Raw genomic sequence first — 288,358 nt, 5'->3', positions numbered from 1 at the left:
CTGTGGAGGCAGAGAACATAGGAAATCCAGATACAGAGAGCAATAGGTTGATGGTGCCCTTGGATACTGAAGAGTGGAAGGAGACTGCCCTTCCCCACACCCCCACATCAATGACACAGGGAAGGGGAGGATTAAAGATGTAGCAAATTTACTGAGACAGAAAATACATAACAATGCATTTCTGTGTATAATTTGCATGCTAATTGCTAAACAAGAGATTAGAGTTAATTAACTACATGCTGATTTTTAAATAATTTAACATTTAAAGGGTCCATATTAATTCAGCTTGAAACAAAAAACTGGTTATTGTGAAACTTCACAGCAACAGATTACTTGCCAAGTGCTAAATGTGGAATCAACTTCTTTTGAACTGCGAAGTATAATATTTAAAAGACTAATACTAAGAAGCGATTTTAAAAGTTCAAATACACTCAATTTATACAGTGCAGAAACAGGCCCTTTGGCTCAAATCATCCATGCTGACCAAGTTGCCTGTTTGAGCTTATCTCATTTGCCTATGCTTGGTTAATATCCCTCTAAACTTTTCCTATCCATGAGCACTTCCAAATGTCTTAAATGTTGTCATTGTACCCACTTCTACCACTTCCTCTGGCAGTTCATTCCACCTACCCAGTACCCTGTGTGAATAAGTTAGCACGCAGGTCCCCTTTAAATTTTTCCCCTCTCAATTTGTGTCCTCAACCCATGTCCTCCAGTTTTATTGGAATTGATATTGGTTTATTGTCGCTTGTACTGAGGTACAATGAAAAACTTGTCTTGTGTACCGTTCACAAATTAATTCATTACACAGTACATTGAGCTAGTACAAGGTAAAACAATACAGAATGCAGAGTAAAGTGTGCCAGCTACAGAGAAAAAGTTCACTGCAGGTAGACAATAAGTGCAAGGTCATAACAAGGTGGATTGTGAGGTCAAGTGTCCATCTTATCATACTAGGGAACTGTTCAATAGTCTTATAATAGCTGGATAGAAGCTGTCCTTGAGCCTGGTGGGATGTGCTTTCAAGCTTCTGTATCTTCTGCCTGATGGGAGAGGAGAGAAGAGAGAATGTCCAGGGTGGGGTCTTTGATTATGCTGGCTGCTTTACTGAGGCAGCAAGAAGTGTAGACAGAGCCCATGAAAGGGAGGCTGGTTTCCACGATGTGCTGAGCTGTGTCCATAACTCTCCGCAGTTTGTGGTCCCTGGCAGAGCAGTCGCCATACCAAGCTGTGATGCCTCCAGATAGGATGCTTTCTACAGTGCATTGATAAAAGTTGGTGAGTGTCAAAGGGGACATACCAAATTTCTTTAGCCTCCTGAGGAAGCCCATACCCTGGACAGACCTTGGCCATTCAACTTATCTATGCCTATCATGAATTTATATACCCCCCCAAGGTCACACTTCAGATGTGAATGTAGTGCCATGGATGTTGCCTACATGGATTTTTGTACGGCATTCAAAAGGCCCCTCATGGTAGGCTCATCCAGAAGATTAAGATGCATGGGATCCAGACTATTTGGATTCAGAATTGACTTGCCCATAGAAGACAGGGTATTGGTCAATGGGTCTTATTCTGGCTGGAGGTCTGTGACTAGTGTTCTACAGGGATCTGTACTGGGACCTCTGCAGTTTGTGATATATACAAATGACTTGGGTGAAAATGTGGATGGATGGGTTGATTTGTAAGTCTGCAGATGACAAAGATTTGTGGTGTTGTGAAGAGCATGGAATGTTGCTAAGGGATACTGCAGGATTTATCAGTTGCAAATATGGTTGTAGAAATGGGAAATGGAGTTTAATCTAAGCACAAGTGAGGTGTTGCACTTTGGCAGATCAATAATAAAAGGGAGAGTGCCCAGTTAATGACAGGACCCTTCACAGCATTGATGTACAAGAGGGATCTTGGGGTCCAAGTCCACAGCTCCCTGAAAGTGGCTGCACAAGTTGATAGGGTGGTAAAGGCAGTATATGGCATACTTGCCTTTTAGTCAAGATATTGAGTTTGAGTCAGGAAATTATGCTGCAGCTTTATAAACTTCTGGTTAGGTCACATCTGGAGTATTGCACTCAATTCTGGTCACCCTATTTGAGGAAGGATTTCAAAGCTATGGAGAGGGTTCAGAAGCTGTTTTCCAGGATGCTGCTTGAGTTAGAGGGCATGTAGTGCAAGGAGAGGTTGGACAAACTTGAGTTGTTTTCTCTTGAGTCACAGAGGCTGAGGGAAAACCTGAGAGAAGTTCATAAAATTATGAGAGACACAGATGGAGTAGACAACCTGTATCTTCCCCCCCACCCAATGGTCAAGAAGTCTAAAGACTAGAGGGCAATGCACTTAAGGTGAGGAGGCAAATTGAAAGGAGACTTGTGGGTCAAGATTCTTTTTTAAAATAAACAGTGGATGCCTGGAATGCACTGCCAGGGTGGTGGAGGCAGATACAATAGAGGCATTTAAGACACTTAGATAGGCACACAAATATGCAGAGAATGGAGGGATATGGGCTGCATGCAGGCAGAAAGGATTATATGCCTTCAGCTTAGTCAGCACAACATGATGGGCTGAAGGCCCCATTCCTGTGCTGTACTGTTCTATGTTGTCTCCTACATCCAGGGAGGAACAGCCCCAGCCAATCTGGTCTCTCCTTACAACTCAAGCCTTCCAGTCCCAGTAACATCCTTTGAATCTTTTCTGCAGCCTTTCTAGCTGAATGACATCCTTTCTACAGCTGGGTGACCAGAACTGCACACAATCAGTCATGTCCACAACTGACCAGGTCACATCCTGCCTGGCACCAGACTCCTGAAACAGATGTTCTATTCTGAAGTAATTACCAGGTGGGCAGAGGAAAAATGCCAAAAGTCTCCTTGATGAAATCCATCATCTCCTGACTCCTGGGAATGTCTGGCCCAGGACTGCTCAAACTGGAGTATTTGGGATAGGGCTGAGAAACTAAAGTCCATGCATCATGAGCACAGGTGCATTGCAAACTCAGAAGGCATGGACCAACTCAAATCACCCTCCTGCCCCATCTGTGGGTGAGTCTGTGGTTCCCACATTAGCCTCAAACACCTCAGAACCATAATGGAAGCAAGTCATCCTCAATCCCAAGGAATAGCCCAAGAAAGATAATGTACAGATAGTCTGCTGTTTCCCGAATTACAACAGGGACTAACCATACTGAATATTTCCACTGTTGTCCCTTGAGGTCCTGGGGAAAGAACTTTATTGTTAACTTTATCTCTGGCAATTTACTTGTGTTAAAGAATAGAAACAGCTCCCATCTGAGCAGTTATTCTGCAACAACTCTGCAAGGTTGTGTGGAGAGAGCGGAGTTACATGGACATCCTGTTCTGCCGTCAATGACAGATGCCTGTAATAGAAATAAATGTGATATAAAGAAACCTTTATATAGAGCCCAACAAATAGGGAATTAAGATGCAGTGTGCATGGTGTTGTTACTGTCTGTGTTTTCATTGCATCAGTGTGAAATGTATTTGTTCATTCATATGCAGAGCCTATAAATGTATTTGTTCATTCATATGCAGAGCCTATGCAAGGCTTACACATGTACACACACAGGATAGCCAGGGGTGAACAGGGACACCGAATGGAACTCCACAGGCTTAATGCGAGGGCCACTGTAGTTCACAATTTATATTAAAGATTTGTTTTGAAAAACAATTTCCAAGTTGGTAGATGGCACCATCTGAGCAGATGGATAACATGGATGTGGGAGGGAATTGACCTACACATTCCAGGCAGAGCTAAAGGATCAACTCACACGGAAGGTGAACACTGACAATTCGTTTGGGTTGGTGGGTTTCACCACTCCATTGCCACTGGGTGTCATGGTTCTGAGTGCTGGCCCTCGATTCGGCTCCACTGATGGTGCCTCGTTGTGCAGCACATGGAGTCCATGCACTACTAATCGCATAACACACACCTGAGCCCCATCAGGAGACTAGCATAAGAGCCCTGGTTTCACTAGCACTAGTTGCCTGAGTATTGGGCAACCTTTGGGTATACTGTGTCTCCTGGCTGCTTAGAGTTGTCAACTCTAGAGCAGTCCTGGTTTCACTGTTCCTCTTAGGATATCCATTTTTCATGTTGGGACCCCACCTCAGCCCCGAGGCAAGATTCCTTCTGGTTGCTGCCTGTGTTTGGGTCTGAGGAAGCACCCTGACTCCAGTCTCGTACCAGTGCTCCGCATTCGGGTTCTCCGTGAGCTTGCTCGTCGCTCGACATTGTGACAGAATACCCTGGCCATTTTCTTGCCACTTGTGCCCTTTGGCCAAGAGAAGAGGGCTCACCAGTAGAGAGGGGGGTCCTGGTGAGCCAGGCAACTTTCCCTATGGTCTCCCAGAACAGGATGCTGATCCCAGCTACCATAAGACACCTCCAACAGTCCCTGTCCCTTTCCGCCTTGGTGGACTCCGGCACCAAGGGAAATCTGTTGGATGAAGATGTAACCTCCTGGGCCATGATTCCACGGGAGCCACTGAGTACCCCTCTAGAAGTTTGGGCATTAGATGGCAGACTGTTGATCCGAGTCACGCACTGTATACCTCCGCTGTCGTTGCTGATCTCTGGAAACCATCAGGAACAGGTCCAATTTCACCTGATAAACTCCCCACAGATGCCGATGGTCCTTGGGTACCCCTGAATGAGCTGCCACAATCCCGACCTTGATTGGGCCACAGGCAGGATAGTCAGTTGGAGTCCATTCTGCCACTCCACTTGTCTCCAGTCGGCCTTTTCTCCGGTACAGCCTACCGTTAGTTCATCAGCTGCCGAAACCCCAGACTTGTCCAGGGTCCCAGTGGAGTATCATGACCTAGGGCAAGTATTTAGTAAACAACGGGCTCTTTCCCTGCCCCCACACTGGCCATATGATTGCGCAATCGACATTCTCCCTGGAGATCCGCTACCTACCAGTCAAATATATAACTTGTCCCGACCAGAGAGGGAAGCAATGGAGGAGAATATCAATGAATCTCTCTCAGTAGGCATTATTCGTCCCTCATCCTCCCCGGTAGGTGCAGGGTTCTTCTTTGTGGGGAAGAAGGACGGCTCACTGCATCTATGTATTGACTACCGGGGCCTAAATAACATAACCGTCAAGATCAAGTACCCACTGCCACTCATCAATTCCGGGTTTGAACTTCTACACGGGGCCACCATATTCTCTAAACTTGATTTACGAAGCGCTTACCATCTGGTCAGTTTATGGGAGGGAGATGAGAGGAAAACAGCGTTTAATACCCCTCTCGGCCACTTCAAATACCTAGTAATGCCATTCGGCCTCACCAATGCTCCTACCTTCTTCCAAGCTCTGATCAATGATGTCCTATGGGACTTCATAAATCGATTTTTGTGTTTATCTATCTGGATGACATCCTGATCTTCTCCAGTAGTCTCCAGGAACACATTCAGCATGTCCGTCAGGTTCTCTAGAGGCTTTGGGAGAACAAGCTCTTCGTCAAGGCCAAGAAATGTGAATTCCATGTCCCCTCCATCAGCTTCTTAGGTTACATTTTTTGCAAGTGGACAAGTAAGGGTGGATCCCGAGAAGATCCGGGCGGTGGCGGAATGGCCTCGACCCACGACACGCAAGCCACTCCAACGGTTTCCGGGGTTTGCAAATTTCTATCGCCATTTCATTAGGGATTATAGTCAGGTGGCGGCGCCCCTTACTCAACTCACTTTCACCCAAGACCACTTTTCTTTGGAACCCCGAAGCTGACTCAGCGTTCTCGGAGCTGAAGAAATGCTTCACGTCGTCCCCCATCCTGGTCCAACCAGACCCCTCCAGCCAATTCGTTATGGAGGTCAACGCCGCTGACTCCAGGGTGGGAGTGGTCCTCTCTCAACACTCTGGTTTGGATCAGAAACTGCACCCCTGTGCTTTTTTTTCCTCACCGGTTGTCCCCCACCAAATGTAATTACGACATGGGGAACCGGGAGTTACTGGCAGTCAAACTTGCGTTAGAGGAGTGGAGGCATTGGCTAGAGGAAGCAGAGCATCCGTTTATCGTTTGGACAGACTACAAGAACTTGGAATACATACAAACCGTAAAATGCCTGAATTCCCTTCAAGCCCAGTGGGCATTATTCTTTGGTAGGTCCCAGTTTACGTTAACATATCGTCCTGGGTCCAAGAACGGGAAGCCCAATGGTCTCTCCCGGCAATACACTACCGAGGAGGACCATCCTTCCCCGGTCCTGTGGTGGCGGCCCTCACCTGGGAGATAGAGGCTGTAGTGAAGGAAGCCCAACAGACCCAACCTAACCCAGGTGATGAACCACCGAACCGCCTTTTTGTACCGGAGTCCGTGCGGTCTCAGGTTCTGCAGTGGGGACAGTCTTCTCATTTTGCCTGCCATCCGGGGAGTGATAGGATGGTTTTCCCCCTGAAGAAACACTTCTGGTGGCCCTCCCTGGAAGCTGATACTCATTCCTTTGTTTCTGCCTGTTGTGTCCCATATCGCCTTGGATTTTGTCACGGGACTGCTCCCTTCTCATGGGAATATTGCTGTCCTCATCATAGTGGACCGCTTTTCCAAAGCAGTGCATTTTGTGGCCCTGCCCAAACTCCCTACAGCTCGGGAGACAGCCAACCTGGTCGTCCAACACGTCTTCCACCTCCACGGAATCCCTGCAGACATTGTCTCCGCTGGGGCCCCCAGTTCGTCTCTGCAGTATGGAGGTCCTTTTGTCAGGCCCTCGGAACATTAGTAAGCCTATCGTCCGGTTTCCATCCACAGACAAACGGCCAGATGGAACGGGCGAATCAAGATTTGGAAACAGCACTACGCTGCATAACGGCAAACAACATATCCACATGGAGCACCCACCTCACTTGGGTTGAGTACGCCCACAACTCTGGTCTGCACTGCCACCAGCAGATCCCCCTTCGAATGCCCCCTCAGTTACCAACCTCCTCTGTTCTCCATCCATGAAGAGGACATTGTCGTGCCCTCAGTTCAGGACCATCTCCGCTGTTGCCACAAGGTCTGGGAGGACACACACGCGGCCCTGCTCCATACTGCCAACCGCAACCGGAGATTCGCTGATCGTCGGTGGGTTCCCGCAGCAGTGTACCAGCCTGGGCAGAAGGTTTGGCTCTCAGCTAAGGACATCCCCATCAAGGATGAGTCCAAGAAACTAGCTCCTCGCTTCTTGGGACCTTTTGAAATTGAGCGGATCGTCAATCCCAAAACGGTCCGGCTCAAATTGCCTATGACTCTGAGGATACATCCCACCTTCCACGTGTCTCAGGTGAAGCCAGTGGCTAGCAGACCATTGTGACCTCCAGCCAAGCCCCCTCCGCGCCCCCCCAGATTGTTGACGACCACCCAGCGTGCACCATGCGGTGTTTACTGGATGTACGCCGCTGGGGTAGGAGCCTGCAGTACTTGGTGGATTGGGATGGATATGGTCTAGAGGAACATTCCTGGGTTCCTCGCTCCTTCATTTTGAACCCCTCCCTCATTCAGGAATTCCATCAGAACCATCCAGATAAGCCTGGTGGGTCACCTGGAGGCTCCTGTTGGGGGCCGGGGGGGGTACTGTCATGGTTCCGAGTGCTGGCCCTTGATTCAGCTCCATTGATGGTGCCTCGTTGTACAGCACAGGGAGTCCATGCACTACTAATCGCATAACACACACCTGAGCCCCATCAGGAGACTAGCATAAGAGCCCTGGTTTCACTAGCACTAGTTGCCAGAGTATTGGTCAACCTTTGGGTATACTTTGTCTCCTGGCTGCTTAGAGTTGTCAACTCTAGAGCAGTCCTGGTTTCACTGTTCCTCTAGTTTTCGTGTTGGGACCCCACCTCAGAGCCCCAAGGCAAGATTCCTTCCTGTTACCGCCTGCATTTTGTTCTGAGGAAGCATCCCAACTCCAGTCTCTTACCAGTGCGCCGCATTTGGGTTCTCCACGAGCTCACTCTTCGCTCGACGTTGTGACACTGGGTCAAGATCCTCAATTTCTTACCCACCAGCACTGTGGAAACACCTTTAGAGAAGGAGCAGAGACTGGAGATTAGAGGACCTTACCACCCTTGAGGGCATCTAGTGATGGGAATAGCCACATTGTCCCTCTCACACAACTACAGTACTTGTATATACACATACAAACACATGTGCACACAAATGATGATTAGGTATGGGGGTAGGTGCAAAAGTTTGGGCCTGAAATGTCACATGACTGCACTGACAGCTTAGTTCTGGGTCAGACAACCAACCTGTGTAAGAGTGGACTGGAGGTTGGCACCTGGGCACATCTGGCAGAATGATTAAACTCAGGCACCAGGAAGACCTTTGAAATGGATGGATACAATTCTCAGGGAAGTGGCTTCCTCATTACTTTGTAACAGTTTTGAGATTTACTGTACAACTGATGGGCAGAATGGCCTCCGCATTCCCAAGGAACAGACTGGTCCAATGAGAAGTAGCAATTTTTCTCAATGAAACTTAAGAACAGTGTGTGACTCCATTAATAATGAATAAAGATTTCAAATAATCAGGCATCATGAAACAGCAATGAAATTAAATTTCAATTTGTCTTTTTTAACATATTGCATTTTCCCAAAACCTACAGTATATCAAATGCCTGGATTATTATTTCCAAGATGGAATGCTCCACATAAGAGATCAGTTATACAGAAACCTCAGCAAAATGCAAAGTAGCTGCATGCAATTCTGTCAGAAATGAACCTAGTAAAATACTCCAAATATTCAGACAAAAAATGCATTAGAATGGAGTGGGAAAATGCTGGCTGGGGCTGCTGAACAAAATCAAGCAGGGAAAACTACTGGACAACCAAACACCAAATCCTGGAACTCCTTCCCCAACCTTCATCAGAAGAACTGCAGTGGATCAAAGTGGCAGCTCCCCACCACATTCAAGGACAATGAAAGTTGTGCCACAAATGCCAACTTTGCCTGCAGTGTGCACATTTGTGAATAACTAAGATGCTGGGTTCTGTAGTCAGTTAGCATTAAGAACTGGGATCCAATCAGACAGCATCTAGGGAGAAGGTACCTTCTCCTTGCCTGCTTGGTAACATGTCTTTAACCTTTGTTATTTTCCACTCTGGTGCTTGCTCAAAATGCAAAACATATCAGGCTGCAGTTTGTCTATTACAGCTCAGCATTCAACACCATCCCCTCTGTACTAATCACCAAGCTTGAAAACCTGAACCTTGGTACCTCTCTCTGCAACTGATCCTTAACTTCCTTATTGGGAGACCAGTCAATGTGGATCAGTAATAACATCTCGTTTACAATCACAGGCACACCTCAAGGATGTGCTTAACCCACTGCTCTACTCTCTCTCTCTCTACACTCATGAATGTGTGGAGAAGCACAGTTCAAATGCCACCTATAAATTTGCTAATGATGCCACTGTTGTTGATAGAATCTCAGACGGCAACAAGGTGTACAGAGCTAGGTAGATCAGCTGGTTGAGTGGTGTCACAAAAACCTCACTCAACGTCAGCAAGACCAAGGAATTGATTGTGGACTTCAGGAAAATGAAGTTGGGAGAACAGACCACTCCTCATCAAGGGGTCAGTGGTGGAAAGGGTGAGTGGCATCAAGTTCCTAGGTGTCAACATAGAGGATCTATCCTGGGCCTGACATACTGATACAATCATGAAGATAACATGCCAGTGGCTTTGTTGGGGGTTTGAGGAGATTTGGCATGTCAAAGACTCTTGCAATGTATGGTGGAGAGCATTCTAGTTGCATCACAGCCTGGTATGGAGGCTCCAGTGCACAAGATCAAAGCTGCAGAGGGTTATAGACTCAGCCAGGTCCATCATGGGTACAACCCTCCCACAACTGAGGACATCAAGAGATAGCGTCTCAAGGCAGTGGCATCTATCACTAATGATCCTCACTGTCCAGGATATGCCCTCTTCTCAATACTACCATTGGGGAGGAGGTACAGGAGCCTGAAGACACTCAATGATTCAAGAACAGCTTCTTCCTCTCCACAATCAGATTTCTGAATGGACCATGACACTACTTTGTTATTTTTTGCACTTTATGTTTGCAATTTATAGTAATTTTATGCCTTTTCACTGTACTGCTGCAGTAAACATCAAATTTCATGTCATACATGAAATCTCAGTGATAATAAATCTGATTCTGAGAGTGTTGATGATCATGGGTCATTGTTGCTTTCTTACCTCTGGGACAGAAGGCCCTTTGTTCTCATCCCACTCCTGAGAACATAATCCAAGCTGATATGGTGATGCAGCATGGAGATTGACGCTTTCTGTGCACAAGTTAGAAAAAGATATTGGTGAATGGTGTCCACTGGAGGGTTGGCTAATCAGCAGCCTGTGGAAGATTAAATGGATGGGGTGGACAGCTCATACTTGAGCTGTAGGAGAAGATTATATGGGTGATCAGATCCAGTACAGGATGGACCACAGGAATACTTTCCCCAAGCTGTTGTTGCCCAGAGGGTGCTTTGATTTCTTGCTATCCTATCAACACCAATTAGACCATCAGCAAAAAAAACTGCAGACGCCAGAAATTTGAAATAAAAACAAAATGCGAGAACACAAGGCAAGGCATCATCTGTGGAGTAAAACTTAACATGAAAGACCCAAAAGGTTGACTGTTTCTCTCCAGATGCTGTCTGAACTGCTGAGCATTTCCAGATGTTCTGGTTATGTTAGGCTACTTGCAACTTCTGCTTGGATCAGTGTTATGCAATCACTCTACATTTGCTGGATTCTCTGATAATTGTCAATTCTGGAAATAAACAGAAGGCTACTCAGCCCATTGTGCCTGAGGCTGCTCATTGAGACTACGTGATCAGTCCCACTTCCCTGATCTTTCACCACAGCCCTGCAATTTTTCCATTAAGAGTTCTCTGAACATTGTTATTGATTCTACTCCCATTGCTTTCTCATCCTACAAGATAAATAGATTATTTCAAATCCCTGTCTTTAGCAGAAGTAATCTTAAATATCCTCCCATGGTATTATCCAAATCCAAAAAAAGACTTACTCCAAAATGAAGTGACTATCTCTAACCTTAACTGTTGCAAGGAAAAGGGGAACTAATGGCAAAGGTTATGCCCAAATCCTATTAAATGTTCTATTGAGCAAGTTTTGACAGCCAATGTTTCTCCCTATGTCCTATAATACTGTCATACAAATCAAGCCCTCAGCATAAAGCCAACTTTTGACCATTGGTTATTCCCTGGGTTTGATTCTAGAGTGGCCTAGACTGAATGAAGGGCCATGAGAAGTTAGGATTAGTAAAACAGTACAGGAGAAATTAATGGTATTAGGGCCAATTACCCAGGCCCCAATATCCTGGGATTTTGAGGGAAGTGGCTCTGGAGATGGTGGACATAATGGCTGTCATTTTCCAAAATTCCATGATTCTAGTATGTTTAGAACAGAACACTGCTTGGTGGGAGAAGGGAAACTACAGACCAATTAGCCCAACATCAGCAGCCTTTGGGCATTGAACATGAGGATTTCCATGCCTGATCATCCATTGCAAAACAGGAATAAGGAGCATAACACAAGCAGGAGGCCATTCACCCATCCCCTTGCCTGCTCTGCCATTCAATAAGGTAATGGCCGATTTCTTACCTCAGTATCTTTTCCTGCACTAGCCCTGCAGCCTCTGATGAAATATCCAAAAATCTATCCCTTCTGCCTCAAATATAATCAGTGACTGAATTCCACAGATTCATCACCCTCTGGGTACAGGAATTTCATTTTCTTGTATGGACAACCCCCAAATTTGAATCTGTGTTCCCAGGTTCTAAATACCACTGTCAGGAGACACATCCTCCCCTCAAGCCCTGCAAGAATTTTACACATTTCAGTGAGATCACCTGAGGCTGATGGATAGGCCTCTAGTAAACTAGTTGGCTTGAGGGGGGCTGTTCCCTTAAGGAGAAGGGGTGCAGTCTGAGTGGGGCTGAATGTACCATGTGGTCTGACTTTTGATACATAGCTGTACCAGCCACAGCTAAGTTGAATGCTGGCAACCTTCATTGCAGGAAGTGTTGGTAGCCCACCTTTAGCTGCCATCAAGAACAATACAAATCTAATGCCCTTCATCGCTCCCTCTTCTTCAGCCCACTGCCCTCTCTCCCATTTGCCTGGAATACGTCCATATCCTTCTATACCTTGCCTAGTCAAGGGTCTGCCTAAATGCTTCTTAATGTAGTGATTGTATCCCATTGCACTACCTCCTCTGACAGCACATTCCAGCTATCAACCACTGAAACTTATTTCTCATGTCCCCTTTAAAACTCCTACCTTACACCTTAAAACTACACCCTCATCTTTGATACCCCTACCAAGACCTACCATCTACCCTATCAAAACCTCTCAATCTTGTGTAATTCTATCAGGTTATCCCTCAGCATCCTTCACTCCAGGGAAAAGAAGCCCAGCCTACCCAGTCCTGCTTCACAAGTAAACCTCCAATGCAGGCAACATCCTGGCAAATCTTCTCTGCACTCTGTCCAGCACAGTCATACGCTTCCTATAGTGTGGAAACCATAACTGCACACAATACCTCAAGTGCAGCCCAACTAATAGTCTATCGATTCCTTCTCTAGGCTCCTCATGCGTTGCTGTAGTCATAGGACCTTTCCTCTGTCTTGCCAAATTTGGAAAGTCTTCACCTCAGATTTATTTCTGTTCCTCAGTCTGTCAGATAGCTTCCAGCCTCTCACCACACTTTAGCCACAGCCGATAGTGAGGGCAGACTTTGTGCAACTTCACTCACAGGACCTTCAGAACTCTTGAAATGCCTCTAGTGTAATACAATCCTCAGAGGGCATTCTGCTCAGTCTGAGCTACACCCAGTCCAGTCACTAGCTGCACAAGCAGAAGCCCAGGGGGCATCACTTGCTGTCTGATTACAGCTCCCTGGTATGGAAGTTCACCTTCCAGCTGACTTGTGGATCTTGCACCAGTTCACCCCTCATCCTATTACTCCACTGGTTACCTCCCACTGTGCAAATAACCCACCTCCCAGCTGCTGGCTATCAAGGGCCAAGTATTCCCACTGCTTTGGGAATGAAGAATCATTGTTTAAGTGGAGGTTTCAAAGACAAGGGGGGATAGATTCAAGGAGAGATAGGAGTTAAAGGGGATCAGGAGCAGAGGGAAGTTTTTAAAAAAAAAATGTACAAATACAGTGGTTGATATCTGGAATGTGCTGCCAGAGGAGGTGGTGAAATCAGGTACAATAATCACTACATTTACCAGGCATTAGACAGATACTCAAATGGGTAAAGCACAGAAGATATGGTCCTAATGCAGGCAAACAGGATTAGTGTTTATGGGCAAAATGGTTAGTATGGATATGTTGGGCTGAAGGGCCCATTTCTGTTCTGCATGACTGAGATTAGGCAATTGCACTACCTATAAATATGAAAGTAGGTAAGTAGTGTCTGAATCTGTTTGCATCAAGACCCAAAATTTACATGACTGATCATGAGAAGCATTTTGGCTGCCCTCCCCTCTGGGACAGAACACCCTTAACCACTTTTCTGCTTTGGTTAATGCAGTCCTTGGATCTGGGCTTCCCCTTCAAGTGGCTTCTGCAGATGCTTCCATTGAAGATACTTCCAGCCCCATTCTCTCCAATAATGCCATGCAGTGTATGCTTTACCTCCTATTCCCTGAAGGGAAAACTGAAAGAACTAACAGTTCATGCTGATGAACACTGCAAACCCATTGCTTTTGAAAATTTCTCTGGGTCCTGAAATCATCTTACCATTTCACCTCTGGAAATATCTTTCTATCATTGTCATACAACTTCACCACAATCTTGCTTAAACATTATGGCACACCCGTACTTGCATTTGCCCAACATATCACTTTCCTCCTCCATGCAAGGTCCCAGGCAGCGTTGGTTTGTTCTCCTTTTAGCCAGCTTCCTCTATCAAACACCATCTCCAGTGGGATGGATGCACCACTGTCCATATCTAGATGTCCTCATGGGAGGACCACACATCCTCTCACCTCAGGTTCCACTTTTCACCTTCTCAGGTAATAAAACAGTGAATAGCCATCTCTCACAGACAGACTGGTCCTGTAGGCCTTTTGCTCATTTGGGTAGGGCCAATGCACTCTGAAGTGTGCACATCATTGTCCAATACTAGCATTCTTTCAAACAGCCCCTGAATCCCAGTGACTGCCCAGAGAGCCCAGGATCACTGGTGCATGGTCCTGACCCATAACCACAACTGGCAAATTAACTTCTTCCACTGGCGACCCAACAGCTTGTCAACACCATGACTCTAGTCTCTCCCATCTAGGCAGATAACACCATTTGGCACCACCTGCTCTGGAGATGTTTGAGGTACTTCCTGGATATTTCTTGTGACAGATATTGTCAGTCTTGTTGACCATCAGAAAAACTGTCCACCACTAATATGACCACATACAGCCCTCACACTTCCATCAAACCGGGGGGGAAATCGTCTCTGGCCCAGTGACAAGTGCACAAGGGCATGCATACCTCAATAGGTTGCAGCCTGGTGAAGCATAACACAAGACTGCACAACGGAGGGAAGGCATACTTTAGACATAGCCAGCCGATGTCAGGGGAGATCAATCCTACTGCATCATGAAGGGGCAGACAACTAAATATTCAGTGACAGCCTCCTTGAGCAGAATGTTCCAAGGCTTCCCTACTCTCTGGGGGAAGCAATTTACATTCAGCTCAGTCAAGGATGGCCCCAGATTAAGACTACAGCCAAGCCTCTAGACACCCCAGCTTCTACTTGGAGAAACTTGAGGGGTGATAGGCCCTGCTTTAATCTTTAATCTTTCTCCCCATTCAACAAGCTCCCTCTATCCAGGAACCAACTTGCTTCATACTCCTTCAAATCACAAGTAGGTCCTTCCGCCAAGAGGGAGACCCAGGCTGTACAGAGGTTTCTAGGTGTAGTCTCACCCATGACCCACATAATCATTTGAGATCTTGGTCTCAAATCTTCTTTCAATGAAATCCAACATGCCTTCACTAAATAGAGACAAGAGACTGCAGGTGCTGGAATCTGGAGAAAAACAAACTGCTGGAGGAACTCAACCAGTATCTGTAGAGGTAGGGTCTCAACCTGAAACATTAACTATTACTCTGCCTCCACAGATGCTGCCTGAGCCAGAGTTCCCCCAGCAGATTGCTTTTGGATACCATTGCCAAACCCTGGAACTCCCTCATAGACAGAGCACCTCGAATGGAGGGACTGCAATAGTTCAATGCAACTCACCCCCATCTTCTCAGACAGTTAGTGATGGGTATAAATGCTGGTCCTGTTAGTGATGTCTGCACCCCAAAAGAGAAAAAAAAATGCCAGTTTGCAGGGTTAACATTACTCTAGAGAGCTGTTGAGGCTGCATCACTGAGGCTATTTACAAAGGGAGAAATATGAGACCAGCCATGATCATATTGAATGGCAGGGCAGCTTGAGAGGCCTGGTAGCTTACTCTTGGTCCTACTTTGTGTTTGCACATTAGAGATGAGCTTGCAGCACATCACACTGGAGCAGTTTGAACAGGGACTGAGAGACCTCTGACCAGCTCAGCCCACCTGGTGGAAGAGCAGCTGGTCAATAATTCAGCAATAACAAGGAAAACCATACAAGATTATAACTCAGTAGGGTTCCACTCTATGTTCTGCTATTAAATCTCAATGAAAGTACACAGCTTTAACAATCCTTGGGAAACCATAAGTTCAAGGTCATATTTTCCCTAAAATGAGTTTCATCACCCTGAAACAGACTTGTACCTTATCTGATTCACATTACAACACAAGAACAGGTGTCCTTCCTGTTGCAAAACACTGATTACAATATGGTTCTGTTCCAATCAATATGTTGAACACAATTAGTAGCAAGAACAAACAGTTTACACTATTCAAGTAAATAGTCCCCAGTCACATCCTACTGTTCCTGGAAAAACAAGTGTTCCAGTCTTCAATAACCCTTGACATGATTCAGCCATGAATACAATTTGAGTCACAGGCTTCTCAATCAATACAGGAGGCAAACCGCTATTAAGATAAAGCCACACAATTTCACACATCCCTTCTACTTCCCTGGTCTCTGGCAACAGCAAACATAGGCAAATCCTCTCAGTTTTAAGCACTAGCATTCCCTTCCAAAAAAATAAAGTTCTCCACACCACTGGCAAAATCTCCTTTTATAGATAAAATCAAACACCATCCAGCCATGTGACAAATCCTTCCCATCACATGACAAATCATTATTAGCAAACAAGCTTTAATTAAGTTCTTTAAAGCATTAACGTCAGTGATATTTTTAACAATGCCAGTTGCACAAGTGTTGATGAACTAAGTGGAATATATAACATCACTATTCTAAGCTGATTACAAAGTTCCTGTTGTTGTCTGCATCACACTACACTCCCTCTTTTCTTTCAACTTCCATTTCTAACTTCCCCCAGTTCTGATAAAAGGTCATTGATCCAAACTGCTAACTCAGTTTCTCTCTCCACAGATGCCACCTAACCTGCTGAGTGTTTCTAGCATTTTCTGTTTCATAGAATTATAGAATTGTGCAGCACAGAAAAGGGCCCTTCAGCCCATCTTGTCTATGCTGACCATGATGCCTATCTACGCTAATCCCATTTGCCTGCAGAGACCCTCTACACCTTTCCTATCCAAGGACTTGTCCAAACGCTTTTTAGATGTTATGATTGTATCTGCCTCTGCCACTTCCTCTAGCCACCACCCTCTATGTGAAAAACCTACTCCTCTGATCTGCTTTATATTTCTCCACACTCACCTTAAACCTATGCCCTCTAGTTCTACCCTGCCCTGGGAAAAAGACTCTATCTATTCTATATATGCCCTTCATAATTTTATAAACCTCCATAAATTCATCCCTACATTCCAGTGAGAATAAACCCAGCCTATCCAATTTCTCCTTATAACTACAACCTTTCTTTCCAAGCAAAGTCTTGATGAATCTCTTCCGCACTCAGTTGCTACCACATCCTTCCTAAGGTGTGGCGACCAGAACTGTGCACAATACTCCAAGTGTAGTCTGACCAATGTTCTGTACTGCTGCAACATGATGCCCCATGCCTCAGCCTATGAAGGCCAGCATGCCAAATGCCTTCTTCGTTACCCTATTCACCTGTGTCGCCACTTTCAGGGAGCTGTGGACCTGCACCCCAAGGTCCCTCTGTACATCAGCGCTCCTATCTAAGTTATTTCTATATATTACAAAGAACAAAGGTCCCAGCACCGATCCCTGTGGTATACCACTTGTTACCGATTTCCAGTCAGAAAAACATGCATCCTCTATTATCCCATGCCTCCTATCATTGAGCCAATTTTGGATCCAGTTCGCCAACACATCTCAGATGCCTTGTGCCTTAACCTTCTGGACCAGCCTACCGTGTGGGATCTTATCAATAGGATTCAGGTTGGAGGTGGTTTGATCTGCTGCTGTCCTTCAGTGCTTCATCCAGTCCGAACCATACAAACCACCCCTCCTTAGATCCATTCGTCAGCACGCTGGTTGCGTTATTCTTCAGTTGACCTGATCCACAACAGAAGCCGATGGAGGCAGCTACTCACACAATATTTAAGAAGTATTTGTACAAGCACTTCAGTCACCAAGCAATAGAAGGCTACGGACCGAATGCTGGGAAATGGGATTAACGTGGATAGGCAAGCACTTCAGTCACCAAGCAATAGAAGGCTATGGACCGAATGCTGGGAAATGGGATTATCGTGGATAGGCAAGGACACAAGAGGGGGTTAGTGGAATCTGGAGCGTAAAACAAACTGCTGGAGGAACAGTGGGTCGAGCAGCGTCTGTAGAGGGGAAAGGAATTGTTGACATTTTGGGTCAAAACCCTGCATCATTATGGATTAGTACTTGATTGTCAGTATGGATATGGTGGGCCCAAGGGCCTGACTCTGACTGTGACTGCAAGTTCTCTGGTGGATCTTTAGCTACAGTTCCACCTAATGTCCTTCATTCTTATCGTTCAAGTCTGTGTTCCATCCCTCAGCCCTCGGAAGCAGAGCACATCTTTATTAACCACTACTGTAACTGCAGAACTATTTAATACAGACATAAATTATTGGCAGAAAGTCCCTTGCCCCTTCCCACCTCTGTAGTCTTCTCTAGCCCTATCAACCCCCTCAGAAATTGGCCTTCCCACAATTCTGGCTTCTTGATCCTTCACAAGTCATGGGAACCTCTGCCTTCTTTTGCCAGAACACGAAGTTCTGGAATTTCCCACTCCAGGGCATGCACTCCCAGTCCTCTCTGCCCCTCCCACTTTCCTTGGAAAATACTGCCCTTTGGTAAGCTAATGTTCTCCTAACCTCCTACCTGTGTGTGTCTTGGTAATACTCTTGTGAAACACTTTGGGGAAATTTGCCACATTAAATGCAACATTTCCTTGGAACCAGTTTGTGTTGTGCACACCCTTAGTGTGTTTAATGGGGTGTCGGACAATATCTAACCTATCCAATTCTTGCCCTGGAGCTGTCTGAAAAAACGCTGATGGAAAAGCTTTCATGCAACTTTCCCGATCATGATTAGTACAGACTGTGAATATCATAATTCTCTTAAAATGATCTTAATGAGCAAAAAAATCACCCAAACCTTTAAAAATTCATGCAACTGATGAATGGACTGGATCAAGCTCAGATCATCGCCATACATAATAAATGCACGTTTGTGAAGCTCTTGTGCTTTAAATGGGTATTTGTTTCCACAAGGAAAGTGCATTGATTGCAGAGAGCTTGGTCTGAGACAAATGCTCCATTTCTCTGTTGTTTATGGTCAGAGACCACTTAATCACATTCCAGTTCCCACAGACTGGCTTGATGGCCAAACAGTGACCAAAACAGAAAATCCATTAAATTGCCGGGAAATGAGTGATCTCCCCGAACCTTTGCACCTTGAGGGAGAACATATGGAACCAAATATTTCATTGCAAAACAAAGTCAAAGTCAAAGTTGAGTTTATTGTCAAATGGACATGTATGTACAGGTGCAATGAAAAACTTACTTGTAGGAGCATCACAGGCACATAGCATCAGATAAGCAGCATTCATAAGAAAAACATAAACATAAATTCAACACAATTCTTACAAGAAAGAACATAATTAGACTACAAAATAGTAAAATTCCATTTTAGTGCAAAGTGATTAAAGTCTTGCTAAACTCTAGTGATTAGGGTTGCACTGGTTGATTCAAAAACCGAATGGTTAAAGGGAAGTAGCTGGTCTTGAACCTGGTGGTGTGGGACTTCAGGCTTCTGTACCTCCTGCCCAGTGGTGGCTGTGAGAAGATGGCATGGCCCAGATGGTGGGAATCTTTGATGATAGGTGTTGCCTTCTTGAGGCAGCACCTCCTGCAGGCACTACCGATGGTGGGGAGGGATAAGCCCCTGATGTATTGGGCAGAGTCCACAACTCTCTGCAGCTTCTTACATTCCTGTGCATTTAAATTGCCATACCAGGTAGAGTACTGTGTCTAGTTCTGGTCGCCTCATTATAGGAAGGATGTGGAAGCGTTGGAGGGGGTGCAGAGGAGATTTACCGGGATGCTGCCTAGTTTGGGGAGTATGCATTGTGAGGAGAGACTAAGGGAGCTTGGGCTTTACTCTTTGGAGAGAATAGGAGGATGAGGGGAGACATGATGGAGGTGTACAAAATGTTAAGAGGAATAGATAAAGTGGACAGCCAGTGCCTCTTTCCCAGGGCACCAATGCTCAATACAAGAGGGCATGGATTTAAAGTAATGGGTGGGAAGTTCAAGGAAGATATCAGAGGAAGGTTTTTTACCCAGAGAGTGGTTGGGGCATGGAATGCGCTGCCTGGGGCGGTGGTGGAGGCAGGTACATTGGTCAAATTCAAGAGATTACTAGATTGGCATATGGAGGAATTTAAAATGGAGGCATATGTGGGAGGAAGGGGTTAGATAGTCTTAGGCGAGGTTTATGTTCTATGATGCAACCAGTTAGGATACTTTCAAAGTATATATGTAGAAGTCTGTTAGAGTGTTCGGTGACAAGCCAAACCTGCTTAACCTCCTAAGAAAGTAAAGACGCTGGTGCACCTTCTTTGTGATCGCATCTATGGGATCCGTTCTTCTGTGACAGTGCTGACAGACATCATTCATCCCAATGACTATTCCTGCTCACCGCTGCTCCCAGTGCCAATTCCACCAGCCATGACCACTCACACAGGCCTCTGACAATCCAAAGGCAAAGTAAAAGTTGAGTTTATTGTCATATACAAAAACACAAGTACAATGAAAAGCTTACTTGTCGCAGCATCACAGGCACATAGAATCAGATACACAACATTCACAAAGGAAACATAAATTAAACATAAATTATACAAAATTATACAAGAAAGAACACAATTAGAACAATAAAAAGTCCATTGTAGTCAAAGTGGCCGTAGTGTTCATATACTGAAGTAGTGATCAGGGTTGCGCAGGTTGGTTCAAGAATCAAATAGTTGAAAAGAAGTAGCTGATTTTCAACCTGGTAGTGTGGAATTTCATGCTTCTGTACCTCTTGCCTGATGGTAGCTGTGAGAAGATGGCATGGCCCAGATGATGGGGATCTTTGATGATAGATGTTGCATCGCTTATGGTCTGGGGCTGTGGAGATCCAAAGCCTGGCAATTTATTAGATTTTCAGTTTTGGTCACTGCCCAACCATAAAGCCAGCCCGTTGGAACTGGAATGTTATTACATGACCTCTGGTCATAAACAATGGAGAAGCAGAGCATTTGCCTCAGACCAAGCTCCCTCTGCAATCAATGCACTTTCCTTGTGGAAACAAATACTTGTTTCAAGCACAAGAGCTCCACAAACGTGCATTTATAGTGCAAGGCAATGATCCAAGCTTAATCCACTCCATTCATCAGTCGCATGAATTTTTAAAGGTTTGGGTGAATTTTCTGCTCATTAAGGTAAATTTTGGAAAAGATTACAGCATTTAAAATCTACCGTGATTGTGATCAAGGAAGTTAGATGCAAATTAAATTTCTCAAAGTGTTGTCAGGCATTTCCAGAGCAAGGACAGGTTAAATACAAGGTAAAGATGTCTCTGCATTGCCAGGACAGGCACTCCACGTTAAATAAAAATTCAAGCTCATTCTGCATTGCCCCATCAAAGAAACAGCTCAGAATAGCTACAGAGTAAAGCTCCCACTGAATAGGTCCAAACAAACAGAAAGACAAAACTCCACCTGTCAGTGTGGTCCCAGCAGGAACTGAGGACCTCACTCACTATCAGCAAGGATTGAGGACTTCCACTACACCATCAGTATGGTTCCAGCAGGGACTGAGGACTTCATTCCCTTTGGTAGCTACTAATGTGGACCAGTGCTCAATACTTGTTGGACGGGAAGAGCCCCATCACCAGTGTTGGAGAGGATGTTCATTAGAGGTGAGTATTGGTGAGAACATTCATCAGTAATTCACTTTTGAGGAAGTGTTCAGTGCCATTTAATCTTAGTACATTTCATCATTACTCATTAATTCTGTAATGAGCTCATTGCTAATTAATATTGAAAGAAAACGTCAGTGCTAGATTGCATTAAGGTGAGTATTGATTGGTTAATATATGTGTGAGTGCTAGCGCGTATTAGTTATGCTAGTTGGTAAAAAGGACTAATTATTAGTGAATATTTAATGGATCAATATTAGTTAATTCTATAATACGCTCACAGAATATGCTGAGCACTAGTTGATATTAAAGTGAGGCTGTAATATCGGTGATGCGTGTAAGGAGTGCTCATTACTGGCTAATGTCACAGTGAGTGCTCATTAATACTTCATTTTCAAATGAGCATCCGTCCCCAGTTAAATTTAAAGTGAGTGTTCAGCAGGAGTTAACATCGTTCAGAGGACAAATCGCATTACAGGCAGGCGATTTAGTCCTCTGATTTCCATGCCATCAGTCGATGTGCTGAGTTGGGGTCCGGGGACTGGGAATAGAGGGTTTTTGGATGGTTCAACCATAGTCTAATGCACGGAGCCAGGGTGTGAACAGCTTCCTCCTGTTGTCAACATTACCATGTGATTATGAGAAGCCATTAGTCTGCAGCTTGTGCTGGAGGGTTTACTCATCATTTCTAGTTAATGGTTCAATACATCATAAAGAGGAGAAATTATGCAATTGAGTTTGGGTAATTCACATTCAGAATCGAATCATTCCCTTTAAGCTACTGAAAGAGTTTTTATAGTGGCAAAACCCATCAAGTGGCAGATGTGATGGCTGAAACACTGAAGCTCTCGTCTCTCCTCTCTCCCCTCAGAGGCTGCTGGGTGTGCTGCAAAGAGCTACACAACCAGGATACCACTAGCCCTGTTAGACACCGAGAGTGCAGAACAGTATACAAAGGGACACACGACACTGGTTATTGCTAATGACCAACACTGTGATAGTGAGCACACCCAGACAGTTCTGTACACTCTGATCTGGCACCAGTGTCAGGCTTTCTGCTTGTGAAATGTCTTGAGCTCTGAACTGGTAAAATGTGTAAGCAAACTGTACAGTCTGTAACTCACCTGGTTAAGGAATATTTCAGCGTCGTTTTTGTTTAGTGCCAGCACTGATGGAGTTCACTGCAATGGTTCTAGTTCCACATCTGGGCTAGAAGGACTCTTGTGAGATGATTGTCATCATTTCCACTTCTCCCTTCTACCTCTTGTTGAGAGTGTCCAGTCTGGTGCAGCTGAATGGTAGGGATTGTGTGGGGAAGGGTGTTGTCAGAGGGAGAGAGGAGGAGAGAGAGAGAGAGAGTAGGGGAGAAGGAGAGAGAGGAGACAGAAACAGAAAAAGAGATAGAAGGACAGAGAGGGAGAGAAAGCAAGAGAGAGAGAAAGTAAGAGTAAAAGAGAGAGAGAGAGAGACAGAAGGAGAAAAAGAGAGAGAGAAAGAGAGAGATAGAGAGATACAGAATGGAAACAGGGCCTTCGGCCAACCAAGTCTGTGCCGAACATCAACCATCCATTTACACTAATCCTACACTGATCCCTATTCTCCCCACATTCCCATCAACCCCCACCCCCCAAGATTCTACCACTCACCTACACACTAGGGGCAATTTGTAGAAGCCAATTAACCCACCGACCCACCCATCTTTGGGATGTGGGAGGAAACTGGAGCACCTGGTTTACTTGAAGCAACATTCCCCATGCTGTATGTCAGGCCACAGGCTACTAACCAAACGATTTAACCAATGTACAAACGTGTCGACCAGGAGGAGCTTCATGTGGAGAAGAAACATTATGGTAGTCCGGTGGGTCTAAATGTCCTGATTGCACGCCATAATTCTCGCCTGTTTCTCTGCACTGGCAATGTTGACCTTGTTGCTAATGGGCTGCAGTGTACAGTTCGAGGGTCCTTTCACCCAAGCTGAGATCAGCAAGTTATCTTGGGTCCAGCACATTGCAACTCTGTATTGACATGTTGAGAGAGGCAGAGATTGTCTGGCTGTTCACATCACCTGACAACAGGCAAGAGTGTAATGGATGGCCAGTGGTGAGGGGAGGTGGCAGTAAATCAATCGCACTGTTCAGATGATGCTGCAAAGCAAACAGATGAAGTCCGAGAGGTTTATAAGTGTCACTGGTGCTGGGAAACCTGAATTACTGCTTTAATTAACCAGTTACCAATATGTGGTGGAGGTTTGCTGTGAATTCTGGCACTTATCAAAATGACAGATGTCAGTGGTGGCAAATTAACATTTTACGTTTTTTGTGAGCCTCTGCACTCAGTGAATGATTCCTGATCAAACGTTGTCAAGTGCTGAGCTTCCCCAGAGCGCAGTGAAAAGTACAGAGGGAGCTCAAGCCAACAGGGTCCCACATTGAGTACATGCTGCACCTTTCTTCATTAGTCCTGGGGGGTGCTGGGCCAGTCCCCATTGGTTACATAGGTTGCAGCCCCCGGCGCCTCCAGTGGGTCCTGCAGCCCTTCCCTTATTACTGATCATGCCACAAACCCCCACCCACCACTGATCTCATACCCAAACCCCAACCCATACACCACTCCCAACCCCTCGCTGTCCCCTCTCTCCTCCCCTTCCCCCCAACCACCTCACCACACCCCCCACCCACTGCCTTCTCCTGACACCGCGCCTGACGCTAGCTCTAACCCCTGCCATGTCTTTTCCATCCCGTCTGACCTCCGCCTCTCTGATGCAGAGTGGTCTGTCCTCAGCAGAGGCCTCACCTTCATACCCCTACACCCGCACCTCAGCAAGTTCCAGGCCATGATGTTGAGCTCTTCTTCCGTCGCTTCCACCTGAATGCCTACTTCTTTGGAAAGGAGTCCTTAACCCCCGCTGAAGACCCTTTCTCCTGTCTCCAACCTTCCTCTTCCTCTTGGACACCCCCTTCTAGCATTTTACCCTCTCTCGACCTATTCATTTCCAACTGCTGACAGATGAAGGGGCTCGACCCAAAACGTCGACTGTCCATTTCCCCCCACAGATGCTGCCTGACCCGCTGAGTTCCTGAAGCAGTTTGTTTTCTGCCCCATAGGTTCAGTCTGCCTGACTCTGGACCAGACATCCCGAGAGAGGGGAATACAGCAGAACCTGGGAGACTAAAGACTAGATGGAGATTGGTTCAGACAGACCAGATGATGAGGAGCATGAGTACTGACCGTTGGTGAGCCATTTTATAGAGACAGGTGAGAAAGGGACATCAGCACGATAATAGGTTGATCAGGTTGATCTTGAGCTTCCTGTTGAATGCCAGTTTAATTCCCAGTCCAACTTCCATTTCAACCTATCTGCCTGCAGCCTCCTCCACTGCCACAGTGAGGCCCAATGTGAACTAGAGGAACAACATTTTATCTTCCATCCGAGCGCTTTGCAATCTTCTGGAACGAACACTGAATTCCCCAACTTCAGGTAAACTGCTCTCTTATCGTTTCCCTGTGGGCAGCACGGTAGTGTAGCGGTTAGCGTGATGCTATTACAGCGTAGGCGACCCGGGTTCAATTCCTGCCACTGTCTGTAAGGAGTTTGTACGTTCTCCCCGTGTCTGCATGGGTTTCCTCCGGGTGCTCCGATTTCCTCCCACATTCCAAAGACATACAGGTTAGGAGCTGTGGCCATGCTATGTTGGCGTCGGAAGCGTGGCGACACTTACGGGCTGCCCCCCAGCACATTCTCAGTAACGTAAAAAAGATGCATTTCACTGTGTGTTTTGATGTACATGTGACTAATAAATAAATATCTTATCTTATTATTGTTTTCTTTGTTCTAGCCTTTGTAGGCCAGAGATGATTGTTTTCTCTGGAGGGTCAGAGGCTGAATATATAAAATGATAGAAGGTTCTAAAATTATGAGAAGCATAGACAGGGTAGGTGGTCAGAGACTTCTCCCCACAGTGTCAAATACTAGAGGGCACAGATTTAAGGTGAGAGGGGAAAGTTTAAAGGAGATTTACAAGCCTAATTTATTACACAGAGTTTGGTGGGTGCCTGGAACACACTGCCAGAGGAGGTGGTGGAAGCAGATATGACAGCAACGTTTAAGAGGCACTTAGACAGACACATGAACAGGCAGGGAATGGGGGAATATAGACCATGTGCAGGCAGATGGGATTAGTTTAAACTGGCATCTTGGTCAGCACAGACATAGTGGGCGGAAGGGCCTGTTCCTGTGTTGTAGTGTTCTTTGTTCTATTAAGGAGTGCACCAGCTCAAAAACTACCCACCCATCCTTTCAACTCCCTCCGGCCCATCTGTGGAAGGGTCTGCAGGTCCTACATCAGCCTCATCAGCTGCCTCAGAACTTCAAAGGTCACCTTTGATTCCCCAGGGACTGCCTGAGGAGAAGGAAAACAGTGGAAGCCAAGTCACCATCTTCAGGTTAAATTAGGGGGACTGTTGGCTGTGATCGAAAATCAACATCACTCAGGCAGCATCTGCGGAGGAAGGAGCGGGGTCAATCTCTCATGGCCATGTTATCGACCAGTTTCTCTCTCCACAGTTGCTGCCTGACCTGATGAGTATCTCCAGTGTTCTCTGCTGGCAGAAGACGATCACTGATCTCCGACTGGAGTCGGGACCCTCCACGTCTCTTCACAGCCAAGGGGCTTCAGATATTGTGGCAGCTGCACGAACGATGAAATAAATTGAAAGATTCAAACTGGGTTTTAAAATGGAATCAGTATATCTCCCAGCCTTCTGCTGGGTGTTAAGATACCAGGTTGCATTTGCAATGTTTGTAAATGCACCACCAAGGTAGGAAGGAAATGTGTGAATCCCAATAAGGTGCTGAGTTAAATTCTTGGTCTGAACTTCACAGCTGGGCTCAGGCTGGTACCTGGGGGCAGGGGAGGGAGGGTGGTTTAGAAGTTGACCACAAGCCCTAATTTAAGAAGGATTTTTATTTTCATTTGCTAATTGATATATCAGTAAATCGAAGACAGCACAGGAGAGATTATGCAATGTGGAATGGAGCTTCTGTAGTCTGGTTGATTTAGACAGTACAAATAGCATTTAGTTCGGAAGCAAAGATACTTGGAAATGGATGATTAGGAGGGTATAGCTGGGATTGGTCTTGGAGCTGTTGTTTTCAATGTATATTAATGTGCAATACTCAATAAAGCTGATAATGATATCAAATTAGGAGTGGTTATCCATAGCTGAAATGAACAGGTCCTTTGCGCGGAGATTAAAGCAGGTTGGGAGATGAGTGAAAATATGCAAGATGGAATCTAATCAGGAAAAACTGCAAGGTTTGACCCCTAATAGTAAAATAAGCAGACAATGTGAAATAATTGTGAACAGTGTAAGGCAAATAATACAAGAAAGGATCTGTGATTTTTCTTTTGTTAGTGGAAACCATCAGAACAATGTGGAAGGGCACCAAGAAATAATATTGTGTTTAAAAAGCTTAAGCAATAGAACATATTTCTCAAAATGTGATATTTTACTAAGGCCCTGATTGCCTCTGGTATCGCTAACACACTCTGTTAGCGGAGAGAATTGCTGCTAAATACTCACCATAAAATAGGTCTTTTGTCCACAAGCTACAAGGATTTTGAGTGTCCCATCCTCAATCAGATTGAAGTAACCTTAGAAGATGCTGTCCTAAATGTGCTTCTGAGAGGGAAAAAGCTGCTCTTACCAGGTTGTGCACTGACTACCTATATGGGGGCAGGTTTTCAGAGGCAGGTAGAGATCAGAGTTGCCTTCATAAATTTATCTTGGGTATATAAAACTGCCCAGCACAACAGCCTACTGCTGAAACCTCCTGAAGTGATCCAGTCAGATTAATTGGTATCCTTCTGAAGAAGGGTCACAGAGCCAAAACTTTGACTTGTTCTCTTTCCATGCTGCCTGACCTGCTGAGTTTTCCCAGCATTTTCTGCTTTTGTTTTGAATTTCCAGCAGCTGCAATTTTTTTGATTCTCATTATTAGTACCTCTCACTGGTCACAAGACCAGCCAAACATGAGAACTCAGCAATAGCCAACCACTGGGGTTAGTGCTTGTACTTGTAATGTTCATCACCTACTCAGCAGCCTCGGATGGCAGTAGTCCAGCTGGTAGAGCTGCTGCCTCACAGTGCCGACTACCCAGATACAATCCCTGCTTCAGGTGCAGTCTGTGTGGAGTTTGCATGTTCTCCCTGTGGATGTGTGGGTTTCCCCTGGTGCTCTGACTTCCTCCCACATCCCAAAGACGTGAGGGTGGGTAGGTTAATTGGCCACTGTAAATTACTCCTAGTGTGTAGATGAGTGGTACAGTCTGGGGGGAGTTGATGGGAATGAATAAAATAGGCTTAGTTTAAATGGATACCTGATAGTTGGTGTGGACTTGGTGGGCTGAAGGGCCTGTTCCATGCTGTATGGCTCTATGATCTATGAAACCGGCATTCCCTCTCAGCCCAGACGAGCCTTTGTGTTTCCCAGGCCCTGGCTCCAATGTTATGTATCACCTGGCACTCACTCCTCAACTCCACACCACTGGGCCTGGTCCCAGTTCCACACAGGGACAGGGCTCCCACTGAATCCATCCAAGCTATCATATTTGCCAGCATTTGCCCCATAACCTTCTAAACCTTTTCAATCCACGTACCTGTCCAAGTGTCTTTTAAAAGGTTTAATGTTAAAGCTAATGGCCCTCATGCCTGAGTTTATTTTGGTAAATCTCTTCTGCACTCTTTCTGAAGGCTTTATGTCTTCCCTGAAGAGGGTGGCCCAGAACATAACCCTCTGTTATGGAGAATTGGCTGCAGTAATCCTGCAGTTATGGTTGAGCCAGAGCTGTATAAAGTTTCATCATCACCTCTTTGCTCCTGCTGTCTACGCCCTCTATCTATAGCCCAGGATCCTGTATTCGTTCTTAGCCACTTTCTCACTGTGCCCTCTCACTTTCAGATTCTGTGTCAGGAGGTTATTTGGGACTAGAGTGGGCGATCCAACAGATGTCAGTGTTAGCAGGCTATAAGGGGTGATAGCCGGTAACATCCACACTGTAAGTTTAATGACTCTAACAGCATTTGTCACAAGTGTAACAAGCGATAATGAAGAGCCTCCAACTGGGAATAATACAGGCAGATATTATATGATAGCAGGGATTAGTCATTCAGGAAACGTATATGATGTAAAGTTAGAAAAGGCATTTATAAAACAGTGTTCACATTTTCAGAATGCATCAAAGTTCTGTGTGGTTAATGAGGTCCCTTCAAGGAGTCATCTTGGTTCTAAGAATTGTAACAGCCAATTTATGCACAGCATCTCCCACTATCAACAGCGTGATAATGAAGAGGAAATCTGTTCCCGTGATGTAGTTTGAAAGTTGGAAATTAGCCAGGAGATCCTGTTCTTTGAAGTTATGCCACAGGATCCATTACCAGCAGACAAAGTGAAGTCCTTGTTCACACCTCAGGATTACTCTTGAGTGTTACCCTAGAATACGGGCAAGTTTCTGGAGTGGATCCTGGCCCAGGGCTTGCTCATCCATCAGAGGGCCATTTCACCTTTAATGTCCTTCCTCAGACCATGGACAATTTACCCGAACAATGTCACTATGCAACTATTTATATTCATTCAACAGTTATTGCACACTCTACCCTACAATGCAGTCTACACATCTACGTGTCCATTTAATTACCTCCCAAGGCTATGAAGGTTCTCTGCTGTCATTGTTCCACCATCCAGTTAACCTCTTTCCACTGTTTCTACTCTAACCTCCCTTGCTCCACCATCCATTTAATTCCCTCCCCCCTCAGTCTCCTCTGCTCAAAGGAAAGAAAATCCTGCCTAATCTCTGGTACCTTTCCCAGTATAATTGGTAATTGACATTATTGTAACATGCACTGAGATACAGCAAAAAACTCTATCTGCATGCCATCCAGACAGATCATTCCATACATAGGTGCATCGAGGTAGTACAAAAGGAAAACAATAACAGAATGTAGAATATAGTGTTACAATTACAGAGAAAGTGCAGGTAGACAATAAGATGCAATGGACAGAACGAGGTAGATTGAGAGATCAAGGATTCATCTTTAGTGTATAAGAGGTCCATTCAAGAGTCTTATGACAGTGGGATAGAAGCTGTCCTTGAGCCTGGTGGTGTGTGTTTTCAGGTGTTTGTATCTTCTGCCTGATGGAAGGGGGGAGAAGAGAGAATGTCCGCTGTGGCAGGGGTCTTTGATCATGTTGGCTGCTTTCCTGAGGCAGCGGGAAGTGTAGACAAAAGTGTCTGTTCTGATGAAGGATTTCTGTCCTGAAACATTAACTCTGTTTCTCTCTCCTCCAATGCTGCCTGACCTGCTGAGTGTTTCCAGCATTTTCTGTTCTTATTTCAAATTTCTGATTGTCTTTTATTGCCGTTGCCTCACTATGTCACCACCAGAAATATTTATTTATTGTCTCCAAAGCTTGAAGGATTTTGATCACATCCATTAGATCTCCTCTTAGCCTTCTCTGCTCCAAGGAGAAAGGGCTTAGCTTCTCCAGACCTTCAGAGAACCACCAGTAAATCTCCTCTACATGTGCATGGCACAGAGTGTAATTGGTGTTGGTATAGGATGAGGCTGCTGGCATTGATTGATGATTAATGGGGCTTTGTCTCCCGTGGGTCTGGATAAAATGCAATCAGCCTCTCTCACCGTTCAATGTGAAATGGGGTCGGTAACTTGAAATGATTTGTTGGATCTTGGGGGCAATGAGGAATTTATTGCAGCAACTAAAACATTTCATCTCTTTGCAGGTTGCGAGAGAGTGATTGGTACGTTTTGATGTCCTTGTTCCCAGACCCTGCCAGGTCAGGCAGTAGCGGAATGATTAATTGAGGTAGCTGCCGATTCTCTCACACACAAGGACAAAAAATGAAATGCCATTAATATGAAACAATGTCCAAGGCCCTTGTCAAAAATATTTCCCGTGACCCAACAAGAGAGCAGGCTGAAAATCCCTTCACACCAAGATTTGATTCTAAGGAACATTGTTGAGGAGCAGGACATCTCCGTTCTTCTTTGAAAGGGAGCAGGATTTCTGTTTAATAGCAAGTCTTGATCCAACACATCCATCACTGATGTCAGCTGAGAGGCTACGCTCTCTGCCTCAGTACTGTCTGCATCACTGCACACGTATTTACTTGATCTGTTACAGTTGCTTTTCCCAACAAATTATATCCTCAATGAAATGATGGATGATCACCCTGGAGCACAGCACCGTTTCCCAAATCATTTAGCCCGGTTCGTACCGAGGTGAAATCAAAGTGTAGATGCTGGAAATCTAAAATCAAATCAGAAATGGCTGGAAACATTCAACAAGTCAGGCAGCAGCTGTGGGGAGGGAAAACAAGTGTAAATGTTTGATGCTGAGGATCCTTTGTCAGAAGAACCTGAGCAAGGGTCTTGGACCTGAAATTTTAACTCCGTTTCTCTGTTCACAGCCGCTGCTGGACCTGCTGAGGAACTCAGGGAAGTCAGGTGTAAAACTGGCTCAGGACAGGACACAGGGAGTCCTGGTGAGTGTCGTTTTTGGGATGAAGAGAGCTAATGATGGTCCCAGGGGCTGTTGCTGGGGACCACTTCAAATAATGGGCAGGCAAGGTAGTGTAGTGGTTAACGTAACACTATTTCAGCACCAGAGACCCGGGTTCAATTCCAGCCGCTGTCTGTAAGGAGTTTATACATTCTCCCTGTGTCTGCATGGGTTTCCTCTGGGTGCTCCAGTTTTCTCCCATATTCCAAAGACGTAAGGGTTAAGAAGTTGTGGGCATGCTACGATGGTGCTGAAAGTGTGGCGACACTTGCGGGGCTGCCTCAGAACACTCTACGCAAAAGATGTACTTCACTGTGTGTTTTGATGTACATGTGACTAGTAAAGATATCTTATCTTATTCATCACTAAGGCATTGGGGCAAAGGCACAATGCTTAGAGGTGTGGTAAATACTGAGAGGAGAAAGGGGCAGATAATTCAATTAAGCAATGTGGGAAGTAGTATGTTGTGCCAGGAAGAAGGGCTGGAGACAAATGGCACAGTTCTAAGGAAGAGTGGGGTGTGTCCGTACACAAATCTGTGAAGGTGGTAAGACATGTTCCTGGTCCATGAAGCAAGGAGGCATTGCTGATCTGGCTCTGGGGAATGGGGTGGGTCAAGTGCACCAAGTTTCAGTAGAGGAGCATTCAGAAGATAGTGATTATATCATAAGATTTAGGTTAGCTACAGCTATCAAGAAGGAGCAATCCAAAGTAAAAATGATTAATTGGAGGAAGGCAAATTTCAATGGGAATGAGAGTGGGTCACCACTGGTGCATTGTGGCCGATGTGGTCACTATGGTCTAGGAAGAGGGTGAAGGTCCTTGAGGAAATTAACGATGAGGGATCTCAGCCACAAGGTTAGTCTGGAGAGGCCAGGGTTGTGTTCCTGGGAGCAGAAAAAGCTGAGAGGAGATTTGCACAAAATCAAGGCAGCTTTAGAGATGGAAAGCAGTCAAGGGCTGGAGACACAAACTTGAACTGATTATAAACAATCTGGGGGTGACATGAAGGGATCCTCTCCGTGCAGTGTGGTTACAGCCTGGAATTCACTGACAGACCGTGTGGTGGATGCAGACTCAACTGTGACTTTCAAAAGACAATTGGATAGTTATTTGAATGTATAAAGTCTGCAGGATTATGGGGAGCAGGAGAATAGGACTGATGGAATTGTTCTACAAAGAGTTGGTGTAGACTTGATGGACAAAACAGTCTCTCTCTGTGCTGTAGAGTTTCCGTTTACAATCCTGGAGTAAAGAAGGAAGAAACAAACTTGCATTTGTATAGCACCTTGCAAATCTTCACATGTGTGCTCACTGCTAAATGTTTATGGGCAACCCAGTAACACAGCGGGTAGAACCACTGCCTCACAGCACCAGAGACCCAGCTTCGATCCTCACCTCTGGTGCTGTCTATGTGGAGTTTGGGTATTCTCCCTGTGACTGCATGGGCTTTTCCAGGTGCTCCAACTCCCACGTCCCAAAGACGTGCGGGTTGGGTTAATTGACTGCTGTAAATTGTCCCCAGTGTGTAGGTCAGCCGTAGAATCTGGGGGGAGTTGATGAGAATGTGGGAAGAATAAAAATGGGATCAGTGTAGGATTGGTGTTAACGAGAGGTTTATGGTTGGCACGGACTCGGTGGGCCGAAGGGCCTGTCTCCATGCTGCATTCTCTATAACTCTATGATTCTAAATTATGATAGACAGTGATACAACGGTCATCTGTCTTGACGATATGGTGGAGATAGAGATATTGAATGGGATAACAATCCAAGGATTTTACTCTAGTCCTTTAAATTTCAGCAAAAAGCTGTAGCTGTGAGAGAAAAAAAACAGAGAATTCTGAAAACATGGCAGGTTGGACAGCTTCTGTGGAGAGAGAAACAGTTAACGCTTCAGGTCACGGACCTTTCATCAGAACTGGGTAAAGTTAGAAATCAAAGTCATCTTAAGTTGGGGGAGAGGGGTATAGAGAGCAGTGGGAGTGTCTGTGAGAGGGTGGAGACTGAGAGAGGGTGGGTGTCTCTAGGGATGGTGGTGCTGGCTGGGAGAGGGTAGGGAGGTATTATTAATCACAGCTCATCTATCTGGATAAGGCACAGATAGAGAGAGAGGAATGGGAACAGAGAGGAGGACAGAGCTGGAACTGTGAGATACAGAGCTGGAAATCTGAAGCAATAGAGAATGGTACAAATATCCAGAGTCATTTTTGTTCATGTATTGGTATTGGTAATTGGTTTATTATTGTCACATTTACCGAGATACAGTGAAAAACTTTGTTTGTTTGCCATCTACACAGATCATGCCATATCTAAGTATGTCAAGGTAGTAAAACTAAACAGAATGCAGAATAAAGTGTTGCAGGTAGACAAATAAAGTGCAAGGGGTGTGACGGGGTAGATTGGGAGATCAAGAGTTCAGCTTTAGCGAATGAGTTGTCCATTCAAGAGTCTGATAACAGCAGGATACAAGCTGTCCCTGAGTCTGGCGGTTTGTGCTCTCAGGCTTTTGTATCTTCTGCCCAATGGGAGGGGGGAGAGAATGACTGGGGTGGGAGGGGTCCTTCATTATGTTGGCTGCTTTCCTGAGGCAGCAGGAAGTGTAGACAGAGTCAGTGGAGGGGAGGCTGATGTCCTGAGCTGTGCTCACAGCTCTCTGCAATTTCTTGTGATCTTGGGCAGAGTAGTTGCCATACCAAGCTGTGATGCTACACCCTGACTGTGGCTTTTAAAAACGTAAAACTTTTAAAGCTTTATTGATACAGCACGGTAACAAGCCCTTCTGGCCCAGCGAGTCTGCATCGCCCATGTAAACCCATGTTAACCTACCCGTACATCTTTGGAATGTGGGAGGAAACCGGAGCACCCGGAGGAAACCCACGCAGACACGGGGAGAACGTACACACTTCTTACAGACAGCGGCAGGAGGTGAACCCCGATTGCTGGTGCTGTAATAACGTCATACTAACCACTCGCTACCGTGTTGGAATCCTGAGGATTCAATCACAGACACCCAGGCCCACAGTAAGGAGTGCAGCACTACCATGGATGCAGCCTGTTGAATGAGGTGTTAAACACATGACTCAGCTGACCCCTTGGGTAAAGCTGAATGATCCTGTGGCACATGTTTGAAGAGCAGTGGGTAACTAATCACTTGTACATCATTTATCATTCAATTAACATAAATATGCTGGAAGAGGCTAGATCAAAAGCAGCAACACATAAGTAGAGGCAGAAGTATATGAGTATTATGTTAAACATGGAGAACTGAGGAGCTAAAATGGGATGACCACATTCTATTGTTGTGGCCTCACTGACAGAACTGACCAGTTATCAGCACAGAGGCAGTTGGAGCTGGACACACAAGGTCAATGAATACTAAGGCCATTGTTCTGAATCAGAGTCAGTGAACAGGGTATCTGGTAAAAATTACAGGATCGCCTGTTCATACCATGGTTAAACAGTCCCCTTATACTTAATTAGACACCGGTTGGGTATGCATGTGATATATGTAATCAACTGTTAATATTACTGGTCTGCACCCAGCAGGGTGTGAATAGGTAGAAGGTTTAATAATTGATCTTTTCCTAGAACACACAGTGACTTCTCCCCACCAGCATTAAACAATAAACCTTTGACGTTTCTTACGGACCCCAACTGATTCTTCAATCATTAGATTTCCACCAACAAGTAAAAATACAACAGGTTATCACATCACGGGTTGTAGGAGATTGCTGCATCCAAAATTTACATCTCATCATTGGCACTTTTATTTATTCATGAACAGGATGTGTGTTTTGCTGACAATGCCAGCATTTCCTGTCCATCCCTAATTGCCCCTGAACTGAGCAGACAGATAGGGATCAATCAGACAGTTGGGCCAGGAGTCACTTGTAGTCCCAAGCTGGGTAAGGACAGCAGATTTCCAACACTGAAGGACACCAGTGAGCCTGGTGGGTTCTTACAACAGTCTGTGGGGACAGTCCAAAGGCTGTGAAAGATTCTATAGAAATGTGAATATATTTTGCACTTTTGCCCTCCACAGAACTTGGACAAATAAGCTCATTAAGTACTCTAACCATGCATTTATAATCACACGTACGCACAGCTCTGTCAAGGACGCAACATCATCTGTAGAGCTCCCAGAACAAGGTCTCTGCCCAACCACTGCCACTCATGCACCTATCATTGCCTCAGCCCATTCCTCCTTGTAGGTGATGTTGTTCCTCTCTGGGTGGTCCCTCTGACACTGCAGTGAGCAGCCAACTGTGAGGGGAGGCAGAGGTCAGTGGCATCTGCCTGGAAAGGTCCAGACACCAGAGAAGATTGACAGTGACCCTTGACCTCCACACTGAGAGCTGTCCGTCAGCATGTCTGGAGATTGTCTTGCAAAGTATTGTAGTGTGACTGCCTTTGAAAGCCAGAAACTGCTGAGGGGTTGCTCTCCGAAGGGGGTCACAGTGTCTTAGAGAGTTACAGCATAGAAACAGGCCCTTCGGCCCAGCAAGTCCATGCCAACCATCAACCACCCATTTACACCAATCTTACATTAATACCTCATTTTGTTGTCCCCACATTTCCATTAACCTCCCCCCCCCCCCAGATTCTACCACTCACCTACACACTAGGGGAGATTTGAAGTGGCCGATTAACCTACTGACCCACATGTCTTTGGGATGTGGGAGTAAACCAGAGCACCCGGGGGAAGCCCATACAGTCATAGGGAGGACGTGCAAGCTTCACACAAACAGCACCCGAGGTCAGTATTGAACCCGGGTCTCTGGAGCTGTGAGGCAGCAGCTCTACCTGCTCTGCCACCGTGAGATGGGATCTTGCATCTTTGAAAACTCTCTGGGAATGGGATCTTCATACATGTGCATTTCTGTAGGCCCTTTCCCTGAGGCCGTGAGCTCCCTAGAGTTACCAAGCCTGGAGCTCCCTCTCAGAAAATGTCGCCAGAGGTTTGACTAGAAAGGAGTGCAGTGAATACTGTCATTAGGAGTACAATCAGTGAGATTCCAGCTTCAGTCCAGACAGCACCCTGAGGGTTTGTGAAGGTCTCCAGTGAGTACCTAACTCTCAACAAAGGGCTCTTTTTATCTGAATGGTTGAAGGGAGGGCTTTTCCTTCATCTCCTTTCCCCGTCAAGTGGTGCATGCTCCCTGCACCTGCAAGCTCCAGTTTATATGGCGAAACAGACTCTACATGGCTCCTGACATCATTAGGTGTGTGCCTGACTCTGGGTAAAGGTCAGACATCCGGTGTGGATCCCGGTTGGAAGTGCCCAATCCAATTCTACAACTGGTGCGATTTCACCCGGAAGTGATGACTATGCTATTTAATCAGGGTTAAGTCATTCTTGGGTCATCTAGTACTAGGGGAAAAAAATCAATCACAAACCCACAGAGAGACCCCGCAGCTCACTGTACAAACCAGCAAAGCAATTACCTGGAACATAATAAAAAGCTCTGAAGCTCTGAGCAAGGTAATTGGATCTCCCGTTAAACTGCAGTACTCGACAATTACAGAAATTGCCCTGTCCCCTTTATAGAGGAGATCTGGGAGATGGATCCAGGTCCATCGAAAGTCTGGCTCTTATCTCTCGCTTTTAATTCTGCAATAATTCAAAATGCTGTAAAGTGCTTGCATCTGTGCAATGTGCGGGATGGAAAAGGAACCTTTAGGGGAAGTCATTCTATCGCTATGTGGGAAGAAAATTAACTTTGGGATTTAATGGCCACGCATTCAATAGCTTTCTACATCAGGAGAACTAATATATTCACAGGAACTTCACTTTGATTTATTATATCTATGGATCATTATTTTCTCATGGATCCACAATCTTTACTCCTTTTATAGACTGCATTCCTTTCTTTTCAAATACATAATTTCTCGATGGAAGGTCCACTAAAATTGGGTTAACCATCTCTTCAGTGTCACTGGTTTGTACAGATGCAGGAGTCCTGTTGAATCTGTGTCCAGCACACTGTGATCTCCTGATAAAACAAAGGTGGAGCAGTTGGCTCAGACTCACAGTCTCTCTAGATTAGTCTACTACAGATAAGAGACTGAGGAAGATCCCGGTGCTGAAGACCTTTTGGGATCATGACGAGACATTGAGTGTTTCTTCCAAGTAGAAACATTCACCACAGCTCCACATTATATCCCCTGATGTTATTCTCTGAAGCTATCTAATTTGCATTTGATGGAACCAGTGGCAACCCCTTCCACCTTCTCTCCAGGGAACCTGTTCCACACACTGGCCACGCCATCACTGTGGGTGAGTTGGGAAGTTAACCCTTCAAGGGGAGGTAGTGCCTTCTAGCTCTGTTCCTCTAATCAGGATGTCATGGTCAACACTATCAGTGGCATTAGAATCCAGCCACAGCTCCTCTCAACTCCCTCTCCAGGTAGAAGCCATTTCACTTACATAGTCACACCTCATCATCCGGTTCCCCCGCCCACAAGTCCTTGGTTGCTCTGACCACTCCTTACTGCATCCTCTCAAGCCATTGAACCCTGTTGATGGTGAAGTGGGGACCAGAGTACCACACTCGGAGAAAGCTTTAACACCCTACAGAACAAAGTGGGATAGGCATTATCCACAGGTCCCTAAAAACGGCAGATGTACATACACACTCACACTATGATGCTGGAGGAACTCAGCAGGCCGGGCAGCATCCGTGGAGAAAAGCAGACAGTTAACGTTTTGGGTCAGGATCCTTCTTCAGGAGTCTTCAAATCTGCAGTCCTGAAGAAGGGTCCTAACCCAAAACATTGACCGCCTGCTTTTCTCCACAGATGCTCCCCGGCCTGCTGAATTCCTCCAGCATCATCGTGTTTTTCATCTTGATTCCAGCATCTGCAGTCCTTTGTTTCTCTATAAGCACACTAACACTGATTTGTAGAGACACACACAAGCATTGATTTGTAGACACACACACACACACACACACACACACATACACACACACACACACAAGCATTGAATTGTAGACACACACACAAGCATTCATTTGTAGACACACACACATGTGCACAGACCTCCCCCCTTACTGTGCACAGATCAGCCACATCACAGTATGGACCACAGTTCACAGGCACCAGTGGTTTTGGAGCTTTGAGCTGTCCTTTAGCTGTGAAAGGTGCACCCTCATCCCTCCACATGAGCACACAATGCATGTAGCAATTTATTGGGTATTGCAGCCAACCTTATCATCAGATTGACTGGGAACATCATCCATGAAGCCCATCTGTGAGTGTGTCAGAAGGTGCCTGATTTGTTCAAGGATAAAAGTTCATTAAAATGTGCACCAAAGACTCTCTCCAAATAAACAATCCACATCCTTTATCTTGGTGTAAAAGTTCACTAATACTTCTGCCAAGTTCGTTGAAGTCAGTAAAACAAAATTGCTCGAGATATTCTGCATATTAGCGAGAATGTCATTGGAGTGAGAACAGCTCACATCCATCTGGGATCTTCCCCCCTTCAAGCAGTCTCGGTGACACTTCATCATCCGAACATTTAATTACTTGGTGCAGGAAGAGATAAACGACTCTGCCGAATTATCTTTCAGCAGCTAAGAATGTTCATGGATCAACGAGCGTGCTGAAGCTGAGTAGGTGTCGGCTGTGTTGCCTGAGCTCCACACTCCCTGAACCTCCAATACTGTCCAAGGCCACCTCTTGCAGAGTCTGCTGAAGTAACATGACCAACCACAGGGACCCAGGGTTGTGCTGGGCAGCCTGAGGTGGGCTGGAGGGAATAAGAAGGCAAGAAAGCCATTCACCACCTTAGGAATTCCCAAGAGGCTCAGCCGATGAAGTATCGCTTGAAGTGTCGCTACAGCTGTAATATCATCAGGATATCAACTGGATTGGAGGACTTTAGTCCAGGGGAAAGATTGGATAGGATATTTGTTTTCCTTGAAATGAAGGAGGCTGAGGGGTGACCTGATAGAGGCGTACAAGATTATGAGAAGCATAGATAGGGTAGAGGATCAGGATTTTTTTCCTATGGTAGCAGTATCAGAGCCAAGAGGGATAGGTTTAAGGTGAGTGGAAGATGTTTTAAAAGGGACCTGAGGGGAAAGGTTTTTCACAGAGAGAGTGGTTGATATCTGGAACGTGTTGCCAGAGGCGGTGGAGGCATTTGTTTAAGAGGCATTTAGACAGACACTTGAATATGCAAGGCATAGAAGGATATGGTCCTAATGTGGGCAAATGGATTAGTGTAGTTGGGGACAAGAGTTAGCATGGACATGGTGGGCTGAAGGGCCTGTTTCTGTGTTGTGCTCTCAGACACATATCTCCCAATTCTCACACACCAAAGTCCAGCAAGTAACAGTCAGGTAATAGTCAGATAATCTGATGATGAGTGATGATAAATATTTATCAGGACACAAGGTAAAACCTTGCTTCATCTTCAAGATAATGCAGAAGGATCCTCTACATCCACCCGAGAAAGTAGATACGACTTGGGTTACTGTCTGGTCTAAAGGTCAGGACCTCTCTAAGGCCAGATCTCTCTCTTCTTAACTTTGACCCATCCCCCAATGGATCTGCTCTCCCCTCCCCCGCACCTGCCTGTCACTATCTCTTACCTGCATCTACCTATCACCTCCCTGTGCCCACCTTGCCTCCCCTCTTTTGTCCATCTATCACTGTTCTGTTTTTCCCTCCTATATATCGGGCTTCGCCTTTTCCTATCTTCAGTCCTGAAGAAGAGTCCTGACCCAAAACGTTGACCGCCTGCTTTTCTCCACAGATGCTGAGTTCCTCCAGCATCATTGTGTTTTTCTTCCATTAGAAGTAGGTCAAGTGGAGGTAGATACATATTTGAAACATCAATAGTCTCTATATACTGGCCATCTTTCCTCTACACTCTCATTTCTGATGCAGGATTCTGACCTGAAACGTTGACCATTCCTTCACCTCCACAGATACTGCTTGACTCACTGAGTTCCTCCAGCAGTGTGTCTTTTGCCCTCTCCACTTCTTTAACAGACGACCTCTCATTCTCAAAACAATATGTCCCATTTCCACCCAGGCCACTCTGTACCTGCACGCACTTTACAACTGGACCACTTGCTCTGCATCATTCCTTTTGTTCTTCCTGGCAAAATAAATCACTTTGCATTTCCCTTTAATAAATTTCACCCACCACTTGTTTCTCCAGATCGCTATCAGCTGAACTAGGATAGTTGGCCTTTACCAGAACTGGCAAGTTCTTTTAAAATTTTTTTAAAATTTCAAGGGGAGCAGGATGAAGGGACCAAACGTCACATATTCTAAGTCTGCTGATGATATCCAACCAAGTGAGATTGTGAGTAGGGAAGAGGGTGTAAACAGGTTGCAGTGGTTAGAGAGGAGCTGAATGAAAGGGCAAGAACATGTCAGATAGAATATAATGGGGGAAAATGTGAAGTTACCAAGTTTCATTTAAAAACAGAAAAGCAGAGTATTTGTCAAACTGCAAGAGATTGATCATGTGGTTGTTCAAAGGGACCAGGGGGTGTTTGTATCCAAGTCATTTAAAGCCAACACTCAGATGCAGCAAGTGATTAGGAGGGAAAATGGAATGTTGGTCTTTATTGCGAGGGGAATTGAGTGCAAGGAAGTCTTATTGCAATTGTACACGGCCTTGATGTGATGACACCTGAAGTATTGTTTCACCTGACTGGTTCCAGAATCCTGGGCTTGCCACAGAGAAGGGAGAAAAAGAATTTAAAAGAAAAATTGCAGATGCTAGAAATCTGAAACAAGAACAGAAACTGCTGGAAACACTCAACAGGTTGGGCAGCATCTGTTGAGAGAGAAACAAGTGTTAATGTGTCAGAGCAAAGAGCCTTTGTCAGAACATAGACAAGGACTGTATAGTTTTGAAGAACTATAGTTTGTATAGTTCTCTATAGTTTTGAAGAATGAAACAGAGTTCTTACAGGGCTTGGCAGGCTGGGTTAGGAAGGACGATTCCCAGGCTGGGGAGTCTGGGACCAGGGACACAGTCTCGGGATAAGGGGTCTTCACTCAGAGGTGGCGAACCTTTGAAATTCTCTACCCTGGAGGGTGTTGAGGCTCAGTCACTGAGTTCATTCAAAACTTATATGATAATAACTCGACTTTGACCTTGAGATCCATAGATTTCTGGATATTACGGGAATCGAGGGATATGGGACTGCAGAAGAGTGGAGCTGAGGTAGGTGACCAGCCAGGATCTTGATCAATAGAGATGCAGCTCAAAGGGCTGGATGGCTGACTGCTGCTCCTGTTTCTATTGCTGTTAGGAGAGTCCCAGGTGGAAATTCTCCTCTTACCTCTCCTCCCTCACTCCGTCCTTGCCTCTTCCCAAAATCTATATTTCCAGCACTAATTCCAGGCCGGAGAAACAATTGGACCATAATCCCACACCTGAAATTTTCTCTCTCCCTAACCCCTCCCCCACTGAATCCAGCTCAGCTAAAGCCAGTACCACCACTTTGCATTCTACCATCTCTTTCATTTTAAATAAAAAGTAATTTGCCTGTTTATTTTAAAATAAGTTACAGCAATACAGTTACAGAACAAGGGCAGCAATTTGCAGGAAATATGGTAATATATGCTCCAAAGATAGCAGGAGATGGAATTCTAGTCCCCTCAGTTCAGGATGCTGTGTGTTACTGTAACTGGGATGTTAATTATATGTAAAGTGTCATGCCCATCAGATGAGAAATGAAACTGTTGGGGGATTATCCCTTCTTGCCTCACAGAAGGACCAGCAGAATCTCCTAGGAAGGGTAGGGTGTGTGCGGGATGTAGAGTAAGGATCCCTCTGCACTGCCCTGGCAAGCGGTGTCGGGCGAGGGAGAAGGTGCTGGTTACAGAGTGAAGATCCCTTGATGTTTTCCAGTTAAGCCTCTGTTCTCTGGTCCTAAGAATAAAAGAAGCTTGCCTTTCAGGAGACAGACTGGTGGCTGTATAGGGATGGTGCTGAAGTCCCTGATAATTGGGAAAGGATAAGGTACCTCTTTCAGAATAGCTAATTAAGGTTGAGATGAGGAAATTCTTCCCTCCAATGGCTGTGAATCCTTGGAGCTCTCTTCCCTGGAGGCTTGTTGCCTAGTCAGAGACTTAATTTACAACTGAGATCAGGAGAGTTTTGGATGTTAGAATCAAGGGATTTTGGGATGGAGTCTACAGAGATTCAGCCATGAGCTTAGTGAATGGCATGTCAGGACTGTATGTTCTACTCCTGTTTAAGCTAAGATATCTTTATTAGTCACATGTGCATTGAAACACACAGTGAAATGCATCTTTTTGCGTAGAGTGTTCTGGGGGCAGCCCGCAAGTGTCGCCACACTTCCGGTGTCAACATAGCATGCCCACAACTTCCTAACCTGTATGTCTTTGGAATGTGGAAGGAAACCGGAGCACCTAGAGGAAACCCACGAAGACACAGGTAGAACGTACAAACTCCTTACAGACAGTAGCCGGAATTGAACCTGGGTCGCTGGTGCTGTAAAGCGTTATGCTAACCACTACACTACGCTTCATATACACTGCATCCTCTCTCTACTCTCCCCAATTAAATACTCGCAGGGCAGATGCAGAATGGGTTAGATTAAAGGTAAACCTCCCTCTACATTGTGCCATGAAGCACTCCCTGGGTTAGATAAGAGTCTATCTTGCTCTTCACTGTCCCACCAACCTCTCCTGGGTATGATACAGAACAGGTAAAATACAAAGTAAAATTCACTCTACACCACCTCAGCAAACAATCCACCCCATTTATGAAGGGGTTCAATGCAGATTCTTCCAAAAGTTTCAGCCAACCAACCACATCAAAGTCCAGAGGATTTAATGGCAGCAGAGACACAAAACTAACAAGGACCCAGAGTGCTGAGGCTGGACATTCTCAGACTTGAGGGGAATGTGCCTCAGCTGTCCATCCCTGAAGCACTGTTGCTTTGGGTATTTATTTACCACCTTGTCTTGTGTACAAGGGCATAATTTCAAAGTCTGCAGGTGACAGGGAAAGGGAAAGTGCAGGAAATGTTGTGGGGAGTAGTAAAAGGCTTCAGGGGGACACAGGCAGGTTGTGGTGTTGGCAGAGAGGTAGCAGCTGCAGTCAATGACAGCCAGAGGCAAGAGTGGAGATACCAACCGCAGCACAATCTCAGACTAAGAGATCCAGAGATATATGTTGCATGGTGCCCACTGCATGTTGCATATTGTGTGTTGTGTGCTGTATGTTGCATGCTGTGTGTTGTATTCTGTATTTTGTGTGTTACATGTACGTATTCTGCATGTTGTATATTGTATGTTGTATATTGTATGTACCCAGAGCTTTGAAGGTAGTGGGTGAGTAGAAGTGTCTGCTTAAACTGCCATGGTTCATGCGTGCTTCACACAGAAACAGGCTATTCAGCCCAACTAGTCCATGCTAGATCTCTGGCCCACTTGAGTCTCCTGCCTTTGTTCCCACCAAGTCCATCATTGCAGCGGTTTGTTTTGCCCTCCCTTCCCCTCCCTCCCCTCCAACGGGTCTCACCATTCATGGCAACTGCTACTGTCCTCTCAGCACCTTCCCTTCCCATTTTGCGGTGGTTTTTGACATTGCTGGCGACTAGTTTGGCTCTTCCCCGTGAGAAAACCAATTGTCTGTGACTGCACTTACTCTCCACTAACAAAGTCACTCACAGTTCTAGGGCCAACTAGATCAGCTCCCAGCATGTAGCAACAGTGACTGACTGTCCCAACATTAACGGGACTCAGGGACTGTGCAGGAGAGGAGGGTTTGCACACATGATCCAAAAATTGTCCCAAAGTGCAAGTCATGTGGAACCAAAGCTCTGTGAGGGCACGAGTGTGAAAACAAAACAAAACTGCTGTGTGACAGTAGGAGAGATCGAAGGTCAGGGGTTTCTGAGCATCCAACAGCCCTAACATTCACAGCAATGGTGCAAAATAAAGGTCCCTACGTCTGAACTTTGTCCTAAGAATCTCTGAGAAACTCCGGAGTGGTCTGTGTACAGGTGTTGTCTGTGTACAGGAGTGGTCTGTGTACAGGAGTGGTCTGTGTACAGGAGTGCCTGTGTACAGGAGTGTCTGCAGGCACATGGCAAAGGTTTAATTTGGTTCAATAACAGAAAGCAAGTGCCGAAGTCAAAGTCAAATTTGAGTTTATTGCCATATGCACAAGTACATGTATGCACAGGTGCAATGAAAAACTTAACTTGCAGCAGCATCACAGGCACGTAGCATCATATAAGCAGCATTCACAAGAAAAACATAAATTAAACATAAATTATACACAATTTTTAGAAGAAAGAACACAATTAGAACTAAAGAAACACACCAAAGTCCACTTCAGTTCAAAGTGATCATAGTAGTCATAGTGTTGTTAAACTGTAGTGATTAGGGAACCAAGTGGTTGAAGCTGTTCTTGAACCTGGTGGTGTGGGACTTCAGGCTTCTATACCTCCTGCCCGATGGTAGCTGTGAGAAGGTGGCAAAGCCCAGGTGGTGGGGATGTTTGATGACGGATGTTGCCTTCTTGAGGCAACGCCTCCTGTAGATACTACCGATGGTGGGGACGGATGTGCCTGTGATGTATTGGGCAGAGTTCACTACTCTCTGCAGCTTCTTATGTTCCTGGGCATTCAAGTTGCTGTACCAGACCATGATGTAACCAGTCAGGATACCTTCAACAGTACATCTGTAGAAGGAAAACATAAATTATACACAAATTTTACAAGAAAGAACACAATTCGAACAAAAAAAAGCACACCGATGTCCATTTTAGTTCAAAGTGATCAAAGTATTGAGTGTTTGGTAACAAGCCGATACCTCCTTCACCTCCTAAGTAAGTAAAGACGTGACTTGCTTTCCTTATGATCGCATGTATGTGCTGGGCCCAGGCAGGTCATCTGATGTGTCAACGCTCAGGAATTTAAAGCTGCTGACTCTATCCACCGCTGAACCCCCAAGTAGCTGGAGCATGTTCACCATCCTTCCCCTTCCTGAAGTCAACACTCAGCTCTTTAGTTTTGCTGACATTGAGCGAGAGGTTGTTGTTGAGGCACCACTCAACCAGGTGTCCTATCTTGCTCCGGTAAGCTGACTCATCGCCACCTGTGATTCGTCCAACAGCAGTAGTGTCGTTGGCGAATTTGAAGATTTTATTTCCTCAATCATTGTAATACCTGAATTTATATTTAACCACCTGAATATAGTTGAGAATTTGTGAACTTGTAACATCTAAAAGTGAATGAAACACCTGGCACAGGTATCAGTCTGGAGAGGGGAAGGGTGGTGAGGCTCTGTTTACTCGGACCAGGAGTGAAGGGGTGAAAGAAGGCTTCAATTAGATCAAAGGAGGAACTGTGGCTTCTATTGTTCTAGGTGCTGGCAATTTACATTAAAACTCACATTAAACCATCAGCCACAAGGTTACTGTCATTGTGGAGTGACTGGAACTTGTGCCTCACCGTGATGAGGAGACACGGTGTTCAGCTGAAGCTAGGCATGGTAGGACAGAGAGGTATCCCAGTGTCCCTCCTCCAGGAAAGATCCTGTTATCTCTCAACCTGAAGGTTGTTCTCCACAGAATACAGAATTCTGCCCCTTTATTTTCAAAGATCCTGAGTCAGGACCTCTGCCCAGCCAGTGGTAATCACATTTCTGCCTGAGGCAGGAGGAGGTATTGAATCTAGAGCTTATCGGCTCTTCCCTCGGTGATGGGTGAAACCTCACAGCACAGACTCTGCCTCCTCAGTCTATCCTGCACCTTTCTGGCATGGCTGTACTGTTTTATGAAGTGTTAGGTGGAACTATGCACAGAGCCACTTAGGGTCTAACTTTGACAAAAGTTTAGCACAGCTCAACTTTTCAATTCCATCCCTCTGGAAATAAACATGCTTAGTTTAGGAGAAAATATATAATTTCTGTCCTACTTTGAATGATTTATATATTTGTGCTCACCCATCCCTTTGCTCCCATTTGGAAACCTATTTTCCAAACAATATGTGACCTAATTTTTCATCATCAACATCCGATTCCTTACAGTTACCTGTGCTGATATTCATTTAGCAAACACTATCATTTTGTGAGTGTGTGGGTTGTTGAAGATGGCCCTCTCCACTGATTATCACCCCACACCACCCCACCTATTTTGGGTTAACCATGATTTAGTAATTGTGTTTTTGATTCCTTTATTTGCAAACAATAATACCCCAGCACTGATCCTTGTGGAACCCACTACCCACCTTCAGACACATCACCTCCCCCCTTAACTTGGAGCCTGCTAACTATTCAAACTGCAACTTGCTGCCTGGCTCTGTTCTGCATACTCTAACATTATTCATTGGTTGTTGCATATACCTTATTGAATAGGGCTGTTGAAAGCCTCGACATCACAAGAGGAAAAAGAGTACAAGGCAAGGAAATTGGATTAAAACTTTATTAGTAGGCGTCTCACCTGGACATTGTGTTGCAAGAGGTAGGATGGACAGCGGGGAAGAGGTTTTGGTAGAATGGGGAGACCTCAATATGACGACACGCTCCAGATGCTGGAAATCTGGAACAACACGCAAAGGTGCTAGAAGAACTCAGCAGATCAGGCAGCATTTGTGGAGGGAAACGGACAGTCAACGTTTCGGGTCAAGACACTTCATCTGGACTGGAAGGAAAGAGGGAGTAGCTGGTATAAAAAGGTGGAGGGAAGGGATGGAGCAAGAGCTGGCAGGTGATAGGTGGACCCAGCTGAATGGGGTGATAGGCAGATGAGGGAGGGGGGAGAATGGGAATGATGTTAGAAGGTGGGAGGTGATAGATAGAAGTGACAAAGGGCTGAAGATGATGGAATCTGATGGGAGAGGAAGGTGGAGCCTGGAATAAAGGGAGAGAGGTGAGGAGGAGAACTGGTGGGAGGATTGTGTGAGTGAAGGGCAGATGGAGAGTGTGGAGGAGGGGAAAGGGATAGGGTGATGGGGACCAGAGGATCAGAAGGAGAGAGAGAAGAAAGAAAAGGGGGAAAAATGGACAGAGGGGAGCTCTTACCGGAAAGTCCGGAATTTAATGTTCATGCCCTCAGCTTGGAGACTGCCCAGGCAGAATATGAGGTGCTCTTCCTCTAACTTGCATTTAGCTTCAACCTAGCTGTGGAGGAGGCCGTGGACAGACATGTCGGTGTGGGAGTGGGAAGTGGAATTAAAATGGCTGGCCACCGGGAGATCCTGACTGATACGGCGGATGGAGTGAGGGGGCTCGACGTTTGTTGTGATGTTTCCTTCACAGAATGTTACGAGACGATTCCACCGAAGTCTTCAAGATGATGTGTGGTTTTGATGGAGTTAATAAGGAAAAGCTATTTCCAGTAGCCAGAAGGCTGGTGATCAAACAATGCAAATTTGGGGCAATTGGCTGAAGAAGGGTGACAGTAGGAGTCATTCCACGCAGTGGTATAAATAGTGAAATACAGGTTATGGGGAAAGAACCGGTCGTTGGGGGCAAATGGACAGTTTTATCAGAGAGTGCCACATGTAGGGGCAGCAAAGTGGTGCAGCCGCTGATTCCCAGTTCGGAGACTCGGGTTCAATCCTGACCCTGGATGCTGTCAGTGTGGAGTTTGCACATTCTCTCTTTGACTGCATGGGTTTCCTCTGGGTGCTCTGATTTCCTCCCACATTCCAAAGGCGTGTGGGGTCAGTAGGTTAATTGGCCGCTATAAATTGCCGCTAGTGTGTGGGTGAGGGATTGTTAGGAAAGTGGGGAAAATAAAATGAATGGTTGGCACGGAGGGGCCTGTTCCCAGGTTGAACGACTCTGTGACTCTAAAGCACCAATGACCGTGGTGTCTTCTGTAGCTTCTGAGGTAACCCCCTCTCTACTCTATCCCAGCAATCACTCTCACAAAAGGGAAGCACAGGCCCTGACCCAAAGGCAGTTGGGATTCCACGGATGCAGAGAGGCAAGAACTGACCCTGAGAGGGTGATATTGGAGAGGTGGTCAAATGTGGGAGAGAGAGATGGAAAGCAAGAGCGGTGGTTACTCATGACCCAAAGAACTACTCATGACCTTTAAACTGTGGCCTCTGTCATGATGTGGAGCACATGGCTGCCAGCATGCACACAGGAAGATCCCGTAAAAAGCAATGCATTAATCAACTGCTCGTGATGGTCAGCGTTGGCTGAGACAACAACGGGAGCTCACGTGCGCCTCTACAAGATAATGCAGTGGGCTCATCCTATCCACAGTTCAACCTTTGACCCAAACAGCAAAACCACTTGTGAGTGTGGCACAGACTGTGGGGCCCAATCACTGCCCTGCACCTCCTCTGGCTTCCTGAGCTTTGTGGAGGGAGTTCCTGCAGGCCAAATATCAGTCCTTGAGACTTCAGTGGTCGGAGAGTCTGGTCACCAACTATTAACATCAGCCAGTCATGTACGGGAGTGGGAGGGAACATTGGAAGCAAGCATGTGACTGAGAGAGGACAGCGGACCTGAGATGTATAATTCAAGGGATGTGAAAGCTCAGTCCAAGCCAAGCATCATCCCCACGGATATTTGAAAGCTCTCTGATATTAAGAGCTTGAATTCTTGTCGCTTGTCATCTATTTTTCAGTGATCCTGAGCTGTTGTCTCTATCACAGAGTGACATGTGTCTAAGGCAAAAAAAAACTAACAGGCTGTGCAGAGACGGTGGGCCAGGTTGCTTCTTGCATGGGAGATTTTACCAGTCCACTGCACTACAACCCCATTACAGCTGCCGGATTGCTGAAAGAGATTCTGGAGATTCTTCATTTAATCTGTTTCATAAAACATTTACCACACTTTCTGATGGTCTGCGCTGGAAGGTCACTGAATGCACGGCTTCCCACACAGCTCATCACTGAGATATCCATCTTATTTTAAGCTGACAGCTCCAACTCTCTGTAAAAAGCTAAGTGGGTGCCCTGGTTCCCAATAAATAGCCGGTGATCTCCATGAGCTGGGAGGCAACACCCCAATTCACTCAAACTCCAAATCCCACCTCAAACGGCTGCTAAGCTTCATCAATTTTTAGCATTGAGTAAGTATAGAATGAAAATTATGCAAATATACCATTCCCATAGGTCTCCCCTCATACCAGAACTCACACTTCAGCAAGTAACGGCCACTTGGCCCAACCAGTTCATGCTAGTCGGAATCAGAATCAGATTTATTATCACTGATGTATGTTATGAAATTTGTTGTTTTGCATCAGTAGTACAGTGCAAAACATAAAAATTACTGTAAGTTACAAAAATAAATAAATAGTGCAAAAGAGGAACAAAGAGGTTCATGGGTGCATGGGCCGTTCAGAAATCTGATGGTGGAGGGGAAGGAGGTTCCTAAAACATTGAGTTTGGGTCTTCAGGCTCCTTTACCTCCTCCCCGAGGGTAGTAACGTGAAGAGGGCATGTTCCGGGTGGTGAGGGTGTGTGCTCCTCTTCAGCCTCCTTCTGCCTTTCCTCATCTCAATCTATCAGTGTGACCCTCTATTCCCTCCTCCTCCATGTACTTGTCCAGGCTCCCATTAAGCATCTCCATATGATTCCCAACCTCTCCCTGTGGGAGGGAGCTCTGCATCCTCCCCACATTTTGGGGAAAGAAGCTTCGTCTGTATTTTGCTGTGTTTCTAGGTGACCCTCTTCTATTGATGGCCTCGATTTTTATTCTTCTCTCCAAGGAGCTACCTTCTCTCTTAGCTCCTCTATCAAAACCTTCCCCCTTTTTAAGCACTTTCCTGAAGCTTTCTTCCCTCATGAACCTGGTTCCACTTTCTTGATATGTTTATTCCTGCATTTCTGGTGTCATCCTTGTAAGTCACTTTTGCACCCTCTCCAGCACTACCATATCAACTTTATAATACAACAACCAGAAATGAATGCAGAACTCGCAGGTTAAAAACAAAACAAAAAATTCTGGAGTCACTCATCAGCTTTGGAGAGAACAGTCAGTACTTCTGGTTGAAGACCTATCGTCTGAACTTCCACTCTCATTCCCTGTGTCCGACAAAGGCTCTTCAACCTGAACCATTGACTCTGTGTCACTCTCGACAGATGCTGCCCGACCTGCTGAGTGTTTCCAGCATTCTCTGACATGTCTCAGATTTCCAACATCTGCAGTTTTTTTGACTTTCCATTTGCAGTCTTCTGAGTGAGTCTAACCTGGGATCAAAGCAGATTCTGTATAACTTCCCTCTGGAAATAAATCTGAAATGTTTGGTCTGCTTTCCTTTATGGTCTTGCTCATCTGTGGCCCAATTTAGAGTACTTGGTGTATTTGTACTGCAAGGTCCCTTTGAGCCTCTGCCCTGCTCAGACTCACACTTCCAAGTAATAAGTGATCTCTCTTTTCTACCTGCAGCAAGAGAAATGAGGAGCTGAGCCGGTCAGGCAGCATCTGTGGAGGGAACTGCGCAGTCAACGTTTCAGGTCGAGACCCTTAATCTAGATTGAAAGAATAGAGGGGAGAGAGTCATTTCCACTGTTCACCTTCCTTCCTTATCAGATCCCATAATCTGCAGCTGCTTGTTATCTCCATTTATCACCTCTAAGCATCTGTTGTTATCACCACCCCTCCCTCCCACACCTGACTCTATGTGTCCATCAGCCCCTCCTCACCTGGATCCACCTGTCACTTGACAGCTCTTGCCCCACACCTCTCCCTCAATCTCTTTATACTGGCTATCTCCCCTCTACACTTTCAGTCTCGACCCAAAACATCGACTGTCCATTTCCCTCCACAAATGCTGCCTGACCTGCTGAGTTCCACAAGCACCTCATTTTTTGTTCCACATTCCAGCATTTGCAGTCTCTGTCTGTCTCTTTTCTACCTAATTCACCACTTCACACTTAACAATTATTTGCACATCCTGTACGTTCGTTATTGTTCTCTTGCAACTTCCCAGTTCAGCAGCAAACCCTAACCTGGCCAAAAATTGAGAAATTGTGTTCTCATTTCCAAGGTATACACGGTTCATGGTAATTGTCAGCAACAGTGGTGCCCATACTGATTGATGTAGACTGCCGACAACCACCTTCCACTCCTACCCTCTGCTTTCTGCCTTGGATTCAACCAGTAATCCATTCCACGACTTGTCACCCACTGCTATATTCCCTCAACATTCATTAGTCTGTCACTGGGTACCTTATCAAAGGTTTTATTGAAAATGGAGGTAAGTTACATCTACTGCATTACCATCATGACCTCTCTTTGCTCCTTGCTCAAAAAGTTCAATAAGGTCAGTCAGGCAAGACCCTCCCTTTTGAAATCCATGCTGAATATTTATTGGAAATCAAAAAATAAACTGCAGATGCTGCAAACTGGAAATAAAAATAGGAAATGCTGAAAAATCTCAACAGGTCAGGCAGCATCTGTGGGAAGAGAAACAGCCAACATTTCAGATTTGGGATCTTTCTCCAGAACTGTTAATTTTTACTTCTTGCATCTCAGCATCCTTCTCGCTTCTCCTTCGGCTGGGATCCTGTTATTTTTCCTGTAGGCGATGTTAAACTGACTGGTGTATAATTCAGATCCATCCTTGTTAAATTTGGAATTACATTAGTGATATTCCAGTCCTCTGGCACGACATCTTTTCTCTAAAGAATTATTAAATATGTGCAATAATGTCTTTAGTACCTCATTGAAATTACATGGATATAATCCACCTAGACCTGGGTATTTATCGTCTTTCACTATGATTAGCCTAATTAATATACCTCATTTTTCTCTTTTAAATGCATTAGTCATCACATCATCCAAAGTCATGTCTGTCTGTTCTATCTTCCCTGTAGGTACTAAAGGAAAATAATGACTTAATATTCCTGCTGTCTTCTTTCCGTGATTATTATTCATCTAATGGCCCTGTTCTCATCACAGCCTTTTTTAATTAATGATTCTGTAACATATCTTACCGCTTGGTTTTCCTTTGTATTTTAATTTCTTGGTTCCTCTTTGCTTTCTGATTGTTTTTTGACTTCTCCCAATCACTTCATTCCCTATTACTATGCAGTCCCATGCTGTTCCATACTCAATACCTCCCTCTCCTCATCCTCAATCATTCCCTCATCCACTTACTTCCCTGTGGAAGTTCACAAATGTTCCTTCCTTTCAATGGGAAATCCCTCCCTGTCTCAAATGCTTCTTATTGTCCTGCTACATTTTATGTTGATATTGGTGCCTACTGTATCTTCCCATTCTATTAACTCATCAGCGTCATATTTTCCCCAACTGATTAACCAAGCTTTCATCTGTTATTCACATCTGCATCTGTTTGCAGCTTTACAAGGTTGTATTTTGTTTCTCCTGTAGAACAGCCAGAAGTTCTGCTGCTCTTCCTTGCCTAGTCTGCTCTGTTCATTCCCCAGTACTCCAGACAGTAGTTTTGAGATTGGGTTGGAAAGCAGCCCTCTCCACCTTGTTCCCTCCCTCCTCCGTCCTGTTAATGTTCAGGTGGCTGATATCCACCATAATTATTACTCTGTTTTACTCATTTTCCTGTGTTGTTAGCTGTTCTTCCTCCACCCCTCTTGCACTCACATCTGATGTACGTCACACTTGTTGCTGCAACAATCCATTATTATGGCCCATCTCCATTCATGTCCACACTGTTTTTGTTTTCATTATAGCTGTGCCCTTTTTCCTTCTTTAGTTACTTTACCCTCCCAACCCATCCCTGTCTCCAGCTCCATTTTATTACAGACACCATGTGTATTGCTGCACAGAAAGTTGAATTCACCTTTAATAGGATTTCCCCAAGTCTGTGGTTAAACCATCTGTTACAAACTAGGTTACTACTGGTGAATGTCCCTTTAAGATAGAGCATTGTGGTGTGTGTGTGTGTGTGTGTGTGTGTGTGTGTGTGTGTGTGTGTGTGTGTGTGTGTGTGTGTGTGTGTGTGTGTGTGGCGTGCTTACGTCAACAGAAGATAAGGGACGTAATGACGTTTTGAAGCAGTTAGACTGAAGAAGAGAGATAGAGGAGAGAGAGAGAGACACCAGCCTGCTAGTCTCTGTATCGATGGATGAAAAACTGTAACTGTGTCTGTCACTACAATCCACGTATGGATTTTTGGAGTAATCCGGTGGAGTCCACTTTGACGTTAACCTTTAGAGGGAAACAGGTATTTGTGTGGACAGCCACATCTCGGATGCCTTTCGGGGTGGCAGATACTTTGGAACAAAGCAGTGGAGTTAACTCTGTTGTTGACCTGTAGAAGGAAACAGGTATTTGTGTGGACAGCCACATCTCGGATGCCTTTCGGGGTGGTGGATACTTCGGAACAAAGCAGTGGAGTTCACTTTGTTGTTGACCCTGTAGAAGGAAACAGGTATTTGTGTGGATGGCCACGATTCGAGAGCCTTTTGGGGTGAGGCAGGTGCGGTGGAGTGGTCACTGCTGAGTAAACACTGAGATCTCGTTTGGATTCCAAAGTGGACCATTTGGATTTCGTAATTACTCTCTATTTTCTCTCTACATCTACGTTTTGTCTTCAGTCAACGGTGGTTGTTGAAGAAGCCTTTGCTCATGTTTCATCTTATGGCTTGCTGACTGGAACTTTAAGAACCATTCCTGGACTTGGAGTTTGAGAATTTGCCACACACACACTACAAGTTTAGTTTTGGGGTTAATGTTTAGGGTTTAACATTTTTACTTCTAACATTCTAATATTTTTACTTTTATTTTCCTTATTATCATAAGTAGCTATTAATAAAGTAGTTTTTAACACTGAATCATGACTCAGTGTGTTTCTTTTGTTGCTGGTTCGTAACACATCTTATTAATTTCCTTTTCTAGAAGTCTACTTGCTCTCTTACCATGACCTTACCATGCTTTACTTCTCCTGTTTTGTTTTTATTTAGCCTGCTCACAATTCTTATTGATGCTTCTCAGTGTGGGAGCCATAGCACAGAAACAGGCTCTTTGGTCCTCTGTGCCCATGCTAACCAACAAGTACCCATGTACACTAATCCCACTTACAGGCACTTGGTCCATTGCCTTCCCTTCCTTGGAGATTCAAGTGCTCATCTTAAATATTGGGAGTCCCTGCCTCAGCCGATAGGCTCCAGGGTTTCTCTCAGCTTTGTTCACCCGCATCGGTTGAACATCCATCTTCCTGCCCCTGCATCAAAGCAGTTTGTTTGATCGACCACTCTCACCTCCTTGTCTGCTCTTTTTGAGTTTTATACCTGCTTCTTTTCAGCTCTAAGACTGCCCAACAGTTTGATGTTCTTGAAAGTCTTTGCCTTCCAGACCCACATCTAAAATCACAGAGCCGGAGACCTGGATTCTATCCTGAGCTCAGGTGCTGTCTGTGTGGAGTTTGCATGTTCTCCCTGTGACAGTGTGGTTTTCTCCCGGGTGCTCTGGTTCCCTCCCACATCTTAAAGACATGCAGGTTGGTGGGTTAATTGGTCACTGTAAGTTGCTTCTAGTGTGTGGGTGAAGGGTAGAATCTTGGGGAAGTTAATGGGAATGTGGAGAAAATAAAATGGGATTAATGTAGGATTAGTGTAAACAGATGGTCGATTGTCGGCACGGATTCGGGGCGGGGGGAGCGGGGCGCCAAGGGCCTGTTTCCAACTATTTCCCCGACATTTCCAACCATTTGCTGTCTGGGTTTTCAAGCCCCTTTCAGGCACCAGGTTACTTTGGACACACAAGCGGCTGCAGATGCTGGAATCTAGAGCAACGAACAATCTGCTGGAGGAACTCAGTGGGTTGAGCAGCATCTGTGGGAGGAAAGGAATTATTGACGTTTTGGGTCGAAACCCTGCATCAGGACCCCTTTCCTCCCACAGATGCTGCTTGACCCATTGAGTTCCTCCAGCAGATTGTTTGTTGCACCCGGATACTTTGGTACAATGTCAATGACAGCACTCTGTGAGTGCAACTGTTTCACCTCTGGTGCCCAGGCAAGAGGTAATGTGTTGGCAGTTAATACGCGGGCAGGGAGGAGCCAGGTCCCATTCACCAATCACCACTGGCGTGCTGGGCTACACTCCTCTCAAGGAGTTTAAAGTTATCACCATGTTTCCACCCTTCCTTGTCCTGTCCCCTCTTGTTTCCGTACACCCCAACTGACTGGAGGGTTGGTAACTGGACTTTCCGAGGTTGCTAGATGTTCGCTAGTAGGAAGATTAAAGATGTGGAAAAAAGGTTTCAAAGATGGAGGTGAGAGACAGACCTAAGCACAAGGAGGCCCATGGGGCTAAAACCTCCTGTACCTAATGATAGGACCAAGGGGTGGAAAGGCCCCCTATCACCCTGTATAGCTGACCTGAGGAGCTGAATGGCCTTCTGCTGTCTCTGATGGTTTGAACCTGGGTGTAGTTATTTGGGAAAATTCCACCAGACAGAGTGAGAGAACCACTGAGATTTAACTCCCACCAGTTTCAATCCAATCAGCGGGATGATGGGAGAAACTTCCAGTCCTGGCCATTCAAGATGGGGTGGTCTCCAGGCTTGGTTAGTGAACACCTCACCATCACCTCTCACTATGCATTCCTTCACAGGATGTGAGCACTAATGGAAATGCTGACATTTATTGCCTACCCTTAATTGCCCCTGTACTGATGTGGGGGGCGTGTGGCTGGCAGTTAAGAACTAACCACATTGGTGGGTCTGAAGTCACATACAGGCCCAAGTGGGTGAGGACGGTGGAGTTCCACCCCTACCATTAATGAAACACATAGAACAATCCAGTTCCTTTGTGGCTACTGACTTGGATGGAGGATTGTGTTCAATTCTGGTCGCCTCATTATAGGAAGGATGTGCAAGATTTAGAGAGGGTGCAGAGGAGATTTACCAGGATGCTGCCTAGACTGGAAAGCATGTCTTATGAGGATAGGTTGAGCGAGCTAGGGCTTTTCTCTCTGGAGTGAAGGAGAATGAGAGGTGACTTGATAGAGGTGTACAAGATGATAAGAGGCATAGATTGAGTGGACAGTCAGAGACCTTTTCCCAGGGCGACAATGGCTAACACGAAGGGGACATATTTTTCAGGTGATTGGAGGGAGGTATAAGGGGGATATCAGTGGTAAGTTTTTTACACAGAGAGTGGTGGGTGTGTGGAACGCACTGCTGGCAGAGGTTGTGGGGGCAGATACAGTAGGGGCATTTAAGAGACTGTTAGACACATGAATGATGGAGAAATGTGGGAGGGAAGGGTTAGATAGATTTCTGACTACTGGTCCAGTAAATGAACCACTGGCAAACGGGCAGCACAGTGGCACAGCAGGTAGAGCACCAGGGAACCAGGTTCAACCCTGACCTTCGGTACTCTCTGCGTGGAGTTTACACGTCCTCGCTGTGACCGCATTGGTTTCCCCCAGATGCTCCGGTTTCCTGCCATGTCCCAAAGACGTGCAGGTTGGTGTGTTAGTTGGCCACTATAAATTGACCCTGGTGTGTAGGTGAGTGGTAGAATCTGGGGGGAGTTGATGGAAATGTGAGGAGAATAAAATGGGATTAGTGTAGGATTGGTGAGAATGGGTGGTTGATGGTGGGCATAGACTTAGTGGGCCGGAGGGCCTGTCTCTGGCTGTATCTCTCTTGGATTCTATGACACTGCTCTACAGCACCCTAACAGTCGATGTGCACCCTGGACGCCTTCTCACCCTGAGATTAGTCACTCCATGTACACAGAGGCTCACTACAGCTCTGAAACTGGCCTCCAGGGCAGACAACGGCGCCACATCAGGGCTCCGCAGACTGGTTGCAACAAGTGAACGGAATTAAAGAAGTGGAGAAGCGGTGTGTCACGCCGAGCAGATTCGACAGCTAGATTCCACGCACGGCCACTTAATGAAAGTGTCAGAGCTGGGACAAGAACAAGGAATGTTAAGTGACCATTACAGAAGGTTGGCTTCCTTCAGAGACAGACCCAGTCCTGGCAGACTCTTCCAGTACAGTGATGAGGATCATTACTGTGGGAGGCGGAATACTGAGGCAGTGCCGCACTGTGGAAGGAGTAGTACTGAGGGAGTGCCGCACTGTGGGAGGGTCAGTACTGAGGGAGCGCCACACTGTTGGAGGGGCAGTACTGAGGGAGTGGCGCGCTGTGGGAGGGGCAATATTGATGAATTGTGGTAAATGTCTTTAAAAGGACAAGTGAACTGATACCTCTGAAGGGTGAATTTAACTCAAGGCGCTGCCTGCATTTTAGTTAGATGTAGGAGATTGTGTCAACATACTGTGGTTCAGGGAGGTTCTCTCTGAAGAACAGAGAATTTTATTCGTGGGTTGGTGAGAGTTTCCTGCAGCATAGGTGAGGAAATTGTTCAGGACGTCCCAAAGCTGTGAAAATGCAGATCATTTTTTTGGAAGAATGAGTCCAAATGCGAACCAGTCGCCTGGGTTATTTTACATTAAATACATGATTGAGCAGAGCACAGTTCCCAGCCAAATTCAATCTATTTCCTATCGCAAACATGAAAAATAATGAAGCTCAGAAATGTGTCTGATCACAGGGAACCTACTCCACGTCATGAGCCAGTGCTCATTTAATTCACTGCCAACGACTGCAGAAAGGGAGTCCACTGTGTAGCTGGCTGGTTTCCATTCCCCAGTGATGGTTTCTGTACTCCCTGAGACAAGGGCAGGAGTTACTGTGGTCACAGCTGACCAAAGCTGGGTCAGATTCAGATTAACTTATTGTCATATGCACCAGGGTGCAAAATGAAAATCCTTGCTCGCATGAAGCTCACAGAGAATACATGGTAATAAGAAATACAACAATAAATACAGCGGCGAGCACAGAAACCATGGAATGGTGCAAAGAATAGCAGTGCAAACTGAGGTAGTGCAAATAGAAATTCTAAAGTGACAATAATGGAAGAGGCAGAATTAAGTATTCAAGAATGTGGTAGCACCACTGGGAAGGGGGTGTAAAAGAGGTGATTGGTTCAGAAGTCTGATAGCGGTGGGGAAGAAGCTGTTCTGGTCGTCCAGGATTTCAAGCTCCTGAATCTTGCCCTAGAAGGTCGAAGAGAGAAGAGGGAATGGCTCGGGTGGTAAGCATCCTTGACGATACTGTTAGCCTTCCTGAAGCAACGCACTATGAAGGTGGGCTGGATGGAACGAAGTGACGAGCCTGTGACGGACTGGGCAGTGTTTACCACTCTCTGCAGGTTCAGAGCAGAGTAGTTGCCATACAGGACCCCTCTAAATAGATAGGGGTGCCATACCAGGCTGAGATGCAACCAGTCAGAAGACTTTCTATAGCGCATCTGTGGAGGTTTGATAGAACGCTCGTGGACAAGCCAAACTTTGTCAGATGCCTGAGAAAGTACATACGCTGATGAGCCTTCTTGTACTTTTTACAGGGTACCAGGGAGTGCAAATCTGATGAACTTACCGCACCATCACTCCCCTTGAACCGGCAGACAGGCAGGGCTGAGCGGACCACGTCCGCTGCTGTCTCTGGCACCTCCAGGGAGGTTGGGTGAAGCTCACACAGCTCCCCACACTGCTGGTGTCAGTCTGGGGAACAGCCAGTGCAAACTCACCACCCAGGTTCCAACGATGTACAAGTTGTGTCAGGAGGGAGATGAGTGTGAGACAAGGTTCCCCACCCTCCTGTCTACACACTGAGCCTCCTCTCCTTTCTCCCAGTTCCTCCCTGCACTACCATTTACCTCCCTATCTACTTCCAGGGGTCCTGACTGTTTAACCAAACCTCCCTTCTCACTGCACTCTGATCCCATGTCACTGCATCTCTGCCCTTTGACCCTATGTCATTGCCGTCTGGCCCAATGCTGCTGGCCTTTGACCTTCCTGTGTAATAAGCCTCCTATTCTACTATCCCACTGCCCGACCCCTCAGCCATTGACTCCGACTCCTCTGTGATGACCCTCTGGCCTCCAACATCAGCTCTTCCTCTGCAGGTCTGTGAGAGAACAGATGTAAGGCTGCCAGGGAAGGGGTGGTGGGAAGGATCTTCCCTCCCCCTTGGACAGTACAAAACTGAAATCACTACCCAACCACCCCCAACCTCCGTCATCAATCTAAAACATTAACCCTTTTTTCCTCGCTGTAGACACTGCCCAACCTGCTGAACGTTTCCAGCATTTCCTGATTTTGTTTCTGATTTCCAACATCTGCAATTTTTTGTTTTTCAAGCTAGTGTTAACTAATGGATTTTCAAATAATAGCACTCCAACTATCAACTGCACCAGTACTGCTGCAACTTCAGTGATGTAATACTGAATTAATTGCCTCCGTAAAACTGTAACACAAACGAATCAATATTGCTGTAACCCGACTCAATCTGATGCTGTTCCAATTGATGCTGTAAGTTAATACAGGTCAACATAACTATTTCTCCAGCCAATAATGCTCCAAATTAATATTCAGCATTCTGGCCTTTACTGTAAAGTGGTTGGAATTTAAGAAAGGGAGGTTTTGTTCCCATTGGAAAGACATTGGTGAGGCCTTAGTTACTGTGCACAGTTTTGTTCCCCTTACCTCAAAGAGGATCTAGTAGCATTGGAGGCAGTCCAAAGGAGATTCACCAGGTCAATTTGTGGGCTGAGAGGGTTGTCCTGTCAAGAGAGGCTGGACAGCTTGGGTGTGTATTCTCTGGAGTTTAGAAAGATGAGGGGAGACTTTATTCAAACATATAAGATCATAAGTGGGCTTGACAGGGTAGATGTTGAAATGTTTCCACTAGTGGGAGAGTCATGAACAAGGGGACATAGAAACAAGATTAAGAGGGTAGTCCGTTAAAACTGAGGTGGGTAGAACTTTCTTCTCTCGGCAGTGAATCTCTGGAATTCTCTGCCCCTGAGGGTGGTGGAGGTCAGATCGTTAGATATATTTAAGGTGGAGATAGATAAATACTTGCAAGATTGAGGAACTGAGGGTGATGGGGAACTGGAACAGAAGAGGAGCTGAGGCCAGCATAGATCAGCCATGATCATATTGAATGGTGGGGGCAGGCTTGAGGGGCCGAGTGGCCTTCTCCTGCTCCTACTTTCTTGTGCTCTTGTGTTCATAATGCTATGTCAATAGCTCCTTACTCATTCACAAGGTGTTGACGTCACAGGCAAGATGAGCAGTTAGTGTCTCTCACTAATAACTCTCGTGTCTCACCTGACCAGTTCCAAGGTGGTTATGGATCAGTCACATGGTTGGAAGCCTGGAGTCACAGACGGACCAGACTGAGTGAGGATGGTTGAAAGAGACCAACAATGATACAGATGGGGTTTTTAAACTATCTTAATGTTATTAATATTGTTGCTCCATATTCATATTGCTGCTCAGAATTAACATTTTACTAAATTATCACTTCTGTAATGTTCCTGATTTAACCAAGACCTCCATCCAACCGTGCGTCAGACGGATTCTGATTTCACACCTTGCTGCCCAGCACCAACTCACTGTGTCAGGAGGAAGCTATCTCCTGCAAACAAACATGTTAATCTTGTTGTACAGATTCAGAAAGCTCCATACTTCAGTTCCAGCTATGAAATATAATCAGCATCCACATTAATCAGCTCCTGGGGGAAATGACGGAGCACAGCACCAACCCAAATTACAGGAATGTACTTTGGAGATATTAATAACTTGTCAATTATTAATGACGACATCACTGATACACGAGGTGCAGAATGGTACTTAAATTGGCTGAGCAATACCAAGCTTGTTAAATCAGAGGCTGTAAATGTCCCAGACTCAGTCCCACCGGATACAAGACTCATTCACCGTCAACCCTCCAACATTCACTCCAGACATCTTATCTCACTAGTGTTCCAATCCCTCAGACTCCCCTCCCTCACTCATTTCCCTCACATTTGTTTTGTTTCCCCTTAGGCTTCCCTCAACAGCTGCTCTCTGGTCTGTCTCCTTCACTCAACCTTCCCTCAATCTCCCTCCCTCCCCGAGACTCCTTTCCAATCTCCCTCCCTCCCTCAATTTTTCCATCATCGATGTTGCTTTGGACTTTGATAATCAAAGCCTGCTCTCTCTCCTTCTGCACATTCCCCTCCCAAACCCCCTTACCAACCCTGTTTCCCTTCCACAACCCACTTCTAACCACATCTCCCTCCCATACCCCCCACTCTCACAGTCGTCATCTCCCTATATCCTCCCCTCATCATTCTTCTGTCCCATAACCCAACCTCAGCATAGTGGCACATCTCATAGAGCCACTGCCTCTCAGCTGCAGAGACCCAGGTTCAGTCCTCATTTGGATGCTGTCTGTGTGGAGTTTGCATGTTCTCCTTGACCATATGGGTTTCCCCCGGGTGCTCCAGTTTCTTCCCACATCCCAAAGATGTGCGGGTAGGTGGGTTAATTGGCCACTGTAAAGTGCCCATAGTGTGTTGGTGAGTGGTAGAATCTGGGGAAAGTCGATGCAAATGTGGGGTGAATAAAATGGGATTTGTATAGATGGGTGGTTGATAGCATGGACTCAGTGGGCCGAAGGGCCTGTTTCCATGCTGTTTCTCTCTATGACCCACTGCCACCTCCCTTCCCTAACCCTACAGCTCCCCCCCAGTAGCCTGCTCTTTGTGGGACTGGACTGTGAGATGTTGAAACTGTGATAAGCCACCATTCAAACTATTACTAGAACCAGCAAGAGGAAGTGTGGCTCATTTTTTTAATCTGAATGAAACCAGGAGCTGGGGTCAATGTAGCACCACTACTGTTAAACCTGCCTGCATGCATGTACCTCCTGCCTTTAAAAAGGTAAATTCTTCCAAAGTGCTACAGAGATATCAGACAAAATAACCCAAGCAACAAGACCACAGCTTGCTCCGGGGTAAGAGTGATTGTGGAGCCTTGATAGTTAAAGGCACAGCGCCCAGAGGTAGGGTGATTAAAATCAGTGATGTTCTGGGTAAGAGGTTTAGAACAACAGAACAGTGCAGCACAGGAACAGAACCTTCGGCCCACAATGTCTGTGCCGAACACGATGCTAAACTAATCCCTTCTGCCTGCCCACAATCCATATACCTGCATTCCCTGCATATTCATGTGACTACCTAAGAGCCTCTTGAACGCTACTCTCATATCTGCTTCCACTACCATCCCTGGCAGCAGCACATTCTAGGCACCTACTACTCTCTGTGTAAAAAAACTTGCCCTGCACATCCCCTTTAAACTTTCCCCCTCTCACCTTAAAGCAATTCCCTCGAGTATTTGACATTTCTACCCTGGGAAAAAGATTCTGGCTGTCCACCCATCTGTGCCTCTCATAATTTTATACACTTCCATCAGGTCTCCCCTCAGCCTCCAAAGCTCCAGAGAAAACAACCCAAGCTTGTCCAGCATGGGATCCAGGGAAACTTGACTGTGTGGATTTAGAATTGGCTCGCTCATAGAAGACTGAGGGTGATGGTAGATGGAGTGTATTCTGCCTGGAGGTCGGTGACCAGTGCTGTTCCGCAGGGATTTGTTCTGGGACCCCTGATCTTTGTGATTTTTAATAAATGATTTGGATGAGGATGTGAAAGGCTGGGTTAGTAAGTTTGCTGATGATAAAAAGGTTGGTGGTGTTGTGGATAGTGTAGAAGGTTGCTGTAGATTACAACAGGACATTGATAGGATGCAGATCTGCACTGAGAAGTGGCAGATGGAGTTCAACCCAGAAAAGTGTGAAGTGATACACTTCAGGAGATCAAATGTGAAGGCAGAATGCAAGGTTAATAGCAGGACTCTTAGCAGTGTGGAGGAACAGAGGGATCTTGGAGTCCATGTCCATAGATCCCTCAAGGTTGCCACGCAGGTCGATAGGGTTGTTAAGAAGGCGTATGGTGTGTTGGCCTTCATTAGTCGGGGTATTGAGTTCAAGAGCCGCGAGGTGATGTTGCAGCTCTCTAGAACTCTGGTTAGACCACACTTGGAGTATTGTGTTCAGTTCTGGTCGCCTCATTATAGGAAGGATGTGGAAGCTTTAGAGAGGGTGCAGAGGAGATTTACCAGGATGCTGCCAGGATTGGAGAGCATGTCTTATGAGGATAGGTTGAGTGAGCTAGGGCTTTTCTCTTTGGAGAGAAGGAGGATGAGAGGTGACTTGACAGAGGTTTACAAGATGATAAGAGGTATATATGGAGTGGACAGTCAGAGACTTTTTCCCAGGGTGAAAATGGCTAACAAGAGGGGGGCATAATTTTAAGGTGATTGGAGGAAGATATAAAGGGGATGTCAGAGGTAAGTTTTTTTTACACAGAGAGTGGTGGATGCGTGGAACGCACTGCCAGCAGGGGTGGTGAGGCAGATACATTAGGGACATTTAAGAGACTCTTAGATAGACACATGCATGATAGAGGGGCTATGTGGGGGCTATGTGGGAGGGAAGGGTTAGATAGATCTTGGAGCAGGATAAAATGTCGGCACAACATTGTGGGCTGAAGGGCCTGTACTGTGCTGTAATGTTCTATGTTCTCTTCTTATAGCTAAGGAGAGGCAGTATCCTGGTGAACCTCTTCTGAGCCCTCCCCAAAGCCCTCACATCGCTCCTGTAACAGGGCAATCAGAACTGCACACAATACTCCAAGTGAGGATTAGCCAAGGTTTTACACAACTGCAAGAATCAAAGATCAGCAGGGTGGGAGGAGGGGGTGTGGGGGCGTCGGGGGAGGTGGTTCAAACAACGAATTACCTCTAAAATGCAGACACTTCTTGTAAATATGGTTGCTAATGTTAGTGGCTGAGTAGTTATTCAGATTTGGACTGTTGATTGGAGGCACTCATTTAAATACCATCATGGCACTTGTGAAACTAAAATTATTTTGTTTTAAAAACAGATTGGAATCAAATCGTTGGCACCGGTAATGGTGAAGACTGTGATCAAAGCTCACTTGGCCATTCAGCCCCTTGTGCCTGTCCTGCCCCTCAGTAAGAGTATGACTGCTCTTTTATCTCAGCACCATACTCCTGCAAAAATCCCATATCCTTTGATTCACTTAACATTAAAAAATTACTGATCTCTGTCCTGAATAACTCAGTGACTGAGCCCCACAGCCCTTGGGAAGTGGATTCCAAAGGTTCACCGCGCACTGGACGAAGGAATTTCCCATCTCTTCCCTGGATGGACATCCCCTAATTCTGAGAGCCCTGGTTCTGGGCTTCTCACCAAGGGAAAACATTCTCTCCATATCTCCCCTCACAACCCCGATAAAAATGTTGTATGTTTTGGTGTAACACTCTTAATTGCCCTTGGGGTAAGTAGGAACAGGCACTGTGAATGAATTTTAAAAAGCACAAGTCTCCCGTCACTGAAGGCAAGACACTCCCGATGAGACCTCTTCATTGTGAGGCTGAGTACTGCTGAAACAGAGAGGTTTCACTCTCTCATGGTCCAGTTGGAATTCTACCTGCCGCAGCTCATTACAATTCCCCTGACTGGACAGCAGCAGAGATCCAACCAGCAGGTACGTACACCAGCAGACTTCCTGATGCTTTGTGCTTCTAGATAGTAGGAGCCAGACAGCCAGTTTCTGAGAAATTGTGAGTAACCAGCCAATAGCCTGGTCACCTACTGCCACCCAGTGGAGAGAGTAGTAGGTGCCTGGTACGTGCTGATAAGATAGCAACGTTCAAGAGGCATTTAGAGACGGGTAACAGGTGGGGAACGGAGGAAAATAGACCATGATCAGCGAGCTGGGATTAGTTTATATTGGTGTCACGCTCAGCAGACATGCTGGGCTGAAGGACCTGTTCCTGTGCTGTACTGTTCTATGTTCTATCCAGGCTCTCCTCATAAATGAAACACTCCATCACGGGCAACATCCTGGTGAATCTCCTCTGCACCCTCTCCAGCACAATCATGTCATTTTTATATTGAGGTGACCAGAACTGCACACAGTATGCCAGCTGTGGCCTGCCTCATCAAAGCTTTATAATGTTGTACCATAACCTCCCGGATCTTATACTCAATACCCCAGCTAATGAAGGCAAGCATCACCACCCTACCTTCCTGTGCTGCCACTTTCAGGGATCCTTGGATTTGTATATCTCTATATTCCTCAGTGGTCCCTGGGGTCCCCACTATTCAATGTGCATGTCCTCCCCTTATCTGACCTTCCAAAATGCATCACTTTCCACACCAGGAAGAAACTCCATCTGCTATTGTTCTGCCCAACTTACCTGCTGATCAAACTTGTTCTGTAGCCTGAGACTATCCTCCTCACTATCCACACCACCACCAGTTTAATGTGGATGTTAACATGATGTTAACTATACTGTTTTAAAGCTGTCTGCTGTCCCCTGTAGTGAAATAACTCTGTCACATTCTGACCAGCACATATTCCATGTGTATTCCCACACCTGTGAAAGAGCTGGATTGTTCTTGGAGCTAGGAGATTCAGTGGTGACTTAAAAGAGGTGTTCAAGATTATTGGGAAGTTTAACAGATTAAATGGCACAGGGGTCAAGATAAGATTTAATTTGATTACTGAACAACAAGAAGACAGGTGGAATATTCTTTAACCCTGTAAGCTATTATTCCTGCAGGAGGGGCTTGGGAGGGAAAGTCTTTACGTCACAGAGATAGAATAGCACAAAAATGTGCCCTTTTCCCCAGCACATCCATGCCAACCTAATGTGTGTCAGATTGAGTTAATGGAGGGGAAGTCATGGAGTTATACAGCAAGGGAGTGAACCCTTCAGCCCAACTCGTCCATGCCAACCAAGCTGCCTAACTGAGCTTGCATTTGGCCCATATCTCTCTAAACCTTTACTATCTATGTAATAGTCTAAATGTCTTTTAAATGTCATAATTTTACCCGCCTCTAACATTTCCTCTGGCAGCACGTTCCATATACCCACCACCTTCTGTGTGAAAAAGTTGCCCCTCAGGTCCCTTCTAAATCTTTCCCCTCTCACTTGAAACCTCTGCCCTCTAGTTTTGGACTTCCCTACCCTGGGGAAAAGACTTTGGCTTTTCACTTTATGCCCCTCATGATTTTATAAACCTCTGCAAGGTCACCCCTCAGCCTTCTACACTCCAAGGGAGAAAAATCCCAGCCTATCCAGCCTCTCCTTATAACCAAGCCCTCCTCGTAAATCTTTTTTGCACCCTCTCCAGTTTAATGACATCCATCCTACAGCAGGGCGACCAGAACTGTACGTACTGCTGCAATGTGCCTTACCAACATCTTGTACAGCTGTAACACTACGTCCCAACTCCTGTACTAAATATTCTGACTGATGAAGGCAAGTGTGCCAAATACCTTCACCACCCTGGCTACCTGTGTCCCCACTTTCAAGGAACTATATACCTGCACCCCGAGGTCTCTCTGTTCTATACCACTTGCCAGGGCCCTACCATTTACTGTGCAAGCCCTGCCCTGGTTTGTCTTACCAAAATGCAACACTTTGCATTTATTTGAATCAAAAGGTGAGTGTTCTATGGTGTGGCTCTCCTCCTGACCTCTCACACCCTCTGCATTGTACTCAAGATGTTCAGCACCAGTCAGGACATAGAACCTAGGCTCATATTTCTCTCTGCACTGAATACCACCCGCCCCCCTGCCCCCCCCCCCCCCAGACTGAAGAAAATCTTGCACAAAATACTTAGCAACAGAGCCTTCCACGAGCTTCCCCATCCCATAACCTCAGCTACCATCACTAGTGAGTCATGTACACCACCAGAACTCCCCCGCCCACTGACTCTAGGTTTTGATATTTCTTAGCTGGTACCTTCACCACAAGCCGCAGTGATGAGGAGGCAGTTCAGTGAGGGCTAACTTCACTGCTGATGTCCAGAATGCAGAAAGAATAAGAAGCAAAAACATCCCTTCACTGTTCACTAAAAACACATTTATTGGAGTTTTACCCTATGTACATGTCCTGCACCTTCCACAGTGCCGATTCTGGTCAATGGAATGATTGGCACTGTGTGCAATGAACTGTGCCTGCTGGAAGCCTACAAAAGCTACAGAGACGATGTTGGTCATTTATTCAGCATGGTCTCGAGCTGTGATTGTAAAGAAGCCAGCTGTAAAAGGAAGGGACAAGGTGTTACCAATCTGTCTCAATGGATATAGAGGGCAAATGGTGGCAAACAATTGACAAGTAAAACTCCCTGACAACAGTAGCAGTAATAGGTAAAGCATTCAACAAGATGCTTCAACAAGCATCCAACAACAGCCACAAACCCGCTCCCCACAACTACAACTGTCCCTAATGGAAATAACAAATATAAAAGCAATGTGTAACTAAAACCAAACCAAAATATAAAAAACAATGCAGGAATAAAACTCCAATGGTTTTGTTTGATTATCAGAGGAGTTCCAAAAATGAATAACTCTGTTTGAACAGGAAGGTGGAGAAAAGGAAGGGGGGAGCGAGAGGCAGGGGGAGGGGGGACAGGGAGGGGGGATGGAGGGATGGAGAGGGACTACAGGATGAGACTCACCTGAAGCTTTTCTTTCTCCTCCTGCTGTTTGATCTCATCAACCACGGCCTGCAGACGATTCTGGGAGAGAAACACAAGGGTGATGATTACGGGGGGTTCTGAACATGCAAGCAACCCAGAGAAGACACATTAACAGGTGGTCACACGGTGCCAAGGGGTTGGACAGTTGAAAGGCAGACTTACCTTTGTAAAGCCAGCAATGTACTGAATGGAGTGAGCGGTGTGGTTCCCAGCAATGTCCACCATCTTACACTGTGAAATAACTCAGACTGACATACCTGTCACCGCTCAGTCAACATACACCAACGTCCAACCAAACCACAGCACCGCAGAGATGGGCTGAGGACAACACCCCAGTGGCACACAGGCTGCAGTTGTGAACACTCAAGTTTCACTGCAGGCAAAGCAAGCAGAGGAAGGAGGGAGAGGGGGGCAGGAAAGAGAGATGGGAGGGAGGGAGGGAGGGTTAGGAAATGGAGGTAAAGAGGGAAGGGAGAGATGGAGGGAGGGAAAGAGGGAAGAAAGAGAGATGGAGGGAGGGAGGGAAAGGGGAAAGAAATAAAGATGGAAGGAGGGAAAGGGAAAGGAAAGAGAGGGAGGAAGGCTGGAATGGGCAGAAGCGAAGAAAGGTAGGAGGAGGCAGGGGTGGACGAGCAGGGGAGGGCGGCAGGCAGATGGAATGGATAGGCAGGTGAAGTTGGGAGTGGAGCTGTGGAGAGAGACTGAGTGAAGAGGACGAGGGAAGGTGCTCCAGGTGGGCAGGACAGCTGAAGAGACTGGGGTCAACTAGTGCAGAAGATGGAGAAGCAGTGGACACGGGGAGGGAACTGGAGTGTTGTTGGGAGGGGAAGGAGAGGGCCGAGTGGTCCAGCGAATGCTGGGCAAGGAGAGGGACTGAGCCGAGCTCTCCAACACTCACTTTCAAGGCCAGGTTCTCCACCTTCATGATCAGGTCCTCCTGTCGCTTCCGCTTCTCCTGGGTCAGCTGTAGCTTCTGCCGCAGGCTCTCAATTTCATAACGGAACTCAGCCACTGTTTTTGTTTTAAAAACAATACAAAAATTTAACCAACTATAAGCACTTTAAAAAAACATACATATGCATAACTACATCAACTATTCCAATAATCACAACAAAAAGAACTATACATATTCATAACTACATCAAAAACTATGCAGATATAAACTACAACACACCATGTACAATGTCAGATTAAAGTACCATTAACACTATCTACAACACACTCAACCCCCTGGGGAACTCAGCCACTGTTGGAAAAGCAGGCAGCTTGTGAAAGTTCAAAGATTTGGCATTGCAGCCCACCCTCACTACAAGCCCAGGACTGGTGAAAACCAAGGGAACAGCACAAAGTCGAAAGTGAAAACACAATTGCGGGACTATCCAAAGAAAAAAATGGGCCAATTATTCTCAGCCAGGAACCCTGCAGAAAGAGCTATTTCACAGCACGTGCTCACGTGGACTTTATCTGTTGTTTCACGGGGTCTGCACTCTCGGTCACCACCCTTCAGAGACCAGAGTCCGGCTATATGACAATGCAGCAACTGGACGAGAGAAGTGGCTGCTCTGTCATTCATTCTGGAAATAACACCCACTGAATAGCTCACACACTGGCAGTGGAAAAGCACAAGTGTGTAGCCATAGTCATAGAGAGATACAGCATGGAAATAGCCCCTTTGACCCACCAAACCCAATACCGACCATCGACCACCCATTTACACTAACCACATTTCATTCTCCCCACACTCCAATCAACTCCTCCCAGATTCTACTAGCCACCTACTCACCAGGGACAATTTACAGTGCCCAATTAACCCACTGACCAGCACGTCTTTGGGATGTGGGAGGAAACTGGAACACTTGGGGGAAAACACACAGGGTCGCAGGGAGAACGTGCAAACTCCACACAGACAGACAGCACCCAAGGCCAGGATTGAACTGTGAGGCAGTGGCTCAACTAGCTGTAGGAACAAGGGAGGGGAGATGAGGGGGGTTGGGCGGGGGGGCAGGTCCCTACAAGTTGCTGTAGTCTGGCCAGCAGCACAGACCACTACCTTTACCCATTTGGTTTGATTCCTCCTTTGGCTTCATTTGACCATCCCCTTCATCGAGCTTCTGCTGCAGTCGCCTGGCAAGGTCTTCCTCGGAGTCCATGATATTCAGGTCCTCGTCATCATGGCGGTCCCCTTCGTCTTCATCCTCCTCACTGCTGCTGCTTATGTCATTGAAGATCTCGCGCAACTCGTCTCTCTCAACTGGAAGAGAAAACATATGTGTGGAGGATTCAGCGGAGGAACTCGCTGCAATCAGCACCAAACTCCTCTATAGGTTACCCTTCACTGTCCACGCACAATACCCTACCTGCCGAGGTGTGCCCCTGCTTGTGCCCAGATGATCCTGGTGAAGAGCTGTCGAGGTTTGGCAGTGAGCCCTGGTTCTCAACTTCCTTTGTTTCATCTTCTGCTATCACCTCCCATCCTGCGAAAGGCTGAGTCAAGAAACATAAAACAGCAGCCAACACACAGCCAGCCCTGGGCTCAGCATCAGCAGTGACCTTACTGAAACGAATTTGACCCTGAGGGTCCCTGATGGAGTCGATTCTCAGAGAATGTTTCCCCTCTTGATCTTGTGAGGATGAAAGAAAAGACTGCAAGGCTCGGGAACCTTGGATGACGGAAGATGTTGCAAATCTAGTCAGAGAGAAAGGAAGCATATGCAAGGTTTAGGGAGCTAAAATTGGACATGGCTCTTAAGGAGTATATAGGAAGCAAGAAAGAAGTTAAACAAGAAATTAGGACAGCTAGAAGGGAGAATGAAATGTCCTTGGTGATCAGGATTAAAGAGAATCCAAGTGCATTTTGTACATATATTAGGAGCAAGAGGGTATCTAGGGAAAAGGTCCACTCAAAGACAAAGGAGGGAAGTTATGCATGCGGCCAGAGGAAGTGGGCGAGGTTCTCAACGAGTGCTTCGCGTCAGTATTCACCAAGGAGAAGGACATGGATGATGGTGATACTAGGGAGGGGTATGTTGATATTCTAGAGCATGTTAATATAAAGGAGGAGGTGGTGTTGGGTGTCTTGGGAAACACTCAGGTCTGCGTTAGGCCCATATCTCTCTAAACTTGATGGGGGTTAATGGGGAACTGGCACCTGAAGCCAAGCCTCAGATAGCCATGATTTTATTGAATGGCGCTGAACTTAAGGGATTTCTTTATGAGCTCCATTGCTCCTTTATCTTTTGTTCTTTAAGCTCCAATAAAAGTTCTCCCTCAGTAAACATCTCCAAAACAACCTGCTTTCCCTGACAGCTTGCTGTTTGTGATCCCACTGCCCCATTTTCCATACTACTGCACTGCCTACACTTCAGCAGTCCTGGAGTTGTGAAAGGTGGTCTTTCTTTCTTGGCAAGCACGGGCTTCTTCCCCAAGCTGCACCACATAACCAGAGCCCACTCCCCATTCGACTAGGAAGGATACGGACACTGACAGCCTCAGCATCTGTGCTCAGCAGTCGTTTCACTTCCTTCTCCACATCTGGAGATTCGATGTACTGAGAACAGAAACAGAGAGATCTCACGTTTAAGTTATGACTGCTGGGAACTTGACTTCAGTTTTGGCCCAGCATTCAATATGGAACTCATGCTGAGCGTGCCGCCCAAGGCAGAATTCCAAAGGTTGCATACACAGGAAAAAGCTTCCCCCAACCAGGCAGTAAAGCACAGGTAGACCCTCTAAATGTCACTCACTCACAGGCCACACCACAGAATACAGCTCCCTCTGCATTGCCCCATCAACCACTAGCAGATACGACACTGGCAAGATAACACACACACACACAAAATGCTTGAGGAACTCAGTAGTCAGGCAGCATTGATGCAGGGAAATAAACAGTCAACGTTTCGGGTCGAGATAACTGGCAAGATAAAGCAACTTGGATTTAGATTATTCCTCCAACATACTTAACATCTCAAGCCACTTTACAAGACGCCACACTTAAAATTTGCCAGCAAGCTATAGAAGGATATATCAGTACAGATGACCAAAGGCTTGGTCAAAGAGAGAGAGGACTTACAAAGCAATTTAAAGGACGACAGAGGTTTGGAGAGGTTTTGGGTAAGTATCTCAGAGTACAAGGGCTTTCCCACTGAAGGCAAGCCAGCAGTAAATTCAATGATGCTTTCAATGCCTGGATTGGGGGAATGCTGATGCCTTGCAGAGTTTGCAGGGAGGATTTAAACCACATCACTTTCAAAATAAGACTGGGAATTTTTAGACTTGGGGCAGTTAACATAAGAGTGACAGAGAAATGAAGTGCGAGTTATTAGCAGCAATATTTTGCTGTTAAGGAAATGGAAACAGGTTATCTTAGTGATGGAATAAACTGGAGGTTGGAAGCTCATCTTGGAGCCAAACAGAACACCAAGGTGGCAAATGATGAACGCGGGAAGATGAATGCTAGTAGAGCAAGGCTGAGGTGAGCAGGAATTTCTTTTTTCAAAGAGTTGTGAACCTTTGGCGTTCTCTACCCCAGACATGCTCAATCTTGAAGCATATTCAAGGGTGGTTGATTTTTGGATCACATGGGAATCTTGGGTTCTCCAAGTCAGACAGGAGTCAAGACCAAGATGAGATCAGCCCAGGAAGAGGAATTTCACAGGACCATAGAGCAGTTACAGCAGGCATTAGCAGCAAAGTATACACAGTGCCATCCAACCCTCCCAAGGCAAACTTTCTCCCACACCTTCCGGTTCCTGTTGCATCTGGGAATAGACAATAGACAATAGACAATAGGAGCAGAAGTAGACCATTCGGCCCTTCGAGTCTGCACCGCCATTTTGAGATCATGGCTGATCCTCAACAATCAATATCCTGTTCCTACCTTGTCCCCACATCCCTTGATTCCCCTATCTATAAGAAACCTATCTAGCTCCTTCTTGAAAGTGCCCAGAGAATTGGCCTCCACTGCCCTCTGAGGCAGTGCATTCCACAAATTCACAACCCTCCGGGAGAAGAAGTTTTTCCTCACCTCTGTCCTAAATGGCCTAGCCCTTATTCTTAAATCATGCCCCCCGGTCCTGGACTTCCCCAACATCTGGAACATATTTCCTGTCTCTATCTTGTCCAATCCCTTAATAATCCTGTATGTTTCAATCAGATCCCTTCTCAATCTTCTCAATTCCAGCATGTACAATCCCAGTCTCTCCAACCTCTCAGCATAACACAGTCCCGACATCCCCAGAATTAACCTCGTAAACCTATGCTACACGCCCTCTATAGCCAGGATATCCTTCCTTAACCCTGGAGACCAAAACTGTACACAATACTCCAGGAGTGGTCTCACCAGGGCCCTGTACAAATGCAAAAGAATCTCTTTGCTTTTGTACTCAATTCCCCTTGTAATACAGGCCAACATTCCATTAGCCTTCATCACTGCCTGCTGCACTTGCTCATTCACTTTCAGTGACTGATGAACAAGGACTCCTAGATCCCTTTGTATTTCCCCCTTACCTAACTCCACACCATTCAGGTAATAATCCGCCTTCCTGTTCCTGCTCCCAAAGTGGATAACCTCACACTTATCCACATTAAACTTCATCTGCCAAGTATCTGCCCACTTACCCAACCTATCCAAATCACCTTGAATTCTCCTAACTTCCTCTACACATGTCGCACTGCCACCCAACTTTGTATCATCAGCAAACTTGCTAATGTTATTCACAATGCCTTCATCTAAATCATCAACATAGATCGTAAACAGCTGCGGTCCCAGCACCGAGCCCTGTAGCACCCCACTAGTCACGGCCTGCCATTCTGAGAAACATCCATTCACCCCTACCCTTTGTTTCCTATCCGCCAACCAGTTTTCTATCCATGTTAATACCCGCCCCCCAATTCCATGAGCCCTAATTTTACCCACCAATCTCCTGTGCGGCACTTTATCAAATGCCTTCTGAAAGTCGAGGTGTACAACATCCACTGAATCTCCCTCGTCTATTTTCCTGGTTACATCCTCAAAAAACTCCAGTAGATTAGTCAAGCATGATTTGCCCTTGGTAAATCCATGTTGACTCGACCCAATCCTATCTTCCCCACCACAGATGTTAGGCTAACTGGACGATAGTTCCCCGTTTTCTCCCTCTCTCCTTTCTTAAAAAGTGGGATAACATTAGCTATTCTCCAATCCTCAGGAACTGACCCCGAATCTAAGGAACATCGGAAAATGATCACCAATGCATCCACAATTTCTAGAGCCACCTCCTTTTGTACCCTGGGATGCAGACCATCTGGACCTGGGGATTTGTCAGTCTTCAGCCCCATTAGTCTACCCATCACCATTTCTTTCCTAATGTCAATCCACTTCAGTTCCTCTGTCACCCTCTGCCTTTTGTCCATCCTTACCTCTGGGAGATTTCTTACGTCTTCCCCCGTGAAGACAGATCCAAAGTACTTATTAAATTCGACTGCCATCTCCCTGTTTCCTGTAATAATTTCACCCGATTTGGTCTTCAAGGGCCCAACATTGTTCCTAACTAACTTCTTTCCCTTCACATACCTAAAAAAGCTTTTGCTATCCTCCTTAATATTCCTGGCTAGCTTGCCTTCGTACCTCATTTTTTCTTCCTGAATTACCTTTTTAGTTAAATTCTGCTGCACCTTAAAAATTTCCCAATCCTCTATCTTCCCACTCAGCTTGGCTCTGCCATACTTCTTCCTTTTTAACACAATGCTATCTCTGACTTCCTTTGTCAGCCACGGTGGCCCCTTTCCTCTCTTTGAGTCTTTCCTTCTCTGGGGAATAAACTGATCCTGCACCTTGTGCATTATTCCCAAGAATACCTGCCATTGCTGTTCCACTGACAATTCGGCTAGGATGCCCGCCCAGTCAACTTTAGCCAGCTCCTCCCTCATGGCTCCATAGTCTCCTTTGTTCAACTGCAAAATTGACCCTTCTGATTTGCCCTTCTCCCTCTCCAATTGCAGATAAAAACTTATCATGTTATGGTCACTACCTCCCAATGGTTCCTTTACTTCGAGTTCTCTTATCAAATCCTGCTCATTACACAGCACTAAATCCAGAATAGCCCTCTCCCTGGTCGGCTCTCATACCAGCTGCTCCAAGAATGCATCCCGGAGGCACTCTATAAACTCCCTTTCCTGGGGTCCAGTACCAGCCTCATTCTCCCAGTCCACTTGCATATTGAAATCCCCCATAACTACTGTGACATTACCCTTGCCACATGCCAACATTAACTCACTATTCAGCTTGCACCCAATATCCATGCCACCATTCAGAGGCCTGTAGATAACACCCATTAGGGTCTTTTTGCCCTTACAGTTCCTCAGTTCTATGCACACTGACTCTATTTCTCCTGATTCAATGTCCCCCCTTGCAAGGGACTGAATCTCATTCCTCACCAACAGGGCCACCCCACCCCCTCTGCCCACCTTCCTGTCCTTACGATAGCATGAATACCCTTGAAAATTCATTTCCCAGGTCTGATCTCCCTGCAGCCATGTCTCCGTTATCCCAACAACATCATACTTACCCATTCGTATCTGAGCTTCAAGCTCGCCTACCTTATTCCTGACACTCCGTGCATTCAAATATAGGATTTTTAACCCATTTCTCCTCTCTCCATTCGTATTAATGTTCTGAAATTGTGTAGTTCCTATCTGTCCTCTACCCTCTATCTCGCTATCCTCTCTCTCATTCTGGACCCCCTCCCCCTGCAAATTTAGTTTAAACCCTCCCGAGCAGCATTAGCAAACCTTCCTGCAAGAATGTCAGTACCCCTCCAGTTCAGGTGTAAACCGTCCCGTTGGAACAGATCCCATCTTCCCTGGAACAAATCCCAATTATCCATAAATCTGAAGCCCTCCCTCTCGCACCATCCCCTCAACCACGTATTAATCTGCCTAATCTTCCTATTCCTCTCTCTATCTTGTCCAATCCCTTAATAATCCTGTATGTTTCAATCAGATCCCCTCAGAAGCGATCAAGCAACACTGAGCTTTCAGGGCAGGTTTTAGCACACATTAAACGTACAGCTCACAGCTCAACAGGTTTTAAAGACAGTTCCACCTCAGACTCTCACCTTCTTCTTTGCAGTTTTCCTGAATCTCCTCTTCCGGACATTCTTTAGGGGGCAAGTGACTGAAATCGAAGGATAAAAGCATGAGTTTGGAAAACAGTGTTGGATTTTGACCTCCTAATTCTAACTATTCAAATTTAAAATCCAACAAAATAATAGAGAAATGTTACCCTGAATTTCAAATTGCTGCAACCATTGCACATTTTACTTACACTTGTCAGTAAAAGAGTTGCTTCAGCTCAATGAGTAGGGACTGAGTCACAGCAATTAGATTTGGATTCAACAGGTCTGGAATGGTTCCTTGGGATTTTTTTTTCAGGATCATTGTAAACCTATTGGAAGTGAGTAGTGGGATTAGTTCTGGAATTTTACAGGAGTATGGAGTGTCTGGAAAATGGGAATAGTTTAGAATTGAAACCAGACTATGGATAATGGAGGAACACACACAAAATTCTGGAGGAACTCCACAGGTCAGGCAGCATCTATGGAGGGAAATAAACAGTCAACGTTTCAGTCGAGACCCTTCATCAGGACCGGAAAGGAAGAGGGCAGAAGCCGCGATAAAAAGGTAAAGGGAGGGGGAGGAGCACAAGCTGGCAGGTGAGAGGGGGAAGGTAGGTGGGTGGGGGAGGGGAGAGATGTAAGAAGCTGAGAGGTGATGGGTGGAAGAGGCAAAGGGCTGAAGAGGAAGGAATCTGGTAGGAGTGGACAGTAGACCCTGCAATAAAGGGAAGGAAGTAGGAAATAGTAGGGAGGTAGTGGGCAGATCATGAGGGAGGGGAAGGGGAAAGAGAAGGGGTGAGGGGGCCACAGGAATGAGGGAAAACAAAAGGCGAGGGAAGGGGTAGAAAAAGGGGTGGGATTGGAACAGAGGGGAGAGGTTACTGGAAGTTAGAGAAATTGTTGTTAATGCCGTCAGGTTGGAGACTACCAAGGCGAAATATGAGGCATTGTTCCTCCAACCTGCATCTGGCCTCAACATGGCAGTAGAGGAGGCCATGGATAGACATATCAGTATGGGAGTGGGAAGTGGAATTAAAGTGGCTGGCCGCCGGGATATTCTGGCTGTTGCAGTAGACGGAGCGAAGGTGCTTGATGAAGCGGTCACCCAATCTTCATCGGGTCTCACTGACATAGAGGAGGGTGCACTGGGAGCACCAGATGCAATAAATGACACCCTTGGATTCACAGGTGAAGCACTGCCTCACCTGGAAGGACTGTCTAGGGCCCTGAATGGTGGTGAGGGAGGAGGTGTAGGGGCAGGTGTACCACTTTGCACAGTTGCAGGGATAAGTGCTGGGAGGGTCATCGGTGGGGAGGGACGAGTCGCGGAGAGAGCAACCCCTGCGGAAAGTGGAGGGGGAAGAGAGGACGGGAAGATGTGTCTGGTGGTGGGATTCCGTTGGAGGTGGTGGAAGTTGCGGAGAATGATGTGTTGGATGCGGAGGCTCGTAGGGTGATAGGTAAGGACAAGGGAAACCCTCTTCCTGTTATATCAGTTGGGGGGGGGGGGGGTGGAAATAGGGTGAGGGCAGATGTCCGGGAAATGGAGGAGATGCGGGTGAGGGCTGCATTGTTGGCGGTGGAAGGGAAACCCCACTTACTGAAAAAAAAGGGATATCTCTGATGTCCTGGAGTGGAAAGCTTCATCATGGGAAGAGATGCAGCAGAGGCAGAGGAACTGAGACAAGGGAATAGCATCCTTACAAGTGACAGGGTGGGAAGAGGTGTAGTCAAGGTAACTGCGGGAGTCGGGGGGGCGGGGGGGTGTGGTTTGTAAAAGATATCGGTGGATAATCTGTCTCCGGAGATGGACCAAGTCAATTTGAGGGCAGGGTGGAAGTTGGAGGCAAAGTTGATGAAGCAGCCCCAATGCAGTCGTCAATGTAGCGGAGAAAGAGTTGGGGAGCGTTACCGGTGTAGGCTTGGAACATGGACTGTTCCATATAGCCGACGGAAAACAGGCATAGCTGGGGCCCATGCAAGTGCCCATGGCTAAACCTTTGGTTTGGAGAAAGTGGGAGGAGTCGAAAGAGAAGTTGTTGAGGGTGACGAGATTGGCCCAGTGGGGTCACTTTCCAATTGGTCCACCACTATAGATAGAGAATAGAGCAGCAAGATCAGATTGATGCTGAAATATGGTTACGTGGCTACATTGAGATTAATATGGGATTAATAATAGAATATGGGAGCAGATTTGAAAAAGAGTCAAAGAGAGATACAAGACAAAAACAGGCCCTTCAGCCCATTGAGTCCACACCGACCATCAACCAGCCATTTACACTAATCCTACATTAATCCTATTTTATTTTCTCCACATTCCCATTAATTCCCCCCAGATTCTACCACTCATCTACACACTGGATGCTATTTACAGCAGTCAATTTACCAACCAATCCACATATCTTTGGGATGTAGGAGGAAACCAGAGCACCCAGAGAAAACCCATGTAGTCACAGGAAGAATGTGCAAACTCCACACACATACAGCACCTGAGGTCAGAATTGAACCCGGATATCTAGTGCTGTGAGGCAGTGGCTCTACCCGCTGCACCACTGTACCCTGTCACTAGTTTGGGATTGATACACAGTTCGGGGTCTTTTGGTGGCGCTACATGGAGTAGGTCGTAGCTTGGCTCTGCTCCACTCACCTTTTAATTCCTCATGCACCACATTTTAATAAGACTTTTATAATACTTTTACAAGATTGATTTTGACTTTTAAATGTCGGAAATACCAGAGCTAAGGCTGGAGCTGATAGCAAGGGTAACGGAGACCCTCAACTCACTTTGGAAGCTATCTCTAAACTGGATAAAAAGCTTGACCAGAGATTTGCCACTTTGGAAACGCTATTAAAAGATATTGAAGACAGACAAACCACTCTCATACAGGAGAGTGCTGAACAACAGCAATTAATTGCTGAACTGAATCAAGCTGGCAAAGAGAGAGATCGCAGGCTGAAATTACTGGAAAAGATACACAGTTCAGGAAGACTGGTAGTGGGATTAGTTTTTGGATGCGTTAGTTAATTAGTTAATGCGTGTCTATGGGTTAAGGAGCAGTGCAATGATGTACTGACAGAAGGCTATGTGTGGGGAAGCAGAATCAATTTGTGATTTGCACAATAAGAACAGAAAATACTGGAAAAACTCAGCAGGGCCAGCAGCATCTTTGGAAAGAGAAACAGTGAAGGTTACAGGTCTGGGGCCCTTCATCATGACTGTGATTGGTGCAGGTCTGCAGTCTGCAATTACTTTTGGGCTGATTCTAGTCTATGGTGAGAGTGCAGCAGTGTGTTTAGTTTGGGAGGGATACAAGGCAATACAGGGCTGTGAAACTATTTTGGGATTGGTACAGAACTACAGGAGAGTGTGAGGAATTAGTCTGGGTTTACGCCAGCCAAGAACCAACAGAGAAATGATGGACTCAATAACTTCATTCTGCACCATTACGTAACAGAATTGCAGAATTATTATAGCACTGAAGGTCATTTACAGGCTTTTTATAAGAGCAATCCAATGAGACACAGTGCCATTTTTTAAAATCCAAACCCTGCAGTTTATTTCTCTTTAAACAATACCGATCCATTTCGACTCTGAAAGCCACAATGAAAACAGCCTCCACCACCCTTTCCTGTGGTTTCCAAATCATAGCTGCTTTCTACAGCTATCTTTGGTTCTTTTGCTCATCAACTTAACCAACTGCCTTTGGTTCCTGACCCTTGCACCATTAGAAATGTTTTCTCATTTTTAATCATATAAGGTCCTGCCCAAGTTTGAACACTTCTCCCTTCTCTCCTCAGGAGAACAAATCCCAACTTTTCACAGACTTGTGCCTCAACCCCTGCTGGTATTCCAGCAAGTGCATCTCTTCCTTCTCTTACACCTTCACATCTGTCCTGAAGTGTGGTGACCAGAACCGGACACAGCTCTCACCATTTCTGACCAAATCTCACTTCAGCTTATAGAAACATTTCCTCCAGGTTTCTGCACCCTGTCCTTGGTGCAGATCTCCCTGTGCTTTTGCAACGACTTTCACAACCTGTTCCAGAACTTCAAAGAAGACACACGAGACTGCAAAACCTTCAAAGATGTGCATTCACAGTTTTGTGCCCCCTCCTTAGAGCCTTTTCATGAGGTGTTAATTTTCACCTGACCCTTTCACCAACCCATCTTTGCCCCTTTAAAGTCTATCATTTTCCTCTGCAGTATTTACCACATATTGATTCATCTGCAAACTTTAAAATCACCCAGTACCTTCAAGCCCAAGTCATTAATATATCTAGAACGGCAGTGGTCAACCATCACCCAAAGAACGTCCCCTTCTCCATCTGCAGAAACAAACACTCTCCATCATTTTCTACTTCCTGCCCCTCAGCCAATTCCCTACCCATCCTGTCATCAGCCTTTTTATTCCACAGGCTTCAACTTTGCTGGTGAACCTTTTGAGAATCTATATTCACACAATATTATAGTGGCATCGCCAATTCCTTTCACTACTTGATCAGAAACTCAAGTTGGTTAAGCATGATTTGTCTTTAACAAATCTACGCTGTATCCCTTTGTCTTAGTGCATAGTTTGCCCAAATGACCATTGATAATTATGACAGCCCATCAAGTCTGTTCTGGTTGATAAAGAGTTGACCTACCTCACCCCATCTTCCAGCACTGAGCTTGGCACAACATTGTGGACTGAATGGCCTGTTCCTGTGCTGTACTGTTCTATGTTCTCTGGGTCCATAGTCCTGCAGGTTACAGCTCTTTGGTACTGTTTAAATGTGATGAGGGTTTTTGCCTCCGTCGCCCATTCAGGCAGTGAGTTCCAGACCTCACCATCATGAAAAACATCTTCCCTTATTGCTCCTCTAATCCTTCTACCAATTACTTTAAATCTCTGTCCTTGGTTTTTGACCCCTCAGCTGAGGGAAACAGGTTTTTCCTATTTACTCTGCCTAGGTTCCTCAGTTCTGTACCCCTCACCTTCCTCTGTTACAAAGAAAACAACCTTAATTTATCCAAACATTCCCTACAGAAACCATTTTTCAACCCTGGTAACATCCTCACAAACGTCCTCTGTGCTCTCTTCTCTACTAACTTGGGAGCTTTCTCAACACCAAGGTTCAGCTGGCTATCCTGGAGTTACTGGGATTATCCTTGGATCCATTTGTGAACAAGATTAGATTTGCAAATTTCCTCTCTTCTGGAACATCCCAGGATGCTTGGAAGATTGTGGCCAGACCTTCCACAATTTCTACCCTTCCTTAAGCAACCTGTGAGATCACCCATCCAGACCTAGCAACTTATCTGCTTTTTAGTACTTATTTTAGTTCTAGCCCACCCAACACCTCAGCTGTCTAACCCTTTACTATGACTTTAGCAGAATCCTCATCCTTGGTAAAGAGACATAAAATCACAGAGACACACAGTAAGAAACAGCCCACCGAGTCTGTGCGAACTGTCACTCGCCCATTTACACTAATCCCATTTTATTCTCAACAATTCCCCCCAGATTCTACCACTCACCTACACAATGGAAGAAATTTACTGTGGGCAATTAACTCACCAACCTGCACTTCTTTGGGTTAATCCCATTTGCCCCCATTAGGCCTGTATCCCTCTACTTCTTTCCTATCCAAGTACCTGTCCAAATGCATCTACCTTTGATGAATTTGACAAAGTACTCGCCCTGCTCCACAGCCACGTCCCCCATTTCCATACATTCTTTTGGCCCCTAATTTGTCCCACCACTATTCCTTATATTCCTACACAAGGTTCCTGGATTCTTGTTTATGTCCATTCATACTTTCTCATCTTATTTGCTTTATCACTTTATCTGATCCTTCAAAATACACCTTCACTCTCACTTGAATTATCACCCTGGCATCTACCACACAGCTCCTCATTCTGTTCTATCTCGCACTCTCTCTGTTGATTTTCAGTCACCCTGTCTTTCACGCCTCATGGGGATGTATTTAGCTGGCACCCAAATCCTCTTCTCCTTAAAGGCCATTTGTTATTTGAATAGTTAAACCTACTAACCTCTCTGATTCTCTGCTCCAGTAAAGATTCAATCCGGAAGCTCATCCCAGCATTATTCAGTACAGAATATTTGCATGTTCTCCCCATAACTGCATGGGCTTCCCCTGGGTGCTCCGATTTCCTTCCACATCCCAAAGGTGTGTGGGTCGGTAGGTAGGTTAATTGGCTGCTGTAAATTGCCCCTGGTGTGTAGGTGAGTGGGAGAATCTGGGGGGAATTGATGAGAATGTGGGGAGAATAAAAAATAGGATTACCGTCAAATCAGCGTAAGCGGGAGGTTGATGGTCAGCACAGATTCCATGGGCTGAAGCACCTATTTCTGTATGACTCCATGATGCGATTGCTCTGAGAGCTGGCACAGACTCAATGGGCTGAATGGCTTCCTTCTACATCCTAAGAACTATTATCTTCAGATAAAGCTCAATACAAGAAAAAATATTGCATTCTAATCCTGGGACCTTTCTGCAATTCAATTGCAGAAAATTGCAGATACTCAAGGAAAATTGCAACAGTGACTGCAATTATTAGTCCAGTTAATCGCTGCCATCTGCAGCTTTGTTTCACTGGCCTGTTTTATCCAATTCTTCACCCTTTGACAGGAGAAGCTGGAGAGTGTAATCTGTTCCCAACCTGTAACACATTACAGACTCTAACATCAGACCTGCCACAGAGACGATAAACCCTGCACCTCTTTCACTGGGGACACCTCGATTTCATTAAGCCAGATTTTCTTCACAACATCTCTCTCTCGTTCCTAACAGTCCATAATTCTATTTCCCTTCAATTGGTCCACCTTCTTGGCCAAATACAGACAATCAGACGATATGAGGCATATCCATATTGATACAATCCTTGTGGCAGTCAGTAAGTAACAGTCAGGAGCTTGACCACCTGGGTGAATCTGTTCCCTGGGCCAGGAATGCCAAGGCTCACCACCAGGTTGCCACCACTACACAGCCCGTGATACTTTGAAGACTTACTGCTGTGATTCCACAGGAATTTCTTCTCCTTGTCTTTGTCTTTCTTTTTGTTCTTGGGATCAACCGGCACAGGCTCCTCCTGTGGAGGGTACAACTCCCCATCCGTGGTACACACCAGCATCTGGAGTGGTGGAGGCAGAGCAGAAAATGCAGCTGAGGGTATCGTTCCAAAATCCAGCCTGCCATCCTCTCATCTCAAACCTCTCAATTCACATCCATCAGCCCACCTCCCAAGGATATTCTTCAGTATCAACACAATGGAATATACACAAGAACCATGCACACTACACACTGCCTGCCATCCATGCCCACCCCTCCAATGGGGAATGCTTTGCCCTTCAGTTACTGGGACTAGTTATTTATGACCATTTGAAATCCATATTCAGAATAAGAACACTAGGAGCAGGAGCAGGAGATGGCTACTCAGCCCCTCAAACCTGCCTCACCATCAAATATGATCATGGCTGATCTATGCCAGCCTCATCTCCTCCTCTGTGCCAGTTCCCCATAATCCCAAATTCCTCGATTTTTCAAATATTTATCTATTGCCACCCTAAATATATCTAATGATCTGGCTTCCACCACCTTTGGGGGCAGAGAATTCCAGAGATTCACTACCCTTGAAGAGAAAAAACTTCTATGCACCTCCGTTTTAAATGACTGGCCCATTATCACGTATCCACGTCCCCTCATTCAAGTTGTAAATGGATAAGATGGCCGGCTCACTGGCTTAGAGCCGGACACAGTCTTATCTTAAAGCCTTGGGGCCAACACAGTCTCAACCTTTTGTCAAATTCAGAATGCATTAAAGGAGGATCAGCACACCTGACAAATATCTGCGGTCTTATAGAAAGTCTTTTTATCGATGGTCTTCAGTGACTCGATGACACAGGGCATATCAACCAGCCTGGAAGCCAAGGGCTGCTTGTCCACTCGCACAATGCCATGGCGACCATCCGCTGCGAGAGAGGGAGGAGAAACCTTGTCAGCTGGTCACTTATGGCTCCTTCATCATGTACCTTCCTCACCCAAAGGCAGCTGCCAAATGAGGCCTCTGTCCTTACAAACACAATCTTTATAGGTCAGTAATAAGTGTGAGCAGAGCCAACTGAGACAACAAAAAGTGCATTGCAAAGTTGTGTTCAATATTAAAACTGGGCCTTAATGGAACAGGGAATGGTTTGCATATTGACACAGATGCTATAATATAATCCTAATGGGAATTTGAGTAAAGATTGGAAAGGAATTTAAAAGGATTCAGAAAAAGCACCAGGTCAGATCCTGGCACTGCCTTTCCCCAGGGTTCAGGAAAAGTGCTAGGTCAGATTCTGACACTGGCTTTCCCCAGAGGAAATTTGATGGTTGTCAGAAGTTGCCAGCCTTGGGTGCTGACTCCATAGACCTCAAGCAGGACCAGTTTCACTTGTAAAAGCGGAGTCAACTTTGGCTCTTGGATTAGATTTCAACTGCTTTAGGGGTTATGGAGTTCCTTTTATGGTACTGATGGGTCTTCATCATTTTTTTGCCTCTCTTCCTGGAGCTCAAATGAGTGCTCATACATGTGATGTGTCAGGCATCCCTACAGGGACAGGGTGGTGGCTTGTCTTTCTTGTACTATTTTCATAAGTGTGTGTAGGATTTACAGATCTGATAATCACACACATTGTGGGCTGGGGGAACCTTTAAAGCTTCAGCACATTGAGCCACAGATTTAAATTTGATGAAGCACCGAATACATAATTATGACGTACACCAAAAATTTTACCAGGGTGCGTGGGAGTTCCTGGAACCGGTCCCTCCAACCTTGGCACAAACTTGGTGGAAACTAGTTACTCACCTATATGGGGTTTGAGACCGGTGGGGAAGGTTGTGGCACTGACTCCTTCACACAGTGAGTGGGTAGGATAGCTAACCCTCACGTCAGAGGTTTTCATGTGATGATGACTTACATCTTTAAAAGTAGGGGTTATTGAAAGCTGAGACGTTCTGTTAAAATAACAGATGGAATAGTGTGTGGAGCAGCCAATTGGTGGCACAGAGATAGCCAGGGGAGCAACAATTGGCAGTGGGATGCCAGGGCTTCAGTCAGAGTTCCCACCCTGGATCACAAACCAGTAGCCTTGTGGGAGTGAGGTCACTGTCAGCTGAGAAGGTCAATTTACCATTGGCAGCCACCATCCAGGGCTTGCATATTAGGGACAGAAATTAGAAAAGAAAGGTGGATTATTATCTAACTAGAGAGAAGTTCAGAGGGATCTAGGTGTTCTAGTGCATGGTCATAAAAAGGTAGCAGGCGGGTCAAACAGATATTTATGGTGGCAAAAGGCATTCTGGTCTTTATTGTGAAGGGGTTGGAGTTTAAGAATGGGGAGATTTGGTTACAGTTGTACAGGTTGTTGGTGAGGCCACACCTGGAATACTGGGCACAGTTTTGGTCCCCTTACCTAAAAAAAGAACCTAGTAGCATTGGAGGCAGTCCAAAGGAGATTCGCCAGGCTAATTCCTGGGAATGAAAGGGTTGTCCTATCAAAAGAGGTTGGACAGGTTGGGTCTGTATTCCTTGCAGTTTAGAAGAATGGGGGTGACCTTATTCAAACATATGTTCCTAAGGAGGCGTGACAGGGTAGATGTTAAGAAGTTTTCATTAGTAGGAGACTCATGAACAAGGGAACATGGTTACAGGATAAGGGGCAGGTCGTTTAAAACCAATTTGCATAGTAATTTCTTCTTGCGGAGGTTAGTGAACCTCTGGAACTCTCTGCACCCGAGGGTAGTGGAGATCAGATCATTAGATATATTTAAGGTGGAGATGGATAAATATTTACAAGGTATTTGAATTGAGGGCTATGGGGAACTGGAACAGAAGAGGAGGCTGGAATAGATCAGCCATCATCATATTGAATGGTGGAGCAGACTTGAGGGACCGAGTGGCCTACTCTTGCTCCTATTTTCTTCTGTTTTTGTCTATTTCCAGCACAAAGCTGACATCAGAGGGCTATCTGTAATACTGGATGGTACCAAAGTGGGAAAAAAAATAAAACTTTGTCCAGATTGACAGACCTGGCCTTAAATAGTAGTCAGATGGGACACAGTACAACAGTGAATGATTCAAACTCTGGGAAATCACCCTGAAGCACAGACACTGGGTCAAAGTACTCACGGTGTAGTTCAATGGTCAGGCGATCCCGCAGGTTGACGTTCCCAGACTGCACAGCTCTCCGCACAGTGGCTGCAAATTCCTGTGGAGGAATAAGACCGACTCCAAATTCTACCAGGCACTTCTCAGCCCCTCACTCCTCAACCCTTCAGCCCCTCCCGAACTCACCCATCTCACTTGGACTGCAACAAAAACCACACGGGATTGAAGGAAACTATTTTTCTTGTACAGTTTGAAGGCTAGAGACCAAGTATGGGTAAGTCAAATAGGGAAAGGATGCCAACAGTAAATGATTTGATGAGGAATGCTAAGGCCGCTAAGAAATGCTGATGAACAGAGAGACCTTGGGATCAGTCCATACTTCTCTGAAGGTAGCAACATAGGTTGATAGAGTCATAGAGTTATACAGCGTGGAAACAGGCCCTTCATCCCAACTTGTCCATGCCGACCAAGATGCCCCATCCAAGCTAGTCCCATTTGCCAGCGTTTGGCCCATAACCTTCTAAACCATTCAATCCATGTACCTGTCCCGCTGTCTTTTAAAAGTTGTTATTCTATCTGCCTCAACCACTTCCTCTGGCAGCTCATTCCACATAGATACCACACTTTGTGTAAAAGAAAAGTTCCCCTTCAAGTTCCTATTAAATCTTTCCCTTCTCACCTTAAACCTATGACCTCTAGAGTTGAAAAGGTAGAGAAGAAGGCGTATGGCATGAGTGCCTTCATAGGTCGGGGCACAGAATATAAGAGTTGGGACATGATGCTGCAATTTTACAAAACACTGGTTAGGCCTCACTTGGAGCATTATGTGCAGTTCTGGTCAGCCACTACAGGAAGAATGTGATTGCTCTGGAGAGAGTGCAGAGGAGATTCACCAGGATGTTGCCTGGATTAGAGGACTTTAATTATGGGGACAGACTGGATAGACTGGGCCTTGAGCAAAGGAGGCTGAGGGGTGATCTGATGGAGGTATACAAGATTACAAGAGGCACATATAGGGTAGATAGTCCCCATGGAAGGGATATCAAAAACAAAAGGGCACAGGTTTAAAGTGAGAGGAAGCAGTTTTATCGGGGATCTGAGGGGAAGCTTTCCCACACACAGTGGTTGATATCTGGAACGCGCTGCCAGAGGAGGTGATGAAATCAGATACAATCACAACGTTTAAGAGGCATTTAGCGAGACAATTGAATCAGCAATGAATGAGAAAGATACAGTCCCAATGCAGGCAAAAGGGATTAGAGTAGAAGGGCAAAAGGTCAGCATGGACACAGTGGGCCGAAGGTCCTCTTTCTGTGCTGTATGATTCTATGACTCAGTAAAATAGATTTGTACTTGAGAGAGTGGTGCAATAAAATTTCAAGTGACATAGAGCACGAGAGCGCAGAAGCAGGCCCTTCAGCCCATCGAGTCCATGCCGGCATGGTTTTCTGCCTAGTCCCATCTACCTGCACCCGGACCATAGCCCTCCATACCTCTCTCAATCACGTACCTATCCAAACTCCTCTTAATTGTTACAATTGAACCAGCATCCACCACTTCCGCTGGCAGCTCATTCCACACTCGCACCACCCTCTGAGTGAAGTAGTTCCCCCTCAGATGGCTCTTAAATATTTCACCTTTCACCCTAAACCCATGATCTCTAGTTCTAGTCTCACCCAACCTAAGGGGAAAAAGCCTGCATGCATTCACCCTATCTATACTCCTCATAATTTTGTATACTTCTATAAGATCTCCCCTCATTCTCCTGCGCTCCAGGGAATAAAGGCCTAACCTATTCAACCTATCCCTGCAACTCAGGTCAAGTCCCAGCAACATCTGTGTGAATTTTCTCTGCACTCTTTCAAGCTTATTGATATCTTTCCTGTAGGTAGGTGACCAGAACTGCACACAATGCTCTAAATCTGGCCTCACCAACGTCTCATACAACTTCAACATAACATCCCAACCCCTGTACTCAATGCCCTGATTTATGAAGGCCAATGTGCCAAAAGCTCTCTTTACGACCCTATCTACCTGCAATGCCACTTTCAAGGAATTATGAATCTGTATTCATGGGTCCCTTTGTTCTACCGCCCACCTCAGTGCTCTACCATACACTGTGTAAGTCTTACCCTGGTTTGTCCTCCCAAAGTGCAACACCTCACACTTGTCTGCATTAAATTCCATCTGCCATTTTTCAGCCCATTTTCCCAGCTGGTCAAGATCATGCTGCAAGCTTTGAAAGCCTTCCCCACTGTCCACTACACCCCCCCAATCTTGGTGTCATCCGCAAATTTGCTGATCCAATTTACCACATCATATAAATCATTACTATAGATGATAAACAACAACGAACCTAGCACTGATCCCCGCGGCACACCAGTAGTCACAGGCCTCCAATCAGAGAGACAACCATCTACCACTACTCTCTGGCTTCTCCAGTCTGTACTGGGAACTGGGTTTTACAATATATTTGTAACTAACATAGAAAGGAAGAGAAGTGCATCTTCAGTTCTTGTTGATGGCCCCCCAGGATGCTGATGTTGGGGGATTCAATGATGGCAATGCCATTGAACATCAAGGATAGATGGCTCTCTCATTGGAGATGGTCATTGCTTGGGATTTGTGTGACATTAGCATTACTTGCCATTTACCACTTCATGCCTGAACATTGCCTAGGTCTTGCTGTATGCAAGCATGGGCTGCTTCATTTGCAGGAGTCATGAATGGAGTTGAACATTGTGCATTCATCAGCGACCATCCCCACTTCTGATGCTATGATGGAAGAAAGGTCATTGATGAAGCAACTGAAGATGATTGGGCCTCGAACACTACCATGGGGAACTCTGTAGTTCTGGGGCTGGGATGACTTCTAACTTCTACTATCTTCTTTTGTACGAAATATGATGCCAACCAATGTACTGTTTTCCCTTTAATGCCCAATGGCTTCAGTTTTACCAGGGCTCACTGATGCCACACTTGGTCAAATGCTGCCTCGGTGTCGAGGCTAATGATGAGGTTTGGAGTGAAAGGGTCTCAGCAAAATCCAAACTGGACATTAGTGAGCAGTTATAGGTGAGTAAGTGCTGTGGTTGCTGATACTTTCCATTATTGAGAGCAGATGGATTGGGCCACAGTTATATTGGATTTGTCCTGCTTTTTGTAAACAGGACATGCCTGGGCAACTTTCCACATAGCCGGGTAGATGCCAGTGTTGTAACTGTACTGGAGCAGCTTGGCTAAAAGCAGGGCTAGCTCAGGAGTGCAGGTCTTTAATACTTCATGTTGTCTGCTCCAGGAGCCTTTACCATATCCAGTGCTCTCAACCATTTCCTGATGTCGTACAGACTGAATCACACTGGCTGAAGACTGACCCGTGACAGTGGGGATCCCAAGAGGGAGCCGAGGTGGATCATCCACTCAGCACTCTGGCCGAGCATGACTGCAAATGTTTCAGCCTTTAGCATTTACACACTGGGTCCTGGCATCGTTGAGGATGGAGACATACTTGGTGCCTCCTTCTCCTCCCACTGGCTGTTTGACTGTCCACTACAATTCATGGCTTTATGTGGTAGGACTGCAGAACTTCGACCTGACTCGTTGGATGAGACCACTCTTCATTGGATGATGTGTTTGCTGTTAAGAATGCATGGAGTCCTGCATTGCAGCTTCACCGGGTTGGTCTGGTGCTTCTTCCAGCATGCCCTCTGTACTCCTCATTGAACTAGGGTCAATCTACTGACCAGAGTGGCAGAGGGTGGGATATGCCAACAATTAGTTAAAAAGGCTAACAGATGCTGGCCTTTACCTGGAGGCTGGAATACAAAGGGATGGAGCGTACGTTGGTGATAGAAACTTCAGATTAGACCATGTTCAGTGCTGGGCACTGCCCCTCAGGATGATTATGTTGTTGGAAAATAATTTACACCCATTCACCAAAATAGCTCTTGGTTAAAGGGATTAAATTTTGACAACAGGTTATGAAACCTTACTTGAAATCAGTTTTCGTCTGAAGCCACAAAATGTAAACCAGAAGCTCACTCTCTAAGGATAACTAAAACACTCACCGGTGGCAGCCTCAGGATGTACTGACTTTCCAACTCATATGGAGCATCCTCCTTGCTCTTCGAGCCCTGCTTCTGTCCCTTTGCTGAAATACAAAATTACAAGTAGAGAAAGCTCAGATTCATCTTGTTCTTACCATCACAGAACAAAAGAGAAGTCACGACCAAGGATGAGAACGAGAAAGTGGGGGAGAGAGAAAGAGAGTTTGTGTGTGTGTGTGTGTGTGTGTGTGTGTGTGTGTGTGTGTGTGTGTGTGTGTGTGTGTGTGTGTGTGTACCCACACATTTGTACATAATGTCATAATATGTCATCCAAACCCATCATCAAGCTTCAAGACCTGGGCCTCTGTACCTCCCTCTGCAAATGGATACTTGACTTCTTCATTGGCAGACCTCAATCAGTGAAGATTGGTAACAACATCTCTTCCTCGGTGACCATCAACACAGGTGCACCTCAAGCCCGCGCACTTAGCCCCCTGCCCTATTCCCCTATAGACACGTCTGTGTGACTAGCACACATCCAACACCATATACAAATTTGAAGACAACACCACTGTTGTTGGACGAATCACAGGTGGTGATGTGTCAGCATACTGGAGCGAGATAGGACACCTGGTTGAATGGTGCTGCAACAACAACCTCTCGCTCAATGTCAGTAAAACTAAAGAGCTGATTGTTGACTTCAGGAAGGGGAAGGATGGCGAATATGCGCCAGTCTACATTGGGGGATCAGGGGTGGAGAGAGTCATCGCTTTAAATTCCTGAACAGTAACATATCAGATGACCTGTCCTGGGCACAGCACATAGATGCAATCACAAGGAAGGCGTGCCAGTGTCTTTACTTTCTTAGGAAGTTAAGGAGGTTCAGCTTGTCAACAAAAACTCTAACAAACTTCTCCAAATGTACAGTTGAAGTATCCCAACTGGTTGCATCATGGTCAGTACCGCAATTCGAATGCGCAGGAACACAGGAAGCTGCAGAGTAGTGGACTCAGCCCAATACATCACAATCCTTCCCCTCCATCGGAGGAACCTACAGGAGGTGCTGCCTCAAGAAAGCAACATCCATCATCAAAGATTCCCCACCATCCAGGCCATGACATCTTCTCGCAGCTACCATCAGGCAGGAGGTACAAGCCTGAAGTCCCACACCACCAGGTTCAAGAACAGCTACTTCCCTTCAACCATTCAGTTCTTGAACAAACCTAATTACTGCAGTAGAGCAACACTGTCATACTTTGATCATTTTGCACAAAAATGGACTTCATTTTTTTGTTCTAATTATGGTTTCTTGTAAAAATTGTGTATAATTTATGTTTTTCTTGTGTATGCTGCAAGTAAGTTTCTCATTGCACCTGTGCATACATGTACTTCTGCATATGACAATAAACTCGACTTTCGACTTTGTTACTTTTTATGAGACTTTTTTTGAAGATATCTGAATTGATATAAACACTTGTTTATAAACACTTGCCATCCCAAGGAACTTCAATGAATCAGAGCACTCCTGAAATACAGTCACCGGTTGACTTTTGGGAATCTGGTTTCCATTGTGCAAAGCAAGATCCCATAAGGCCGGCACGGTAGCCTAGCGCTTAGCGTAATGCTATTACAGTGCCAGTGATCGGGGTTCAATTCTTGCCACTGTCTGTAAGGAGTTCGCACATTCTCCCTGTGACTGCGCAAGTTTCCTCTGGGTGCTCTAGTTTCCTCCCACATTCCAAAGACATATGGGTTAGGAGGTCAACATGGGTGTAATTGGGCAGTGCGGGCTCATTGGGCTGGTAGGGCCTGTTACCGTGCTGTATAAATAAATATTTAAGGTTTTTTTTTAAATAAACAGCAAAGAAGTGAATGGTCAGAATATCTTCTAGTTACATTCATTAAGGCAAATATTGACCGAAACATCAGGAGACCCTCACTGCTCCAACTACTTGTGATGGAACCCACTGAGAGGGGGTAAGCCACCAACAACATTGCTTTCAAAACTCATTCTATTCCTATAGTTTAAGAACAAAAGATCAGAAGGAATAGAAGTAGTAGTTCATCAGTCAAACTCCCCAGCCTGCTCCAATAACGTCATGGCTGATCCAGCCTTCACCACACACCACTCTCCTACTCTCTCCTAGTAGCCCTTTGTTTCCTTATTAGTTTAAAGGTATGTCAATTGCCACCTTGAATATATTCGATGTCTCCACCTTGACAATTCTCAGTGTAGAGAATTCCAAAGACTCACCTCTGAGAGAAGACATTTCTCCTCACGTCAACCTCATTACAGCAGAGAAGAATGAGACCACAACCAAGGTAATGCGAACAGTTTTGGTCTCCATATTTAAGGAAGGATGCCATTTTAGGATGTGCACTGGTTGAATACTGGGATGAAGTAAAGTTGAGCAGCTCAGGTCTATACAAGCTGCCTTCAATGCAAATACTTGACTCCTTAAATATGGAGACCAAAGCTGTATGTTCTCCAGATGCGGTCTCACCACCTCTCTGTAAAGTTCCTCCCAAAGTAGATAACTCTACATTTCCATCTGCTAACTTCTTGTCCACTCACTTAACTGCCAATAGCCCTCTCCATTTCTATCTTAAATGAGCAACTCCATATTTTTAAATCTCCTGTTACTCTCACCTCTCAGTCTGATTAATTCTCCTCATACAACAACCACACGCCACCACCCCCCAAATTCCAGGAAGCACTTGAATCACCTAGGCATGGAAGATCATGGACCAAGTGCTGGAGGATGGGTTTAAAGCAGATGGGTGCTTACTGGTTGGCATGGATGTGGTGGGCCAAATAGGCTGTTACCACGCTGTATGAATGAGAAGCAGATGTCTATCATGGTTATCCATTACTTCAAAAACAGAAGCAAGCTTGTAAGGAGGAAGCTTTCTTTCTGATGGACTTCCTCTTCCAGTCTGCAGTGGACCTGGGTTTGATCCTGGAACCTGGGTTCACAGTTCCAGTGAGCCGGGTTTAATCCTGACCTGCACTGCTGTCTGTGTGGAGTTGACACGTTCTCCCCGTGACTGTGCGAGTCCCCCCTCCCCCCGGTGCTCTGGTTTCCTCCCACATCTCAAAGACGTGCAGGTTAGTAGATTAATTGGCTGCTGTCAATCAGTGTAGGTTAACGGCAAATGAATCAAAGGGGAGATGGTGGGTCAGAGAGTGAGCACAGGGGAGCAAGAACGGGACTGAGAGTATTGCTCTGCCAAGAGCTGGCATGGACCCACAGGGCCGAGTGGCCTTCTGTGCCGTGATCAGGTCTCTCAGAAGCAAATGGGACGAGTGTGGATGGGCGATCGGGTCGGCACAGCCGTGGTGGGCCGAAGGGCCGGTTCCTGTGCTGTTCGCCCCCGTCAGAGACCGCAGTGGCGGAGGTGGGAATTCCCGGCCTCTCCCTCTGGTCCCCCCGGGGGAACATCGGCCCAGTGAAGCCCCGGGCCCGGCCCCGGCGCCCACCTGTCATCTTCTTCCAGCAGCCGGAGCCCCTCCTGTCCATAACCCGCCGGCCGGCGTCCGTCCCGGGCCCGGGCCCGCCGGAAGTGGGCCCGAGGGGCAGCTGCGGGATGCACAGAGTGGAGCGGAAGTGGGCCGGGGGAAGGGCTGGAGCGGCGGATTGGAAGATGGAGAAGTTGTCAGTGAGGTGCGGGGGAGAGGGGTATCGGGAGTAGGGAGGGGGAGTTCGAGGTTAGAGGGGGTAGGGAGGTGCGAGGGGGTCTGGGGTGGGGGTGGTCGAGGGTAGGGGGTGGGGGTGGTCGAGGGTAGGGGGTGGAGGGGGTCAGGGTAGGGGGCGGGGGATCCAGGGTGGGGGGTCGAGGGTAGGGAGCGGGGGATCCAGGGTGGGGGGTCGAGGGTAGGGGGCGGGGGATCCAGGGTGGGGGGGGTCGAGGGTAGGGAGCGGGGGATCCAGGGTGGGGGGTCGAGGGTAGGGGGCGGGGGATCCAGGGTGGGGGGGGTCGAGGGTAGGGGGTGGAGGGGGTCAGGGTAGGGGGATCCAGGGTGGGGGGTCAGGGTAGGGGATGGAGGGATCCAGGGTGGGGGGTTGAGGGTAGGGGGCGGAGGGCGGGGTTAGGGTACACGGGTATCAGGGTAGAGGGGGTGGAAGGGGCAGGGACGGACGTGGGGTCGGGAGTACGGGAAGGAGGGAGGGGGGAGGGAAGTAGGGCTGGCAATATCACATCACAGGTGTGTTGGGATTGTTGTCTGGTGTGGACAGTGAGCCGATGTGAGGAGGGTTAATGCTGGAGAGGGGTCGGTGGACCTGTTGTGGTAAAGAGCTCCCAAGTGGGAGAGGCTGTGTTCTGGTGACAACAGCGAGGTACTTGGGTCACTTTATCTTCCTGCCTTCAGGAACAGTTGATGTGTGTCCCAGGCGGATGGAGAGAATTCCTGCTGGTGGAGTTTCCCTGGTGCCAGGACCGATGCCTGCCTCTTCAGCCTCGGTAGGTGACGAGAGGTAACCTTGCACATACAGCCAGGAGATACTTGCCGTATTTGCCACTTAGATGGACCTGGAACTGTACTTTTTGAACTGATGTTAATTGTGAGGGAAGTTGATGCTGAGAAATACCTGCAGCCTGATTACTGATGGAGTTAGTTTCCTCCATGGCCTCCAAGTATTTTTATTAACTTTTGTTCAAGGGACATCAATTGGACCATCTGTGCTCTGGTTCAATGTAATTCATGCAAAGGATAACACAATATTATAATTTTTCAGCTACTCTGATTTTATCGGCAATCTAATTTTGGTGGAGAAATACTTACTGATTATAATGCAGCTGGTGGCCATTCAAACCCTGAGGTCCGTGACAGCTCCCATTAGTCCTACTCTTCAATCCTATCAGTCCTGCTCCTCCTCTTCTTGGTTCCCTGTACCCCTGCAACTTGTTCTCTTTCACGCATGCCTATCAACTCCCTCTTTGATTGTTTTTACTACTTACCTGTGCTAAGGGGCAATGTACAGCAGCCAACCAACAGATCTCAGGGATCTGGGCAGAAGTTGGAAGACCCACACAGTCTCAGGGAGAACATGCAAACTCCAAGAGGGCAGCACCCAAGGCAGGATCGAAACTGGCTCCCAGAAGCTGTGAGGCAGCAACACTAACTGATGTACTGACCTTGTGTAATTTCAACTGCAACTTGATTTTCACACTTAACTACTTGTGTGCAGACCCCACTGTATGAATTTCTCCTCAGTCCACCTGTCACTTACTGACCCCCTATCTAGCCGTCTCCTCTTTATACCAGCTAACTTCCCTCTCCACCCTCAGTCCTGATGCAGGGTCTTGACCTAAAACTTGATAATTCCTCCCCCATCAGATGCTACTCGATCTGCTGAGTTCCTCCAGCAGTTTTTTGCTCCAGATTCCAGCAACTGGTGTCTCTAGAGTTTTCATATCCTTCTGTAAATTGCCTGCAAGAGTACCCCATGGTCTCCTTATCACTGTTTGGTAGCTTGCAGTAAAACAACTACAGTAATACTTCACTTAATGGTCTTAATATTTGGTGGCACACCTGCATCATTCCTCTCCAATGTTGACAGCTATTTGATTAAAATTACTTCCACCTCCTTCACACTTTTGTAAATGTAATGTAGCCAGGAATATTAAGAACCTATCCCTCCAATAGTACCTCAATTATAATCCCATTTTCCGTCTGATCTTTCATATTTCTGAATTGCCCTTTATTCTAAATGCTTGTCTCTCCCAGATTTTGCTGGACCTGCACCTAGTGCCAAACTTCCTGTCAACTTCAACTATCTCTCACAGCACTGTTTAAATCCTGTGCAAGGACTTTGAGCCCAGTTCTGTAGAATATAACCTTTCAATCTCGTGCACAGTTCACCTGCCCAAGATCTCCAAGGTTCCCCTGCTTGCTCTCTGCTTCAGCAACTTAATTTCTGTCCCCCTCCCAGCTCGGAAATATGTACCTCATTCTCCGTTGATGTGCAAGCATTTTAAGTGCAGTGAACATTAGAGTTGTAAAGTCAACAGCACAGATGCAGGATCTTTGACTCACTGAGTCTGTACTGACCAACAAGCACCCACTTACACTAATCCTACATTATTCCAATTTTATTCTCCCCATATTCTCATCAACTCCACCCAGATTCTGCCACTCGTCCGCACACCTACAGCAGCCAATTAACCCACCAAACTGAGCATCTTTGGGATGCAGGAGGAGGGAATCCCATGCGATCACAGGGAGAACATGCAAACTCCACACAGGCAGCACCCGAGGTCAGGATTGAACCTGGGCTCTGGAGCTGTGAGGCAGCGGCTCTACCCGTGCTGCCACTGTTGCCCAGTTTCACCGTGTTCCTGGGTATCAAGTTTGTTGAGCGGGCTGTAGGTATCCCTATATCACAGAACAAATGTTCCCCACATTGGACAAAGTAAGTGCCAACCCTAGTTCCCCACGATATGGGTCATGGCCTCTTCTCGTTGCTACTGTCAGGCAGGAGGTACAGAAGCCTGAAGTCCCACACCACCAGGTTCCGGAACAGCTACTTTCATAAGGTTCTTGAACCGACCTGCACAACCCTGACCCTACCTCAGCAATGAAACAGTACAGACCACCTCGTGCACTACCATGGACATGCCTTTGGTTTTGTTTTGCACTAAGGTCTTACTTTTGCACAGCCTTTTATTTCACTGTTCGGTATAATTTCACGTACAATTTATATTCTGTGCATTGTCTGTAAATACGTGCCTGTGATGCTACTGCAAGCAAGTTTTTCATTGTACAATACCTCACAATACCTGTGTATGTGACAATAAACTCAACTTGACTTGGTGTGTCCTGCAGCTTCCAGCCGCTGACAGCAGCACTGGGCACTATGACTTCTACCTCGGGCTTGCTCTTGCCATTAGCTCCAGCATCTTTATTGGAAGCAGTTTCATCCTGAAGAAGAAGGGACTCCTGCGCCTGGCTGGAAAGGCAGTGATAAGAGCAGGTAAGTGGCTTTCCTGCAGCTGGATGGTGTGACCTGTACACAAGTGGAATGGTGCTGGGATGAGAGAGACATGTCCCAGCACTGGGGACTCCAGAGGGGAGAGGGGTAAGAGAGCCAGCCCCTCCTTGGGAGAAGGGGAAGTGAGGGCCTTTATGGGAGAAAGAGTTGGCAGGTTCAGGGGGAGGTGGTATCCACCAACCGCTGCCCAGTGCTGCTACAGTTCTCCACGCAGCCACAGGAAGGAGCAGCTACAACCAACACTGAAGTGTTGTGCTGTTGTGGCAACACTGCGTTTTAATGTGATCCATTTCTCATGGTCCTCTCTCTAAAACCCTCACATATTTGAATTACAGAGAACTTCCATGTATCGATGAAAGGAGATAATAGAATCAGAGTCACACAGCACGGAAACAGGCCCTTTGGCCCACTGAGTCCTTGCTGACCATCGACGACCCATTTACATAAATCCTGCATTTTTTATCTGGCCAGCTTTTTCATCAACTCCCTCTAGATTCTACCACACACTGAGCAGTGAAAACCACTATGATGCTGGAGGAACTCAGCAGGCCAGGCAGCATCTGTGGAGAAAAGTAGGCGGTCAATGTTTCGGGTCAGGACCCTTCTTCAGGGCTGAAGATAGGAAAAGGGGAAGCCCAATATATAGGAGGGAAAAGCAGAGCAGCGATAGGTGGACAGAAGAGGGGAGGCGGGGTGGGCACAAGTGTGACCCATGCAGTCACGGGGAGAACGTGCATACTCCACACAGCACCCGAGGTCACGATTGAATCCAGGTCTCTGGTGCTACGAGGCAGCGGCTCAATGAGCTGCGCCACATTGGGAGATTACTGAAGTTGTTTTTTGTTGACTCAGTTGCTGTTACTGTGAGCTCTGCTCTCAGGCCGACCACCTGCATCCCCCTTCCGTCGCCATTCCCCCACTGCCTGCAACCACTCAGGCCCAGAGTTACAGCTGGTGATGTGAGTTGGGTGGGGCTGGCAATGTGAGTGTTGTGTTTGATCGCCGTGTACTTTCCCCACAGGACAGGGCGGACATGCATACCTGAAGGAGTGGCTGTGGTGGGCCGGGCTCCTCACAAGTGAGTGACGGTGATGTACAGAGAACCTTGCTACCTTTGCTGTAGAGTCCAGGTGGGTCACTGACCCCGGCAAGGAGTGGCTACACGCCTCTCCACTGACAGGAGCACACACTGCGGCAGCTGCCATCCACTGGTTCACTCGATCGAGAGAGAGAAGGGTGGGCATTGTCCTGCTCCTTGACCACCCTACTGACCCCCACCCTCCGCCCACCACAGTGTCCTGAGAACATCTCCCCTCCGCCCCCCCCAGTCGTCCTTGCTCCCTATTGCTCCGTGCTCTCCAACAAAATTGCCAGCAATGGGTCCCATCCCACCACCCCTCTTCTTCCAGCCTATTCAACCCTCTGCATCCTGGAATTCCAACCTCCTCCCCCCCCCCCCCAAACCTTTTACCACACTCAAAATCCCCTTGGCAGCCTTTCCGTCGTCCCCACCCCGCAATCCCACCACACTCTCACCCCAGGGTCCCACCATTCCCCTCTGACCAGCCACTGTATCTGTGTGGGTTGTGTAACCACTGGTACCTGGTTCAGTCTCTAACTCTGCCTGTCCTCTTTCTCACAGTGGGTGTGGGAGAAGCTGCCAATTTTGCCGCCTATGCCTTTGCTCCAGCAACTCTGGTCACACCTCTTGGAGCCCTCAGTGTCCTTGTGAGGTGAGCAAACCCAACATACTTCAATTCAAGGTGTCCTTTTTCCTCCCCTCCTGGCAAGTTGGTGAACTGGATCCAGAATTGTCTTGGCAGTAGGAAACAGAGGGTGATGGTGGAGGTTGTTTTTGTGATTGGTGCCAGTGACCAATGTTGTACCACAGGGATCAGTGCTGGGATCCTTGTTGTTTGTAATATACACAATGGATATGGGTGTAGGAGGCATGATCAGTAAGTTCGCAGATGACACGAAGATTGGTGGAGTTGTTGACAGGTGCTGACTCTTCATGCATGTATGATCAGTGTATAATTGCAGCACCAGGCACTTTCACTGTGTGAGCATCATAGTCTGAAACCCTCCACCCTCCGATCCAGCACACAGACCAGACAGCAGCTAGCACCAGGAGTTCTCCCAACACATATAGGAGAGACAATGACGTCATTGGAATTGCCCCCACTCACAAGACCAAGTAACTCTGTACAATTAGGGACAAGAGTTGGGATCTAGGTGCTCAGAATCATGGACAGCACTCCCAACAACTGCAAAGTGATGCACTTTGGGAAAACAAATAGGGTAGGACCTATACAGCAAAGGCTAGGGCACTAATGGATGTTGATGAACAGAGAGACCTCAGAGTCCACACCCATAGTTCCCTGAAAGTGGCAACACAGCTGGATGGGGTGGTGAAGAAGGCACGCACTTTCATGGGTCAGGGAATAGAATATATAAGCTGAGATATTATGTTGCAACTAGACTGCACTTGGAATATCGTGTGCAGTTCTGATCGCCACACTATAGGAAGGGTGGAGGGAAAGTTATAGAGGGGCAAGTTTCTCACACAGTGGTTGATATCTAGAACTCGCTGCCAGAGAAAGTGGTGGAGGTAGATACAGTCACTACGTTTAAGAGGCGCTTAGCCACTAGCATCATCAAGGCAATGAGGATCCAGACCTAATGTGGGTAAATGGGATTAATGTAGTTAGGTACAACGAGCAAATGTACGTGGTGGGCAGAAGGGTTTGTTTCTGTGATGTACGACTCTAGGACAGGTGCAGCACAGGTTAGAAATTGAGTAAAGCTCTCTCTACACATCCCATCAAACTTTCCTGGTAGATTGGAGGTTCGCTCTGCAATTTTCCATGTAGTAATTATTGGAAATATTGAATAGTTTTGTAAAAGAATTGAGCAAAAACAGCCTGATCTCGGAGACGGGATACAGTGCACAATTCTCCAACAGGGTTAACGCAGAGTGGGACAATACACCTTTTGGGAAACTCTGTACAATTTCAGGCATTTGCACCTTGTTTTACATGAATAGAAATTCAGGAGACTTACTTTGATGGAGATATTTTACTTCAGCAAATAACAACCTGTTACAAAACTGGTAGATTATTTAGGATTTATTCTATCAAGACTGACCACACTTTGATTTACTGAGCCTTGAGCCTTTGCCCCTGACTGAAGGAGAGTTAATGGTAACCCACATCGACGTATAGGGCAGACTGGATAAGTTCGGCAGATTTCCTCCCCTAAAGGACGTTACTGAACTGGATGGGATTTACTGTTGTTGAGGCCATCTTTAATTACAGATTTATTTAATTACTTGGATTTAAATTCCCCAGCTGCCATAGTGGGATTTGAACTCTCATCTCTGGATCAATGGTTTAGAACTCTGACTGTTAGTTCAGTAATTCAAGCATGACAGAGGGATCAAACTGCTGACTTACTGGATGTTGGTTTACATTCTTATGATGCATCCGCTGCCTTGTGTATAAGGAAGTTGCCACTGGTCTTGTATCGGACATGAATGCTTTACAAAGGGGTTATGGTTTAAAAGTGCTCACTGGTGCTGGGTTATTCAACATTACAGTTAAAGATGTTCACTGGAGACGCAAGAGACTGCAGATGCTGAAATCTGGAGCATAAAACAAACTGCTGGTGGAACTCAGCAGGTTGAGCTACATCTGTAGAGGTTCACTCATTGGGAGAAGAGTAAGGGATCAGTAGGTTTATTCAGGGAGGGAGCAGAGAGAGCTTATTCAGGAAAGTCTCTCATCAGGCAGAAGGTAAAATAAGATGCTTGCAGTAACGTCAGTGTCAGGGTAGGAGCTGATTGGTGATTTTTGTCCCAGGCATGAATAAACCTTATGAAGCTGGAGGAACTCAGCAGACCAGGCAGCATCTGTGGAGAAAAGCAAGTGGTCAATGTTTCGGGTCAGGACCCTTCTTCAGACTGAGTTCCTCCAACTTCATAGTGTTTTTCATCTAGATTCCAGCATTTGCAGTCCTTTGTTTCTCATGAATAAACCTTATTTTGTTCTGCTGTATTTCGTCAAATAAAGAGGCACAGCAGGTCAGCTGATTGGAAGCGAGAATATAACAGCCTCAGTCCCTTTGCCATTGCCTGTCGGAGACAAGCTTGGAAATGATACAGGATGAGTGGAGCCTCTGAAAAATATACACACCACCACCGGGCCTTGAGATAAAATCACGTGTCATCTTTGGCTGCACAGGTTTCTAGGTGAAGAGCTGGGCAGGTGATTGATGGTTCTCACTGTGAGCAAAGAGATCTGAAAGAGCTGTACAGCAGTGAAGCTACTCAGTCACTTTAGTGTTGGTGTCAGCTTGAGCTGGGGCACTGCAGAGACTCCCCATTGTGTGACAGTGGTCCCTCAGCCCACTGCTGAAGCCTGACCCTATTCCCAATTGATCAAATAACTGAATCGGAAGGAACAGACTCTCCCCAGTATCCACACCCTACCACCTCTTCATCAACACAGACCACAACTGTTCCTTTTAGCCCCCCCCCCCAATCATCATCCTCTCCCATTGCAACACACTGCTGATATCTGAGTCTCTCTCGGTCCTCTACCTTATCACATCCCAATTTAAGAGAGAAATGATGGCACTGCTCGGGGTGTCGGACAGCATGTGTGAAGTATTTGAGTATTCAGCAGCTGAGTATTTTCAACTTTTTTAATTCAGATTTTTAGAAGCTGCTGGGTTTTTAACATTTTGATTTAAATAGATTATTTTTAGAAGTGGGTTCTAAGAAGTTACACTGTACCCCCTAGAATCAGGAATAGTTGCTTTAATTTTGCACTTTGTGTGGTAAATGATGAATAAAACCTGTTTGAGAGACTGGGAGCCAGGCATGGATACAGCAAAAACTAGCAAAACTATGAATGGGGCCAAGTTTTTCTTTCAAAATACTGTTTTTCAAAGCAAGGAAGACGGTAACAGATACAGAGTCCCAAGGAAGGAAGGGGGAGGAATTTTAAAAACTTCCTTTTAAAAACTATTTATACAGCACAGTAACAGGCCCATCTGGCTCAATGAGCCCGCACCGCCCAATTACGCCCATATCAACCTACCAACCTGTATGTCTTTGGAATGGGTAGGAAACCCACGCAGTCATGGGGAAAATGTACTACAAACTCCTTACAGACAGTAGTGGAAGTTGAACCTCGATCACTGGCGCTGTAATAGCGTTACGCTAACTGCTACACTACCATGCGGTAACCGCTATGCTACTTTACCGTGAATGATCAGGAAATTGTAAATTCCAGTTCTGTCTGTCTCCTATCCAGTCTTTGCACCTCTTAATATAATCTCACCACTCTCCCCAGTGCTATTTTATCCTCATACTTTTTAAATGAGCGGCTGAACCTTCACGGAAAGATGGGCTGCGTCTTGAGTATCCTGGGGTCGACGGTGATGGTCATCCATGCCCCACAGGAGGAGGAGGTCGGGACCTTGGCTGAAATGGTGGAAAAACTAAAGGATCCAGGTAGAACATTGGGTAAAACCTGAGAATACTTTGTTTCAATGGGTGTCAGTGGAGGACAGATGCTTTGCTGCTACATCTCCATCAGTCATGACAGAATCATCAATTCCAGCAGATGGGTCAAGGCCAATTCACGGGACTGGCCTGGCTCTGCTTTGTGAGGCAGCAGCTTCCCTGCAAGTTCCTCCTCGTGCTGCTGACTTTATAACTACAGGTTTATCCAATTCCCTACTGAAAAGCACTTTTAATTCTGCTGCCATTGTCCTTTCAGGAATGGCACTCCTGGTGATGGCAAACTTATTTACAAAAGAAAAGGAAATCCAAAGCTTGCTTCCTGTTCTTTTCCAATCAAACCTGGGTGTTCCGGTTACCAGCCATACGACAGTGGACGCTGATTCTCCCTGTACTATTTTATTTCCCAATCCCACTCCCATCTGTGTGCAGCCTCCTCCACTGCCACAGTGAGGCCCAGGTAGAGGGATAACATATCTTCTGGGCATTTTGTAGCCTTCTGAAATGAACACGAATTCTCCACCCTCAGGTAAACTGCTCCCTCAACATTTCCCATTGTCATGCTGATGTCCCTTTCTCACCCTGTTTCTATAGAATGCCTCGCTAACTCCTTCTCACCTTTACCAATCTGTCTAGCCATTAGTCTCACACTCCCCCTCTTCACCCCACCCCCCAAATCCACAACCTCCAGCTCTGCTTTGAAAATGGACCCCCCCCTCCACTCTTGAGTTCTGAGGAAGGGTCCCTGACCCCAAACATTGCCTGGTTTGTTTCGACAGATGCTGCACAACTGATCGCACATGTACACAGAAATGTACAAATGCTCACACGCCTTGTGTCCAGAGCTATCTAAATGCAGCCTTGTTTCTGCCCTGCAGGTTTCATTGCATTTGCTGTGTGTGTTGTGACCAGCTGCCTGATCCTGATCCTGCTGGTGACCCCACGCTATGGCCAGAAGAATGTCCTGGTATACATCCTCATCTGCTCAATCATCGGCTCCCTCTCTGTCTCGTGCGTCAAGGGTCTGGGCATTGCCATCAAGGAGCTGTTTGCGGGTCACCGTGTGCTGTCGTCCCCGATGACCTGGATCCTGCTGGCCTTCCTGATAATCTGCATCAGCACCCAGATCAACTACCTGAACAAAGCCCTCGACATCTTCAATACCTCCATCGTAACCCCCATCTACTATGTCTTTTTCACCACTGCTGTGATGACCTGCTCAGTCATCCTCTTCAAGGAATGGTATCACATGACCATTGACAACATTGTGGGTACCATCAGTGGGTTCCTCGTTATTGTCCTTGGCATCTTCCTGCTGCATTCCTTCAAGGACATCAGCTTCACCCAGACCACCCTTCCTCTGTTCCTCAGGAAGGCCAAGCCCGGAATGGACCAGAGCCAGCTCTACCAAGCCCTGCCTATCCAGGGGACGGAAATCCCCAGCTGCCAACTCCAAGCCACCAATGCATAGCTTCACCTGGGAGCTTGGTTGGAAGGATTTAGGGACTTATTGAGCTAAACAGAGTGTTCAAAACACTTCTGGTTTCTCCACGCACATTTAGTCAGCATTCCTCCCAAGGTGGCAACTTCAGCTCACATTCCCAATCCTCTTCATGGTCAGCTGGCACAAGTTGGCAGAGGTTCTCGAGGTGTGATCCTGTCTCAGCTTAGGACAGCTGAAGAAGGTCTCGCCTGTTCCAGTTCACCAGCCACAGTGAGTGTCCTGTTACCCAGCACAATTAGAGCAGTGGGGTAAATAGATGAGCCGTGTGTGTGTGTGTGTATGTGGCTATGAAGTAGTGAGCACTAGAGCAGGATTGCATTACTATCACAGATGCTGCTTTGTGTGGAACCAAGTGCAAGGCAAGCTATCATCTAATCTTTGAAATATTGCGGCACATCTTGACAGGGAGGGCAAATAGAATAATCCAGGTATTTCATATTAGTCACAGTGACAGATTGAAACAGTCCAGCAACCTTGGGATCTGACCAGTGCCAGACTACAGAAAACAACCCCCCCACGATCTCTGAGCAGGAGAACTGTCCTTTAGGTACAGGACACTCCATGGGTTAGTGAGGGTTCCGTTTCTGAGAACTGTCGGTAACGCAAAGTTTCCGTAATTTGGAAACACTTGGCTGATATTGCAAAAGTTGCACTGGTACGTTAATTAGGTACAGATCTTAATTAATTTTAGATCGTATTTAGAATTAGCTAATTTGTACAGGTCTGTACTACAGATCCAAGAGTTGCCAGACCAAAGTTTCCAGATCAGTTTCAACTTGTGGAAAGATTTCTCCCTCTGACACTAATGGAACCATGCTCTCCACCACAGTAGTCTGTGACTCAATATGTAGAACAGTTTATCATGAGCTTTACTCTGATTCCAGTGCTAGACCTGCTCTACAAGTGCTTGCTGGAGCAGTGTAGAAGGGACTTTATTCTGTATTTATTCTGTTGTATGGGCTCAGGGTTGTTTTGTTCATAAAGAGATACAGCATAGAAACAGGCCCTTCGGCCCACAGAGTCCACGCTGACCATCAAACTCCCTGCCATTTACACTAGTCCTACATTAGATCTTGAATCCAGGTCTCAGGCATTGAGAGGCAGCAGCTCTACTCACTGTGCAGAAACATTAGGCTCCCACAATGGGTTCTACTTTTATCACTTCCATGCAGTGAGGTGCTTTTATAGGGGTGGGGGTAAGGGGGGGAGGGGGGGTGATGCCAAGTTCCCCCAGATTGTTTGTTGCTTTAAGTGCTTTTGTATTCCAGCACGTGAACTTGCCTGGAGCTAGGCTGCTAATGACCTGGACCTGCGGGTGTGACAAATATATCCCAAGGCTTGAATAGTTTAAGCCGTTGGAAAGTGATCAGACCCAGTTGCTACTGAAAAACCACTTGTTTAGCACAACCTTTGTCCAAGCAGTAAATGAAAGTCAAAATAGTGCAGAAGCTGGAAATCAGAAATAAAAACAGCAAATGCTGGAAACACTCAGCAGGTCAGGCTGCATCTGTGGGAAAAGGAAGTTAATGTTCCACCTCAGGGACCCTTAATGAAACTGCTCTGACATTTGGGCAAGTATTGTTCTCCACCAACATCAAAAGGGAGTACTGTCAGCCCGGGTGTAGAACTTGTACCACACACAATTCTCATTGCAGTCTCGGACACCTGTGACTTCGTCCAGCTACTGTTCTGCACTAACCTGCACTAACTGCTTTAAGTGACTGAATAATGCCTTGCACTAAAATATATTTTTTCAATGGTGATCATAATCCTGTGGTGAGAGTTTTTAATCACTTATTTACGTGGGCAAAGGCAAAACAACATGATTGGGGGCTTCCCCTGGATTTAGTAAAGCAATTTAGTAAAGCCTGAGTCCACCTTTCATTTAACTCTCCAGCCCAAGAAATGAGTCAGCATCACAGACATCGTCCCATTGTTGTAGGGGAATTGCAGTTAAAGACCTTTGTCCCATCACATACGGAGTCTCATCCATCTCTGTGAGGGAATGGCAGCCAAACACAAGACTGAACAGACTGAATGAATGAATGTGAAACACCATATCATTCAGTGATACCGATGCAGACTTTCTTCCTGTTCATGGATTGCGAGTTTACTTTTTCAATATGCCTTAGGCTTTTGTTTATACACACGATGTTGATGTTACTGCCAATACCAGCATTTGTGCCCAGACTGAGGAGCCAGCTCAGTGGTGGATCTGGAATCATATACACACCCAGACTGGAAATTCCTACCCTGAAGGACAGCAGTGAATTAAACAAGTTTTTCCAACAGACCAGTACTTGCACAGTTACCATTCTGATACGAGCTTTTCATTCACAGGAACTAACAGCAGTAGGGCATTCAGCGAGATCGTGGCTCAGCAACACTTTCACAGAATCAGAACTGTAAACAACAGAAACAGGCCCTTTGGCCCATCTCATTCATGCCCACTGGGATGCCTATCCATGCTCACCAAGATGTTGCAAATGGTATTAAGCTCTTCTGCACTCTATCTATTGCTGTCATATCCTTCCTGTGGTGTGGCAACCTTAACTGTGCTCAATACTCATGCGGTTTAAGCGGTGTTTAAAGCTGCAACATGATATCCCAACTCTTACACTCAATGCCTCAGTCAGTGAAAACAAGCATACCAATTGCCTTCTTCACTACCCTATCCACCTGTGTCGCAGCTTTCAGGGACCAATGGACTTGTATCCCAAGGTCTCTCTGTACATCGACATGTCCCTGACATTCACCTCATGTCCTCCCTGCATTTGACCTCAAGTGCATTACCTCACACTCACTTGGATTAAGTTCCATCTGCCACTCTCCGCTCAACTTTCCTGCTGATTATGTCCCACTGCCACTTTAATCAATCTTCTTTGCCATCTACTACTCCACCATGTCTGCAAACTTAATCACATTCCCTACATTCTCATCCAAGTCATTTCTACATATTACAGAGATACCAGTACCAATCCCTGTAGTACACTACTTGTTGCAGAATTCCAGTCAGATAAACACCCATTCACCACTACCCTCTGCCGCGTATCACCCAGCCAATTCTGGACCCAGATTATCAGCACACCTCATGCCTTAACCTTCCAGACCAGCCTACCACGTGGGACCTTGTCAAAAGCCTACTAAAGTACACACAGACAACATCGACCACGCTCTTCATCAATCTCCTGTTACCTCCTCAAAAAAAAAATGAGACATGATCTCCCCTGCACAGAATCATGCTGACTCCTAATCAGTCTCTGCCTGTCCAAGTGAACACAAATCCTGTCTCTCAGAATCTTCAACTTTTCAACCACTGATGCAAGGCTCACTGCCCTGCAGCTTCCAGGCTTATCCCTACTGCCCTTTTTAAATAAGGAGACAACATTCGCTGTCCGCCAGTCTTCTGATACCTCGCCCGTGACTAACGAAGATGCAGAAATCTCCAGTGCCCTAGCAATCTCCCCTTTTGCTTCCCTCATCATCCTGGGATAGATCCTGTCAGGCCCTGGGGATTTATCAATCTTAATGTGCTCAACTATTTCTAGCACTTCCTTGATACAGAAGCAAGGGGGCAGCTAAGGAAGGAATTGGTCCCCTTAAGGGCCAGAGGGGTAATCTATGCATGGAGCCAGGGAATAAGAGCTCCAGAGTATCAGCATACCCCTCTCTTAACTCTTAAGCCCCCACATCTACCTCCCTGGTGAATGCTGATAAGTAGTATCCATTCAGGATCTTGCTCAGCTCCACACACAGATTAGCCCTCTGGTCCCTGGGGAGACTGATTCCTTCCTTACCTACCCTCTTGCTTCTAATATAAAGGATTTTAGGATTCTCATTAGTCCTACTTGCCAAGGTCATTTCATGACCCCTTTTCACCCTCCTAATTTCTTTCCTTTCTCTTATATCCATTATAACCTTCAGGTGACTTGTTCGATAACAATTTCCCATACTTGACATATACTAACTTCTTTTACCTGATCAATGTTTCAATATCCTTCATTAACCATGGTTCCCTTAACTTACAATACCTGCCTCTTGTCCTTACAGGGATGTGCTGACTCTGAATTCCTACTAGCTTGCTTTTAATCATCTCCCATTTATCAAATGTTGTTTTCCCCTCTAGCAGCTGCTCCCAACCCACCTCTCCCAGGTCCTGTCTTACACTGTTGAAATATACCTTCCCCCCAGTTTGAGGTCCAAACTCAAGGAGCAAGTTTATCTGTTTCCATGACTAGTTTACTGAACTGTTGCCACAGACACTTCAATCATTTGCCCATCCACCCCCACCCTAATAGGACTCTCAACACATTGCTTCAGAAGAACCTCCTAAATGCATTTTACAAATTCCACCCATCTAAACCCCTGGCACTAAAGCAATCTCAGGCAATATTGGGAAAGTTGAAATCCCCTACTACTACAGCTCTATTGCTTTTACACACTTCTGTGATCTGCCTACATACCTGTTCTAATTCCCACTGACTATTGGGAAGCCTATACTGCAACCCCAAAGTGACCACCCCTTTCTCATTCCTAAATTCTACACACCAGGCCTCACTGGCTACTCTCTCCGGGATATCCTCCTTGCCCACTGCTGTAATGTTCTCCCTGATCAGCAGTGTAACACCTCCTTCCCACACCTGAAACTTCTGTACCTCAGATCATTGAGCTTCCAGTCCTGCTGCTCCCTCAACCACATTTCCATGATTACAACAATATCATAATTCCTTTTGGTGATCCATGCTCTCAGCTCATCCATAAGGCTCTTTGCATTAAACGATTAAGCCTACTGGCCTTCTCGTGCTTCCCCACCTCCCCGTCTGCTCTGCCCACTGGAGTCAGCCTCCCCACCTGTTGCACAGTCATCTGGGTCTCACCCGCTGCCTCACCAGTTTAAATCCTCCCGAGCAGCATTTCTAAATGTACTCACAACACCTCATTAATAATAATGCACTGGTTGTCACCTTAAATTCCAAAGATTAAAGAATGGTTCCCACAGACTGGAAAGTAACAAAAGTAGTCCTGTTATTTGATATAGTCGGGTGAGACTTAAGGGCACCAGCATTTTCTTGTGTTTCCCTGTTTCCCCTTTCCCTCCTTTATCAAATAATGGGACTACTTTTGTTACTTTTCCAATCCATGGAAACCATTCCTGAACCATTGGAATTTTGGAAGATGACAACCTGTGCATCCACCATCTCCACAGCCACCACCTTGGAAATCTGAGGATGCAAGCCAACTTTAAGTCCCATTAACTTCTCCAACAGCAACGTAATTTCTTTGAGCTCCTTATTCGCTCTAGATTTATTTAGTGGATGCAAACTGGAACTATTAAATCTAGGCAATTGGTCACGTCATTCATCAACTAGTACAGCACAGAAACCGACCCTTTGGCTCATCACCTCCTTGCCGCATGCTGTACCTACCTACACTGATCCCATAGGTCTGTAGCCTTCTATGCTTTGGTGATTCAAGTACTTGTTTAGATGCTTAATCAGTCCTTAGCAATGCTGATTTGATGACAAGTGTTGCTAAACTGGATACACCTACTTACCACAAGGGATTTCAAAGAAAAATCTTAATTACCAGTGACAGACAACCAGGAATTTCACACACCTTTCTCTGCCTTTATTCAGCTGTAACCTCCATCTTCCAGACTCTGTCCAAGACCAGAAGACGGCTGCTCAGAGACTTTTTATGCACCTGGTTCCTGACTGCAGTGAGAATGCTTTTTGGTAACAGCAATATAGGCACTTAAAAAAATCAAGCAGGCCATTGGCATGTTAAGGAATCGTTCCCAGTGTTGGAAGGAGCTGCATTTCTGTACATGCCCCGTTCTCAAAAACCTGGCAACATGCAGACTGGGCCCTTGTCAGCAACTGCAGAGAGGCGGTGGAGTACAGAGCAAGTGCCATGGGTGTCTTTTCTGCCAGTCTCATCAGAGGAAGTGTGATGGCCTTGGAGTTCCAGTGAGGAGAAACCAAGCATGGTCAATGATAAAGCAGTCTGTACCCACGAGCCCAGACAACTTCAAGGGTTGGGTTAGTAAGTGACTGGTAAATGGGTGGCATATGTTCCAACTATTAAGCAGGTCTGCCAGGAATCTATCTGCTTCCTCAACATTCAATTCAGCATTACCAACAGTGACTCCGCACCATCTATGTCCTGGAAGTTAATTCATCCAGGAACTTATCCGGACCATCCACTCAAATACTGTGGCAACAGGAGGTCAGGGATTGGGTATTCTGCTGCAAGAGTCTCAACATGCAATGTCCCAAAGACATTGTCTTTGACCACCAGGCACAAGTGAGATGCAACATACCCAGCTTGCCAAGAGAAGTGCAGCCAACTGTACTGAAACTTGACATCACTCAGGACAAACCAGCCCCTCAGTAGCCAACCCCCAACACCTGCACCCCCCCCAACACCTGCACCCCCCCCCCACCCCCCCAAACAGGTCACTGAAACTACCTCACCACATTAAAGACTTCAACTGACTTCTTCAGCATCACCTGCTCAACCCGTGACCTTTCCTGGAGCAACGCACAGAATGCTGGAGGAACTCAGCAGATCAAGCAGCATCTGCAGAGGGAAATGGACAGTCAACGTTTCAGGTCGAGACCCCTCAATAACACCAGGATAAAGCAGCCCATTTACCACCCTGGAGATTCACATCCTTCCCCATTGCTGCACTGTGCTACAAACACACTGCAGTTACTCACCAAGGCTACTCTGACAGCACCTCCCAAACCTGTGACCTCAATTGCCAAGGCAAGTGGCAGCAGAAACAACTGGGATCCTGCAGATCCCATTCCAAGTCACACAGCACTCTGACTTGGAAATCGTATTGCTGGGTCTAAGTCCTGGAACTTCCTATACAACTACACCATAACAGCACCTTCACCAGATGGACTGCAGCAACTCAAGACACCAGCACACCAGCACCAACTTCCAAAAGGCAATTAGTGATGGGCAGTAAATGCTGTTCTTGCCAATACTACTTACACCCCAAGAGTCTCAGCCCAACTCTTCAACGATAAAAATGTCTACTTTCTGCTTGCTCGCAACATCTTGAAAACAACTATTGAATCAGTATTCGATTGTTATGATTGTGGACGATTTTATTTTAAAAAAATTCCACCATGCTTTGTTTCAGGATAGTATCTGGACTCAGCCTCAGAGACACATTACCATTATTTAAGATCCGCTTAAGAGTAGCTCTGGGTTACCAAGTCCAGTGGAGCTGCTCCAGTACCTCCCGCCACCACTGGAGAGCTCTGGTGCCCGTTCCATACTGTGCCCGTATGATACGGCCGATCTGCGGTATCACCAACTCTCCCACTTGACCGTCCAATCAGTCACTCAAGCTTTCTGAAGACATCTTGCTTTTCTGTGTCTGTTCCAGTCGATTGAGGATGAACTGGCTGGTGTCGATGAAACGTTCCACGCAGTTAACCAAGCAGGTTTCTGTTCTGCTATCGAGCCGCGGGCCTGGTTTATCCATACACTTGTCCTACCGGGGCAGGAGAGAAACATCAGTAACTGGGAGGCTTTAAGAAATTCTACATGTAGCCAATGAGACCAACGTATAAGCACAAGCTTCTAGAGGAAGGTATCAGTGAACTGGAGAACTGGAATGTTGCACATGGCTTTCAATGTGCTCACACGTGTAGCTTACATCAGAGATACAAGAGACTGCAGATGCTGGAATCTGGAGCAACAAATAAGATGCTGGACGAACTCAGTGGGTCAGGCAGCATCTATGAAGGGAAATGGACAGTCGACGTTTCAGGTCGAGATCCTTCATATGGACTGGTGAAGGGTCTCGACCCAAAACATCGACTGTCCATTTCCCTCCACAGATGCTGCCTGACCCGCTGAGTTCCTCCAGCATCTTGGTTGTTACTAACCAAAATTGTTTGCTTGAGGAAGCGCTGGCCAGTGGTCTAACAGTGGTGAGAAAACAATGGGGATAGCAGCAGAACAAAAAGTGTCCACGAAAACATGAGAAGGGAAGAGACTGTCAAAGAAATAACACAGGTAAAAGTTGAACTAGTCCATAATTGTTATCGCTACTCATTGTGATTTTATGGAAAGCAGAAGTTGATACATTTCAGCTTTCTGTTTAAAGTAACCAAAGTACCTGATTTTGCTGAATGCTAGGAACACAGAAGAACATCAGTGTCTGGAAGAAAAGAATTTGGAGGGCTATTGGGAGAAGGCAGTGCAGCCAGACTGGGAGTGCCCTCACATAAAGCAGGTATAAAATTAACGGCCTCCTTTGCTGTTTCTGTATATCAAACCAAAACAGAAGTAAAAACAGAAAATCCACACCCTAAATATGCTGCTCCCAAACACCTTGTTCTGGTCACTGGAATAAAATTGGGTACATCCTCTGCAAAGGACACAGGTCCCACTCCTGCATCCACCAAGGCAGAGAGCCACAGCCCTCCACACACTCCCACGGAACCTCTCTAACCAGAGGCACAAGGCATCCTTCTGTGGCCCCAGACCCTAAAACCCCTCCCACTGTCCTGTGAACTCTTGCACCCTCCACTGCTACACTCCCAGGGTCCAGTGAATACCAGTAACCATACTCCCAACCTTTACTGCTATCCACTCCGAGCACTCTCCACTCATTCCCAGGTGCATCACAGCTGTCTGCAGCCAGCTCTCCGACATGTCACTGTCAGACACAGACTGTAGGTGCATCTGGTGCATGACCCGACCCAACATTGACCTGTGGCACTGACAGTGCAGGTCAATTGACTCATTGTGGCACTGACAGTGCAGGTCAAGTTCTCATTGACCCTCACTGGCTGGGCCCAGACAGGCGGGTGCCTGGCTTGTTTTGGAAGTGGATACCAGGGGATGCTGACGACGTGCTGCGTGACAGGGAACTGCGCCAGCATCAAACCAAACCCAAGACTGAGAGTGACACCTGGGCCACTGGCCACAGGCCTGGGATTTGCTGAGAGTTGGAGTGGGTGGGGTCGAGATGGGGATCTTCCTCACTCCTATGTAGCACACAGCCCATCGCCTGCCTCACAGAGCAATCCCATTTGCCCCAACGCTCCTGTCACCCACTCTCCACATTCACATCAACTTCCCTCCACCACCCACCCCCCCCTCCAATTCTCCCACTCTACCACACACTAGGAACAATTAAACTACCAACGCTCACATCGTTGAAGTGTGGGAGGAAACTGGAGCTCCGGGATTGAACCAGGGTCTCTGAAACTGTGAAGCAGCAGAAGGACTGGCATCAGTCACCCCGTGGGAGTGGGACCCCCCTCACCCATGGTGTGACTAGTCACCCAACCCTGGTCACCACTAGTTAGAAATTAATTCCAGCGAGTAGAACATTAATTTCCCAGCCCCAGTCACCACTGGTTAGGTGTCGGTTCCAGTGAGTAAAGCACTAACCAGCCCAGTCACTAGTTAGACGCTCGTTCCGGTGAGTTAGCACTAGTTACCCAGCCCGGTCACTAGTTAGGCGCTGGTTCCGGTGAGTTAGCACTAGTTACCCAGCACAGTTCGGTCAGCCCGTGCACCAGCTGCTGGAACTTCTGCTTCTGACTCTCCACCTCAATGAACTGCTGCAGGTGCGGGTCGCCTGCCAGCCCCGGGGCCTCCATCGCTCCGGCTCGGCCTCGGGCCCCGCCGCCTCAGTCCGCCCGCTCCCGGGCAGAGTCTCCACCGCGCCGCCGCTCCGACCTTGAGCCGCCACCACACGGAACCGGAAACAGCCTGTTGACCTCAACATGGCGGCCTCCAGTTCGCACGCTGACCCAAACGTGTGGGTGTTTCCTGTTTACGGCCTGACCTCACCATGGCGGCTTCCTGTTGGGACGTTGACCTCACCATGACGGCTTCCTGTTGGGACGTTGACCTCACCATGACGGCTCCGGTTCGTCACGGCGACCTCAACATGACAGCTTCGTTTCGGCACGGTGACCTCACCATGGCGGCCCCTGGTGGGACGTTGACCTTAACATGGCGGACTCCCGTCGGCTCCAAATCCAACAGCCCAGGACAATCCGCATCAACACCTGAAACCGGAGCAGGGGTTGGCCACTCGGCCCCTCCACCCTGCCCTTCCATTCAGCATGGGCATGGCTGATCTATGCTGTCCCCATAACCCTCAATTCCTGGATCTGTTTGTTCCAGGTCCGTTTCCCCAACACCCCCTCACTCTCTCTCCACACCCAGCCCCTCACTCTCCCCTCACCCCTCATTCCCCCCACTCTCTCTCCACACTCAGCCCCTCACTCTCCCCTCACCCCTCATTCCCCCCACTCTCTCCCCACACTCACCCCCTCACTCTCCCCTCACCCCTCATTCCCCCCACTCTCTTCCCACTCACCCCCTCACTGCCCCCACATTCACCCCACTCACTCTCTCCGCACAGTCACTCCCCCCAACTCCCCCCACACTCACCCCTCACTCTCTCTCCACACACCCCCTTACTCACCCCCTCACTCCCCCCCCTCCCCCCCAACATTCACCCCCAACACACGCTCCCAGGCTGTGCCCACAAACCAATGTCCTTCAACCGAGTCCGATTCTTCCCTGGAATGGCCGGTTCCACATTTATCCCATTATTCCAACACTCTCAGTTCCTCCCCGGACTTGTGCTCCTGTCCACGGGATGTTGCCCATCTCCAGGAGGTAAGAATCTGAGCCTCCTGCCTGGTCCTCACATTGCTCATTCCAGCCTCACCATGAAACAATGTCAAAAGACACCGTGCTCACTGTTTTAAATAGAATGAGGGATTTATTTTGCTCTGTGTTTGTGTCTTTGTGCATGTGCATGTATATTGTGTCTTGTGTCTACCTGCTCACCCAGCCATTGCCTGTATGCTCAAGGCTCTGTTCATAGAAATAATCTGAGTCTTTGAACGCTGCTGTCTTTAATCACCGTGCAAGAAGTTTGCAAAGGGTTAAACATAGGTTACTCTGCAGTCTGGCCGACTCTGTGGTCAGTCTCCTCATGTCTGGCTGTCATCTTCCACCAGCTCCTGGATGTTACTGAGCAGGGAACTGAAGGCAGGACGATTCTCTGCTTTCTGCAACAGACAACAAAAGGAAACCACCGGTGAAAAATGGGGCAAAACCAGCCCAGGAAAGAACTTACGCATCAAATGAATTCACTTAAAGCATAATAGTCAATGATTCTAGTTAAGCACCAAACACAGGGCATCCAGGCCACCATACATGTAGAGTCATAGAGCACAGAAACATGCCTTTCAGCCTACCATGTCCTTGCCGACCATCAGTTATCCATCTACACTAATCCCATTTACCAGCACTTGGTCCAGGCCCTTCTATATCTTGTTAATTCAAGTGTTCATCCAAATATTAATTAAATGTTGTGAGAGTCTCTGCCTCCACCAGCCCCTCAGGCAGTGCTTTCCAGATTCCAACCACCCTCTGGGGGAAATATTCCTTCTCAGATCTCCTATAGCCCTCCTGCCTATGTGCCCACACCTCTGATGTGGGGAAAGGTTTCTCACCATATCTACCCTATCTGTGCCTTTCATAGTTTTGTGTAGAAACATAGAAAACCTACAGCACAATATAGGCCCTTCAGCCCACAAAGTTGTGCCAAACCTGTCCCTACCTTAGAAATTACTAGGCTTACCCGTAGCCCTCTATTTTTCTAAACTCCATGTACCTATCCAAAAGTCTCTTAAATGACTCTATCGCATCCGCCTCCACCACCGTTGCCGGTAGCCCATTCCACACACTCACCACTTTCTGTGAAAAACTTACCCCTGACATCTCCTCTGTACCTACTCCCCAGCACTGTAAACCTGTGTCGTCTTGTGGCAACCATTTCAGCCCTGGGAAAAAGCCTCTGACTATCCACATGTTCAATGCCTCTTATCATCTTATAAACTTCTGTCAGGTGCACCCTCAGCCACCTTTGGTCCAGGATAAACAAACCAAGCCTCTCCAGCCTCTCCTCATAACTGAAACGGTCCATCCCAGGCAATGTCCTGGTGAGTCTTTACTGCACCCTCTCCAGTGCAACCACATCCTTCCTGTAGTGTGGTGACCAGAACTGCCTCCAACTGAGATCCAACCAATGTTTTATAAAGTTGTACTAAGTGCTCTTATATTTAGTGTCCCATCGAATGAAGTCCAGCACCCTGTATGCTTTCTTTGTCGTCATATCTGCCAGTGCTGCCACCTTGAGGGATCTTTGGCTTTGTACACCAAGGTGCCTCTGTTCCTCAATACTCCCTGGGGCCCTGACATTCATTGTGTGTCCTCCACCCTTACTGGACCCCCCCCCCCCCCCCCCCAACCAAAAGTGCATCATCTCACTCTTATCAGGATTAAGTTCCATCTACCATTGCTCTGCTCGATTTACCAGTTGAACAATATCACTGGGAAGTGTGGAGGGTGATCACGACCACTCTCCGCACTATCAACACCACCAGTAATTGTTGTGTTATCTGCAAACTCACTAATCATACTTTTGACATATACATTAAACAAATAGCAGTGGTCCCAGCACTGATCCTTGTGATACACCAACTGGTCATAGGCTTCCAATCACAAAAGCAGCCTTCCACCAACACCCTCGGTTGCCTATCACCCATTGCCCTTGATCCCAGGAGCTCCAATGTTTTGGACCAGTCTTCCATGCAGGATCTTCCATGTAAACTACACCAACTGCACTGACCTCATCAACTCGTTACTCTTCAAGTAACTCAATTCAATTAATCAGACAGGATCTCCCACCAACAAATCCGTGCTGACTATCCCTGATTGATCCTTGCCTTTCCAAGTGTAGATTAATTCTGTCCCTTAGAATGTTTTCCATTAATTTCCCTACCAATGACATCAGACTAACTGGCCTGCAATTCTTTGTTCTAAGAGTTAGATTCACTTCCTTTCAAAAATTCCTTTCAAACTGAGTCAGCCAGGCCAGTGAAGGCCCCAGTTAGATCCCAGTCTGTGCTGGGTTATTGATTCCAAGTTCCTCACTGCCACCACGGATCCTATGAAACCTCCTGACTGTTGATCCATTCCAGGTCCCCAACTCTAAGGCACGCAAGTTACTTAGTCATAAGTCCAAGGAGCAAATAGAAACAGATACTTGTCACTAAGCTTGGCACATTATTTCACTACCTCTTCTACGTCTTTCCCTCCCCCTCATTCCATTATCCTCAAGTGGTATCTCCTTTCCATTCATACTCTAATCTCTTCTCATGAATGGGACCCGATCTCCAGCTCTCTCCACTCTATTCTCAGAGAACTGCTCACTGTCCATCTTCCCTTCTGCTTCACTGTGTTAGCTGAGAGCTAGTGCTTCCCTCTCGTCTGGTACTGTCCCCACTGCCACAAATCCACCACTGTCGCCCCCATCTCAGAAAAACATTGTCCATCTCTGCAAACAGCATCCATCTTGGAACACCCATTTCTCCCAGAAGTTCAGAGGGGAAGGGAAAGAGGGAACGGGGAGAGAGAGAGGGCAGAGGGAGCAAGAGATAGAGATAATGAGGGAGGGAGAGAAAGAAAGAATGGAAGGGAGTGAAGGTAAACAGAAAAAGAGAGCAGAGAAACAGCAACATGAAGCAGAATGGAAGGAGAGAAAGAGAAAGATAGAGGGGGTCAGATGAACAATAAGAAGGAACAAGGCACTCCGCTCCGCACTCTGCACTCCGCTCCGCACTCCGCTCCGCACTCCGCTCCGCACTCCACACTCCACACTCTACTCCTTCCACGCTCTGCTCCGCACTCCGCTCCGCACTCTGCACTCCACTCCGCACTCCGCTCCGCACTCCACACTCTACTCCTTCCACGCTCCGCTCTGCACTCCGCTCCGCACTCCGCTCCACACTCTGCACTCCACTCCGCTCCGCACTCCACACTCCACACTTTACTCCTTCCACGCTCCGCTCCGCACTCTGCACTCCACACTCTACTCCTTCCACGCTCCGCTCCGCACTCTGCACTCCACACTCTACTCCTTCCACGCTCCGCTCCGCACTCCGCTCCGCACTCTGCACTCCACACTCTACTCCTTCCACACTCCGCTGTCCTCACTCCGCTCCTTTTGCTCCACACTCTGGGAAATGAGCCACTCTGCTCCCATTTAACGCCTTGCTAAAGTAAATCTAATTCTGTGCAGTTTTCCGATTTAGTATATCAGAACCATAAAAAGAAACATTTTTTTGTTCCTCAATACCAGAGTTTCTGTTTGTCTCAGTTACTGTAATTACGGGATGGTTAAAACAACTGCAGAATTTGAGCAGATAGAGATTTTTTTCCCCCCAGAATAGATACAGTCAGGTGATCTGACAGAGTAATCGTGGGTTTGATTGGAAACGTCTCCATTTGGAGGGTGTCATATCGAGAGCCATAAACAAGATAATCACCAGGAAATGTAACAGGAATTCAGGAGAAATGCCATCACCCAGAGGGCAGCTGCACTGAGTAACAGTCATCACCACAGCTCATTAAACACCAGCATTTAAAGGCAACGCTAGATAAACACACAAGGAATAGAGTGTTAGATTTAAAACCAATGCTGGAAACACCCAGCAGGTCAGGCAGCATCCGTGGTGGGAGAAAGAGAGTTAAGGTTTAATGGCACATATGATAGTTAGGATCAGTGGGAGGTTTGCAAACAGCCGTGGTTGAAGCTCTTGTTCCCTTGCTACAGATTCTGCAACATGACTACTTAAACCAGGAGGCCCCACTCTGGATGTTCCAGCACTGGCACTGCCACCCACCTGACCTGTGCTCCTTGGGTTGGTGGCAGGGCTTCTACCACTCACCAGAACGCAGGCAAACAGGAGCCAGAGTAGGCCATTCAGCCCATCAAGCCTGCCCCACCATTCCCCCACCATGATCATGGCTGATCTGTGCTGGCCTCAAACCCTCTTCTGTGCCAGTTCCCCATAACCCTCAATTCCACGATATTTCAAATATTTATCTACCTCCACATTAAATACATCTAACGATCAGCCTCCACCACCCTCTGAGACAGGGAATTCCAGGGATTCACCACCCTACAAGAGAAGACATTTCTGCACATCTCAGTTTTAAATGACCAGCCCCTTATCCTATAACTACATCCCCACAAACTTACCAGCAGGATAGGATTACTTGTTCAGGAGCTGAACCATTGGTCTGAGGTGTCTGCTGATGTCTGCAGCTCAAACGTACACCTGCGGTGGGCACCTGTGCTGTGGCTTGTGAAGCATTTCGCTCAGATGAGTCCCTGTGCAAAGCCACTGGCCTTAGAGCTGAGGGGGATGTGTGTGGGGACACTGGAGGCGTGTGTCTGCGGTGCCTACGTGAGGTCTGCCCCACAGCTGGGCATGAGTTGGGCACCTGTGGTGAATGGCTGAGGCAAAAGACTGAGCCACCAAGAACTTCTAAAACGTCAACTGGTTTGGAAAAGGCGGCTCTCCGCCATGGGAAGAGAGAGGCTGCTGCTGGGGGGAGGAAGGGGGTCTGGACAGGGCGAATGAGGTGGGAGAGTGGGATTCCCAGAAGGAAGGGGGTGGTAGAGCAGAAAGGCAAGGGTCAGGGGGATGGAAATGAAAGGACGTCATATTTGTACAATACAAGCAGCCGACATAATCAAGGACCCCTCCCACTCCAGTCATACTCGCTTCTCCCCCCTCCGAAAGCACGTACCAATGGGCTTAAGGACAGCTTCTATCCCACTGTTATCAGACTCTTGAATGGACTTCTCATACACTAACGATGAACCCTTGATCTCCCAATATATCTCATCGTGGCCCTTGCACTTTATTTGTCTACCTGCACTGAACTTTCTCTGTAACTGTAACACTTTATTCCACATTCTGCTTTCCTTTTGTACCATGTCGATGTACTTATGTATGGAGTGGTTTGTCTGGATAGCATGCAAACAAAAGCTTTTCACTGTACCATGGTAGAGGGAAAACAAGCCCAGCCTATCCAATCTCTCCCCATTACTAAAGTCCTCCAATCCAGGCAACATCCTGGGGAACCTCCTCTGTTCTGGGATCTCCTCTGGTCTGTTGAATCTCCAAGGCTTTGACAACCTTCCTGAAGTCTGGTGCTGAGAGGTGCAGGGCAGTGAACTTGCTCTGGGTTAACATCAAAATACGTCAGGCCCTTACATCATCCCAGCAGCTGTACATGATGTTGTAGACGTGCTCGGTGGCCTGCTGTGGCCGGTACAGGCGTCGACCCTGGATGATGTGTTCCACCACATCGGCGTTGCTGAACCTCTCATAGGGTGTTTTTCCCAAGGAGAAGATCTCCCACATCAGGACCCCTGTGACACAGAGTACAGACCTCAATAAACAGACAGCAAGGGCAACCACCAGTAAAACCAGTGATGGTTTAAACAACCAAATCATCCTCATCTCACTCAAACAGTGATGCAGTGCCTGTTTCATCATTTCCCACAGTGTTTCCCCTCATAACCAATGCTGACAACGTTTCCAGCCCACAGTCAGGCTCCTTTGCCTGTCAGTTCTGCAACAACCCAGCATAATCAAAGACCCCTCCCACCCCAGTCATTCTCCCTTCTCCCCCCTCCCATCAGACAAACGATACAAAAGCTTGAAGACACATACCACCAGGGTCAAGGACAGCTTCTGTCCCTCTGTTATAAGACACTTAAATGGACCTCTTGTATGATATATTCCTGATCTCCCAATCTACATCGTCGTGGCCCTTGCACTTTATTTGTATACCTGCACTGTACTTTCTCTGTAACTAACACCATATTCTGCATTCTGTTTAGTTTTCCTTTTGCTCTACCTCAATGTATCTATGTATTTAATGCTCTGTCCGGATGGCACGCAAAAAAGCTTTTCACTGTATCTCAGTACATGTGACAGTAATAAACCAGTTACCAACTGCTAAAATGCTTCCTCTCCCTCCCTGCCCACCTTACAGTCCCACCCAGTCCAATCTTCCAAACAGTTCTTCCTCCCATAACCCTCAAAATCTTTCCTTTTCCTTTCCTCACAGGACTGGAGACCCAGGTTCAATCCTGACCTCGGGTGCTGTCTGTGTGAAGTTTGCATGATCTCTCTGTGCCTGTGTGGGTTTTCCCCTGGTGCTCTGGTTTCCTCCCACATTCCAAAGACATGTGGATCAGTGGGTTAATAGGCCATTGTAAGTCACCCCTAGCATGTAGTGGTAGAATCTGGGGTGAGTTGATGGGAATGTGGGGAGAATAAAATGGAATTAATGTAGGATTAGTGTAAGTGGGTTGTTGATTATCAGCACGGACTCGGTGGTCCAAAGGGCCTGTTTTCCTGCTGTATCCAAGTGGACTTTCATTTCTGTTCAGTATCTAGTTCAACCATTCATTCCTGGTGTCCCAATGTGTAAGAAACATTTTCTTAAAGCTGTGTGTGCTGGTTACCAACCCTTCACCCACTAGATACAGATTATCTTTACTAACCTTTGATTTGCCCATTAATTCTACATTTAACATTTGCTCTAAGAACGATAGCATCTATTCCTGTCTCGCCACGTAACCGGTACCAGGCTCCAGAATCTCAAGGATGCTGACAATCTTCACAGAATCACAGGATGACTGAACTTCAGAAGGAGGCCATTCAACCCACTGAGTCCCTCCCAGGTCCAGCTAAGGGCAATGCAGCCAGTCTTACTCCCCCACCTTCTCCCTACAGCCTCGCAAATCCTTTCCTTTCAGGTACTTAGCCAGTTCCCATTTGGGCACTGCTTCTGCCGCTCCCCAGGACTCCAGAATCCAACCACTCCCTGATCAGATCTCCAGCTGAGGCCCAATCCCCGCTTTAGAATCTTCCTCATTTTCTTGTATTCTATGGTTTATTTAACAGCCTCTCAACTTGCCCCGTCACCTGCAAAGACTTCTACCGCCCACCACACTAACTGCCCTCATTCTTCCCACCAAAACACAGCACTTTGCACTTCTAAAGTGCTGCAGTGCACTTTCACAACCTCCCCACCTCTCCCACATTCTGACGTCTGTTCCCATCCACCTAACAGCGTCCTGAGTTTTTGAATTTCATGTCAGTTGCAAACTTCGAAGTTATGCACTGCCACTGTGGAATAGTTTTTTTCAACATCTGTAGGGCCGTAGGGTGTGTTGAAAAACAGAGTGACCCTGGAATATGTTCACAGATCCCTGAATGTAGCAACACAGGTGGATAGGGTGGTGAAGAAGGCATTTGGCATGTTTACCTTCAGCGACTGTGGCACAGAATATAGGAGCTGGGAGGTTATATTATAACCTTATAAGACATTAATTCAGCTGCACTTGGAGTATTGTGTGCAGTTCTGATTGTTACACTATAGGAAGGATGCGATTGCACTGGAGAGGATGCAGAGGAGATTCACCAGCACGTTTCCTGGGATACAGCATTTCAGTTATAAGGAGAGACTGGACAGGCAGTTTTCATTTCTCCCCCGGGGCAGAGGAGGCCAATGGGGGACTTGATAGAGGTATGAGGGGGATAGACAGGGTAGATGGGAAGGTGGTGAGGGTGTTCCACATAGTGGGGGTGTCTAAAACAGGCAGCAATAGGTATAAGGTGAGAGGGAGGAGGCTTAGAGGGGATCAGAGGGGTCATCTTTTTCACCCAGAGGGTGGTTGGAGTCTGGAACAAACAGCCTGAGTGGGTGGTGGAGGCGGAAGCTGAAGGACATCTACGAAGCATCCAGACAAGGCCTTGAATCACCGACGTACAGAAGGTTGCAGACCTAATGTGAGTGAATGGAATGTGTAGATCGGTACAATGGTCAGCATGGACATAGTGGGCCGAAGGGCCTGTTTCTGTGCTGTATGACTCCATGACTCCATATCTGTTACTATCCCACCCAGTTTCACTTCCTTCTCCCGTTCATCCCACATCCCCTTCCTTATCCCAACATCTAAACCCAATCTCCTGCGCTCTCCCCACATCCTTTATTAGATCTCCTACAGCTGCAAGTAAATCCAGATTTATAATAAACATTTCTTTTCCTTGGACCTTAAACTGTGAAACGCCTGCCTTCTCTCAGTTCCTTCTCTCCTGCAGTCCACATATTCTTGATAAACACCTTTAGCATCACCACATCCCCATTCACTCTCTGAATTTGTGGAAAGCCCCCACTTAAGGCCATTCATTCTTGCCCCAGTTTTTCACTTTGTTGAAAACACAACGTTGGCCTGAAAAAATTAAAAACCTGCGGAACAGCCAACCAGAACAAGTCAAGGACAAGGAGACGAAACGAATGTCTTAGTTCTCACCAGGTGGTGGAAAGAGTGAGGCTGTCATTTTCTGAATTAACTCTTTCTGGATTGAAGTAATGGAAGGTGGACATAACAAAGGCCCTACTGATAATCTGCTAACCAGATATCTTTTCCAATAGGAAGTTATTTGTGGGATACTCTTTGAAGGCAGAAGAATTCAGGGGCTTATCAGAAGAGTAGCCTGTGTCGCTGAACTGGAGTGGCCCGAGCCCGGTGTTTGACTTAAACAGGCTATAATTGGTGTGAAATGGCCTGATTCAGCAAAAAGCAAAGGAATGACATTGGAGGCATGTCCTTGCTTGGGAGAAGAGTGGTGAGGTAGTGCCACCTGCAGCCTTGGGCCAGTGCCAATGAAGGATGGACACAGGATGTCCCGATGAATCAGAGCCAACAGAATCGACGTATAACTGTGCAGAACTGATAAGGGAAAAGAAAAATAATGAAGGTTTTTGGAGGTAGAGCAGCGAGAACTCAGGAGACTAACGAGCAAGAACTCAGGAGACTAACGAATGAGAACTCTGGGGAGACTACTGTCTCCCGGAAGACCCTCATGCCAGGGGCAGGGAGAAGAAGGATCAATCGTCTGGCCAACAGGAGATCCTCTATTTCGGTATTGTAAGTGAGAGAAGTAGTTTGATGTAATAAAATTGATACAGTAAGATTGCGAGTTTGGATTAATTAGGATTAGTGTGGTCAGTCACCTAACATAAGGTAGTTGACTGAGGTAAGGGTCAACACAGGTCCCTGGAAATTTCATTGCAAGCTGCTGTATATTTCAGGAGAAACAAAGGACTGCAGATGCTGGAATATCTAGAAGAAAAACACAATGATGCTGGAGGAACTCAGCAGGCCAGGCAGCATCCGTGGAGAAAAGCAGGCGGTCAACGTTTTGGGTCAGGACCCTTACTCAGGACTGAGGATAGGAAAAGGGGAACCTCAATATCTAGGAGGGAAAAGCAGAGCAGTGATAGGTGGACAGAAGAGGGGAGGTGGTGTAGGCACAAGGTAGCGATAGGGAGAGGCAGGTAAGAGATAGTGATGGGCAGGTGCAGGGGAGGAGGGGAGAGCAGATCCACCAGGGGATGGGTCAAAGGTAAGGAGAGAAAAAGGATAGAAGGAAGTGAGATAGGCTAGGAAAGGGAAGAAAATAAGAGGCATGGTTGGGAGGGAGGTGTGGTGGGGGGGGGGGGGGGGGGTTTGTTGAGGGGACTATTTAAGGTGGGAGAATTCAATGTTCATGCCGTTAGGCTGCAAGGTTCCAAGACGGAAAATGAGATGCTTTTCCTCCAGTTTGTGCTTGGATTTCTCCTGCCAGTGGAGGAGGCCGAGGACTGACATATCAGTGATAGTGTGGGAGGGGGAGTTGAAGTGACCAGCGACGGGGAGATGCAGATCACGGTTACGGACGGAGTGCAGGTGTTCTGCGAAATGGTCACCTAGTCTGCATTTGGCCTCACCGATGTAAAGGAGGCCACACTTAGAGCACCGAATGCAGTAGATGATATTAAGGGAGGTGCAGGTGAATCTCTGTCTCACCTGAAAGGACTGTTTGGGTCCCCGGGTGGAGGGGATGGGGGTGGCATAGGGGCAGGTGTTACACCTATGGCGGGGGCAGTGGAAAGTCCCTGGGGTAGGAGTGGGATGCGTGGGGAGGGAGGAGTGAACTAGAGAGTCGCAGAGAGAGCGGTCCCTGCGAAAGGCAGAAAGGGGTGGGGAGGGGAAGATATGCTTGGTGGTGGGGTCCCGTTGGAGATGGCGGAAGTGGCGGAGAATGATGTGTTGGATACGTAGGCTAGTGGGATGAAATGTGAGGACAGGAGAGACTCTATCCCTGATAGGCCTGGGAGGGGTGGCACTGAGTGTGGCGTTGAGGGTAGAGGTGCGGGAAGTGGCAGAGATGCGGGTGCGAGCTCTCTCGACCACAGTAGGGGGAAGCCACGGTTAGTAAAGAAGTTGGACATCTCGGATGCCCTGGAGTGGAAAGCCTCATCATGGGAGCAGATGAGGCAGAGACGGAGAAATTGAGAGAAAGGGATAGTGTCCTTGCAAGAGACAGGGTGGGAGGAGCTGTAATCGCAGTAGCTGTGGGCTTCAGTGGGTTTGTAGAAGATGTCAGTGGCTAATGAATCTCCTGAGATGGAGATGGAAAGATCGAGGAAGGAGAGAGAGATGTCAGAGTTGGTCCAAGTGAATTGGAGAGCAGGGTGAAAATTAGTGGCGAAATTTTTGAAACTGACAAGTTCTGCATGGCTGCAAGATGTGGCACCAAGGGAAGGGATTGGACCGGGGGACAGGATAGCGTCCAGGTACGAGGATACGAGCTCAGTGGGGCAAGAACATGCAGAGACAATATGTCTGCCGGGACAGTCCTTCTTGTGGATTTGGGGGAGAAGACAGAAGCGGGCAGCCCTAGGTTGTGGGACTATCATGTTGGTAGCTGTGGTGGAGGGGGTGGGGGAGGAGGTGGAGGGAAATCACCAAGGGAATGTGTCCAATGTAAACTAACTCCTTATATCAGAGCCTAGGGAGGAGAAGGAGATTCTACTGTGTGGGGTAGTGAAAGACATGGTTGATATTGGAACTGTTCCACTTTGAAGGCATAGGTTTAAGGTGAAAGGGGAAAGTTTTAATAGGAACTTAAGGGGCAACTTTTTTTTACACAGATGGTGATATGTACGTGGAATAAGCTGCCAGAGGAAGTGGTTGAGGCAGATACAGTAACAACTTTTAAAAAACAGTTGGACAGGTACATGGATAAGAAAGGTTTAGAAGGTTATGGGCCAAATGTGGGCAAATGGGACTAGCTTAGGTGGGAATCTTGGTTGCCATGGACCAGTTGGGCCAGAAGGGCTATTTCTGTGCTGTATAACACTATGACTTTCTGACACATCAATGGGAGGAATGGTGAGCATAACTTCAATGTTTGCAGGTGACATGAAGTCCAGAAACTCAGCCATGGAAAAGGACAGACATCAAAATACAGGCCGACTACACCCATCCTCTCCTCTCCTCTGATGAAGCCCCTACAGTCCACAGGTCATGCAAAGACTGGACTTGATGGAATACTCACCAAAGGCCCAGACATCAGACTTGCTGCTGAATCGAAAGAAGTTGAGGACCTCGGGCGGAGACCATCGTACGGGGAACTTGGAACCCTGCGAGCTGGTGTACTCATCGTCAAGGACGTACCTAAGGTAGAGCAGAGCATAGGTCTGGGGCTGAAGCTGGAAAACTTGCCCCTCACAGCGGGCACAGAGGAAAGAGTGATGTAGCTGTTGGCTGAAGAGTTGATAATGAAGCTGGAGACCCTAGTGTGGGCTCGGGGGACCAATCAGCTGGGCAAGAAAGGGGCAGAGGAATTTCAGTCCAGAGATGGTGCAGAGGGAAAACAAGACAAAGAAACCCAGGGGCTGGGAAATGTCCACCCCACAGCAACCTCCGAGACTTCCACCCCCAACCCCCACCTCCCCACCACCCTGGAACTTGATCCCTGTTCTTTACAAGCAGAGCAGGGAGCAGTAAGTGCCCCTTCCCCAAGGATAATCCCGATGAAATTAATGTGCTCACCTGCTCAGCCCAAAGTCAGACACCTTCACCGTGCCTGCTTCATCCACCAGGCAGTTCCTGGCTGCCTGCAACATAAAAACAGAGAAGGGGAGATGTGAGAGCCCGGACCCCGGCCTCTGGTCAAACCCAGTCCGAATGCTGATGACTGCCTGCGGGACGGGCACCTGTTGCCCTCCGTGAGGTGTCCTGGGAACAGCACCCTTACCTCTCCGCTCCAGCCCTACCCCGAAGCCTCTGATCTGCAACAATCCTGAGCCCCAACGAGGTGAGCACAGTGATAAAGCAGCTGGGATCAGACAGGGAGAGTGTCCCTCACTGGGACACCCCACACTCTGATCCTCAGTCACCCTGGGGTTGTTTTGGGCTTCCCCTGGATTCAGGCCACTTGCCCGGACAGGATGGAGCTCAGGGTGGGGCAGGAGGATGATGTACCTGCTCCTGATGTACCCTCCCTATCTCCTGTCCCTTCCCACCCAAGCTTCCCCCTTCCCACTCCCTCCTCGTCCCAAAGGCCCGACACTGAGGGCCTCTCTGTTACTCCCTCCATCCCTCCATAGCTCCTCACTTCCCTCGGTGGTGGCTTCCTCGGATTAACTGCCTCCTGGCCCGGTCCAATCCCAATCCCCCGGGACATTCCTTATTTCCCATCATCTGATCTCCCTTCACGCCCTGTCTCCCAGCCCCCTCTCACCTCACTCCCCAAAAGCGTTGGAACATTGGGGAGAGTCCAACCCCACTCACTGCGTGGGGCCACTGTTCCCCACAACCCCCTCCTTCTCTCACTGGGGATGGGCCCACTCCCTACAGCACACTCCCTTTCCCCACTCCCAATGACGTCTCTGCTCCCCCCTTCCGCTCCCACATCCGCACATTAACTGAGGGGTCCCTCTGCCCCACTTCCTCCTGCTCCCACCCTCACTGGGGGTCAATCCCCTCCCACTCTCACAGGGGGTCCCTCTCCCTTTCACCGCCCCCCCCCCTCCTGTTCTCACTGGGGTTGGGGGGGGGGGTCTCTATCCCAAGGGTATTCTCTCTGACTGACTAACAAGCTGCAGCCTCAGTAACCACAGTAATGGAATGCATGTAAAGAATGTTGGCGGGGTGGGGGACCCGGTCACCTCTCGTGCCCCCCCCCCCGCACTCTAAACATCCCTCCCTCCCTCCCTTGCTGTGAAGGAGATGACCCCATGTCCTGAGCCTCCATCCTCACCAGGTCCCTATGCAGGAATTTGTAGGACTCCAGGTAAGCCATGGCCTCACACACGTCCTTGCTCATTTCCAGCAGCTGGAGGCTGCTCAGCTTCCTTCCCCACTTCTTCAGGTAGTCCAACAAGCAGCCGTTGGACATAAACTCAGTGACGATGTAGATCGGTCGTTGTTTAGTGCAGACGCCGTATAACTGCACCAACTTGGGATGGTTCAACTTCCTATTGAGACAAAATAGTATGGATTGGTGGCTTACGAACCCAGCATGGCTCCTGCCTGACCATTTACAATTCCTGCCATCCCGTCACACACTTACCCCCTAGAGCACAGGTTAGACACAGAATGAAGATCCTTCTACACTGTCCCATCACACACTCCCAGGGTTGGACACAGAGTGGAGCTCTCTCTATACTGTCCCATCACACACTCCCAAGGTTGGGCACAGAGTGAAACTCTCTCTACACTGTCCCATCACACACTGCCAGGGTTAGACACAGAATGAAGCTCCCTCTACACTGTCCCATCACACACTCCCAGGGTTGGACACAAGGTGGGTATCTTAGCGAGCTACGAGAAACTGGAACAAAATCCAAAGGAACAGCTGAAACGAACCCTGGAAGGTGGGGGAGACTTTGGAATTCATCTTTGGCAGCGGACTATGGAGGGTTTTTTGTTAAAGAATTCTGCTTCGCAAGGTTTGTGTCTGTGGTTTTGAGTGTCATGGGAGTGGCAATGGTTGGCAGATTGCCAAGCTGAGCTTGTAAGCTTTGGTGGGAGCTGAGACTGAATTAACTTTGACTGTTAACATCGGTGAACTCCCTCCCACCCTGATTGCTTAGCCCAGGTTGACTGGGTGAAAACAATTCAACGACAGCTTGGACTTTCATATGGCCTGGGGAACATCAGACTGGCCTGGAGGAAGACACCTTTCTTCGAAGCTGCAGAGTGGATGCAGAAGATCCATCACACAGAAAAATTCCTGTGTATCTGGAGAACTCTCCTAGCTTCTCTCTCCTCTGAACTGTTCTTTCAGTCAAGCGATCAGTGATACATTCCGCTGGATGTATATTAATTATTGTACCAGCGGTGTGTTTAGTTTCTGAAAGTGTGTTGCTTATCATTGTCAGGCCACTCCTCTCTGATGACAGAGGACTCCCCCTCAGTTGGCCCCTGTACTGTAGGGCCATCCTCCAATTCAGGGACGTGTGCCTTCTCCTTTTCGTCCTGCTGTTGTGTGGAGGCACAGAGACCTCCATTACAGGGGCATCTTAGTGTAGTGGTTAGCGTAACGCTATTACGGCACCAGCGACCCAGGTTCAATTCCAGCTGCTGTCTGTAAGGAGTTTCTACATTCTCCCTGTGTGTCTGCGTGGGTTTCCTCTGGGTGCTTCGGTTTCCTCCCACATTCCAAAGGCGTACTGGTTAGGAGTAGTGAGCACGCTATGTTGGCGCCGGAAGCATGGCGACATTTGTGGTCTGCCCCCAGAACATTCTAGGCAAAAGACGTATTTCACTGTGTGTTTTGATGTACAAGATAATAAAGATATCTTATCTGATCGTCTTCTCGCCTGACTCCCTCGGGCCCTTGCTGAACCCTAGGGTCTGGGTGTTCCCTGGGGTCAACCCAGAGGCAATCGCAGGCTCTTGCTCCTCCAGGCGACTTGCCTGGAGGTAATTATTCTTCTTCATTACCTTCCTTTCTTTCGGACAATCCCCACCCCTGCCCAGCACTTGCTTTGGACGGTTCCCACCCCTGTCCAGGCTCTTCCTTGGCATCCACCGCCGCAGGCGAAGGATAGAAGTAAGGGACAAGGGTGTTGTCCTGGGCTGCTGAGGTGAAATTGGCAGCCCAGAGGTTAGGGCAGCGCTTATGAATGTGCCCGACCCCTTTTCAGGCATGGCACCGAGTCCAGAAGATATGGTAGACAAGCCCCTTGAACTGGACGCTGAACTGCCCCTCAGTGCCCTCCTCCTGTGCCAGCTGGAGTGTCACTGGAACAAAAACACATGACGAGGGTTGGGACCCCAAACACCGAGCAGAATCGTGGTGATGGCTGACCGCACTCCCCCAGGGGTGGCAGATGGGGGAGGAGGACCTCATCACTTCTGAAGGGCGGGACATTTGAAAGGATGACCCTCTGCGCAGTGGCCTCCAGCAGATGCACCGGCAGGAAGATCCCACCCACTGTGAGCTCTCTACTTAGGGCCAGGGACACCTCTCTCTCGGACCTCAGGAAGAACACAGCCACTTTGTGAATGTGTGCGCCCAAGGCCTGGCATGATGTAAGCGCACTTATTTCGAGAGGTGTCCACTCTCCTCTGCTCCATCGACTGCAGCGAGGTCTCCCTCCTCAGGGGAGATTTCAACTGTACCCTCGAGGAGGGGGATCACTCCATAACCAGCGTGGCCAAGCATCGGTGTTGAGGGAGCTGGCGGGGTCCGCATACAGGCACTTTAGCAACTGGCTACTGGAAGACAGCCAATTCCAAGATGCCTTCCAACTGTTCTGGAAGACTTGGAGAGGGGAGTAGGGGAGCTTCCGCTCCTTGAGGCTATGGTAGAATGTGGGCAAGGCTCACATCCATCTCTTCTGTCAGGAGTATGCATGGGGGTCATCCCAGAAGCAGGAGCAAGATCGAGTGGCTTGAGAAGGAGGTGATCGACTTGGAGTCTCGTCTGGAGGCTTGAGGTCATTTGGGACCAGTGGATGTCTCAGGGGCTCGAGTGTATCCGGGATAAGGGAGACCATGTTGTAATTTGAAATTGTTGATTGTAAACTGTGTGAACAACGGAATATTGAAGTAATGTACTAATGTGATGATTGTAATCACAGAATAAATCTCCTTTGAAAAGGGGAAAAAAGGGTCAGGCACAGAGTGGTGCTCCCTCTACGCTGTCCTATCACACACTCCCAGGGAATGGGTTAGACCCATCAGCACCAAGTGGAAATGATTAATCACAATCTCCAGGCTCCTGATCTCTAAGTTAGATCACTTGAAAGGCTTTGGACAGTGTGTCTGGTGACGTGAGTGACCCGATGCTGGGAACATTAACCAGTGTGTGTTCACATGTGGTTACTTGCGTAAAAGGTAATCACTGTGTGATGATGCATGATGACCTTACACTGAACTGTGGGTCTCAGAAATGTCATAGTTCCTCAAGAACAGCAATTAAAATATCAAGGTTCTGACACCTAACCCACAGGGAAACTAACTGATCTGCTCTGGAGAGGGGGATTTGGGGGATATTGAAACATGATACAAGAGTTGAGATTTAGAATTGAGGGTTAAAGAGAGCTAATGATAACTATCCATGAGAAGGGACTAATTCTGAAGAAATTACTGTTCACATTTGGGAATTGTACATTAAACCACAGCTGTTTTCAGTTGCAGTATCTGAATCTGCATTTGTATTTCTAATGCATTGTAACTTCCTAGAACCTTTGAGGTTGCACTTGCTTTCACAGCATCATTGTGACATTGTTGTTGGAATCAAACCTTTCACATCAAAATATGTTCTCAGCAAAGTAGAGGAGATCAGATATAGTCTCACTGAAAATAGTTTCTGAGCAGTTGGACTTCTGTGGCCAAGGTACATGTGGGGTTTCCAACAGAAGAGAAAACTGTAGGTACAGCTTCACCAATGCCTGTGAAGTTGTCCCAGAGAGAGAGGGAGGCTGCTTGAATTGTGAGGACATCATCCTGGTTGGGAAGCTCCTGTCCTGGAGTGACATTTGGAGAGGGCGCTGGGGGGGGGGGGGGGGGAGGAGGGCAGTGATACCCAACAGTGGAACAGGTTCCACTGGAACACCTGGATGTTACTGCAGCCAACTGCAGAAGGGCAGATGGATGAAGGCAACCTCACCGCTCGCTCTGGGCTCAATGTCACCGGGGATCCTTGTTCAGTCAGTGGGACCCGAAGGACCTACAACCAACCTGGATCAGTTGTCAGGGGAGGTTGTGTGTATGGTCAACCAAGATCCTCGTTATTGCCATGTGTACTGTGGTACTGGCCAAAGTTATTGCCAACCTTGTTAAGATAGTGGGTATAATTGTCATTATTTTTCATTAACGTCCTTGGCATCATGATTGTGAGCAGTGAGGGCCCTGAGGAGGACTAGGGATCAGTGGAGAATACTGGGGTCCACGCCAATGAGGGGAATGGATGTCCTTGTAATTCCTCATCCCCATGGAGGCTCCTCTGAAAGGGTTTCCAGTGTCGTCTCTTGCCCAGAGTGTGGGATCAATCCATGCCGTGGGAGAGTCGTTGACATGGACCAGAGTCGGCAGTGCATGTGATTGGCTGCGGAAAGAGGCGAGAACTCTCCCCCATCTCACTGAGGTGCTGGCACCTTCGACAGGAAGACCACCTAAGCCAGTAGCGGCAAAAGGGAATCTCTGCAGATTTCACATCTTCTGGCTCGAAACACACACAATTCCAAAAAGCCAAGCCATAGCGCTCCCGGAGTGGGAAGGCAGGCTTTTATCTTCACCTCACCTCCATTGGTAGTGGTGTGGCTGTTTGGTCAGTCCTGGCTTTTCAGTCATAGATCTGGGGCTCAAGGAGCAGAACTGGATTACTTGCTGCACCTCACCATCAGTGATCCCCATCGCTCAAACAGAATTGCTCATTAGACCAAAGCACTCCTTGGGAGCCAACCCCTCAGAACTGGAGCCAAGTCCTGGAGATCCCCTCAAGTGCTATCCCACACCAATACATCCAGGATGGTTGATTCCTCGATCTCGCCTGTTGTCTGGGCACATGATGATGGTGAGGGGTCTGTACTCAGTGGAAGGATCTTTATGTGGGAATCCTGCCCTTTTGTTTTGGGGATTAGGAGTAGACAGCATTGGCCAGACCATTGTCAAACCAGGATGTTTTAAACAGGTTCATGGGTTGTCCGTAACACTGTGGCCTGCATCTGTGTCCCATATTTGCACAGGTTCCTGTAACAGAGGGGCTGCTCCTCATGTTTTGTTTACACGTCAGACCCACGCTCTCATCTTTTGATTCAGGACCGCAGCCCAAACGCAGGACCTTTTCCTCACAACTAGGCCTGTCACTGATCCTGGTAGTGCCTGCCCTGCCCCCACCCCACCCCTTCTCAGGGTGTGTTCGTGCCCAGGTGTCAGTGAGAGGGAATGTGCCAGTACACAGCTTGCCAAAACCCTTCCATGACAGCTGCTGTGTTAAGGATCGCTGGATCTCGTAACATTTTAACTGGTGTGGAATTTTTGTTGGAATTTGGGCATTTTCAAGGCAGTTGAGTCTCTAATCTGACTGAATTTCCCAGGTTGTCTGAGAAATTATTACATCCTTGGAAAGCAGGCACATCACGTGACTCCTGTTTTGTGGACACTGTATGAACACACATACAGGTACAGAGAGAACAGCATATCCATGCTTAAGGGTACACTGAGCAAATGCTTTCCTGCTCTGTTGTGACCTGTGTTTCTGCAGCGAGGTACAGCAGGGAAACAGGCCCTTCAGCCCACCGACTCCACACTGACCATCAACCACCCACTAATCCTTTGTTAACCCCATTTTATTCTCCCCACATTCACATCAACTCCCCCCAGATTCTACCACTCAACCACACGCTTCAGGTAATTTACAGCAGCCAATTAACCCACCAACCTGCACATCGTTGGGATATGGGAAGAAACTGGAGCACTGTACTGGGATGAACAACTCCAGCTGATTTTTGGTGCAAGACCTTTCACTATCAAAGGGTCTGATAACAAATCCCCAAACTCTCCAAGGTGCCTGCGCACACTGGTTCACTGTGAAGTTCTATGGTGTGTGGGGAGGAGGCAACCTTGCTGTGTACAGCAGGATGCAAGAAATAGCAGTGACAGGTTAATTTAATTGAACACTGCAGAAAAGATCCCTGTTACTCCCATACTCCCTAAGGATATTTACTGAGAAACTGAACCAGTGCAACTGGGAAACATCATTACATCCTGACTTTGTGAAAGATGCCGTACAAATGCTTTCTTTTTGGTTAAACTGAGGGTTTAAAATCTCATTTAAGAGATAAGCTCTCTGAGAACTCACTGCTCTCTCAGTATCACACAGGAGGGTTACAGGGGTGGTGGATTTGGAAGGTGTTAACTTCAAACCTTGGATATGGAAGTGATTTCCTATGAACATGGTGCAAGGCCGGCAGGTGTACTGACCCCACAACCACCCCACCCATACTTCAGCGAGCTCCCACTGAGCCAAGCTAATCTGAATCAGTATCATGACAGGGGTCCATCTGCCAAGCTAGACCAACCCCGGGCAGAGCAATTGGACAGGAGGCAACAGTCGTGAGTAAACACTGAGGGGATTTCACAGAACTTCCCCAAACTGTGCTGTCTCTTCCCTCTTTGTTGGACTGTGTGTGGCTGCATCTGCAGCTGGAGATGCCTCAGGGTAGTATTACCCTTTTCAAGCTGTGATTTCTGCCTTCAATATACTATGAACAACACAAGAGAGGCTATGAGGGAGGGGCTACTCCCAGACAGAGAGACAGAAACAGAGAAACAGAGAGAGAAGGACAGAGAGACAGAGAGAGAGAGACAGACAGACAGACAGAGAAAGAGACAGAGAGGCAGACAGAGGGAAAGAGAGAGAGACAGAAAGAGAAACAGAGAGAGAGACAAGCTGGCATACAGACAGCTTGACGGACAGAGAGACAGACACACAAGAGAGATTGCAGATTCTGGAAATCCGGTGCAACACACAAAAAGCTGGAGGAACTCAGCAGGTCAGGCAGCATCAATGGAGGGAAATGAACAGTTGACATTTCAGGTCGAGGCCCTTCATCAGGACTGGAAAGAAAGAGGGGAAAAGGCCACTATAAAGGGTGGGGGGAGGGGTGGAGCAAGAGCTGGTTGGTCATAGGTGGATGCAGGTGAAGGGGGAAGAGAGGCAAGTGGGGGAGGGGGACAGTCCGAATGATGCAAGAAGCTGGGAGGCGATAGGTGGAAGGGACAAAGGGCTGAAGAAGAAGGAATCTGATAGGAAAGAACAGTGGACCATGGAAGGAGGTGAGGAGGGGAACCGGAGGAAGGAATGTGCGGGTGACGGGCAGATCGAGAGGCGGGGAGGGGAAAGAGAAGGGGTGATGGGGCCGGTGGGATAAAGGAAAACAAAAGAGTGACAGAGGGGAGTGGTTACCGGAAGTTAGCAAAATCGATGCTCATGCCGTCAGGTTGGAGGCTAACAAGGCGGAGTATGAGGTGCTGTTCCTCTGATCTGCATCTAGCCTCAACGTGGGGCCGTGGAGAGACATGTCGGTGTGGGGATGGGAAGTGGAATTAAAATGGATGGCCACTGGGAGATCCTGGCCGTTACGGCGGACAGAGTGAAGGTGTTCGACGAAGTGACTTCCCCAATCAGCTTCAGGTCTCACCGATGCAGAGGAGGCCGCACCGGGAGCACCCGATGCAATAAATGACACTGATGGATTCACGTGTAAAGGACTGCCTCACCTGGAAGGACTGTTGGGAGGGGAAGATGTGCCTGGTGGTGGGATCCCATTGGAGATGGCAGAAGTTGCAGAGAATGATCTGTTGGATGTGAAGGCTCATAGGGTGGTAGGTGAGGACAGGGGGAGCTCTATCCCTGTTACGTTGGGGGGTGGGGGGGGGTGGATGGGATAGAGCACTCTTGCGGGAAGTAGAAGAAATGTGAGTGAGGGCTGCATCGGTAGTAGTGGGGTTGGGGGGGGTGGTGGTGGATTCCCTGTTTTCTGAAAAAAGAGGACATCTCAGATGTCCTGGAATGGAAAGCCTCATCATAAGAAGAGATGCAGCGGAGACAGAGGAACTGAGACAAGGGAATATCATCCTTGCAAGTGACAGGATGGGAAGAGGTGTAGTTGAGATAACTGTGGGAGTCGGTGGGTTAGTAGAAGATTTCGGTGGATAATCCGTCTCCAGAGATGGAGACAGAGAGATCAAGAAAGAGGAGAGGGGTGTCGGAGATGGACCAAGTGAATTTGAGGGCAGGGTGGAACTTTGTAGCGATGTTAATGAAATTGACGAGCTCCACATGGGTGCAGGAAGCAGCCCCAAGGCAGTCGTCAGTGTAGCAGAGAAGGCATTGGGGAGCTTTACCGGTGTAGGTTTGGAACATGGATCGCTCCACGCAGCCGACGAAAAGGCAGGCAAAACTGGGCCGATACGAGTGTCTATGGCTGTACCTTTGGTCTGGAGAAAGTGGGAGAAGCTGAAAGAGAAGTTGTTGAGGATGAGTACCAGTTCTACCAGACGGAGGAGGGTGGAGGTGGAGGGCAACTGGTTAGGTCTGTTATCCAGAAAGAAGCAGAGATGGGCAGACAGGCAGTCAACAGAAAGCAAGATAACCAGCTGGTTAGACTGGTGCTGAGGTGCGAGGTCACTGAATGGTGGATCTGGTATGAGGTTCCAAATGACTTGCTCCTGCTGTCACTTCCAATGTTCTCATACACTTAGGGAATAAATAAATACATCCTTCACATTCTCCACAATAAACCCAGTGGAAATATGCTGCTGATATAATTAGCAATATTCCTTTTGGAAAGAGCAGAGTGTAGAATGCAGCTTGGTACTGCCAGTGAGCTCTGAAGGAGAAACTAGGCACCGTTTAGGTGATGCAGCCACCCAGACACTCCCAACATGCAGCAGCCTTTTTTGTGACATGAACACATCAGTGGTGTAATGTATCTACATTCTTTATATGCAGGTAAATCCTTCCTTGCTGGCAAGTGTTGTGTACATCTCCTAGCCTGTGCTCTATTCACTGGGTTGAGCTGGAATACAACTGGAGTTTAGTCCCTCCACTGAAGGGGCTAAGGGAAAAGGACAGTCCTAACTCCTGATTCTGGATTATCCTTGATTGATCCCTGGCTGAAATGCGTGCCGGAGCAAGGAAACAGGAGCAGTGCCAGACTCAGCTGTGACAAGCTCACAGAAAGTGCTATCAAACAGGCTCAGGGTAGATACAGACTGATCTTCCCATTCAACACTGTTAGAACAGAAGCAGCAGTGGTTGGATACAAAGAAGATTCCTCTCCCCTCTCCTTACACAAGGACAATATTGGTTACATGCAAAGTAACATTGCTCCATTACTTCAGTGCTGGAGTGAAGGTCCCTGCTCCAAGGTAGGATCCTCACATTCCCACATTTCTTGTTTTATTACTCACATCATGGTCTCCGCCTCGTCGATGAAGTCATCCTCAGACATGGAGCCCTCTTTGATCATTTTGATTGCCACCTCATATTGCCCTCGCCATTTTCCATGCTTCACAACACCAAACTGCCCGTCACCCAGCTCCCTCAAGAACGTCAGGTCCACAGGATTGATCTCCCAGGCACCTGGTAACAAAGAACAAACATCCTTAGAGCAAAGAACAAACTGCTAGAGGAACTCAGTGGGGAAAGCAGCATTTGTGGAGGGAAAGAGATATTTGACATTTTGGGTCAAGATCCTGCATTAGAGGGGATAGAGGGGAGATAGCCAGTATAGAGAGGTGAGGGGGAGGAGTGAGGTGGGAGCGAGGTGGCAAGTGATAGATGGATGCAGGTGTGAAGGGGTTAATAGGTAGATGGGATCAGGTGGGGGGGGTGGAGATGATAACAGAAGATGGGAGGTGGGAGATGGAGACAACAAAGGGCTGCTGATCTGATAAGAAAGGAAGGCAATGAGTGGAACCTGATAAGGGAGGGATGGTGGGCAGATGGGAACAGAAGGGGGAGGCCATCAGGGACCCAGTGGGAGGAATGTGTGGGTACACAAGAAACTGCTGATGCTGGCATCTGGAGCAAAAAATAAAGTGCTGGAGGAACTCAGCAGGTCAGGCAACATCTGTGGAGGCAGAGGGATTGTCGACATTTCGGGTTGAGGCCCTGCAGCCCAACCCTCGACTCTCGTAGCCTCATGGGGAAAATGAACAGGTAGTTTCCAGATCATTAATCACTTCCTGCATTATTTAATAAGATAACAGTTATCTCTGGGTTCCTGTCTTTAGAAATAACCATTCTTTATCAAGCAAATAAGAACCACTATTCCATATTGTATTCCATATCTGGGAGTTTGCATTCCTTACAAAAGGCACAGAGGAGGTTTTTCTCACAATGTACAGAGGGTTGATATTCTTTGCAATATATAAAGAGACTGCTATTCCCAACATTATACAAAGAAGCACATTCCCTACATTGTATACAGGGATTAAGATTCTCTCAAGCATTCACAGAAATTATTATTCCCTACAAAATATACTGGGATTGATATTGCCTACAATATTCACAGGGATGAGATTACCTACAATATCCACAGGGATAACATTCCCTACAATCTCCACAGAGATGAGACTCCCTATAATATGCACAGAGATGATATTCCCTTCAATATCCACAGGGATGAGATTCCCCATAATATCCACAGGGATGACATTCCCTACAATATGCACAGAGACGACTTTTCCTACAATATACACAGGCATTTGATTTCCCAGCAATATAAATGGAGATTGCATTTTCAAAGAATATACACAGGGCTCACTCTCTCTTTAAAATACAGATGAATCCTTATTTATTAGGATAGATGTATGATGTGACTACAATAACTTATATGACAGTTTAGGAGCAGAGTAAATGTCAAAAATAGAACTCTCTGCCCATGGCCCAAGCCTCTGTGAGCTGCTTTCACACCTCCCCCTGCTCGAGGCCTAACACCTCAAAACTTCTCACAAGAGACTTCACGCAGGAAGCAAACACACTGAACTGGCTACATGTGGGAGTACTGAGTGCGCCATGCTAATATCAACGTGATGTGTAGCAGTTAGCGTAACGCCATTACAGCGCCAGCGACCCGGGTTCAATTCCAGCTGCTGTCTGTAAGGAGTTTATACGTTCTCCCCGTGACTGCATGGGTTTCCTTCGGGTGCTCCGGTTTCCTCCCACATTCCAAAGACATGCGGGTTAGGAGATGTGGGCATGCTATGTTGGCGCTGGAAGAGTGGCAACATAACGTGCCCAGAACATTCTACGCAAAGATGCATTTCATTATTTGTTTCGATATACATGTGACTAATAAAGAAATCTTATCTTATCTTACATGATATCTTCCTTTTTTCATGATACCCTGCTGGTGGAGATCTTTAATGCACTGCCTGTGCTTCTGCTGTATCACATAGCTACTTAATGAAGAGTAACGTCCAATCAAAAGCAACAGGCAATTTGGACTTTGCAGCTCATTTGATCTGGGCCTCCTCTTCCTCCCACACCCCTTCCACAAACCCTCGCTGCTTGTAGCAAGATTTCTTCTCCACACCCTGGGCTTCACAAGGGGCTGGGAGTATTGGGGCTACCTCCCAACACAACTAACCAATAAACCACCCTGGCTTTCAGCTAACATGTAAATGACATGCATTCTGCAAGCATTGGTCTCGGTTTGCAAGTTAAAGTTGCACTAGATTCTAGCGGATGCAGCAGAATTGCATTTATTAAAGACAGTCTACAACACCACTGCAGAGGCAGTGTCATAATTCCCCTCAATCCTAATGCAGAATTTTATAATGCATTTCCAAAAAGAATAATGCTTAGGCCTAAATAAACCGGTCTCGATATTCTCATGCATAACATTTCCAAACACTGATCAATCAATAATTTTTTAACCAATTGATTGCATCAAAGCAGGGTTTTCAGAACTGTGGTGGAGAGTGGTTCAGCAAGAGTTGAAGAAACTTACTAAGGTTGTTCACAAGAAAGTGTATGTAAAACTAAAAGTGATATAATGTATTATTTTTCATTATTATAGTCATATATGGCTGGTTTTCTTTTGTGGTCTTTCATGTTATTAACATTGAGAACTGTGTCAGTTTTAAGATTAGTAAGATTAGTAAATGGTGTGAATTTAGGATTTGGTCCTTCAAATGGGGCTGGACATGGAGTGTATTTTGATCACGGGCCTGGGGAAAACCAAACTGAGGTAGCAGCAATAAATAATGTCTAACTTTGCTTATTTATCTTAAACAAGATAAGTCAGCCATTGGAATGGAGAAGACACATTGTTTTCATGTGGGTGTGGTTAGAGGAAGGAATGAGGGATTTATCACTGGCACTTAAATTAAAAGGTAAAATGCTAAAGCTAAAAGGCAGTTAGCAAAAAGAATTTGGAAGCTGCTCTAGTGTATAGAGGCAACCAACTCACTGTTCCCTTATTTTCAATTACAATATCTCTTTCAGTTTTTGAGAGTGGTTGATATCGTTATTTCCTTCACACACTTTTGTGTAGCACTTGTTATCTTTCTGTCACCTTTTGATGGTCTTTTGATGTTCTCCACTCACTAGGGAGTATGTTAGAATATGTCATATTGTTTTTTTTTAATTTTATATTGTCATTTATCCAATTTTGCTCATCTGGGGCTTTTAGTTTTGACATTCAGGGAGAAATTTGTTCAGTATTACATGAAGTTCTTTGTGTACGCCTCTTCTGACATTATAGTGGGTCAAATATCTGCCCAGTTCACCATGGAAACTGGTGTTACGTGGTGGGCAACTTCCCCAAATCCAAGTCTTAGTAACTGTCTTGCAATTCTCCCTTTTTGAAAATTACACTGAAGTCAATCATACAAAGTGTCATTCAGCACAGCAACATGCCCGTCGGCCCGTCATATCCATGCCGACCCTTTTGCCCATCTACACTAATCCCACTTGTGCACATTAAGTCTGTATCCTTCAATGCCTTGCCTATTTAAATGTCTGTCTTAATGCCTCTTAAATATAGTGATTGTATCTGGTTTCACCACCTCCATTAGCAGCATGTTCCAGATATCAACCATACTCTGTGTAAAAAAATGTATCCCTCAGATCCCTTTTCAAACTCCTTCCTCTCACCTTAAACCTATGCCCTCGTGTTTTGAAACCCCTAAAAATGATTCTATCTACCCTATCCATGTATTTCATAATCTAATGTACTTCAATCAGGTAGCCCCTCAACCTCCTTCACTCCAGGGAAAACAAACCCAACGTATCCAACCTCTCCCCATAACTAAAGTCCTCCAATCCAGGCAACATCCTTGTGAATCTCCTCTGCAGTCTCTTCAGAACAATCACATCCTTCTTGTAGTGTGACAACCAGGAATGCATGCAATATAGCCTATTATGATGGCCCTTTCAGATAAACGTTCATACTGTGCACCAAAAGGTTGTTACAGATCTCATCCACTTCCCAAAACTAAATCTAATATAGTCTGGCACCTGGTTGATGCTGGGAGATTTTGTTACAGAAATTACCTTGGAGCAGAGGAGGCTAGAGGAGACCTGATAGACGTCTACAGAATTATGAAAGGGACAGATAGAGTAGAAACCTTTCCCCATAACGGAGATATCTAAAATCAGAGGTCAAAGGTTTAAGGTGAGGAGTAAGAGGTTTAAAGGGGACCTAAAAAAAAATTATTTCCCCCAGAGGGAGGTTGGAACTGGAATGCACTGCCTGAGGGTGTGATGGAGGCAGAAATTCTCACAACATTGAAGCAATATCTGAATGTGCAAATGAATTGCCAAGGCACTGAAGGCCAAACCCTGGTAAATGGGATTAATATAGATGTGTCTTTGATGGCTGGCATGGATGTGGTGGGCTGAAGGGCCTATATCTGTGGTATGTGACTCCATGAACACGTTTCAGAAATTCCCAAATTTTCAATACGATGAATTTGCTAATCACAAGGACATCCCAGTTTAAACCGCTTCAGCTTTGCCATTTGCCTGTCAACTTCTTGCATGTAACATTCTGCTCTTCCAATAGCTCACAGCTGCCAGCATGGTCCAAACACAACTCCTGCTGGGATCTTTAGTGCTTTCTCTTCATTTTACTCAGCATTCATTGCGCATCCCTGATTGACTGAGAAGGTGGTGAAGAACTGTCTTCCTGAACAACAATATTTGTGGAATTGGAAGGAGAAAGATGAGAAGAGATTTGAAATGAAGGAGAAGTACCAAACAACTTGTATCTGTGTTGTGGGTTATATATAATTCTGGGCGACATTTAAAGCATGCTATTAAAAATAAATTGTGCTGGTGCAAAGTCCTACCGTAACCAAATCCGGCTGTCAAAGGGGCCTTGCTCGTCTGCCAGGATACCGGGTGACGCAGCCTTGTAACAAGACCTGCAATGGACGAACAAAATAATATGTTCATCAAATTCTGCTTGACGCAATGTTTTCATCGAAAGCAGACCAGCAGAGGTGCACAAATTCACTGCCCATCTGTGCATTCTGGCCAACCTCACTGAGTCAACAGAGACACAGGGGATTCTGCGGATGCTGGAATCTGGAGCAACACACACAAGATGCTGGAGGAACTCAGCAGGTTTTGGGAGCATCCATGGAGGGAAATAAACAGTCAACGTTTTGGGTCGAGACCCTTCATCAAGACTGGAAAGGAAGAGGGCAGAAGCCAGAATGAGAAAGGCAATGGACCATGGAGTAAAGGGAAGGGGGTGGGGAATAGACAGGCAGGTCGTAAGGGCAGGGGAAGGGATGGGCATGAGGGCAGGGGAAGGGGAAAGAGAGGGGGGGAGGGGGCCACAGGAATGAGGGGAGACAAAGGAGAAAAAGAAGGGGGAAGAAGAGGGGAAGGGTTACCAGATGTTATCAGGGTAACTGTGGGAGACAGTGGGTTCAATGTAACTGTGGGAGTCAGTGCCATCCCCTTCTCCCAGTTACTCTGCCTCTGCCACATCTGTTCCCATGATGAAGCTTTCCACTCCAGGACATCCAAACACGGGGTTTTCCTTCCACCACCGCCAATGCTGCCCTCACCCGTATCTCCTCTATTTCCTGCATGTCTGCCCTCACCCCATCCACCCCCCAACATTACAGGGACAGGGTTCCCCTTGTCCTCACCTACCACCCCACGAGCCTCTGCATCCAACACGTCATTCTCCGCAACCTCCGCCACCTGCAATGGGATCCCACCAGAAGGCACACCTTCTCCCTCCCCCCCTCTCCACTTTCTGCAGGGATCACTCTCTCCGCGTCTCCCTTGTCCACTCGTCCCTCCCTCTTTGCGGATACCCCTCCCGGCACTTATCCCTGAAACCGCACCAAGTGCTACCCCTGCCCCTACACCTCCTGCCTCACCACCATTCAGGGCCCTAGATAGTCCTTCCAGGTGAGGCAGCACTTCACCTATGAATCTGAGGGTGTCATTTATTGCGTCCGGTGCTCCCGGTGCGGCCTCCTCTACATCGGTGAGACCCAACGCGGACTGGGTGATCGTTTTGTTGAGCACTTTGGCTCCGTCCACCACAAAAGCAGGAATCTCCCGGTGGGCACCCACTTCAATTCCACATCCCACTCCCATACAAACATGTCTATCCATGGCCTCCCCGACTGCCACACTGAGGCCAGACGTAGGTTGGAGGAACAGCACCTCATATTTTGCCTTGGTAGTCTCCAACCCGACGGCCTCAACATCGATTTCTTTAATTTCTGGCAACCCCTCCCCTCTTCTTCTCTCCGCCACTGTTTTTTTCTTTTCTCCTTTGTCTTCACTCATTCCCGTGGCCCCCTCCCCCCTTCTCATTCCCCTTCCCCCACCCTCATGACCTACCCATCCCTTGCCCCGTCCTCATGACCTGCCCATCTACTCCCCACCTCCATCCTTTATTCCATGGTCCACTGCCCTCTCTTACTGGATTCCTCCTTCTTCAGCCCTTTGCCACTTCTACCTGTCACCTCTCAGCTTTTTACATCTCCCCCCCTCCCTCACCCACCTCCCTTCCTCCTCTCACCTGGAGTCACCTATCCCCTGCCAGCCTGTACTCCTCCCCGTCCCCCCGACCTTCTTATTCCAGATTCTCCGCCCTTCCTTTCCAGTCCTGATGAAGGGTCTCGACCCAAAATGTTGACTGTTTAGGTCTCTCCGTAGATGCTGCCTGACCTGCTGAGTTCCTCCAGCATTTCGTGTGCATCTCTGAGCCAACATGCAGCATTTACAGGCCAATCACCACCCCTGTCAGTGCATTCCAGGAACCTACTCCTCCCAGTGTAAGCAATTTGCCTTGTAAATCTCCAATAATCTCTCACCTTAAAGCACTGCCCTCTAGTATTTGACATTCCCACCATGGAAAAAAGACTCTGACTGTTTATCCTGTCTAAGCCTCTCATATTTTTATACACTTCCATCAGGTCAATTGGTGCCTGATCCCCAACCTTCTGCCTCAGGAGACGAGGTTGGTGGTGCTGACCGAGCTGACGCTTGGTGCTCTCTGGGGGACACACTGCCAGTACTGAGCTGCGCAGGGCAGGGAGGAGGTTTAGGCATTGACCGTACCTGCTGCATTATGCTGGTGGTAGTTGATCAGCTCAGGAATCGTGTTGAAAGTGTGTTTCTCCGCAAGGTAGTACTGGTTGTTGGCTGTCACACACACTGTGTAGTGTTTGACTTTACCGATCTGATCCCTGTGACACAGAAGAGTGTGAAGAGAAGGACAGTGTTCTGGTGTCAGCTCAGTTAAGACAAGATAAGATATCTTTATTAGTCACATGTACATCAAAACACACAGTGAAATGTATCTTTTGTGTAGAGTGTTCTGGGGGCAGCCCGCACACAGATTTTCACCTGATCTACAGCAAGTAGAGGAATGTGATGAATACTCCACCCTTGCCTGGATGAATACAGCTTATGAAGATCAATGTCATACAGTCATGGAGAGATACAGTATGGAAACAGGCCCTTCAGCCACTGAGTCCATGCTGACCATCTACACTCATCCTACATGAATCCCACTTATTCTCCCCACATTCTCCTCAACATTTTTAACTCACAATGTTATCCAGAATAATGATTGGCATCCCACTCACCATCCTAAATTCACTCCCTCCACCACCGGTGAACAGTGGCTGCAGTATGTAGTGTCGACACAAAACTCTGCTATCACTCACCCCAGCTGCTCCACGTCACTCTCGGTTCCTTTGTCAACCAACATCATTCTATATCCCCAGTATGTGACCCCTGCACTAAGCGGAACAGTTTGTCTTGATCTGCTCTGTCTTCATGGCCTTAAAGCCTCCAATCAGATCTCTTTGCAACCTCCTCTTTTCCAAGGAGAACAAACCCAGCATCTCCAGTCCATCCACAGAACTTCAGTCCTTCATCCCAGGGATTATTTCTTCTGCATCCTCTCCAAAGCCTTCACATCTTCCCTGGTGTACACTATTTTATAAAGGTCATTATGCCTTCCTGCTCTTGTACTCTGGGGCCCTGTTAGGTAGTGTCATCTCCCAGCCCTGTCACTTTAAGTGAACAGTGCACCTATAACCCCCAGCTCCTCCATCCCCCAGTTCATATTGCCTCTTCCCACTCTCCCTACCAAAATGTAATGCTTCATGTTCCTGAGCATTAAATTCCATCTGCCACCCATATTCCCATTCCACCGACCCATCCACCCATTCCACCGACCCATCCACCCATTCCACCGACCCATCCACCCATTCCACCGACCCATCCACCCATTCCACCGACCCATCCACCCATTCCACCGACCCATCCACCCATTCCACCGACCCATCCACCCATTCCACCGACCCATCCACCCATTCCACCGACCCATCCACCCATTCCACCGACCCATCCACCCATTCCACCGACCCATCCACCCATTCCACCGACCCATCCACCCATTCCACCGACCCATCCACCCATTCCACCGACCCATCCACCCATTCCACCGACCCATCCACCCATTCCACCGACCCATCCACCCATTCCACCGACCCATCCACCCATTCCACCGACCCATCCACCCATTCCACCGACCCATCCACCCATTCCACCGACCCATCCACCCATTCCACCGACCCATCCACCCATTCCACCGACCCATCCACCCATTCCACCGACCCATCCACCCATTCCACCAACCCATCCACCCATTCCACCGACCCATCCACCCATTCCACCGACCCATCCACCCATTCCACCAACCCATCCACCCATTCCACCGACCCATCCACCCATTCCACCGACCCATCCACCCATTCCACCGACCCATCCACCCATTCCACCAACCCATCCACCCATTCCACCGACCCATCCACCCATTCCACCAACCCATCCACCCATTCCACCAACCCATCCATCCCTCCTGTAACCATCCCCCTCACAGTTCCACACACATCCAGGTTTGCACATTTGGAAATTGTGCCTTGTACACCAAGTTATTAATGTAAAAAGTATGACCCCCGAGGAACACCACTGCACTGTACACCCCATCCAGTCCAAGAAGCAACCTCTCACCACAACTCCCCTTATATTTGATGACCTCCAATCCTGATGAAAAACCTATTTTCTGGAACATTATTAAGGCAGCCTATACTGTGTGTGTATATATATATATGTGTGTGTGTGTGTATGTGCACGCGCGTGTATGTGTGCGCGTGTGTGTGCACGCGTGTGTGTGTGCGTACGTGTGTACGTGTGCGCATGCGCGCATGTGTGTGTGTGTGTGTGTGTGTGTGTGTGTGTTTCCCTTCTTGATCCTCTCTTCATCAAGGGTAGGTAGACACAATTTCCCTTTAACAACCCAAAACTGGCATTTCCTAATCACTTCCTCGATCTCCGGTCTCTACACACAGTAGGAAAGCTCAGGAGAAATTCTACCTTTCAAGCCTCAGGTCTGGTGGGGTATCTGATCGTGCCCAGGAGGCATGACAGCATGAAGGAGAAAAAATACACAGAAACAGAGGCTGAAGAGGCATCCCATCACTCACTGTAGTCACTGTTTGTCCCATAACTAGATCTGGCTCCCATCTGCAGGTGCCTGCAAGAGTGAGTATATTTCCCCAGTTCCGAGCAGCCTTGGGAGATGATTGGAATGGGAAGGACACTTTCTAAAAGCACCTGATGTTTTTTTTCCCTGAACTTAAGGAGAGCTGGTGCAGAAGGGAAACTTCTATGCTATTTAAAACCAGTCACCATCGATTTGATTATGTAAATCAGAAGGTTATTAACGCTTGGGGAAACCTGACTGTGCTGCAGCTAGTTCTGAGAGTTCAACAAACCCAGTTTGTTTCACAGGAGAAGCAGTTCAGCTCCCGCCCAATACTTGGGGGCCAGAGCTCGGAGGGGGTGAGATTGAACCTCTGGGGTTTCTTGGTGGGGAGAAGGGAACGGGAGGAAATCCAGGACAGAAAAACCGACTCATGGCTTATCCCTCGCCCTCCTCTGATGCCCAACCACAAACAGGTGACACTCTCTTGACCTGTCCCACAGAAAGGACCATTGTCAGTGCAACCTTGTGGCATGCCTGTCACCCAGGATGAGAGGGGGATCATACGTAAAGCCAGCGAGCTGCACACTGTTGTTTTACTATGTAAATGTGCTGCTGCTGCTGGATGTTTCACAGCAAAGCTCTGCACCAGCTCACGGTTCCACTTCCCTCTTTTTCACGGTCTGCTGCCTCTCCACCGCAGGAAGATGCCAAGGGGCAAGGTGCAGTTGGCCCAGCTGAGCGGAACCCGAGACTCACATCTGTGCACAGGACGTCCCGAATTAGCAGCTCAAAACAACCTCTTCACTTTATGACTTTGGTGCTCATGAAGGTGAGGAATGGCATGAAACTTAACAGTGATTCAACGGCATCCCTACCCTTCATTCACTCTGGCTACCCAAGGTCGGTCCTGGTCCATCTCTTTCCACTTCAAGGCCACTCAACCTCACCATTGTAGAACAGGTCTCTTCTGTTCCCCTCCAACTCCTTGTCTTCACCACTGGGGACAGATTGCCCCGAGTCCAACTGACAGAAACCCAAAATCTCGCACATTTTCCTTCAACCTCCGCCACCTCTAATTACACACCATTTCACTAACCACTTGTGATCAGCACTCACGAGGTGTGTAGCACACTGATTATGTTACAGGGTTAGTAATTCACAATACAAGTTCAAATCCCATGACAGTAGCTGGCTTCGGTTATTTAAAAACTACAATCACCACCAGCGCCCAAGCAACAAGCTGACTGAAGTAAAACCCATCTGATTCATCAATGTCCTTTAGAGAAGGAAATCTGTCCTTGGCTTCCTCCACTGCCAGGGTGAGGCTAAACACAAACTGGAGGAACAGCACCTCATATTCCGCCTGGGTAGTCTACAACCCGACGGCATGAACATTGAATTCTCCAATTTCTGGTAAGCTGCTTCGCTTCTGTCCCTTTTCTCTCTCCTCCTGATCTACTGAGTTCTTCCGACATTCACCCTAGCCCCCACCACCATTTCTTTCCCTTCGTCCACCTCTCCATCTGCCCATCACCCACACACTCCTCCCACTGGTTCCACTCCCCCACTGTTCCCCTCTGCCCTCCCCACCTCCCCCACTTGATTCCATGCTGCACTTTCCTCTCCTATGAGATTCCATCATCTTCAGCCCTGTGTCGCCTCCACCTCTCACCTCCCAGCCTCTGTTATTATTTCCACTCTCCCCTCCTCCATCTGCCTATCATCCCTCCTCACCTGGACCCACCTATTACCTGCTAGCTCTTGCCCCCTTCCCCTCATCTTTTTATATTGGCTTTCTCTACTCTATCTTTTAATCGAGATGAAGGATCTCGAACTGAAACATCAACTATTTCCCTCCATAGATGCTGCCTGACTCACTGAATTCCTCCAGCATCTTGTTTTTGCTCCAGATTCCAGCATCTGCGGTCTCTTGCATCTCCCTCCTTCCCCTGTTAGTTTGAAGGTGACACCAGACCCATTGTAATAACCTTGAGGAATATAGAGAGTGGAGGAGAGTACTTAAGAGGGAAATTAAGAGGGCAATAAGAGGCCATGAAATATCTTTAGCTGGTAGAATTAAGGAGAATCCTAATTCATTCTATGTATATTAGGAGCAAGAGAGTAGCTAGGGAAAGAGTGGGTCTCCTTAGGTACAAAGGGATGATCTATGTGTGGAGCCAGGGGATATAGGTGAGGTCCTGAATGAATACTTCTTGTCTGTATTCCCTAAGGAGAAGGACGTGGAGGATAGTGAGTTCAGGGAGGGGTATGTTGATAGTACGGAGAATGTCAGTATTAAGAAGATGGATGTGTTAGATTCTTGGAACGCACAAGGTTGGTTAAATCCCCAGGATTGGATGAGATCTATCCCAGAATACCAAGGAAAACAAGGGAAGAGACAAGTGCAAGGTGATGCATTTTTGGAAGTCAAATAGGGGTCGGACGTCCCAGGAACACCCTGAAGGTGTGCTGGTCAGTGGGTTAATTTGCCGTGTAAATTGCTCCTAGTATATGGGTGAGGGGTAGAACCTGGGGGGAGTTGGTGGGAATGTGAGGAGAATAGAAATTGATATTAATGTACTATTAGTGTAAATGGGTGGTTAATGATTGGCATGAACTCAGTAGGCCGAAGGGCCTGTTTCCATGCTGTATCTCTCTATGACTCTATGAGTTCCAACAGTTCTGGAAGAGTTGGTCTCCATCTGCACCGTCCAGTGAATCAGGCCACTCAATCAGTGTTGGTTCCTGCCATCGCTGACACTCTGCAGCTGAAGCAGTCGTCACCAATAAGGTGCAGTGTAGCAGGCAGGATCTTTTGCTATAAAGTGGGTGACCTTGACCTCTACCAACTGCAGCTTCTCATCCGAGCTGCTCACCACCCTATCTTGGACAGAAGTCATCGCCTGCTCTGGTTACAGTCAGAGTCATAGAGTTATAAAGCATGAAAATGGGCCCTTCAACCCAACTCATCCATGCCAATCAAGTTGCTTAACTGAACTAGTCCCATTTGCCTTGGTTTGGCTCATATTCCTCTGAACTTTTCCTATCCATGTAACTGTCCAAATACCTTTATAACGTAATTGTAATTGCCTTTACCATTTCCTTTGGCAGCTCGTTCCATATACTCACCGCCCATTTGCTTGTATTTGTCCCATATCCCTCTAAACCTTTCCTATCCCCGTAACTGTCCAAATATCTTTCCAATGTTATTATTGTACCAGCCTCTACCACTTCCTCTGGCAGCTTGTTCCACATACTCACCACCCTCTGTGTGAAAAAGTTGCCCCCCAGGTCCCTTTTAAATCTTCCCTTCACTTTAAACCTCTGCCTGGCTGGCACTGGCTGTCTGACTGTGAGTTGGAACATTTTCAAAACCACGATGACAGCAGTTCCAGGAGTTGCTCCCTCCCCTCTGCCTTCTCAGCGACCATGAGGGTGGAGGAATCATTTCTGGCTTTGCATTAATAAGAATAAATTGTACTTTCTTGTGACAGAGGTATGAACATTTGGGGTTTGCTGCAAAATTTGGAGTATCGTGACTGGTTGCATCATAGTCCGGTATGGCAATTCAATATGCAGGAACATAAGAAGCTGCAGAAAATAGTGGATTCTGCCCAATACATCATGGACACATCCCGCCCCACCATCAGTAGTATCTACAGTACATGAGGCACTACCTCAAGAAGGCAACATCTATCATCAAAGATTCCCCACCTTCTGGGCCATGCCATCTTCTTGCAGCTACCATCGGGCAGAAGGTACAGAAGCCTGAAGTCCCACACCACCAGGTTCATGAACAGCTACTTCCCTTCAACCATCTGGTTCTTGAACCAACCTGCACAACCCTGATCACTACCTTAGTATAGCAACACTATGGCCACTTTGAACACTCTGTACAACAATGGACTTTGTGTTTTCTTTTGTTCTAATTGTGTTCTTTCTTGTATAATTTTGTATAATTTATGTTTTCGTTGTGGGTGTTGTGTTTTTGATGCTATGTGCTTGTGATGTTGCTGCAAGTAAGTTTTACATTGCACTTGTGCATACATGTACTTGTGCACATGACAATAAACTTGACTTTGACTTTATTAAACTCACAGCTCTGGTGTTAATTTTGCTGTTGAGCAATGATAGAGCACAGATACAATGATACTGACCACCCAACTCTGAAATGTTCCTTCCAGCATTGAGAAATATATACTGGGAGTAATTTGGATGAAGAACACTTATAAAAATCCTTGTACATTGCTGGGATCTTTTTCTCCCTAACATCACAGAAACCTCCACCATCCAGTCAAAACCTCTTTCAATGCCTCCCCAGTTTGAAAGCAGGGGTAATGGCTGATGTTTTATGGCTTTCATTCGAAGCGAATTCTCTCAGGTGCCTCCTGCTGCAACCCCATTGTTTCTAGTATGCAAAGTCCCCGCCAAAGGAAAATACTTCTCCAGTGTCAGGACACCGGCTCTTTCATTTGATGCAAATGATCTTTGCACTAGCTGCACCTTATTTCAAATTCACCGACACTGAATCCAACATTTCCAGGAAACTCAAAGTATGCAGAACATAAAAAGCTACTACTGCACGATCCTGGCTGATCATCCACCAGCATATGTTCCCTTCATGCTACTTCCCTTCAATCCTTTGGCATTAACCCAGGACAGTGGTGGTAAAATGAGACTGAGGGGGAGTGGAGATGGAGGGCTAGTATCCAGGTAGACTGGAGGCAGAGGTATAAAGACTGAGGCTTCCTTTTTTCATTCCAAGAACCCAAGTGTAGCTGGCAAGGGCAAAACAATCGGCCTTCAAGCAATGGCAGTGAGCTGCTGTCTGAACAGTGCTGGTGACAGTCTTCTCTCAGCGCTGGTGTGTGAGGAGATTCATCCCTTGGGCCCCCAAGGAATGAGCAAACCCAATGGTTACGTCCATTAGGAGCGTGCGTGCCTGGGTTGGAACAGCTGGCGTCTCCATGTGCTTGCTGCCCTTGTTCCTCTGGGCGATAGGGGCTATGTCGGAGTGGTCTTTGCTAGTTGCTGCGGTGCGTTTTGTGGGTGGTGCACACTGCAACCACTGCAGTCAATGGAATAAAAATCTTTCAGGTGACAGAGGGGCTGCCAAGAGAAAGCTTGTACTGGAAAGTCTTAGACAGTCATAGAGTCATACAGCACTGAAACAGGCCCTTCGGCCCAACTGGCCCATGATGACCAAGATTTCCATCTAAGCCTGTCCTATATGCCAATGTTTGGTCCACATCCCTCTAAACCTTTCTGATCCATGTACCTGTCCAAGTGCCTTTTAAATGTTGTAAATATACCTGTCTCAACCACTTCCTCTGACAGCTCATTCCATATACGGACCACCCTCTGGGTGAAAAAGTTGCCCCTCAGGTTCCTACTAAATCTTTCCCCTCTCACCTTAAATCTATGCCTTCTCGTTCTTGATTCCCCAACCCTGGGAAAAAGACTGTGTGCACTCACCCTATCTATGTTCTTTATGAAAGTGTGGGAGCTGCACTGATAGGGCACAAGTGCAGAGTATTGCATCATACCCCAGGCTCATAGCTGGTGTAGACAGACAGAGGAGACAAGTGACTCTGCCTGTCTGCACCATCTATGAGCCTGGGGTGAGATGCAATACCATTGTAACCATACGAATTACACCATCAATCTAGCTAAGCTTCCAGTTAGTAGTGACCCTCCTTGGGCCAGGACATTGTTGGTGGGGTTGGGAAGGGGGTGATTTTGGAGACAGTGATGCTGTTTAATGTCTGCTAGGAACAGACTCTCTGCTTGGAGATGCTTATGTGCAGAAATCTGTACGTGCAAGGATGTTGATTGCACAAGACGAGCAAGTGGAACTGCATACTTCCCAACATGGTCACCTCTGCACAAGGTGTAGGGAAGGGCACTGGCGAAGCAGCTGAAGATGGACGGGTGGTGGTGCACACTGCAACCACTGCGGTCAATGGCTAAGTTTGCAGACGACACCAAGATAGGTGGAGGAGTAGGGAGTATTGAAGAAACAGGAAGGTTGCAGAGAGACTTAGATAGTTTAGAGAATGGGCAAGGAGATGGCAGATGAGATTCAATGTTGAGAAATGTGCCGTTGTACACTTTGGAAAAAGAAATAAACGGGCAGATTATTATCTAGAAGGAGAGAAAATTCAAAGTACAGAAGTACAAAGGGACTTGGGGGTCCTCGTGCAGGATACCCTAAAGGTTAACCACCAGGTCGGATCGGCAGTAAGGAAAGTGAATGCTACGTTGGCATTCATTTCAAGAGGTATAGTGTATAAAAGTAGGGAAGTGTTGATGAGGTTCTACGGGGCACTGGTGAGGCCTCATTTGGAATACTGTGCAGTTTTGGGCCCCATATCTTAGGAAAGATGTACTGATATTGGAGACGGTTCAGAGGAGATTTACGAGGATGATTCCCGGAATGAAAGGGCTTACATATGATGAGCATTTGTCGGCTCTTAGACTGTACTCACTGGAGTACAGAAGAATGAGAAGGGACCTCATAGAAACATTTTGAATGTTGAAAGGACTGGACAGAGTAGATGTGGCTAAGCTGTTTCCCTTGGTGGGTGAGTCCAGGACCAGAGGGCACAATCTTAGAATTAGAGGGTACCAGTTTAAAACAGAGATGAGGAGAAATTTCTTTAGCCAGAGGGTAGTGAAATTATGGAATTCTTTGCCACGTACAGCAGTGGAGGCCCGATCATTGGAGGTGTTTAAGGAGGAGATAGATAGGTATCTAATTAGTCAAGGTATCAAGGGATATGGGGATAAGGCCCATATGGGGCTAGAAAGGAATAGTTTTTTTTCTTTTTCTTCTTGTTCTTCTTTTTCATTTTTTTCTTTAGCTCATGGAGCAGACTCGATGGGCCAAATGGCCTACTTCTGCTCCCTTGTCTTGTGATCTTGTGAATTCCTATGACAATGTACTGGAGCTGAGATGACTCCCTCCAGCAGCCACTACCTCCTCCATTGTGTGGGGTGGATCTGCAACCCTTGATTCCAATTGATATCGATGTTTCTGGGATCCTCAAAACCCACTGGAACAACTGCTCCCTCAAAGTCAGGGAATCACTAACACTCTGCCATCTGTGTTGGATTAATGCTGCCATCTAAGTGGGTGCTGATTTCTTGGATCAAGCTTGTCCTGATTCTAGCGAACAGGGCATGCCTGGGCAATCTTCCTCTGCCTCACAGGTGGGCACCAGTGCTGTCACTGGACTGGAACAGTTTAGCTAAAGGCATGGCCTTCAGGAGGTTGTCTGGTCCCAGGGCCTTTGCTGGATCCAGTGTCCTCAGCCCTTCCCAGAGTAGGTTGAATTGGTTAAACATTACATTGTGTGTTAGTGGAAGCCAAGTTAGATCATTCACTTGTAACTTCTAACCATCTCGGCAAAGGCTCAGTTGTAAACATTCAGGACAGTGATGGCTGGGTGATTTACTGTGGCACCTGCTCCTGAGAAGGGATTAAACAACCAAAAAGGATCTCTTCACTGTAAACTGAGTGCAGAAGGGACAACAGAGAACTGTAGGGGTTTCTAACGGACATGGGGCAAGTTTCTGTATCTGCAGGCAGTCCAGTTATTAACAGGAAGGGCACATTCTCCCTGCAGAGGGAGTTGGGAGGAGCTGTGGCTGGATTCTAATACCATTGATAGTATTGACCATGACACCCTGATTGGAAGAATAGAACCAGAAAACACAATTTCCCCTTGAAGGGGCAACTTCCCAACTCACCCACAGTGAGGGAGTGGCCAATGTGTGGAACAGACTCCGTGAGAAGATAGTGGAAGAGGACACCACTGGTTCCATCAAATACAAATCAGATTCAGAAAGTAACATTTGATGATACAAGTTGTGGGTAATATGAGACAGAGAGAATAATATGAGAATGTATCTGCTCAGGATGGGCACACAATGTCTCGTCATGACCCCCAAGGCTCTCCAGCACTGGGCTTTTCCTCACCCTTTGTCTACGTTGACTAAATGATAACAAAAGTCAACAACTCCACTGTAGTTCCACCAAGGGCCAGCCGAATGCTGCAAGGTGAAGTGAATGAACCTTGGTCTTTCTGTCTGTCCCAGTGTGAGTGGGCTGGGATTGCTGTTCTCTGTAGCGGTTAGCGTAACGCTATTACAGTGCCAGCGACCAGGGTTCAATGCCGGCCACTGTCTGTAAGGAATTTGTACGTTCTCCCCGTGTCCGTGTGGGTTTCCTCCAGGTGCTCCAGTTTCCTCCCTCATTTCAAAGACGTACAGGTTTGGAAGTTGTGGGCATGCTATGTTGGCGCTGGAAGTGTGGCGACACTTGCGGGCTGCCCGCAGAACACTCTACACAAAAGATGCATTTCACTCTGCATTTCAATGTACATGTGACTAATAAAGATCTTATCTTTTTGCCACATAGTCAAACGGTTGAAAAGCAGATTGACCTACCCTGGTGTTTTGCTGAACACGGACATTGTGTACTTCCCAGGCTGACTGGAGTTCCTGAGGAGAAAGGCGCCTTCCTTTCCCTACAAAGGAAAGCATACGTCACTGCACTGACTGGTACAAGGCAGGTTAGTTGGGTGCACTTCCTCATCGTTCTACTCCTGGGCCTGGCCAAGGTAGCCACTCACAGCACCAGGCAGCAGGCCTTCGGGGGTTTTGCTTGAGCCAGCTGCCTGCCCCTCTTAAGAGGATATATCCATGTCCCTGAAGAGGGAGAACACAGGGCTCAGGGGCTTTCTGGAGGCATTCCGGGACTGGTGGGCGCTGCAGGGGCTGGGAGTGAACCCTGAACAACAATGACAACATTTTAACTTGATATATTTTTAGTAAATACAGAACTGAGAGTGATATAGATTTTGTAAATATGTTAATAAGCCTCCTTTTATAAAAAAAATATAAAAGATATTGGCAGGTCAAAGGGCATCTCAGAGCATCTATTCATAAACCAAACAGCAACATGGTTCCTGATGTGTTTGGGGGATTTACAATGACAATCACAGTGCCAGAACAAGAGCAACTGGGCTATTGACAGCACAGGCTGAAAATAACCTGAATTTAGGGAAGTTACAGGGGACTCGGGGAAGTTTGGATTGAGCTCTAAGCCATTGTAAATGGAACAATGCCTGGCTGGGCCCTAGGCTTAGCGAGGTGTGCAGGGTTTACTGACACAAGCAGCAGACCCCGTCCACAGAACCAACACTAGGCAGCAGCACTCAGTGCCGCTTCCTGGCCCAGCCAGAGCGAATCCCTGGGCAAGGGGTCAGCAATGCAACCGCTGGAAAGAGGAAACCAAATTTGCAGAGCTGTGCATTCTTCAGCACAGCCCCATGGTGTCACGTGGGAGGATTTAACCTATGGGGGATACTTGAAGGGCTGTGCAGAGGGGATCTGAGATCTGGCATCCTGCCCCAGGAGAGTCTGACGGGACACTGGGCATCCTCTAATTCTCAAACACTGCCCACTGTCCCGCACCACACTGATTGTTCAACACTGCTGGCACATGGTATGGAGAGGGAGTGGGAACAATGTTTACCTCCTGCTTCAGAAGCTGCTCTGCTTTACTCCTTGTGATTTCTTTATTGTACCATCTGCAAAGAAGGGAGACAGAGTGAAGCTTCTGGTCATGTCACACACCACACCACCCTGCAAGTCTGCCCCATCTTACGCTGCGATATTCCTCTGGGAAGGAGTGGGTGAGGAGTTGGCTCAGCTTCTGCTCAGGGAGGGGCCCGTCGTGGGAAGTGTACAGGGTAGATCCCAGAGCCAGGATCACAGCACAGGATGTTCCCTCGCCGGAGAGTTCATCCCAGAGTCACGGAGCTGTGGGATTCAGCCCACTCTTGAGGCACCCACACAACCCAGACCGAGACAAAGGGCTGTACTGTGGGAGTGAGGTACAGTCAGAAGGGCTACTGTGGGACTGCAGAACAGTCAGAAGGGCTGTACTGTGGGACTGCAGAACAGTCAGAAGGGCTGTACTGTGGGACTGCAGAACAGTCGGAAGGGCTGTACTGTGGGACTGCAGAACAGTCGGAAGGGCTGTACTGTGGGACTGCAGAACAGTCGGAAGGGCTGTACTGTGGGACTGCAGAACAGTCGGAAGGGCTGTACTGTGGGACTGCAGAACAGTCGGAAGGGCTGTACTGTGGGACTGCGGAACAGTCGGAAGGGCTGTACTGAGGGACTGCGGAACAGTCGGAAGGGCTGTACTGTGGGAGTGTGGAACAGTCAGAAGGTCAGTACTGTGGGAGTGTGGAGCAGTCAGAAGGTCAGTACTGTGGGAGTGCAGAACAGTCAAAGGGCTGTACTGTGGGAGGGCAGAACAGTTGGTAGGGCAGTACTGTGGGAGGTTGTGCCAGGAGCTGTAGGATTGTGAAGTTCCTTCTGTAGTGGGCTCTCAGTGACTGGCTCCTTAAGGCTCAGTCCCCACCGAGATCACAGTGCAGGGGTAGGAGGGAGGTGGCTGAGGAAGGAGCCAAGCGCAGGTGACTGGAAGGTGAGGACAGCCCCAGTGTAGTTCAGGAGTACTGCCATTTGCTGGGCTTGTACTGACTCAGGGCTCCGGCTCATGACCCAGGGCAGTGCGGCATCTCATCTGCACCACTTACTCGTAGGCTTCCAGCTGGTTTCTGGACTCCACCACATAGTTACTGGGGATGAAACCTTCCCTCCTGCAGAACAGAGAGAGTGAGTGGTCAGCCTGCACCAACCCCACAACAAGCTTGCCAGCCACCTGTCAGAGTGGGTCACCACATGTCCCAACCATTGATCCCCCTGTGATCCATACCCCCAGTCCCTGTGATCCACTCCCTGATCCCCCTGTGATCCATTTCCCCTGATCACCTCGCAATCCACTCCCCCTGTTCCCCCTGAGATCCAGTCCCCAGATCACCCAGTGATCCACTTCCCCATCTCCCTGTGATCCACTCTCCGATCACCAGCCAGGAGACCAGGGCAGAGGTGAACTGGATCTCACTGAAACCAACCATTTCAGTCTTGCTTACACACATTACCATGTATATGCAGAAATAATTACACACACACACACAAACACACGTGTGTGCACACAAACACAGCCATGTGCATGCACAGACACAAGTATGCATACAGATTTGCACACATGCATAGTGTGCACACATGCGAATGAATATGTGCACACACGCGAATGAATATGTGCACACACAAGCACACATATACTCCCACACATACTCACACACACAAGCACACTCACACACCTTCTGTATTGCTGAGTTCAGATCAACAACGCTCAGTTATGCCCAGATAACACCTGTGATAAAGACAAGAGCCGACACAGAAAACATAAGCTGGGAGATGCACAAAGGCTGATCATTCTCACTACAATCCAATGGGAGAACGTTGCTCCCGATGTGTTCCTGGTCTCCACATGTCACCCACCACTGTCTCCACCAGGCAGGGGTGCTACGTTCCTGTGGGCCTGCCCCAGGTGGATTTAACTGGATCCTCCAGCTCCCAGTACCTGTTCCCTCCTCGCTGCCCCCAAACCCCAGCGCCCACCCCAGTAACCACACACCACACGTACCCGTGAGCGTCCCTCGCCCGCCACCAGTTGTGGTCGGTGTGATCTAACACGAAGTACTCCTCGTCCTTGCGCAGGGGCAGGTCTTCTGGGTTCATGATCTGGTAATCGTACAGGGCCACCACCACCTTCTTGGTTACCGAGCTGGGCTGGGGAGCTGGTGCACGTTTCATTGGCTGTGAGGGAAAGCAAGAACCATCACCATGTTATCACCAACAAGTGAGTGGCAACCACCTATTAATTATTGTTAACTAGCATTACTTCATTACCTATTGGTAATTAGCCCCATGCAAATTACCACTGACTGGTCAGCTAACAACAGCCAAGTTATTAGTTGGTTAAAATCCATTAACTAATTTGTTAATGACCCCTTTCTAGTAGCTGTGCAATTTACATGGAGGGAGGTGAGACTGAGATTAAGGATGCTGGTTAACCGGGTTATGCCCAGTACAGGGAGCAGGAGGGGGATGGGTTAACCAGGTTATGCCCAGTACAGGGAGCAGGAGGGGGATGGGTTAACCAGGTTATGCCCAGTACAGAGGGAGCAGGAGGGGGATGGGTGGGGAGAGGGGCAGGGAGAGGCAGCAGTAGCCAGGTCTGTGACACCAGGACTAGTTCTGAGACTCAGTGGGAAAGGGTGAAGGCAGAAAGGACTCCAGCAATAGGGGATAGTTAGGGGGGCGGACAGGAGATTCTGTGGCCGCAGAAGGGACTTCAGAATGGTGTGTTGCCTCCCTGGTGCCAGGGTCCAGAATGTCACAGAGCGGCTACAGAACATTTTCAAGGGGGAGGGTGAGCAGCCAGAAGTCATCGTGCACGTTGGCACAAATGATGTGGGTAGAGAAGGGGATGAGGTCCTGCAGAGTGAATATAAGGAACTAGGGAAGAAGTTAAAAAGCAGGACCTTGAGGGTAATAATCTCTGAATTACCTCCAGTGCCACATGCTAGTGAGGGAAGAATAGGAGGATAAGGCAAATGAATGTGGGGCTGAAAAATTGGTGTAGGGAGCAAGGATTCATATTTTTGGACCATTGGGATCTCTTCTGGGGCAGAGGTGACCTGCACAAGAGGGATGGGTTGCACCTGAACTGCAGGGGGATCCAATATCCTGGCAGGCAGATTTACTAGTGATACTAAGGTGGGTTTAAACTAGTTTGGTAGGGGGGTGGGATCCCAAGCATCAGGAAGGCAAATGAGAGGCTGGAAGGTGATGCAGAAGTCAGTGACAGCAAGTTGAACGGGTATGACAGGCCAGAGAGAATGGCCAGGAGCGAGGAAAGCCTATTGGATTAAATTTATTTCAATGCAAGAACTCTGTCAAGTAAGGCGGATGAACTTAGGGATTGGATAGCTACGTGGGACTGGGATATTATTGCCATTATAGAAACATGGCTAAGGGAGGGACAGGGTTGCAGCTTAATGTTCCGGGGTACAGGTGCTTTAAGCAGGATAGAGGAAGAGGAAAGAAAGGAGGGGGAGTTGCATTTTTGATTAAGGGGAATGTCATAGCAGTGGTCAGAGATGAACTTACTGGATCATCCAGTGAGACTTTATGGGTGGAGCTGAGAAATAAGAAGGGGATGATCACATTGTTGGGATTGTACTGTAGGCCCCCAGATAGTCAATGGGAATTAGAAGGACAAACATGCAGGAAAATTGTGTAGAATTGTAAGAATAATAGCGTTATCATAGTAGGGGATTTTAACTTTCCTAACATTGACTGGGACTACCATATTGTTAAGGGCTTAGATATGGTGGAATTTGTTAAGTATGTTCAGGAAATTTTGCTCGGGCAATACACAGAGGGGCCTACTTGGAAGAGGGCAAAGCTCGACCTACTCTTGGGTAATAGGGCAGGGCAAGTGACTGAGGTGACAATGGGGGAGCACTTCCGGACCAGTGACCATAGTTTTAATAGTTTTAAAATAGTTATGGAGAGGGACAGAACTGGTCCATAGGTTCAAGTTCTAAATTGGGGCAAGGTGAATTTTGATGGTATGAGACAGGAGCTTGCAAAGGTTGTTGGAGTAGGTTGTTTGCAAGCAAAGGGACCACAGGCAAGTGGGAGGCTTTTAAAAGTGAGACAGTGAGAGCTCAAGGTCTGCACGTTCCTGTCAGAGTGAGGGACAAGGCTGGTAAGAATTGGGAAGCCTGGATGACGAAGGATATTGATGAGACCCTGGCCAGGAAAAAGAAGGATGCATGGGTCAGGTACAGGTAGCTAGGATCAAGTAAATTTCTGGATGAGTATAGGGGATGCAGAAGAGTACTCAAGAAGGAAATCAAGAGGGCAAAAAGGGGGTATGAGGTAACTTTGGCAGAGAAGATTAAGGAAAATACAAAGAGTTTTTATAAGTATATTAAGGGAAAAGAGAGAGAGAACAGGGCCCCTCCAAGATCATAGGGGACACCCTTGTGTGAAGCCTCAGGAGATGGGCAAGGTCTTCATTGAATATTTCTCTGTTTTTACCATGGAGAAAGACATTAAGACTTTAGATCTAGGAAAAGTAAATCAGGAGGTCTTGGGGATAGTCTGCATTACAGTACAGGGGGTGCTGGTACAGGGGGTCTTAAAAGGTATGAAGATAGACAAATCTCCAGGGCCTGACCAGGTTTATCTAAGAACAATGTGGGAAGCTTGAGAAGAAGTTGCGGGAGCCCTGGCTAAGATATTTACATCATCGTTAGCCACAGAAGAGATGCCGGAAGGCTGGAGGGTAGCGAATGTTGTGCTTTTATTTAAGGAGGGCAGCAAAGAAAAACCTGGGAACTATAGGCCAGTAAGTCTAACACCTGTGGATGTCAGTAAGTTAGTCAGGCCCTGAGGGCCTTAAGGTGTCAAGGTCCTCAGGGGACCTTGAGAGTTTAGTATGATAGTAATGTTAGTAAGTTACTGGAGTGGATTCTGAGGGATAAGATATAAGCACATCTGGAAAGACAGATTGGGGTAGTCAGCATGGCTTTATGCGTGGGAGATCACGCCTTACAAACCTGATTGAGTTTTTTGATGAGGTGACCAAGAAAGTTGATGAGGGCAGGGTGGTAGACATGGTTTATATGGACTTCAGTAAGGCCCTTGATAAGGTTCCACATGGTAGGCTGCTCTGTAAGGTTAGGTCGCATGGAATCCAAGGAGAGCTGGCTAATTGAATACACAATTGGCTTGATGGTAGAAAGCAGACAGTGATGGTGTTAGGTTGTTTCTCGGACTGGAAGCCTGTGACTAGTGGTGTGCCTCAGGGGTCCGTACTGAGCCCATGGTTGTTTGTCATGTGTATCAACGATTTGGATAAGAATGTGCAAGGCATGGTTAGTACGTTATTAAGATGACACTAAGATATGTGGTATAGTGGACAATGGAGAAGGTTATAAAAAATTACAGGGGGATCTTGGTCAGCTGAATAAGTGGGCCGAGGAATGGCAAATGGAGTTTAATTCGGATAAGGGTGAGGTGTTGCATTTTGGAAAGTCAAATGCAGGTAGGATTTCACAGTGAACAGCAGAGCCCTGGGGAGTGTGGTGGAACAGAGGGACCTTGGAGTACAAGTACATGGTTCACTGAAAAGTGGAGTCACAGATAGACAAGTTGGTGAAGAGGGTTTTTGGCATTCTGGCCTTCATAAGTCAGGGCAATGAGTATAAAAGTTGGGAGGTCATGGTGCGGTGGTGGAGGACGCCGGTGTGGCTGCACTTGGAGTATTGTGTTCAGTTTTGGTCGCCCTGCTATCAGAAAGATGTTATTAAACTGGAAAGAGTGCAGAAAAAAAATACAAAAATGCTGCCAGGACTTGAGGGACTGAGTTATAGGGAGAGGTTGGACAGGCGAGGACTTTATTCCTTGAAGTGTAGGAGACTGAGAGGTGATCTTATAGAGGTGTATAAAATCATGAGGGGCATAGATAGGGTGAATGCATTCAATCATTTTGCCAGAGGTGGGGTATCAAGAACTCAAGGGCATAGGTTGAAGGTGAGAGGGGAATGATTTAAGAGGAACATGAGGAACAACTTTTTTACACAATGGATGGTATCTATGTGGAATCAGCTGCCAGAGGAAGTGATTGAGGCAGGTACAGTAACAACTTTTAAAAGACAGTTGGATGGGTACATGGATTGGAAAGGTTTAGATGGTTATGAGCCAAACACTGGCAAATGGGACTAGCTTTGATGGGCATCTTGTTCGGTATGGACCAGTAGGGCCGAAGGACCTGTTTCTGTGCCGTATGACTCTATGACTTTATGACTATCTATGAGAGGGGTACAAACCCACCCACCCCTGGGGGGAGGTTGCAGCTCTGCCTTGACTCCACAGTTCACTGTATACAAGATCCTTTCTACAAGACACCATCACACCATCCTGTCCAGACTGGGTGGAGCCAACACCTCGCCCTGGGGTGTGTGGAGCCACCAACTCTCACCAGGAGTGGGCAGAGCCCTCACCTCTCCCCTGCGGGGTGCAGAGCCATAACCTTACCCCAGAGTGGCCAGAGTCACTACCTCTCCCCTGGGGGGCAGAGCCATAACCTTACCCCAGTGTGGCTGGAGACACCACCTCGCTGGAGTGGGCGGGGCTACACTCTCCCAGCAACCAAACATCTGGAGCCCATGGAACATCTGGCAGGAGCTTGGTGGTTGGTCACACCTCACTGGCTTGGTAGCACTGAGATCTGCAATGGTGTAGGGGCAGGAACGCCCCCTGAGCCTAGTGAGAGAGAGTGGCAGCCACAGAGAGTGGGGAGGACAGAGGTGGGGGGAGATGGGGGTGATGGATGTGATGGAGAGGGAACAAGGCAAGGACATGGATGGCAGGCAAGTCAGATATTTGGAGGGATCCAGAGGACATGTACAGAAGGAGAACTTTAAGGAATTCTGGAGCTCGATCACTTACCTGTTTGTTTTCTTCCACTGGAGTTGGTGGGAGGGGCTTCCTGGATTTACGACGGGAGTTTCCACCTGTCCGAACTGCAAGCAAAATATCTTGGAATTACTGTAATGTCTCTTTCCTTCCCTGAAAGACTTTCCCTCCAATGTGAACTGTTAGCTGGGTACAGTCCTATTCGAGGAGGTAAACACAGACTTTGGTGCTACTGAGGGATCACTGCACTCCCAGTCACAGACTGTAGCTTCTCAGGGTTCCTTCAATGACCTGTTAAACTGAAATCCCCATCTCACCTCTCAGGTGAGTGTAACAGCTCCCAACACACTGTTACCATTAAAATCAGGGGAATTCTCTTGGATAATAACTATCCCTCCAGTAGCACGTGTGCACAGATTGGCTCTGTGTTTCCTGTGAATACACCTGGAATGTCCTAACATCACAAGGGGCAGATCTTTCCAGGTTTGTGACCAAGACATTGGATTTCGCCCTCTGCTCCTCTTCTACAGGATCCTGAGCAGCTTTAACTTCTCCTTGGTGACACAGTGGCGCAGCTGGTAGAGCCGCTGCCTCACAGCGCCAGAGACCCAGGTTCGATTCTGACTTCCGGTGCTGTCTGTGTGGAGTTTGCACATTCTCCCTATGACCGCATGGGTTTCCCCGGATGATCCGGTTTCCTCCCACATCCCACGTGCAGGCTGGTAGGCTGCTGTATTTGGCTGCTGTAAATTGCCCCTAATGTGCATATGAGATGTAGTATCTGAGGAGAGTTGATGAGAATAAAATGGGATTAGTATAGGATTAGTGTAAATGGGTGGATGAGAGTCAACGCAGACTTGATGGGCCGATTGGCCTGTTTCATGCTGCATCTCCCTGTAATAGTGCAGCATTCCCTCAGTACCGCACTGATATGCAGCTGGGACCAAGCACTGAAGCGCGGAGCGGGGATCAAACCCCCAATTCTTCTAAGGCAGGAGGAACATGAACAGGGATCCACGGCTGTTTCCAAAGTTTCCTGGGAGTCAGCTACCTCCCCTCACCTTACTATCAGAGCCACCATCCATTGACCAGGACCACTCTAAGCGGATGCAGTTTCAGCATCCTTGATCTCCTGCAAGTGAATGCATCAACCATGCACACCCTGAACTTTGTCCATTGCCCGGGGCTGCTCAGTTCTGGGAGAACCAGTCACGAGCTCCCTTCTTCATCCTTCTCCTCAGCACTGTGAGGACAGGATTCGCCTGTGATGCCCCTGCATTCAATTAGCCTGCCCATGATGAAGGGTCTTGCCCTGAAATGTTGACTATTTATTTCCCTCCATAGATGCTGCCTGACCTGCTGAGTTCCTCCAGCACTTTGTGTATAATGAATATGGATAGGGTTGTGACTAGTGAGTCTATTAATGTTGGTAATAATTTAGTAGTGCATGGAATGGGCTGCCGGAAACGGTGGTGGAGGTGGATATGATAGGGTCTTTCAAGAGACTGTTTGATAGGTACATGGAGCTGAATAAAATAGAGGGCTATGGGTAAGCCTAGTAATTTCTAGGGTAGGGACATGTTCGGCACAGCTTTGTGGGCCGGAAGGCCTGAATTGTGCTGTAGTTTTTCTATGTTTCTATGTTTCTAGTTAACCCAAATAGTTATGTATTTGGTGGAGGAACAAGCAGAGAAAATATCTCCATCTCTCAGTTGTTAAACAAAGCTACTATTTTATCAGTGAAGCAGAGCAAGTGTGGTAAGAATAAATCTGGGAGATGATTTACTAGGATGTTGCCTGGATTTAGGTGCCTGAGTTACAAGGGGAGGTTGTGTAGACCAGGACTTTATTCCTTAGAACGTAGGAGATTGAGGGGTGACCTGATAGAGGTATATAAGACCATGAGGGACATAGACAGGGTGAAAGCACATAGTCATTTTTCCCAGGGAGAGGGTGCCACAAACAAGAGGGCATTGGTTTAAGATCAGAGGTGGGAGATTTAAAAGGGACATCAGGGGCATCTTCTTCATGCAAAGTGTGGTGTATATTTGGAAGGAGCTGCCAGAAATAGTGATTGAGGCGGGCACATTAGCAACGTTTAAACGCCATCTAGATAAGTACATGGATAGGAGAGGTTTAGAGGGCTATGGGCCAAACATGGGCAGATGGGACTAACTCGCTTCGCAACACCGTCAGCATGGACGAATTGGGCCAAAGAGCCTGTTTTCATGGTGTATGATTTTACAACTCTATTGCTAAAGTATGTGGTAATCTCAGGGATAGCTAGTGGGGTGGGGGTGGGGGTGGGGGTGGGTGGGGTCGTGCGGGGAGCAGAATTTGCTCATGGTTCCAAAAGACACGAGATTCTCACAGGAATTCATTGCTTGGATGATGCAGCAGCCGGGCGCGTTTTTGGCCGACTGTTGACAGCAGGACCATTCCCCTTCTATCCAAAAACACGGGTGGTATTTCTGCATCAGCTCCTGATTGAAGCGAATCCCTGAAACCGAGAATTGAATAAAATCAGTACAAGAGGTGGTAGAACCAGAAAACAGTCTCACCTCACCCACCCCACATCAGATTAATGCCCTGATAATCAAACTCCCCAAATATCACACAGAACAATGCACTTCATAACCAAAACCATAATTACGTGATACCTTTTTGGAAGTCAAATAGGGGTAGGACATATACAGAAAATGGTATGGTACTAAGGAATGTTGATGAACAGGGAGACCATGGTTGCCCTGAAAGTGGCAGCACAGGTAATAGGGTGGTAAGGAAAGCACATGACATGCTTGCCTTCATGGCTCAGGGCACAGAACATAACTGCTTGGACATCATGTTACAATTTTACAAAATACTAGTTCGGCCACACTTGGAGCATTGTGGCAGTTCTAATCACCACACTGTAGGAAGGATGTGATTGCACTGGAGAGAACGGCATTCGCCAGGATGTTATCTGGATTGGAGGACTTTAGTTAGGGAGAGATATTGAATAGGCTGGGTTTGCTTTCCCTGAAGTGAAGGAGGCCGAAAGGTGACCTGAGAGAGGGATATAAGATAATGAGAGGTATAGATAAGGGAGATAGTCAGAATCTTTTTTCCCATGGTAGGGGTATCAAAAACAAGAAGGCATAGGTTCAAGGTGAGAGGACAAAGTTTTAAAGGAAATCTGAGGGGTTCATTTAAGAACCCCTCAGCTTAAGGAACCTTATACTGATAATAGCACATTATGAAATGCACAGGTTACCACACCCTGACAGCCAGTGCCCAACACCACTTGATAAATTAACACCACCCGATCACACTGACAAATATCACAGATCAATCCCGACACACGAATGTTCCCTAAACTTCTCCCACACTGGGGGTGATTTACCGTGGCCAATTAACCCACCAACCCACATGTCTTTGAGATGTGGGAAGAAACTGAAACTGGAGAAACTGGAAACTGAGAAGCCCAAGTGGTCACAGGGAGAACGTGCAAATCCACATAGACAGCACCAGGGGTCAGAATCGAAACAGGGTCTCCAGAGATGTGCAGTGACAGCACACACTGCCCACCTCTCCAGTTCAATCTCATCTTTCCTCTAATGTGGTGACCAGAACTGTACACAGTGCTCAGGCTGTGACCTCATTGGAGTTGTACACAGTTTCAGCACTCCCTCCCTGTTCCTAACTTCTGCACCTCAGTTACTATACATGCCTTTTTAACCTCTTTATTGAGCTGTCCTACTACCTGTAAAGATCAATGGATGTACTCCAAGGTGCCTCTGTTCCTCCATACATCTCAATCTCCTTCCATTTATTGTACATTCCCTTCCCTTGTAACACGTCCCCAAGTGTTTCATCTCATCCTACTCTGGATTAAATTCCATTTGCCATCTTCCTGCCCACCTGACCTGACCTACTCAATCCTCCTGCAGTTTAAAGCTTCTCTCCTCACTCTTAACCACTCGGACAATTATTCTATCATCTGTAAGCTTCTTTATCACATCCCCTACATTTAGTTCTAAGCCATTAATATATATTTCAAACAGCAAAGGACCAAGCACTGGTCCCTCTGGGACCCCACAGTAGCAGCCTCCGGTCACAAACACACCCTTCATCCATTCCCCTTTACTTCCCATCTCTTAGCCAGTTTGCCATCTCCCTCATGGATCCCGTGGGATTTTTTTTTTTGACCAGCCTGCCATGTGTGTCCTTGTTAAGAGCCTTGCTAAAATCCACATGGACTACATCATGTGTAGCACCCTCACTGAACTTCCCTGTTACCTCCTCAAGAAGTTCCTCAAACTATTCAGACACAACGTTCCCTGAACGAATCCATATCGACTGCCCTTGATTCATCATTGCCTTTCTGAATAAGAATTCAGTCTGTCCCTCAGAATGAATCTAATAATTATCCCACCACTCAAGTTAAATCAACTGGCCCATAATTATTTTATTCCTTCCTCCTTTTTTGAAACACAGTACAACACTGGCAGTCTTCCCCTCTCCTGGCACCACTCCTGTAGCCCAGGACGATTGGAAACATTGAAGGCAGAGCCTCCACAATTTCATCCTTTGCTTCCATTAACAGCCTGACCCTTTAATTCTTCCTCTTTCACGAGGTTTATCCCATCCAACACATCACACTTGTCGGCCTTAACAACGTCAATACTGCCCCTCTCTTTTGTGAAGATTATTTTAACATATACATTAAGAACCTTACCCACATCCTCCAATTCCACACACAGATGACATTTTTGGTCCCTAATAGACCTCAGCTCTTTCCTCAATCCTCCACTTGCTCTTTATAAATTTACAAAACATCTTTCCATTTTCTTTGATCATATTTGCCCAGATTTTTTCATGCTTTTTCTGATTTCCCTTTTAATTCCACTCCAGTGTTTTCTATACTATTCCAGGTTTATTGACAACATTCTACATTATCCCACTGATCACAACCCTCCAACAATCAAAAGATTACCCAGGCTAGTCATCACTTAGAATAATGCCTCCTATGGATTAACACCTCTAATGAACAATGAATTTAACCAGCCCTGGTAATCCCACCAACTAACACCTAGCAAACTCTAACTCAATACCTAGTGTTAACACCCAGTCCTATGTAGTTTCACAGAGACTGTTGTGCCATAGATTATCTGAGAGATTAAGAAGGCAAAACTATCACAAAGATTATTAACTCACTGCCTTTATAGAATGATTAACTCGTTGTTAGTTAGCACAGATTGTCACAGTGCTAGTTATCATTAAGATTAACATTCTGCCAGTTATCAGCAAGACTAACATACATCCAGTTCCCACAGGAATTAATTAGAAGTATAGATCCACAGAGCAAAGAAACAGGCCCTTCGGCCCACATTGTCCCAACTGACCTTTTTGCCCATCCACACTAATCCTATTTGCCCACATTAGGACCACATCCTTCTACACCTTGGCTATTCAAGTGCCTGTCTAAATGCCTCTTAAATGTAGTGATTGTATCTGATTCCACCACATTGGCAGCGAGTTCCAGATATCAACCACACTCTGTGTAAAAAAATTTACCCCTCAGATCCCCTGTAAAACTCCTCCCTCTCACTGTAAACATACGCCCTCTTGCTTTTGCTACCCCTGTCGTGGTAAAAAGGATTCTGACTATCTACCCCATCTATGCCTCTCATAATCTTGTATACTATCACGTCACCCCTTAGCCTGCTTCGCTGGAGGGAAAACAAGCCCAGCCTTTCCACTTTCCCCCAAACTCAAGTCCTCCAATCCAGGCAACATCCTGGTGAATCTCCTTCTGCACTCTGTCCAGCACTTTTCCTTCCAGTTGCATTGAACTCCCTGGATTTAGGGGGAAGTGTTATGTTCCGTGCCTGAGGGACAGAGGCTTGGCCAAGAGAGGGGGTAAGAGCAGGTGAGAGAGCGGTGAGAGGACGGTGAAAGGAAGCAAGACAGGGAGAGAGGGTGGTGAGAGGCAGTGAGGGGGCTGACAGGGTGGTGAGAAGGGGTGAGAGGGCAGTGAGGGGGTGAGAGGTCAGTGAGAAGGCAGTGAGAGGGCAGTAAGAGGGGGTGAGAGGGTGGTGAGAAGGGGTAAGAGGAGAGAGAGGATTTGAGAGAGGGTGAAGGGGGCAAGGAGAGGGTGTGAGCAGTGGTGAGAGGACATGAGGGTGGGGAGAAGTGCAGTGTGAACCTCCATCCAGGCAGGTGCAGTGTCTGAGGTGCAGGCAACAATGCATAGGCACCAGCTCAGGCAACGATGAACAGGCACCAAATGCAGCTGGAATCAGTCAACAGTCCATATAGTGGGGAATGCAGAGCTCTGGATAAAACAGACCGTTAAACTTCCGACCTTCCTGAGAGGAGGTTCAGAGGAGGGTGTGCAGGTGCAGACAGATGTTGTGTTCTGAGATCCCCCAGGGATGGGTTGGCCCAGAGCCCGGGGCTGTGGAGAAGCAGCAGTACAGTGAACAGGAAAGTGATACCTCTTGATGGGGGTTGGACATGAGAGTAGGAATATCAACATTGGGAATACCTTCAGAAAGGTGAGGAGAGTACTGAGGCCACTCTTGGGGAGCCATCATTTCACAGCATTGAGTGTGGAGTGCGTACTCCCCCAATGCTTTGATCATCTGCAGGCTGCTGTACTCCAGAGCTCCCCAGGCTTATCTCCCAGCCTCCACCCTCCCACCAACCACAAGAGCATCCCAAACTCTGCTGTTCTCCCATTGCTCTGCTTCCTGCAAGGACTCGCAGTCCAGTTCCCACACTGCCTTCCCTCCAGTCCCACCCTGCAGGACATCCTACCCATCCCACATCTCCCTGCCACAGCTGCTGCTCCCGAACTCCAGACCTCCCTCCCTCAACCCCTCTGCCTCCCTCTAACACCTCCCCGGGACCACACACTGGTTACTTGCCCTGTTATCTGTCAACACTGAGTGTGCCAAGGGAACATTTTGTTAGGTCAGATGGGCCAGTTATAGCTGCAGGAGACACAAAAGACTGGAGATGCTGGAGCCTGGAGCAACACGGAAAAGGCTGGAGGAACTCAGTGTGTCAGGCAGCATCTGTGGAGGGAAATGGACAGTTGGTGTTTTGAGTCGAGACCCTTCATCTGGACTAATAGATGGGGAGAGGTAGCCAGTATAAAGAGGTGGAGCAAAGGAGGGGAGAAAGAGCCGGCAGGCAATAGGAGGATCAATTCCATCTATCACCTCCCAGCTTTTGATGTTATTCCCACTCTCCCCTCCCCATATGCCTATCACCACCCCCCCCCTCACCTGGATCCACCTATCACCTGCCAGCTCTTGCTCCACCCCTTTCCTCCACCTCTTTATACTGACTAAATATCTTTTAGTCTCGATGAGGGGTCTCAACCCAAAACATCAACTGTCCATTTCCCTCCACAGATGCTTCCTGAGCCTCTGAGTTCCTGTAGCTTTTAGTGTGTTACTCCAGTTATAGCTGCTGTTGTCAGCAAGCAAAGAAACAAAGCTGGGTCTAAGTTGCACCACTCAGGGTCCGAGGGGGGCAGTCATCCTACTCCACTGGAGTGTGCCTGGAACTCCCAGGGATTCCTAACAACTCCAGCACAAGGCAAGAGGGAAAGACTGGAACTGCTACTCTCCCCAGTGGAAGTGGCTGGAACTCTGCACATAGCTTTTGCCTTCTGACAGTAATCAACCGTGATCGCTGGGTTCAGTAAACGGCATGACGTAACTGCTGCTCAACTCCTTTATCCACTGCCTGCGCACATCCTCGTTCTTTGCAAACACGTAGAGAGGGCCTTCGTCATACACGATCTGCGGAAGAGGAGGTCAGGCATGAGTAAAAGCCAGTGTCACCAGATCCCCCAGACATAGACACACACCTCAACTCTCGGGCCCACTACTGGCCACAAGCAGGTTCAGGGTCACTGGCCTGGACTCGCACTGTGCTGTTCCCCACTGTGAGACCCCACTCTTTGAGGCAGGCCTCAAAACGAGCAGGCCACTCTCTTGGTCAACCCTCTCCCACCTCCAGTAGCCCAGAACGGCTCAAAATTAGGAAGAGCGTGTGGCTACCACCAATTCTCCTCAAGTCCCTTCGGCCCCAGGTTCTGGACAACTCCACTGGCCCTTGCCTCTCTTCTCCCCTCTGCAAGGGTATAGATGGACTCTGAAGGAAGAGTCATGAAGAAGTGCCCTCCACTGCAAAGGAGAAACAAACAAGATGCTGGAGGAACTCAGCAGGTCAGGCAGCATCTATGGAGGGAAATGGACAGTCGATGTTTCGGGTCAAGCCCCTTCATCTGGACCAAAAGAAAGAGGGAAGATAGCCAGCGTAAAGAGAAGGGGTGAGGCAAGATCTGGCAGTCAATAGGTGGATCCAGGTAAGGAAGGATGATTGGCAGATGGTGGAGGGAAGTGGAAAGAGTGACAGAGGCCGGGTGAGAGGTGGAGGCAACACAGGGCTGTAGATCAGCCCTTTGTTACATCAAGTCCTGATGCAGGGTTTTGACCCAAAACGTCAACAATTCCTTTCCTCCCACGGATGTTGCTCAACCCACTGAGTTCCTCGAAAGGGCTGCAGATGGTGGAATCTCATAGGAGAAAGGTGAAGCATGGAACAAGGTAAGAGAGCTGGGGTGGGCATTTGGAACAGTTGAGGGACGGGACCTAGTGGGAAGAGTGTGTGGATGGAGGTAGTGAGGTGCAGGGGTGGGTGTAGGAGGACCTATAAGAGCAACTAGGTAGATCAGGAGGAGAGAGGAAAGGATTGAGGGGCAGTTCTCTTGGATCAGTTTAGAATGCTGTGGCTAACTATCTTGCATCAAATGTCCATTAAAGAAATGTTTTTTTCCTAAAGGGAATATCTCACCATTTTGCACTTGGAATTAGTGACCCATATAAGGGACAGGATCTCTCTCCCAGACCGGAATTGGTCACCCTTTATAAGCTAGGATAGGGTAAATAATACAGTGTTTTAATGTGTGATGAGATGAGCTGATGGAAGGCAGAGTGGTCTTCTCAGGGTCCTCAGTTTGAAGAGGAGGACCGTCTAACTTCAAGGTCTATTGTGCTGCCCTGGACTCTCAGTCCCAGGATGGGGCCCCTTTGGGTGGAACTCAGACCAACAGTAGGGTCAACAGCTTTGTGACTCCCTCCCCATCTAGACTAAGCACGGTAATCCTGCTGTGGTGTCCCCTCCCTGTATAGGGACATAGCTAGTGGCTCTTTGAGGTTAGACGGTCCTCCTCTTCAAACTGAGGACCCTGAGAAAACCAGTCTGCCTTCCATCAGCTCATCATATCGCACATTAAAACATTGTATTATCTACCCTATTATAGTTTATATAAAGTGACCAATCCCAGGCTGGGAGAAGGATCCTGTCCCTTACATTGAGCATCTGTTCCAAGTGCAAAATGGTGAGATGTTCCCTCAGGGTAGCTAGGGAAAAAACAACATTTCTTGAATGGACATTTGATGCAAGATAGTTAATCACCCCCTTACACTGGACTCTGGGAAGTCAGTGAGTGCCCTTGACCCATCACCAGTCTGAAGTAGAGTGTCACTCTAGGATAGTCCCCAGGATAGTGTGTCACTTTCCAGGTTTAGGAAAGAAAGTCATTCTCTTCCAGCAACACCAGATCTGAGGGAATATGTTGTTCCCTTATCAGGGAGGTTTTGTATTGGAGAGTCAGTGTCTGGTACAGGGCATCGTGTGGGAGCTGAGTCAATCTTTTTCCATGGGCACTGTTCAGGATAAAGGGTCTGTCCCTTACACTGAATGGCAGATTGAGTACAGGGATGGTCGTCTCTCAGACTTGGGGCCACATCCCAGCCCCAGATCAGGAAGAGAGCCGACTCATGTGCTGGATATCAGAGCCATGTATGGAGGAGTAAGTCATGCTGGGTACTAGGTGAGACACAGTGAGCCCAGTCTGACCTCTTATACAATTGCAACCCAATGGAAGCTGAAGTTTCTGCATCTCATCTTCCATCTGGACACATTGGGACCCAATACTGAAATCTATAACTTCAGATAACCAGTCAGATCTGGCCAGCTCAAATTTTAACCCAGTGTTTATCTGTCCATGGATGCTGCCCGTCCTGCTGAGTGTTCCAGCATTCTCACTATCCTGCTCTTGCAACTGGTATTCAACTATCTATCCAAGACTGGTTGGCGTGTACGAGGGACAGGGTAGGGTGGAAACTTTATCAAACAGTGCAATGTTTTATTGTGCTACATGATAGTTTATCTGATTTCCAGTGAATGCACTGTCCCTCATTGGCATTGGTTATTTTTCTCTCTCCACTGTCCATTACACGTCCCACAGACAAATCACCCACTATTAACAATGCCTCCCCACCCTCTCTCAGTCTCCACCCTCTCACAGATCCTCTGCTCTCTCCACCCCAGCCCTTCTTTAAAGCATACATCTTGTCAGATTTTGTCTGGTATTAATGAAATGTCATCAGTTTGAATTATTAGCTCTGTTGCTTTCATCACAGATGCTGCCTGACCCACTGAGTGTTTCCAGGTGCTGTTCTGACTTCAGATTTTCAGCATCTGTAGTTATTTTTTTTGCATAACTTTACTTGTAAAGTTTTTAACTTGAGTGCTTCATTTTGTGAGACACCACCTTCCCTTCAATTCTAACACAAAATCTCAGGTAAACGATCACTCCGATGGACATTGGCAGTGCTCATTTGTTACCCGTCTCAACACTCAGAGGTTGGGGATGAAAGTGCAACCAGATACTTCAATACACAGACAAGGACATTTTAGTCAAATACTCAGAATGTGCGCTCCTGTTTAGGCAGGACCTGGAGTGTGTTAAGAGAGATCAGTAAATATTACTTGAACTCAATCAATCCTGTGCACTGATGGCTACATCTTTACAGGTGCTTGACTCATCTGCCAATAAATTGTCAATGTAGAAATCTAACACACCAAGTTTGTCTGAGTTGTCATTGGCTGTTTCAGTTAGCTCATGTGGGCAAACAGAAACTGGAAACTGAGGAGCGGTCTAATTAATATGTTAACCAGATAAGATTGGCTGGTTACTGAAAAACAATTTGTTCTGCTGGAATTCAGAGCACAAGAATAGACTTGGCACAGGGTTAACATAGAACAGTACAGCACAGGAACGGGCCCTACGGCCCACAGTGTTGTACTAAACTAATTAAACTAGTAATTAAATCCCTAACTAAACTAATCCCTTCTGCTGACACAATTTTCACATCCCCCCATTCTTTGCATATTCATGTGCCTATTTAAACACCTCTACCGTATTGACCTCCAATAGTACCAATGGCAGCGCATACCAGGCACCCACCACTCTTTGTGTAAAAAACTTGCCCTGCACATCTCCTTTGAATTTACACCCCTCACCTTAAATGCATGTTCTCTGGTATTAGACATACTTACATAGTAGACAGATACCAGCTGTCTAAGCTCTCTACGCCTCTCATAATTTTATGAACTTCTATCAGGTCTCCCCTCAGCCTTTTCCCCTCCAGAGAAAACAACCCAAGTTTGTCTAACCTCTCCTCATAACACATGCCCTTTAATCCAGGCAGTATCCTGGTAAACCTCCTCTGCACTGTCTCCAAAGCCTCCACATCCTTTCTATAATGAGATGATCAGAATTGAATGTAATACTCCAGATGCAGCCTAATCTGAGTTTTAAAAGCTGCAGCATAACTTCCTGACTCTTGAACTTAATGCTTCGACTAATAAAGACAAGCATTCAATACACCTTCTTTACCACCCTATCAATCTGTGCAGCCACTTTCAGGGAACTATGGATTTGGACCTCTAGATCCCCCTGTACATCAACACTGTTAACAGTCCTGCCATTAACTGTGTCCTGTCCCTTTACATTTGATCTCCCAAAGTGTAACACCTTATGCTTGGCCGGATTAAATTCCATCTGCCATTTCTCCGCCTGTATCTGCAACTGATCTATATCCTGCTGTATCTTCTACACTATCCACAAGACCACTAATCTTCGTATCGTCTGCAAATTTACTAACCCACCCATCCACTTTTTCATCCAAGTCATTTGTATATATCACAAACAGCAGAGGTCCCAATATGGATCCCTGCGGAACACCACTAGTCACAGACCTCCAGCCAGACTACGTCCCATTGGTCACTACCCTCTGTTTTGTATGGGCTAGCCAATTCTGAATCCAAACAGCTAAGTCGCCGTAGATCCCATGCACCTTAATCTTCTGGATGAGCCCACCATGAGGAGCCTTGTCAAACACTAAGGGTCAATGTTACAGAGCACTTTTCCAGTTTGAATGAGGAGAGATATCTCCCCCAGAAGGTTGTGGATACCACGAGGCGATTGGGAGATCGGTAGAGATTTATTGAGAGCATCGAGTAACAAGGACAAAGGTGAGGGTGGATCAGCTGTGACTTATTGGGGGGGGGGGCAGTGGAGGTGTGAGGGGGGAGTGCCTTTCCTATATCCCGGTGTCCTAAACATGATCCCTCAGGAAGCCGACAGATGCTGACTGACCTGGAATGGGTACTGCCTGTCGAACGGGCAGTTCTCCTCAGCCGTCACCACTTCCACACACTTGATTCTGTCCAGCTCAATTGAACCTTTCTTGCCTCCCCGTTTCTGGAGGGAAAACAGATGAAGCTTTAATCACTGCACCTGACAGACCTCCCCCACCCCTCAGCATTTCTAACACCTCCACTGAAGGTGCTGACTCTCACCCCCTCACCCCACTCCATTTGACAGCCTGTTTCCATTTCCCTGGGCCCTGCTTTGTTCTCTCTGGCTACTGGGCTATTGCTCAGTTCTCTGTGGGTTGTGCAATGCACTCACAGGCTGCCCTAGCACCTATTTTTCTTCAGAAAGGCCAGACTTCACTGGCCAGGCTGTGGCAGTGTCGGAACCTGAGACTCACTTTATTTTTTTTAACAAATAAACTTTATTCATAATAAAGGAAATTATATACAATAATAAAAACTGTTCAAACCTTTACATTCGTGTACAGTTCAATTCTTAGTGTTACCTTTTTAACATATAAAAAAACAGCACCGATGCCACATGTGTGGCTCCCTGGGGTGATACCCCAATCCCATACTTACAACCTTTGAGCGGCTTCCTCGCCTGACCCCGCTCCCCCTTCTCCTGTGGCAGAAGGACCTTAAACTGTCGTCCTTCCCCACCGAGCCCTCGCGCTGGCTGCACCCAGCTTCAGTGCGTCCCTCAGCACGTACTCCTGCAGCCTGGAATCTGCCAGTCGGCAGCATTCCCCTACGGACATCTCGCAGTGCTGGGAGACCAACAATTTTCGGGCAGACCAAAGGGCGTCTTTCACCGAGTTGATGACCTTCCAGCAGCAGTTGATGTCCGTCTCTGTGTGTGTCCCCGGGAACAGCCCGTAGATCAGAGAATCCTCCGTTACGCTGCTGCTGGGGATGAAACGTGACAAGGACCCTTGCATCTTTCGCCACACCCTCCTCCCAAACCCACAGCCCGCAAAGAGGTGGGCGACCGTCTCATCCCCGGCGCAGTCCTCCCGGGGGCAGCGCGCGCTGGGGGTGATGCCCCAACCGTGCAGGACGCATCTTACTGGGAGGGCCCCTCTCACCGCCAGCCAAGCGAGGTCTTGGTGCTTCTCACTTTATCTTTGAGCAATGTGCCTCTGTGTTTGACTCTTCAGTCACAGGCAGTATCACAGCTCCTCCCTGCCTTTGTCATGGTTATACTTTTAACACCCACTGGAGGCATAAAAGTTGACACAGTGACAGCATGCTCCAGAAGCAGATTAACTAAAACCCAAGCTCACCTCCTTCATTCTCACACCAACACATCTGTCCACAGCCTCCTCTCCTGCCAAGTTGAGGCTAGATGCAGATTAGAGGAACAACACCTCATATTCCATTCTAGTATCCAACTGATGGCATCAACATCGATTTCTCTAACTTCTGGTAATTAGTCCCCTCTGTTCCCCCCCCCCCCCCAGCCTTTGTTTTCCCTTATCCCTCTGGCCCTATAACCCCTCTCTTTCCCCTGCCCCACCCTCACAACCTGCCCATCACCCACACCTTCCTCCCTCAGGTTCCCTACCTCCTTCCCTTTATTCCATGGTCTACTGTCCTCTCCTATCAGATTCCATCTTCTTCAGCCCTTTGCCTCTTGCACCTATCGCCTCCCAGCTTCTCACATCATTCTCACTTCTCCACCCTCCCCCACCTGCATATCATCCCCCCTCACCTGGATTCACCTATCACCCACCAGCTTGTGCTCCTCCTCTCCCCCCCCCCACCCTTTTATTCTGGCTTCTGCCCTCTTTCTTTCCAGTCTTGATGAAGGGTCTCGGCCTGAAACGTCGACTGTCCATTTCCCTCCATAGGTGCTGCTTGACCTGCTGAATTCCTCCAGCAGTTTTTTTGTGTGTTGCTCACCTCCTTCAGGCTGCCTGGAAACGGCACAAGAACAGGAGTAGGCCACTCGGCTCCTCAAGCCGGCTCCGCCATTCAATGTGATCATGGCTGATCTACGCTGGCCTCAACTCCTCTTCTGTGCCAGTTCCCCATAATCTTTAATTCCTCGATTTTTCAAGTAGTTGTCCACCTACACCTGAAATATATCTAATGATCTGCCCTCCACCACCCTTGGGGGCCGAGAATTCCAGAGATCACCACCCTCTGAGAGAAGGAATTTCTCTACACCTCAGTTTTAAATGACCAGCCCCTTATTTCATAACTATGTCCCCTTGTTTGTGACTCTCCCACGAGTCAAAAAATCTCAACATCTACCCTGTCAAGCCCCCTAGGATCTCCTCTGGCTGAAAAACGTCACCCCTTCACCATGGTTCCTGAGATCCCAGGCTCCTTGCTCAGTGGCGCCTGGCAAGGGGAGAGGTAACCCTGCGCGCCATGTCCCATTGGAGCTCCTCACCGAGCTGGGAGGAACTGAGGAACTGGATGTGCAACAAAAGAGGGATTGATGGTTAAACAATGCAAAGCAAGGCAAACTGCAGACACTGGAATCCTGAAACAAAAACAGAAACTGCTGGGAACACTTGGCAGATCAGGCGGCATCTATGGAGAGAGAAACAGTTCACATTTCAGGTTGGTAGCCTTCACCAGAACTGGGAAAGGGAGAAAGTGAGTCAGTCTAAGTGGCAGAGAAAGTGGGGAGGGCACTGGGTGGAACAGAGGGAGCATCTGTGACAGGGTGAAATGATGAACACCCATTGAATGGGCAGTGAACTCCTTTCTCTGTGTAACGTGTTGTTGATGTTCTGAAGTCCAGGTGACGTTGTACAGTCCGGCCCACTGGGAGCTGCTGAGCAGGTCAGAATATACAAATGAAAGAAACAAGGGGGAAGAGGAATGGCAGCATAAGTGGCCGGTCCTGACACAGACAGGAAGAAAGAGCAGGTTACCTGACGTTGGAGAATTTACTATCAGGTCCTGTAGGCTGCAACGTGCCCAGACAGAAGATGAGGTGCTGTTCCTCGAGCTCACATCGGGCCCTGTTGTAACAGTGCAGGAGGTCACAGACACAGAGGTCAGAAGATGCAGACTGGAGGTTGTCGAGAGATCATATGGAGGCTGATGTTTGAACTAACTGTACTGTGGTTAGCAACTGCACTGGTTGCTGCTGGGGTCGGTGCTGGTGAGAAACTCCTAAAAAGGCTACACTTACCATCCGCTCACTGTCATACTCATAGTACGAGATCTTGGTGTCAGTCAGGATGAACAATCTCTCCTTGTAGTTCAGTGGGGAGGTCTTCTTCTTCTGCTGGGACCTTTTAATGAACACTTCCTCCATGAGTCTGTCTGATGGAGGCAGGCCGGCACAGAGAGATCCTATCAGAGAGAAACCAGCAGAATGTGTTAACCCCAAACAAACAGGAACTGCCCTCCAGGTAGAAACAGAAACACATCACCCATTCTGTGAATGCACCCACCCACCAAACCTCTTTCCACAGCACAGAATGGGACTTTTTCCCTCTTCCACTGAAGATGCTGACTCTGCCTCTCTTCCCTCCCTTGAAGCTGCCGACTCCCCCCTCCCCTGAAGGTGCCGACTCTCCCTGATGGAGTCATACAGCATGGAAACAGGCCATTCAGCCCAACTGGCCCTTGCCGACAAGATGCCCCATCCAATCTAGTCCCGTCTGCCAGCTTTTGGCCCATAACCTTCTAAACTTTTCCTATCCAGGTACCTGTCCAACTGTCTTTTAAAAGTTGTTATTGCACCTGCTTCAGCCACTTCCTCTGGCAGCTCATTCCACATACATACCACCCTCTGTGTAAAAAAGTTGCCCCTCAAGTTCCTACTAAATCTTTTCCCTTAAACCTATGCCCTCTAGTTCTTGATTTCCCAACCCTGGGAAAATGACTGAGTGCAATCACCTTGTTGGTGCCCCTTATGAATTTATACGGCTCTAAAAGATCACCTCTCAGTCTCCTGCATGCCAAGGAGTAAAGTCCTAGCCTATCAACCTCTTCCTATAACCCACTCCTCTATTACTCTTGGCCATGGCTTCTTGGCTTCAGTTATCCTGTTTAAGTTGTTGTTGTTCAGTGTTTGTGAGCAGCTGTTGGTGGGGCTGGGGTTGTACCTCACAGCTGAGCTAACCATGCTCAGATCCTGTGCACCCGGGGCTCTGTGTCACAGTATGGCCCTCAGTCCCTGACCTCCCCTCCCTGGATGCTTAGCCCTCCCATACTTGATGGAAGAACTGATCTGGCTCTGGTCCTGGCTTTCTTTGACCCACAAGTAGTCTCACACAGTGCCATCGGGTCTCAGCTAGGGTGGGGTGAGTTCTGCTTTGCCCAAAGCTCTCACGTTGCAGCCTTCGCGCCTGATCCGGGCCATCCCTCTGCGACACTGCCACAGGAACCCTCCTCTGGATGAAGCCCTCTCTGTCTCTCCATAGTATCACAAAGTGCAGTCTCATTCGCCCTGGTGCTCCTGACCAGAAATCCCCCTTCTGCCTCCATCACCAATGCCTATTACGGCATCATCCCCACCAATGCAGTAGTGGATTGGCCCAATACATCACGGGCACATCCCTCCCCACCATCAGTAGTATGTACAGGAGATGCTGCCTCAAGAATGCAACATCCATAATCAGAGATCCCCACCATCCAGGCCATGCCATCTTCTCACAGCTACCATCGGGCAGGAGGTACAGAAGCCTGAAATCCCTCACCACCAGGTTCAAGAACAGCTACTTCCCTTCAACCATTCGGTTCTTGAACCAACCAGCACAACCCGAATCACTAGAAATTAGCAACACCATGACCACTTTGATCACTTTGCACTAAAATGGACTTAGTTTTTTTTGTCTAATTATGTTCTTTCTTGTAAAAAATGTGTATAATATATGCTTAATTTATGATTTTCTTGTGAATGCTGCTTATAAGATGCTATGTGCCTGTGATGCTGCTGCAAGCAAGTCAGTGCATACGTGCACTTGTGCATATGTCAATAAACTTGACTTTGACTTTACAATGCTCTGATTAGTCCCTGCTCCCAACACTGCATTAGTCACCACACTCTAAAAGCACATTACTCAGTGCGAAGCAATTTCAGGTGCCCTGATGTTGTACAGAGTGCTACCATGATGGTAATTGGTAATTGATAATTAGTTTATTATTGTCACATGTACCGAGATACAGTGAAAAGCTTTGTTTTGCATGCTATCTGAATAGATTGTTCCAAACATTAGTAATTAGAGGTAGTACAAAGGAAAAGCAATAACAGAATGCAGGGTATAGCATTAGAATGCAGAATATAGTGCTACAGTTCCAGAGAAAGTGCAGTGCAGGTAGAAGATACATTGCCTCTTCTTTTGCTACTAGGATCACAACCCCAGTCCCCAACCAAACACCTCCTGAGTTCAACAGGATGTCTCCTCACCTCACTGAGCCTGGCTTCCAATGAATTAACAAAGGCCTCTGAAACCAAATCCACTCTTCCTCAAGTACAAGAGCTGCTTCTTCTTTGAACGCATCCATGTAAAATTGCTCAGTGTTCAGCCGAGGACCTTCCTGATTTACAAACACACACACACAGCCCTTTACATTGAGTTACTTCCTCTGGGCCTCTGGGTAACGAGATCTCAGCTGTCTGCGGGAGCACCTGCAGAGTGACTCACCACACTGACGGGCGGACTCTGGGGGCTTTGCACTCACTCACAGGTGCAGCACGCTTGCATAGCTGTCCCATGAATTCCTGCCACCCCGCACCGATCAGGACAAGCTGACCGGCATAAAGGAGGAAGGAGGAGGAAGCTGGAGAGAGGAAAGGGGGTAGCAGAAAGAAAGAGAGGAAAAATAAGTCACACGGAGAAAGGAGGGAAGATGGAGTATGGAGGAGAAGGGGGAATGGAATGGAAAAGGTGAAAGCTGGCAAAAGAAAGACGGAGAGAAAGTGGAAAGTCAGAGAGAAAGATGGAGGGGAGGAGGGGAGAGAAATGGAGTGGTGGGCGAAGAGGACGGCAGGAGGATGGAGGAGAAGGAGAGATGCAGAGGAGGGGAAGAAAGATGGAGGGGAGGGAGAGTAAGAATTGGGGGAGAATGTGAGGGAGGAGGAAATAATGGTCTGCTGAAACAGGTAATAAAAAAATTACAAGCTGGCAAATATGTAAATGATCACAATTCAGGTCAATTTGGATGCTTGACCCAGCTCCACAGATCAGTCAGGCCCTTGCCCCCAGCTCTGTGACAGGGCCCCTGCCCCCAGCTCCGTGACAGGGCCACTGCCCACATCTCTGTGACGAGGGCTTACCCCCAGCTCCATGATAGGGAGATAACTCATATCTATCTGCCTAACTGCGAGCTCTGTGCTGCTGTGGTTAGGGCTTCTGTGTTTTGATTCTAATCACTCAGTGACTTGTTAACTTCTGGCTGTCTGATTAGTATCGTGCATCACCCTGGAACAATGAGGTGGCAGTTCTTAACAGACTCCTGGTTACACATTCTAAGCACTACTGTACAACAGAAAGTATTCAAATCAGCGCTGTTTGTTTCTGGAGGCTTTACATACCACAGTGTAATAATACTGTGCCTGAAACAGAACAACGAAACATTAAAATAAGCCATTTGAAACTCATTTGCACAGGTGGTTACAATATGAGGATGATTGGGAGGAAAACAGGCACTGAGAAATAGAGTGAGACAGAGAATGTGAGAGAGAGAGACAGACAGACAGACAGAGAGAGGGAGAGAGAGAGGTGGAGGGAGGGAAGAAATTCAGTCCCTTTTCAGAATTCCATGTTTTTGGTAACTCAGTTTCACTCCAGATGAAGTAGACCCTGAACCACCAGAATCATTTACACTTGGAGAGAGTGGTTGCTCAGCATCACACCCTGACCCCCTCTGATATCTCAGTGCCCCCTCTGACGTGCCTGAACCTCTGCCTCTGCAGCACCTCCCTCTCAGCACTGCAGGTTCCAGACTGCACCACCCCTGATGGAGCCCCTGAGCATTGCTCCAACAGTGCAGCACTCCCTCAGTACTGCCCCTCCAACAGTGCAGCACTCCCTCAGTACTGCCCCTCCAACAGTGCAGCACTCCCTCAGTACTGCCCCTCCAACAGTGCAGCACTCCCTCAGTACTGCCCCTCGAACAGTGCAGCACTCCCTCAGTACTGCCCCTCCAACAGTGCAGCACTCCCTCAGTACTGCCCCTCCAACAGTGCAGCAGTACTGCCCCTCCAACAGTGCAGCACTCCCTCAGTACTGCCCCTCCAACAGTGCAGCAGTACTGCCCCTCCAACAGTGCAGCACTCCCTCAGTACTGCCCCTCCAACAGTGCAGCAGTACTGCCCCTCCAACAGTGCAGCACTCCCTCAGTGACATTTCTCTCTCCACAGACACTCCAGCATTCTCTTGTATTTCAGATATCCTGCCACTGTAGGTTTCTCTATCTCACAGATCCAGTGTTGCTTTCTCTCCCCTTTATCCTCAATTCACTCCCCCTATTCACACTTCCTCCTGACAGAGCAGCCATGGTTAACACATTCTCCCACAATCTCTCAGCTGGCACCACCACCCACTCAGCCTCTCTCGGTTCCCACCCTTTCACAGACAGTCCCCTTCCTCTCTCCACCCTTCACCACTACTTATGACACACTTGACTTTTAACTTTGCCCAGTTCAGATGAAACTTCGACTGTTTGCCTCTTCACAGATGCTGCCTGACCTGCTGAATGTCTCCAGAACTTTCTGTTTTCATCTCAGATTTCCATCATCTGCATTTTTTCTTTGCTTCTCAATTGGCCCCGCTGTCCCATTCTTCGACATTGCAGCATTTTCTCAGAACCGCCTTCCAACTGTGCTGATCTCTACACTTCAATAGTGTCTCAGTACTGGCCTTGCCCAGGCTAGTGGGGTGCTCCCTCAGCACTGACATTCTGTCAATGAAGCACTCAGAAAAATTCAGAGGAGTTAGAAGAGTTTAAGTGAGAGAGGACAGGCCTCAAGACAAAAGAGAAATGTTGGAAGAACTCAGCCAGTCAAGCAGCATCTGTGGAGAGAAAAAGCAGTTAATGTTAGAAAACAATTTGTTTTAAGTTGTAGAGAAAGGAAGAACTACTTTCCTACAACCATCAGGTTCTTGAACCGACTGTTCTGCACAACCCTAATCCTACCTCAGCAACAGAACACTACGGTTGTACTACTATGGATTTGTCTCTGATTGTGGGTTTTTTGTGCTAATGTCTTGCTTTGCACATTTTTTCTTCAATGTCTTGTATAATTTATGTATAATTTATATTCTGTGTTGTCTGAATCTACGTGCCTGTGATGCTGCTACAAGCAAGTTTTTCATTGTACCTGTACCTCACCGTACTTGTGCACATGACAATAAACTCGACTTGACTTTAGGTTTTGCTCCATTTACCCGAAGAAGGATATAGTAGAGGGGGAGCCTCGAGTGAAAAATATATGATCCTGACGGGTCTCACAGGGTGGCTGTGGAGAGGATGTTTCCTCTTGTGGGAGAACCTGGACCCAGAAGGTAACTATTTAAAAATAAACATCTTTTTAAGATAGGAGATGAGGTGAATTTTTTTCTCTTGGGGCTGTGAGTCTTTGGAATTCTCTTTCTCAAATGGCAGTGGAAGCAAAATCTTTGGATATTTTTAAAGCAGAGGGAGATGATTCTCAGTAAACAAGGGGGGTGAAATGTTGCCAGGGATAGGGTGTGGGGGGGGGGGGCGGGGTGGTGAGGGGGAGTGCGGAGCTGGATTTACAAGCAGGTCAGCCATGATTCCAATAAATGGCGGAGTAGCAGCAATGGGCTTTCTCCTTCACCTAATGCGGAGGTTGGTATTGGTGCAGTGGTGCTCAACAAGGGGGCCTGATCAGTTTTCACTGCCATCTCTGACTGTGCATGTTCCCTTTGTAAATACAACACACCCCCTCCTGTGTAGCTCTCCCCCAAGAGAGTCTGATAGTTTACCAGCACAGGATCTGGGGAAGGGCAGTTGCCCGCCAACTGCCCAGCTGGGGTCTTGCTCCCTACTCCTCGTGATTGTACAGTGCTGGGCGCTGATCAAGTAAAGCAGTGAGCTCCCTCAGTACTGAACCTCTGAGACAGCACAGCTTCAGTAATCCCTTACAGACCCAGTTGCCTCACAGCGCCAGAGATGTGGGTTCAATCCTGACCTTGGTTCTTGTCTGTCTGGAGTTTGTTTTCCCTGTGATCTCATGTGTTTCCCCCGGGTGCTCCGGTTTCCTCCCACATCCCAAAGATGTGTGGGTCAGTAGGTTAATTGGCCACTACAAATTGCTCCTAGAGTGTAGGTGAGTGGTAGAACCTGGGATAGTTGACGGGAATGTGGGGAGAATGAAGTGGGATTAATGTGGGATTAGTGAATGGGTTGTTGATGGTCAGCATGGAATCAATGGGCCGAAGGGCCTATATTCCTGCTGTATCTCTCTTTGACTGACTCTGCTATTGTGCCCCAGGCAATGCAGCTCTTCCTCTGCACCATCCCTCCAACCTCACCATTGGTTCTTCAACTCATATCTGCACAACAGTTGACCCAATACCCTTTAAATGGGACTAGTGATGTGCGGCATGGACTTTGAGGGCCAAATGGCTTGTTACTGTACTGTATGACTCTTTCTGTTTCTGGAGTCATGCAAATTTGCAGAGGAATTTCCTATATTACAACAGCAGCTTTGTAGGTCAGAAACCAGTCTGGGACATCCCGAGATAAAGAAAACACAGAAAAATGCAAGTCTTTTCTTTAACCTTTTAGCAATCTAATTCCCAGAATCTGGGCTGTTCACGGTAAGGTTCATCTGAGCTGCTGGCACTGGCTCATGAACCCTTTACACCAGCTGACCAGAGGTTTGCCTCTCTCCTGTCAATCCACCTATACAAACAAGGTGCATTGAGTATGACCTGTCCTTCTCCCCCTCTCACACTGGGTGCAAAAGAGTCCTGATGGAAGAGAGGGCCTGGAGCTGAACCTCTTCTTCCTGTTTGCAAATAGTGGTCACAAGTCCTCACCAGTTGATACTACTACCACCACGGAGGGCCCCATTTCCAGTACCAGGTGAAAACCTGCAAGGTATCCATTTCTGCTAAGAGAAGATCACCACCAAATGTACAAACATGGACAACAGTTGGGGTGTCTCACCCATTTTACTTCCTTCCAGTGTCTTCAACCTACTTCCAGGTGCCCTTGATCCTAGGTTATTCAAGATATTTTGAAGAGCTTAGATTTCTCTACCTTCATGTTCCGGATGTAAGGGTGACACATGAAGTGTGGTGGGCAGGAAACACACCACGGCTTTGCTCTTCTTGTGGATTCTCTGTCATTACGTTCATGGGTCCTTAGTCCCCCTAGCAGTGTATCATTTGTAAAGGAAATAGAAGTGAAAAGAGTGGGAAGCAAGGGGAGAAATTCCACAACATCCCACCTTCGTTCATGAAGGAAACATTACAAGCCGAAGACTGCTTTTATCCCAATTGCTTGCTTTCAATATCAGAAGGCTCAGTTCTGTTCTGACTTGAACCAGCTGATTTCTGCTATTGCATCACAGTGTTAAGCCAGTTGATCCAAAGTTACCTTATTTTTGTCCAAACAGTGCAGCAGAGTGTGGAGAACACTGACTGGTTGATGAGGAAGTGAATGCATTGTCCTGTTCATGTTCTACAGGGTTCGTCCAGCAGGGTCATGGAGCCATGATGCAGCGGTCTATCTGCAGACCTTGACGTACAAGCTGCAATCGGGCCAACTCAGTGGTAGGTCACTGGTGAACTGTTCAAGTTTCTGGCTAGTGTTACTTTGACTAATGCATAAAGTATCGATGATAGTTTTACTGGGGGGGATCCCCAGAGAGATGACAGTCCCTGCCAAGTCTTCACCCCCTCAACTAATCCACAACAAATTCTGCCACTCTTACCCAACTCACCCTTGTACACTCCCCAAACAGAAGCACCCCTCTTGCTTTCACCTACCCCTTACGTCACTGATGCTACTGATATGGAGAGATACAGCACAGAACCCAGTCCATGCAGACCGTCAACCACCTATCTACACTAAACCCATTTTATTCTCCCACCAACTCCCCCCAGATTCTACCATCTACATACACAATAAGGGCAAATTACAGCAACAAATTAACCCACCAACCTGCACGTCTTTGGGATGTGGGAGGAAACCGGAGTACTCGGGGGAAACCCACATGGTCACAGGGAGAACAAACTTCACACAGACGACACCCGAGGTCAGGATCGAACCTAGATTTCTGATGCTATGAGGAAGCGGCTCTACCAACTGTGCTGACTGAAGAAATCTTTCCTCCCCGGTGTGGGATTGAACCCCAGTCTTCCGCGTGACAGGCGGGAATACTGGCATCTCCATCACCATTACTTTTCTTCAGTTTTAGTCTAATGGCAACAACAAGGTATAAAGGCCACCTTTTCCACTTACACAAACCTAAAGTTGCACCATTTAATATACTGTCTTCTCGTTTGTGATCCTTTGCATGCCAAGGAATTGGAGTGCACTGCCCTGGTCTCCTCAGCACTACAAAACTGAAAATTAACTTAACCCAGAGTAAATCATGTTTGTAAAACTCAGCAGGTCAGGCAGCATCTCTGAAAAGCAAGAAGGTTGTGGGTGATGACACCATTCCTCATTGTCCATTGCCTTGGGAGTGCCTCCCCTCAGGTGCTACCAGGACAACATTGACTTAATCCCCCAGCATCAAGTAGGGAGACTAGCATCCAATTCAAGCTAAGCTCAGACCCCCTCCCATCGCCACATCGCAACCCTATCCCCACACCCCTTCTTGGAGTGCACTGCAATTTCTCCTCAATGGAGTACGTCCTCAAAATACTCCATCCTGATGCAGGGTTTCAGTCCAAACTGTCGACAATTCCTTTCCTTCCAATGCCACTTGACCTGCTGAGTTCCTCCACCAGATTGTTTGTTACTCCTTAAAATAAGTAGCTTTTTACTCTAAGTTCCTTTGTATACTTTGCAGTTAATGTCCTACCAGAGGCAGCCACAGTGTTAAGGTCATACTCACTGAACTTCCACACAAACTCCAGTGAAGGACTGACAGTGTGTTCCCTGTCTGATGTTAAACAGCTCTCTTGGGTGGCTGGGAGGGTGGGGGTGGTGGGGGGCATATCTCACGGCTGCCTTCTGTAGACGAGCAGTCAAGTTCGTCCCAGTGTCCTGGCTAATATCTGTCTCACAATCAGACTCAAAACAGGATCCCTACTCACTTTAACACTGCTCCTAGTAGGAGCTTGCCATGTACTGATTGGCTGCCGGGTTTAATGATAACAGTGGCAGTACTTCAGAAGTACCTCATGGACTGCTCATCTCTTTGGCATGACTGGGAGACAGGGAAGACATGATATAAAGTCTTTCTTGTTTAAGTTTCTTGTTTAGAGTTTCAGTTTAATTATCAGCTATGATCATGTTGAATGCAAACAAGATTCCTGTAAATGTACAGGGTAGTAACCGATGCCCCCTTTCACACCTGCCATCTGTAAATTTGTAAGCAGCAGTTGGTTCTGATTGAAGCGCCAATTTACTCAAAGCAGGAGTTTCTGAAGAGGAAGTAATTTGAGTATCAAAACAGACAGCTTCCCGAACCTGCTGACTTCCTCAACACAGAGTTCTAGAGCTGTACAGCACAAAGGGTACATTCAAAGGGTGCAAAGGAGATTCACTGGGATACATAAAACATAGAGCACTACAGCACAGGAACAGGCCCTTTGGCCCACAATGTCGTGCTGAACTAATAAAACTAGTATCGAACTAAACTAATCCCTTCTGTCTGCACAATATCCATATCCCTCCATTCTCTGCACATCCACGTACCTATCTAAGGAGCCTCTTAAATGCTAATATCATATTTGCCTCCACCACCACCCCTGGCAGCGCAATCCAGGCACCCAGCGCTCTCTGTGTAAAGAAAAGCTTGTTTTCCCTGAGCGAAGGAGGCTGAGGGGTGACCTGATAGAGGTATATAAAATTATGAGAGGCATAGTCAGGATAGTCAGAGTCTTTTTCCCATTGTAAACGTTTCAAAAACAAGGATTAAGGTGAGAGGAAGGAGATTTATTAGGGATCTGAAGGGTAAGTTTATCACACGGAGAGTGGTTAATATCTGGAACTCACTGCCCGAGAAGGTGATGGGATCGCATACAGTCACAGAGGCATTCTCTGTGACTGTAACAGATGGTTAAATAGGCAAGGCACAGAACGACACAGTTCTAATGCGGGCAAATGGGATTAGTGTAAGCGGACAAAAAGGTCAGCATGGGCATGGTAGGTTGAAGGGCCTGTTTCTATGCTATATGACTCTCTGGCTCTAGAAACACTGGAGGCCTGTCGTTCCTCCACAAGCCCCATTTACCCACTTTAGGTCCTTGGCCTTCTAAGCTTTGGCAATTCATAGTCTGCTTTCTTTCCCAGTTTCAGCTTCGGGTGACCTAAAGCATCATCGCTGCCTCTTAGAGTCAGAGCACTTGAATCTAGCTCACTCCCCTACTCCATCTGCTGAAAGGGCAGACAACCCACCTCCCCAGGCTCCGTCAGCCTGTCTTTCTGCACAATCCCAACTCCCAGCAGACGAAATGGAGTTCAGCGAGGATGGTCATGCAGAGAATGCTGATTCCTGAGACCCTGAAGTCTGCAAGATTGGAAACTCTAGGGAAGAGGCACAAGAGCTGAGTTCCAAGAGCCTGCACAAGGAGTCCACAAATGAGGTGTAGGACAGCCGTAGTGAGAGTACTCAGCAGGACATATAGAGACATGGAGTGATAAAGCATGGGAACAGCCCTTCGACCCAACGACAGTGGGGAGAATAAAAAATGGGTTGAGTGTAAATGAGTGGCTGATGGTCGGCATGGACACAGTGGGCAGAAGGGCCTGTTTCCGTGCTGTATCTCTCTAGGAATCTATGTGTTTACACCAACCATCAATCACCCAGTTACACTAATCCTACTCTAAACCATTTTATTCTCCCCACAATCCCATCAACTCCCCTCAGATTCTACCACTCACTTGCACACGAGGGGCAATTTACAGCAATTAACCCACCGGCCCACACAGCTTTGGGATGTGGGAGGAAACTGAAGAACCCGGGGGAACCCATGCGGTCACAGGGAAAATGTGCAAATTCTACACCAACAGCACCTGAGGTCAGGATCAAAACTCGGTCTCCAGCACTGAGGCAGTCCCTCACTGGGCCGAGCCAAATACAAGATAAAAGCCCACTGCGTCCACACCAACCGGAGAATAAGAATCCTATTTTTTATTCCCCCTAAAGTTGTTGGGTTGAAGGGCCTGTTTCCATGCTTTATCGTTCCATGTCTCCATGTGTCCTGCTTCGGTTGTCCAGTGCTTTAATTACTGTGCATCCACTCTGCTGGAGCTGTCTCTGGTCACTTCACTGCTGGACAGGTCTGGCCTCGGTGGAATATAACACTGCAGGCTTCCCACAATAACGCAGGAGCATGGGGAGTCAAAAATGTGTGGACAGGTTGCTCTCAGTAGTCTTGCATTCCCTTGAGTGCAGAAGATTAAATGGTGATTGAATTGATGTATTCCTAAAATGATGAAAGGGTTTGAAAGGGAAGGTAGAAGGGAACTATTTCCTTGGGTTAGAAACTTCTGAACAAGGATTAAAAGGTTAAAATTGGAGCCAAGTATTTCAACACTGAGGCTTCACAAAAGCAGTGAAAATCTGGGACTCTCTCACCGAAGAAAGTTATTAATGCTGGAACTTGAGTACCAGGCCAAGGCGCCTTATCAGACGGGCTATTGTCAGTCTGGAATCTTAGTGGGCTGATCGAGTTCATACAAATCGACCATAATCTAACTGAGTGTCGGGTAAGGGCCAGACTGTTCTTCACATGTTCCTGTGTAACAGGCTGGAGAAGCAATCAACCTTCTCTCATTCTTATTTATTCTGACAAAGTTTCCTTACCTCTCTCTTGGTCCAAGCAGGGTAAGGTTGGCAGACAGTCAGCAAAGGCAATCAATGGGTTAATGGCTGTGAGCTATCTGCCTGTTAGGGCAAGTCCATCACCATCAGCTGGAATGTTCTGCCTCAGCCAATGCAAATCCATAGTGTGGGAGACAGTTGCCCCACTACTCTGCTAAAGGTGTGACTGAAATCTCTCTGGGGGAAAGAGTCTAAGTGTTCATTTCCAGCTTTAAAGCTGGAAGACTTTATTATGCCTGCATCTCTCCTTTGGTGCAGAACACAACTGCAATTCTCAGAAAGTTTGAGTAACTTCCCCCTTAACCCTCCCCAGTCCCTGATTAACAGCTTTTGCAGAAACTGGAGAATTGCTCCACATCGACTGAGCCTCAGATAGCTGTCAGGCTCTCCTGGGTCAGAACATCAGGGGCTCAGTCATCCTGGAAATGTCAACAGGCACCGGACACTGACAATCCCCGCGCCACAGAGGCAGTGCAGCACTCTCAGAGCTGCTATAGATCAAGCCTCTCTTTGGTCTCTCAGACAGCCGTGAATGATACCACAGCTCTGAGCAGGGTGTTCCCTTTTATTCACTGATTATCAAACTGTTTATCAGTTTATATGAAACTGTCTATCAGTTTATCACTCATCCAACACAATTAAAGGAAAATTATCCAGTGCTTTGTCACATTACACCTTGGACAATTTCTCTGTTTGTGCAATTCATCTGCCTCGTTGCATGGAGCTGTGTTCACTACACTTGATGAAGCCCAGCAGATCATTGTCAATGCATGGTATTATGTGCAATCAGCCCCAGACCAATGCTTTTCCCCGCAGCCCTGCCATGTTTACTATTTCCCATGCATGCTCTTTTCACAGCTATGCTTCCAATAAGCATGCAGGCAACAGTGTAGATCTCTAGTCAAGATCCACTGGCTGATTTGGCTGGCGGAGTGGTACAGCAGGTAGTGCTGCTGCCTCACAGCCGAATGACCCGGGTTTGATCCTGAGCTCGGATGCTGTCTGAGGGGAGTTTACACATTCTCCCTGTGGCCATGGGGGTTTCCTCCAGGAGCTCTGGTTTCGTCCCACATCCCAAAGACATGTGGATCGATGGGTTAATTGACTGCCGTAAATTGCCGGTGTGTAGGTGAGTGGCAGAATCTGGGGGGAGTTGATGAGGATGTGGGGAGAATGAAATAAGGTGAATATAAATGGTGGTTGATGGTTAGTGCGGACTCGGTGGGCCAAATGGCCTGTTTCCATGCTGAAGGACTCTAAAGCTGTCACCAGTGTGGGCTGAACCAAGGGTGAATGTAGGTCCCAGAGCCCCTGCATTTAATTGATTCCTCATGGAGTCTAATGAGGAAAAGATTACCTCTACACACTTCTCAGCTCCAGGACCACCCTCTCACTGAAAAACAGACAACATGGGTGCCAGGACAATGGTAAGTAGAACTTTAATTTATCTTAATGAAGTTCATTTAAAAGTTTAACTGTCTGTAACTCTTGTGTGTGTGTTTGTGTATACATGTGTGAGAGAGATTATTTGTGAGTGTTACTGTGTACATGTATGTGAGAGAGTGTGTCTGTGAATATGTGAGTGTGTATGTCTGTGTATGTGTGAGTGTGTGTCTGTGTGCATGCATGCATGTGTGTGTGTATACACGCATGCATGCACACTTGTATGTTTTGGTCTTTTAATTTAAAAATATAGAAAAAATGAATTTCTTTGAATATGATTTTGATGGTGCCTTTTGACAGTATGTGCTTGCAAATGTCAGTAAGTGCATTTGAGCACCTAGGCCAAGAGGCTCTGGTAAAATATGTGCTCTCCAGTTACTGTCACTTCTGCCTGGGGAGACTCTTTATCTTCATCTACTGCTTCCTCATTTGGAACATGTACATTTCAAAAGAAACTTTGTTGGTCGGGACATCGGAGGTTATGAGATCTGCAGCAGAAGCATTCTCTTTTGGTTTACGATAACACTCACCGCAGGAAATCCTGCAAATACTACATTCCCTGAAACATTACTGACACGTTGACATTTGTGCTTCTCAAAATGTGGGGTTGCAGCTGCAGTTCGCATAATGCTGCACATTCAACACTGCACTGTATAATCATTTACGCACTGTGCTCGCAGAATGAGGAGGAGGGAGAGGAGGAGGAGGAGGAGGAAAGGGGCCAGGATGGGGAGAAGAAGTGGTTTGTGGGGGGGCAGGGACGAGGTTGTGGAAGAGGAGGACTAGGCATAGAATCTAAAACTGGATGAGGAGAGCCAGGAGGAAGAGGGGGTCGAGGGGAGGAAGACTGTGGAGGGAGGAGGTATCGATGTCCATTCCTTCGTCCTAATCACTGCCTCTTTAACTCCCTCACATTTCCCTGCTTTGAGTTGGCTGCCACTGTTTCCTGGTCACAGATCAATACCAGGGCCCAGGACCAAACGGTGGATCCTCCCTGACCTCACCAATAAGAATATAATACTGCATACAATACTAGGGCAGAAAGCAAAAGCCAAGATGTGGTGAATTGTGCTCGCCTTGTCATATCCTTCCTGCACAGTCGGAGTCTCACTCCCAATGCACGTTGCCCTCAGAACGGCTGCATTGAGGATGAAGCGATTGCCCACCTCTTTGTGGACTATGCATTTGTGATGAAGGTCAGGGAAAGGATGCAAAGGGTCCCTATCGAAGTTCATCCTGAGCAGCTGCATAACAGAGGCCTCTCTGATCAACGGGCTGTTCCCAGGGATGCACACCGTGACAAACGTCAAGTTCTGCTGGAAGATCATCAACTTGGTGAAAGACACACTTTGATCTGCCTGAAACAGTACAACAAGATGTCCATGAGGGAATGCTGCTGACTGGCACATTCCAGGCTGCAGGAGTACATGCTGGGGATGCACTCAAACTCGGTGCAGCCAACACAAAGGCTTTGTGGGGAAGGACTGCAGTCTAAGGTCCTGCTGCCACAGGACACTGAGGGACTGGGTCCTGTGTAACAGTCCCACAAGCACTGGGATGGAATGCGACGTTGGTGCTTTGTACGTAAAATGTATTGGCTTGATGCTACAAGGAATGTAAAGAAAGACATGTACTGTTTGCCTTTGATTTCCTATATACATTTTTTACAAATAAAGTTCATTTTAAAATAATTTTTAAAAAGTCACAGTAAGCCTGGGGTTAGAGTGTTGGATGCAGTTTTAGACTCCAAACTGGAGAGAGGATGTTGAGTGTTTGGGGAGAATACCACTCAGGCTCAGGGTGACCAATGTGACCAGAAAATGCAGGAAGATGTGGGCCTGTTTTGTTTGAAGAGCAGAGACTCTGATATCATTTGAGATGTTTAAGGTTATTGGAGCCTGGGCGAAGAGACTCCTTCCCTCACTTGAGGGGACCTGGTTATGACGCTAAATGGGAAAGATTTAGTGAGTTCTATAGGAGTATTCCTGTCACACGGACAGGTTAATCAGGAAACCATTCTCCCGGAGTTAGCCATTCAAGCAGACCAATGCACCGTGAAGAAACTTTACCTGAAGCCTAAACACTAAATGCACGCAGGTCCTTTGTGCGGGGATCAAGCATGTTGCAGACACCGTCTGCATGGAGGCAGTTACAGCAGCATTAAATAAACTGCAACGCACAACTTGTATAAAATTCACTGGCATGTCTGCTACCCAATGACACGGGCCACTCACTCTCCGACTTCTGCAGTGGGAAGAGCCAATGTGTTTTGCCCTCTCTTACAGCTGGGGTGGGGGGGGTGACCTTGCGAAACAGTGTTGGCTCCCATGCAGATTGGTTCAATACACAGCACTGGTTTAATACGCAGCACTGGTTTTAAACATTACACTGGTTTAATAGGTTTCTTTAGGCTCAGTAAATTGCCCAGGTCCAAGTTGGTATGTGTAAGTGCTTGTTTTGGCCTTTGAGAACGGGGGAAAGAGACAATTTGGAGATCTGGCTGAGTTTAAGTGGGCTGCTGAGTTTCCTTGTGAAACAGCAGCGACTGCACATCAACAACACCATCAGCTGCCCTTTGTGCTGTTCGCTTACTGTGCAGCATCTTCTCAGATGGTGGCCATCGAAACATAGACCCCTATCAATGCATTGGGAGGAATCCAATGTTGCAGGAGGGGGTGGGTTTTCTTGAGGGGGACAGAGAGAGTGAGAAAGAAGTATAGTACATGGTACTGGTTGAACATACATTATTGGTTTAATATGCAGCACTGCTTCAATATACAGTATTGGCTTAATACGCAACATCAGTTTAATGTGCAGCACTGACTTAATACGCAGCACTGACAATATGCAGCACTGATTTAATAGGTAGCACTTGTTTAATACAAAGCACAGATTTAAAAGCAGCACTGGTTTAATGCGCAGTACTGGTTTAATATGGCATTGGTTTAAACATTGCACTGGTTTAGTACAATACACTAATATGAAGCACTTTTCAATGTGCAGCACTCCTTTTTTTATGTAGCATTTGTTTAATATGTAGCACTGGTTTAATACGTAGCACTGGTTTAATACAAAGCACTGGTTTAACATGAACCACTGGCCCCAAGCAATTGACCACAGATTCAGCAGTGATGATTGGAGGGACCAATTCATGGCCCTGGGATATGTTGAGATTCCTCTGAGGAGTGGAAGATGTCAACTGAATTATTTTATTCCTGGTTTAACTTTTGTATTGAGGGCTGGTTGGAAGCTATGGGTTGTTTTGGAGCTGTATGAGTTGATGCTGGCCGTACACTGGTGCTGCAGGCAAGCACGTACTTAAGCTGCAACCCCAGCTGAGAGGAAAGTGGATTCAGCCTGAGCTTTTTTACTTTCGTTATTTGTTTACAGTGGCAAAATAGCAAAATCCTGCCTGACGCCAGGCTCTGTGGAGCCACACTCTCCCGCGTTTAACTCACTGACTAGAAAGAGGTTTCCCAAAGTTACCAACGGTTGTGGGAAGAAAAGTCCTGAAAGATATTTGCCATTGGTTGCTGTTGGTTGCTGAGGAGTCAGAGGCTGAGGTTCAGCACCAGCAAAGACAAAGGATTGGTAAGCCCAACATTTACTGCAGTGTTGAGCTTGTCCCCACCAACCTTCTTCTCTCTGGGTAGGAGGAGTGACCATTTCTTACTCCTAGAAGCAATGGGACTGATTCAGAACAGGACTGGAAGCCCAAACAGGGTGCTGGGGAGTGTGATAATGGCAGAGAAACTGAATTCTACCATGATCTGTAACCTCACAGTCTAGATTACTTCTACCACCGTCTTCAGGCCAGGGGATCAACCCTGGTTCAATGACTGCAGAGGGTTGTGTGGGCAACACCACAGAACCTGGAACCTCGTTGTGAGATTTGCAACTTGCTGAAGCTGCAACATAAGAAAATACATGTGATAAATAGCAAAGGCAGACAGAGCCAAACGATCGCACAACCAATGGATCAGGTCACTCTGTAGTCCCCCCCAGATCCAGCTGTGAATGGTAGTCAACAATTAAACAGCTAATGGGAGGAGGAGGCTCCAAGAACATCCTCGTCTCAACTAATGGAAAAGCTCTGTCCAAAAACCATCCACAATTGATTACTATCACTAGATTACATTATCACTACACCATGTTCTTAAAATGCTGATAAGCTCCTTACACCTCAGCATTTTCTTGCATTCCCTGCTTCCAGTACCAACTATCATTAATGTAATTGCAACCAAGAATTTTGTATGTCAAATACTGCATTAAGAGAACAGCTATGAGGGAGTAAGTGTAGTATTTGCATAAAACAATATTTGGATATTATAGATGGCTGGTTAAAAATTCCAACAAAGCAAATATGTGTTGTTTCTTCCTGTTTCAGATCGAAGCCAGTACTTTTAAGAGCTCATTTCCTGCTACAACTTGGCTTGCTCTAATACTCCCTAATCATCATATAAACTGAGTGGATTAAACCATCTTGGCTCCTTCTTGAGGACTGCATCTCCACAGCAGCTCGTCTACAATAAATTCAATTCATCCCACATCACCTCAAGAACTGGCTAAGGGCACTGGATACAGTCAAAGGTCCAGGACCAGACAACATCCCAGCTATGGTTCTGAAGACCTGTGCTATAGGATTAGCTGAGCCTCTGTCCAAGCTGTTCTATATCCAGGCCCCCTACCACCAAGGGCAAGGCTTGCACCACCACCTGCAGGTTCCTTGCCACCTGTCTTGGAAATATATCGTTGCTCCATCATTGCTGGGTTTAAATCCTGGAACTCCCTCCCCAACAGCACTGTGGGAACACCTTCACCAGAAGAACTGTAGCTGTTCAAGAAGTCATCTCAACCTCATCTCCTTATAGGGTCAAAAAGTTGTGCGGCACAGAAGCAGACCCTTCAGCTCATCATGTCTAGTCTGACCATTGTGTTTATCTACACTTGTCCCATTTACCCACATTGGGTCCACAACCTTGTATGCCTTGGCAATTTAAGTAATGGTCTAGATGTTTCTTAGATGTTGTGAGAGTCTCTACCTCCACCACCTCTTCAGGTGGTGAGTTCCAGAATCCAACCACCCTCTGGGTGAAAAAATTCTCCCCCAGATCCTTTCTAAGCCTCCTCCTTCTCACCTTAAACCTATACCCTCTTGTTTTAGACATCCTCACCATGGGAAGCAGTTTCCAACTATCTACCCTATCTATCCCGCTCATGATTTCATAGACGTCTGTCAGGTCGCCCCTCAGCCTCCTTCGCTCCAGGGAAACCAAACCCAGTCTCTCCTCATAACTGTAATGCTCCAATCCAGGCAACACCCTGGTGAATCTGCTCTGTACCCTCTCCAAGGTAATAATATTCTTCATGTAGTGAGGCAACTAGAACTGCACAGGATACTCCATGTGGCCTACCCAATGTTTTATAAGGTTTAATATGTCATCCCAGTTTAAGTATTCAATGGCACAGCTGATGAAGGCAAATATCCCGTACACCTTCTTCACCCTGCTGCAACTTTAGACATCTTTCCTCACTATCAACAACACACCAACATCCACAACCTTACTAATCATACCTCTTACATTCACATCCAAGTCATTAATGTATAGCACAAACATCAAGGGTCCCAGCACTGATCCTGTGGTAAGCCAATGGTCACAGCCTTCCAATCACAAGAGCAACCTTCAGCACCACCATCTGCCAAGCCAACTTTGCATCCAATTTGCCACTTGCCCTGAATCCCATGGGCTCTCACCTTTTGGACCAGTCTATAACACAGGACCTTAAGGATAATTAAGGTTCAGTAATAAATGTTGGCCTGTTGGTGAAAAGCAGGAGAAATCCAATCAACATATGGAGAGCGTGGGTGACAGAATTATCGCAGGATTCCTATGTATGTGCATCTATCCAGCAACAGAGTGCTGGCACCTGTAACCAGGTTGGGTCAAGCAACCAAAAATCAACACACCTCAGGGGTGATTCTCCACGGGGGTGATCCTGAGCTTCCTGTTCCATCCCACTTTATTCCCAATCCCCACTCCCACTCTAACCTGTTTTTCTACAACATCCTCCACTGCCATGGTGAGGTCTAATGTAAACTAGAGGAACAACATCTTATCTCCCGTCTGAGCACTTTGCAACCTTCTGGAATGAACATTGAATTCTCCAACTTTAGGTAAACTGTTCTCACATCATTTCCCATTATTGTGCTGATGTCCCTTTCTCACCCCGTCTCCATAAAATGCCTCGCCAACAGTCTGTACTCATGCTCTTTATCACCTGATCTGTCTGAACCAATCCCCATCTAGTTTTTAAAAGAGGCGTTACTCAAAGCTTTTTGCCATTAGGTATGCGTCTGGTGCTGGAAAATCATCAGGCTTGCTAGAGAGGATCCTGACTGGAAATGGTCACATCCACACACAAAAACACAAGAAAATAGGAGCAGGAGAAGGCCACTCAGCCCTCAAGCCTGCTCAGCCATTCAATATGTTCAATGCTGGCCTCAACTCTTCTTCTCTGCCAGTTCCCCATAATTCTTCAATCTTTCGACTCTATCTCCACCTTAACTACATTTAATGATCCGGCCTCCACCACTTTCAGGGGCTGAGAATTCCAGAGATTCACCACCCTCTGAGAAGAAATTTCTACCCACCTCAGTTTTAAATGACCAGCCGCTATCTTGTAACTATGGTTCCCTTGTTTATGACTCTCCAACTTGTGAAAGCATCTCAGCATCTACCCTGTCAAGCCCTCTTAGGACCTTACATGTTTGAATAAGGTCACCCGCATTCTTCTAAACTCCAAGGAATTTAGACCCAAACTGTCTGGTCTCTCTTGATAGGAAAACCCTCTCATTACATGAATTACCCTGGTGATCCTTTGGACTACCCCACTGTGATAAGACTATTGAATGGTTCCCTTATACAATGAGATGGACTGTACCCTCTCGATCTACCTTGTTGTGACCTTGCACCTTATTGCACTGCACTTTCTCTGTAGCTGTGACACTTTACTCTGTACTGTTATTGTTTTTACCTGCACTACATCAACGCACTCTGTATTAACCCAATGTAACTCCACTGTGTAATGAATTGATCTGTATAATCGGTAAGCAAGACAAGTTTTTCACTGTATCTCAGTACAAGTGACATTAATAAACCAATACCAATACTTTGAGGGGATTCATGGTGATATAACCCTGCTGAGTTTATTCAGGGGGAGCTGTGTCTCCCAGACCACGAACAATGGACCTCCATTTAACATTCTATAACTTTTTGAAACCAAAAATCATTTCTCATTTTTCCATGACCCATGCTGCTTCTACAATGCACTTAAAGCCACATGCCAGTGTTCATAAAGGAGACAGCCTGCTCCTTGAAAGGAACTTTAAAAATATTAAGGAATAGCAACTCCTGGCTCCATGACAAATAAGTGTCTTCTGGTCAGCACAGTTTCTGAATCTGGTACGTAAGTGTGCCAGTGCAGGAGTGACACCCTTGATTTCCAGGTGACACATCTTTGCGAAAGGTTTGCCCATACGTGCTGCGCTCATCGCACCCTCAGGAAGACTGACAGCGGTGAACAAGGTTGCAGCAGCAAGCACCAGACCTTGCTCCTCACTGCTGGTCTGCCATTGGTCAGCCTCAGCCTTGTGTAGTCTTCACTGCTACATGTTCAAGTCACCAGCAACTGCTTGTCTCAGGCATCCGCCCTGAGCAAAGACTAGCATTTGATTGGTGTGAAGAGAGTGAGAGTTCCACTCTGGAGATCATGAGATTGCCACTGTGCTTCTTGGAAAGCTCAGTTGCATCACTGATTTCAACCCAATCTCCTGACTGAAGTTGAGTTCCATGAGGGTTGTCTCAGGGCTGGTTGAGCAGCAGTTTAGAATGGTAACCCCACATTGTAGGACCCAACCCTTTGGCGCTATCCAACTGGACATACCGTAATGCCCATTATTCTCAGTCATCATGATTCTTGTATTAAGAGACTATCATGGGTGTTGTTCATTAGGTCAATGTTTTAAGACATTTGACCAGTGGTCACACTCGCTCTCCCATCAGAATACACTGCGAGAGTGGCCCATCACATTGCAATGAGTGGGATGCAGGTGTCAGAGGTGCAAGTTGATGGACCCTGGGTGTTTAAGTTGTCGGCTGCAGCTCCAGAGCTACAGCTGAGGGGATACATTCCTGCATCCAGTAGCATTCAGGTGTTCCAGGCTCTCATTGAGTGGACGTGGATGGTGCAGAGGATAGAACATTATAAGGAAATGATTGATGACTGTGCTGGCTCTCCTCAGGAGCCTCCTAGCCACTGAAAGATCCCTGATCGCAAAGCCAGATGTGGCCCGTGCTGAGCGACATGACCCAGCTCCTGACCTTCTGTGACTCACCCAGTGCTAGTGGCCCTCCCAATCAGAGTCATCCTCCACCATCTCCTTCTGCTTCTGCTGACCTTCCTCTCATGGCTGCACTACTGAGATCGGAGATCATACAAGAAAGAGCCGCAAAGCCTCCATGCCCACTGGACATGGAGTGGTGCGCATCACCTGGCTTGGTGGAGACAGCAGAGTCTCAGCCTGAGCAGTACAATGGTATTCCCCACTTGCTAGTGCAGTGGATCTCGTAGTGATGTGTAGCTAGACAGGGCACAGATGGCCCACCATGTCCACACTGACCGTTGTGCCCAACTGCAATAACCCCATTAAGTCCATAGCCTTCCATGCCTTGGTGGTTCAAGTCCCAAGGTGTATCAATCAGAACAATGTTGACTGCTGAAGATGTCTGTCACTGCAGACTTCTCAAGAATGAAGAAGTGGCACGGTCTTCCAGGAAATTTGTGTTGCGATCAACAGCTGCTTGGATTTTGAATGAGCAGGAGACACTTCTATCCATGAAGAGTTCTGAGTTCCTTGTTTAGATGCAAGAATGCAGTTCTTCTCTTGACCTTCTGTGATTTTTTCAGTGTTGATGCCCCTCCCAATCAAACTCAACCTCACCCCTACTCCTGCTTTTTCTCCCTCTCCTGATCTTGGTAGCTGAGATATTGTGGAAGCCTGCAATTGCTTGATCTCCACATCTAAAGCAGTTGAGGTCATCTGAGTGGTCGGTGTCTCCCTGCAGAATACCACATATCTAACTGACGGCTGCCTTGGCAAATGGGAGCCTGCAGAGACATTGCTCTTCGGAGAGGTGAAGATCAAACCTTGTGTCTCTGAAAACTCCCTGGGGATAGTGTCTTCACACACGTGCACTTTTGTGCTTCCTCCCCTGGGTCCTCAACCCTGCCTTCCCCACAGGCAATGCCTACACTGAAGGTCCTGTTCAACAGTGCCGCCAGCAACTAAACCACACACACACACACACACACACACACACACACACACACACACACATCCTTTAAAATAGCTAACCAGGGGGTCTAAAGCAGGGGGTCCACATCTAAAGCAGTTGAGGTCATCTGAGTGGTTGGTGTCTCCCTGCAGAATACCACATATCTAACTGACGGCTGCCTTGGCAAATGGGAGCCTGCAGAGACATTGCTCTTCAGAGAGGTGAAGATCAAACCTTGTGTCTCTGAAAACTCCCTGGGGATAGTGTCTTCACACACGTGCACTTTTGTGCTTCCTCCCCTGGGTCCTCAACCCTGCCTTCCCCACAGGCAATGCCTACACTGAAGGTCCTGTTCAACAGTGCCGCCAGCAACTAAACCACACACACACACACACACACACACACACACACACACACACACACACACACACACACACACACACACACACACACACACACACACACACACACACACACACACATCCTTTAAAATAGCTAACCAGGGGGTTATTTGTCCAAAATGTACAGGCTGTTAATCAAACAGTGAGCATGTGAAATGTTTTGGTGCAGCTGCCACTGAAATTTGGTGCTGTGCTGTTAAGATTTCCATTGTTAGCTAAGTTACCCTCCAAATGGCCACACACAGGGTGGTGACTTTTTTACTCACAATGACTGATGATGGTCATTTCGGGACCTGTAAACAATTTATGTCAGCAATGTTGCAAAGAGGTGTTACACAGAGCTTTATGCCATTAGGTGTGTACCTGGTGCTGCAAAAACATCAGGCTTACTAGAAACGATCCTGACTAGAAATGGTCACATCCACACACAAAAACACAAGAGCAGGAGTAGGCCATTCAGCCCCTCAACCCTGCCCAGCCATTGAATGGGATCAAGGCTGATCTACACTGGCCTCCTCTGTGCCACTTCCCCATAACCTTCAATTCCTCGATCTTTCAAATATTTAGCTATCTCCACCTTAAATATATCTAATGATCCAGCCTCCAACACCCTCAGGGGCAGAGAATTCCAGAGATTCACTTCCCTCTAAGAGAAGAAATTTCTACACGCTGTAGTTCTAAATGACCTGCCCCTTATCTTGTAACTATGTCCCCACACACACTTTTATTCCATGTATACCAAACTTTTAATTAAAAGGCAGTGAGTGCCATGTGATCCAATTTCTTGGTATTTATCAGAGTTAGAGGGGAGTGCATAAGGGGCAAAGATAGGATCAAGGCACTGGGTAATTCCTCCAGCAAAGAGCAAAGCAAATTATCCCGAGGCAATTCAGAGCATATAACATTTGTCTCTGTGAATAAGGGCAGCATCTTGTGTCCCATGGCCACAGGGCTCAACATACTGTCGAATTTGCTGACCTTGATGAGGCTGCAGTTGTGGTGGGAATATAACAAATTTCCTGTTCCTGATTTCACTGCTACTCCAGAGGAGCAACACCCGTGCATAATATTGAGTGCAGACACAATTCTCTTTGGCTGCAGTGACCTGTAATCATCTGTTGACTGTCATTGGACTTAGACACAAAGGCAAACAGTTCCACGATGCTGTCTGTTAATGCCTTAGTGTCTAAAGGTTAACCCTTCTATGTACTCTGTGTGTATGAGATCCATAAACTTATATGGGGATCTTCAAGTCTTGTGCTTAAACCAAAGTCCACAGTTGCCCATTTTTCAGCAATGGTGCCTGCCTGAGTATATTTCCAATCCAACCCTTGGGATAATTTATAGAACCTATTGATAGCCTGTCCCAAACTAGACAGCACATCCATACCACAGGTTGGGTTTATGATTCAATCGCTTATTAATCGGGAAAAGTAGAGCAGACTTCTCTTAGGACCTCTCAGATTTCAGAATGTCCCAGGTCTATGGTGTTGAATTTCTAATCACTGTTATTGCATCAGAGAAAATGCCAGGTTGTGCACAGAAAGTTCCTACAAGCAACAATGTGATACTGACCTGGTAACCTGTTTGTTAAAGATGTTGGTTGAGAGAGAGAACTCTCACCTCCGTGGCAGAACATGAGTCGTTGGAACTCACACCTCTCCTGCGGAGGGCTGTGGGAACAGTCCCTGAGTATGTGCCCTTAGATTAGACTTTAAGGGATTCGAGGGGTATGGGGAGGAAGGTGTTGTTTTGATCAAGGATTAGCCATGGTTTAGTTAAACAACGCATGAGCCACATGTCTACTCCTTCCCTCATTTCTTTCATTTTTACATTCGTGCAAGGACCAGATGGTATTTTAGCTTAATATCTCCTACAAGAGAAATCACGTTTAACACTGGGGTCATTCTTTGCACTTACTGCAAGAAGGTTTACATTACTGTTGGGAAGATAGTGGTGTACTCCAGAGGAACTGTGTCCAGAAATAAGAGAATGTTAAAGGCAGGGTCCTGCAGCCCCTGTGTGGACAACCATGCCAAAGAATGGAAGTCTTGTTTGTACATTTGCTGGTAGTTCTGAAAACATCGAACACAAGTTAAACATTAGCTCACTCTTTCCAGGGTGCCCACAATTCAGGCAGAGACAACTTGATTGTGAACTGGAGACGACATTGCACAGGCAAGAATGACCACAAAAGGTTAAACAGAAATACATGCTTCACCGTGTACACTCGGGCTAGTCAGGGGAACCAACAGAAATACAGGGACACTCTCTCCACCATTCACTCAACATGGATGAGTGGTAGAAATAAATAGCAAATGCATTCTTAGTTCTGCAGTTCCCCAAATCCAAACCAAGAGGAAAATGAGTTACCTACCAAAACATAACTCATAAAACACTACTAACGAGGATACACATTTGACTGAAATGCAGCACGCAGGTTGTTAGACATCCCAACTCCACAAAGAATCGCCATCCCCTATCCTTTCTCTTACCTACAGACCGCCCATGTACGACTTCTATGATCAGCTGGACTCTCTCTCTTTCTCTCTCTCTCTCTCTGTAACTAATTCAGTTTCTTGGGCAAAATAAGCAATTAAGCTCCACCTCGAAAGTCAGTTCCTCATTCATTTGTTATATGTTAAATGAACATTCCCTTGCTGCCCCCTCCTGTTTGATACTCTGCACGTGGTGTGTCCCATTCACTGCTCATGCTTATTACAACAGGTCAAAGCCCTCATCTCTGAGCCAAGATCTGATTATCTGTGCTCTTACAACAGGCGAAATCCCAGTTCCCAGGTGTGGGAAGGGTGTCTTTGGTTTAGGAATTCAGCTAAACCCAGGAGAGTGGAAAGCAAATAAAACTGCAGGTGCTGGTATTTGAAGCAAATCCAGAAATTCTGGGAGAACTCAACCAGTTGAGCAGCATCTGTGGAGAGAGAAACCAGTCAATGTTTCAGGTCAGGGACCCTTCCTCAGAACTGGACAGAGTGAAGGTGGGGGGGGGGGGGGGTGGTCAGTTTGCAAAGCAGAGCTGGGGGAGGACAAAAGACCAGATGGAGATTGGCTGAGACAGAATAAGTGATAAAGAGAATGAGTACTGAGCATTTGTGAGGCATCTTATAGAGACGTGGTGAGAAAGGGACATTAGCACGATAATGGAAATGATGAGAGATCAGTTTACCTGAAGTTGGAGAATTCAGTATTCATTCCAGAAGATTGCAAAGTGCCCAGACAGAAGGTAAAATGTTGTTCCTCTAGAGGAGACTGCAGACAGCTCGAAATGGGAGCGGGATTGAGAATTAAAGTGGCATGGAACAGGAAGCTCATGATCAACACCACGGACTGAACGCAGGTGATCTGCAAAGCAATCACCCAATCTGCATTTGGTTTCTCCAGTGTAGAGGAGACTACATTGAGAATAATAAATGCAGAAGGAGACACAAGGGACTGCAGATGCTGGAATCTGGAGCAAAAAAACAAGTTGCTGGAGGAACACAGTGGGTCAGGCAGCATCTGTGGAGGGAAATGGACAGTGGATGTTTCGGGTTGAGACCCTTCATCTGGACTGGATCTCTTTTGCACTAATTGCAGAAGACTAGATTAGAAGAAGTGCAAGTGAATCACTGCTTCACCTGAGAAGCCCATGAGAACATACCTCATTTTGAACCTCATGTAAACTTTGTTAGCCAAGTGGGCCACAAGTGACAGTCATCTTAAACTTGTTATTACGAATAGTACAGTGGAAAAAGAGACAGCATAAGAGTAGGAAGGCCAGACTGACATACAGGGATGGATGATGGGGTACAAACAAATAAAGGAGGCATAGAACATAGAACAGTACAGCACAGGAACAGCCCTTTCGGCCCACGATGTTATGCAAACTAATTAAGCTAATTACACCTAATTCCTTTAGCTTTCACACGGTCCATATCTCTCCATTCTCTTCATATTCATGTACCTATATAAGAGCCTCTTAAATGCTTCTATTGTACCTGCATCCTGCACCCACTCCATAGCCTCCACATCCTTCCTATAATGGGGTGACCAGAATTGAATGCAATACTCCAGATGCAGCCTAACCAGAATTTTATAAAGCTGCAACATAACTTCCTGACTCTTGAACTCAATGCCTTAATTAATAAAGGCAAGCATGCTATACGCCTTCTTTACCACCCTATCGACTTGTGCAGCCACTTTCAGGGAGCTATGGATTTAGACCCCAAGATCCCTCTATAATCAACGGAAGCATAGACGGAAGCTTGAACAGATGGCCACAAGTATTATCTAAGTGGAGGCTAGGAGATGGGGAACCACCTTAAGGCCAAAGGTGATGGAGAAGAGACTAGCAGGAACATGCTTTGGAGAGACAGGACTTTAATTACAAATTAGTAAACATAATAAGAAGGATGTGGATGAGGAGGGGGGAAGGCCTCTCAGAATTCAGACTTAGAAGGAGGTGCCTGAGAAACTCAGAGAAAATCACTTAGGTTGTTAATGAGGGGCTTGATCCTGAGTTACACCTTATATCTGTCATCATGAGAGCTTTCAAGCAGGATTGAACAAAGAACTAAAAAAGATCTGGTGCTGGTTTGATAGTGTGACCAACACACAACAGACAGGACCCTGAGGTTGAAACAGTGCATGTTGCCATCTCAGCCTAAACAGCTGATGGTGTTAATGGGTAACATTGAGGTGGGATGCAAGTGCTAGTCTATCTGCTGTTCCTTCAATAAATAATAGGTGGCACAATGATGCAGCTAGTAGTGCCGCTGTCTTACAGTTCCAGTCACCCGGGGTCAATCCTGACCTCCGGTGCTGTCTATGTGGAGTTTGCATATGCTCCCTGTGACCACGTGGGCTTCCTGTGAGCGCTCCAGTTTCCTCCAACATCCCGAAAACATGCAGGTTGGTGGGTTAATAGACTGCTGTAAATGATGCTGAAGTGATAAAATCTGGGCGAAATTGATGAGAATATGGGATTACTGTAGGATTAGTGTAAATGGGTCAACAAACAATCTGCTGGAGGAACTCAGCGGGTCGAGCAGTATCTGTGGGGGGGAAAGAAATTGTCGACTGATGCAGGGTCTTGACGCAAAATACTGATAATTCCTTTCAATCCACAGATGCTGCTCAATCCGCTGAGCTCCTGCAGCAGATTGTTTGTTGCTCCAGGTTCCAGTATCTACAGTCTCTTGTGTCTCTATTGTAAATGTATGGTTGATGGTCAGTGTGGACAGTGGGATGACGGGCCTGTTTCTGTGTTGTACGTCTCTAGGTCTCCAGGATTATTGTCCATATCACTTGTCCATTTTCTGATATTATTCAAGTACTGAAGGTTTGGTAAAGAGGGAATGTGTTCTTTACAAAGGAAACTTTGTTGGAAGTGGGGATCTCGGAACACTATTCTCGAGCGCAAATCTTGCACTGGAACAGCTGCTAATCTGCCAGCTGTGGCAGTGGTTTTGCTGTTACATCTGGGGCAGAAGGTTTTGGGTTCAAGCCCTCATCCTAGAGTCAGTGCAAAGTGAATGAATTAGGGATGGTGATTGTTCTGATGGTGGGTCTTTGACGTGAAACATTCTTTCTCTCTCTCTTTCTCTCTCTCTGTCTCTCTCTCTGTCTCTCTCTGTCTGTCTCTCTCTCTCTCTCTCCACTGCCCCGCCCCCCACAACCCCCCCCAGATGCTGCCTGACCTGCTGAGTGTTTCCAGCATTTCCTATTTTTACATCAGATTGTCAGTTTTTGCAGCTTGTTAATTTTCAGTTCGCATTAGTATTAGGATTTTGGTTATAGTTTCCCCTTGCTGTACAAGTAAAGCCCAACAGAAACTCAATAAGTCAGTGATGATAAATATGATGCTGATGATTAAATATTGTGTTCAAAAATCTCAAAGCAGTGGATATCAGCCAGGGGTGTAATTCTGCTATTTACACTCATTGTTTTCACTTGTCTCTTTACCACCCATTATCTTTCATCATCCCTTCTATTATTTAATCCCTCTTGCCTTCCTATCACACCTCTCCCTTTGTTCTTTCCTCTCCATGATCCTGCCTGCCTACACCTCCACATCTAGTTTGGATGAAAGTCTATTGACCAAGATGATACTGTCACTTCACTGCCCCTCCACTGAAAGTGCCGACTCCACCCCCCCCCCCCCCCCCGAAGGTGCCAACACTCTCGCGCTTCCCCAAAGGTGCCGACTCTTCCACTAAGGGTTTGACTCTCCACATATGCTGCCTGATCTCCAGAGTGCTTCCAGCATTTGCTGATTTTATTAGCGATTCTTCTGTTGCTAAATGTCTGCCTTAAAGTTCCCATGTCAGTAGTCAAGGAAGAACAGGAGAATTTCTCATGAGATCTGCGGGAAACTCTAATGAGTTTCTCGTTTGCTCCTCAGTCAATGACACTAAAACAGATTGTCATCACATTGTTGGTCACGCGAGCTTGCTGTGCACAATTTGGTTGCCATTTTCTAACAAAGAATTTTCAACCTGTAAAGTTAACTCTTGTTTCTCTCTCTACAATGCTGCCCAACCTGTTGAATGTTTCCAGCATTTTCTATTTCTGTTCCAGATTTCCAACATCCGCAGTTTTTTTTATTTTCAAGCTAATTTGTTATTGTTTTACAAATAATAGCACTGCAACTAGCAGCTGCCCTAATACTACATCACAAAAGTACATAACTGACTCTGAAGCTCTTCGATTAGTCCCGACATGATAAATTTGTGCATAAAAGCCAGGAAAAGATTCTGGTCAGAATATTTGTTTCCTGTGAAAGTGCCTTATCTTTCCCAGGGCAAAATTCTACTTTATTAAGTGTTTTTGATCTAAAGGACTACAGATCACTATTTGTAAGTTTAAGTCAAATACAATATCATCGAGAAGTAATTGCATGCTGGAAGGGCCTAACCAAATTAGAAAAGTAATCTGGCTTCTTCCATTCATTAAGTTCAAAATTTGTGGCTTCTACATAATATGAGCTAGGATTAAAGTACAAAGCAATTTAATACTTCATGATATCAACTATTCCAGAGTTTCATCAGATCTGTACCAGTAAAATCACATATAAAATTTTATGTATGTAAAGGAGCCCAAATTAACTCATTGTACAAGCAAACTGTTATTCAGTTTGAAGATTTATATTTCCATAAGTATGCTTGCTTTTTTCTCAATTAATGTCATATTTTAGTCACTCTGGGAATGTATTATTCTTTGCGAAGGAAGTGGTTCCACGCGCATTAATAAAATTTAAAAATTGAGATAACTATTACAGATGATTGATAGCAAGTATTATAACCTCTAAAGGTGATCCAGAACAGCTGGACCAGGGGGATTGTGTAGTCAAAGATGTGGGAGACAGGTTGTGAGGTAGGGAGAGATCTGCAGGGTTTAGGGCTGTTATGGTCAAAAGTTCTTCCAGCAATGGAGTGGAGGGACTGTGCTCGATCCTAGGGTGATGTAAATAGATACGATTGGAATCAGATTCCTCCAGGCCGACCTGAGCAAAAGAATCCAGACTGGACTCCAGAGCCACTCTGATGTCCTGTGCAGTTGAAAATACAGCACAGAAACAAATCAGCCAGTACATAATCCGGCCAGCAGCTCCTTCAGACACTTCATTTGGTTCCACTTCCAAGCTCTTGCAACCTTTTTTTTCCCTTTTGGAAGGTTATACTGAATCTGCATCCATCACCCTTTTGTGCTGTGCATTAACTTTCACAACAACTCACTCTGTAATCCAGTCTCATCTCATCTCCAGTTCCTTTCCCAACTATTTCTGGCCCCTGGCTGCTGATCCTCCATCAGGAACAGAGCTCCTAATTACACTGTCGAAACCCTTCAGGGTCCTGGTGCAGTATGGAAGTACTGTGGTGCGGAATGAAAATGGAGGGGCCTCAAGACGCATCATCCGATTGGCATGGATCTGGCAACATCCACGAGAATCTGTGATCATTAGCAGTAACCTCATGGCCCAGATATCACTCACCCCACCATTATTGTCAATCCAGGAGAACAACCTGGCTCAATGCAGTCAGCAGAAAGGCATGCTGGGAGCAGCAGCAGGCATATCCAAGAATGAGTTGCCCACCTGGTGAACTGGCAACACAGGGCTGCACGTGTGCTAAATAACATAATAAAACAGCAAGCAATAGACAGAGACAAGCAAATCCAGCTCTGAAACCTTGTCACAACCAATTGTGAATGGTGGAGGACAGCAAAGCAGCTAACTGGAAGAAGAGGCTCCAAGAACAGCCCCTCCTCAGTGGTGATGCGGTCTATTATGTGACTGTAAAAGGCAAAGCTGAAGAACTTCAGCCCAGAAAGGTGGAGGATTCATCTCAGCTTCCTCCTGAGGTCCCCATCAATGCTGAGGTCCTCAGCTTCCTCCTGATCTCCCCATCATCACCATCACAGAAGCCAAAAGGGGATGAGGCTACTGCATGTGGCAAAGACTATGGGACCAGTTGACATCCCAGCTTTAGTATTGAAGACCTGTGCTCCAGAACCAGCTGAACCTCTAGACAACTGTCACAGCAAGGTTGCAACACTGGCACCCACCCGATTATGTGGACTGGCCCTTCTACAAAGGGCAGGACATTCCATTCTATCTGATAATTGCCCTGAAGGCCACTCTCAATCATCAGCAGAGTGATAGAAGGTATCATTGAGGGTGCTGTCAAGCAGCTGCTGCTTATCATCAACCTGCTCAGCAGTGCTGAGATCAGGTTTTACTAGATAAGATTATTAGGCACATGTACATCGAAACATGCAGTGATATGCATCTTTGCATAGAATGTTCTGGGGGCAGCCTGCAGGTGTCGTCATGCTTCTGGTGTCAACATAGCATACCCACAACTTCCTAACCCCTACGTCTTTGGAATGTGGGAGGAAACTGGAGCACCTGGAGGAAACCCACGCAGTCATGGGGAGAACATACAAACTCCTTGCAGACAATGGCCAGAATTGAACCCAGGTCGCTCGCACTGTAATAGCATTACACTAACCGCTACACTGCTGTGCCTGAACCTCACAGCTCCATGAAAATCAAAAAAGCTGCAGATGCCAGAAATTGGAAATAAAAATAGAAAATGCGAGAAACACTCAGCAGGTCAGGCAGCATTTTTGGGAAGAGAAAAGGTTAACATTTCAGGTCAAAGACCCTTCATCAGAAAGTTCTGCTGAAGCGTCTGTGGCCTGAAATTTTAACTGTTTCTCTCTCCACAGATGCTGCCTCACCTGCTGAGTGTTTCCGGTGTTTTCTGCTTCCACACAGCTCCAGGATTCACCACAGCCTTAGTCCAAACATGGATCAAAGGGGTGAATCCCAGAGGGGAGGTGAGAGTGAATGCCCTTGACATTGGGGCAGTGGTTCATGGCATGTGGGGTGAAGGAGCCCTGATAAAAAAACCTGAAATCAGTCAGAATGAAAGGAAAACCACTCCATGCTGGAGTTATACCTGGAACAAAGGAAGATGGTTGTGGTTGTTGGAAGTCAATCTTCACAGCCCCAGGACATCACTGCAGGAGTTCCAAAGGGCAGTGTCCCAGGCTCAGCAGTCTTTAGCTGCTTTGTCCATCATAATGTCAGCAGTGGTTGTTTTCATTGAATACAATGTTCAGTTACACTCTGACACAGAACAGCCTGTATGCAGCAAGAAGTGAACAACATTTAGTCCTGGAGTTCTTAGGACATAGCACATGGCGGCAGTAACAATTTACCATATATTCTGGTGTCCAGGTTCTGGAGCCAATTTATGGTCTCTGACATAGGCATGAGATCTTCAGTCTTTGGGATTCTCTTCCCCACAGGGTATGGAGGCTTAGGCACAGAGTTCATTCATCCATATTTTTCAGGATATTAAAGGGATTGAAGGACATTCATTGGAGGGGGTGCAGAAAAATTCACCAGGGTGTTGCCTGGATTCCAGGGTTTCACTGGATAGGCTTTGTTTGCTTTCCCAAGAGTGGAGGAGGCTGCAGGGGTGACCTGATAGAGATGTACAAAATTATGAGGAGGATAACAACACAAAATGCTGGAGGAACTCAGAGGGTCAGGCAGCATCTATGGAGGGAAATAGACAGTCAACATATCGAGTCAAGACCCTTCATCAGGACTGGGAAGGGTAGATAGGCAAGAATGTTTTTCAATGTTGGGGGTGAAGAGGACATAGCTTTAAGGTGAGAGGGAGTTTTAAAGAGGATCTGAGGGGTAGATTCTTTTCACATACAGAGTGGTTGGAGTCAGGAACACACTGAGGTAGTGGTGGAGGTACAAGCTCCCATGACATTTAAGAAGCATCTAGACAAATCCTCGAATCACTAAGGCATGGGAAGGCTAGAACCCTAATGTGGGCTTAGTGTGGATAGGTACAGAGGATGGCATGAACATGATGGGCCAAAGGGCCTGTTTCTTAGGTGTGCAACTCTAAAATGGTGCTGAGGAGGGAGATCAACTGGAGAGAGGCAGACTAGAGGGACCGAATGGCCCACACGCTACTCCTGTTTTTTATGGCCCGCTGGCCCCGCCCACTCACCCCGCCTTCGCTCGGTCCTCCCAGTCACTCAGACCTCCGGCATCCCAGCATTCCGCCGGCACTGAAAGCTGCGTGGTGACGTCAGCACGCTCCTTTTTTTCCCGTCTCTCTCCGGGTGCAGGGTAGCGGGGGAAGAGATGGTGAGTGGTGGTTTGTGACTTGGGGATCATCGGTTGCCATCCGCAGCAGGAAGGGCCGGGAGCGGCGCAGGGAGCGGCGCGGCCGTGTGTCCTGCGCCGGGCAGCCCGGCCTTTGGCCGAATGGGTCGATGGGGAGAGCGTCGAAGGCAGCGCCGGGTAAAGCCTGCGGCCTAGTGGTGGAGGGAGGGTGTACCGGCCGTGGAGGGGGCCCGAGGGAGGGTGTACCGGCCGTGGAGGGGGCCGGAGGGAGGGTGTACCGGCCGTGGAGGGGGCCGGAGGGAGGGTGTACCGGCCGTGGAGGGGGCCGGAGGGAGGGTGTACCGGCCGTGGAGGGGGCCGGAGGGAGGGTGTACCGGCCGTGGAGGGGGCCGGAGGGAGGGTGTACCGGGGTATGGCGGGTTTGCCCAGTGAGGAGGAATGGGTTGACAGGCACTGTGTTTTCAAGAGTGCAGAAGAATGAGAAGAAATGTCATAGAAATTCGCAAAATTCGTCAAAAATTAAAATAAAAAATCTGAAGTTTGACAAGGTTTTGCATGGTAGGCTTCTTCAGAAGGTCAGAGGGCAATGGATCCAGGGAGGCTTGGGTGTGTGGATTCAGAATTGGCTTGCCTGTAGAAAGCAGAGGGTTGTGGTGGAGGGAGTGCATTTGGATTGAAGGGCTGTGACTAGTGGTGTCCCACAGGGATCGGTTCTGGGACCTCTACTTTTTGTGATATTTATTAATGACTTAGGTGAGGGGGTGGAAAGGTGGGTTTGCAAGTTTGTAGATGACACAAAGATCGGTGGTGTTGTGGATAGTGTGGAGGGCTGTCGAAGCTTACAGAGGGATATTGATAGGATGCAGAGCTGGGCTGACAAGTGGCAGATGGAGTTCAATCCGGAGAAGTGTGAGGTGGTACACTTTGGAAGGATGAACTCCAAGGCGGAATACAAGGTAAATGGCAGGATTCTGGGCAGTGTAGAGGAGCAGAGGGATCTGGGGGTTCATATCCACAGATCACTGGAAGTTGCCGCACAGGTGGATAGGGTAGTTAAGAACGCTTATGGGATGTTAACTTTCATAAATCATGGGATTGAGTTTAAGAGCTGCGAAGTAATGGTGCAGCTTTATAAAACTCTGGTTAGACCACACTTATATAGGAAGGATGTGGAGGTGTTGGAAATGGTGCAGAGGAGATTTACTAGGATGCGGCCTGGATTAGAGAGTATGGATTATGAGGAGAGGCTAAAGAGCAAGGGCTTTACTCATTGGAGAGAAGGAGGATGAGGGGAGACATGATAGAGGTATACAAAATATTAAGAGGAATAGATAGAGTGGACAGCCAGTGCCTCTTTCCCAGGGCACCAATGGTATACAAGAGGGCATGGCTTTAAGGTAATGGGTGGGAAGTTCAAGGGAGGTTTTTCACCCAGAGAGTAGTTGGTGCATGGAATGCACTGCCTGGGGTGGTGGTGGAGGCTGATACGTTGGTCAAGCTCAAGAGATTGTTAGATAAGCATATGGAGGAATTTAAGATAGAGGGATATGTGGGAGGAAGGGGTTAGATAGTCTTAGGAGTGGTTTGAAGGTTGGCACAACATGGTGGGCTGAAGGGCCTGTATTGTTCTGTGGAAGTAGAGAATATTGGAAACACTCAACATCTGTGGAGGGAAGAACTGTCAATGCTTCAGGTTAAAGCTCCCTCCTCATCAGAACAGGACCCTTCTGATGAGGGTCTTCAACCTGAAATGTTAATTCTGTTTCTTTCTCCACGATGCTGCTTAACCTGAGTGTTTTAAGCATGTTCTATTTTTAGTGCCATGTAAAGAGTTCGGCAGAGTGGAGGCAGGAAGGGTGCTTCCCCTGGCTGACGAGTCTAAGGTCAGGGGTTGCAGTCTTGGAATAAGGGGTAGGTGGTTTGTCACTGACTTGAGAAGAGGCTGGTGAATCTTTGCAGTCCTCCACCCCCAGACAACTGTGGATGGTCAGTTATTGTTTGTGTGGTGATAGATTTCTGGATCAAGGGATGTAGGAGTAGAGCAGGGAAATGGTGTTGAGGTGGAACTTCGATCTTTTTCAGTGGCAGAACAGACTGGAGGAGCTGAGACAGTCCTGATGCAGGGTTTCGACCCAAAATGTTGACAATTCCTTTCCTCTCTCAGATGCTGCTCGACCTGCTGAGTTCCTCCAGCAGATTGTTGCTGGAGGGGCTGAGTGGCCTGTTGATATGCTGAACCCTGTGACACCTTCACAGTGGAAGGTTGTGTTCCTGTGAAAGTGTACTGTTCTTTGATGCAGTATACAACTCTACAGCACCATCAGTATAATGGGACTTGCTCTGGGAGAAGCTTGAGGTGCTTGGATTTGGAGCATGGTGCGTTACTTCCCCATGTCGCCCTCCTCAACTTGGCAGTGGTTTAGGAATGCTGTCTCAGAGTTTGCATCATTTTCCTTTCCTGTCTTCTGCAGGTGAACGTGCCGAAGACCCGCAGGACCTACTGCAAGAAATGTCGCAAGCACCAGCCACATAAAGTGACCCAGTACAAGAAAGGAAAGGACTCGTTATATGCACAGGGTAAGTTTGCAAAAAGTGGCCAGGATTATAGCAGAGTATAATCCATTTAGAGATGTTTGAATGTTAACTGTTGGCCACTGAGCCCTGCTTGCTGTGCAAGGTACCACTCCTTGTTCAGAAGATGGCACTGGAAAGTTCGCAAATTAAAACTTCTCTGCTTAAATATGCTTTTCCCCATGTTCTCACTCTCCAACTGCTCCTATTCACTTATTGACTGGGTAACCTTGTTTACAACTTATCCATGTAGTCATCCTAGTTTTACCCTATCAGAGACATCACCTACCTTCCCTGCAGTTTAACAAGCTTTTGTCTCCTCCTCAGTTCTGATGAAGGGTTGTCAAGCTGAAATATTAACTGTTTCTTTTTGCACTGATGTAGCCTGACCTGTTGAGTATTTCCAGCAATTTCTACATTATCTCATCTTAACTGTTGCAGTCTTGTATGGTCTTTCCATTAGACAGAATGGTACAGTACAGGAACAGGCCCTTCAGCCCACCAAGTCTGTGCTGACCATGAATGCCAATCTAATTAATCCCATCTGCCTACAAGATCCATATTCCTCTATTGCATGCCTCTTCGTGTGCCTATCTAAATGCCTTTAGATGTTGCTAAAGTACCTCCTACCACCATCCCTGGCAGCGCGTTCAAGGCACCTGCCACTCTGTTCTTTAAAAAAAAAATTGCCTCGCAATTGTGGATAGTGTAGAAAGTTGCCATAGATTACAATAGGACATTGATAGAATGCAGACCTGGACTGAGAAGTGGCGGATGGAGTTCAACCTGGATAAGTATGAAGTGATACACATCAGGAGATTGAATTTGAAGGCAGAATAAAAGGTTAATGACAGGACTTTTAGCAGTGTGGAGGAACAGAGGGATCTTGGTGTCCATGTCCATAGATCCCTCAAGGTTGCCACGCTGGTCGGTAGGGTTGTTAAAAAGCATATGATGTGTTGGCCTTCATTAATTGGGGTATTGAGTTCAAGAGTCGCGAGGTGATGTTGCAGCTCTGTAGAACTCTGGTTAGACCACACTTGGAGTACTGTGTTCAGTTCTGGTCGCCTCATTATAAGAAGGATTTGGAAGCTTTAGAGAGGGTGCAGAGGAGATTTACCAGGATGCTGCCTGGATTGGAGAGCATATCTTATGAGGATAGGTTGAGTGAGCTAGTGCTTTTCTCTTTGGAGAGGAGGAGGATGAGAAGTGACTTGATAGATGTGTACCAGATCAGAGGTGTCGACCAGAGACTTTTTCCCAGGGTGACAATGGCTAACATGAGGGGATGTAATTTTAAGGTTATTGGAGGAAGGTATAAGGGGGATGTCAGGGGTAAGTTTTTTTTTAAACAGTGGTGGATGTGTGGAACACACTGCCGGCAGAGGTTGTGGGGGCAGATACATTAGCAACATTTAAGAGACTCTTAGACACATGAATGATAGAGAAATGGGGGTCTATGTGGGAGGGAAGGGTTACATAGATCTTAGAGCAGGATAAAATGTTGGCACAACATTGTGGGCCAAAGGGCCTGTGCTGTGCTGTTATGTTCTATAATACTCCAGAGAAATCAGTCCATGTTTGTCCAATCACTCCTTATAGCTAATGCTCTCCAATTAAAGCAATATCCTGGTGAACTGCACATATTACTCCCGATTATGGCATAAACAAAGTTTTAGTTAGCTGTGACATGACTTGCTATATGTTATACTCAATGTGGCTTGATTTCCTTTTTTTATATATAGCTGGGTGGAAAAATTGGCTTCTTTAGCTGAGTATGGCTATTTTAATGGTATGTGGGGTCATTTTAGCCATAGGGCATTGTTTGAATGCTTTGATACCATATCTAACTGCACCTCCTCCTCCAGGGAAGAGGCGTTATGACAGAAAGCAAAGTGGTTATGGCGGACAGACAAAGCCTATTTTTCGAAAAAAGGTAAGCAGAGAGCAACTTTGTTCACTCCAGTGCTATACTTCTGTCAATTCTTTTAAACTGGCCCCCACAAGTGAATTTAAAAGCTCAAGTGTTAATTCTATGCAGAGCTTGGTAACACCATGATCAGAATGTATTTCTGACCCAAAGCCAACGAAACAAATAATTGGGTCATTTTTTCAAAACATGGCCAATGGAACAAGCTTCTTTGTACTTTTGCACAGTGGAAATGAGTGGCATAGCAAGTGGAACCACTGCCCCATTGCTCCAGAGACATGGGTTCAATCCTGAACTCCAGTGCTCTCTGTGCATTTTGCACCTTCTCCCTGTGACTGTTTCCCCCAGGTACTCTGCTTTCCTTCCACATCCCAAGGATGTATAGGTTGGTATGTTAATTTGCCACTGTAAATTGCCCCTGGTGGTGTATAGGTGAGTGGTAGAATCTGTGGAGAGTTGATGGGAGTGTGGGCCTGTTGCTCTGTTGTATCCCAATGAGTGGATACAATGTGTGGCTTTGCAAGGCAAATTGTAGCCTCTTCAATTTGTACTTGCTGGCTTAGCTTCAGCTGGTTTGTTGAAGAGTGGGTTCTGATCTCACTTTGAAGTTAAGAAAATAATCTCAACTGAGGTCCTGAAGTGAGGTGAAATGAAATCAGCATTCTTAAGACACCAAGGTACTGCTGCCTGTCGGGTCTTGCTGGCTGCTCACCTATTTACCACATCACTACAGTGACTGTTTCAAGGGTTTTTTTTGTTATCAGGTAGCTCATTGAAATCAAGAAAGGACTCTGGAGGTGCAAGTTTTTTCCTAATTGTCCAAGTGACTATATGGAGTCATGAGTAATACAGCATGGAAATGGGCCTTTCAGCCCAACTCATCCATGCCGAACAACGTGCCCACCTAAGCTAGTCCCATTTACCTGCTAGTCCCATTTTCCTATCCATATATTTATCTAAATGTATCCTGAAATGTCATCATTTTACCTGCCTCAACTACTTACTCTGGCAGCTTATTCCATATACCAACCACCCTTTGCATGAAGAAGTTGTCCCTTAGATCCCTTTTTAAATCTTACCCCTCTCATCTTAATTTATGTCCTCTAGTTTTTGGTTCCCTTTTCCTGGGGAAAAATACTGTATGCATTCGCCCTATCTATGTTTCTCATAATTTTATGCACCTATAAAGTCTCCTATGCTTTAAGGAATAAAGTCCTAGCTTGCCCAATCTCTCCCTTTCTCGCAGGCTCTTGAGTCCTGGCAACATTCTCATAAATCTTTTCTTCATTATTTCCAGCTTAATGACGTCCAACACAAAACTACACAATGCTCCAGGTGTTGCCTCACCAACATCTTGTACAACTGCAACATAATATCCCAACTCTTATACCCAGTACCCTGACTGATGAGGGCATGCCAAGTGATGCCTTCACCACCCTGTCTACCTGTGACACCACTTTCACCAAACTATATCTTTGCTCCTCAGTCCGTCTCTTGCGCTACACTCCCCGACGCACTACTATTCACTGTGTAAGCCCTGCCCTGGTTTGACATTCCCTAATGCAACACCTCACACTTACCTGATTGAATGCCATTTGCCAATCCTAGACCCACTTACCTAGCTGATCAAGGTCCCCCTGTAATTTTTGATAACTTTCTTCACTCTCTATGATACCACCTATTTTAGTATCATCCACAAATTTACTAACTGTGCATTGTACATTCTCATCCAAATTGTTTATATAAATAACGAACAACAAAGGTCCCAACACAGATTCCTATGGCACACCAGTAGTCACAGGCCTCCAGTCCAAGAAACAAACTTCTTACCATCGAGCCAACTATGAATCCAATAAGCTAACTCTCCCTGGATCTCTTGTGATTTAGCCTTCCATGTGGGACCTTGTCAAAGGCCTTGCTGAAGTCCATATAGACGATGTCCGCTGCCCTTTCCTCATCTGTCCTCTTGGTCACTTCTTCGGAAAAACTGAAGAGGTTTGCCAGACATGATTTCCCATGCACAAAGCCGTGCTGGCTTTCTCTAATCAGACCTTATCTATCCAAATGAACCTTCTGATACTAAGGTCTTGGATGCGTAATGTTTTTGAGATATTCAGCAGGTGCAGGTACAGAAGCCTTGATGTTACAAACACGTGAAGAGTTTCTTTGCATATGTAGCCGCGATGAATGCACTGAAAAATAATTCGGGCCCCATTTGAGTTGCATGTATTGTTTTTCCCATTTAAAAATTCCTGTGTGTGTTTATCTGCAGATGTAAAATACATTTCCCTGCTCTTGCAGCATGGGTTTACGTAAGCATTTCCCATAAACTATATTTTCCACTATAAATATTTTTTTTTAAATTTTTAACTTTCCTGTCGTCTGTAATTTCTGTCAGCTATTTCACAATTTGGAGCCTTGAAATAATTGCCATTGGGAGCTGTGGACATGGGATCGGGTACATGGGAATAGAGGCATGCTGTCTAATCCCTTGGGCAGTTTGGCCATTCTGTGAGGTTATCACTGATCTGTGACTTGATGCCCTTTTCCCCAAAAGTCTTAACACTTGTGGTTAGAAAAATCTGTCTTTGTTTAAAATTTAACTACTGACCTTGCAAGCTTCTAGTGTGTCCTAACTTCACCCTGCAAGGCCCAGTTACTCTCCAGCCATAGATTTCTTAACAAGTAGGAATAGTTTCTTCCTACCCTATCAGTTGTCCTTAATATTTTGGAAGGACGTGTGGAATGGATGCAGTGCTAGAGGAGGAGGGTGACTTAGAACAATAGCCATAGGAGAGATGAGGATGGGGAGTAATATTGTAGACAGTGTTCAGTACTGGGGAGAGAACAGATCCCAAAGCAAAATAATGCAGGTGGTAGAAATCTGACAGAGTTGGAGAATGATAGAAATGCTCAGTAGGTCAGACAGCATCTGTGCAGAGAGAAAAACAGTGAACGTTTCGGGTTGGTGACCTGGGTGAGCTAAACAAGTTTACAGGTGCCGAGGACAATGGGGAAGTGGAGAGAGTGAATGGGAGGGGGGTGGTTTGTGATAGGATGGAAACCAATATTTGGTTTATATATTGTCCAAGGCATTCTCACCAACCAGCAGGTACTAGACCCAACTGAATGTGTTCTTAAAAACAGAAGCCATCTCAAAGAACTTTGCAGGAAATGAAGGACTTTGAATTGTGGTGGCTGTTGAAGGATAGCTGGTAGCCTATTGGAGTGTGGCAAAATCCCACAAATAACTCTAGTTTTATTTATGCAATGTTTGGGTGGGTATAAGTATTGGATAGGACATAGAAGAATTCCCCAAAACCAATTTTCCGAATAAAGTCTTACGTCTCCACTAGAGGCACGTAGTGTCCTAGATTGTTCCATCTGAAAAATGTTGACTCTGCAGTGCACTCCTTGGACTGCACTGGCAACGTGGCCTCAGACAGAGGGTAGGTCTGCCTCACTCTGGATATCTATGCTGTTTTTGGAATAGGGCTTGAACCCACAATGGTTAGGAAGCATTGTCATTTATCTCAGAAGGTACAGATGATAAGACACAAATTAAGGCAGTAGTTGGTTGAGAATTGTCTGATCACAATTGCAGCCAGTTATATCCTCCATGTCTGGAAGTGCAGGGTCTCATTGAACTGGGCAGGTTCAGGTTTCTCCCTGGCTCTTTCTGGGTGATGGGTGTGTGGGTCACAGGCCACACATCTGATGGTTAGTTGCATCCTCTGGTGTTAGAGTTGACATTGACTTCCCAATTGCTTTTGCTGTAAATTGGGACTCTCAGGTGGATATACCTCACTCTTTGGGACCTGGGCACTTCACCCTGCTGCTTTGCGTATCTGCCTCCTACACAAATTGTCTTGTCGTTAGCGGTTGTCCAGATTGAACTGCATCTCTGGTATGTTCTTTGAGTCCTTCCACAGTTCTCCATTTCACCTGAAGTTTTGTCCATTTGAATGTGGCCACCAGTGCATGTTGGCAGAGAGTGTGTCACTCCTGTCTTCACCCAACACCCAACTGGTATTGTTAGCTGCTCGTACAGCACAAAAACAGTACCTTCATCCCACCATGTTCAGGCTGAACATCAAGCACCCATCTACGCCAATCTCATTGACCAGCACTTACTCAGTAGCTAATGTGCCTTGGTTCAAGTGTACATCTACATATGTGAGAATCTCTTCCTGCACCACCCTCTTAAGGCAGTGTGTTCCAGATTTCAACCACCCTCTGAGTAAAAATTCCTCCTAAACGTCTTGCAATGGAAGAAAGTTTCCCACTATCTACTGAACGAAGCCACTCCTTCTGTGTATTTTTATCAGGTCCCCCTCAGCCTCCTCTGCCCCAAGGCAAACAAACCCAGCCTAACTGTTCTCCTCATAACTGAAACATTCCATCCTAGGAAACATCCTGATGAATCTCCTCTATACCCTCTGGTGCTGTCACCTTTCGTAACTGGAACTGCACACAATATTCCAGCTGTGGTTTAACCAATATTTTAATATTCCAAATTTGAACAATAACCTCCCTGCTCTTGTATTTGTAGCAGTTAGCGTAACGCTTTACAGCGCCAGCGACCCAGGTTCAATTCCCGCCACTGTCTGTAAGGAGTTTGTACGTTCTCCCCGTGTCTGTGTGGGTTTCCTCCGGGTGCTCCAGTTTCCTCCCACATTCCAAAGATGTACAGGTTAGGAAGTTGTGGGCATGCTATGTTGGTGCCGGAAGCGTGGTGACACTTGCGGGCTGCCCCCCAGAACACTCTACGCAAAAAATGCATTTCACTGTATCTCGATGTACATGTGACTAATAAAGATCTTATCTTATTCTGTGCACTGGATAGTGCAGGGAAGTATCCCTAATGCCGTCTTCACCAGCTTATCTACCTGTGCTGCCACCTTTGGGGATCATTGGGATTGTAAATGAGAAGTCTCTGACGTACAAGTGTGATCCTAGTCTGTACTTTGCCCAGTGTGCTGTCAGAGAAGAATAATCTGCTGAAGTATTTACTTGCTGTTTATGTCTGATCTGGCAGTAGTGATCTCAGCTGGATACAGTCATTCTATAGCCTATTATCTGGCTCCTTGATGTGGGACTGTGGGATATGACTGAGCCCCTCCTCATCAGCCATTTGTGGGCATTGTGATTTCAGGCCAAGACCACAAAGAAGATTGTGCTGAGGCTGGAGTGTGTGGAGCCCAACTGTCGATCCAAGAGAATGCTGGCCATCAAGAGATGCAAGCACTTTGAACTTGGAGGAGATAAGAAGAGAAAGGTATGTCTGAGTTTGGGACAGTCAGACTGCATTGTTATCTGTGTGGGTCTGTGGCCCCAGTACTGGAGGAGGGTGATGAATTGTGTCCTCTGTTGGATTTGCAGTTACCACGTTAATAGAGTACAGTTTTTGAAGCAGGTGTGAACATAGAACAGTACAGCATGGGAACAGGCTCTTTGGCCCACAATGTCTATGATGACCATGGTGCCAAATTAAAATTAATCCTATCTGCCTGTGCATGATCCATATCCCTCCATTCCCCGCATGTTCATCTGCCTGTATAAGTACCTCTTAACCATTGCTATCACATCTGCTTCCATAACCATCTCTGACAGCATATTTCAGGTGCCTACCACTGTTTTAAAAAAAACAACAAAACAACTTGCCTCATAAATCTCCTTTAAACTCATTCTCCCCACCCCCCATGTTAAAGCTATGCATTCCCGTCCTGGGGAAAAGACTCTGACTTGCTACCCTATCTTTGCCTCTTGTAATTTTATAAACATCAGGTCTCCCCTCAGCCTCCAACACTCCAGAGAAAACAGCCCAAGTTGCTTACCCTCTCTTTGTAGCTGAACTCTCTGATCCAGGCAGCATTCTGGTAAACCTCTTCTGCACCCTCTCCAAAGCCTCCACATTCTTCCTGTAATGGCAACCAGAATTGCACACAGTACTCCAAATGTGGCCTAAGTTTTATACAACTGCAAAATGACTTTCTTACTCTTTACACTCAATGTCTTGACTGATGATAGCAAGTATGCCATACAACTCCTTTACCACCCTATCTTCTTGTGTTGCCATTTTCAGGGATCAGTGGACTTGGAGGCCCCAAGATCCCTATGCATCAATGCTCTTAAGGGTCCTGCCATTTACGGTATACTTCTCAGATTTGACCTCCCAAAGTGTAACAAGTCACACTTGCCCAGATTCCACTCCATCTGCCATTTCTCTTCCCATATCTGCAACTGATCTATATCCTTCGAAAACTTTCCACAACTCCACCAATTTTTGTGTCATCTGCAAACCTACTAATCAGCCCATCTACATTTTTGCTATATGTGCGCTCTGTTACGATTCTTTAAGGGCTTAGACATGATATTACAGGCTGTTGTATGCAGTCCCATAAGGACTTTGTTCTGTTGTCCATATGCAGGATGAGAATAGAGCAGTTTGCATGCTTCCTACTTGATGTACATTCTGAATTGATGCCATATTGCTGATCATATGTTTTAAGTTGAATGCTGGCAGTGATTGTGCATCAAGACGGTGTTGTTTAAATGTCCTGGGACATTGTAGAGGTAGCTTTGCTCTGTACCTAACATGTGCTTCATCTAGCCCAGAAATGAAAGGTGACACGGATAGTCAATATCCAGCTAGTAGTGGACAGTTCTCAGGAGGTTACCTGTGGTGCTGCAGATTTGTGGCAGTGCTTCTTCGGAAGCTAACCCTGTGGGTGAAGGTGTTGAGTACTTTGAATAGTGATGGACACTGGGGTAGTGCTGTTGCTGTGTGTTGATATTTTAAATATTTTTAACACCCTTTGCTCTCTGCTTGTTTTGCAGGGTCAAGTCATCCAGTTCTAAGCTGCATCCTTAGATTTTTGGAGTTCACCTACACAATAAAAATCATCACATTTTCTGGTTGCCTGCTTTCTTTTCCCACATTTGATTATTTAGCGCAGAATGTAATGGAAAACCTTCATTATACCATGGAGTAATTTGATGGCCACAACACTTAAGGATGTTAAGGTCTTGAAGGTTGGAAGTGACTCACCAGAACCAGCATACAGACCTTTGGTTATTTGAAGAAGTTGATTGTTAATGGAGAAACCAAACCTGATGGGAATTCAAGATCAAATGGTATAAGGGCTCACAGTTATGTTCACTTCATCTGGACTGGACTGCTCCAAAGGTGGTGACACTCAGAACGAATTAGATATAGTTGAAGAAGAAATTTGTAGGTGTTTGGAGGTACAATATGGATGTGGAAAGTCATTTAGTTTTGCAGCATGGAAACAGACCCTTTGTACATTCTGACCAAGTTGCCTACCTGAGCTATTCCCATTTGCCTATGTTTGGCCCATATCTCTCTAAACACTTCCTATCCATGTACTTGTCCGAATGTCTTCTAAGCATTGTATTTGTACCCTCCTCTGGCAGCTTGTTCCATATACCCACCACCCTGTGCGAAAAGTCTTGTTCCTTGGGTCCCCTTTAAATATTTCCTCCTTAAACATATGTCCTCTAGCTTTAGACTCCCCAATCCTAGGAAAAAGACTGATCATCCAGCTTATCTATGCCCATCATGATTTTGTATACCTTGACAAGGTGAGCTCTAAGCCTCTTTTGCTCCAGAGAAAACAAGTCCCAACCTATTCAATCTCTCCTTGTAACTCAAGCCCTCCAGTCCCTCTCTAGCCTAATCACATCCTTCCCATAGCTGGGTGACCAGAACTGCACACAATACTCCAGGTGCAGTCTCATGAACATCTTTTAGAGCTGTAACGTGATGTCCCAACTCTTGTACTCAGCACCTTGACACATGAAGGCAAAGGTGTCAAATGCTTTCACCACTGTGTCACCACTTTCCAGTAAGTACATACTTCTATCCCTTGTTTGCTCTGTTCTGTACCACTCCCCTGGGCCCTAACTATTCACTACGATGTCCTGCCCTCATTTAACTTCGCACTTGTAAATGGTGATTCTGCCCATTGTGCTGTGCTATTCCACAGTTTAAGGAAACCCACTGAAAGGGTGTTTGTCATTTTATTGTTGCTCTGCATAGTGGCATTGTGCAGCCAGTGCATATTAGGCCCCCTAGTAGAATCTTGGTATATCTGAGGTATACCAAGACTCTACCAGGGGACAGTTGAGAAGAGTTGGTCAGGGTCAGCAGGTTTTCTTCCTATTTGGGTTTTTGAGGAATCCTGTGCTTTAATGGTTGCAGCTTTTAATTCCAGAATTAAAATGATTGAATTGCTCCATTTGAAGTTGGATCTCTGGCTCTAGGTCTCTGGATTACTAGTCCAGTAATTAATCATGCTGCTACTTTTCTGAGAATGGTGGTGTTATTGTCTGAGCTGGACTCTTCTATGCCTTTCTAAATATTCTCTAATCTATTATCCAGCCAAGTGCTGGATGAACCAACCTAATAGCAAGGCAGAAGCAAGAAACAACCCCTGAGGACACAAGTTTAACAATTTGAGACAAATGTGGCAGTAGTTTTGTTTCAGCTGCTGGTTTTTTTTTGCTAACTTTGGTCTGCTTTGTACCATAGGTATTCCCTCTCTTCACTCCCCTCTCTGCAACTTAAAACACACTTCTCACTTTTCCAGTTCTGAAGTAAGATCCTTTATGTCACTTCTGTTTCTCACCCCAGTGATGCTACCTGACCTTCTGAGCACATCCAGCATTCTCTACATTGGATTACTGTAAAAATCCATGAGAGGTGGATAGGGATAGAGGCATCAGAGGTAATGCTTGTGCTCAGCTGACCCTTAGTGTATGGCCCCACAGGCACAGTAAATTAGGGCCAGGTCTGAGGAATAAAGTCTTTGATTCTAGGACCAAGAAGCTTTAACTTTCAGAATTTGAAATATTACCATGGTGCCTCAAACCGCTTTCTGCAACAGACTAGATTGAGGCCATGTAGAATGTATGGAATCAGCAACATTGACAAATACACAAATTACTGTTGTACACTCCCAATACAAGAGCTTTCTCCACAGTGTATTCTTGTTGCCTTTTAATAGAATTTCCATATCAAAATGCATTTTCTAAGTTACCCAAGTTAAAGTGCTGATCAATTTCTACAGCAAGATCCCACAAGCAAGGACATCCAGCAGTGTAGCACTACCAAACTGTCCAATCAGCCTTGACTACTTGGCAGTCTTCAGTATGGTAGTGAACCGAATCTGTTCTCACTTCAATCTGAAGAGATAAGGGTTGAGCCGCTTGTTAATGATAAAGCAGTGACAAAAGTTTCACACCCCTGGGTAAGAAATAATAAAAAAACATCTCATTTCCAATTCAGACTCCAGCAGAACTTGAGTGAGTCACTGTAGGTAGACTTATTTCTAAAGAGCACTTGGGCTGGTATGGTAAAACTAAGCTGATTGTTGGGAAATCCTGACTTGGCTCACTGGTGCCAATTCCCATACTTTAACATTCCTGGTGCCCACACTTGCTCTAACACAGCTGGATCCTGGTTCCAACAGTACCCTGAAACTCAGCTGCCTCTGCTTCTTGTTATCCTTTGAAATTTATTGGGTTCACTGGAAAATTATACTGCTATTCTGTTTAACACTTAAAAAGTGTGTTGCAGCTTTAATTGCAAATAAGATCAAATAGTGTGGGAAATCCAATCCAGCACCAAAGTCCCCAGTGTGTTGAATTAACAGTTTTATTGTATAGAGAATCTGAAGTCCACATATCAAAAGGCCAAATAATGCTGTGCACTCTCACAAATTACCCACCCACCTGTGAAGAGTCTGCAGTTGCCACATTGGACCACCTCAGATCACACAAAACCAGAGCGGCAGCAAGTCACGCTGGATTCCCAGGGGCTCTGAGGAGGAGATTTCTCTTTCCACTGAAAAGGTGAATGGAGCATCTGAGATAACATTCAAATGGCAAATAAAATTCAAGACAAGGATGTGAAGTTCAATAAAACATTTATTACATCTTTATAAATCAAGGGATATGGGCCTAGTGCAGAAGACTGGAGCCCAAATAAAAGATCATTGATTCATGAAGCAGGCACCATGGCTGAATGGCCTACTCCTGCTTGTATCTCACATTCTTACTTGAGAATGTTCATTTCTTCCCAGCCAGTCACTGCAAATCAACCATAAACCTATTGCACAAAAAAAATCAGTAAAATCAATCATCTAAAAATCATCCTCATCAATAAGTAGCTTCTCTTGGAGTGTGAGGCAGCAGAAACCCCAGGGAAGAATTCAAAGCACTTGAGAGGGGGTTGAAGGATGCCAAGAGAAGGGAAGAGCAGAGTATCTCAGTGCAAGGGGCACTGTCCACTGAAGCCTCAGAGGGACAGATGGTGATGGTTGGGAAGTGGCTATAGGGAAAGAGGGCGACTGAACTAATTGGATCGATCTTTCACAAGAACCTGCAGAGATGATGGACTCAACCCAGAAGAATCTGAAGTAGGAAGAGTGTACTGATCACACAGGAGAGGGTGCTGGGCCCTGAGTGATCCACAGCAGAAAGAATGGAGCAAAAGAATGTGACAGTTAAGCCTCAATCTGCCCAGAAACTGCCGAACACTGCCTTGTGTTTAATCATGGCTGTGCATAAATACACATGGTCAAAAGGCAAACTTGGACCCCAACCATCGCCAGAATCAGCTCAGAGATCAGTGACATTTAGTCTTTTTGGGGGGGAGATCCTGGGAAGATCCCATCCTTGCATTGATACATTGAGATTCCCAGCCATGCACCCTTCAGTGAGAAATACCAATGCACTGAGGATCAGCAACAGAAAGAACCCCACACACATACACCTACCTTCGCAACATCAAAGACCAGCAATTGAAGTCATGGGAAGCCTGAGGACAGGGAAAGCAGGGAGCTCAGGGAGAGGTTGGCATTGTTAGAACTGGAGACTGTAGTTTCATTTCCCAACAGTTTCCAATTAAAATCCTAAACTGCAGAAGAAGCAATCACTGGCTTTTCACCAGGAAAGTGGTCAGGAGCTGGTGCAGCCCAGACCTTTCCAAACAGAAACCACTGGAAACTTTATGTTACTGCAGGAAACATTTCCCCATATCAGAGGTGGATAAAACCAAAGGACATAGGTTTAGGTTAAGGGGGAAGAAATTCAGAGGTGAACCTTTTTCACCCAGAGAGTGGCGAATACCTGGAATGCACTGCCTGAGAAAGTGGTCGAAGCCGGGTCATTGTCAGCATTTAAGAAGCAGCTAGACGAACACTTGAATCACCTGGAAACAGAAGGCTGCAGACCAAAGTGCTGGGAAAAGTGACTAACACAGAAGGTCAGCATGGTTCACTGGTCAGCATGGATGAGTTGGGCCGAATGGCCTGTTTCAGTGCTGTACAATTCCACGACTCTGTTGAAATGTTCCTGCACATCATGCCCATTCCAAAATCCTGGCCTCAGCACCAACACTCGATTCTGGATCCCACACACAATACGTTCATTCACATCTCAAATTCCATATACCAATTAAAAAGGGGGAAAAGAAACTGCCCATGAGGAAAGTCACCAGGTCATGGCCCATGAAAGGCTAAAATTTGTTAATGCTGCTGTATCGTAGCCTGGAGGTAAAACAGATGGATGGTGGAACTTCACAACTTAAATTTATGCCTAGGACTGTCCTGCAGTGATTTCACATTGAGTGAGAGGTTTCGGCTGTGGGGGAAAACAGTGAAGAGGACAGTGCCAGTGGGGTTCACCCAGATGTCCAGCACAGAGGACAGGCTCTTGATTCCCCGGAACTGGAAAGCAGGCAGGATCTCTGTGACCAGGCACTTCTTCTGACAGGCCTTCCCCTCATCCAGTCCGAACATGATGACGGAAAACTTCTCCGGACCACCAATCTCCGCCCAGTTGATGATGGCATAAGCAAAGCCCCCGCCCGCCAGTGGCCGTGACCATAGATCAAAGTTACCTTGCTGAAGAGAGAAGGTTAAAACAGTCAGAGTGCTTTCAGGAGCTCCTGTCCACCAATGGGCTCATTGACAGCAGTGGAGGAAGGGACTGTCTGGCTGCCCAATCGGTTGTATCCAAACCCATTTATCAGCCCCTAAGTATTGCAATTCCCCAACACAAAACACATCGCAAATAAAACCATTAACCCCAGAAACAAAGCCTTCTCCACAGTTTAAAATCAAAGAGAACACATTAAGTCAAAGCATAGAATACAAGAGCTGGGACATTATATTGCAACTTTACTGGTTAGGCTGCCCTTGGAGTTCTGTGGACAGCTCTGAATGCCACACTATAGGAAGGATGTGATTATAATGGAGAGGGTGCAGAGGAGATTCACCAGGGTGTTGTCTGGATTGGAGGAACTTAGTTATGGGAAGAGATTGGATAGGCAGGGGTTGTTTATCCTTGAGTGAAGGACGCAGAAGGGTGACCTGGTAAAGTACATAAGATTATGAAAGGCATAGATAGGGGAGATACTCAGAATCTGTTTCCAATGGCAGGGGGCAGAGGTTTAAGGTGAGAGAGAAGATGTTTGAAGGGGATCTGGAGGGACAAGTTTTTTTTTAAAACTACACAGAGTGGTGGATATCTGGAACTCACTGCCAGAGATGGTAAATCAAATACAATCACCATGTTTAAGAGGTGTTTAGACAGGCACTTGAATAGGCAAGGCGCAGAGGATATAGACCTAATACAGACAAATGTACAATGGGGTACGGCATGGACGTGGTGGTTTGAAGGGCCTGTTCCTGTGTTGTATGATTCCATGACTCAAAGCGGCCACTCAATCATTTAGCCCCAATTCCATTTTGATATCTTCACTCACCAACTCTCTCACCTCCCCCTCGATCCTCCTCCCTCCACTTCCCTCATCTAGGGCAGCTATATTTGAATGATGATCCTAAACAAGGCAAGATGTTCAAAGCAGAGTCTAGTTCTTCAGCAAGAGCCCAGGTTTCCCAAAAAAAGAGGCTCGAGACTGGCAACCATGGCCCTTCCTAACCAGCCACTGGCAGACTGGAGAGATGGTCCCGACAGTCTGAGACCATGAGCAATCCCATCGTCTTTAAGACAAAGGAAAGGGAGATCCGATACTCACTCTGGTCACTCGATGACCTTGGATGCCCAGAGGGTCCTGGTTAATGGCGATGATGTATTGGTTCTGAAGCAGAGCCTTGGAGTCAGGATTGATGTTGCGGAGGTCATTCGACATCAGCAGAGGGGCAGCCATGATGGCCCACAATGCCATCTGGGTCACCTGCTGGTCCTTGCTCAGCCCGAAGTTACCAATGACAAGCTGGCAAAGCAAAGAGAGGAGTCACATTCTGCACAGGAGTGGGGTGATCGGTGGGGGCACCTCCACCAGCCCAAGGTCAATCACCCATTGACAACTGGGTCTTTACCTGGGATCACCATTGGCAATGTACTTACCATATCTGGATCGTTCCAGCCACCAGGCCCTGCCACAGGTTGGATCACACTCTGGTGGGCAGCTGTCCAACTGATGATGTTTTTCAGCGAGTTCCACGAATCACTGATGTCGCCGTGGTTTCTCCATTGGTTACAGTACTTCCTGATGTCCGTGTAATTGGGCTGAAAAGGAGAGAGAATCACTGGCAAATTCACACAGTCACATCCGCACCTCACCTCATTTCACGCACCTCACTCACTTTCTGCGTCCCCTCTCCTCTTTGACCGTGTACCTCTTGTATGATAAGATGAACTCTTGACCTCACAATCTATCTCGTCATGACCTTTCACTTTATTGTCTACCTGCACTGAACTTTCTAACTGTAACACTATATTCTGCTTTCATTTATTGCTTTTCCCTTGTCCTACTTCTATGTACTGATGTTTTGAAATGATGTGTATGGATGGCACCAAAACAATTTTTTTTAAAACTATATCTCCGTGCATGTGACAATAATAAACCAATCTAATTTACCTCACCACCTCACAAATGATCTCATGATCTACCTTGTGACCTTGCACCTTATTGCACTGCATTTTCTCTGTAGCTGTGACACTTTACCCTGTACTGTTATTGTTTTTACCTGTATTACCTCAATGCACTCTGTACTAACCCAATGTAACTGCACTGTGTAATGAACTGACCCATATGATCGGTATGCAAGACAAGTTTTTCCACAGTACCTCGGTACAAGTGACAATAATAAACCAATACACCAGAACTGGCTGTAAAGCCCATCCACTTCCTCCTCAGCCACTTGAAGAAGACGTCTTTAGATACTTCCCGGTCTTATCCCTATGCATGACCCTACACCCAACCCATGAGGCCCACCTCAAAGTGGCCCAGCATGCCACACAGTTACAGGGGGAGCCATCAAACTTTGAGGGCAATCAGGGCCTCAGATACAGGCAAGGTTCAGATCCGAAAAATGATGAAATACTTACAGAATTTCTAAATCCATCTTTAATTCTTTTACTTCTCCCATTGCTGCCCTGCACATTAACCATTACGCTACATGCTCCTTTCCTCCCTTCTACCCGCACAGCCGCACTCCTTCCTCTGGTGCTACTGGAAGGTCACGGCCTGAACTGTTAACTGTTCCCACTGACTGATGCCGTCTGATCTATTGCCAACAGATTTTATGTCATTGGTCACTCCAGAGAAGGTGCAGCAAGGCTGGCTGATAAACACACTCCTATCGAGTGTCAGATTGTGAGCTCAGTTATATATAGAGATACAGCATGGAAAAAGACCCTTCGGCCCACCAAGTCCGTGATGACCATCAACCACCCATTTACACTAAGCCTACACTGATCCCATTTTTGTTTTACTCTCCCCACATTCCCATCAAGCTCCCCCCTAGATTCTACCCCTCACCTACACACTAGGGGCAATTTACAGCAGCCCATTAACAACCTCCACATACCTCCCCCACCTCCCCCCCCCACCTGACCCGCAAGTCTTTGGGATGCGAGAAGAAACTGGAGCACCTGGGGGAAACCCACATAGTCACAAGGAGAACGTGCAAACTTCACACAGACAGCACCTGAGATCAGGATTGAACTTGGGTCTCTGGAGCTGTGAGGCAGCAGCTCATTCAACCCTGGTATGGATAGAGCTCAACAGTGCACGGGCAGCTGAGAACTGGGTTAGAGACTTTGAAAATCAGAGTGGGAATAGGCCATTTGTCCCTCCAAACCTGCTCTACCGATTCAAACTGGTCACCATCCTCAGTCCCGAGCCCACGTAACAGTGCACTCCCTTGACACCTTGCTTTTCCCCCCCCCCCCCCAAGAAGTTGATCTCCCTCATCTGTTCTACTGTTGCATCCCAAAAACCTCCAGTAAGTTTGTCAAACATGATTTCTCTTACACAAACTCATGCTGACTTTATCTAATCCATTGCTATTTTCAAAATGTTATTACCATAGTTTCCCCACTACTAACTTTCTGTAGACCAGTTTCCCTCACTTGCTTTGATCTTTAAATTTAAAAATAATATAGTGGGATTATATGTGTCACACAACACCACCTCCCCATGCCCCCCCTCTCCCAGTCTCCAGGGACTGCCCATGATCTAAAGAATGAGGATGACAACCAATCCTTCACTATTTTATGGCTACTTCTTGCAGGACTCTGGGATGTGGTATTACCATCAGAAACAACTAATTCTGGCTTCCCCACTGTCACAGAAGCCAGTCTTTACCCCACTCCACGTGGTATCGAGAAGTGGCCAAGAACATCAGATTACAGCAAAAGCTATGGGACCGGTGCATCCCAGCTGCAGTACTAAAAACCTATGCTCCAGAATTAGCTGCACCTCCAGCCAAGCTGTTCTAGTAGATACAACACTGGCACCTACCTGGCAATGTGCAAAGTTGCCTGGTAAGCCTCATTCACAAAAGGCAAGGCAGAGCCAATCTGGCTAACTACAATACAATTAGTCTACTCTCAAGCATCAGCAAAGCGAGGGAGGGTGACATCGACGGTGCTATCAAGCAGCATTTACTCACCAATAACCTGCTCGCCAATGCACAGTTTGGGTTTCACCAGGCGGCTCCAGACCTCATCACTGACTGGGTCCAAAGAGCTGAGCGCCAGAGGAGAGGTGAGAGTAACTGCCCTCAACACCAAGGCAGTACCTGACCCAGTATGGTAAAACTGAAGTCAATGGGTATCAAAGGGAAAACACTCCAGTGGCTGGAGTTATACCTGGAATAATGGAAGCTGGCTGTGATTGTTGGAGGTCAATCATCCCAGCCCCAGGACATCACTCAGGGCAGTGTCCTGGGCCCAACTGCTTCATCAATGACCAATCAGGAGCGGGGATGTTCATTGATGATTGCACAGTCTGTAATACCAAATGTAACTCTTCAGCAAATGAAGCAGCCTGTGTATACATGAAGCAAGACCAAGACAACATATAGACATGGGCTGATAGGTGACAAACAACATTCATGCCACAAAAGTCTGGGGCAAGGACCATCTCCAATAGGAGAATCTAATCACTTAACCTTGACTTTCAATGGGAGCTGAAGGCTATGGAGATCTGGTACTGAAGAGGAGATGAGACCTAGGGCAGGACAGCCATTGTCATATTGAATGGTGGGGTAGGCTTAAGGGGCCAAGTGGCCTACTCCGTCCCCTGCTCCTATTTCTCATGCACTTACATTACCATTGCTGAGTCTCCACCAATGTCCTGAGGGGTCACCATTCACAAGAAACTCAACCTGTCACATAGATACAGTCGCTACAAGAGCAGGTCAGAGGCTGGGTATCCTGCACTGAGTGACTCCTTCCTGACACCTCAAAGCCTTTCCACCATCTACAGATCACAAAGCAGGAGCTTGCCTGGATGACTTCAGCACCATCAACTCTCAAGAAGCTCCTCATCATTCTGGACAAAGCAGTCCACTTGATCAGAACCCCATTATCCTTAACATTCACTGCCTCTACCATCAGTGCACAGTGGCTGCAGTGTGCACCATCCATACAATGCACTACAACTACTCACCCAGGCTACAAGGCCTGCAGTTGTTCAAGCAGGTGACTCACCCCCACGTTCTCAAGGGCAATAAATGTTGGTCAGATCCCAAAAATATTAGTAAAAAGTCTAGTAGCTCAAAGGAACAACTTATTTTTATATCATTAGGGATATATCAATGAAGAATGGTTGGGTTTAAATTGTCAACTAGGACCAAGTGGGGTGGAATACTGGTCATAGATCAAGGATAGTGGCCAATGGGATCCCATCTGGGGAGGTGCGAGGTAGGGAACTTGGCTAAATGAGGCAAGGGAATGCACAGTAAACAGTGAGATATTGAGAAGAGCAGAGGATCTCAGAGCTCCTGCCCACAGAACAGGTCATTGAGCACAGTTCTAGTCACCACATTGCAAGAGGGATGTGACAGCACTGGAGAGAGTGAAGAGAGGGGAGTGGTCACAAGAATGGCTGAAAAGTTCCAGTTATGAGGAGGGACTGTCAGGGTGGGGGTTCTTTACCCTGGCATGAAGGCTATTGAGAGGGGATTTAATTGAAGCGTATAAAACTAGGAGGTGCCTTGATGTTGAACTGGGAAAAGCTGTTCCCTTTTGCAGAGACAGCAGTAGTTTGTGGGCATGGATTTAGTGTGATTAATGGAAGGTTTAGAGGGGAGATGGGGAAAACAGTTTCAAACAGTGCTGGGTTCCGGAGCTCACTGACAACAAGAGTCAAAGGCAGAAGGTGAAAGGGTGAGCAGAGAAACGGTTTGACCTACAAACCTTCTGCTTGGCCAGGCTGGATGGGCCGAATGGCTGCAGGGTGTCCAAGACGTTTCTCCGAGCTCTCTGCACATCACATTCACGCAATTTAAAGTTCAGCAGAGTTCAATCGCACTTGCAAAGACTTGCCTTGCATTAAATTAAGTCAGCCTTAAAGGTATCAACCCTTAAAGGTTTAAATTATTTGTGGGGTTCAGTGAGGCGGGGAAAGGAACTGTCCTTCTTGTGCCAGGCAATCAAAAGAATCACCTTCTTCACAAAATTCTGGAACCTTCCACCACCTCCCCAAAACTTCACCATGCAGGGCAGCCAGAACTCCCAGGACTGGGCAGATGGCTTCGAGTTGATCAGGTATGGTAATTTACCAACACTTGGTACAGCAGGTGGCACAGTGGGCAGAGCCACTGCCTCACAGCACCAGAGACAAGGGTTCAATCCTGTCTTCAGGTGATGTCTGTGACGAGTTTGCACTTTCTCCTTGTGTCCAGGCAACATCCTGGTCAATCTCCTCTGAACTCGCTCCATCGCAACCACATCCTTGCTATAATGTGGCGAGCAGAATACAATACTCCAGGAGTGGCCTAACAAATGTTTCATGAAGTTGAAACATAGCTTCCTAATTTTTCTATTCTGTATTCTGACTGATGAAGGGAACCATGCCATATGCTTTCTTCACCACCCTGTCCACCCATGTTGCCACTTTTAAAGAAATATAGACTTGTACACAAGGTGTCTTTGTTCATCAACACTCCCTAGGGCCCTGCCATTTACTGCATACATTCTACCCCTATTTGACTTCCCAAAATGCACTCATCAGGATTACATTCCATCTGCAATGGGTGTCGCGGGTGGACAGTGAAGACCAACTACTGGGGGGGGGGGGGGGGGGGGGGGGGGGGGGGGGGGGTCACGACACTGTGGGAGGGCACAGGAAGATCTGGTGCCATCTGCCATTGAGTCAGTCCCAGACATCAATGGTCAACATTGCAGGTGGCCAAGTCCAGCACTAATGGCCCATCAACCAGCCGAGTGCCAATGGCTCCAGTCAGAATGGCAAGTGAAACTCAATGGAGAGTCTGTCCAAGAATATCTTCCACCTCACAGGCTTAAGGGACAAACGGCTCCCTTCTGTTCCAAGAGGTCTAGCAGAGTGTGCAGTCAGGGCCTTGTGTTCCTGATCCCACTAAGCTGACTGCTCTAGTGCAATGACAGAGCGGGAAGCCTGGCTGTTGGACCCTACCTGCACAAAAGGCCAGAGGTAGAAAGGCCACTCGCAGGAGTACACGATATTTCGCCCCGTCTGATTCAAGGCCAATGACATGTTCTTGTAACCTGAAAACACAGAACGAGATGCAAGGTTAACCCCACCATTTGAGAGATGCCCCTCTACTTCCCAGTACAGTGAGATCTGTGGGGCCATGGTACAATGTCCCAACAGTTCAGCACTCCCTCAGTACAACAGAAGAGCCTACACTGGGGCTCAGGGTTACGAGACGTGGCTTGAACCAAAAACCCTATTGCTCGGTTTAAGTATGAGACAGCAGGTGCAGTTTTACAGCAGTCACACTAGTCATTGTCCCCAACGTGCTCAGTCTTCCAGCAGTAACCCCATTCCACATTGCCCCTCCACTCACCTTCAATCAGCATGTCCAAGTTGATGAAATTGCAGCCATCAAACTTCAGGAGATCCACACCCCACTCGGCAAAGGTCTGAGCATCTAGCTCGTAGAAGCCAAAGCTGCCCGGATACCCGGCGCAGGTATGGGTGCCCACATCCTGATAGATGCCCAGCTTCAGACCTTTAGAATGTACCTGCCTCAGGAGAAACAGAGCAAGATCAACATGAAGCAGGTGGGCAGCACAGTGACACAGCTAGTAGGGATGCTGCCTCACAGCTCCAGAGACCCGGGTTCTAGCCTGACCTTGGGTGCCATCTGTGTGGAGTTTGCACGCTCTCCCTGTGAGTTTCCTCCCACATCCCAAAAATGTGCAGGTTAATTGGCTGCTGTAAATTGCCCCTGGTGTGCAGGGGAGGGATAGAATCTGGGGGTGGGGGGAAGGTGGAGTTAATGGGAATGTGGGGAGAATAAAATGGGATTAATGTAGGATTAGTGTAAATAGGTGGTTGATGGTCAGTAGGTCAGTACAGACTCAGTGGGCCGAAGGGCCTGGTTCCCTGCTATCTCTCTCTCTGACTCAGAACCCCTCATGTGCAGGTTAAAAGGATCTAGAGGGAACATTAGGGGTTTACACACTGCCGGTACTCACGTAGTCTGCCAGATGTTTTATCCCACTCGGGAAGCGCAGGGGGTCAGGCTGCAGGCGATGGTTGTCGTCCCGCCTGGCAGCGAGCCAGCAGTCATCGATACAGACATACTCGTAGCCAACATCCTTCCATCCTTCCGCTGCCATAATATCAGCCATCTGCATGTAGAGCTGCTCACTGCTCCAGAGAGGGACATGACAGACTCATTAGGTAGTTCACAGAATCCCTTACATACTCTAGCTCGGCACTGCAGCAAATTACCAAGCGAGTGGGTCTCTCAGGAAGTGCCAGACTTCTCCCAGGGTTTGGCCAAAGCCAGCATTGCCTTGCCACAGACTTTGGGAAAAAGTCACCCTACCTTGTGAGAACTGTTGGGAGCATTCCCTAAGGCAAGGCCCTAACCATCATTAGAATGGAAAAGGAGCTTTATGTAGGCCAGCTAATACTCAGTTACAACATGTGGAAAAATCTGACAGACAGAACTGTGAAAGGACCAACTCTTATGAGGACTCACAGTAGTGAGTTCTGCTGCTTCACAGCTCCAGCAACCCAGGTTGTCCTGACCACCAGTGCTGTATGTGTGGAGTCTGCATGTTCTCCCAGTGACCATGGGGTTCCCCCAGGTGCTCTGGTTTCCTCCCAAATCCCAAAGATGGGCAGCTTGGAAGGTTAACTGGTCACTGTAAATTGCCCCTAGTGTGGAAGCGAGTGAGAGAATCTGTGGCGGGGGAGTTGGGGGGGGGGGGGGGGGGGTGGGGAAGAAGAGGGGTGTGTGCGGTGGAGGAGTTGATGAGAATGAGGAGAGAATGGAATGGGTTTAATGTAGGATTAGTGTAACTGGGTGGTTGATTTGAAGGCACAGATTCATAGAGAGATACAGATCAGAAACAGGCCATTCAGCCCATCAAGTCAGCGCTGACCACTCATTTACACTAATCCCATTGGGACCATCAGGGTCCTAATCAACGTTCAACCCTTAATCAGAGGAAACACAAGCCATCCAGCCCTGATTATTCAATGTGGCACAGCTGGGTAGAGCTGCCTCAATTCCAAAAACACAGATTCAATCCTAACCTCAGGTACCACCTGTGTGGAGTTTTTTTTCCATGTTCTCCCTGCGACTGCGTGGGTTTCCCTGTGTTCCAGTTTCCTCCCACATCCCAAAGACATGTGGGTTGCTGGGTTAATTGGCCACTGTAAAATTACCCCCAGTGTAGTTAAGTGGCAAAATAATTGGAATTCATGGGCACACGAGAGAGAGTAAGTTGCAGTTACATGGAAATAAGTGGAGGGAATGGGACTGATGGGATTGTTTTGCAGGGAACCAGCAAGTCCCAATAGGGTCTGTCCTGATAAGCATGGATATTTCTGAATTCTTCAAAAGACTTAAAAACATTAACAAAAAAACTTAACTATTTAAAACTTAAAACACAAATGTAGAAGACATTTAAACATTTTGGAAGCATTTTAAAAGTGCTTTCAAAAATAAAATTAACAAATTCTTACCTTTCAAATCAACCACAGCCTTCACACCTCACCCAACCACAGGGAGACTTTCTGGTGACTTTGATTAACTACAGGACAATCTACCCAAGTTCTTCACCCTCTGCTGGTCTTGCACTGCGTCCTGAGTGCGAATGCAGGGTGGAGCCATGGTGATGGCACTGGGGCAAAGTTGGACTCTGCAGGAGTCCCCAACACCCAGCTGTTTGCCCTTCAGGTGAGTGCAAGATGTGCCCACTGTCCAAGGGCCCAGGCAATCCACCCAGAGAATAGCTAACAATATCTCTCAATCAGGACTCAAACACTGATTATCCGCTCAAATATTACATTGGACGAGTGGGACTGGACTGTGGCTGATTCCCCAACTTGCTCCCCAACATTATGTGCTGTATGACTCAATTCAAAACTTCTCCTCCACTGTCCCCAAGTCCCTCACCTCTTCACCTGAAGGCCCACTACTTGGCACCAGGCCCTGGAAATGGGAAGGTCACCCATGGCTCCAGCCTCCTTCCACACTGACCCCACAGTTGGTCCCTCACCAAACCCCCTGCAGGGCCCTTCCACACGGCTTCCACCACCCTCCTCAGCAACACATTCCAGGCACCTGCCACTCTCTGTTTAATAAAAACTTGCTTATAAATCTCCTTTAAATTCTTCCCTCTCACCTTAAAGTTATGCCCTCTAGTATTTGACATTTCCACCTTGGGAAAAAGACTATCTACTCTCCTCAAAATTTTAGGTCACCCCTCAGCCTCCAATGCTCTAATTCCGCAGTGACCAGAACTGCACACAGTACTCCGAGTGTGGCCCGACCAAAGCTTTATACAGCTCCAACGTGACTTCCCAACTTTTATACACAGCATCTCAACTGATGAAGGCCAGCATGCCGTATGCATTCTTTACCATCCTATCCACTTGTATTACCACTTTCAGGGAGGTATGGGCTTGGACGCCAAGATCCCTCTGTACATCAATGCACCTAAACGTCCTGCCAATTACTGTATACTTTCCAGTAGCATTTGACCTGCCAAAGTGCAACACCTCACACTTGCCCAGATTAAACTCCATCTGCCATTTCTCTGTCCGGATCTGCAATTGACCTATATCCTACTGCATCGTTTGACAACCTCCCTGACAACTCCCTTCAAGCTTACTAGTTAGCCGACTTTATATTTTTGTCCCAATCATATACATATCACAGACAGAGGTCTCAGTGTTGATCCTGAGGTCACAGAACCACCACGACCCTCTGTCTTCTATGGCCAAACCAACTTTGAGCCCACAGCCGAGCGCCCCCTCCGTCCCTCACTCACCTAATGCAGTTGTGGGGATCGGCCCGGCAGTCAACGTTACACAGGAACCTCTCCCAGTGCAGCCAGCCCATGACTGGGGTCCGGGCCAGCCCGTTCTCCAGTCCCCAGCTCCCCCGGAGCAGCGCCAACCCGGCGACCAGCAGCAGCCCGAGCAGCCGGCCACCGATCCCTTTGCCCGGCTCCATCGCCGCTCCACTTCCGCGAAACACGGCCTGCTCGGCGCCGGCTGACTGACTATTAGAAGAACCAACCACGGCCGGCCTCCGGGACAAGCAGCGTGCCGGGGGCGGAGCCGGAAGACCAATCGGCAGGCTGGGGGCCGGGCCGGGCCGGGCCGGGCCGGACCGGGTGACCAATTGGAGCGGGCTGAGGGCTGGGCCAGGCGGGTGTCAGGAGTTCTCGGGAGTCCGGTAACTTCCTGGAGCTGGAGTTGGGGGTGAGCATCCCCGCCATCTCCTAACTCACTCCCGGACCCCTGATCCCCAACCCCTCCCTCTGACCTAAACACCACCAAGCCCCTCATACTCTAACACCCCCTCCGCCCTCTATCCTCACCCTCACCCTCCACCTATCTCTCCTGTCCCTCCCTGCTCTCTCCCTCATTCCCCCTCTTCCTCCCCCACCTCTCCCCTCTGCTCTCTACCCTCCCCTTCTCCCCTCTTTGCCTCTGCTCTCTCCCTCCCTTCTCTCCTCCTTTCATCCCTCCCCACTTCCCCCGCCCTCTACTTTCCCCCCTCAACCTTCCTCCTTCACTTCCCCTCCCAACCACACCCCCCCCCCCCACCGTTCCCTCCCTTCTCAGTTGGCCTCCCATAACCAGCTGCCTACATCCTCTCCAATAAAGGACGTAATTGTGCCGCTCTCACCCCAGTGCTGAGGCAGCGGGAATTTCCCACTACAGTCAGAAGTGGGAGAATTTATAATGGGGAACAAAGACGAGCAGAACTGTTAGACACTCTGGTTCTGTTTCCTTTAGATGCTAGTAACTTCCTCAAGGAGGAATTAAAGCCATGATGGTGTTGAATAGCAGAACAGGCCCAATAAGCCAAATGGCTCAGTCCTCTTCCCATTTTTCTGTGTTTCTGCATGGGAGAGTGGAAGGATAGTTGGGCAGGAACCTTGTGTGAAATGTACCTGTGCCCATTCCAGAGGGTGCTAAGTAGAGTTTGCAGGAAAGAGTTGGGATAATGGGTCATTTTCCAATCAGCAGTCAGTAACTGCCACAGGGATCAGTGCTGAGGCCACAACTGCTAACAATCTATTATAGAGTTGGACGAAGAAACCACGTGGCCAAATCTGAACCTGAAGGCTGTGGCAAAGAAGCTGTTCCTGAACCTGGTGGTGTGGGATTTCAGGCTTCTACCTCCTGGCAGACAGTAACAGTGAGAAGAGGGCATGACCCAGATGGTGGGGATCCTTGATGATAGTTGCGGCCTTCTTGAGGCAGTGCCTCATGTAGATGTTGTCAATGGTGGGACGTGCTGTGCCCGTGATGGACTGGGCTGTATCCACTACTCTCTGCAGTCTCTTGTGATCCTGTGTGTTGGAATTGCTGTACCAGGCTGTGATGCAACCAGTCTGGATACTTTCAACAGTGCACCTGTAGGAGTTTGTTAGAGTATTTGGTGACATGTCAAATCTCCTTAAGCTTCTAAGAAAGTAGAGACGATGGCACACCTTCTTCGTGATTGTACCTATGTGCTGGGCCCAGGGCAGGTCATTAGAGATGTTAACACCCATAAATTTGAAGCTGCTAACTTTAAATGTTCCTGATGTATCCACACCTGGAGTACTGAGTACAGTTTGTCTTCTTAAGGAAGGATGTGCTGGTATTGGAGGAAGTGCAGAGAAATTTCACTGGGTCAATTCTTGGGATGAAGGTGTTGAAGGAAGGTTGAGTAAGGTGGGCCAATAAGCTTTGAGTTTAGAAGAATGAGAGGTAATCTTATTGAAACACATAAGATTGTGAGGGGGATGGACTGGTCGGATTTTGAGAGAATCTTTCTTCCAGTGAGGGTTTTCAGAATTAGTGGCCATTGCTTCAGGATAAGGGGTCATTTGTTTAAGAAAGAAATGAGGAGGATTTTTTTCTCTCAGAGGCTAATTCCCTGCCTCATAGACAAGTGAAGGAAGAATCACTGAATATATTCAAGGTGCAGATTGACGGAGATTTGAACTAGAGGAGAGTTGGTGGGTAGGGGAGAGTGGACAAGTGGTGTTGAGACCAGGACTAGATCTGCCATGATCTTATTGAATGGTGGAACAGGCAACACTGGAGGTCAGGACTGAACCTAGATCTCTGGAGCTGTGAGGCAGCAACTTCAGGAGAGGGGAGAGCTGGCTCCTTCAGGGTGCTGGAGGGATCCAATGGGTTATCACCATTATTTGGGAATTTTTGAAGGAACAGCCACTGGATTTTGTTGAACTGGTGTCCCAGGATGTTCCTGGAGGGTGTCTTGGGCCCAATCTGAACTTCAGCTGTGATGCATCGCTTGGAATCCATGGTAAGTGAAAAGCCGTGTTGACTCCTGACCAGCGTCTCAACCCCGGACAGGCCTGGGACAGACCTCGGCTGCCCAGAGCTGCACAGGCTCACTAACGAATGCTGGCACTCATTTCAGGAGGTGGCCATCATCAGCTCCATCACTAGGCTCACTTAACGCAAGAAAATACCAGCAGTAGTAGGCCACTTGGCCCCTCAAGCCTGCCCCACCATTCAGTATCTATGCTGGCCTCAACTCCTGTGCCAGTTCCCCATAATCCTCAATTCCTCAGTCTTTCAAATAGTTACCTATTTCCATTTTAAATGCACTAAAATGGACTTTTTTTGTTATAATTGTGTTCTTGTGAAAATTATGTATAATTTATGTTTAACATGTTTTTCTTATGAATGCTGCTTATATGCATCACAGCTTGGTATGGCAATTGCAGAGAGATGTGGACACAGCTCAGCACATCACGGAATCCAGCCTCCCTTCCATGGACCCTGTCTCCAGTTCTCGCTGCCTCGGTAAAGCCAACATAATCAAAGACCCCACCCACCCCGGACATTCTCTCTTCTTCCCCACCCCCCCCCCCAACCATCGGGCAGAAGATACCAAAGCCTGAAAGCACGTATCACCAGGTTCAAGGACAGCTTCTATCCTGCTGTTATGAGACTATTGTACGGTCCCCTAGTACAAGATGGACTCTTGACCCCACAATCTACCTCACTTTGGCCTTGCACCTTATTGTCTGCCTGCACTGCACTTTGTCTGTAATTATAACACTGCATTCTGCATTCTGTTATTGTTTTCCTTTTTAATACCTTAATGCACTGATGTGATGAAATGATCTGTATGGATGGTATGCAAAGCAAAGTTTTTCACTGTATCTCGGTACATGTGACAATAATAAACCAATTTACCAATTTGTGGTGCTATATTGCCTGTGATGCTGCTGCAAATAAGTTTTTCATTGCACCTGTGCATACATGTACTTGTGCATATGACAATAAACTCGACTTTGAAATATATCTAATGATCCGGCCTCCACCACACTCGGGGACAGAGAATTCCAGGGATTCGCCACCCTCTGAGAGAAGAAATTTTTACACACCGTGTAAAATTTTTAACTTCAGGCCTCTTATCCTATAACTATCCCTCCTGTAACTATCTCTCCTTGTTCGTGACTCTCCCATTGACAGAAACATCTTAGCATCTACCTGGTCAAGCCCCCGTAGGATCTTCTGTGTTTGAATAAGGTCACTCCTCATTCTTCTAAACTCCAAGGAATGCAGACACAAACCATCCAGCCTCTCTTGATAGGACAACCCTCTCATCCCAGGAATTAGTTTGGTGGATCTTCTCTGGACTGCCTCCAATGTTACCTCATCCTCTTTTAAGGGGACCAAAACTCTGCAAAATATTCCATGTGTGGCCTCACCAACACCTTGTACAATTATAACAAAACCTCCCTATTCTTAAAGCCCAACCCTCTGCAATAAAGGCCAGAATGCCTTCTCGAGTAGTATTAAATGGCCTAATTCCACAGAGGTTATCACGTTGAACCTTCTGGTATCTCTTAACCAATGTTGGTTGGAGCTTGTCCCTTTGTTGTTGCTTCAACAGCAGGCAGCCTGTATTTGTATAGCACCTTGAACAGGGTGAAATCTGAGCCTGCAGTTAGGTAGACAAGAAGCAAAGAGTAGAGTTTTCGGAGAGTGTTTGAGGGGATGTGAGGCAGAGTTTAAGGAAGGAGTGTCAGAGATGAGACGCTCTGTGGTTGAATGTGTAAAGTCAACTGTGCAGCAATAAGATATCTTTATTAGTCACATGTACATCGAAACACAGTGAAATGCATCTTTTGCGTAGAGTGTTCGTGAGGCAGCCCACAAGTGTCGCCATGCTTCCAGCGCCAACATAGCATGCCCACAACTTCTTAACCTTTCTGCCTTTGGAATGTGGGAGGAAACCGGAGCACCCAGAGGAAACCCACGCAGACACGGGGAGAACGTACAGATTCCTTACAGAAAGTGGCCGGAATTGAATCTGGGTCGCTGGCGCTGTAATAGCGTTACGCTAACCGCTACAATACCGTGCCTGCCCCCTATACTACTGTGCTCAAGAGGCTGATATTGAAGGGTGCGATGCCTGGGAGGATGTAAGGGTGGACAGGACAACATAGAGGACCGGGACACAATGTGTGAGGGCACTGATGGCTGATTTGTAGTCAAGATTTCCGATAATCAGGCTATACTTCCTCGAGACTCATTTCTAATTTTGCTGAATGTTTCTAAGAGAACAGCCCACAACTTGAATGGAAGACCCACTGATAATACGATGTTTTGAATCCCTCACCCCACACCCCTGCGCACAAGCACTAATGCTCCTGCATGAAAAACTGCCATATCAAACAGGGACTGTGGCACGTTAAAGATCAACAAACTTTTAAACTGCTTAAACACACAATCCTCAGCTATCAGATAAAGGCATTTGTTCTAGGTCACATTCCCATTGTGTAATCTAATCCCCAGGTACACTAAAACCATAACGCATTCCTCCAGGACTGACAAAACTGGGCACAAGGGAGAGTAGGCGTGTTGGAGGGGAGACAGAACGGGCTCCTGGAGACTGGCATTGTAACCTATTGAGACTATTTATTCCCAATTGAATGAAGTTTGATAGTCTGAGAGATATTTCTTGGGCAAGGGTGAAGGTCCACAGAACAGAGGTGGGTGATGGGAGGGGGTAGGTTGTGCTGATCAGCCTGAATCTTACTGAATGTCAGGGCAGGCGTGAGGGACTGAAAGGGTTTTCTTGTGTTTCCTGGATTCCCTGCTCTGTGAAGAATGAACATGGCTGAGACAGAGATGGTGACAGAGCCCTGAACTAAATGCATGGTTAGTGGCGACGGGTGAGCACTGATCAAGTGGGCTGCACACAAGAGTCTGCAGATGCTGGAGTCTGGAGCAACAAACAAGATGCTGGAAGAACTCAGCGGTTCAGGCAGCGTCTGTGGAGAGAAATGGACAGTCGACGTTTCAGGTAGAGACCCTTCATCTGTCTTAGGCTGATGAAATGGACAGATGAAGGGTCAGCTATTGGTCCAGATGAAGGATCTCAACCTGAAATGTCAACTGTCCATTTCTCTCCACAGCTGCTGCCTGACCCACTGAGTCCCTTCAGCACCTTGGCTGTTGCTCCAGATTCCAGCATCTGCAGTCTCTTGTGTCTCCAGTGGAATGGAGCTTGTTCATGCCTTCTCCAGCACTTCCATACCACTTGACTGTGTGAGGGCTGAAAGAAGGGGGTAGATGTGAAATGGGCCCCTTCAAAACACCGGTGATGCAAAGGGCCAGATTAACCACATGGACATCATCAACAGGACAACATTGTGGAGGAGCGGGGGCATTTATCAAGTGGCGCAGTGGGATGAGCCGCTGCCTCACAACCCGGGTTCGATCCTGGCATCCGACTGCACGTTCTCCCTGTGACTGATTGTGTTCCTTCGGGCGCTCCGGTATCCTCCCACATCCCACAGATGTGCGGGGTCGGTGGGCTAATTGACTACTGTAAATTGGCCTTAGTGTGTAGGGAAAAGGGGTGGAATCTGGGGGGAGCTGATGGGAATGTGGAGAGAAGAATAAAAAAAGAATTGATATAACATTAGTGTAAATGAGTGGTTGATGGTCGGCACAGACGGTGGACCGAAGGACTTTGCTCTGTGCTGTATCTCTCTATAACTCTATAACGGGGTGGAGTATAATTCTATAAGGTGAAATAGAAACTGGGATTGTGTTCCCTTTCAGTCGCAGGAAAGAACCCAGCTTTCAGGTGTAAGGTTTCTGGGTGTTGTAGGAATAAAGAGAGAGACCTGGTGAGGGTCCTGCACCATGGCAGTCAATCAACCCCAAATGGATTGTGTCTGCAGGGATGAGACGTGCAAATCTCCTGAGAAGGTGAGGAGAAATAGGACCATTATCCTGAAGTGTGACTGCATCAAACTGTGCGGAGACCGTGGCTGCTGGAAGTGAGAAGGGCCCTCCCTGTTAGATCCTTCCTGCAGGGTCAGACTCTCGCCCCAAGGCACACTGCCTTCGGGACGGCTGCAAAGAGGATGAGACCATCGCCCACCTCTTTGTGGACTATGTGTTTGCAAAGAATGCCTGGGAAAGGCTGCACACTCCTGGTGAACACTGATATTCTGGATGACCCCCTGTAAAAACTGACATATTCTGGGTGATGCTCTGTAAATACTGACACATGCCCAGTGACCCCTGACAATACCCCTGGTGATCCACGGTAAATACTAACGCACCTTGGGACTGCCTGTATATATTAACACACTCCTGGTGACCCCATGTAAACAGACACATTCTGGGTGATACCCTGTAAAAACTGACATACTCCCCTGGACTGTGTAGATGCTGACACACTCTCCAGGACCCTCTGTAAATATTAACACCCTCCTGGTTACCCCCTGTAAGTACTGACTCCCAGTGATCCCCTGTAAATAATGACACACTTGCGGGGACCCTGTGTAAATACTGACACATTCCCAGGGACACGCTGTTAATACTGGCAAACTCTCCAGGCCCCCTGTAAATACTGACACACTGTCTAGGACCTCCTGTAAATACTGACATATTGCCAGAGACACCTCCCCCGCCCCCTGTAAATACTGACAAGCTCCCAGGAACCCCCTGTTAATACTGACTGCTCTCCCAGGGTCACCCTGTGAATATCGGCACAAGCCCAGTGACCCCTTGGAAAAACTGATAAATTCCAATTGATCCCCTATAGTGACTCCCAGGGACCCTGTGAAAATACTGACATATGACACAACATGCTCCAGTAAAGGTGAATGTAAGGACAGTGCATCCACAGGATATTGGAGGCTGCACGAAGACATAAATAGGATTTGTATGTCAGTGCCTCTTAAATGTAGTGATTGTATCTGATTCCAGCACCTCCTCTGACAGCGTGTTCCAGATATCAACCACTCTCAACGTAAAGCAACCTACCCCTCAGTTTCCCTTTAAATCTCCTTCCTCTCACCTTAAAGCTATGCCCACTAGTTTTTGATACGTCTGTTATGGAAAGGGGATTCTATCTGCCCTGACATACAGGAGATTCTGCAGATGTTGGAACCTGGAGCAACACAGACAAAGTGCTGGAGGAACTCAGCAGATCAGGCAGCATTCATGGAGGGAAATAAACAGTTGATGCTTTGGGGTAAGACCCTTCATCAGGACTGGAAAGGAAGAGAGCAGAAGCCAGAATAAAAAGGTCAGGGAGTGGGAGGAGCACAGGCTGGCAGGTGATAGGTGAGTCCCGGTGAGAGGGGAAAGGTAGGTGGGTGGGGGAGATGTAAGGAGCTGAGAGGTGATAGGTAGAAGAGCCAAAGGGCTGAAGAAGAAGGAATCCAGTAGGAGTGAGCAGTGGACCATGGAATAAAGAGGTGGGGAGTAGATGGGCAGGTCATGAGAGTGGGGGAAGGGGAAAGAGAAGGGGTGAGGGAGGCCACAGGAATGAGGGAACATCAAAAAAGACTGTTTATATCCCTCCATAGATGTTGCCCGACCTGCTGAGTTCCTCCAGTACTTTGTGTGTGTTGTTATATCTGCCCCGTCTGTGCCTCCCATCATTTCACCAGTTCAGAATTCGTCGGCGCAGGCTGGCGTTAGGACCCGGTAGCCCCCTCCCTACTGCGCGCTTCTTAACCCCGGGGGAGTGCGCATGCTCCTCAGAGTCGCGGTCATTAGGACCCCGCAGCCTTTTCGCCAGATAATGAAGAAATAAACAAGAAAAACTGCTGATTCTACAAATTCAAAACGGAAACATGAATTGCTGGAAATACCCAGCAGGTCAGGTTGGATCTGTGGGGAGAGAAACAGAGTCAACGTTTCAGATCGAAGACCCTCCTCACAACTGGGAACAGAGTTCGAGATCCCATGGCTGGCTGATTCCGTGGGTGACCCTCTCCCCACAATTCCCCGGGAAGGTGACCCTCTCCCCACAATTCCCCGGGAAGATGACCCTCTCCCCACAATTCCCCGGGAAGATGACCCTCTCCCCACAATTCCCCGGGAAGGTGACCCTCTCCCCACAATTCCCCGGGACGGTGACCCTCTCCCCACAATTCCCCGGGAAGGTGACCCTCTCCCCACAATACCCCGGGAAGGTGACCCTCTCCCCACAATACCCCGGGAAGGTGACCCTCTCCCCACAATTCCCCGGGACGGTGACCCTCTCCCCACAATTACCGGAGCGGTGACCCTCTCCCCACAATTCTCCGGGACGGTGACCCTCTCCCCACAATCCCCCGGGACGGTGACCCTCTCCCCACAATCCCCCGGGACGGTGACCCTCTCCCCACAATCCCCCGGGACGGTGACCCTCTCCCCATAATTCCCCGGGAAGGTGACCCTCTCCCCACAATTCCCCGGGAAGGTGACCCTCTCCCCACAATTCCCGGAGCGGTGACCCTCTCCCCACAATTCCCGGAGCGGTGACCCTCTCCCCACAATCCCCGGGACGGTAACCCTCTCCCCACAATCCCCAGGTCGGTGACCCTCTCCCCACAATCCCCGGGACGGTGACCCTCTCCCCACAATCCCCCGGGACGGCGACCCTCTCCCCACAATCCCCGGGACGGTGACCCTCTCCCCATAATTCCCCGGGAAGGTGACCCCCCCCTCCCCACAATTCCCCGGGAAGGTGACCCTCTCCCCACAATTCCCGGAGCGGTGACCCTCTCCCCACAATCCCCGGGACGGTGACCCTCTCCCCACAATCCCCCGGGACGGTGACCCTCTCCCCACAATCCCCAGGTCGGTGACCCTCTCCCCACAATTCCCCGGGGCGGTAACCCTCTCCCCACAATTCCCCGGGAAGGTGACCCTCTCCCCACAATCCCCGGAACGGTGACCCTCTCCCCACAATCCCCGGGGCGGTGACCTTCTCTCCACAATGCCCCGGGAGCTCGCTGGCGGGCAGCACCTGCCTTCTCAGACCGGGCGGGAAAACCTGAGCGACGAGGGAAAAACAAATAATAAAACAATTCCCAATCCGAGACAAGTAACCGGTTTGTGAAGCTCCTCCTTGCCGCTGCCGCCTGTCGCAGCGACGTCTGTGCGGACCAGCCCTGCCCTTTCCAATCTGGTGCAATGTGAACAGTTTTAAATGTCGATGGACACGTTTTACGGACAAGGGGGAAAGGGCGGGTCCCGCGAACTGGGCTGAAGGATCCCGGCGAAACTGTGTCAAGGCTGGGAAACGGGCAGCGGTCAGGGCTTTGAGGGCAGTCACCCTCATCGTAAAGCAAGAGTTTATGCGGAATCCCAAAGGGTCCGTAGACTTTCTTATTTAAAGGTGTTGGGTGGTAATGAGGGGAAGCCTCTCGGGGGGCTCCGTGAGTGGCAGTGGTGCGCTTTTGTCTGTCTTCTTCAAACCTTTACACCACTGAATGTAACTAACATGAATGTAAGTGTTTATTGCACCGTTTCTTCCTTTGTATATACTTTTTGAAATATAAAAAAAGGTTCCCATGAGGAATACACAAGGGATTATGCAGATTCTGGAATAACACACACAAAATACTGGAGGAACACAGGTCAGGCAGCATCCATGGACTGAAATGAACAGTCCACGTTTTGGGTTGACTCTTCATTTTAGGTAGGTTTCCGGTATGCAGGTCCTCGTGAAGGGTCTGGACCCGAACTGTCGACTGTTCATTTCCCCCCATAGATGCTGCGTTCCTCCAGCATTTTGTGTGTGTTGTCCCATGAGGAAGAGCATCAACAAGCAGAAGGAGGAGAGGGAGCATATCAGGAATTGAAGACCCATTTCACTGTCGAATGTAGATTGAGATCCTGTCCAAGGCCATCGACAACTGGGTCAAGTCTGTTCTGGGACAAGTGATCACCAGGACCAAACCTGTGCTGTACCAGACAGGAAAGTCTTTTTTTGACAGCCTTGTGCTGCTCAGGAATACCATCGCCTACGTGCAAGATAGAGGGGTGGACACCTGTCTGGTCAGCTTGGACCAGGAGAAGGCCTTTGACAGGATGTCACACGTACATGATGGACGTGCTCTCCAAAGTGGGTTTTGGGGAGGGAATCAGAAACTGAATCCATCTGCAGATATCCATTGTGCAGTCCAAATCAATGGGTTGGATACAGAACATCCCCATCAAATCTGGAGTCAGGCAGGGTTGTCCACTCTTCCCTGTCTTGTTTGTGTGTTGCATAAAACCCTTTGCCAAATCCACCAGGAAGGACAAGAGCATAATAGGGATGATGGTGCCGGGCAGTGGAGGCACACAAGTCAAAGCAGGGGTACATGGACAACGTTGCTGTCTTCTGCTCGGATCCACAGTCAGTTCGCAGACTGATTAGCACCCGCAACCGGTTTGAGTTGGCATCGGGGGCCATGCTCTTTGGTAACTGACCTAACTGATCCAACATCCCATTCACCATCAGGTCTGACAACCTGAAGGTGCTGGCGATCTAGTTCTGAGGGGCTGAGGTGTGAGACAAGAATTGGCTGAAGCAGATTGGGAAGGTCAAACAAAAATTGGGCCTGTGGAAACGGTGTTCTCTGTCAATAACTGGGAAGAAATTGGTCATTAGGTGCGATATGCTAATTGGTCATATGCTATTGGTCACTATGTACTTAGCCCAGCTGTGGCCTGTCCCCTGCTCCTCTGCCTCGGCAATCACCCAGGACATCTTCCAGTTTATCTGGGGGTTCAAGATGGAGCAAGTCCAAAAAGTCATGATATACAAGTCCCCAGAGAACGGGGACAAAAGTGTACCCAGTGTCGCCCCCATCCTGACGACCACCTTCATATGTGGCTGTATCAGTCAGTTTGTGGACCCAAAGTACGTGGGCACCAAATGTCACTATGTGCTGAGACTCTACCTGTCCCTGGTGTTGCGGAGGATAGGCCTGGCCCCTCTACCTCGCAACGCCCCAGTCAGCTGGACATTGCTGCACTACCCGTCCTTTGTGGAAGAGTTCTTCCAAGTAAACACCTTTGACCACAAGTCCATCAGGCAGTGGTCAGCGCAAAATGTCCTGCAGACACTGTGGGACAGGGATTCTATGGAGACTTTGGGGTGCTTCCCTGAGCAAACCGTCCAAATTATGTGGCAGAACACCTTATCGCCAGATCTGACCAACAAGCACCAAGACCCCACTTGGCTGGCGGTGAGAGGTACCCTACCCGTCAGAGCTTTTCTCTACAAATGATGTATCACCCCCAATGCACGCTGCCCGCAGGGACGGCTGTGGTGGGGAAGAGATGGTCACCCACCTCTTTGCAGACTGTAGAATTGCTAACAGGGTGTAGAGAACGATGCAAAGGTCTGTGTCCTGGTTCATCCCCAGCAGTTGTGTAATAGAGGGCTCTCTGACCTACGAGCTGTTCCCAGGGTCACACACCGAGACAGACATCAAGTGCTGCTGGAAGGTCATCAACTTGTTCTGCCCGAAACTTGATGGTCTTCCAGCACAGTGGGATGTCCGTGGGGGAATGCTGCAGACTGGCACAGTCCGGGCTGCAGGAGTATATGCGGAGGGGCGCACTGAACCTTGGTGCAACCAATGCTCAGGCTCTATGGGGAAGGATCACAGTCTGGGCTCCTTCCACTACCGCACATGGAGGGGCTGAATTGGGTGAGGAAGCCACTCAAACAATGAAAGGACCTATCACCCCAGGGGGCCACATAAGCGGTAATGGTACTATGTTTTTTCCCTCTTTTTAAAAGTTTACACTACTGAATGTAACCACCATGAATGTAAAGGTTTTGCACTGTTTCTTACTTTGCATATTTTTCATTATGAATAAAGTCTATTTTTGAGATTTAAAAGAAATGGTGGTTCCCATGTTAGTCTGCAGTATATGGTCAGTGGGTAATGATTGTTGGGCTTCTGTCCTGTTTAATCTGTTGTGAGGAGGCAACTTCTCAACCTCTGAATTCAAAGAGGTGGTTGGTGGCCGTCTCCTCTTGGCAGATGTAATATACTGTAACACTCTGCTCTGGCTGATCAATCTGTACACCTTGCCTGTGCTGAGTGAGTGACCGGCTACCCTCCAGCAGCTCCCACCACTGCTGCCGACTTCCCAACTGGGCATTCTGGCCAGTAACTTCAACTGCATCATCGATGCGGCTGGATGATCTGGCAGTGCTGACAGGAGACTGGACAACACCTCCAGACTCCTGATGGAAACGGTTAAAAATGCAATGTTGTGTGACACCCTCAGCACCCCTGCAGGGTGGAGCACAGCCACGACAAATTCGGTCGAGATAGGATGGTTCAGACTTCCTCTTTGTGTCGGAGGCAGTCGTGGTCAGATCCACCGACGTCACACTGGTCTTCTTCTCTAACCACTGCCTCCTTTGGACTGAATGTCACCTACAGGAAGACCAGAAGGCAGGCAGGGGGATGTGGAAGTTCAACATCAAGTGGCTGACCTCAGAGAACATCAAGGAACTAAAGAGGGATCATACAGGTGGGAGAACCGTGAAGCCCCTCTTTGACTCTCGGTTTTACTGGTGGGAAGCAACCAAGGAGAACATCAAGGGGTTCTTCATCCTCATAGGTGTTCAGAAAGCAAGAGTCGGAGGGAATTGTTCCAACGCCAGAGAGACTTGCAACAACTTCTCCTTCTGTAGTCAAGGGGGGGTGGATGTGAGGGAGGAACTCAGAGAGGAAGAGCTGGCAAGCCATGCTCTTTGCCTTTGAATCCTCCAAGATCATCTTCTGATCCAGAGTTCGCCCCGTGGAGCAGGATGAGATGTGCTTGAGCTGCTGGTTCCAAAATCCACAGCCATAAGGAAGAAGATGGTTCAGTAACAACCTCGCAGATGGACATAGAACACAACACAGCACTGGAACAGGGCCTTGTGCTGAACTAATTAAGCTAATAACACCTACTCCCTTCTGCCTGCACGTGGTCCATATCCCTTCATTCTCTACACATTCATGTGCCTACCTAAGAGCCTCTTAAACGCCTCGATCATATCTGCCTCCATTCCTGACAGTGCATTCCAGGCACCTACAGCTCTCTGTGTTAATAAAACAAAACATCTTGCCCCACAAACCTCCTTTGAATTTCTCCCTCTCTCACCTCAAATGCATGCCCTCTAGTATTAGACACTTTGACCCTGGGAATAAGATACTGGCTGTCTACTCTATCTCTCCCTCTTGTAATTAACAAACTTCTATCAGGTCTTCATTTTATAAAGGTCTATTCGCCTCAGCCTCTATCACTCCAGAGAAAACAACCCTAATTTGCCCAACCTCTCCTTATACCACCTGTTCTCTAATCCAGGCAGCATTCTAGTAAATTTCTTCTGCACCCTCTCCAAAGCCTCCACATTCTTCCTATAATAGGGTGACCAGAAATGAATGCAATACTCCAGATGTGGCCTAACCTGAGTTTTATGAAGCTGCAACATAACTTCCCGACTCTTGAACTCAGTGTCTCGACTAATAAGGACATGCCATATGCCTTCTTTAACACCCTCTCTTTACAATATTTTTATTGAATCCATGAAAAAAAATACAGAGTACATGCATCAAGAAAGAGAATAAAGATACTACTGAATACGTTGTATTAAATCGTACTTAGGTTACAATACTCTAAATTAATAATCACATATAGTAGTTAGTTAATAAAGGAAGAAAAAATTGAAATATTTTATTATAAAAAAATCTACTCCCACTACAAAAACCCGAAGCTGTTAGATGGAAAAAACAACAAGGAAAAACTTTTAAAAATGTAACCATGTCAGTCAATATCTGCATTTTAGTCCCCAAATCAGAGATTTTGAAAATAATTCAAAAAAGGTCCCCACAGGGTTTGAAAGTCTAGGTTAGGTTCAAAAACTGAATCTTCTCTAGATTCAAGTATGACATAACATCCCGTAACCATCAAGCATGAGTAGGCGGAGTAACTTCCTCCCATTTAAGCAATACAGCTCTCCTGGCTATAAGAGAAATAAAAGCCAGAATATGTAAATCAGAAGCCTTCAAAGTTATCTCTTTTTCTCCAACAATCCCAAATAGTGCTGTCAAAGGATTAAGCGTAACATTTATTTTGAAAAGTACAGAAAAAGTATGAAAGACCTCTGTCCAATATTTTTTAAGACTCTGACACGTCCAAAACATGTGAATTAAGGAAGCCACTCTGTTATTGCATTTGTCACAGTAAGGAGATATGTCAGAATAAAAACGGGATAATTTATCTTTAGACAAGTGAACTCCATGGACCACTTTAAATTGAAGGAGAGAATGAGAAGCACATAATGACGAAGTATTAACCAACTTGAAAATTTCATTCCAAGTTTCCACAGAAATTGATATCTGCAAATCTTGTTCCCAAGCATTTTTAATTTTATCTAGTGGCACCTTACTCATTCCTCGTAATCTGTCATAAATATTAGATATTGAGCCATCCTGAAAAAGTTCCAAATTAAAAATTACATCTAATAAATTCTTATCAGGACTCAATGGAAAAGATTGTAATTGAAATCGAAGAAAATCTCTAATTTGTAAATATCTAAAAAAATGAGTTTTTGGTAAATTATACTTGGTAGACAATTGTTCAAACAAAGTAAGGTTTCCTCCAACAAACAGATATTGAAAACAAGTAATACCTAATTTGTTCCACTCTTTAAAAACTACATCAGTCATAGAAGGTTTAGAAAAGTAATTAAAGAAAATGGGACTGGACAAAGAAAAACTTAATAAACCAAAACATTTTCTAAATTGTAACCAAATCCTCAAAGAGTGTTTAACTACTAAATTATCTGTTAGTTTATTTAATGATATTGGAAGTGAAGAACCAAGCAAAGAGATAATAGAAAATTTTTTAACAGAATTAATTTCCGAAGAGACCCATACTGGACGAGCTTCTTGATTAATGTAATGTAACCAAAACGTAAGATTTCATATATTGACTGCCCAGTAATAAAATCTAAAATTAGGTAAGACTAAACTTCCGTTCTTTTTAACCTCCTGAAGGATGTTTATTATTCCATATATAGGAAGAAGTAATTGACTCAAGAGAGGCAAAGAAAGATTTAGGAATAAAAACGGGTAAAGCCTGAAATAGATATATAAATTTAGGTAAAATATTCATTTTAATAACATTAATTCAGCCAATCAATGATATAGAAAGGGGAGACCAACTTGATAAAACCCTTTTCACATAGTGCAGTAAGGTGAAAAAATTTTCTTTAAATAAATGCTTATAATTTTTAGTAATTTACACCCCCAGATAGGTAAAATGATTTCTTACAATTTTAAAAGGAATGTTAATATCAACTGGTACCAAGTTATTCAGAGGAAAAAGTTCACTCTTGTATAAGTTCAATTTGTAGCCTGAAAAATGACTAAAATGAGAAAGTAAAGAAAGCATAGGAGGTAAGGAGGCTTCAACATTAGATATAAAGAGTAATAAATCATCAGCATATAGAGAAACTTTATGGATAATACCTCTTCTGGAGATACCAAGGATATCTCTAGATTCTCGGAGAGAAATAGCTAAAGGTTCTAAGGCCAAATCAAAGAGCAAAGGGCTCAAAGGACATCCCTGTATGGTTCCACATTGAAGTTTAAAAGATTTAGAATTTTGAAAATGAGTGAGAACTCGTGCAGAAGGGGATAAATAAAGTAATTTAATCCATTGGATAAAATCGGGCCCGAAATTAAATCTCTCTAAGGTTTTAAATAAGTAATTCCATTCAATCCAATCAAAGGCCTTCTCAGCATCTAAAGATATCACACATTCCGATATTTCCTTAGAGGGAGAATAGATAATATTCAATAAACGACGAATGAGAGAATATCGATTTTTAATAAAACCAGTCTGATCTTCGGATATAATTGAAGGCAAAATATTTTCCAATCTACGAGCTAGAACTTCAGATAAAATTTTAACATCCTCATTAAGTAGCGAAATTGGTCTGTATGAAGCACATTCTGTTGGGTTCTTATTTTTCTTAAGAATGAGTGAAATAGAGGCTTCATAAAAAGATTGTGGTAATCTACTTGATTTAAAAGAATCCGAAAAGACAGCACATAAATGAGGTACAAGCAAAGAGGAAAAGGCCTTATAGAATTCTCCAGGAAATCTGTCAGTACCCGGAGTCTTTCCAGAATGTAAAGATCGCACAACCTCGGCGATTTCCTCATATGTAATAGATTGATCCAACTGTTTTCGATTTTCAGTGGAAAGTATAGGAATGTTTAATTGGTCAAAGAAATTATCCATTACTGTATTATCTTTAGGAAAATTAGAACTGTAAAGATTAGAATAGAATTCTCTAAAAGTATCATTTATCTCTAAAAGATCAGTTGTCCTCTCGCCATTGGCTTTCGAAATTTGTTTAATTTGCTGTCTAGTTCTGGAGATTTTTAATTGGTTAGCCAGTAATTTACCTGTTTTATCTCCATGAATATAAAATTGACTTTTATCTTTTAAAAGTTGACTTTCAATTGGATATGTTAAAAGAAGATCATATTTAGTTTTAATTTCAACTTGCCTTTTATATAAAGCTGGATCTGGATCCAAAGCATATTTTTGATCTAATAGTTTCAGTTGATCAACTAGATTGGCTGTTTCTCTGTTAGCTTTTTTCCTGATGCTTGCAGTATAAGAAATAATTTGACCTCTAATAAAGGCTTTGAAAGTATCCCAAATGATAAGACTAGAAATCTCTTCTGACAAATTCTCTTTAAAAAAAAGAGTAATTTGTTTCTCCATAAATTTGAAAATTTTTTTATCAGATAACAAGGTTAGGTTAAAACACCAAAATCTATTTACCTGAGGGAACCCAGGGAAATTTAAAGATAAAAACACAGGAGCATGATCTGAAAGAGCAATCTCTTTATAATCACAGGATCAAACTGATGAAATCATCTGATTATCAATAAAAAAGTAATCAATCCTGGAATATGTATGGTGAACGTGAGAGAAAAAGGAATATTCCTTGTCCTCTGGATGCAAAAAACGCCAGGCGTCAATGACCCCAGTTTTCATTAAAAACGATTGAAGAAATAAAGCTGATTTATTAGGAGCAGCTAATTTAGTGGATGACCTATCTAATTTGGAATCTAACCATAGTTTAAAGTCTCCTCCCAACACCAAAGAGTAAAAGTTCAAATCTGGTAGGAATGACAAAAATTGTTCAAAAAATCCTGGGTCATCCGTATTTGGAGCATAAATATTAGCCAATACCATTGGCAAAAATGGTTTCGATCCTCGGAAGAAGCCCAGATTTTTCTGGAAACTCCTACTGAATGACACCATATTCCTCGTTATGAACACTTTCTGTTTTCTATTCTTTTTCTTTCGTTTTTTTTCTAGTAATCATTTACTAATATTTGGGATGATTATGTTTCTTTTGATTCTTTTTTGTTTTGTTCTTTTTTTTGAATCTTTTTTTCAATATAGCTTGAAATAAAAAAAGCAACATTTTAAGTTGCGTTGAACTAAGAACACTTGTTTTTTCACAGTTGTTAACTGCGGTTTCTTTGCTTAACTCATTGTTATGGCTGGGTTGAATTTTACTAACCTTGTGCTATTGAGCAGAGATAATTCGGGGTTATGCTGTCTCTAGCTAGCTGCCAGCTGTTTCTTAGTTGGCTTTTTTTCTTTGGGTGTTGGGAGGTGGGTGGGGTGTTTTTCTAGGAAGCTGTTCTGGGCTGTCAGCCAAATCTGCTGCTTAGTTACCTTATCTGTAACTCTACTGTAGTACTTTTTGCTGGTGCATTCCAATGGTTTGCTCATTATTCTTTTTTTTACCTACATTTAAATAATATTATAATGGATTGAGTTATTAATTTACTTAGTTTTAATGTGAAAGGCTTAAATCATCCTTTGAAGCAAAATAAGATTTTTGCCTATATTAAAAAACAAAGCCTCTATTATCTTTCTACAAGAAACGCATATTCACAACTGTGATATTTTACATTTTTTTAATCGACAGAATAGGCTCCAATTTCATTCTTCTTTTCAAGCCAAATCTAGAGGGGTTTCTATTTTTATAGATAAGACAGTTTCATTTGACCAACATAAGGTCATAACTGATATTAATGGTCGCTTTGCCTTCTTTAACACCCTATCGACTTGTGTGGCCACTTTCAGGGAGCGATGGACTTGGGCCTCATGATCCCTCTTTACATCAATGCTGTTAAGGGTCCTGCCATTAATTGTGTACTCTCTCTTTACATTTGACCTCTCAGCTGTACCACCTCACACCTGCCTGGATTAGACCCCATCTGCCATTTCTCCATCCATATCTGCGACTGATCTATATCCCGCTGTATCCTTTGCCAGTCTTCTCCACTATCCACAACACCACCAATCTTTGTGTCATCTGCAAACTTACTAACCCGCCTATCCACATTTTCATCCAAGTCATTTGTATATAAGATAAGATTTCTTTAGTCACATGTACATCAAAACACACAGTGAAATACATCTTTTGCGTGGAGTGTTCTGGGGGCAGCCCGCAAATGTCACCACGCTTCCAGTGCCGACATAGCATTCCCACAACTTCCTAACCTGTATGTCTTTGGAATGTGGGAGGAAACTGGAGCACCCGGAGGAAACCCACACAGACATGGGGAGAACGTACAAACTCCTTACAGGCAGTGGCTGGAATTGAAACTGGGTCACTGGCGCTGTAATACTGTTACACTAACCGCTACACTACCATGCCTGCCCGGTATATATCATAAACAGCAGAGGACTCAGTACAGATCCCTGTAGAACACCACTAGTCACAGACCTCCAGCCAGAATAAGACCCCTTGCATCTATGAGCAAGCCAATTCTGAATCCAAATGCCCAAGTCACCAAGATCCCATGTATCTTAATTTTCTGGATGAACCTACTATGGGAGACCTTGTCGAATGCCTTACTAAAATCCATGTAGACAGCATCCACTGCTCTACCTTCATCAATCACTTTGAGGATTTGCAGATCCTTCTATGCCGGTTTGTACTACAGAAAGGACACAGACAGCGCAGCCTGCCAGGATTTCCTGTCCTCTATCACGAAGGTCTTAGACGACAGCAAGCATCAGGGTTTGGACCAACCATTGACTCTGGAGGAGATGACTGGCTCCAACCATTCCTTTGACTCGAATAAAACTCACGTAAGCGGCGGCTTATTGGCTGAGTTGTACTCGGCTCTGTGGGACTGGATGGATCCGGACTCCTGGAAGCATACAATGCTGTGCTTCTGGCTGGCAGCATGTCCATGAGGAAGGGCATCTTCACCCTCATCAAGCAGAAGGGGGAGAGGGAGCACATTGGGAATTGGAGACCCATCTCACTGTTGCATGTAGAGTATAAGATGCTGTCCAAGGCCATCGCCAACTGAGTTAAGTCTGATCCACCCTGACCAAACTTGTGCTGTACCAGGAAGGAAAATCTTTGACAGCCTTGTGCTGCTCAGGAATACGATTGCCTACATACAGGGCAGAGGGGTTGACACCTGCCTGGTCAGCTTGGACCAGCAGTGGGCCTTCGACCGGATATCACACAGGTACATGTTGGACGTGCTCTCCAAAATGGGCTTTGGGGAGGGAATCAGGAATTGTACCTGAGTGCTCAACACAGATATCTGTAGTGCAGTCCAAATCAGTGGGTGGGAACTTGATAGCTTCCCCGTAAACTCTGGAGTAAGGCAGGGTTGTCCACTGTCCCCTATCTTGTTTGTGTGTTCTGTAGAAAGCTTTGCTGAATGCATCAGGTACGAGGAGAGTATAAGAGGGGTGATGTTGCCAGGCAGTGGAGGCAAACACGTCAAAACCTCCCTGTACACAGACAATGTCGCCATCTTCTGCTGGGATCCACCATCGGTTTGCTGACTGATCAGCATCTACGACCAGTTTGAGTTGGCATCGGGGGCCAGATCCATGGTAGGAGGAGCGAGGCCATGCTCTTTGGCAGCTGGTCTGACTGATCCAACAGCTCCTTCACCTTCAAGTCTGACTGCATGAAGGTGCTGGGGATCTGGCACGGAGGGACCGAGGCACGTAACAAGAATTGGCTGGAGCGCATAGGAAAAATTAAACAAAAATTTGGACCGTGGGATAGGTGCACCTTCTCAATAACTGGGAGGAACTTGGTCATCAAGTGTGAGGTGATCTCAGGGCTGTTGTACTTGACGCAGGTGTTGCTCGTACCTCTCACCTCTGCCTTGGAAATCACCCGTGCCGTCTACTGGTTCATCTGGGGATCCAAGATGGAACGAGTCTGATGGGTGACGGTGAACAAGTTGGTGGACAACAGGGGCGGGAGTGTACCCAGCATTGGCTTCATCCTGATGACTACTTTCATGTGGGTAGCTGCATCAAGCTGTGCGTGGATCCGAACATGGGCACCATGTGTCTCTACGTGCTGAGGTTCTACCTGTGTTGTGGAGGATGGGTCTGGCTCCGTTGCCACGCAATGTCCCAGTCAGATAGATGTTGTTGTACTACCTGTCCTTCATGGAAAAGTTCTTCCAAGCAAACACCTTTGACCACAAGTCCATCAGGCAGTTGTGAACACAGAACACCCTGCAGACACTGCAGGACAGGGAGTTGATGGATACTCTAAGGATAGTTTCCTGAACAAACTGTCCAAATCATCTGGCAGAATGCCTCGTCACCAGAACTCGCAAGCATCAAGGCCTCATTTGGCTGGCAGTGAGCAGGGCCCTACTGGTCAGATCCTTCCTGAAGAGTCAGAGTATCACTTGCAATGTGCGCAGCCTTAGTGATGATTGCATTGAGGAGGAGACGGTCACCCACTTCTTTGCAGACTGGATTTACTAAGATGGTGTGGAGAAGGATACAAAGGTCCTTGTCTCAGTTCATCCTGTGCAGCTGTGTAACAGGGGACTCTCTGATCTATGGGCTGTTCCCAGGGACACACACAGAGACAGACATCAAGTGCTGCTGGAAGATCATTAACTCGGTGAAAGACGCCTTTTGGTCTCCCCGAAACCTGTTGGTCTTCCAGTACAACAAGATATCAATAAGGGAAGGCTGCAGGAGTACATGCTGAGGGATGCACTGAAGCTTGGTGCAGCCAATGCAAAGGCTCTGTGGGGAAGGGCCACAGCCTTGGGTGCTTCTGCAACTGGACACGGAGGGGCTGAGTTGGGTGGAGAAGCCCCTTCACACAATGAAAGGGTGAATCACCCTAGAGAGCCACATAAGTGGCAACAGTGCTATGGACAAAAATGTGTTAACATGACTGAATGTCTTGACACAATGACACGAAGAACATAGAGAATTTTAGCACCGTGCTTATTCTTTTTGTATATATATATATATATATATATATATATATATATATATATATTACTATGAATAAAGTTTATTTTTGAAATATATTAAAAAAATCACCCCAGGGAGCCACATACTGTATATGGCAATGTGCTATGTAAAAAATGTGTTAACACTACTGAATGTATTGATGAAGTAACACTAACAATGTAAGGAGTTTTGCACTGTTTATTATCAGTTTAATATCTGATACATCCCCTCTCTGGGGACCATATATTTAATTGATTTTTGGAGCAGGGTGATGGAACAGGGGCTTGTTCAATGCACTCTGTACATTGACCCAGTATTGCAATGCCTCGCCTCTTTCTGGGGGGATTGTTAACAATTTAAAGAAAAGAAAAAAAACTCAGTTTCATTGATTTTTTTCATTGCTGCACTGTTCTTTATTCAGGGTAGCTCTTTGTACAGTAAGTGCTGTTGCTCTTTAACTTTCACAGCCACATTGCTCACTGGCCTCTTTCTGTGATCTCAAAAACTTTATTGGAAGATGCTTCAATGTAAGGTAATGTTGTCACCACTGGACACAGAGGGGCTGAGTCTCTCGGACACATTGGCGCTTTGTGACTAGAAGGTTTGGAGCCACAAACAAACTGCTGGAGGAGCTGAGACAGAAAAGGCTGCGGATGCTGGAATCTGGAGCAACAAACAATCTGCTGGAGGAACTCAGCGGGCCGAGCAGCATCTGTTGGGGGAGTGGCAGTGGTGGAGGGGTGGTCGAGGTTTCGGCTTGAGACCCTGCGTCAGCGCTGAGAAGGGAGATAGCCAGTATAGAGAGGGAGAGGCTGACAGGCAATAGGTGGGAGATGATGGGCAGATGGAGCCAGGTGGGAGAGGGGAGGGGGAGGGTGGAGGTGGAGACAGAGGCTGGAAGGCGTTGTGAAACCGGATAAAGGAGAGATGATGGGCAGATGGGGAGGGGTTACAAATGGTAGGCCAGGGGAGAAAAAAACATTCACAATTCTCCCCAGGGGAGGGCCAAAGACTATGTGCAGGCAGATGTGCAGTTTAAATTGGCATCATGGTTGGCACAGACATAGTGGGCTGAAGGGCCTGTTCCTGTGCTGTTCTATGTTCTATTAGCAACATGTTACCCAGAAAGGAGTTAACTGCTCATTCAATGGGTGTCCATCATTTCACCCTGTCACAGACGCTCACTTTGTTCCACCCAGTGCCCTCCCCCACCTTCTCTAGCACTTAGACTGACTCACTTTCTCTCTTGGTGAAGGAAACTACACAAACACAAGCTTTGTGATGAAGGATCTTCTACCTGAAACATTAACTGTTCAGTGCTCCACAGACGCTGCCTGACCTACAGATTTCCTCCAGCATTTTCAGTTTTCCTTGAGAGAGAGCTTGGATTTTTAAGATGAGAGTAATGTTAGCTAATGTATTGAGTCAAATGGGAATTTTGTCTGTGAGAAGCTCATATCATAAACAGGTAATTCTGAATTCCATTCACAATTCTCCCCAGGGTGAGGTAGCGGTTTCTATCTGTGCAAACTATTACTGTGGATCAAGCAGAAAGAGCAAAATCATGTCTGCTGCTATATTGGATTAGAATTAGCTGGTAACACTTAAAGAGAGATCAATTTTCCTCAAGTGGTGTTCAGTGAAGGCAGTTGTAAAGGCCCCGTCGCGCCGACCTTCACAAGGCTGTTGTCATCAACCGAATACCAATGTTTGCTGTTCAGTTAAACGAGCTTTGTTTTAGATGTCATCCTTGGTTCAGACCGAAATTGGGAATTGGGGGTGGGGGGGTTGGGTGGGGGGTGGTGATTAAATCCCACCTAAGGGAGCTGCCAGGAGATCATCATCTCGGTGAAAGGCGCTCTTTGGTCTGCCCGAAACTTGTTGGTCTTCCAGTACAAGATGTCCATGAGTGAATGCTGCTGACTGGCAGAGGAATACATGTTGACGGATGCACTGAAGCTCGGTGCATCCAAAGCAAAGGCTCTGTGGGGAAGGACTGCAGTGTAAGGTCCTGCTGCCACTGGGTGCTGAGGGGCTGGGTCCTGTGCAACAGCCCCACAAACACTGGAAGGCTGTATTGTTCAAAGAGGATTGTACAGTTCTGGTTGCCACACAACAGAAAGAATGTAGTAGCAATAGAGAGAGTGCAGAAGAGATGGATGTTGCCTGGAATGGAGGGCTGTAGTTATAAGAAGAGAGTGGATAGGCTGGATTTGTCTTCACAGGAATGTTAAAAGCTGACTTTATAGTAGTTTATAAAACGGAGGGGCATAGATAGGATAAATAGAGACTTTCCCCCAGGGTAGGGGAGTCTAAAGCAAGAGAGCACAGGTTTAGAGTGAGGGGAGAAATTTAAAGGAGATCTAAGGGGCAAGTTTTCCACACAAGAGGGTGGTGGGTATATGGAACGAGCTGCCAGAGGAGGTGGTGAAGGCAGATACAATTAAAAGGTTTAAGAGGCAGGTACTTGGATAGGAAAGGAGTAGAAGGATATGGGCCAAATACAGGCAGATGGGATGAGCATAGATAGTCATCATGGTCGACAAGGACGAAGAGGGCCAAAGGGCCTGTTTCTGAGCTGTGCAATTTTATGATTCTATGAGTGGTGTTGGGGCTTTGTGCATGGAGTGCATTGGTTTGATGGCATAATTAATGTACAGAAAGACATGTACTGATTGTGTTATAATTCCTGTATATAATTTTAGGAATAAAGTTTAATTTTTAAGTAAAAGCAGGGGCAGGTTGGTAGAGGGTTGGTTTTATGGCTGCTGAGTGTAAGGCCCATCCTCATGTGAACGATGACTGTGACCCTGGCATCAGGACATGAGGTGACCCTGGCATTAGGACATGCTGTGACCCTGGCATCAGGACATGCATATACACAAGTGTTTTCTGCTTCCTGCAGGTTGATGACTGAGCCGGGTTCACCTTGGTTCTGGAGCAGAGGCGATGGAGATGGAACAGGTTCATTAGTCCTGTAGAAGGGCTCCAGTGGGAAGCCGGTTGGAGCAATATATTGCATTAAAGAGACAGAGGTCGAGAAGCAGGTTGAAGTGATGACAGAGGGAGTGAGGAAGAGATATCTTTCAATAGAAAGAACTTCAGGGACAGTAGAGATGGAAGGTTTGAAGGCTGGAAGGTATGTGGAACAACATGTCCTGGCTGTAGAAGTTCATAAATATTTTAACTCGTTAGGAGATGTTGAGAGAGCAGATGAGACGCTGAGTTTATTATCAGGGATGTAGATTTCAAAAGATGGGAGGTTATGTGAACTTCTCCGGAAGGATATAGACTACGTGCGGGCAGATGGGAATAGTTTAGATCGGTTTCATGGTCGGCACAGACATCGTGGCTGAGGGACCTGTTCCTGTGCCGTCCAGTTTTGTGTTCTAACTGGTCAGGCCACAGCTGGGGTATTGATTCCAGTTCAAGTCACGGCACTTCGGGACAGACATCGGGATCCTAGAAGGGGTGCAGGGAATGTTTGCCAGAATGGCTGCAGAGTTGAGAATCAAGGGAACACCCCCACCTGCAGGTTCCCCTTCAAGTATCTGGACTTGGAAACATCTCGCTGGTCCATCATCGCTGGATCTAAATCCTGGACCTCCCTCCCCATCAGCACCGTGGGAGCACCTTCACCAGAAGGACAGCAGCGGTTCAAGATGGAGGCTCACCCCCACCGTCATGGGCAAGTAGGGATGAGCTATAAATGCTGTCCTGGCCAGCGATGCACCTTCCTGATAGGATGAGAGCAAGAATAGGTTCAATGGACCGTGCAAAACATTGAAGGGGCTTCAGCTCCAGGGTGGGTCTGGAATTGTGAAGAAGGGTAAGAAGAGGTAGTCCAGGGTGAAGCAGGGAAAGTGCCCCCATGATTGTTAGATAAGCATATGGTGGAATTTAAGCTAGAGGGATATGTGGGAGGAAGGGGTTAGATAGTCTTAGGAGTGGTTTGAAAGTCGGCACAACATGGTGGGCTGAAGGGCCTGTATTGTGTTGTATTGTTCTGTATTGTTCTATGGTTCTATGGTTCTATGATGGATGGGTCAGGAGGCAGGAGACACAATTCCAAGTGCTGGGCAAAACCCACAAGGAAAATGTGAGGGAAATCAGAGAGCTGGAAATCACTGGTGATCCAGGGGTGGAAACAGAGTCAGCTGGTGCTTTCAAGAGGGAATTAAAGAGCCACAGAGGGAAAATTCACAGAGCTGCTGGGGAAGAGTACGATTTGAATGTGAGTAGGAAATGACTCGATGGACCAAATGGCCTCCATCCCCGCTGTAGCAGTTCTTTGATTCTCTGTTCAAGTGGTTATTCAACGACAGCAGGCTTGAATGCTGAGACTTATACTGTTGATTATTAACATTCACCCCCAATATTCCCTATTCAACAACCTTTCTTGTAATCCTGACACTGGGTGCTGCCTGTGACCTTCATACCTTAGGAAGTTATATTGCAGCTTTATAGAACCTGGAGTATTGCATTTATTTCTGGTCACCCCATTATAGGAAGGATGTGAAGGCTTTGGAGAGGGTGCAGAAGAGGTTCACCAGGATGCTGCCTGGAATAAAGGGCATGTGCTATGAGGAGAAGCTGGACAAACTTGGGCTGTTTTCTCTGGACCAGTGGAGGCTGAGGGGAGACCTGATAGAAGGTTATATGATTACAAGGGGTATAGATTAGAGTAGAGGGCTGGTATCTTTTTCCCAGGATCGAAATGTCTAATACTAGAGGACATGCATTTAAGGTGAGGTTGGTTACGTTCGAAAGAGATGTGCAGGGCAAGTTTTTTACACAGAGAGTGGTGGGTACCTGGAATGCGTTGCCAGGGATGACGGTGGGGGCAAATATGATAGAGGCGTTTAAGAGGCTCTTAAATAGGCACATGGATATGCAGAGAATGGAGGGATCTGGACGTGTAGGCAGAAGGGACTAGTTTACTTCTAATTACCAAAGGGCCCATTCCTGTGCTGTACTGTTTTATGTTCTATACCTGTGATCCCAGAATAACATCTCAACCACACTGAAGGAGCCATCTTCAGTCATTCCAGGACCATGGAATGTTATTGTTAAATAAGTGTTAAGAGAAATTTCCATGTGTAACTTGTATTAAAAAAAATCAGCAGGCCTGTTTTGATCAGACTATACCTCAGCGCCCCAATCCTCACGCCTGCCCATTTCTAGCACCTCACCAGGTTCACCGCCCCTCTCTCAGGGTTTAGTGGTTGGGCAGACATTTGCCTTTGGGTGCAGTGAGTTTGAAAGGTGAATCAGTCATCGTGACAGTGACGCATTTCAACATCGCCTCTCCGCACAGCTTAATAAGTTTCTTGTGAATATTTAATGGAGGTTTTTGTAAGAATTTTCTCGAGACTGGCATGAACAAGGCACTGTTTGTTCCTGGGGCTCTCTCTCCTGTAAGGAATTATCAGATGGCATGGGAACATTAAGGAATGAGCACTAGAGTTCCAGGTTTGTTCTGTCACTGATCCGCTTGTGCTGGGGAGGGATTGTCACTGTGAGCAACCTCCTAACACCCACGTGATGAGGAAATCTGTGAGCTTAAACCTTCACTGAAGGTGCAGGCACAGACCCGCTTATGGTACTGTTCACCAGTTACCTCTCTGTGGCTCTGGTGATGCACTGATCTGTCCGTGTCCACCATCCACCCTCCCCATCAGTCATTGTCTAGACTCTTTGTCTTTAGCCAATGCTCATGCTGATCATCTCTCTCTATCTATCTCCTTCTCTCTGATTGCACCCCCCATTCTCTCTCTCTACTTCTCCCTTATGATACACCTTCCCCCCACTCCCCCCTCTCACTGTATCTTTATGTCTCACTAGATTTCACCACCTCTATCTTCCCACAGCACTATGTGGCAGATGTTCTTTTTTGTTCTCTATCTGCTTCTCTCCATCTTTCCCTGGGTGTCAATTTCTCTACACATTCCCATCTTTCTTTATCTGTCTACCAATCTATTCAGCTACCTTTTCACCTCAGCTCTTGGTCTCTATCTTGCCTCCTGTCTCCTATCTCTCCCTGGTTGCCCTGTGTCCATCTCTTCATCTGTCTGAACATCTCTATTTTTCTCTCTCACAAGACATTGGGTTGGGTGCAGCTGCTTTTTCTGAAGCGAAGCTTTGGGTCCTTCATTAGTTAAAGACAACGTTTGCTCATTTGGACCCTCACAGACGAGGACACCAACACTGGCTTGATGCCACCTACTCAGCCCTGGCTTGTCCTGAGGTTTCCTCCCTGAAGGAGCAGGAACACACAACACTGGGCAGGCAGGAACCATCACCCTCACAATCTCTCTTCACTCAAGGAGGGTGAGCTGGCCATCATAAGGAGTGGTAACTGACAGGGCCGAAGTAGGTGTGGCCTAAACATCTCTCGTCATCTAAGGTTCCCGAACGTTGCTATCTTTGACTTTCTTCCTCACAGGGACATGTTGGTCCTGAATTCTGACCAGCTGGCCTTTAAATGACTCCCACATGTCAGATGTGGACTTTTAGAAGGTTATGGGCCAAATGCTGGCAACTGGGAATAGCTTGGATGGGGCATCTTGGTCAGCATGGACCAGTTGGGCTGAAGGGGCTGTTTCTGTGCTGTATAACTCTGTGACTCTGTAACTCTGTGACCCAACAACAGCTGCTTCCAATCTACTCCCCCCAGCTCCTGCCTAATACTGTTGTAATTAGCCTTTCCCCAATTTAGCATTTTCCCCTGAGGTCCAGTCTTATCTTTGTCAATAACTATCGGAAAACTTAAGGAGTTATGATCACTGATCTGAAAATGCTCTCCTATCGAAACTCTGATCACCTGGCCAGGCTCATTTCCCAGTTCAAGGTCCAGTATGGCCCCTTCCCTGGTTGGACTACCTACATACTATATCAAAACATATACTTCAAAAATATATGTGGATACACTTCAAAAATTCTACCCCATCTAAGCCTCTGGCATTAAGAGAGTCCCAGCCAATACTGAAGGAGTTAAAGTCACCTACTATAACTACCCTGTTGCTTTTACATCCTTCCATAAACTGCCTACATATCTGTTCCTCTATCCCCCACTGGATAATGGGAGGCCTCTTGTATAACCTCATCATCGTGATTGTACCTTTCTTATTTCTGAGATCTACTCATATTTTCTCCCTGAATGAGTCCTTCAGAACGTTCTCTCTGAGTGCTGCTGCGACTTTCTCCCTGATCAGTGGTGCAACTTTTACATCCCTTTCAATCGCACCTGAAACATCACAATCCTGGAATGTCGAGCAGCCCTTCTCACAACCACGTCTCTGTAATGGCGACAGCATCATGTCCATGGCCTCATCTCGGCTCCATCAAGACAACCTAGACGGTTTAGGTCTGTACTCGTTAGAGTTTTAAAGAATGAGGAGTGACCTTATTCAAAACACAGAAGATTCTAAGGGGGCTTGACAGGGTAGATGTTGAGCTGTTTCCATTAGTGGGAGAGTCACAACAAGGGGATATAGTTCAAGAAAAGAGGTCGGTCATTTAAAACTGAGGTGCATAGAAATTTTTTCTTTCAGAGGGCAGTGAATCTCTCACATTCTCTGCCTCTACCCATGAGGGTGGTGGAGGTCAGATTGTTAGGTATATTTAATGTGGAGACAGATAAATATTCCAAAGATTGTGGGATTGAGGTTTCTGGGCAACTGGAACAGAAGAGGAGTTGAGGCTGGCAAACATCAGCCATGATCATATTGAATAGTGGGGCAGGCTTGAGGGGCCAAGTGGCCTACTCCTGCCCCTATTTTCTTGTGACCTTTGCAATCCTTCCATCGATGGTCAGTATCCACAGATGACTGAAGATTTGTGGTGAAAGCTCCCTCTACTTCCAGACCGTTTCTCTTGATGACCCACCTTGCCCTGCTCCAGGCTGGAAGGGTTGAACCGACTTCAGGTCTGGTCTTCCAGTGGGATGTATTCCAGGAGCTCAGGGCCTCCCTTCCAGTGCTGGGACTGTCCAGAAGATAATCGAGCGGTTACCAGTAAAATAAATTTGTTAAGGTTCTCTCCTGCAGTGGATTTTGCTTATGTCTAAAACAAAGGCCATATTTGTAATGATTGGACCAGCTTGGGATAAAAACTAACCATGGTTACCAAGTGCAGTGGGTGGATTCAGCGGGCTGGCTGTGCATTAGCCCATTCCCTACCATGGGTGGAATTTTATTACAGTTTTATTAACCAAGACCAGAGGGATGAGAGCTGATAGATTGTCACCATGGCGACTGAACCACCTGAGAAATAAGAGAAATTAAAGCAATATTTCTTTTGCAGAATACGCTTCGTCAGCCAGTGAATCATCGACCCTTGCGGGAAAATGTGCGTATTCATGTGCACAGTTATGTTCATGTGAGAGTGTGTGTGTGTTTGCGTGTGTGTGTGTTTGCGTGTGTGTGTGTGTGTGTGTGTGTGTGAGAGAGATTGTGTGTGTGTGTGTGTGTGTGTATGAGAGAGTGCATGCCTGTGAGTGTGAGTGTAAGTGTGTGGGTGAGTGTATGAGTGTGTGAGTATAAGTGTGTGGGTGAGTATGTGTGTGTGCACTTCTGTGTGTCTGTGGTGAGTGTGTGTGAATGTAAGTGTGTGTGTGTGTGTGTGTGTGTGTGTGTGTGTGAGTGAGTGTGGGGTGCATTCGCTGCATCTGGGAAAGGGTCCATCCCTCTGGCAGTGAAGGTGAGGGATGTAGAAAGTCCCTTGCTCCGTCCACTGATAACGTTTTGCAGAAGGAAGTCTCAGACACAAAACTCACAAACAGTGTGCACACAAGCCCCCTCAGTTGCTGGAAGAGACTGGATATTCAGAACCAAACCAAGGGGCAGTGATCAAGAGGTTTCACTTTTATTATGAGAGGGTTCAATTGCTGAAGTAAGGAGGACATTGCAGTTGCAAGTGGTCTTGGTGAGACTGCGCCCGGAGTATTGGGCACCGTTTTGGTCTACAGAAAGGATGTACTTGCCTCAGAGTGGGGTGTGGTGAAGGTTCACTGGACTATCTCCAAGGACTGTGGGTTTGCTGTCTGAGGAGAGATTGAGTAGACTGTGTCTGTATTCTCTAGAGTTCATCAAAACTTGCAAAATTCCTTCAGGGCTTGACAGGTTAGGTGCAGGGGGAACGCTGCCCTTGCTGGAGGAGTGTATAACTAGTTTGAGAGAAAGGACTAAGGTGGAGAGAAATGCCTTTACTCAGGATTTCTGAATATCGAGGGATATGGGGATAGTGCGGGGAAATGGTCTGAAGAGGAAGATCAGCCAGGAACTTGCTGAATGGTGGGGCAGGCTAACAGGGCAGAATGGCCTACCCTTGCATTTGTTTCTCATGCCATTAGACATTGAAACCTACTTTGAGTTAAAACTATGTCATAGTCACAGAATTGTAGAGCACAGAAGCAGACTCTTTGGCCCAACTTGTCCACCCGACCCTTATGCCGATCTATGTTATTCCTTGTTGCATGCATTAGACCTGTATCCCTCTACTTCTCTCCTGTCTGTGTGCCTTTTAAAGCTGTAATTGTATCTGCCTCCACCACCTTCTCTGCCAGCTCGTTCTAGATACCCACTACCCTCTGTGTGAAAATCTTGCCCCTCAGATCTCCCTGTGATTCCTGGGACGGAGTGAGGTGGGGCAGGGTGGGTTGGAGTGGTTTGGTTTGGGACATACCCGTTTGTACCAACCGCTGAAATATTTCAGCTTCTAATCCTGGACGGCGAGAGGGGGACAGGTTGAGCTTCTGCAATAGAATGTTCAACTCAGCCACACCAGGAAGACTTCAGCACAGGAACAGATGTTAACGTACAATGGCCGTCTTCTCTCCAGTGCGAGACTCACTCACATTTCCATTTTAATTGGGCTTTTAGCCAGGAGTCTCTGTTGGCCCACACTCAGCTTCTTATTGTCATTGCAGGATTATAATGATCACGGTCTGTAGTGCTTTCAAAGCCCAGGGTGATTTGCAAGGGAGATGGTTCAGTAAAAGGTCTAATAATCTTTCATTTGGTCCTGTCTCTGCCCAGAGCTCTCGCAGTCTGAGGACTGTTTCACTTTGGTTTCGTACCACCGAAAATGTACCTTCAACTAATTCTTGGAGAACTGTCGAGACGTTACCAAATGCAGCAACATTACAAGGTAAGAACTGGAGGCCATTCAGAGAGACCACGGCTAATCTTTTACCTCAGCACCACTTTCCTGCACCAGCTTCATCCCCTTCAAAAATCCGTTGACCCGTGTCTAGAATACACTTGGCGACTGAGCCTCCACAGCCCTCAGATAGAGAATTCCTCAGATTCACCACCCTCTTCCAAACTGCAACGCATATAAAAGCATCAAAAATTACAAAATTGGTCCTTCCCATAATAACCACCTCTCCAAATATCAAGAAATCCTAATGATTCAGCATCAGCCCAGCTGCTTCCCATGGTCTATTTCCCTCGTTCCCTTGAAACTCACTGACTTCACTGGAAAATTTATTATACGGCATTGTAATATCTAAAGAAAGTGAGTTAAATGTTTAATAACATCCAGCAGTCTGTAAAATCTAACAGCACCAAAGAACTGAAGGTGCCAGATTATTGGAGTTATACTGCGCTGTGGTTATGTGCTTGTTCTGATCTCCTGCCAGTGGTGGTTCTCAAACCCCTTGACCAAAGTGCCATACCAACCTTCGGAAGGATGAATGTCCATAAGGAACCTGCTTTTGAATCTTATCGTCACAATGCCTCTAAAAGAAGACACAGCACAGCTCAGTTCAGCCCCCCACCAACCACCCCCCCCCCGCCCTTATCTTTCCAGAGGGATAAAGTTTGTGCAGATGCAGGGGGGAAAGGGCAAATCCAACATGAAAAAGCTGGAGTCAGGTTTGAGAGATGCAAGTGCACAAACCACCTGGGCAAACCCGAGGAGCCAGAGCCTTAATAACCCAGTGGATAAACTATAACAGAGCCTTTGTAACAGTGAATCACACACACATGGAAGGAGGGGGCACTGGTTCCAAAAGAAATATCTGAATATCCCATTCCCTTGTCCTTACCCTTACCCTGACAAATGTATTAAGCGTATTCGTTCTTGAACTGCACATAGCCCATGGGGTGAAGGTGCTGGTTAAGTGAAGAGAGTTCCAGGATTTAGACTAAACAACCATGAAGGAGCAGCAATATATCTCCACCCTGGAAGGGAACATTTAGTGTGGTGGTGCTCCCCTGCACCCACTGCCCCAGTCCTTGTTGGCAGGAGGAGTGGCAGATTTGGAAGAACCTATTGGATCTGGGAGAACCTGTTGGATTTGTCAAGTGCCATCAGAGTAGCCTGGGTGGGTATAGTGAAGTGCATCTTTTAAGAGAAAGAATATTCTTTCTAAAATGATGGAAAATGAATGGACTCTGGGAATATGGAGAGCATGGAAAGGGTCATCAATCTGCTGAATCCTATGGTTCAACAGACAAAATTGTGGATTGACTTGAAATGTTGCTGCTCTCAACCACATTTCAGATGCTCATTAGATCACAAAATAGTGTCTAAATCAAAGAAATTAAATCCTTAAAAATCTCTCAGTTTCAAGCTAAACTCATTTCTTGCGGTTGTAACAATTATGAACTGCAGATGGATCCTTCAAAAGAATGTACCAGCTTCCTCTAGTTAGACCACTCACCAGTGACATTTCTTCCCAGTCTGGGTCAGAGGAAGTTACATTACATTACTGTTGATTTCAGAAATTTGTAACTAGTGGCATGATTTGTCTGTGCCATAATTTCTTCCTAATTTTGCCCGGTAAAACTGTGATGTGGTGTGACAATTGGCATGGTTCCAGGAAATACCAGCTCATTACTTCTGATATTACATTCTCAGGTGGGGAAATGCAATACCAGTGTCAGCAAATGACTCACTCACAACAGAAAGGCAAGTGGTTGTATTGAAATAAAATCCATTTGGTTTAAGATATAAGGAAAAAATCACAATTCTCAATGAGGTGCTCACAGTACAAGTGTAAGAGAGCATACACACAACACTGGGTTAGAAGTAATTTGTCAAGTCAAAATTGGCAGTGGTTTCTGTAACGTACCAAGCCCTGGGCCCTGGATCAGTCCACATTCAATTCAACAAAAAAAGAAAATCACAATTTAGTTAAGAGAAGACTAAGTATATCGCAGCTCCTTCATGTTTGCTGGGTCTAAATCCTGGAACTCCCTCCACTTAACCAGTACCTTCACACCACAGACTGCTTGCAGTTCAAGAATGAAAATTTAGTTAAAATAGTTTCCTGGAAACTATAGACCAGTGAGTCTTATGTCAGTGGTAGAAAAGTGTTGAAGAGGATTCTGAGGGATAGGCTTTATGAGCATTTGGTAGAGCAGTGGATATTGTCTACCTGGATTTTAGTAAGGTGCTTGACAAGGTCCCTCGTGGTAGGCTCATCTGGAAGATTAAGATACATGGAATCCACGGTGACTTGGCTGTTTAGATTCAGAATTAGCTTGCTCATAGAAGACATAGCGTAGTGGTTGATAGGACTTATTCTGGCTGGAGGTCCATTACTAGTGGTGTTCCTCAAGGATCAGTACTGGGACCTCTGCTATTTGTGATATTTATAAATGACTTGGATGAAAATTTGGATGGGTGGGTTAGTAAGTTTGCAGACGATACAAATATCAGTGATGTTGTGGATAGTGTAGACGATTGCCAAAGGATACAATGGGATATAGATCAGTTGCAGATGTGGGCAGAGAAATGGCAGATGGAATTTAATCCAGGCAAGTGTAAGGCGTTGCATTTTGAAAGATCAAATGTAAAGGGACAGTACAACAGTTAATGGCAAGACCCTTAATGTACAGAGTGTTAATGTACAGAAGGATCTTGGGGGTCCAAGTTCATAGCTCCCTGAAAGTGGCTGCACAGGTTGAAAGGGTAGTAAAGGAGGTGTATGGCATACATGCCTTAGTCGAGGCATTGAGTTCAAGATCCAGGACGTTGCATCTTTATAAAACTCTGGCTAAGCCGCATCTGGATGCCTGGAATTCTAGGAAGTATGTGGAGGCTTTGGAGAGGGTGCAGAAGAGGTTCACCAGGACGCTGCCTGGATTAGAGGGCATGTGCTATGAGGAGAGATTGGACAAGCTTGGGCTGTTTTCTCTGGAGAAGCAGAGGCTGAGGGGAGACCTGATAGAAGTTTATGAAGTTATGAGAGGTATAGATAGACAGCTGGTATCTTTTTCCTAGGGTCAAAATGTCTAATACAAGTGGGCATGCATTTAAGGTGAGAGGGCATAAATTCAAAGGAGAGGTGCAGGGCAAGTTTTTTTACACAGAGAGTGGTGGGTGCCTGGAATTCACTGCCATTGGTGGTGGTGGAGGCAAATATGATACAGGCATTTAAGAAGCTCTTAGATAGACACGTGAATGTGCAGAGAATGGAGGGATATGGACATTGTGTAGGTAGAATGGATTAGTTTAGTTAGGAATTTAGTTACTAGTTTAATTAGTTTGGCACAACATCATTCGCCAAAGGGCCTGTTCTTCTGCTTTACTGTCCTTTTTTCTGTTATTAGTATTGGTATTGGTTTATTATTGTCACTTGTACCGAGGTACAGTGAAAAACTTGTCTTACAAACCGATCGTACAGGTCAGTTCATTACACAGTGCAGTTACATTGAGTTAGTACAGAGTGCATTGATGAAGTACAGGTAAAAACAATAACAGTACAGAGTAAAGTGTCACAGCTACAGAGAAAGTGCAGTGCAATAAGGTGCAAGGTCACAACAAGGTAGATCATGAAGTCATAGTCCATCTCATTGTATAAGGGAACCGTTCAATAGTCTTATCACAGTGGGGTAGAAGCTTTCCTTAAGTCTGGTGGTACATGACCTCAGGCTCCTGTATCTTCTACCTGATGGAAGAGGAGAGAAGAGAGAATGTCCTAGGTGGGTGGGGTCTTTGATTATGCTGGCTGCTTCACCAAGACAATGAGAGGTAAAGACAGAGTCCAAGGAGGGGAGGCTAGTGTCCATGATGCACTGGGCTGTGTCCACAACTCTCTGCAGTTTCTTGCGGTCCTGGGCAGAGCAGTTGCCATACCAAGCTGTGATACATCCAGAGAGGATGCTTTCTATGGTGCATCGGTAAGAGTTGGTGAGAGTCAAAGGGGACAAACCAAATTTCTTTAGCCTCCTGAGGAAGTAGAGGCACTGGTGAGCTTTCTTGGCCTTGGCATCTATGTGTTAAAAGAAAATTGGGCAATAGTTCACCCCAACCAGGGAGACAGCTGGAAAAATAATATCTACCAGAAAATTGGCATGGTAGTGTAGTGGTTAGCGTAGTGCTATTACAGCGCCAGTGACCCTGGTTCAATTCCTGTCATTGTCTGTAAGGACTTTGTATGTTCTCCCCGTGTCTGGGTGGGTTTCCTGCAGATGCTCTGGTTTCCTCCCAGATTCCAAAGACGTATGGGTTAGGAAGTTGTGGGCATGCTATGTTGGTGCCGGAAGCGTGGTACCACTTGCGGGCTGCCCCCAGAACACTCTACGCAAAAGATGCATTTCACTGTCTGTTTTGATGTACATGTATAACAAGCACAAGGAACCTTGGTTTTCAAGGGATATTGGTGATCTGGTTAAGAAAAAGAGAGAGGTGTATAGCAGGTAGGAACAAATGAGGTACTTGAAGAGTATAGAAAATTTAAGAAAATACTAAAAAAGGAAATCAGGAAGGCAAAAAGAAGACACTAGGTTGCTTTGGCAGATAATGTGAAGGTAAACACAAAGGGTTTCTACAAGTATATTAAGAGTAAAAGGATAGTAAGGGACAAAATTGGTCCCCTAGAAGATCAGAGTGGTCGTCTATGTGTGGAGTATCAGGAGATGGGGGAGATCTTAAACAGTTTTTTTGCAACAGTATTTACTCAGGAAGCTGGATAGTGTATATGGAAGGAAGGGAAACAAGCAATAGTGTCATGGAACATATAGAGATTAAAGAGGAGGAGGTGCTTACTGCCTTACAGTGAACAAGAATAGATAAATCCCCCGGGCCTGACAAGGTATTTCCTCGGACCTTGAGAGAGACTAGTGTAGAAATTGCAGGGGCCCTAGCAGGTATATTTAAAATGTCTTAGCCACAAGTGTGGTGCCGGAGGACTGGAGGGTAGCTCATGTTGTCCCGTTGTTTAAAAAAGGCTCTTAAAGTAAACTAGGTAATTACAGGCTGGTGAGCCTGACATCAGTAGTAGGTAAATTATTGGAAGGTGTTCTGAGAGGTCAGACATACAAGTATTTGGACAGCCAAGGGCCGATTAAGGATAGTCAGCATGGCTTTTTGAGTGGTAGATCATGTTTAATGAATCTTGCAGAATTTTTCGAGGAGGTTTCCAAGAAAGTAGATGAAAGAAAGGCTGTGGGTGTTGTATACATGGACTTTAGTAAGGCCTTTGACAAGGTTCCACATGGAAGGTTAGTTCAGCAGGTTCAGTCACTAGGTATCCTTGGAAAGGTTGTAAACTGGGTTCGAAATTGGCTGTGTGGGAGAAGACAGAGAGTGGTAGTGGATGATTGTTTCTCAGACTGGAGGCCTGTGTCTAGTGGTGTGCCTCAGGGATCTGTGCTGGGGCCATTGTTGTTTGTTGTCTATATCAATGATCTAGAAGGTAATGTGGTAAATTGGATTAGCAAGTTTGCTGATGACACTAAGATTGGAGGTGTAGTGAACAGCGAGGAAGGCTTTCAAAGCTTGCAGAGGGATCTGGACCAACTGGAAAAATGGCCAGGAAATGGCAGATGAAATTTAATGCAGACAAGTGTGAGGTGTTGCATTTTGGAAGGACAAATCAAGGTAAGACATACACAGTAAATGGTAGGGCACTGAGGAGTGCGGAGGAACAAAGGGATCTGGGAGTTCAGATACATAATTCCCTGAAAGTGGCGTCACAGGTAGACAGGGTTGTAAAGAAGGCTTTTGGCATCCTGGCATTCATAAATCAAAGTATTGAGTATAGGAGTTGGGATGTTATGGTGAGGTTGTATAAGACATTGGTGAGGCCAAATTTGGAGTATTGTGTGCAGTTCTGGTCACCTAACTATAGGAAGGATATCAGTAAGTTTGAAAGAGTGCAGAGATGATTTACTAGAATGTTGCCGGGTCTTCAGAAGTTGAGTTACAGGGAAAGATTGAACAGGTTAGGACTTTATTCCTTGGAGTGTAGAAGAATGAGGGGAGACTTGACAGAGGTTTACAAAATTATCAGGGGTATAGACAGTGTTAATGCAAGTAGGCTCTTTCCACCTAGATTAGGAGAGATAAGTACAAGAGGACATGGCTTCAGAGTGAAAGGGGAAAGGTTTAGGGGGAACATTAGGGGGAATTTCTTCACTCAAAGTGTGGTGGGAACAGGCTGCCATCTGATGTAGTAAATGCGGGCTCACTCTTAAGTTTTAAGAATAAATTGGATAGATACATGGATGGGAGAGGTCTGGAAGGTTATGGCCTGGGTGCAGGTAAATGGGACTAGTGGAATAAAGTTTTGGCACAGACTAGAAGGGCCAAATGTCCTGTTTTCTGTGCTGTAGTGTTCTATGGTTCTATGTGATTAATAAAGATATCTTATCATCAAATTGTCTCAGAGGAAAATTGACTCTAGAAGGTTAAAGCACATGTGATGTGTTTGCAAACTAGATCCAAAAGTGGCTTGCTGTTAGGAGACAGAGGACAGTGATGAAGGGTTGCTTTTCTGTAACCAGTGGTGTACCATAGGGATCAGTGGTGGGACCATTGTTGTTTGTCACATTTGCAAATGACTTGGATGAGCATATAGATGGACTGATTCATAAGTTTGCTCATGACTCAAAAATTGGTGGAGTCATGGATAGTGAAGAAGGTTGTCTAAGGATACAGCAGGACATAGATCAGGCGGAAAGTTGAGTGGAGTGCTGGCAGATGGAATTTAATGTGGACAAGTGTGATGTGATGCACATTGGGATGTCAAACATTAACAGGACATGTACAGTAACTGGCAGGGACCTCAAGAGCGTTGATGCACAATGTCCATAGCTTCCTGAAAGTGGCAACATAGGTGGATAGGGTAGGGAAGAAGGTATTTGTCAAGTTTACCTTCATTTGCTGACCTATTGAGTATAGAAGTTGGTATGTCATATTGCAGCTGTACAAAATGTTGGTCAGGCTGCACTTAGAGAATTGTGTACAGTTCTGGTTGCCACGCTACAGGAAAGATTTGGTAGCATTAGAAGAGTGCAAGAGAGAGTCACCAAGATGTTGCTGGGAATGGAGGGTTATAGAGTCATAGAGTTACAGAGAAAGATTGAATAGGCTGGATTTGTTCACACTGGAGTGTAGGAGGCTGAGGTTTATAAGATTATGATGGACATAGGAAGAATGGCTAAGGCGGGGAGTTCAGAACTAGAGGAAGTAGTTGAGGCAGGTACAATAGTATCACTTAAGGAGCACTTGGATAGGGACGTGGAGGGGAGGGGCCTGGAGGGATATGAGCCAAATGCAGGAAGTTGGGACTAGATAGGTGGACAATGTGGTCGGCATGGACTCGTTGGGCCGAAGGGCCTGTATCGGAGCTGTCTTGCTCTATGACTCTTATGACTCTGTGACTCTAGAGGACACAGGTTTAAACTGAGAAGGGAGAAATTTAAAGGAGATATAAGGGGTAAGTTTTTCCACACAGGAAGTGCATGTAATGAGCTGCCAGAAGAAATGGTAGAGGCAGATACAGGTACAGGAATAGGGACAAATCCTAATGTGGGCAAATGGGATCAGTGTAGATAGGCATCATGGTTGGCATGGATGAGTTGGGCTGAAGGGCCTGTTTCTGTAACGTACACCTCTATGACTCTATATTTGTGGTTAGTAGAGTGTCAGAGACCCGAGTTTGAGCCTGACCTTGAGTGCTGTCTGTGTGGTGTTTGCACATTTTTCCCTGTGACCACATGGGTTTCCCCCAGGGGCTTCAGTTTCCTCCCACATCCCAAAGAGATGTGGGTCGGCAGGTTAATCAGCCCCTGTAAATTGCTCTCGTGTGTGGGTGAGTGGTAGAGTCTGGGGAAGCTGGTGGAAATGTGGGGAGAATAAAATATAGTATTAATGTAGGATTAGGGTAAATGGATGGTTGATGGTCAGCACGGACTCAGTGGGCTGAAGGGTCTGTTATCTCCCTGTGACTCTAACATTAAGGTTCAATAAGAGAACAGTAAAGGATATAACAGTCAGACTTAAGGATGCCGGCTCCCAGGATGGTGTGTGGACTCCAAACTGTCATTGAGCAGCTGTAGAACAGTCGGAGAACATTCAGCCAGCATTTGTGGTCCATGCTGGTACCAATAACAAAATTAGAATGAAGGATGAGGTTCTACAGGTCGATTACGGGTGCTTGGGTGGATCTATCATCTTTGGTATAACTCACCAGTGAGTGTGGAAACAGGAGGATAGAGCTGAAGCGATGGTGTACGAGGGAGGGCTTTAGTCTCTTGCAGCATTGGAACTGGTTCTGTGGACGTTGGGACCTGTGAGAGACAGGGCTGGGCCAATGCCTGGGCTAGAATGTCTGCAGGTGCCACTGTGAGGGGCATAGAGAATACAGATGATTAGGTGGGAGAGATCGACATGTGGGAGTATGACGTGGCGGCCATCACGGAATGTGAGTTAGAGGTGGTCAAGAATGGTCACTGATGTTCCTGATTACAGAGGGAACAGATGGTGGTGAAGGTGGGCCTGACAACAGGAGGACAGCAACATCATGGGGAAAGGAAGCAGTTGTAGCCGTGCAAGATATCGTGACATGAGGGAGGTCATAGGTTAAACTAAGAACAAGAAAGTGGCAATGACATTGGTGGGAGAGTCGTACACGTGATATAGATGGGGGTACATATGTAAGTGAGTAATGTGTGCATGTGACATAATGACATCATCATACGTGTGACAGAGCACATGTGCTAGCTGTTAGTCTGCAATAAAGTCCACACCCCTGTTCTCAGACTCCAGGTGTCTTCTCGAGATTGTTTATAGGTATTATTGGGCAGCACAGTGGCACAGCTAGCAGAGACCCGTGTTCAATCCTGACCTTGCATGCTGCCTGTGTGGAGTTCACATGTTCGCAAGTTCAAGTTCAAGCTTATTGCATGCACACACAGGGTATAAATGCTATGAAAATTAGCTTTTTGCAGCAGCAGCAGCACAGTACATCACTAACATGACAGACATAAATTACATAAACTTAAATTAACTTAAATTATACATAACTTACACAACAGAATAAACAAAACTAAACATAAATGGCATTAGTGCAAGCTGAGCGAAGTCTCCCTGTGACCGTATGGGTTTCCCTGGTGCTCCGGTTTCCTCCTACATCCCAAAGATGTTGGGTTGGTGGGTTTAATCAGCCACTGTAAATTGCCCCTAGTGTGAAGGTAAGGGGTAGAATCTGGGGGGAGTTGATGGTAATGTGGGGAGAATAAAATGGAATTAGTGTGAATGTTGGTTGATGTTCGGCACAGACTCAGTGGGTCAAAGGGCCTGTTTCCATGTTGTACTTCCCAGAGACTCTGTGATCATTTACCTGTTCTGCAGGTGGTCTCACATACTAGCCCCAAATCCACAACAGCTGGCGACAAGGACGGTCACAGCAGCTGCTGGGCTGACAAGAAGTAACTTGGTGGTTTGAAGTAACTCTTCAAGTCTCTAGTGTGCCATAGTGTTCAACAGCACTGACCACAGCGCCTGCCGAGTTGGATCGGGGAAGGAAGGGTGGCTGAGGCACCCATGTTTTCCTGGGCACCCAGTGAGTGGATAACCCTGTGTGGGCAGCCAGATTTAAAGCAGGGAGAAAGGCAGTGGGTCAGAGATAAATGCTGATTACAGAAGTAAACAGAGGGAAAATGAGCCAGTTGTCAGAAGCTCTGTATGTTGGCCAGGCATAGAAAATGATTTAGATGATGATAGACAGCAGTACAGGATAGAAACAGGCCCTTCGGTCCCCCTTGTAAATGCTGACCATCAAGGACCCATCCACACTACTCCCATTTACCGGCACTTGGTCCATAGCCTTCTATGTCTTGGCGATTCAAATGCTTGTCCACATCTTAAATGTTGTGAGAGTCTCTGCCTCCTCCAACCCCTCAGGCAGTGTGTTCCAGACTCCAACCACCCCTCGGGGGAGAGTTGGGGGAATTTTTCCTCAGATCCCCTCTTAAACCTCTTACTCCACACTATAAACCTTTGCCTTGTGGTCCTAGACTCCTAGGCTATGGGGGAAGGTTTCTCACTATCCATCCTGTCCACGGTCCTTGTAACTCTGTGTACCTCTGTCAGGTTCTCCCTCAGCTTCCTCTACTCCAGTGAAAACAAAACCATTTTATCTAGTTTCTCCACATAATGGAAACACTCCACCCCCGGCAACATCCTGGTGAATCTCTTCTGCACCATCTCCAATGCAATCACGTCCTTCCTATAATGTAGTGACCAGAACAACTTGCAGTACTGCAGCTGAGGTCTGACTAAGGTTCTATAGTTGGACCATGACCCAATGCTCTTATAGTCCATGCTCTGGCTGATGAAGACTAGCACTCCATATGCCTTTTTCACCACCTTATCTACCTGTCAATGTGTGCAATCTGTCAAGAGTGTAGAGCGAGACCTCCAGGGAAACCCCCAGAGATGAGGAGGTGGCCATCGACAGCTCTCTTAGAGTCCACGCTGATCTTTGTCACTTCTAGGCTGCATTGGTGCTTGTTGTAAATGCATTGAAGTTAGACATGTCAGATCACACACAACTGCAGAAGGTGAGAGACTGATGTTTTCCACACATGGTAGATGGTGGGCCCAAATTCACACCATATCTGCTTGGAAACTTCAAGAGGTGAAATTGTCCTGAGGATTCATTAATCTCCCCTTATTATAGGCCTCTAACAGTGTAGCTTGCTGGAATGTACTCCTAAGAATGCCTTGAAGTGACATGTTCTATCATATTGTTCCTGCTTAACCACAAACCATCAGTTAACGGACGCTTGTCCAACTATCGCACAATTCCACTTTCACCCTGGCCGAGCTGTCGATGTGTCACAGACTTTGAATGTGTTTGAGTTTACCACAGCCCCGCTCAGAAGAGACCACAGACGGACTGCAGCCAAAATAAAAGGGAAGTGGTGATTTACACCCTAACAACTTATCTGGGAGGGGGCAGGGAGAAGCAGTGCAGAAAACATGAGAAAGTGGAGGAATGAGCAAGAGTAACATGCAGAGGCGAGATTGTACAAGTCTGCAATACCATGTGCCCTCCTGTATGACATGGAAGAAAAGCCAGAAGTACCTACATTGACTAAAGAGTGATTTGTTCTAAGGCTACTGGATAATATTGCAGATGGTACATATCTGTGCTAAAAGTTTGGCTCACAGACCAGCTCAAATACACTGCATTGCAATTCTCTGAGCAGTCAGAGGGAGATGGATAAGCAAGTACTTCGGGAAGTTTCTGAGAAGTAATAGCTGGGGATTTCAGCCAGTCCAACATTAATTGGGAAAGGACTGGTGGAAAGAGCATTCTTGAAATGCATTCAAGAGAACCTTTGTGATCAGTATATAGCCCAACAGGAAAGGGGAGCATTCAGGGAATAAGCCTGGACAAGTGTACAAGGTGGCAGTTGGAAAGTATCTTGGGCAGAGCAAGCATTGCCCTGAGAAATTTAGCATAGAGAAAGATGAAATGGAGTGGGAGCAGAAGTTCTGAGTTGGGCTAAGTCAGCTTTACCAGGTGAGACACAATTTATCAGCAACAGTTGTCTGAAGATAAATCAGGATCAGGACAGTGGGACTCACCAAGGAGAAGGTTCAGCATTGGAAAGGAAAGAGGGAAGCTCCTAGTCCTGGAGCCTTTGGATCTTGAGGAAGGTGGGATCAGGGAAAAAAGGGAAGCTAATGGCAGCTCCAGAGATCTCAGTATGACACAAAGCCTGGAGCAATATAAAAGTGTGGGGTCAAGAAAATGAGGAAAGTTGTGAGAGTGGATTGGTGAAGGCATTGAGGTCAAGGAGGAAGAACGTGGAATTGGAAATGATAAACAGAGAGGGGGAGAGAGAAAGGGAGAGAGACAGAGAGGTGGAGGGAGAGAGAGGGAGAGAGGATTGGGTGGAGAGAGAGAGGGTGGGAGGGAGAGAAAGAGAGAGGGAAAGAAAGGATGAGAGAGGGAGAGAGGGCACACTAAGGGGCCTTGTGTCACTAAAGATGGATTACTCAGCATGTCAATCCATGTATGCTAGGCTTGTAATAGAAGCGAGGGAGGAAGGAACACACCACAGACCGTAACGTTCCAAGGCTCCCTGGCTGTAGGTTTGGCGTCAGAAGACAGACTGTTTGCTTTTGTGGTCCTTTTGTTTAACGAGGTAGAAAAATGATATAAACACATGACTACAGGCCAGTCAGCCTGACATCTGCGGTGGGCAAGTCATTGGAAGCAAAGGTGAGGGATGCCATAAAGTAGAACAGATCAACCTCAAACAGTCAGCCTGCATTTGTTAAAGTAGCTGGTGTTCTGATGAACTTAATTTGATATTTTGAAGGCATGAGGAGTGTAGATAAGGGGAGAACATTTCATGTGGTCTACATGGTTTTAGCAAGGTGTTTGACAGAGGTTAGTACTGGGCCCTTGTTTCTTGTGGTGTACATTAGTGACGGGTTCAAATTTAGGGGCTGCAGTTAGGAAGTCTGCTGATGCCACAAAAGCTGTCAGTGTGGTTGATGGTGAGGAAGGAAGTTCCGGGCTGCAGGGATATATCAGTGGGCCATTGGGGTGGGCAGATGGAGTTCAGTCCAGAGAAGTGTGAGGTGATGCAACAAGGTGAGTAAAGACAGGATGAAAGGTAAGATACTGCGAAGTGAAATGGAACAGAGGGATCTTGGAGTCCGTGTCCTCAAAAATTAGGGGCAGCAGAGTGGTGCAGTGAGTAAAGCTGCTACCTCATAGTGCCAGTGACCCAGGTTTGATCCCGATCCCTGGCCCTCTCTCTCTGCCTGTGACTGCTGGGTTTTCTCCCAGGTGCTTGGGTTTCCTCCCACATCCCAAAGATGTGCGGATTGGTAGGTTAGTTGGCCACTGCAAATCTCCCCCCCATGTGTAGAGTTGATGGGAATGTGGGGGGAGTAAGGATTAGTGTAGGTGGGAGGATTTACACAAGGATCAGTGTAAATGGGAGGTTGATGGTTGGCACAGGCTTGGAGGGCCGAAGAGCCTGTTTTCCTGCTGTATCTCCCTATGACCCCACAAGACTTGAAGTTAGCAGAAAGGCGGATGAAATGATGAAGAAAACAAATGGGATATTTGCATTTATTGGCTCTAAAGAAATACAAGAGCAGGGAGATTATGTCAGTTGGACTGTAGCTGGAACACAGAGCAGAGTTCCAGTCACCACTCCATAGGAATGATGTGACAGCACTGGGGACAGTGCCGGGGGTGGGGGGCGGGGGTGGTGTGGTTTACAAGGCTGGAGAATTCCAGCTATAGGGCGAGACTGCTCAGGCCTGGGTTGCCCACTTTGGAACTTTGGGGAGATCTAATGGAGATGCACAGTAGTGTAGCGGATGGCACGGTAGTGTAGCAGTTAACGTAACACTATCACGGCGCCAGCGACCCGGGTTTAATTCCGGCCACTGTCTATGAGGAGTTTGTATATTTTCCCTGTGTCTGTGTGGGTTTCCTCTAGGTGCTCCGGTTTCCTCCCACATTCCAAAGATGTATGGGTTAGTAAGTTATGGGCATGCTGTGTTGGTGCTGGAAGCGTGACGGCAGTTGCAGGCTGCCCCCAGAACACTCTACGCAAAGGATGCATTTCACTGTATGTTTCAATATACATGTGACTAATAAAACTATCTTACCTTAAATCTTAGATGTATAAAGTTACTAGAGGACCAAGGGTGAACAGAAAGGATCTTTCCCCCAGCAGAGTGGTTTGTACTAAGGGGCACAGATTGAAGTGAATTGTGAAGCTGAGAGAAGTTGTTTTCTTGAATGAATGCTGGGAGTCTGGAGACCCCTGCTTGAGCAGTTGGAGGGGAGACCCTCCCCACATTTAAACAGCACCTGTATTAGCCTTGAAGAGCTGAGACTTGCAGGGTGATAGACCCAGAGTTGGAAAGTGGCTGGCATACACACAATGGGCCAAAAGGCATCCTATTGTCATAAATTTCTGTGATCCCATGAAACCCAAGTAATTTAAATCATGACTTTAATTTGAAATTGACTTTTTAAATGTGAAATCTAATTCAGTTTTGGTAAGAAAGTCCTCGTTGTTGTTTGAGTAGAATTACAGCTAATATATTTGCTAACATACAATAAGTCTACTCCTGGTGCTTGTGTAAAATTCTTTCTATAATATTACTGTTTGTTTGGACTTAATCTCACTGGTGCTCAAGTAAATTTATTGCTGTAATATTAGTGTGAGCTTCAGTGGCAATGTTAAAGAAATTTACCAACCCAAGGCTAGAATACCACTTGATCATTGTGTTTCAAGCAATGAAGTATTTTCAATACTTTATAGAATGAAATCATTTGTTTTTGTTTAAAATTTGTGAACATTTCTTTTTCAGTTGTCTAGGTATTTTTGCTCCTTGAACTGCTCAAACATCTCGATGGGAATCTGGGGACAATAAAGTGGGGATCTGCATTAATGTGTGGTTGATGGTCAATGCAGTCTCAAAGTGGGCCGAAGGGCCTGTTTCCATGCTGTGTCTCTCTGTGACTCTAGGTTTGCATCAAGTCTGTTGGTTTTTAAATAGAATAAACAATCAGATTTTAAAAATTCAATTATTTATTTGAATAAGTTAAGCAAGATTATGAGGGCACAATGTAATTCCTTGTGAGATGAGAGACTGTTTATACAGTGGAGAGGTGAAAATTAGAACCATAGAACAATACAGCACAATACAGGCCCTTCGGTCCATCATGTTGTGCCGACCTTCAAACCACTCCTAAGACTATCTAACCTCTTCCTCCCATATATCCCTCTATCTTAAATTCCTCCATATGCTTATCTAACAATCTCTTGAACTTGCCCAACGTATCAGCCTCCACCACCACCCCCGGCAGCACATTCCATGCACCAACCACTCTCTGGGTGAAAAACCTCCCTCTGACGTCTCCCTTGAACTTCCCAACCGTTACCTTAAAGCCATGCCCTCTTGTATTGAGCATTGGTGCCCTGGGAAAGAGGTGCTGGCTGTCCACTCTATCTATTCTGCTTAATATTTTGTATACCTCTATCATGTCTCCTCTCATCCTCCTTCTCTCCAATGAGTAAAGCCCTAGCTCCCTTAGTCTCTCCTCATAATCCATACTTTCTAATCCAGTCAGCACCCTGGTAAATCTCCTCTGCACCCTCTCCAATGCCTCCACATCTTTCCTAAAATTAGGTTATCATTAGCAGAATGTTACGTCAAGTTCTGAAATCTACTTACAAAGATGGACAGCAATAAACTGTAATTACTTAATATGTCCCAATTCTTTAAACACAAATTATTTACAAATACAACTGTGAGCAGTGACAGTCACTTTACAGTGTCTGATAATTAACAGTGTAATAAATAATAGATAATCTAGTTCAATGATGTTTGGTATTCTATGAAAGGACATCCCCAAACCTCAGTACCCGTCCAAACATGATTCAATTGACCCAGTGGCTCTCCAATATAACCAAGCATCACAACACCCCCCAATCCCCCAGTATAAATCCAATCCCTCAGTATTACCACAAGGCCTCAGTATTAACCCAATTCACCAGTGTTAGTCCAATCCCTCAGTTTAAATCCAATCTTCCAATTTCCTCAGTATTAATCCAATCCCTCAGTATTAACACAACCCTCCAGTATTAACCAAATTCCCCAGTATTAACACAATGCCCCCAGTATTGACCCAATCTCCCAGTTTTAACACTATCCTCCAGTATTAACACAATTCCCCAGTATTAACCCAATCACCAGGTATCCTCGAGGAAGCAGGTCATTCCAACTGAGGGACTGCATAGGGAAGCAATGGAACTGGCACAGAAGAGGAGATGAGGCCTGGGACAGATCAGCCATGATCACATTGAATGGCTGGGCTGGGTTGAGGGGCTGAGTAGCCTATTCTTGCACCCAGACAGCCGTGCTGGAGGATGTGAAAGCTTGCAGTTGGTTTGAGAGCCCATCTCCTTGAAGGTAAAGCTGAGCCAGGGAAGTGGGTAGAAGGGTCAGATCAGAACGGATTTCAGGAAGACCAGGCTGGGTGATTGACAGGGAATGCAATCTGCAATAGAGGGATTGCAATAATTATAAATTCTAGAATATTAAACCATGGGCCAACATTAATGTGCTTTAATGAGTAGCTGGTCTCTACAGAAATACAATTTAAAGAACATCAGATGGTAGAAAGTCAGCAATCCATCAGAGACTGGCTCTCTGTGACCCTGGTTATTAAGCTCTGTGCTCATTTTGGTCCCACGTTTGCCACTGCATCCATTTCAATTAGAACCATCGCTCTGTGTGCTGAAGGAAGGGAAGTGAGTTAGCTAGTGAATCAACATGGTGACTGTACATTAATCAGCCTGTGGGAAGATTGATAATTTCACAATTACCAGTGGTCTTGTTTGGATCTGTGAAGACTGAGAAATGCTGATTGTGGATTCCCAGCCATAGGTCTAGGATTATTATCTTTGCAAAACGATGGACATTCTCCTCAAGCAAAGCAGCCAAGACTTTGAGAATAGGTGATCATTGTTCCATTGAAACACAAGAACCAAAGGAAACAGGAGCAGGATTAGGCCACTCGGACCCTCAAGCCTGCCCCACCATTCAATATTGATCATGGCTGATCTGGCCAGATCTCCACTCCTCTTCTGAGCCAGTTCTCCATTGTCCACAATCCCCCAATCTTTCAAAAATATATCTCTCTCCTCTTTAAATACCTCCAGTGATCCAGCCTCCACAATCAGCCTCTGCTAGAAGAAATTTCTACACACCTCAGTTTTAAGTACCTGCCCCCTATATCTGCTG

General features: G+C 46.7%; 6 protein-coding genes and 1 non-coding gene across 16 annotated transcripts; 3 read left to right on the top strand and 4 right to left on the bottom strand.

Annotated features, from left to right (window-relative positions):
* Positions 1-66,783: 66,783 nt before the first annotated feature.
* Positions 66,784-93,313, bottom strand: taf7 (TAF7 RNA polymerase II, TATA box binding protein (TBP)-associated factor). Of its 2 annotated transcripts, none has more exons than XM_052022029.1 (12): positions 93,198-93,313; positions 89,738-89,820; positions 85,692-85,770; positions 83,357-83,490; positions 82,532-82,652; positions 75,518-75,576; positions 70,899-70,971; positions 69,782-69,898; positions 69,475-69,675; positions 68,323-68,435; positions 67,404-67,463; positions 66,784-66,983 (listed from the first exon to the last, which is right to left on the bottom strand). In XM_052022029.1, the coding sequence occupies exons 1-12, from the start codon at positions 93,235-93,237 to the stop codon at positions 66,939-66,941; spliced, it is 1,125 nt and encodes a 374-aa protein (XP_051877989.1). In that variant the 5' UTR covers positions 93,238-93,313; the 3' UTR covers positions 66,784-66,938. The 2 variants fall into 2 exon arrangements, with proteins under 2 accessions (XP_051877989.1, XP_051877990.1); XM_052022030.1 differs by having other exon boundaries at positions 69,481-69,675; positions 93,198-93,311.
* Positions 92,793-106,626, top strand: LOC127573635 (magnesium transporter NIPA2-like). Of its 3 annotated transcripts, none has more exons than XM_052022032.1 (7): positions 92,793-92,825; positions 94,089-94,180; positions 96,546-96,693; positions 97,733-97,789; positions 98,354-98,444; positions 102,069-102,229; positions 103,117-106,626. In XM_052022032.1, exons 2-7 carry the CDS (start codon positions 94,115-94,117, stop codon positions 103,707-103,709), a joined length of 1,116 nt encoding a protein of 371 aa, XP_051877992.1. In that variant the 5' UTR covers positions 92,793-92,825; positions 94,089-94,114; the 3' UTR covers positions 103,710-106,626. The 3 variants fall into 3 exon arrangements, with proteins under 3 accessions (XP_051877992.1, XP_051877991.1, XP_051877993.1); XM_052022031.1 differs by lacking the exon at positions 92,793-92,825 and adding an exon at positions 93,332-93,381 and having other exon boundaries at positions 103,117-106,625; XM_052022033.1 differs by lacking the exon at positions 92,793-92,825 and adding an exon at positions 93,333-93,381 and having other exon boundaries at positions 94,095-94,180.
* Positions 106,627-110,837: 4,211 nt separating this feature from the next.
* On the bottom strand, positions 110,838-113,486 carry timm8a (translocase of inner mitochondrial membrane 8 homolog A (yeast)). The gene is made up of 2 exons (XM_052021794.1): positions 113,270-113,486; positions 110,838-111,255 (listed from the first exon to the last, which is right to left on the bottom strand). The coding sequence occupies exons 1-2, from the start codon at positions 113,378-113,380 to the stop codon at positions 111,097-111,099; spliced, it is 270 nt and encodes an 89-aa protein (XP_051877754.1). The 5' UTR covers positions 113,381-113,486; the 3' UTR covers positions 110,838-111,096.
* A 1,036-nt stretch (positions 113,487-114,522) lies between these two features.
* Positions 114,523-204,125, bottom strand: btk (Bruton agammaglobulinemia tyrosine kinase). 4 transcript variants are annotated; one of them, XM_052021449.1, is made up of 18 exons: positions 204,067-204,125; positions 178,597-178,760; positions 175,444-175,548; positions 170,650-170,731; positions 165,307-165,435; positions 162,969-163,042; positions 158,086-158,258; positions 157,133-157,195; positions 156,058-156,112; positions 154,968-155,047; positions 144,077-144,204; positions 141,832-141,906; positions 136,942-137,113; positions 127,772-127,988; positions 126,562-126,626; positions 126,065-126,183; positions 119,876-120,033; positions 114,523-114,811 (listed from the first exon to the last, which is right to left on the bottom strand). In XM_052021449.1, the coding sequence occupies exons 2-18, from the start codon at positions 178,720-178,722 to the stop codon at positions 114,734-114,736; spliced, it is 1,899 nt and encodes a 632-aa protein (XP_051877409.1). In that variant the 5' UTR covers positions 178,723-178,760; positions 204,067-204,125; the 3' UTR covers positions 114,523-114,733. The 4 variants fall into 4 exon arrangements, with proteins under 4 accessions (XP_051877409.1, XP_051877412.1, XP_051877411.1 ...); XM_052021452.1 differs by lacking the exon at positions 204,067-204,125 and adding an exon at positions 203,949-204,044; XM_052021451.1 differs by lacking the exon at positions 204,067-204,125 and adding an exon at positions 190,375-190,616.
* Positions 204,126-212,119: 7,994 nt separating this feature from the next.
* rpl36a (ribosomal protein L36A) lies at positions 212,120-223,643 on the top strand. 2 transcript variants are annotated; one of them, XM_052022241.1, is made up of 5 exons: positions 212,120-212,249; positions 214,700-214,805; positions 216,668-216,735; positions 221,885-222,007; positions 223,570-223,643. In XM_052022241.1, exons 1-5 carry the CDS (start codon positions 212,247-212,249, stop codon positions 223,588-223,590), a joined length of 321 nt encoding a protein of 106 aa, XP_051878201.1. In that variant the 5' UTR covers positions 212,120-212,246; the 3' UTR covers positions 223,591-223,643. The 2 variants fall into 2 exon arrangements, with proteins under 2 accessions (XP_051878201.1, XP_051878200.1); XM_052022240.1 differs by lacking the exon at positions 212,120-212,249 and adding an exon at positions 212,355-212,405.
* A 2,785-nt stretch (positions 223,644-226,428) lies between these two features.
* On the bottom strand, positions 226,429-239,740 carry gla (galactosidase, alpha). 3 transcript variants are annotated; one of them, XM_052021343.1, is made up of 7 exons: positions 239,512-239,740; positions 236,698-236,872; positions 236,064-236,241; positions 235,670-235,761; positions 230,128-230,289; positions 229,796-229,993; positions 226,429-226,597 (listed from the first exon to the last, which is right to left on the bottom strand). In XM_052021343.1, the coding sequence occupies exons 1-7, from the start codon at positions 239,694-239,696 to the stop codon at positions 226,526-226,528; spliced, it is 1,062 nt and encodes a 353-aa protein (XP_051877303.1). In that variant the 5' UTR covers positions 239,697-239,740; the 3' UTR covers positions 226,429-226,525. The 3 variants fall into 3 exon arrangements, with proteins under 3 accessions (XP_051877303.1, XP_051877302.1, XP_051877304.1); XM_052021342.1 differs by lacking the exon at positions 226,429-226,597 and adding an exon at positions 226,663-228,659; XM_052021344.1 differs by lacking the exon at positions 226,429-226,597 and adding an exon at positions 226,669-227,572.
* Positions 239,741-261,489: 21,749 nt separating this feature from the next.
* On the top strand, positions 261,490-261,678 carry LOC127573971 (U2 spliceosomal RNA). Its single transcript, XR_007956855.1, has one exon. It is a non-coding gene; the product is annotated as a U2 spliceosomal RNA (small nuclear RNA).
* Positions 261,679-288,358: the final 26,680 nt, after the last annotated feature.

This window comes from Pristis pectinata, chromosome 8 (assembly GCF_009764475.1).
Source record: "Pristis pectinata isolate sPriPec2 chromosome 8, sPriPec2.1.pri, whole genome shotgun sequence".
Classification (NCBI taxonomy): domain Eukaryota; kingdom Metazoa; phylum Chordata; class Chondrichthyes; order Rhinopristiformes; family Pristidae; genus Pristis; species Pristis pectinata.
This window is presented reverse-complemented; position numbering and strand designations above follow the sequence as displayed.

What these genes read in the sequence shown, in the direction of transcription:
- taf7 (XM_052022029.1), bottom strand. Translation starts at nt 93,237, where the DNA reads ATGGACAGGAGGGGCTCCGGCTGCTGGAAGAAGATGACAG. An exon ending in ACATCCTGAGGCTGCCACCG is followed by an intron (nt 85,771 to 89,737) that starts GTGAGTGTTTTA and finishes ATTCCTCCACAG; the next exon opens with GAATTTGCAGCCACTGTGCG. An exon ending in GCAGGGGCACACCTCGGCAG is followed by an intron (nt 69,676 to 69,781) that starts GTAGGGTATTGT and finishes TTTCTCTTCCAG; the next exon opens with TTGAGAGAGACGAGTTGCGC.
- LOC127573635 (XM_052022032.1), top strand. Translation starts at nt 94,115, where the DNA reads ATGGAGAGAATTCCTGCTGGTGGAGTTTCCCTGGTGCCAGGACCGATG. An exon ending in TGCCTGCCTCTTCAGCCTCG is followed by an intron (nt 94,181 to 96,545) that starts GTAGGTGACGAG and finishes TGTGTCCTGCAG; the next exon opens with CTTCCAGCCGCTGACAGCAG. An exon ending in GCCCTCAGTGTCCTTGTGAG is followed by an intron (nt 98,445 to 102,068) that starts GTGAGCAAACCC and finishes CACTCTCCCCAG; the next exon opens with TGCTATTTTATCCTCATACT.
- timm8a (XM_052021794.1), bottom strand. Translation starts at nt 113,380, where the DNA reads ATGGAGGCCCCGGGGCTGGCAGGCGACCCGCACCTGCAGCAGTTCATT. An exon ending in GGCTGACCGAACTGTGCTGG is followed by an intron (nt 111,256 to 113,269) that starts GTAACTAGTGCT and finishes CTGCCCCGGTAG; the next exon opens with GACAAGTGTATGGATAAACC.
- btk (XM_052021449.1), bottom strand. Translation starts at nt 178,722, where the DNA reads ATGGAGGAAGTGTTCATTAAAAGGTCCCAGCAGAAGAAGAAGACCTCC. An exon ending in GATAAAGGAGTTGAGCAGCA is followed by an intron (nt 165,436 to 170,649) that starts GTTACGTCATGC and finishes TCTCGGTTTCAG; the next exon opens with GGATTCGCTTCAATCAGGAG. An exon ending in GACGAGGCGGAGACCATGAT is followed by an intron (nt 127,989 to 136,941) that starts GTGAGTAATAAA and finishes TTGTCTCAATAG; the next exon opens with GAAGTTGAACCATCCCAAGT.
- rpl36a (XM_052022240.1), top strand. Translation starts at nt 212,370, where the DNA reads ATGGGTCGATGGGGAGAGCGTCGAAGGCAGCGCCGG. An exon ending in AGCGTCGAAGGCAGCGCCGG is followed by an intron (nt 212,406 to 214,699) that starts GTAAAGCCTGCG and finishes TGTCTTCTGCAG; the next exon opens with GTGAACGTGCCGAAGACCCG. An exon ending in GGACTCGTTATATGCACAGG is followed by an intron (nt 214,806 to 216,667) that starts GTAAGTTTGCAA and finishes CTCCTCCTCCAG; the next exon opens with GGAAGAGGCGTTATGACAGA.
- gla (XM_052021342.1), bottom strand. Translation starts at nt 239,696, where the DNA reads ATGGAGCCGGGCAAAGGGATCGGTGGCCGGCTGCTCGGGCTGCTGCTG. An exon ending in GATCCCCACAACTGCATTAG is followed by an intron (nt 236,873 to 239,511) that starts GTGAGTGAGGGA and finishes TCTCTGGAGCAG; the next exon opens with TGAGCAGCTCTACATGCAGA. An exon ending in ACCTCTGGCCTTTTGTGCAG is followed by an intron (nt 230,290 to 235,669) that starts GTAGGGTCCAAC and finishes TCTCCTTTTCAG; the next exon opens with CCCAATTACACGGACATCAG.